Source organism: Diplotaxodon limnothrissa, linkage group LG18 (genome assembly GCF_057381915.1).
Source record: "Diplotaxodon limnothrissa isolate DT_005_m linkage group LG18, D_limnothrissa_male_GT1.1, whole genome shotgun sequence".
Lineage (NCBI taxonomy): Eukaryota > Metazoa > Chordata > Actinopteri > Cichliformes > Cichlidae > Diplotaxodon > Diplotaxodon limnothrissa.
This window is the reverse complement of record NC_140613.1, coordinates 16,290,976-16,567,072: the sequence shown is the minus strand read 5'-3', so window position 1 is coordinate 16,567,072 and position 276,097 is coordinate 16,290,976. Positions and strand designations below refer to the sequence as shown.

Here is a 276,097-nt window from a genome sequence, read left to right as displayed (position 1 = left end):
TCTCTGTTCCCTAGCAACAGACATCCTCTAGTACTGAGTTGTGTCAGTTTGAGTCGACCAATAACTGCTTCTCGTATCACCGCAGATTTGGTGATGCTGAAGCATATTTAAATCGCACCTGTGGGTTCAGAACAATGGTACAGATGTTTACATTAACCCCTAAAACAGCTAAAAAAAAAAAGAGGTGTGTTGGTCATCTATACAAAAATGAATAAATAAAAGTTTCACAAGAAGACAGAAGTTGCACTGAAATGCCAAATCATTCAATGTATGTCATTAATGTTAATTTTGTCTTCAGAAAAGCTGTCAGCACTTCGAGGTTAAGCTCCATAATGTCCAAACTCTACTGATAAACTCAGAAGGCATCATGTGCTGCTTCCCTGCTGCTTCTCTACTTTGATTCCCTAGCATCCCCTAATGGACAAATATGCACAATACACATACAGCAGCAGTCCATCCCTAATATTAGGTCCTGCTTCTTGGTGCAGGGGTTAATGCTGGGTTTGAACCCGCTTGGGGGGGAGGTGGGTTCTGTGTGGTGTTTGTATGTTTTCCCTGAGTCTGACTGAGCAGATGTGAGCATGAATGATAAATAGGCTTGAATGGATAAGGGTTAAAGAGCATGGATGGATGGAAATATCCTGAAGTTGCAGGTAACATAGATAGAAAATGTTAATGCCTGTGATCAAAAGCATTAATTTGTTTTTGTGTCTGTACATGTGAGAGAGAGAAAATGGAAGAAGAAACAAAAGAGAGAACATGACAGCACACCTGTGAAGTGGGCATGCAGTGGGTTGTAAGGGTACATCAGAGGATGGAGGGAGGAGGAGGAGGTGGAGGGGAGAGGGGACTCACTGTAAGGTTAGAGGTCATGCTGATGGAGTGGCACTCCATATTCAAGTGGCTGGAAGCGGATAATCAGAGCGATGTGGCTCCAGAGTTCAGAAGTTCACAAGCAAGTACCCTGAGCCCTGCCATTAATAACACTGTACCGCATCTGATTACAGTAAACCGCAGCCGGCCGTGCTGCACAGGCAGGAGGAGAAAAAAAATCAAATCAGCTGAGGAAAGAGGTGGAAACTGATCGAGTGATTCATTGGTGGAACAATGCACAACAAAGGCGTCTGCGCGCTGTATGTAGTGCAGCAATGGAGCACCTTTTGAAAGGAGCACTTTGTATCTGAGCAACAAAACAAGGATAAGTGGTAACAATAAGAAGCATTGCACTTTATACTCTAATGGTTAATAATTTCCACTCTATGTTTTTGGTATTTACCCTGCAAGATGTCCTGTGGAATATTTGCTGTGACTACACTGCCCTGCTGATGGTATTACATCATTTCACTGCTGAAGCAACGTGCAAACAAAGGCAAAGAAGAAGAAGGCTGCTGGTTACAAGGTCTTTCACGATTTGGCTTGAAAATTTTCTTTCTCGTCGTTATTAAGCCTCAATAATCCACATAGCACATTTTAGTGAAAGCATGGAGAGCAAAAACTGCCAGAAAATAAAAATGAAATTAAAAATACAGCTAAATAACTCAACAAATAAAGGTCTGCAAATAAGTGTAGCTCTCATTAATTCAAAAAAAAAAATCTCATTTAAGTTCATATTTGTGTTTTTCATTTTTCTCTCTGTATGTTCCCTGTGTATTTTCCCAAGCTTGTCTATCTATCTATCTGTCTCTTTATGAATTTTTGCTTCATTTTACAAACATGAGCTGTCCTTAAAGTGTGTCACGGGGTCAGCTTTTTGCCTGCTGGTTTATCTGCACCAGTCTCACCACAGAGACGGTTTGCATCCAGCCAGAAGATCAATAGAAAACTGATTTGCTGAAAATACCATCAGGCAGGAGTGTTTACAGTTTTTGTGCAAATGTACTACAAAGTAAGTGTGCATATGGCATTCCAGGCTTGGCCTGCTGTTTTTGATATCAATTTTCGTTGCATTTAATCTGGTGCTGGTTCTTTCGCTCCTTTATTTCCCAGAGGGTTCGCCACAGCGGATGGATCCACATATTTGATTTGGCACAGATTTCATACCAGATGCCCTTCATGATGCATCCCTCCCATTTATCTGGGCTTGGGGCCGGCACTGGGAGTACACTAGCTCGTGACCTCCTGAGGCTGGGTTTGTATCTCCTCCCGGTCTCAGGCGGAGGATCTTTTACATGATCAGGGAATGAATTTCAGTCCTTCATCGGAAATCGCCAACAAACAAAACACCTTCCTGTTAACAGTTAATACCATGGGTTAACTCTAAATGTTCCCTTGAGGTTGAATTATGCAGCTTTTAGTGAGCAGGAGGAATACAAACTTTAAGTCTGACTATTACAGATTAATCAGTTATTATGACTAAATACAAAGACTCAGTATTCTTTGTTTAAACTGTACATATACAAAAGAGCAGATCTGAAGGTGTGTGGCTTGCATAATGTCCAACCATCCCCACCAACCACTTGTTTACGTCAAATTTTCTGGATTTTCATGATGGTTACTACTTTCCCCTTTGCCCAATAGATTTTTTGTCACTCCACGGCAAAGGGGCTAGCTGAATATAAAGACTATCGCCTTGTAAAACAACACAAACCATCAATTTTGACGATATCATGCATTTGCAGTCGTATTTGTATTTATGACCACCTGATGAAGCTCCATGTTTGCCTTCACCATCTCCTAAACTGCTAAATCCTCTGTTGGTGTCTTTCATGCTGCCTGTTGTAGCTCTGAACTAGAAATGCTGAAAATGAAGCTAAACTATGGAACAGCTAAAACACTCTTTGATAATCACAAGGAAAATTGGATTTTCTTTTTCTTTAGCCCGTGTGTTCGCTCGTTGAAGCTACAGTATGTCTCGCTGTCACACAGACTTTGATGCATCTCAACAGGAAAAGCACCAGGTGTAATTACTACCATCAGTGTCAGCTACATTCCACTTCCAGTTCAACAGCCATGCAATTATGCATGCTTCCTCTCACGCACGGCTTTTTTGGATCCTTGAATGAAATGAGGCCATGATTTAAGGCTCTTAATTACGCCTGGGCTTGTCTTGCCTTGACAAGTATATGCTGCTCTAAAATTTTTAAAAAGACATGTTTACTGAAATATTGAAATCAAATCTGTATCCTCATCCTTATCCTGTAAACCTTGAGGGACCTAATGATGTGCAGTTTGAAAAGTTACACTTCATATCCAGAATCTAGGTTCTTTCACGTTGGCACTTTCATCCTCCTCCATGGAGATTTATCATCTTTACACGTACAGTTTAAAAGGAATCCTTTGACTCTGAATCTCTTTTATACTTACTCCCACTCCTTCCTGCGGGCTTGCGGCGTGCTCTGTATTTTATGAGCCTGGTGGGCCATGATGATGTCCTTCTGCTCCACGAGTCCCCCGCGCCGCCGCAGCATGCCGTGAGGGCTCAGAGACCCCGAGCCCTGATCGGACGAGCCATCCTCCTGTCCGCATGGCACATCGAAGCTGGCCGCTCGAGGGGGCAGCCCCAGACACTCGGGGACCGCGTGAGGGACCTGCAGGGAGCAAGAGCGTGCTCCCTGCGCCAGCCCAGGCCGGGCAGTGGGGCTAGACCGCCTCCAGGCTTCGGGCTCAGGGAGGGACAGGGAGGACTGGACGTGTGTCTGTCCACGCCGACCGCCGATGGTTGGAGAGCTGGGTGTAAGGGAGAGGGAGAGGGACTTTTCTGAACTGGTGAACATCTCCACAGAGGTCGGTCCGTGGCAGTTTCAGCATAATGCTGCAAATGGAGAAAAAGGAGAGAGAGGCAGAGGATGATGGGTGAAAAACACTGCAATAATATTTCATAAACGTTGCTCAAGCACATCCTCCCTGTCCCCTTCTTGTTTGTCTTTCATTATGAGCATCAAACAATGTGACACTGAGGATGATAATGTCCTTTGCCCAGGCTGTCACTCTGACCCAAACTCAACCATCTCACCATTTATCAAAGGGATGAAAGTTGGTGGAGTTACTTTTACCACAAACATCCCTGCAACATCTGCAGATGCTGCAAATTTCAATCAGGATTTTTTTGAGTGCCATTTAGCTCTCTTATAACAGGATAAGCTGCTTCAACGCGATTTAGTTTTTTTCTTGCCTGGTATTAAATCTTTAAGACTTAACCATGAAACAATTTCCAGAAAATTCTAATATTTTTTTGTTGAAAACAGACTGTTTATTGAACCTTCTGACATTAAAAAAAAAAAAACCATTAAATATTTAATTTGCATATATTTGCTACATCTGTTTTTTTGTAATTGTTTTTTTTTTTTGCAATTTATTTATTTTATTTCACTTAATTTTTTATTTTATTATTTTTATTTATTTGTTTTTTATTTATTTTGGGGGGGGGGGGGCACTGATGATGTAGAGTTGTCAAAAACTGATAAAAACTCAAGTATGATAAACTGGGCATTAGGGGGTTAAAACACTGAGCCATTTGAAATCCAAGAACTCTCCACCTGCCCAGCTTGATTGGTAGGTTAACTTTATTGACTGCAAGTGAAAGAAAAGAAACTTCAGAATTTAACATTTTATGAAACCGAATTGAAATGAAGATAGAAAAGATTCAGGATTTACTTCCTGTTGACCTCAGTTATTTCCAACCAAACAGGGTCAATTAACCTCAGAATGGATGCCACCATTCAACTGCACTGTCATGGGGAGCTTTGATACTAGCGGTGCATATGATTGGATGAACAGAAGCTTTGAACCAGCAGCCATACAGAAATAGTACCAGCAATCATACTGGTGGGCGGAACAAGACTGCACAGAAAGTGGGTGTAGTAAAAGTAATGACATAAAGAGAGATTTGGTCATCTTTTTTAGTAGCTGAGCACACCATAAAGAACTACTTAAACCCTCATTCTGTTGCTGCTATTGTCCAGTTAATCGTGTGCGTGTGTGTGTGACTGAGACAGAGAAATATGGGGGTGATGAGGTGGCAAGGCTGGAAAACAGCAAGTTTGTGGCGAAGCCAGTCAGAGACAGACGAAACAAGGCTGTTTCCACTGAGCCGGAGCTGAAAGGAAGATGACTGAGTGTGGAGGAGCAGAAGCAAAGGCTCGGTGACTCACTCATCAGCAGCAGGGCTCCTCAGACGTGAACTGGACACAGTCTGAGTTGAGCTCTGCCCTCGAACAGAGCGCAGCGCCCGCCTGAAAGCCGGGAGAGGCTACAAGGTCAGCGCGCACATTTACACGGGTGGCTCGCTCGCAGCTTTGTGCCGCTCATGGGTGGGCTGTCTCTGATTTTAGCGCAGCCATTCAAGTTCAAAAGAAATCTGATAGCTTTTATTATTAGTCAGGAAGGTTGTTTTTTTGTTGTTTTTTGCTTGCAGGCAGGGCTGTGTGGAAATTAAATGTCACGGCACTTGTATGGAGAGGCACACCTAACTGGCAGGGTGGGTCCGTGAAATCTGGACAAAAACACATAAAACAAACATAAATTGCAGCACTGATAAGGTGGAGGTAGATCAGAAGCCTGCACAATGATTATACCAAAGCAAGCTTCACACCTTATCTGCATTATTCACTCAAGTTCAAACACTTGTGTGGAGACGATGCTCTTCTATTATAAATTCAAGATTCCAGCTCCTGGCTGAGATCTCCTACGCTTTAATTAGTGCAACCAGTGCAAAGCCTGCCGGAACAAGGCGACCGCTCTCCTCTAATCAGCTGCAGGTCGACAGTCGCTTTAGATGTGCGTTAACCAGCCAGTTAACAGGTATCGCTAATTAAACTCATGCTCCTGCTCCTTCGTTATCCTCGTGAAGTTAAGTGTTTTTGACGCACGAGCAAGACAGGAGAAAAGCAAAGCAGCAGTCACAGTAACTACACTTAGAGGCACAGCGTGCTAAAAATATTCACTGCATAAAGGAGGATCGGTGCTGCGGGAAATGCAAACATCAATTAAGTCACGGATTGATTGATGAATTTGACAGCTTTACCTTGAGGTGAGGCGCGCGCCTTCATCGTCGGCGAGCCCCGATCAGGTGGATGCTAAATTCAGCCCTTTCACTCAGTCCAAGTTTGGTGGTTTGAGGATGATTTCGCGAGGATTCCTTGAGTGATGATGATTACCTCTGTATGGCTATAAATACCGCGAGGTGGCTGGGAGCCAGAGGAGCGTAACGCGGATGAACGTAAACAGGCACGGGGACAGGAGCGAGGAGACATGGGAGTAATCCCAGTCATCTTTCACGAGCTGGCTGCCTCATATGAGTCACTTTATGTGGTTTACAATTAATGGCGGCGTCTTCAAACTAAATTTAGGCTGGGCTGTCTTGAGTTGTGCTGTTTGAGGGCTTTTCTTTTTCTTTTCTTTTTCAGCGCAGGAAGCTGATTCACCTGTGCCGAGATCACAGGAGGTCTGGCGAGAGGGAGAGAAATGCAACAGGTCTTCATCTGAAACTGCGCTCAGGTGATGTGAGCCCAAGCACCCAGGTATTCGCATGTAACCGATCAACCGCTAGATGGTGGACTAAAGCCGCATACCTGACACATGCGCAGGTTCCTCTGGGAGACGACCATACAAGCCACCACAGTCCGAGCAGTGCACGTCTGTCCTCAAAGTGCATCTGCTTCTACTTCTGCACACGCAGCGTCATCCCCAGACTTTCTGGGCACCTTTGTAAACATTAAAATCCACACAAATAAATCCCTTGTTCGTTACGACACTGCTACAGATTATGGGACACTATTATAATAGCGGATTATCATCATCATCAGTGCAATATACAGATACAGAAAGATCTTTACCAACTCATACCACAATACCTGAAGTCTTTTTAGATTAAAGTTCCCTCTGATGTCATATTTACATTTAGATTCACTGAATGCTTTACTTTATCTCTTTTTTTAAACTGAACTCCTACTTTATTCTTTTTTCATCTTTCTGTGATATTGTGTTTATTTATGGAGCTAAGTTGTTTTTTTTTATGTTTTGGCTACTGTAAAAGTAATTTCCCGCCTTCTGGGACAAATAAAGTACATCTTATCTTATCTTATTTTACCTGTAAGCACACGGGTCAGAATAAAACTCCACCAGAAACAAAAAGTGATGTCAAAAATTCAGTCACAAATTGGGTTAGCTGCATACAAAGCTTATGAACAAATACTAGATAATCACACAATTATTGTAATTAGTAATATTATATATTAGTTGATACCTTTCTGACGATAATTCAGTTAGAAAGAGTTTGTTTGTTTTTTTTTGTTTATTTCTTAATATTAATCACACAAAGGGAAACAATGCCTTGTACTAGATTTAGCTGCTAGCTAATTTCCATCTGTAGTCCCTGGGCAAGTTTTGTTTTGTTTAAAGTAAAAAATTAGAATCAGGAAACTTCACAGGGAAAAAATAGGCACATAAAACACGAATCAATATTTTGAATCGTTAATCATGCGATAGAAGTAAGATGATTTCTTACAGACAGACATAAACAGGCACACGTGTTACTAAAGTGTTACTCATGTGTGTACAGAATTATATGAAACATAATTCAATAATTGAATCATGAGAAAAGATAGAGATATAGATTTGTTTTATAGGAGACGACTGATTTACTTATGTTAAGCTATGTCATTTTTTAGTCTAGATTGACATTTGGAGTGAATTTTAAATTGTGTGCACTTTTTAAAAGAGCTTTAATGTGTTTTTCAGCCATGAAAATTTAATGTAGCTGTATCTATTAGTCATCAGTTATCATGGCTCAAAAATGCTGATAAGGTGCATTCAATATAAACAACAAATGTTTAAGGACATTGATTGATATTGTTTGGAACTGACTGATTGTGCTTAGTTCAGGAGGCTGATCAGCATTTTAACTCATTAGATTTGTTGTTCTTCGCCCTTTGAGCTGCTTTTTGACAGACTCCACGCCGGCTGTCGTCTCTTTGTAACTCTCTGTAACTCGACTCGACTCGATCTTCTCCACCATAAAAGTTGATGGAGACGATGGAGTCTTTGTCCAGCAGGTACTTTCCTCTGTGCAGCAGACTTCTCAAACTCTGTTAGAAGGGCTTTCTTGGTCACCTCCTCTGATTGAAGCCTTCTCTCTGTAGGGTCCAGGTGCTTCAAAACTTCCTCCATCTCAGTTATCGAGGCCACGGTGCCCTTGAGGACACTGAATGCTTTTAGAAGTACCTTTTTTTTGCCCCTGACCTGATTGATGCCTCACCATAAGTGAATTTCTTAGACTTCGTGATTTAGTTTTTGTGCCGGCGGTGCCTTCAGGAACGTGGGATCTTTATGTACACAGTGTGGCTTTCTAAACTATGTCCAATAAAATTTGCCTCAGGTGGCTCAGAGTTTCGACCACATCTTAATTAAAGAAAACAGGGTGCAGTCTGAAGTACCACAGCAGAGTCTGAATAGTCTCGTAAATGAAAGATTATCATTTTTTTTAAGACAATAATTTATCATTATGAGATACTGAGGATAGATTGATGGGGAAATTACTTAATTATATCCATTCAAAACAGTAGCGACACAGAGGTAGAAGATCTGAATATATAGTGCTTAAATGAAAAGATACAAATGTTTAAGCATCAGTCTCACTGACCGTGATGCTATCTTTCAAATTTTGCAGTTTGGTCTCTTAACCGTTCTTTTAAAAACTCATCTCAGCCTCTGTTCATTCAGAGTTTTTACATATCAGGATATAAACGTATATATATTTAAAAAATCTGGTCCTCAGAAGCTCTTAAAATTAGGCAAATACAACCTGAGATGAACAACAATACATAACAAGTAGCACTGTGTCAGTATTTATTTAACAATAATAGTGCAAAACTGCAGAAGCAGCATGTGAAAAACTAAGTCCACACCTTGATTCAGTAGCTTGTAGAATCACCTTTTCTTTTGTCTTTTGTGCAACTTTTAGCCCCTTGTATCATTGTAGAAGATGTTTCTTTACAACATTCCTTCAGTGGATTGAGGTTTCATTGCACATTCTCTTGTAGATTTGCTGCTGTGTTTGGGATCTTTGTCCTGCTGCATGCTTTAGCTGTTGGACAGTTTGCTCTAGAATAATTAGGCATTGACTCAGTGACTACAAGGTACCCATGTCCTGTGGCTCCAAAATTAGCCCAAATCATCCCCGTTCCACCACCACCAAGTCTTGTGGCTTGTTCAGATGTACCTTGCAAACTTAAGTCGTGCTGCAATGTGCTTTTTGGACAGAAGACGTTTTCCCCTGGAAACCCTTCTAAAAAAAGCCAAACATGTTCAGGCTTTTTTAATCGTGCCGTCATGAACTTTTACATCTAACATGCTAACTGATGTCTGTGGAGTGTGAGACGCCGTTCTTGGGTTTTTTGCAGTTTCTCTGAGCTTTGTCCTGTCTGACTTTGGGGTGAATTTGCTGGGACGTCCACTCCCGAGAAAATCAGCAGTTGTATTGGCATCGTCTTCTGAATAATCTTCATCATTGTAAACTGATGGACTCTAGATTGTTTGGAAATGACCTTATAACCCATCCCAGATTGAAGGGCAGCCATACTTTTTTTCTCTGAGACCATTACTGATGCTTTCCTCGTTGGCACTGACCTATCAACACCCCCGTGCTCCAGACAAACTACTTCTTCTATAGAGGTGCTCACATTTCCTAATGATCAGTTAACTGAGTGCATATGTGTAGCAGCAGGTGACCGCTACTTACCCTATTAATTCCTATTGGAGCTGAAGATTTTAACACGGTGCTTCTGGCTTAATTTTTGTTAAATGAATACTGAAATACTGCAATCATGTGTTGATCATCTGAGGTTGTATTTTTATAAGCCCTTTTACTGTATACGCTCCTGTATAATTATTAAACTAGAGCCGAGGACAGAGAATACTCTCCCTTTAATTAAAACAGAGCATGATGGTCCACGTAGTTAATTAAAAGGTCAGCCATGTTCATTTTAAGCAATCCCAGTATTCCCTGCGCTGAGGAGGAGAAGTGTTAGCGGTGGGACTGAGAGCACTGCAGAAACCATCTGCTGCCACCAACACTGAAGGGTAAATGAAGACTTCAAGTCCACGCATGCTACACACTCAGAGTTAAAGCTGCATTTCTCCCTCTAAACCTCTTAATTTTCCTCCTTGGACGCCACTCCATGTGTTTGTCTTAATCAAGACTCTGCTATTCTTTCATTACCCAAAGTCTCCTCAAGTGATAGCGATAATGTCTAGCCACCAGTGGCCAAAGAACGAGCTCACAGACTGCAGTATCTTTGTAGTTGTTGTCAGACATGTCTCTAAGGACTCTGACATGGAGCACGCTCAGTATTTTCTAGTGTCCTGACGCCATATTGAGAGAATTAGACATGGATTTATGTAATCTAACAGAATCATCTCTGTGAGGAAATAATTGCCGTCTTATCCTCTGGGCACGTGGCCAGGTGGATGCGTGAAATGGAGACGCCAAGCAGACAAACTGCCTCCACTGAAACGGGAAACATCAGGTGTATGTGCAGGGAGACATGCGTGCCGTTTTGTGCACGAGACAGCTGGTAATAAATGGTTGGAAAATCAAATCTGGTCTGGCATGAGAGGCCGCCCTCGGGGTAAACATCAGGTTTGGTTTGTATGCTTGCTGCTTCACGTTTTGGAGATTCTTGCAGGGTGTGATTTTTTTTTTTTTTTTTGGTATCCTAAGGTGCCAAAAGCTTAAATGTATTAACAGTCTCGCCTTTTGTTGGAAGAGCTTGTTTCAGAGTATGAGGACAAGTCTTTACTGGTATTATGTACAACAGTCAGTCTGAGAGGTTTAACAGGCGTCTCTTTAATCGTCGAGTGACCGAGTAGGGTCAGCATGACCCCAGATTTAGATTTATACTTGTATTTCTATCAGTAAAAATCATTCCTACTGGAAATTAGCCACTTCTCCTCCAGCTTTTTCCAGGAATCAACTCATGCAGTGGGTGTGGTGAGTGGGTATTTGTCTCTAAGCACTATATCTAATTTTACTGTAATTTCACACTAATCACTGCTTAAACTTAAACTACTTTTTATTTGTGCTTTCGTGCCTCTACTGAGTGCTTTAACACTGGCACCCACATTCACATTTTTACAGGGAACCAAGCAAACCTAGACTAGTAATATTTACTGCAGCAGAGGCCTTAAGGCAGATACAGTTGGGGGCAATGAGTTCGGTTAACTTATTTTTCTATAAAAGTGACTCAAACCCATAATTAATTCAATTTGAATGTTTTAGAACATAAATATAAAGGAAAGTGTGCAGTTATGATAAACACAAATTGAACTATTAAAAAGATTCCTGTGTAAACTATAATGGGGCTTTTTATTGCCCCATTGGAAGCAAGAACTGCAATCAAGCGACTGTGATTGTGTTTGGCCCACTCTTCTTTGGAGAATTGTTTGAATTCAGCCACACTGGTGTGTTCGATCACGGCCTGTTTAAGGTCAGGTCAAAGCATCTCAGTAGGATTTGAGTCCACTGTTTGACTGAGTCACTCCAAAACAGTCATTGTGTTGCTTCTTGAGCCATTCAGAGGTGGACTTGTTTCAGATCATTGTCCTGCTGCATAACCCAAGCATGCCTGAGCTTCATGAACTGATGACCGCACTCCCTTAATTTACTAAACGTTCCTTCCTTTGCTTTATCAAGGTGTTTTTGTTTTCCTCCTCTTTTCTTTAGCATTAGTTCAGGCAGGCTGACCTCAAAGGTCAGAGCACCTCGGCTTTCTAGTAGAGATGGACCGATCCGATATTACGTATCGGTATCGGTCCGATACTGACCTAAATTACTGGATCGGATATCGGAGAAAAATAAAAAATGTAATCCGATCCATTAAATATCACGAAAGCACCTCACAAAACTTGCAACATGCCGTAACTCACCTCAGAACGTTAGCACATCGGAGCAGTATGCATCACGTGATAGAGCAGCTGTGGCATGCCGGACCTGTCGGTGGTCTGGATAGCATGTGGAGCTTCGCTAGCAACCTGGCATTTCATCTCCGACAAAGTTATCCCCGAGAGAAGTAAAGCAAGTGTGTAAGTCCATCTCTGAATGTTTGTAAAGCATTCCCACGTTAAGCTTAACAAGCGACTGCCTCTCTCGCTCTCCTGCTGCTACTTCAATCATGAAACTGCTTAATGATCAGCTGATCGGCTTTTCTGTCGCGAGTCCGTCTCTCTTGTTTGTTTTTGGCCCACTTTGCACCAGAAAGAGGAAACCAGCGGCTGAACAACAGCAGAACGTTTAAGCTTGATAAGCTGTTGTTAGAATTTATTTAATATTTCTTTCTACACCAGGATCTTTTTCTACGTAGCTGACGCTGGTAACTGTGCAGGGGCGGATCTAGCAAAGTTTAGCCAGGGGGGCCGATAGGGCATGAACAGGGAAAAGGGGGCACAAAGACATACTTTTCTTTCTTATTCTCATTTAAAATGTCGAGCTTTTAATAAATAATTATCTGACACCCAAAGTTTTAATTTGATGTAAAATGAATAGAAGTCAATTACTGTATATAGTGACTATTAAGTCTAATATATACCCTAGTAAGCTATAGTACTTTTTACTTTGGGAAGGTACCATCTGTGCAGTCTGCAATTTTGTTGAAGAAAGATGTTGAATCTATTTAATATTTCTTGAAAAATAATTGATTTCTGTGCATTTTTTTCCACACTGCATCAAATTAAGGTTGATTACGTCGATTAAGCATCATGAGGTGGCGCGTGAGGGGTGGTTCCTTATTTTTTATTTATTTATTTTTGTTGTTGCTGGGAGTTGGAACCCTATTAGTTAGGTTGCTTAATATTTACGCTAAGTACTCTTTAAAATACCAGAATAGGGAGGATGGTGTAGGTCTAAGTTTATTAGATTGATCAGTATTGCTGAACTATGAAATATTTTTTTTGTATACAGGTATAACAGAATAGCTTTAGTGTAGTTGTTGTTTTAAACTTGAGTATGAACTTGCAGACTTGCAAAATGCAGCAAGATATTTTAAAAAACAGTTTTGTTGATTAAAAAACACTATATCGGATTCATATCGGTATCGGCAGATATCCAAATTTATGGTATCGGTATCGGACATAAAAAAGTGGTATCGTGCCATCTCTACTTTCTAGGCATCCAGTAGGGCTTCAATTTATGTTGCTCTAACCTGCCCACAGTGACTGCACCCCTGCAAACCACTTTGTAATCCACCCTTGCACCAGGTCACCCTTTGTATTCACTACTGACACTTGCACATCGTTCCCATTCTTGCTGCCCTTCACTGGCTTCTAGAAAAATTCTGAATTTATTTTAGGATTTTATTAATAATATATAAAACGCTACATTGACCGGTTTCTACATATATACAGCAGAACTACTGAGACCTGATCACTGCAGCTGACTTCTCAGATTTCTGATCTGATTTGCTAAAATTTTCTTATTTGAAAACTACAGGTGATCGTGGTTTTGAGGTTGTAGCTCCTTAACTCTGGAGGAATCGGGTTCGTTTTGATGGGTTAGCTTTTCTTTGAGTATCTGCGGTCTAATAAAGTTATTGTTATTAAATAAAGTTTTAAGCAGATTTTTGTGACGTGATTTTGAGAAACGTTTCTGTTTAAAGGTAGTTCCCCTTGTGGGATTGTTCACATCTCGTCGCTGGACTTGAACAAATGTCACAAACTCAGACACATTTTAATCATCAAGAGTCATTTTATTTTCATATTCTAAAATGCAAAGGACATAACAGGATTTGAGAATAAATCCAAGGTTGAGTGCACAAAAATGTTTCACTGCAGGCGATTATTTACAAGAATGAAATCAACGTTTCTTTTCTTTTTTCATTTTTTCTTTAAAGAATTCAACAGGTACTGCATCAATAATTAGAGTCAGGTTTTTGAACCTCATAACGTAGACAAGACTGGACTTCATTTGTACTGAAGATACTTTTTTTAAACACAGCACATTCAGTAATTTACATTTTACATTTTAGTGAACTTTGCTGAAATAAAAGTTCACTATTAGTGCATTAAAGCCCACTGTATGTTTGTTTAATTTAGTCTTTTATACATTAAAGATTAAAATCTCATCAAGGTAATGCTATGTGGCCTCACAAACGGGCCTGTTAAAATTAAGCTGTACAGGAGAACAAGCTACACAAGTGTCCTCTGCATCAGTTTAGCCCAATGTGCTACCCAGAAACACGTTGGCTAATAGTTACAATTTGATTGTACCATCATTGTTTAATTAACATTAGTTAATTATAAGTTATTCATGTGAATATTAGGAATCAATAATGATCCTTAAATTGTCTTGCCTGCAGCATGACATTGGTTAGAGTTTTGCGTCGTTCAACAAGTTAAATCATTAAAGGGGATCTGTTATGTTCATTTCCAGCGTCAAATTTTGAGTCCTGCACAGCTTTGTGTGATTTATAGTTTTAAAAAAAAACCTTATTTAACTTATACTGGGTCTTGATGATGCCCCTCACTTAATCTTCTGCTGTTTTAATTCCAGTTCCCACGCTCTTTAAGCATACTTCCTTTTGATTGGCTGTTCCTCATAAGCAGAAGGTTTGTGGGTGGGGCTTCGGTGCTCAAATGCATGCCTGAGATGATCATATTGAAAAAAATCCACTTTCTATGACATCATACAGAGCCAAAAGTAGAAAAACTGTTTGAAAGTGATTGTGGGGATTATTTGCACATACACTATTTAGACTTTGACCATATTTAATGAAGGAAAACACCATTTTCACAGTATATACATGATAGAGGAAAAGGAAGAACATAATAGACCCCCTTTAAGATCAAAAAATATGGCTGGGTCATGTGGACACATGCTCAAAAAGATCAATGAGTATATTTGTGTCTTTTTTAAAGTGTCTTCCTGGTTGTTTATCTACTTTCATGTCTAATTCCATGTCTAATTGAACATTTCTGCACATACCGTGACAGTTAAATAGTGACAGCTGTTAGGGTTTTCTGAAAATGTCCCCTTTTGATTGCGCAAATATGTTCATTTTCAGAGACAGACAACAAAACTGTTGTATAATTCTCTAACCAGGTAATAAGTGAGCGTACCCAGCCATAGAACAATGAGCAATAACATAACGGATGAAGACTATTTATACATTTTGATCATCACAGGTCATGTTACTCACCCAGTCCTAGTGTAACTTCATGTCCCGATGTAATTTGAAACAACACTGCATTTAGCTGGAGTTATGCCGCTACTGAATACAAGATACAATGGATTTGAAAGCTATAATTCAGCTCAACACTATGCGTGCTATAGAAGAGAAGCCAAAAACACTTACTATCCGCTTAAATAAAAAAAATCGAATATGGAACCAACCATTTCTCAGAACACAGATGAGTTTAAATACATGACTCACACAATTATCTTTTTTTTTTTTTTCTTCGATCCTTCAGTAGAGAGAATAACGAAAGTGCTCTGGTCAAACTTGTAAAAAAATAATTTATACACACCCCCAGTGTATGACTGGAAAATCTGTCATGAAATTGTTGACAACTGTTTTGCTTATTGATGGTCCTCCCCCCAATCACTCTGCTGCCCATCACCCTCGACACCCGTCGGCTGGATTAGTTGTCATTTGTTAAAAGGCAGGCAGGCGGGCAGTATGACGGTGGAGCAGGCTGGGCCCGCTAGAGGCTCTGCCACCTCTCCTTCCAACTCTGTCCATGTTCCTTTCTCTGGGCTGTAGCAGATGGTCGAAGACTTATACGCCCCCTGAGGGAAAAAGAAAAACAAGAAAATCAACTGATTTTCTTTAGGCCTCTTAGTGCTGTTTGGATTTCTGTGGGGAATTACTAAACTATATATGTATTAATCCAGAGTTTCTTCTTGCCTGAGCAACCCTTTCTAAAAATTAAAGTGCCCCAAAAATACTGAGCTTTATTCTAACTTGTACTGAAAACACAGTTTTATACACACACATATATATACATATATACATATACACATATATATACACACACACACACACACACACACACACACACACACACACACACACATATATATATATATATATATATATATATATACACATATATACACACACACACACATATATATATATATATATATATATATATATATATATATATATATATATATATATATATATATATATATATATTAGGGGTGCAACGATACTCGTATCGATATTGAACCGTTCGATACAGTGCTTTCGGTTCAGTACGCATATGTATCGAACAATACAACATTTGTAATTTATTTTATCAACTTTCCTTCCGACGATGCTGTCTGTGTTGAGCGCTCAGTGAATCTGCGTTCGACTACTCCGCCTAGGCTGCACTGTCGAGCGCAGATCCACTGAGCGCTCAACACAGACAGCATAGTCAGAAGGAAGAGCGCAGGGCAAGCTAGCGAGACACATGGACCTCCCCCACCCTCATTCAGATCTGGCGTTTGGAATTATTTTGGTTTTCATGTGACGTATGACCCTGAAGGTAAGCGAGTCATGGACTAAAGTAAAACAGTATGTTGGATGTGCCATGCAATGCTCAATTACATGGGTGGGAACTAGTGTGTTAGCGCAGTTAGCTCGTTAACGTGTTGGCCGTCTAGCCCCACACACGGGGCGATCGGCGGTAGCTCGTTAACGGAGATTTGCCGTGTTGTGGCGTTAAGGTCATTTCAACGAGATTAACCTGAAAGCACTAGTGGGAACACAACGAATATGACTGCACATTTACGCCGACATCATCCTAGTGCAAAGACAAAAACAACAAGCATGCTACTAACTTTAGCCGAGTCATTTAGACAGCTGTTAGCACATGATTCTCCTTATGCTGCTGAGAATATAGCCCGAATATAGCTCGTTGAAGCGGATAGTATAGCTTTTATTTTGGAAAGAGACATTTCTCTGTAATAAACTCTCTTTTCCAAAGATGAGTGATTCCTCAATCAGATACAGGGCTCGCAATATCGCTAGCCCGACGTCCTGGAGCTAGCGATTTTTTTCAGTCGGGCTACCAAAATCTATCTCTGCCCTGCCCGTCGGGCTATTGTAGGAAGGAAAAATATATGTCAATGCTTTTGCATTCTTTCAGAAATGTAGCTGGGTAATTATGTCATTGGCATCGGTGAGCCACTGTCAATATGTGACATATTGAAATCGCGTTTGAATTTGCGCTTGTTTTTTTGCTTTCACTTTGCAATCGTGCGAACTGTGTATAGAGAGCGACAGCACTGATCTGTGAGTGATGATAATTTGTGCACCAATTCCTCTGACATCGTCTTATTAATCGTTAGCTTACTATGCAAACATGACAAGTGAAATCTCCCGCAGCAAGCTTAAACATGTGAGAGGTTGATTGCGCAGAGAATCGCTGAGCTTATGTGAGTGCGTGTGTAAAAGCAGCAGGATATATATATTTTAGTTCTGCTGAGCCAAATAAGACAGGTCAGGGTGAAGAAGTGACAGCCAAAGAAAAGCTTACCACAAAACGGAGAAGTTATGACAAATCAGACTATAAGGCAAAAAGAAAGTGCAGCTTTATGGTTTCATGGACAAAAGAATTTCTGTGGCTGCGATATGACGAGCTAAATAACCAGGGCTGCACATAAGTGGTCCGCAGGTGCGCATTCGCTGTCAAAATAAAAAACACACACAAGGGTTAGGGTTAAATTTAAAAACTGTACTTTTGAGTTAAAATATGTTTATAATTTTAATAAATGACAAATTAAAAAGGCATGAACATTTTTTTTGTATCGAAAAAATATCGAACCGTGACACCAAAGTATCGAACCGAACCGAACCGTGAATTTTGTGTATCGTTGCACCCCTAATATATACACACACACACACACACACACACATACATATATATATATTTATTAGGGGTGCAACGATACTTTGGTGTCACGGTTCGATATTTTTTTCGATACAAAAAAAATTTTCATACCTTTTTAATTTGTCATTTATTATATATATATATATATATATATATATATATATTTTTTTTTTTTTTAACTCAAAAGTGCAGTTTTTAAACTTAATGTCGCTGAAACAACAAAATAATGATAAAAAAAAATCTATCTGATAGAGAAATCACTCATCTTTGGAAAAGAGACTTTATTACAGAGAAATGGCTCTTTCCAAAATAAAAGCTATACTATACGCTTCTTCTGGGGTATTTTCTCAGCAGCATATTAAACATATCAGGTCCCATAAGGAGAATCATGTGCTAACGGCTGTCTAAATGACTCGGGTAAAGTTTGTAGCATGCGTGCTTGTTGTTTTTGCCTGCTTCCACTTGTCTTTGCACCAGGATGATGTCCGCGTAAATGTGCAGTCATATTCGTTGTGTTCCCACTAGTGCTGTCAGCGTTAATCTTGTTAAAATGACATTAACGCCATAACGGGGCAAATCTCCGTTAACGAGTTACCACGGATTGCCCCGTGCATGGGGCTTGACAGCGTCAACACCTTAACAAGCTAACTGTGCTAACGCACTAGTTCCCACAAATTGAGCATTGCGTGGCACATCCGACATACTGTTTTACTTTTGTCCATGACGCGCTTACCTTCAGGGTCATACTTCACATAAAAACCAAAATAGTTCCAAACGCCAGATCTCAATGAGGGTGGGGGAGGTTCAATTTGCCATGTTGCAAGGAGAGCTTAACTTCTGTCTCGCTAGCTTGCCCTGCGCTCAGTGAATCTGCGTTCGACTACTCCGCCTAGGCTGCACTGTCGAGCACAGATTCATTGAGCGCTCAACACAGACAGCATCGTCAGAAGGAAAGTTGATAAAATAAATTAAAAATTTTGTATTGTTCATACATATGCGTACCGAACCGAAAGCACTGTATCGAACGGTTCAATATCGATACGAGTATCGTTGCACCCCTAATATATATATATATATATATATATATATATATATATATATATATATAGATAGATAGATAGATAGATAGATAGATAGATAGATAAAGACATATATGTACTACATTAAATACCATGCTCCAGCTGTAGCCTCCCACAAGATAAATGCTGTCATCCAAAACGGCACAGCCTGGACCGCTGCGACCCTCCAGGATGGGTGTCTGGAGGATATTCCACTGGTCAGCTTTTGGGTCGTAACACTCAACCAACATTACATCTAGATGGGAGAAACCTACATGACAGAGATAAGATAAGATAAGATACCCTGTCATCGTAGGTTTAGGTTACAGTAGAGGTAGGGTGAAAAAGGTGTGCAGATGTTAGAAATAAAAGGCAAGTGTTTATTTTTCCCAAAAGTTAAACAAAATCTAAAAGGAACAGAAACCTAAAGAACCTAAAGAAAAGCACAAATCCACAGTGACACAGAGGGCAGGACACGTGGTGAACATGGGAGCATAACTTATTCCACGCCCTTAAGGACTTTCTATCTATCACACAGAATCACAATCCAATGGATTCATCAGGTGCAAGTGTCTTGCCCAAAGACACTCTGGCACGCAGACTGCAGGAGCCGGAGATTAAACAACCAACCATTTGATTAAAAGACAACCCACTCCACCTCCTGAGCCACAATCACCCCGATCCAACTAGCAATCCAACAAAGAAAGAAAACAATATATCAAAGAAATACAGGAAATAACCCAAAAGACAAATAACTAACGCCAACACAAGAAGACTCACACTGAATGTGATAACAGAGGCAGAGGAACACAGAAGGCACTCAACACAAGACAGCAGGAAGCAAAGACAGGCAGCTACGGTGGCCGCTTTAGGACAAACATGTTTTAGACAGGAGAGATCAAAAACATTAAATTTAGACTATACCCCATAACAGCTGTGGCTGGCCACCATGTTTGTATTACCAGTTTTGCACACACTATATTTTAATATATTTTAATAATATCAATACTTACATTAAATGTTTTGGGATATTTTAGTTACCATTCACCCAGCTAGCAAAGTAATTCTTTTAGCTATCTGGGTAGGCTATCAGTCTGATATTAACCTTGACTGTAAAGCTTTGTGAAAGGAGTCCGATACAAGCCGATGAGTCAGTGAAGCTCACTTTTGACCGAAGACAGTGATTGTGAGGTGAGCTGCTGAGGATATCCTGGACTGCTCTTGTCAGTAAGTTCTGTTTTTTGCCGCTATTAGCTGCCATTAGCCTCTGTTACCCACTGTTAGCAGCTGTCAAGTGAAATTGTCTTTGAAATTTGTGTAACATTGCTCACTTAGCGGATTCAGTTGAATTAAACTGAATTTTAAGTTTTAGAATCGCATGTCTAATCTGTAGGCAGTAAATAATTGCGACAATATCAGGAATAAATGCATTCAAGATGGCGAAGCAACATGGCGGATTCCACAAACTGGTGCTGGCTCCTGTGTACTTCTAAGAGATTATTTTCTAAGTTTCTTAAAATGCATGAGTTTGTTGTATTAATTAATTACTAATCTATCTAATTGGTGTGTAATAATAATGTTGTACTCATAATCTAATTTATGAGTATACCATTATTTTTTTATTAAATGAACTAAAAAAACTCAGTACCCTTAACAATAGCATAAAACCTGAACTCACCATCACATCACAAAAAGAAAACTAGACCGAAAACACTAAAGTCAAACATTCCTGTGGACCAATCAGGTTTCAGACAGTTTTGGTTTCATGTGCTTGCGCTACAGTACCACTGTAAATGAAATCCACACAAACCACCACGTGAATGCACTGACACAAGGCTGGTTAACAACATGACGGCAGATGTGTGCCATATTGAAACGACCCCATTGTGCTCTTACAGGAATCACCGCTGAAAAAATATTATTTCACTAAAAAGATATGAATTTTAAAGAAAAAAAGAGCACGCTCTATATCCTACGAAATGAGACGTCTCCGAAAACGTCGGAGCGCTTTTGAAAATATGTGGTGTCCTGATAAACTGAGCCGATATTTGAGCTTTACACAGCTACATTCTCGCCTGAAAATATGTTAAACGTTTATTTTGTGACCCAGAAAGAATAATAAGAGTAATATTAAAACTAACTAGCTACCGCCATTGTTGGAAACTAAGCTGGGCCGCGCTATGAATTCTGGGACACAGCTGCTTCTTCTTCTTCGGGGTTTAATGGCAGCTGGCATCCTTGTACATGCTGTGCTGCCATCTTCTGTTTCAGTCCGTTATTACACTCTTAAATCCTGCTATTATTCCTGCGTCTTTTGCGATCTTACAAAGCTTCAAACGACACGTCGACTATTAAATTAGTCGTCGACGATTTTGATAGTCGACGTAATCGTGACTAGTCGACAAATCGTGGCAGCCCTAGTCCAGTGTAACTCCTTTCCTCCTTTTTCTTGAAACTATTCATTCAGTCAATTCATTCTATCCTTCACTTAGCCTATCCCAGCTGACCCAAAAAAAAATGAATGACTCCTAAAGCCTGTCAATACAACAGTGAGCATAACTAAGGCAAACAGAACTATAATAATCTTTAAAAAAAAAACGTTAATATAGTTAAAGTTTTGATTTAAAGCGACGCCTTGACAAAAAGCAAATTTTATTACAGTCCTTCACTATGTGGCACTATATGGCATTACGTTCTTTCCTTTACTAAAGGATGGTTCAGTTTATCCTGTGCTAAAGGAGGTAATAAAGGAAGCTTTGAAGCATTTATATTTAGTATTTAAAGAATTTGCGCAATTTGATATTTGACCACAGCCGTTCTCTTTCTCAACATAATGCTTTAGGCGTTAGGCTTTATTTTGCTTCTCATGGTTTGAATCTTTATTCTGTTCTCGCCAGTGTGTCCAGTATGTTCCTTGTGTCCAGTTGATGGGTTTCCCCTTTAGTTAAACTTTTGCAGACATGTTACTTTTTTTTTTGTCTATTTGCTGATAGAGACAAATTTTTGTTGTTCCTCCATCTGCCGCATTCGGTTCCACCTCCCTCACAGTTTCACTACATCTCAAGGTTTCTTCCTTCACCACCAACTCACAGACACAAACCAGCAAGACAGCCATCGATGTGCACAGATTCGCTCCTACGGTGAGCGTGAGGAAACACGAGTTTGGATATGGACACAGTCATACTCAGAGGCACGTGCAGGTTTTTTATGAGCTGAATTTGCAGCAATGAAGAGCCAACTGAACACATCTGTTTAACAGTGTTTTAACGAAAGAGCGTAGCTAAAGAGAGGATTCAAAGAGAGACAAGCTGAGCTTGTCATAATTCCCATGACCACATTCAGTTTTCCTGAAAAAATGCAAATGAACAGCACACGTTTTTGTTCTTTTTCACATTTTGTACTATGAATACTAAAGAGTGCGAGAAATGGAGGCTACAGTGTTGCACAGGGTAATTAAGGTCACTGCCTGCTCACAATGGCAACATGATTTTCACACGTACTTTTCAAAAAAGTATCAATCTTGACCTGCTTTCTGTTCGTTGTCTGAAAAGCTCGAGTGCTTACCTTTCAAATGGTTTCCACCAATAGCATACAGGCGGTCATTCATCCCAGCCAGAGCATGAATGGCACGCTTTGTGTTCATATCTTGTTTCCTCGCCCACACATCCATTATAGGGTCGTAGCAGTAAAGCCAGGAGACATACTCGCCATTGTGCACGCCTCCTGCAGCAGGTAAACACAGCAGTGTGTCATTAATACTCTGTGGAGCTACAGCACGCGGCACGTGGACATACTGGATCCAAATGTAGTACTATCCCCAGATATACAGTAAATAACTGGAAAAGAAAAACGTTTTTGGCTCTTCAAGAAAACTTTGGTTAGAGTCAGTTTGTAAAAGAGGAGGGTTTCACTTCCGGATTTTCCTGCAGGGAGGTGATGAGTGGTTCACTGACGTATCACTAAAATCTAATATATGACTTTCTGGTGTCAGCAAGTAGAAGAATTATACAAACCAAAGTTATATTGAAATATATCTAATAAAAAGCATTACAAATTTGAACTATTTCTGTGGCCATTTCTTTGAAGAAGAACTGATGTATACATTCAAGCCTCTTTACAGGGCTTCAGAAACTCTGCTACTTACATGAACATATCTCTTGAGGGAGTCTGAGGTAATATTGGATGGTAATCTGGGGCTGTGCTGTTACTAAGAAGAGGTTCACTCTCTCTTTCTCTCTCTTTTTTTTAAAACTCAAGCCTACTTTAGTCTCTATAAGCTCACCTCAAGCTCCAACTGAACTGCTGGCAGTTTTGACAAAGATGAACAATCAGTCCTGATGCATTGATTTTAATCATTTTTGTGGAGTGGAGTTGGTTTTTCTTTGTGGTGTAATTAAATGGATGTGTTTACCTCTATGTGCCATAAACACAATGTGTCTTTTTGTACAGTTCCCTCCATGTAGCGCCCCTTTTTGCATAATAATAAGGCGTAATAATAATAATACATGCGACTCGTGTACAGCTCCTGTAACTGACCTGATATGTAGATCTTGCCATTGTGCACCGCTCCTGCATGGGCAGCCAGAGGCTGTGGCAGAGACGACACGTAGTTCCACTCATTTGTCTCCAGGTTGTAGGATTCCACGCTGGAGAGGTAGCCCGCCTCGTTCCTGCCACCAATCACGTACAGGTGCTTATCCAGGCGACAGGCAAAGAAGCTGGCTCTCCTGAGGAGGACGCATTAACCAGACAACATCATTAAACCTATGATGAGAATCACTACTGTTGTTTTTTGGTTTTTTCCAGCTTCTGTCTAAGGTGCAAATCATTCTTAAAAAAACAAAAAAAACATCATAAGACGAGAGATAAGTTAAGCATGTACAAGCTTCTAGGCTGTGAGCATCTGTTTTCATGCCTGTGTAATGGGCTTGCTTACTTCTGCATGATGTAATACCTTGTAAAAGGATTTTGAACCAAAAAAAACCAGCACATAGGTCTGTTTACAGCCCAATGAGCATTACTTTATTCTTCTGTTGGCTGGTTTTGTACACCTAGGTAAGAGTAGTAGCATTTTTTTTTAATCTTATGTGGATGTTTATATTTTTAGGTTTTCTAAACACCATTTCCCAAGAGAACTACACATCTGCTATCACAGCTGAACAGAAGACTTGTGAAGTTGTTGGATCTCACAAATTACAACTAGAATCCAAGTAGCATCTTCATGAATGCCAAAACTTGTGAACTTCACTAAGGTCATAAAGGTTTCCGTTTCTTATTAGGTGATGCAATGAGTGGTGAGATTCTGAGAAATATACAAAACACGGTAATGAGAGATGGATGAGAGAAAATGGGTTACTGAAGCTGAGTAAACAGAAGCTAGTACTGATGTCAACATTTCTGAGGACAAAAAAAGGCTCACCTCTCCTGCATTGGAGGCAACTGTATCCAACTGTTGAATCTGGGATCGTAGCGGCTGACAAAATTAGTGCTGTGCTTTCCTGCAAAACAGAACAGTAGAATACAAATAACTTAGCTCAAAATAAAGCTTCTTTTTGTACAGTTTAGACATGCTAATGTAATGATCAGTTCTTATTGGCCACATCTTTTCTAATGTTGTTTGTTGTGTACCAATAAAATTCACAAATGCAACTCTCCCCAGTCTTCATTAATCACCGCCCACACGTGATGATTTGCCTTTTTGCTGCTGTTTGAGCTAACAAGAGCTGACTGAAGTCATGTTTTCTAAGCACAGAGAGATCACCTCTTGGTAATGTTGTATTCAAAAGACTGCAAATCATCTCTCATGATGTGCATTTGTAGTAAGCTGATTCCTACTCTCAAAACTGAATAAACAACTAATTGCAGTGTACATCTGCCTGGCTGTTGTATTACTGTGATAGCTGGTGAAAGAACAAAAAGGCAGAGTAAGAATCTTTGATCATTTACAGTCTTTGTTTCTTACTATGGCACTGTGTTGCCACCTTTTTGCAAAAAGCCCTCTTAACACTTCTACATTGCAAATATTTCATCATAAACAACAGTAATTTTTCTGTGCCAATTATTGACAAGTGTTGATTGGAGTGTTGTTTGTCCACTCAGAGCTGATCTGGCTGCAGGATGAGTGTTTCAAACCATCTGAAAGTGTTACATTAACTTGATGGGCTTGAACTTACATAAACTCCAGTTTAAGTGAACATGAAAAATTTGCTGCGTGAAATCAGTGGAAAGCAGCGACTGTACCATTGGGGTTCCACTGGTCCTCTCCGCCTAGCAGCAGCAGGAAGTTCTCCACCTCCACCACGCAGTGATGTGCGCTGTTGTAAGGCATTACTAGGTGACAGACAAAAAGTCAAAAAGTCAGTTTTAAAAACATGTGGAGAGAAATTTGTATATAAACAGTACCCTGTGAGTGTGCCCTGGCTGTTATAGGTGTACTGTGCTGGTGGTTTCAAAAATCCACTGTGGTTAGCAATTACTTTGTATCATTAAATATGAGAATTAAAAACAGGCCAATACTTTTCTGTTCAGGACACATTGCAGTCTAGAAAGCACTACCATAAGTCTCACATTTAATAAAACTGTCAGGTCATTTAAAATAAGAACCATGTAACAGTAAAAGTTATGCCATTGAACCACGAACAAAAAAAGCCACTCTTTGTAGCATCTGGATAACTTTTTAACCTCTTTTGTCTCAAAATCATATAGAAAATAGATTGACGTGCAACTTTTGTTTTTTAATCAGAATCAACACAGCCATCAATTGACTGGCGACCTGTTCAAGCTGTACACCGCTTCTTGAACAGGAACAGCTGGGATAGGCTCCAGCCCAAACACAACCCTCAATTTGATCAACACATCTGGTGTAACTCTGTTTGCGCTCTTATACTCAAAGGGGGAAAGTAAATGGCATCTACACTCTCCTTAAATAAATTCAATTAATTCTTAAATGTTTCCACCACACCCACAGGTCAAGCCTTACTACCAATTACTGTCCGAGACACTGACCAAAGAGGTTTATTGAACATCTAAGAAGTATTATATTAACTTTTGAATAGGAAATAATGAAAGTGCTAAATGTTCTGTAATTTGACAGGAGTGGTCAGAGTAAATTTCACACAGACTGTTTGTTCTTTGTTTGGAGCAAGATACAAAAAACACAAACAGAAGTTTAAAAAAAAAGTCTGGATGGAGAGCTGGTGAGCAAAGAAAGTTGCACTGGATTACTTTCTATAAACTTGCGATTACAGACAGACTAATATATGATTTTACGATTGATACCAATACTGATATTTAGTGATTTTAAAAATCCAATATACTGATATATTGACCGGCATTTTTTTTCAGACATATGAAACCTAAACAGATTTCCCTAACATATTTTTTAGTGTGGGTCTTTATTTACTCTATCATGCTTTGCCCAGCTGTCTTCAGATCAGCTAGTTGTTGTGTTTCTCACTTTCCAAACAGGTGTTGCCCACAGGATGTTTCTCCCTTCTCTTCTTTACCTTTTTCTATAATTTCCATTTATTGGCCATTATAAATGCAACTATTAGGAGAACTGCCAATAGTTAATACTGGTGGATAATACTGACCTGCTCATAAATCAGTCAGGCTTCAGTTGCAGTATAATGCACCGGTTGTGACGGAGAATGTGCTCTTGCTATTTTCTCTTCACATGAGGCAAAATGTTAAATTATATCATAAAACTCATATATATATATATATATATAAATAATCGGAGGTTTTTCTGCTCTTTTTGTTTTGTATTCTCTGGACCATCCAGTCACAGGAATGTGACTTCAGCTATTTCGAATAACGATGCCATAAAAACCTCCAGCACTTTAAAGGACAGGAAAAAAAGTATTTAGTGGTAGTAAACTGAATATCATTGGTTTGGAAATGTGATGGACATTTTTTAACATTCTGTAGATAAAATAATTATTTAGTTGATTGAGAAAGTAATTGACAGATTGCTTAATAACCAGATAATTATTACTTGTAACCTTGCATTTATTTAACTGGATAGGTCACCAATTTCTATTTTGGGAATTCGACTCTTAGAAACTAGCTTAGCAACACTGTCCAATAAGTAAAATGTTGGGTGGATGATACCCCTTGTCGTGTGTTAGCGCAGTATAGCATAAACATCCCAGAGCTGAAGCAGGACCCCTCATGGAGGATTTTCTTTTGTGTATGTTTTCGTGCTCCCTTTCTCTCTTTCATCTTCTTTTGCTAAAGTGACCCCATTGAGATGTAGAGAAATGGTCTTAGGTGACAGTCATAATGAACATGATCATGTTCACTCAATAAATCTCAGGCCCGGTGCTTTTTGAGCACAAATCAGTGAAATGTTAAAGCCCACCTGTCTGTCTCCATCAGTCATTTCCACTGTCACCTCCCCACCGTCTGATGGATCACAGTTGCTGCAAAATTAGACAGCCTTGAATCTCATTTCTTTCCAATTGGCCTCTCTCTGCAATCTCACTCTAGCTGGCTGACATGTGCCGGTCCTCTATGGGAGGGAAGTCTCAGATAGGAACTAATACTACATACACTAAACACAGCTTTATCTCAAACGAGGGGATTAGGTTGCCTGCCTCCAGTGCACCTCAAAGACGAGTGCCATACGACTGCCAAATTCCCTTACATGCTATTTACATTATCATTCAGTCAGCAGTATATAGGACATGGATGGGCGGCTTTTTATTTGATGTCTAGTGACTTGTACTCATACTAAAAATCATCTCGTACCCATGTGAGAAGAAGATTATTGCTTTACAATATGTCACAGACCACAGTATCTAGAGTACTGCGGTGGGTTTTGGGACATTTGGGATATACTGTAGGTGAACGGTGAGATAATTACAGTAGCAGGGTATAATAACTGGAATTACTATGCTAATCTTGTGCACTGAAAAATAAATGCATTAATTATTTTTCCTTCTAAAGTATTTATACCTGAGAAAGTGAATCCGATTAACCTATTTGCGCCCTTTTAACCCAAATTGTCCACTAACCCAAGAGTGTGAAAAGCCATAGGAGGGCAGGATGAGCACGTCCTCTATGAGATGGACGCCATCACTCCGGTCTACAGTGAGCTCTAGGGCTCACTAGAGGGAGTCAGAAACCTCTGCATAGAGGCACAGTCAGGGTCGGTTGAATGACTCCACAGCTAATGCACCACTGCTGCTCCATCTCTGATGTGCCTTTAACACCGCTACAATTGCATCCCACTGAGCTGAATTCCTTTGTTCTAGGCCATGCTGCATGGACACCATACATGCAGCATGGAGATCCAGATTTTAATATTAGGTTGGTTTAAAGAAGAAGAAAAGAACAACCTAGCATTGTGGCTGAATCTGTGCCTGCCTTTGTCTTGCATTGGTCCACGCTGCTGTGGGTACACTAGATGGCAAACTTTACACTGGAATCACCGAGCAGTGTGTACATCAGATACACTGAAAGACATCAGATTCTTCCCAAATTGTGTTGATGAATGTCTTAATCAAAGGCTGTCCCTCTCAGGTTTCGGCTCATTGAAAAGTTATGATTGAATGTTAATAATCTTCTATTCCACATCCATTGTGAGGAGGCTACATCAGGTGGTCACTGATGTGTTAAGGGGATGATTTTGCAGTTTTGTCCTTCCACTTGGCCACGGACCATTTGAGTGTTAACTTTTTTAGTTCTGAGTGATGGAAATCCCTATTGACCTTTTGCCTGGTGCAGTTTGTACCAGTGAGTGAGAGTTTAATGACAAAAACAACAACAACAACAACAACAACAACATAAACAGCAAGCTTCAGGCTGTTGTGTATGCAAGGCTCCTTCAGTTAAAAAAAAAAAAAAAAAAAAAGCTCTAATAGGTTTGGACAAACATGAGCTAAAACATCACACTGCTGCCAGGAAATGTTATGATTTGAGCAGAGGAAGAAACCATGTCGGAGACTGCTGGTGATTTTAAGACCCGACAGCAAAAGCATAAAACCAGATTTATTCAAATTTGAACCATAAAGGGAGAACATAAACTGCACAGGGCCGAGCTGACAGAAAGCAGACCTATAGCTAATATATATGAATGGATAGGTGATCCTGAGATATGACTGCAACCAAAACACAGGACAAAAACTCAATATGTCCAGCAATGATGGGGCAAAGGAGAAACGCGGTCTCTCATTAGCTCTTTTTTTGACCTTTGCAATATGGCAACAATATAGTAGTGAGCCTTAAAAAGGTCAGGGAAGACAGAGAGAGAGAGAGAGAAGAGCATAGTGCACTCTACAGCGGAGAGTGCAGCAGGGATGTGTTTGAAATCTCACAAAGGTTTTCTAGGAAATTATCACAATTTGCCTTCATTATAATATTAAAAAATAAGATAAAATGAGATAAAAATCTATTTTTGCTTTTGTTTCCATTGTTGTCCCTGTTACCTAAGAATGGTTGACATCAACATTTAAGCTGCAGTGTTCCACTAACCCCTCTGTGCTATTTATTCACCTTAAGTAAACCCAATATCAACAGCGACACCAGGTCAACAGGCTAAACTGCCACGTCGTGTATTACCATGTGTGGGTTAATTCAGTGTTATGAGTTGATCAATATGAACGAGTAATCACGCTGCATTTAAAAGTAATTGGGAAAAGATGTCACTCCTTAACGTTCTGTCTCAGCCACAATAGATCATTAGATTCAAGTAAATCTCATCGTGCATCCTGCCAGCACATATCAGCAAAAAAACAAGGGAAAGCATGCATGACGCTCCACAGTGCTGTGAAGTCACGCTCTGATTAAAAACTTATATTAAAAGTGATAGTGACACATTATTACCTGAAGGATTTAGGGAACTCTTGTCCATCATTTTTGGTGAAAATTAACCAGTGTTAAAGTCATCCAAAGGAACAACTATTTCTCATCATAAAAGCCAGTAACACGGGATGCCTCAGGTAATAAATAAATAAATAAATAAATGTAAAAAAATATATAAATTTTTTTAAATCGCAGCCTTTCTACTCACTTGTGAGGATCTTCCATGTCTTTTTCTCATCGTCATAGTACTGGACCAAATTACTGGGGAGACGATCAGGTCCAGGAGGCAAACCACCCACCAGTAACAGCATCCTCTTATTGGAACGGATTCTGCAATGTCAAAAGTGTGGGTGTGCGGACAAGTGTTCAATAACATGCAATAAAAGACATATTAAGGCCTGGAATAAAACATGCAAACACAAAAACACAAGCACAGCTTCAACCTGACACCTTTAATTCCTTGATTTACTACGACGATATTAACAGAACTTCCCTGGAGTATTTTTATTTTTCACTTTGCTGATGCTGATTGTATGAATGAATTAATCTGTGAATAAAATAAAGAATAAATGCACAGCTAGATGAATAACTGCTTCTTATCCAAGTACTTCTACTAAACTCAAGATTGCTAATCAGGAAATATGCGACCACATTTATTGTGATTAATAAAAATTGCTCAATCGTTTTGATGTGTTATTGGATCGTTATTGCACTCTAAAGATATCTTTTCAATTAGCTGTGAAGCGAGGACAGTCCTGTAGGGTGCCATGCTGGAGGCTAAAAGCACAATTGAGAACATAAACCTGCCTATACAATGTCTCCATTTCATTGGCTACAGTGATTCATGTGACATGCCTTAGCCAATTGTTGGAAATTTCCTGCTGTTTGTATATGATATATAACCTCAAAGCCGTGCACTTTACTGCACATCAATGACCATTATCTGGCTCCTAATGGATTTCAACACAAATCTACCAATTTATCACAGTATGCACTAAAACATTAAGAGTAGCTGGCCTTTAGATTCAGACACATTCACCTTTTTCCCTTTTCCATATTTTACTTTTTTATGCTTGGGTAAGTCACCGTCGCCTCGGTGTATTCTCCCTCATGCTGGCCCAATCGGAAGTGTTTTAGGGTTATTCATATGCAAATGAGCCCCTGGACATAGATAATGGTGATTAATTGAGGGGAGAGAAACAGTGGCATGTGAAACTAATTATGAGGATTCCTGAATCTTTGCTCGTTTAGGTCCATATGTGGGATCAGATATATTATTGGGATAATGTACAAGTAGGTACTTGTAGAATGGTTTTATGTCCTGATTATTTCAGTAATTTCCAAATGTTTTCATAAAGTTTAGATTCTCTTGTGTCACAATTTTTTTTAGTTGTTTTTCCCCAAGGCTCACAACTGTAGTGATAAAAAAAACAACAACAACAACAACTGAATATTGATACTATCGATTAAAAAAAAAAAAAAAGTCTCAGCTGTCTGACTGTGATCAGTTGTCACCATAAGAAACAATAGCCATGTACTAACCAGCCCTAAAAGTGCAGATCAGGACAAACATGTAAGCCATGTTTTTGTGTGAGTGAGACACGTGCATGCAACACGAATGTAAGCAGCATTGTCCAATTCATGAAAAGGAATTCTAAACATCAAATCAAATTAAAAAAAAAACAAAACATTTTGAATGTATTATATTTGTCTTCATTTTAATATCAGTAACAGGGCATCTCTGTACTTGGATCATAAGCATCTTGCAATTACCATTTAATTCTGGTCACAATTCAATTACAGCATTTCAAATTGTATTCAAGAGAGTTGCTACAAATCAAATGCATAACCTTTATCTAGATTGTAGCAATCTTGTCTACACTGATTAGAGAGTAATTGCACAGATGTGTGAGGAAATAAAGACATGTTTTCTTTTGTAAAACAGGAGGGAACATTGTAATGATGGATACAGTGGAGCACAGAGTGCATCACGACCTCTGGCAGCAGGTATTATGTTACAGGAGCACCAAAATCCTCATGAACTAGTCCTGAAATGCCACACTGCCTACATGGTCTACACCGACCACCTACATGCTCTACATTAAACAGGCGGTGGGATCAATACATGAGCAAGTGCATAATGCTTGTGTCTGTAATTTGTTCAAATTTAACAAGTGGGAGGCATTTAATTACCCACTGCCCAGTCTCAAACAGCTCTGTGGTGTGATTGTGTGAATTTATGTCTGAGTGTTTATCTGTCTCGTTCTCACCTGCTGGCTATGGTCTGCCTGCAGTGCTGCCTGAAGGGCATCAGGTGGTAGTTCATGGCATCCAGGAGTAGTTTCTGGCACACAGGGTCACTCCTCATGAAGTCAACAGACTGAACTCTCTCCACCAACTCTGGGGCAGGTATAAGGGCAAAGCGTAGCCTCTTCATAAGGTCCGGTGCATAGTGCATGCGAGTCTCCCGGTCATGCTCCAGCCAGAGGACTGACATCTGGAAGAGAGCCAGCTCTGACTCCACTGGGGGTGGCAGAGCATCTAGCATGGCACACATCTCCTCAAAGTTCAACAGCAGCACATCCTCCACCAGGTACTTGTTGGCCAGCTTCTTGGTCTCATCCAGTCCATGGAGTGCAGCAATCTTGCAGATCTGCTTGTAGTTCTGCACAGAGATCTGGTCATTAAGGAACTGCACACTAAGCTTGGTAATCTGGGGGATATTGAGGATCTTGCTGACTGACAGCACCTCTTCCACTGTGTCCAGGGAAAGAGTAACATTGGCAGTATACAGGTACTCCAGCACTAATCGTAGTCCAATGGAGGAGCAGCCCTGGAGCACTAGGTTATTTATGGGCCTGGTGCTGGTGGTCACCAGCTTGTCATCAGGAGAGGATGAAGGGGTCCCACTGCTGCCCTGGTCCCCTTTGCTTCCTTCATTGTTGATTACATTATGGGAGGAAAAGAGGGATCTGAAATACTGGGAGCAAGATGCCAACACAGCTTTGTGGCAGTGGAACTGCTGTCCCTGGGCTGTCAGAGTCACATCACAGAAAAGCTGCTTTCGCCACAAGAGATTGAGCCCATGCAGCAGGGTGTCACTGTGTGTTGGGTCAAAGGTGGATGTTCTATCACCCGATCTGGACATGACTTCCTGAATGTGAACGCCACCTAGGCAACAAATAAACCATGCAAGCCATTTACCTCAGGTCATTTATTTCCACAACACACGTTGCCTATACATCGCTATCAGTCAACTATTACAGCAGAAAACGATTTCTCGAATAAGTTATTGAACAGATCGCCCGTCCATCCAGCGGGGAAGAGCCGTCATGCCACGCCAGCCGGCGACAATCTACATCCAGCACGGCTTCATTCGCCTTCAACTTTGAGCTCTGGTCGTAAAGCAACAAACAAAAACGTAGTAGTTCCCATAGCGTGCCACTCTTATTCATTCTTAACTCAAGAAGCGGATGGTTTTAAATGGAGGCTGATGTTTGAAGGGCGCTGTCAAAACAAAAAAAAAAAAGAAAAGAAAAAAAATCGGAGGATACGGAGATGCTGCGGCGCTTTCCCCCCTCGGTAACGCGGCTGAAGTTGTCGGATAAGGAAAAAAGAGGCAGCCGCTACGGTGGACGGATAACATGCAGCATTCAGCCAACACTTATCCCTTCTCCTGCCTTGCTGCACACCCCCACAATGAGGACATTACACATCGCACAGATTTACGGAGTCATACAAAAGCAATTAGTTTGTCTCCGAGCCGTCAGCAGCGGTACGGGTGCGTTTTGCTTTTTTAGCCTACCTGAGTTAAGCGGACGTGAGTATCGACAAAATATTCACTGAAATGCAGCTTTCGCTAAAGTTAAATGGGATGTGCATATCTTTTTCATACTTAGACTGTTACAAAAGCTATTTCCATGTGCGTAATGTGTGTAAACTTGACACAAGCGTGCCGTAACCGTTGTCGCCAGATTCTCTAAAAGCGCCTGTCACAACTAAATGATGTGAGCAGCTTGCCTGAGAAGGAGCCAAACTTACCTGACTTCAGCTCTTGACCAAAAAAAAGGAAAGTAAGCTTCGGGTTCCCAATAATCTCACTTGAATTTTCCTTTGTTCTCCTTTTAAGAAATGTCCTTTTTCCTTTAAAGTCTATGGCGTCTCAAAATAACCATTGATTCCAACTCATAAAGTCACTATTTCGGGTTATTTGTTGACGTTGATCATTTGTTCTTCTGAATTAACAAGAAGTGTGTGAGTGTGTGAGAGGGAGCTGTGCTTTCTGCAAGAGAAGAAGAAGAAGAAATATACGTGTGACAAATTATGCTACCAAGAAACAACACATCATTATCCTTGGGCCTGGGGCTCAGTGAGTCGTAACGAGAGTAATAGGAAATCCACGGTTGGGGAGAGAAACGGTCGTGCATGGCCGGTGGAGAGAGACCATGCAGGGGTATGGATGCTGGAGAGACTCGCAAAATTATGGCTCAAGGCTATTGTAAAAACTGTCGAGCGTAAATGACTGCGATTTCAAACATCTATGGAAGAAAGAAACGAGAAAGGGGGAGAAAAACCGAGTCTTTCCCTCGCTGTTATAGAGAGAACCGTCAAGTTTTAGTGCGCATTGCTAATTAGTCAATTTCTCTCTGCCTTCACAGCCCGACGACTTTGCTGCTGAGCTGAAACTGCTAATTTCTGGGACCAGCCTTTTTTTGGCTGTGAACTGGATGGATGAATGGCTTGTCTCGCACAAATGACAAAAAGCCCCTGCCTTAATCTCCATCGCCAAAATAACCCCTAATCTCATTCTGCTCCTACTAGTCCTTCAAAAGAAGGTGCTCTACACAAACTGAAGTTATACATCTGTATAATAAACAGCACCCACCTCAATGTACAGACAACTGTGCAGACTTTTATCATGTTTAATTAAAAGCAGATAATACCCTCCTTTTTTCTACATTTTAGTGTGACACTGAAGCAGCATTATGAAATGCCACACATGTACAGAAGGGACATAAAGTTAAAAAAAAACAACAAGCACAAATAAAGAACATATATATTGTTTTCATTCATTATTACCATGTCTGATCAGTTCATTGTTAAAAACATAAGGCTTGAAAACACAAAGGGCTGTAACCTAATACAATGTCCATTAGTGCACAGTAGTTCTGCTGGAGTATTTATATCCATACACCTGCATTTTTGCCCCCAGAGATCCTCCAAGAGTATAAGATCAAAGTGAATCCACTAAAGGAAGTGGCTTGATGAATCACATAGTAAAACTCCTGGTTGGGAATGCTCATATGAACTTATGGATTGCACCAAACACTCTGTCACCACCACAACAAACTAACAGCTGTGAGGCACTAAGTAGTTCCATTGCTAAATTATTAATCTGTCAAATCACTTTGGTATAGCTGCATACAGTTCAACAACAACGAGAGCTTTCAAAAACTCAGAAACATCTCATCTCAAAATTAGGATTCCTTCATTTACCCCCATCACATGAATATAAGGTGATATAATCACCTCAAAAAGCAAACAAAATGCTCACACAGCTAATCAGAAACCGTTAGAAAGGATTTATTAGGCCAGAATAAACTGTCAATTACATAAAGAGCTCAATTAGAGTAAATACACTTACATGTAGGACTCCCATGGGACCAGAAGTGACAGGTACTTCACAACTTAAGAAATGACAGATAGGGATAAATGGCTTTGTTCATATACTATGAAAGAGAGCACCGCCATGCTACCGTCAAGCAATAGTGGACCATACATTGGTAGCATTTATAATAAGAAGGCACCACAATGCTGTTTTGATGTTCAAGTGTTTGACAAGCACACAGCCTGCTAATCCCCAACTTGTAGTTATGCCGAGGAAATTCATTCTACATGAACTCTGCGGTGATGACTGATTAGATTGTGCGCTGCATCTCAAATAATCATCGTCACCGAAGGAAAACTATACTACTCTAATATTAATTAGCGGTTTGAAACCACTATGAAAGCACTTTGTTTTACTGTTTACCACGATTATTTCGTTACCTCATTTCCAGAGGTCTTGACACTGCACAGCACTACAGTAATTCACTGTATTTCACTTTGGAGTTACATATTGTTATCTTTACCAGCACACAGTTAGCACTACATTACCCAAGTCTCGAGCGAGCTATTCTAACGCAATAAAATGACCATTTCCAACTCTTTCAGCTCTTTGTAGCAACTCAGTCTCCTGAGGCCACTGGTCTTCAGATTGCAGGGCGTTTATGGTTGTAAGTTGTTGCAGTGTGCAGAAGGAGGGGGGGGGGGGTCATCAGATAAGAGAAGAATTTCTAGACTAATTAAACCCTTTGAGACAAAGAATCACACTACAGTGATTTACAACTCTCTGTACCAGTTAACCCGACTCATTTCTTTCTGTCATATTACTCAGATAGCATATCTACCTCTATGGGTAAAAAGTCTTTTTTTTTTGTCTTCAATGTTATGAAAAAAGGAGGGGTGTTAGTGTAAATAACCGCAGTTAGATCAGATTTAAATACTGCAGTATACTCATAATATAAGCTTTTAAGAGCAGACAAAGCTCCCAGCCACTGACCATCTACTCTGTTCGGTGAATAAGCCCCTGATTTTACCCCCAGATACTACGCATCTTCATATGTAATGCTTGCATTATATCATGCTTCCTTATTGTTTTCTTCAGCATAATTTTGTGCCCATTACAACACATAAAAATGAAGCAAAACACAAACTGTCAGCATTATCGTGGCCTTGGGTAACTGATTAAAGAGCGAACATTTAATCTAATCAGTGCAATGAAACAAAACAACAGGAGAAGCTCCAAAGTTGTGAATAGCAAAGTCTACCAGGCATAATTCCTTTTGCTGGCTGTTGCAGAGGGGTATGCTAAGATAGAAAGTATTATTTTCCTAAATGGAAGGTGTCAGATGGTCACGGAAATGTGATCGGCTGTTCAAGATCACTGCTTCCCATCTGCAATTTGTGACGTGTGAAAGATTCAGCCCAAATGTGCTCACCAAGCGTAAATCCTCAGCACTTTCTCTTATCGTGGAAAAGCAAGATAACCAGCTGTTTACAGATCAGAGAACATATCATATTAATATCATGGAGAGGGTGATATCATCTTGTTTGTAAAATATTTTGTTAACTAAGTGTGGTGTGGTATGGCAACCTATAAAGTGAAAGTTGTAATTTGTGTTTTAGCAAAAGTGCTGCAGTTTAAAGCCCCTTTTTAATGATAAAAAATATATTAAAAGGAGGAAAGCTGAAAATGCTGCGGGGAGCCTCTTCAGAAACACTTTGGTGAGACAAAATTAATGCAAACTGCATGTTACAGTAAATACTCATTACAAGGCTCTTAGAAGTTACATTTAAAGATCCCCCCTTAGTTCCAGTTAACTGTATGTATGAACACAAGCAGGGCTCTCTTTATGCCTCCCTCTCCAATCTTGGAAGAGTTTACAGTTGTGTGGAATTATTTTGCACCATTTTTGGATTTGGAAACCAAACCGTATACTATACTATAGAGAGATTAGTTCTAAAAAAAAAAATGTAGCATTGGCATTAAAGGAACAGGCTGCTTAATCAGAGGTAGTTGTTATAATTGTACAAATTGAAGAAAGGGTCATCAAAAGTGCAATATTTGTACTAGCAGGTTCAGTTTATTTCGATTAATTGTAAAATCTCAACCCATCCAGTTTTCTGTTTCCTGTTTTTTTTAGCACTTTTTTTGGATATCAGGACTGATTAGCACATGCTTGTCATTTCAGATCAAAGTTAGTCAGAGATGATTCATAAAACGTCCACTGTGTAATAAATTGGAAGCACTTATATTTGCCATTCAGGGAGTATTGGGAGGCCTGCTGTTTTAAACCCCTAGATCCCCACACATGGCGTAGCCACCACAGACACGGCTCAGAGAGTCAGTCGGCAGCCGGGAGGTGAGCAGAAAGGAACAGGCGGTGTCCCCTCCAGAGTGAGCACAGGAGAGAGTGTGTGTGTGTGTGTGTGTGTGTGTGTGTGTGTGTGTGTGTGTGTGTGTGTGTGTGTGTGTGCACAATATGTGTGTGTGTTGTGGCATTCTCAAATGACAAAAGGATACCAGTTGTGCAGTTCAGGTGGGACGACACACGGAGGTGGTATGGAGACTCACCTGAGGGTGAGTCTGGGCTGCTGGGACCGGGGCTGTAATGGAGACCCAAAGTTGTGTATAGGGGCCGCAGGAGGCCACTGTGCCGTGGAGAAGGTTTGGGGGCTGGAGGAGAGGGGGCTGCTGTTGTGCAGTCTCCCCAGCGTGATGCATCTACCTTCAGGGTGGCAGCAGGCGTGGAGTGGGGTGCGATGGAGCGAACACGGGCTCAGTGGCGCGGTCACCTAGGGACGCTGAAGCTGCTGTAGCAGGACTGATAGTTATTCCTTGGGAGAATTGCAAGATGAGCCCCATTGTATTAGCAACCCCTCTTCTACTAGAATTGTATCAATGTTCTCAAACCTTTGAAGAATGAAGTCAGGGTGCAAAATATCTGACACTTAACGTTTTTTGCCGTTCACCAAAAGAAACTTAATTCTTGGACAAACAAAACAAAAAAAAAAGTAGGACGGAGTAAACAGTTTCTCTCACAATCGGAGCCGTTTCATTGTGTATCAGAATGACTGCTGTCAGAGTTAAACTTCAGTAAATTCCTTTGGCAATGAGAAGCTGGTAAATTATTCCATACTGATTTGAAATTCTCACACATTAAGCTTTTTAATTTCCAAGCAGTACTTTTGTGTTGCAACAGTTTGAGTCGTATCTTTTAGAAATTCTCTGTGTCTAATATGGTCAGCACTCCCAATTATTCACTCCACTGACAAGTGAAACAAATGGGACCAACCAGTGCATTCTGTATTATCTACACCCCTTGGATTCCCTGACAATAATTAATACAATGGCAAGCTGCTGTTACCAGCCTTGACGACATGAGCTCAACAACATAAGCTCTCCCTTTCCAAGAGCTCTTGAAAAGAAATTACATCCAGCGGTGAGGTCATATATATATATCGTGGACACAAGCAGCCGGGAGGTTATGTCATGTTACTGTCTGGGACCCTAGATCAGATGGTACTGTTAATATCAGCAGGTCATTATTCACATCATTACACCATGAATGAAAGGTGCGTGGAATATGTCAGGAATATATGAATGTAGCCCTGAACATAGAGATATACACAGCCTTTAATAGCAAAGACTGTCCCATATGTCAGCGAAGTTCATTAACATGCTACATGATCTTACTGAGGCAGCAGTGCTGACCATCTCACTGGTATGGTCACACACCATTATGTAGGGTTACTTCATTTGCTCATAATGCGGATAAACATGGGAGGAAAAAGCACCTTAATATATACACAGCATACAGTGAATCTAAGTAGTGTTAGGCAAACTGGTTCCATGATTTAAATAAAACTAAATAAAAGCAGATACAGTTTTGTTTTGTGTAATAGCCAACTGACCAATGTGTCCTTTTAAAGAGGTGTCACACAATCATACTAACCCCTCTTATTTTAGCCTACGAGGATATTAACAGGTTTTTTAATTATAGAGGAGCACTTTGCCTCAACATCCATTAAAGGAATGTCGTGCTAATTTTAAATCCTCGCAGCAGGCATTTGCATCAACAGAAGAAAAGTGGATGAGTTTCTCTTTAACAGCTGTAATTTGTGTTTTCCAATCACCACGCTGATTTCTGCTCATTATACTCCGGTTTCACACCGGTAAGTGAGCAAAGTTTGGATTGATTGACTCTAATTAACTAAAAAATGTTCCAAGCCATGGATTTATTATCATGCTAGCTAGCCACAAATGTCAGAGACTTTCACAAATTATTATCCTCTTAAGATAAATATCTTTGAAATCAAATGAGTGTGGAAACGCGAGGAACATGTATTGTTATACTGATGAATTTGTTTGTCATGTTTTTCTGCTGAGCTCCACATTAAAGACTCACCTGGGCAATCACACTGTTCCAGTGTATTGTTAAGCGGTACTGTATGACTGAATGACAGATGCTGTAGTTACCTAAACTTTAAAGGAACACACACTCAAGTCAGATGAATAAAAATCAGACGATTATATAGTAATATAAAAGAAAATCTTCCCAGATTACAGTGTTATCAGCACTGACCAAATAGGGTGTACCAGGGTGCACTTCATGTTATACTACCGAAAACCTATTTCCTCTCGTGTGCTCCAAAACTTGGCAGCATCTCCCTCATTGATATTTTAGACACAGTAGCACCTTTCTCAACTCACATTCTTTCCTCGACTCCATCGGCTCCATGGCTCAACTCTCCACTTTCTCATGAACAAAGAGAGGACGGTTTGAGAGGACGCCTCAGTTTTCCTGGTTTTAAAAAGATCTCAGAGCAGAATTTTGGTTAGCTTAAGAAGACAGAACATTGCTCTGATTCACTCGGCTTCACTCCAGTGATCAGAAGTGATTACTGAAGTGAATCCAAATGAAACGGGCCATCGTCTGCACGGTGGCGCCAGGCAGAAATTGAGAATCATGCTGCCTGTAAATCAGATTTTCTCAACATGCCTCTTGCAAAATATGCCTTGATACAAAAGTACAAAAAAATATTCCAAACCAGCTTTGAGGTATCAGAGTATGCAACAGCACAGTGAGGCATGTGCTGTATGTTTTATCCTCATCATACTGAAACAAGCATGTAATGCCCCTCAGCTGTCAAGTACACCCCCCCATTAGTATTTCCACAGTCCATCCTCTTTAGAGTAGCAGCATTAAGGTGTGTGCACTTTGAGGCACGCCCGCAGATAGATGTGATGACATCTAGTTGTGGCTCACTTTCATTTATTTAAGGGATTGATTAGATGCAAGGAGAGCAGATAAATGTGCTGGAGAGGCACCTTCATTTGAGAAATTGCCATATAGTCAGTACAGAATATGAGACGGACTGAACATTTTTCTCCTCAAGATGCTTTTAGGGAGCTAGTGGCGTCGTGGCTTTGCGAGCAGTCGACCAAGTTAGTGTCATGCTGAATGTTTGTTCTATAGTATACAGTTGGCCCAAAAACCTATGTAAAGAAACTTTACCAAATATCTGAAAAAATCTTCTTTTTTCCCCACATGAGAGATAATGTGTCAGTTTGATTTAAATATATATATTTTTACTTGTTTTATTTTGTTTTTTTCAAGCCGTCTTAGTTTGAGATGTTATGCTTAGTGTTATAACATGATACTGAGACATGTTTCAGTCAGTTATTTGCTAAGGTTGTTGTGTCCATACTGCCCCCTTCTGTCTCCTCTAGTATGGAAGGCATCTGTTGTTATCAACAAAACAACAGCATCTCTATCAACTCAGAAGGAAAGGGTAACATATTTTCCAAGGAGTAGTCTAACAGCATTAACCTTGACGCTACTAAAATTCTAATGAGCATAAGCATAATTTGTACAATTTAGATTAATATATAAACATTGTTTGTTTTTTAACTTCTTTTCATTCTTGTGGAAATGATAAATATCTAGGGATTTCGCACTTTAGCATTTATACAGAGCAGACTTTGTGTTGTTTACCACTAGTATGACATTGTTTAAACATGATGAAAGAAAAATCAATTTTCTACAAGTACTAAATGTGATTCAGTTAAGATTCCAAATTGAAAACAGTGTTTCCCCAGGGTTCTTTAGAAAGCCAGTGGATAGTGCACACACAACATCCTTTTGTGCACACTATTTACCCCTGGATTGCTCCAGGCTAATGTCTCAATAATTTTCACTCCTTTCTCAGGTCCTTCCCACAAAGGACTTAACTAATGATCCATGGACAAAATGAAGCATTTAAATTTATTCATTAATCATTCATCTCCAGCTCATTGAAAATGCTAAACTTCCACAAAATTAAGATTGAATATTGAAAAGTGATTGAGGGAGACAGCTTTCAGTGAGTGAAGAGAGCAGAAGAGTGTGGGCTGCAATAACAAAAAATAGATTCTTTGGAGAGACGACGGGCTTCGCATGGGCATGGTCAAGGTGGCCAAGGTGTACTAAGTGCTAGTTAAGGTCATGGGGTTTCACTAGTTGTAATTAGATCTTGGGATCTGGAGAAGCGTAGAATTTCTGTCAACACTGCCTGTAATTATTCTCTTTTCCAATTAATGGTGACATAGATTAATTATCTGATGAGGCAAAGCCAATTGCAATCATTCACCCAGCTAAAATTAGATCAGTCCTGACAGCAGCATGAAAGTCACCTGTTTCATTGTTATGGATTTGCTGCAAGTAAAGAGGGTGGAATAGTGAAGCGTGCTAGGGTAAGTAAGTTGTCTGGTACAGGTGAATGTCCAATTACACTGCTATTTGAACTGAAGGCATCTACTCATTGGATCCAGCGGCATCTGGATTGGCTTGTTTGTTCACCCCGTAGCATCATCAGCAGTAGTAGAGTCATCTGTCAAGGATTGTAGGAAGGCTGAGATAAGTTCGCTTTCCTCTGACATCTCCTCCTGTTGAAATAAGGCACAAACAGAATAAATGAAAACAGGCTAATTAGGAAAATGCTGCTTTTGTAGAAAGGCACCAATAAAGCATCTTCGTTTCATGTGTCTCCTGCGCACACAGTTGACGTGTCTGCAGCTGCGAGAGTAAAGTTACCGTCTTGTTCTTATTTTTCGTCAGGAAGGAGAACAAGAGGCTCCTGGTGAACCGCGTCCAGGTTCAGTGCTCTTCTGTTTTAAAAACCTCAGCATCCAGTTTTTCTATTAAACTGCCTGGCACTGTCAACCAGCTTGGGAATCTGAACCAGCCTAGCCATGCAGAAATTCTCTGACTAACAATTATATCAGAAACAGGATCTTGGATTACTGTCCCCTGGGACTGGGGCAGTGGGCGTCTGCTCCAATCATTACTGGCCATTCAACAAGGCTCTGCACTGCTCTCCGCTGTTAGCCATTGTCAATTATGCCATCCCCAGTGTAAACTCGCAGAACACAAAGCTGAACTGCCAGTTCTGGCAGGAGTGTAACAGGATGACAGCCCGCCACCCCACCCTCCCTACTCCTACAACACCCCCCTCCCCCACCCACTCCTACACACCCACCCTAGGGTTCCTTGGCCTCCCTTCCCTCAAGCTACTTTTGAACAAACTGCCATTTGGCTTCTTATTCCAGCACTATAACTGTGAAATCGTTAACCTGACCTCTCTTATGTTCTGCTCGTGGGGTTAAGTGGACATGATGGATTAGCACAGGCCTCATCAGGATTCAGCCTGGTTTCACTGCAGTTACAACCAATGTCAGTTTTATTGATTCCTTTATTTCTATTAAACTGCCAGTTGATATTGATAAACTTTGACCCTGTCAGAAATACTAATTGTGTTATAGGAATTGTGAAGGTTTTAATATTTGGATAGGTGAAGTGATTATGCCTGCTCGTAATCTCATAAGGCATTTAAAGTTGAGCTCAAAAGGGCTTTATTTTGTTTTTTTGTTCCATGTGTACTTTTTGGAGGATAGAGCCTGATCTGGACTCTTCATCAGGAGCCTGTTTAAAGTGAGTGCTGCCTGCTCTGATGGACCCTGTGCTGAGCTGTGACGGGTGACGGTGTGGTGCGCTTGAATACACCAGCTCTTTTGTCCTTCACACTCTGCAGCTCTCTGATAGCTCCTCCCCCTGTGCCCCATTCCTCCCTGCCTTGAGCTGTGATCTGCTGGGGCCTTTTGAGGCTGGGCCGCTGAGACATGGCTGCTTCCAGTAATGTCTGGACCAGAACCCATCGAAAAGAAGAAAAAAAATATATGCCAAGCAGTCAGAGGAGGAGAAACTGAGAAGGAAACCACCTGATAGCACTTTACTAGGTATCCTCCTGGAAAGCCTCCAATCAAAATCAGAGCGTATTTTGCCTGCGGCGTATCTGCTAAATTTGTTGTTGGATCAAATTAAGTGACAAAAACAAAATAAGAATTTTACACAAAAACAACAGCTTGCAATTGCCAAATATGGCTGTCGAGGGATTTAGGATATCCTACTGCCTAAGTAAAAAGGAAGTGAAAAAGTGGAAGTAGTTCATACTATGGTTGCATGCCACCTGGCTCTGCAGTAATACTGGACAGGACATTTCATAAAGATTCATCACTGTCCCTCTGTCCGCTTTGACCTCATCGCACATCACAGCACAGATTAGACACCGATTATCCTCTAATTGAAGATCCTTACTTTTCAACCTTGCAGAATATGCTCCAACTCTTCGGCGAGACAGACAGAAGGTTATACTATTCACAAAAAAGCTGTAAGGCATGGACATCTTCCATGTGTTGTAATGAACTCTGAATTAGATGCAAAGTGTAAAAAAAGAAAAAGAAAGAAAAAACAAAAACGGGCTCGAATCTTAATGCAATGTGACAACACATGTATACAGACAAAAAAGAGAGGCAGAGCTAGCCTTAGACACAGGGTCACCCAGAAGGCACCGTAGCACACGCACATCATCCATCACATCAGTCTGTGATCTGATAAGTAAATGTACAGACTGCATTGTAAGAGTGGTGTCTTAAACTCCGCCATAGCAGTGACGCACAAAGCCTTGGTGGATGTTTGCCTGGCTGCTCTTGCTTGTCAAAGAAGACACAAGGCAACTGACTAGCCGGATGAGGCTCAAACAATGCCAAGCATAACATGGAGTTACTGTAGTATGCAAAAGAATATGCTGCCATCCGGTAGAATACCTAGACCGGGATGAAAGTTGAATAAAAGGATTTGCCATTTAAATGAATGGTGACAGTCGGTGCAGTTTTCCAGCCTGTTTTACATGTATATGTACAAATACCTGGGCTGTTTTTATTTTCCAGTCGGTCTCTTGAGAAAGAGCCTGGCACCGGTCCAGTTCAGCCTGGCTGTAGAGGCTGCGTTGTTTGAAGTATTTCACCAAAGCTTTGTGCATCCTCTTCTGCAACAAAGAGAGCTAGGGGGAGAGAAGGCAGAGAAAAGGAATTGGTAAGGCAGGAGAGGAAATTAATGGCAGTGTTCAAGAAGAATGATGGAGGGGAATAGAGAAAGCAGTCAATAGCCCATTCTGCAGTACACGGGCCTGACAGGAATTTCACAGTCTCTTGGTTTCTCTGCCCACTCGTGTGCACTCATCAGAATCCAGTCACATCTGGCTGCCAGGATGGGGGGTTAATTTTCTCTAAATGCTTCAGCAGTTTTGTTCTAGCCGAGGCAAACTCTGTGACTGCAAAGCTGATGAGTAAAATATTTCTACTTCACCCAGTTTAACTTTATACCAATCCCCTCAAGACATATTTTACACATACACACAGAGTCATGAACCCCCCACTGAAACCAGAAATTATTCCTAGTCTCTTGGAAAGACATGCTGCTTGCTTTATTATTTGAACACAGTTTCAAGCAAAGAGGTTTAAATTCTGATAGATGCCATTGCTTTTCTTCCCCCTCCATCTCTCTACTCTTCCTACAAAGCTTATCATTGCTTGGCAATGTGTTCCCCAGTGCATTGAAAACTAAAGCGAATTAGCTCAGTCATCAGCTCCTGAAGAAAAGACAATAACAAGAATGCTCTTTATGGTGTACCCTGTTAAAACCCAGGAGCTGAAAGCCTCTACATAAACAACGCTGTGCTTACTTGTACAGTAGATTCAAAAGGATATTGATAACAGAGATGCTGGGACATGCTATAAGATGTTAATTAATCATGTATCTTTTAATATACAACAGCAAATTAGGAATACTTGAATGTCTTTACACTTTTTCATGAGCATTCTGATGTAAATACATTTGACATGATGAAATTTCTGTCTTTAAAAGAAAAACTACCAACTCTAATATTAGATTAATTAAATGAGTCTTCATTAGTCAGTTAATAAATATAATTCACTTTTCATACCACATATGTGCTTTATTTTGTGTTGTGAGACTGACTGTAATAGTTAAAATCTAGAATATTTTTGCATCTGTACTGGTGTTAAAGCAATATGATTATTTAGCTCAGAAAGTTACACGTTTATATGCCTAATAATTTCTCCAATTTAGGCTTTAACCTGTCTTGATTGACAATGGCAATAAATTTAATGAATACAGACTCTTTTATTATTGTTATATTATTAATTCAATAATAAAAAAAGAAAGAATCAACATTACGCTAAAAGAACGGTGATCATTTAGTTAAGGAAAACAAATTCAATCTATAATTCATTACAAACAAAGGCCAGGTCTAACTCTTAGGACAAAGTGCTCATCTAGGTAATGGCCCTGTAGTATTAAACGACTATAAATTATTAGGTATATATATATATATATATATATATATATATATATATATATATATATATATATATATATATATATATATATATATATATATATATATATATATATATATATATATATATATATATATAAGTAAAATAAAATGGAATAGTAACTTATATTCCACTACTATTAAAGGCAGGTAGTTGTTACCAATTCACTCTATATACAGAAATAAGATTAACACTAAGTGCTTTGTCCAATGAAATATAGTAAAAAGCAGCTTATGAGCTTAATAATGATTATAAACCTGCATTTTACCATGTGACTGCGGAGGGGGGAAAGTGAAAAATTACAATATTTTGCACTTTAACTTTCTTTGTTTTAGCTGTTTTTACATGTATGGCTTTGGATGGACAATGTCGTGGGGAATAACTTCATATTAGCGGTAATCTTTTATATTTGTCTGCATATCTCAGCATATTAAGACATGTTCTGCTATGTAGCAGCTGTCCTGAACACCAAGTGAAGATTGTTTTAGGTTTGCCACTTGAACTACTTCAAGTGATGCCTGCTGTCAGCATTATACTGCTAGATCCCAAAATGTTTGGATAGTGGCACAATTTTCACTATTTTGCCCAAATACACCACCGCAGTAGACTAAAAATGACTCAATAAAACACAGACTCTAAGCTTTACTTCAAGGTTCAAGTTCTACCTTAAAGGCTGAGAAATGTCCTTTTATATATATATATAGTCCCATATTTTAAGGGCTAATTGCAATTTAACAAATCAACATAAATACATTTTGGTTTCAATAATTGTTAATAACATTTATCTCCTTTGGTATGAATTAACTGCCTGAACTCTGACTTTTTTCTTTTCTTTCTTTTTTTTTTTTTTTGCCAGGCTTCAAATTTTTACTTTGTTTTCAGGGAGTAACATGCAGCTCCACAAAGTAGAGGTCAAGTGAGTTACCTTCAGAAGCTGCTGGGCTGCTTTCTTAGTATACTTTGGATCACTGTCTGTCTCTACTGTGAAGCACTGTAAAGCCAGCTCTGCAGTACTTGGCTAAATCTGAGGGGGATTTAGCTCTGTCCACTTTAGAATGAATCCAGATACTTTTAGTTTCAGTGACGTCATCAGCAAACACTGGTGACCCAGTGCTACTGGAAATCGTGCATGCACATATGTCACACTGCCTCCAGTGTGTTTTACAGGTGATATTTTATGACTGGATCACAAACTATCCCAAGCGTTCCATTACAATATTCTGGTACAGGTTAATCTTGGTTTCATCTGTCCAGTGAATGTTGCTGCAGAACTGCTCTGGCTTTTATTTATTTATTTTGGCTAAGTATAATATAGCCTTTTGTATTCTTGAGGCTGATTAATAGCTTTCACCTTGTGGTGAACAGTCTTTATTTGCCCTTGCCCTTCTCTTTATGGTAGACTTGGAAAACTATATAACTACCTCCTGATGAATGTTCTTCTGTTGTTTTTCTTCGTTCGTTTTTTCCTAAACGGTATTTTCTTTTCCTCAGAATTTACCAAACCAGTTTATCTGGCCAATCTCAGTGTTCTCAGTAACACTGTGATCAATTTATTTTGCAACCTAAGAGTGGGCTGTTTTACTTGTACTCAGAGACAAAGAGACCTTTGACTACATATTGTTGCTTCACAGGCTACCCAAAACCTTTATCTGCTTAATTTGTGAAGAAATAACCAAAGAATATTGCACATCTATTCAATTACTTTAAAAGTACTGAAAGGTGAAACTTTGTATATAAATTCCTCCATGACAGTTAAAGTAGTATTTATGCTTAGGGTTAGGGTTTGAAAATGATGAAAACCGTGTCACTGCCCACAGTTTCCATACCTAACTATATTTCAGTGATACCTTAGAGATGAGTTTCATTGTGCCCCTCAGTTAAATTTAATAAAAGAGATTATGGACTCTGAAAAACACAAATGACTGGCATCTCACTCACTTGCACTAATGTACTGATCTCTCAAATGATCCTGACAATGTTAAATGCATTTACCTTGTTGCCTCCAGTTATAAACGAATCAATTAAGAGCACTCACATTGTGTAACATATGTACTAACTGGGACACAATATGCAAGCATTATACAGATAATTGGAAATTTAAAACAGGAAGGAAATGCATTTGAATGTGTCTGTATAAATCAGATTAAATGATTAAATGTGTTAGGCCGACATCTACATTTCAGAAACATTGCTGATTATGAGCTTGTTATACCAAAATAATAACAAAGAAAAACAACTAAATTTAGCCATAAAACACTAGCCGAGAGGCTGCTGTTGTACAAGTGTGGAGTTGAAACAAACAAAAATGGTGAAGGCTGAATCCGGAGTAAAAGAAAATCAGGCTTTGATCATGAGCGTGGAAAATCCTGTCCACAGGATTTTATTTTTGCATGCATTTTTCACTTGATAACATTCATGCAGTTAGATGAGGAATTGCTCAAGTAAAGGTATTAGTCATTTTTGGAACAAATAATATGTATTTTTCATTGCAGGAACAGTGTGGCTTCTCCCTGGTGTTATGCTTGTCATGTGTAATTCTATTCTAGTTAAATAGTGTCAAAATCTATAAAGATTAAACAGTAAAATGCTGCTGAGTTGTCTCCCTCAACTAGTCAGACCTCCAGTGCTATTTTAGCACTGTCTGATCCTGACCCGTGTTTGCTGCTGATCCTTCACCAATTACTGCGGTGAGCAGGGCAAATTTGTAACACGACGATGATAAGATTTTTCACCTCTGGCCACCTTACAAAACTATAATCAGGGAAATGTTGAAGTTATAGTATTTACATGTACCATCAACCTCTTGCTTTACTCCCCTTGCTGGAAAAACTATCATTACATTATGTCACATCCATCATCCTCCTCCACTCGAGTTATCTCATTATTAGACTGCTGCAGTAACCTCCTTACTGGTTGCCAAACTAAAACCTTAAAATGACTGCCTATATGCAAAGAAGTGGTGTCTGGTGCAAAGTAGAATACCACCAAATAAAACATGAAGGAACATAAGGCAAAGGTCTTAGGTCATGAAACAACAATAACAGAAGAAGGAGGGGAACAGATAGCAAGGTTATATAAAATGTACCTGTGTGGAGTAATGAAAAGATTTATGTGCGCTGTTTTTCTCACTCAGTGCAGACACAGACTCCTGTTTGGCCTCCATGAGAATCTTCCTAAGGTCTTCATACCGGCTTGCCAGCTGTTTGTTTTCCTTTAGCGCAATTTTAAGTGCTTCCTGAAAGAGCATGAGCAAATAAGTTTAGGATCAAATATTAAGTGTTTACAGTAACTATGTAAAATCACCCAAAATTAGCATACAGTATACTGCAGACCAGAATTATAACTACTGTGACATACCTGCACTACATCGTCAACATTTTGCCATCTAAAACATTGATTCAGATTAAGTGTGTCAGTATTGGATACTTGCCCAATACTAGTTTCTTTGTTTGTTTTCTTAAGTCTGCATACCTTACTCCAGTGGGAGTCAGGAATTATTTTGATGTAACAACTTAACCACAGATTATAGTGAAACTAACCAATAAAACTTTAGCAGTTACATAGTGGGTGATACTTATACTGACTCATAAGGGTGGTATCAACACCGACACCAATATGGTGTTTCACCTCCAACTGTTGACAGTAATTTACAAAAATGCAAAGTATCGGTAGGGCTAGTTCATCAGATTGCTTGTAGGAGAACTGGCAGCATCATTACATATACAAAATAGATACTGAATAATTACACTGATTCTTGTTTAAGAGACTCTCACAGCTCTACAGAAAAAAAGATTATATATAAATATAGTGAAGCAAGATATAATATAGAGCACTTTGAGTGCTGTACAGTAAGCCCCTGCTGACCATTTAGAAGCTGCACCACTGACCTGCTTCGTGTGTGTGTGTATATAGTACGATAGGCAGTTTGTAATTGTGTTGTTAAATAAGGCGACATAAACAGTGGCCATACAGCGCCGTACGCTTTTCTGGGAAATCAAGCAAATAAATCACAGTGAGGATGCGTCTCTCTGCATGTCCCTTTTTCATTTGAACAATGTTTCCTGAGTACTGGATAAGGGTGTGAATATCTCAACTCTACCTGCAGACATAATGAAGTGTGTCTCTGCAGTAAAACAGAACAGCACTAAAGTGATGAGTTTAACCCAGCAGAAAGAGGGGCTGTAAACATGACAAATGCCTGCTATTGATTTCAGGTTTAATTACTCCATGCAGCACTGACAAAGCCCATCTGACGCTGTTGTGAAGTGTAAATGGAACAAATTACACTTCATTGCCCATAAGAAACTGATAGCGTCGGCAGTTTGCATTGTTTACTTTGTCCTCAACAGACGACAAGCCCTGATCAAATCAAAAAAATAGGTGCCTTCCATGTGTGTGCAGTGTGCTTTGAATAGAGATCACCACAGATTTCTAACCAGTTAACCTATTTCAGCTTGATGTACCCTGCGTGTGCAACAACCACATACTGAAAAACAACCACATATGCTTCCAGCAGCTTTTAGTTATACTAACCTGCATCGGTTTCTGAAGAACAGGGGGGGATGGGGTCACATATTTTTAAATAAAATCTCATTTATAAAGGTTTCTATCATTCTGCTTCATGCACTGTGATTTCTGAATGCACACGCGCCCCGTGATGTTTTGCCACTGTACACATTATGCATGTTTCATATTGGTCCCAATGATTAGTGACCAATTTCCTTAGAACCTCAGTCTTGTCTCTGATCTTTTTATTTAGTGAGAAGTATTGTTGTTATATCATCTTATTTTGTCAAGTGAAAAAGACTAAACCCTTTTTTGCATGACTAACTTTTATCTGGCTAATGGGAGTTGTGTCTATGAGGAAGACTTCTAATTCTTAAATTGTCTCACGCCAACAACTTCTTTAAAGTTGCTGCACTTGGATGCATGGCGGCTTAAGCTCCATTGCCTTTTCTTGTTTTGAACTAATGCATTCTTGATCACCGTTTAATGAAACTATATACCACATGGCGATTTCACATTAGATAAGCCATGTGAAACCCCCATCAGCAAAGAGGCTCTGGCTGGGGCTGATAATCCTGCAGATGAAAACCTTACAATAAATAGGGGTTTCTCTTACAAAGGAGTGTTCAAATGCTTGCCATTTTGTGCACAGCAGAGTCACATTTTATTTTCAGACATAAATATAGCAAGGTCCAGATTATATGCTTATTTGATGTAGTGAACTGCGGGCTTACATTCAAACTGCTCTTGAAAATGTTGGCCTACAGGTAACAAAAAAAGAACACCGCATCTCACCACGACATGCATCATCAAATTCGTCCAGACAAAAGACTATAACAACAGTGAGTTGTCATTTGCGGAAAAAGCACTTAAACGAGATTGACCGTGGCTTGTAATTTTAATTGCACACAGCTCTTTTCTCTGTATCTTAAGGGAAGTATTGTGACAAGCAATGTGCTGACACTAATCCATAAACAAATAAGCAATGAGATGTTTTCTACAGCTTGTCTCTGATTTCACAGTATTTGACACAAAAGTCATGTATTAACAGAGAGTTATTGAGAAAAACATTTTGTTTCAAATATGTACCCTTTCAAATATGAAACGAGAAAAACATTTTTCTTTTTTCTTTTTTTTTTTTTACCTTGGTGTCTTCCATTTGCTTTTTTCTTGCTGTAACATGAGCGGTGTGTGTCTGCATGGATCGCTGTGTTCGTTGTTGGCAGTTATTAATATCAAACTGCAAGGTGCTCATAATGAGAGCAGCTGATTTGTTTCTGAACTCCAGCACATCAAAAACACTCCTGGAAGGAGAAATCAAACACATCAAATCACATAAAGCTAAATAATTGCAATAATTATGTTTTTTTTTTTTAAAGGTGGCACAATTTTTGAGCATTTAAGTCAAAGTACTAAGGAGGTTGTATATTAGCCTTTTTTCTTCCTTTCCTCACTCTAAGCTATTACACCTAGCACAACTTACTGAAGTTCTGCTATGACTTCTGGGATGTTTTCAGCTATTTTTTCCATTTTATCTGAAGCATCCCGGTATTCCTCACTTTTATTCATAAGGTTACTGATCCTTCCCACAGTGTCATCATATTTCTGTATAGCAGCGCTGTGTAAATCCTGTAAACAAAGAGGTGCATGAATTTACAAAAGTCTAAACCCTATTTTGTTGAAAGAAAGAGATTGTTTTGATACATAGCCATGACTAGCTTTGGCCTCAATGAGCTTTACAGAGTAAACCTGACTTAGCAACCTGCATCATGCACCTTTGTCCTTCTTACCTGAGCAGCTTTCAGATGATCGCATTGGAGGTCTTTCTCATTCTTAAGGTTGATTAATGTCTTCCTGTGTTCACATGAAATCCTTTCCAAATTGTCTATCATTTTTTTAATTTCCTATTTTAAAAAAAGAATAGTTACAAATGTACCTGCTTAAACTTTTGAAATGTTCCTCAACTATTATAAAGTTATTCTGCTACCTCCATTTTTGTCTCCAGGGCTTTTGTCACTGAGGATGCATCTTCAAATTCTTTCTGAAGTTGCTGATTCGTCAGCATTGATTTCCTTTGCTGTTGTTTAAGTTGCTCATCGAGATCTGCACACTGAGTCTGATGGAATAGAAACATGAAAGCCAGAATGTCATCACACTGACCTCAACAGGTGTAAACAACACCAGGAAATGGGAATGCACAAAGTCGATCAAACTGACTAAACTTTACTTCTGAAACACCTCATAAATATACCTTAAGTTGTTCCAGGGTAGTCCTCTGACCTGTCAGGTCTTTCCTCAGGTTTTCAATCTCTGTCTGTAGAGCACAGAAAGAGCATACAAAGAGGATGTGGTCTCACATTTTACACTGTAACCCATGAGCATTATACATATGTTGCCACTGACCCTGGCCCTCTCTTTCTCTGCGAAGGTTAGCTGCTCTTGTTCTTCGAGCTCAGCCTGAATGACACTGTGCCGGGATACAACTTGGGTCACTTCTTCCTCGGCCCTTTCCCACTTCTCGTCATTGTCACTGATTTTCTGGAGCATCTGTTTCCTCTCCTCACACATCTGCTTCACTGCTTTCTCGCTAACAAAAATCACCCAGTGAAGTAACGTCATACACACACAAGGACTACTGTACACAGTAATGATATTTATGAAAAGGTGATGCATGTTCTGGCTTTTCCATGGTACCTCTCCAAAATTTTTGTCTTGTAGTTTTCCACACTCTGTTCATACTGCATGTTTTCTTTACGGAGAGCTGCAAAAGTTTTGCGTTTTGATTCAAGTTGTTCTTCTATGCGGGAGACTTCTGCTTCCCCATTCAGTTTCTGTGGATAACATGGAAAGACGAACTTCATGGACCAGTGTTAACGCAAACTTATTTTATACTCATGGTTTTAAGTGAAATGTTCTTGATATTTGTTTCAATTGCAGAGAAAAAAAGGAGCACACTACTCATTTTTAATGGCAGAGTACAAAGCGACAAAGATTCTGGAAGAGTTTGCCTGAATGTGTTAAAGGAAACTGCTTTTCCTGCTTTTCTACTGGGAATATATAAGACGTATCACTCTGTAACAGTCATTGCTCATTGACTCTGAAGGATAATTACATTTATGGAAAAACATGCACATAACTTCTATAGGAATGGCTATAAAGGAGCTGGTGGCTTTTTTTTAGGTTTGGTGATATTAGCTTATACTGTAAAAAGGAAAATCATGCACCTTCCTTACTGGTAGAGCCTCAAAAGCTTGGGGAACTCAGAATTTTAACCGATTTCAAACTTCTTAGACTATAAACTTTGCACTGTCCATTTTCTTCCACTTTCACTGATTTCAGTTTTTAGATTCATTTTTTATGCTAGGGTTTGGGGACAACGCAGATAATTCTGTGGCTAACACTGCATACAGTCTTACCAAGTGAGCCATTGTGACAAACATAGGTAGCAATAGGGCCTCTTAAATGATGAGGAGATCTGCAGAGTATTCGTGACTTTGTAACATTTTTGTGGTTCTACTTACAGTTTTCGCAATATCTTCTTGCAGGGAAATTAGTTTTTCTTGTAACTTCTTATTCGTATGTATTTCACCCTCAATTTGAACATTTAACTGTGCAATCTATAAAAAAGGTTCAACAAAGAACAGGGGGAAAAACATTAATATCATTACTCCTAAGTGCTAATAATTAGTATAAATATGGACTGTGTGACTTACTGTGTCGGTTTCAGTTTTCTCTAGCTCCATCATCTCAGGGATACACTGAGTTATAAGTGCACACTTCTCTTCTGCAAGAGCAATGGTCTTTTCAGCATCCTTTATTTCATCATGTAGACCATCATCCATCATCTTCAACTGATTTAAACTTTCCCTGGAAAAAAAATAAAACACTATTTTGTCTAGGAATATGCCCTCATTCAAAGAAATCAGTTATATATGATTCTATATATGTGTATAAGTATTATATAATTATTTTAGTGTATCAGGACATCAATATTATTTTCCCATGAAAAGAATTTATGTATGTACAAAACAAAGATGAAGATCTTTTAGCCTCAAATCGAAGATATTTTTTAAATATTTATATATTATTTATAGTCATTTAAATATTTAGCTGGAAAGTTTGGTATCATCAGCAAATAGCACTGGGAGAAAACATTTAGGACCAAACAGAACCCTGGGGTATCCCATAAAGTATTCTCAACTTCTCAGACAGACGCCCATAATAAACATTAAAAAAATAATAATAAAATCATAGAAAGATAATTACATTCTATGAAAAAGGTTAAAACTACAAGAATAAAAGTGACTTTGAAATGAAGACTTAATTGAAGATCTATTCTAATGTTTTTCTAGTGTGTTTCAGTGGATACTCACAGTTTTTTTGCCAGAGTATTCTTCAGTGCCAGTAGCTCTTGGTCTGCTGATATCTTCTCTTTTTTAGCAGCCAGCTCCATGTTTTTAAACCTATTCTGGGCTAACAGGAGATCATGCTGTATTTTTGAGCGAACGTCATTAGCCTAAAGAAGAGCGTGAGTCATGGGATTAGTATTTTTCAGAAATATGTTTCATGACGAATTTCACACATTTATATACAATAAAAGAAAACATGAAACTGTTATGAAATCATACTGTGAGTCTTTTACCAACAGGATCCACTGCTAAAAGCCTGACTGCACGCTTAGAAGGGCGTTTACATATTGAAACTTTTTGTCATCCAATCATTTCCTTTCTGCACAAAGTAAAAGCACATCTGCACATAAGCACTAGGCTTTAAGCACAGATTAGGTTGAATTTGGTCGCACTGTTTAATTCAATCATAAACTATAGAAAGTGGCAAGTGGAAAATGTACAGTGGGGCAAAAAAGTATTTAGTCAGCCACCGATTGTGCAAGTTCCCCCACTTAAAATGATGACAGAGGTCAGTAATTTGCACCAGAGGTACACTTCAACTGTGAGAGACAGAATGTGAAAAAAAAATCCATGAATCCACATGGTAGGATTTGTAAAGAATTTATTCGTAAATTAGGGTGGAAAATAAGTATTTGGTCACCTCAAACAAGGAAAATCTCTGGCTCTCACAGACCTGTAACGTCTTCTGTAAGAAGCTTTTCTGTCCCCCACTCGTTACCTGTATGGATGGCACCTGTTTGAACTCATCATCTGTATAAAAGACACCTGTCCACAGCCTCAAACAGTCAGACTCCAAACTCCGCCATGGCCATGACCAAAGAGCTTTCGAAGGACACCAGGAAAAGTATTGTAGACCTGCACCAGACTGGGAAGAGTGAATCTACAATAGGCAAGCAGCTTGGTGTGAAAAAAATCAACTGTGGGAGCAATCATCAGAAAATGGAAGACATACAAGACCACTGATAATCTCCCTCGATCTGGGGCTCCACGCAAGATCTCATCCCGTGGGGTCAAAATGATCATGAGAACGGTGAGCAAAGATCCCAGAACCACACGGGGGGACCTGGTGAATGACCTGCAGAGAGCTGGGACCAAAGTAACAAAGGTCACCATCAGTAACACACTACAACGGCAGGGAATCAAATCCCGCAGTGCCAGACGTGTTCCGCTGCTGAAGCCAGTGCATGTCCAGGCCCGTCTGAAGTTTGCCAGAGAGCACATGGATGATACAGCAGAGGATTGGGAGAATGTCATGTGGTCAGATGAAACCAAAGTAGAACTTTTTGGTATAAACTCAACTCGTCGTGTTTGGAGGAAGAAGAATACTGAGTTGCATCCCAAGAACACCATACCTACTGTGAAGCATGGGGGTGGAAACATCATGCTATGGGGCTGTTTTTCTGCCAAGGGGACAGGACGACTGATCCGTGTTAAGGACAGAATGAATGGGGCCATGTATCGTGAGATTTCGAGCCAAAACCTCCTTCCATCAGTGAGAACTTTGAAGATGAAACGAGGCTGGGTCTTCCAACATGACAATGATCCAAAACACACCGCCCGGGCAACAAAGGAGTGGCTCCGTAAGAAGCATTTGAAAGTCCTGGAGTGGCCTAGCCAGTCTCCAGACCTCAACCCCATAGAAAATCTGTGGCGGGAGTTGAAAGTCCGTGTTGCTCGGCGACAGCCCCAAAACATCACTGCTCTCGAGAAGATCTGCATGGAGGAATGGGCCAAAATACCAGCTACTGTGTGTGCAAACCTGGTAAAGACCTATAGTAAACGTTTGACCTCTGTTATTGCCAACAAAGGTTATGTTACAAAGTATTGAGTTGTATTTTTGTTATTGACCAAATACTTATTTTCCACCCTGATTTACGAATAAATTCTTTACAAATCCTACCATGTGGATTCATGGATTTTTTTTTCACATTCTGTCTCTCACAGTTGAAGTGTACCTCTGGTGCAAATTACTGACCTCTGTCATCATTTTAAGTGGGGGAACTTGCACAATCGGTGGCTGACTAAATACTTTTTTGCCCCACTGTAAATGAACACGATTCACTCTTTGAGGATCATGAATATCACTAACAAATTAAAATTTCATTTTATATAGAAAGTGGATAAATACATCAACAAGCATGCAACCCAGAGCGTTTTCCTATTTGTGAATCACAAATAGAAATACAGAAGAACTCACAGGCTACTGAAAGTGAGCTACAAAAACTAGAATCATGGTGCAACTTTTTAGATTTTACATGAACACCCAGAATATGACAAGTGCTCTTATACTGTAGTAGTCAAAATGAATGAAAAAAACTTTACCCTTCCACACCTGTAAACTACAGTTGCAAACCCAAGTTCCAGTGACTAAACACGATCAATAAAATCACCCAAAATGCAACTCAGTTGTTATTTTTCATTCTGAAGTGTAACATAAAAGCACATTAATCTTGCTTGGATTTTGTACTTTCACATATTTGTGCTGTGTTAACAACACGTTTGTAGAATTCTTGGGAAATAACTCCACGAATCTTAATCTTCTACCAATATTGCATATTGAAAATGTGCAGATGTTTGTTTGAAATTACAAATAAATCCTATTACAGCCTACCTCCGCTTGTTTAGCGTCAATCTCATTTACGAGGTCTTTCTGGAGGTCGATTTTTTCCTTCACAATTGGAACTTGTTTTTTGGCAAAACTGATGTCCTTGTGTAGGCGCTGATTCAACCCCTCGGTGTGTGACAGTTTCTCTCGGGCTTGGTCAAGTTCCTCTCTTTCCACTTTCAGCTGCCACTTTAATTCAGTGATATCTCTAATGCAAGCCTCATGTTCTAAAAGTGTAATAGTCAAAAATTAATTAAAAAGCTTACTCAGTGAGTTTAAGAAGAAAAAAAAAATTGGCTACATCACAAGAAGCAGCAAGCAGTTCGATGAGGATGTGACACCTCATGGTCACTGACCTTTCTGCACAACATAAGCATGCTCTTTTTGCCTCCACAGTGAAATACTGTCCACTTTGCTCTCCAAAAACCTCTTCCTTTTTTTCTCTTTAAGCAGGGCTTCCTCTGCATGCTGCCGATCAGCCTCCAGCCGCTCAATCAGATACACAACCTCGCTGAGGACATCATTTATTTTCTTCAGTAGTGGAGATAATGGACAACTTTCTATGGGATAGGAAACTTATATTTCAACTACACAAACAATACAACAATAAATTTGTAAAGTCAGATTCCCAAAGCTATCTAATCTACACGTTTACCTCTTGCACAAATTGCAAAGCCTTCAACATACAAATCTGTAGACATCACAGAGTCAGAATCTGAGTCTCTGGATTGAAATCTGACAAAACAAGTTAACCTCATGTCACATTTCATACTTCATTTCATTTCATATTTCATTTCATATTAAAAAATAATGAAATACTTCACCTTAAAGTTTTGCTGTATTTAGCTTGTGATTGATATCTTCCAGACTGCCACAAATTAAAAGGGAAAATGCGTCTTTCAGTTTCTTTTAACACCTATCAGGATATTTGTGTTACAATCTCCCACCTGTTGGACCACTCAATGCCATTATTTTACCTGCTGACACCTGTTTTCCACTGTCATCTTAATCTCTTGGATATGGTAGATAATGCTGTTGACCCATGGTGAAGGACTGTTGAGCAAAGCACAGGTGCGACGTCTACCAGAGCAAACAGCTTGAAGATCTACTTGATCTTGAGACAGATAAAACAGCATACGGTCAGTAAAAGGCCAACCACATCTACAATCCATACACTATATATTAAATATTAAATAGCTACAACACAGTTTATCTCTTTTTCTTTATGAATAGACTCTGTTTATTTGAAGCAAACACTCGCTCAAATGAATGAATTAATTTTGGAAAAGTAATTAATAAAATTTATTTGGCTGTGAAAGCTGTTGTGTGCTTCTTTACTTGCACTTTGATTCTGGTTTTACAGACTGCAAAATACTGGGAGCATCAGTGAGAGAACAGAGAAGTCCTTTCAGTGTCTCAACACAAACCAAAGGGTGCAAATCTTGGTGGTGAAAGGACGCCATCTGGCTGTCACAAAGCGGTGCAGTTTACGAACCTGCACAAGTATTAAAGAAAGTCTTTTGATAAGCTAGTTCAGATGAATAAAGACTAAAGTGATGCTGTTTTTAAAAAATTAGCCTGCACACTGCCTCTTAACATACAGCGTTACTACAAATTCATTCCAAACATACAGTAAATTCACTTGACTACACTATATGTAAAAATGTATCCTGGTGTCTATTACAACAGTACAGTGTAGGCTCGAATGTTTCTGTGACGCTGGGACTTAGTTTTAATCAGTGATTAATTAGCAGTCACAGAAAAAAAACGAGTTACACTTTCTAGGAAACATTCATTCATTTTTGGTTCAGTGCATCAGCAGAAGGCATTAGAAGACCAAAGAGTCAGTAAGATACCAAACTTTAACATTATCAAGTTAGTCTAGGATTATATGAAGAGACAATAGACAACAAGATGCCCTTAATTCAAAGAACTGTGGCACCAGTTCATCCCATTTTTAAAACAATATAACTGAAATAAAACAGTGACTGTGATGTCTGCTGCTTTGGTTTTCTGCACAGCCTTTTCCCTTTACTTTTCCTTTACATCTCCACAGAAGTCCAAATTCACTTCCAATTCCAGACTGTCCCAGTTTAGTTCACAATTATTTACTTATTTTTAATCTGAAAAACATTTCAAACAAATCTGCTTAAATAAAAGTGAAAGTTTCTTTTCTTTTTTAAGCCTATTGAATACACTATTATTTCAGAGTCTGTGAGTATTTGTATTAAATAATCTTGATCTCAGTAAAGGCCAACTGTGTGCAACCTGTGTGTTGTATTAAAGGCAGTCATCCCATTTACTGCACTTTGAAGTGAAAAGTATTCGTTAGCCTTTTTTGAAAGCACGCTCTCTTTACTTTTAAAACCTAAAGCATTTTCTCAGCACAAAACATTTTTCATGACCACAACAACTGGTTTACTGCCCAAGGCTCTTTGACTCTGTAATTATGCAACAATGAGCACATGTTATTCAGTCCAACTTTATTTATATAGCACCAGTTCATAGCAACGGTTGTGTAAAATGGCTTTAGAGCCAATTAGAGTGATCAGATGATCCCCTATCAGCAAGCACTTGGTGACAGGGGGGAGTAAGAACTCACTTTTAACGGGATGAGATTCCAAGGATAACCATTCTTAGGAAGATGCTGTGACCAGTCAGTGAGTAAAGAGTGGAAAGAGAAGAGGGGGAAAAGGGGAGTACAGTGATGCCATGGACAAAAACTCACAGGGTCCCACTTTTGGGGGAGGAGTTAAAATCTCCACTGGTTGGTCTCATCCATTAGTTTGTATCACTTAGGTCAAGTCTGAGCAGACCAAGACATCTTCTGAGCTCTCCTTGATCTGAGAGAACCTGTTAGATCTTTTCTTCTTATCCTTTAATTTTTTTTAATGTTAGTAAAGCTCAAACAGGAAAGTAGGGTTGAGAGCAAGGGGGAGTGGTGCAGGGCAGACTTAAACCCAGGCCCCTGCAGGCTTTTAGCACGTGGGTCACCCAGTCAAACAGGTGAGCTATAGCAGACCTTTTCTTGTTAACCTTCGGGGTACACAAGCACCAATGTAGGCTGAAAGTCATAGCTGGATTGTGGTTCCAGTCCTTTAGATGTGATAAACAGGTGAAGCCCATATGCAACAACAAATGCCCCCAGGGTTTTTCCTATGTATAAAGAGAAAATTGGCTTCAGTCAGGTTGTATGGTGTAGAGAAGACCCAAAAGCATGATGTAAGACCCAGTGAAAAGGCAAACCTTCAATAGTAATCAAAAATAATGATAATGATAATAATAACAATGAGGAGTGAGAGGAAAAACAATAGAACACAGAGAGCGAATAAACATATTACAAAAACAAGGGTCTAATCAAAACAAGAACCAAAATCTCAATAAATACTAAACAAGAATCCAAAGCACAACAAAGCCAAACCCTGACAGTATTAGCCGTCCACCAGAGGAAATATTTTTTTAATTGGGGTTTAATTTAGTCAAGCATAAAATACATTTTTGTTATTAAAAGCCAAAAACAGCAAGAAAATCCAAAGACGTCTATTAAGTAAGGTAACACGGACACTGACCAACCTTACCTATGCTTCACAGGAGAAAGTGTATGCCCTCGAGGGGTTTGCAAACTCGTCTCAACAACAAAAAGACTGAGACAGTGACATCTGCAACCTTTTCCACGTGACTGAGACCAGTTATCTTATCATGATGCTTCCAGAACAGCTTCTGAGTGAAGTAGCTCAGACTAAGTAAAGAGACTGGGGGAAAAAAGGGAAAAACTAAAAAGAAGACCATCTGCTGCTGAACAGCTGAGATGAATAATACACTCTGAAGTTGGGTAGGAAGGTGCTAAGGCAATATGTCAGTGGTGGGCTGAATTAGCTCTAAATCATACTGGCAGGGTGTATTATAGCCATAGAGGAGGCCCATGTGAGCCTCACTTGCAGTGCCATTTTTGCCAATGATGTTAGATAGTGACATTTCTTCAACATCATTAAATATCATTACATTTACTCAGCATTTAAATAGCTCTGAGTGGTGCAGATGCTTAAGCACTGCCTGGAAGACTGCCTAACACATAACAAGCCTCTACATTTAAACAAGGTGTTAGCCTAAAAAAAAACACATCCACAACGTTATTAATTTAGACTGCTTGTTGTAACAGAGAATGTGTAGAGTTAAAGTGGATTTATTTGCAGGTGCATCGCTTCTCTTCTCACCTTGTTGACTTGGTCGTCCTTCCCTGGATGGGAATCTGAGGGGTTCCACGTCCGGCATTGCTGCAACTTCCCCAAAATGTATTAAAAAGAACACATCGCTGACTCTAAAGCAACTTTTCAGCGCACTGTAAAAGCGGGAGAGACATCAGTTAACCTTCATTGTCTAATCTAAACCTGGATCTTTAGCTCCAAAAAACAAAAAAATATAATTGGTAGCTAAATATTTCTGTTATAATAGATTTAATTCCTGTCGTTGAACTTTGGGTCAAAGTTGCGCTAACTGCAAGTTGATACCTTCACTCATCTCCGGATGCCGCTCTTTTAGCTAACGTTAAGTTAACGTTTAATTAACTGAGCTAATGACAAATTAATGAGCTAGGGGAGGTCGTTGTCATGGCACAAAGTGAAAGTGGAAAAATGAATGGCTATCAACTTACTTGTATTAATACGCTTCTGGCTGGCAGCCATCAGAGAACTGTCTTAAACTGTGATACTGCTCTTCTGAATTAAACACCTCGCAGCTGACCAGCAACAAATACAACTTGACCCTTCTTTAAAGTTTTCTTCGAATGAATCAACTAAAGTTGCTGTCAATCTTCTTCGAAGGTTGCTTAGCAACAAGGGGGCCTGTACACTCGGGAAGGGCGAGTTACATTCAAGAGCAGCAGCTGTTTAGCTGCATGTGAAATTAGGTACTTTTTTATTTTTTTAAAATACATTATTTTTCTCAAAGGTGGGATTAATTTAAAATTCAAATTGTATTTTTTATGTTTTTAGGCGGTTATAGACACAGCAACCCTACTTCAGTAACCTATTTTCCAAGAATCCCACCGAAAGCGATACTTTTAAACACCACTCAGCAGCCATCTTGGAACGCACTTTGGAGAGTTATTTTGAAATTTCATATAAAATATGTGACCATTAAAACATAAGCCACTGAATTTATAAACTAACAGGCAAATCTGTTTTAAAAGAAACTGTTCAAAGATGATATCAAATCTGATAACGTTTGTTATGCCTGTGAAGCCATGTATGTAATATTGTACTATATAAAAGTAAAACTGAAACGCACTGAATTAGCATCACTGCTGCTATGCTGTTACCATATCATGTCTCTCTTAAAATGTGTTCGGTTGTTTTAACGATGAATAAACATTTTAGGACTTTCTAAAACTCTACACTTATGTTCAAAAATGTAATCTTTAACAGTGTAATATTTTATTGTTGTTTTTTTAATCGTTTTTTTTTATTGTGTGTGTGTGTGTGTGTGGTAATGGCAGGGTAGTGTCTTTATTTAGGTTTTCCTTTTGTTAATATTTTATAATGAGGTTTTCGTTATGATTCACATAATCTCTGCCCTGAATAGCTCACAATCTTCTTCCATTTACATTTAAAGAAATTTAACATGAAAGCGCATATAAACATTAAAAACTAGAGTGCGACACAATCAGTACAATCAGAACAACTGAAAAGATAAACGCTAAAGTAAACAACAAACAAATGATGAAAAGAAGGCATGTTACAAAAACAGATTAAAAATAATAGTCAAAGGTGTTCTACCTATAGATATATTATTGCACTTCGGTCACCATTAACGCAACTATTTGTCCACTCTTGGTTTTATTAGCTTTGCACTTGTTTCATCTGCATGACGTCATCTTCTTTAAGCCACATGATGCCGCAACTTGCAAACGACTTAATGTATGCGTGTATATAACACCACGTTAATATGCACCATAAGCTGCTCCTTTTTGTTTTTAGCATCTTTTTAAAACATTTTGTTGTATCAAACTTTAACATTTTTGCTGCCACGCTGACGCAAGTGAAGAGATTCCGCATTACGTCATCGCGGAGGCCACATATTGGAGGCAGAAGCTGCCTTGTTCCGATCAGCCAGTGTGCGCTGCCTGAAAAACATTTTCTTCCACAACACAAGCTTTTTTTCGGAGGTGCCGGAGAGCGGCTCGAGCACGGCCGCTTACGTGCAGCGATGCACCAGCCTACACCAAAGAAACCGTGATCGCGCCCCGGGACACGACGACGGATTCGCGGATGGAAAAACAGTGATGTTGCATGGCATGCCTCGAAATAAATTCTGGTAAGTGTTGTGCAAAGTGCTGCTGCTGCTGCAGTCGCTGGAGGAGGGAGGCTGACGGGCAACGAGAGGAGCGAGCTTAACCCACTTTGCCCCACCGGGTGAAATTAGTTTGGCAAGTTTTTGGTGATTTAAAACGGGAGATGTGCAGGTAGTGAAACGCGGATAATGGGAAGGAAGGGGTGGGGGTAGATGTTCCTACAATAGTGAGACCTTTTGTCTCATGTCCACACAGGTGTTTCGAGTATGACAGGTGATGCATGAGGGCTGAGCGTGTACCACAGGGTGCCTGTTGCCACCCCACCCCCCAATGTCCTGCTACCTTTTGTAGGATTTTAGTAATGCTGCCCTAACTTCCACAGGGCACTGAGTCCATACCCAGAGGTGCATTTCTCCTCGGTGCAAATTTGTGTTTCCATGTTGGCTTTCACATTGCATAGTTAGACAGGCAACCATGCAAACTTATTCCACTTGTTTGTTTTCTTGTGACATTACAGAATTCAAGCTTCTTAATTCATGCAAAGAACTCACTGGGACACTTGCTACCCATAAATCAGTGTCTGCACTCTTTTAACGTCGGGGTAGCAAAGTTCTTCCCCTTTTTACAGCTGAAACCATGGTGATCATCAGCAGGTGACAGAGAGCCCTACCGGCAGACATCACCAGCTGGTACCAGGCATGAGGAGAACTGTCTCACTACCTTTACTACACCAGAGCAGAACAGCTGATTACCTTTAGTCAGCAGTGCAGCTTTTCCCTCTTGTTTTATTTTTTAATTCCTGTCTGGAGATGGGATTTGGATGCCAATGTAGTTCAGTCTCGTGATATAAAAATAACTCTGGCCAATCAGTGGTAACAGCTGCGATGTACTGTCCCGAGCCAGCGACACAGATTGGACTGTAACTCTAGTAAGTGCTTGTGTTTGGAATTGTTGCTTGTCAGCCTGGTCCAAGTACACGGAGGACATAAATTAACAGCACTCTCCTCAGGTTTTTTTTTGGTTTTTTTCTTAATCGAGCTGCTGCAGAAATAGAATCAAAAATGTAAATAACTTACTAATAAGGCTTGTTTTGGTCTGATATTTGTCCAGCAGAAATGCTGTGCAGTGTAAAAAAGGAAGGGGGTGGGGGATAGAGAGTGGCAGGGCTAAACGCGGCCAAGAGTCTTGCAGGAATGAGTCACGCTAACTCTGGACTGTTAGTGGTAAAAGATGATTTGCTCTTTTAAGGGCAGTTATTTTCTAATACTTCCAGTGTGGCAGTGCCACAGAGAGTGAGTAATGTTTGCCAGGGCCAGATGTCGGGCACCATGTTTTGTGGGGGTCTGCAACTAGAGAGCCGGCAAAGCTGTAGAAGAATGTTGCACCTTCTCATTTGTAGTTAAAGATAGTGACAGCAAATGCTCTATTCGGAGTCACAGTTTCTAGTTTCAGATGTGTTCGGATAGGCCCGCCCGTATGGGCCCATTTTGTTTGAAAGGAGTTTGTGTCATGGACTGTTGTTTTAGGAGAAAGGGCGACCTGGCTTTGTAATAACTCTGCTCAGGAAAGGGGGGGGAAAGGGATACGAACATGGTGCTTTATGAAAGGTAAGGTTGATCATGTCATTCCCTTCCCCTGCACTGGTTTAATATCAGCTCTGGCAATAGATTGTATCAATCTCAGTTATTTCCAAGGATGAAAACAGACCGCAGAAGGTCACGTAGCTGGCACTCTGGATGTGTTTGAATGTGATGTGGCAAAGGGTATCAGTTTTAATCTAGACAATGCTGTATATTTGTACACTTTTATATTTGCTTAGTCTGGAAGTGATAAATGGGATTCAATATCCATTGCTTTCATGATGACATTGGACTTGTGGCTGCTGGCAGTGGCCTGACATTAAATTGCATCTAAAAGCGCTGTGGTTGTATTCATCATTCTCTTTAAACTGATGAGATTTATTATTTGTCTTATTAGAGGGCAGCGTTGAAATTCCTCTGTGGCCGTTTTGATCTGTGCTCTATTGTGAAGTAATTTACTGAAATACTGCACTTTATCCTATAATTCCAAGTTAACTTATTAGCTTAATCTCTCCCCTCTTGAATGGATGGATTTCAAACATTCCTAGTGCTCCATAACTGACTGACTGCACTGGCAAGAATCGGAGGAAGGCAAGCAGGAGGTGGGGGGCCAGAAAACTGTGGTGTTGTCTGCTTTTTAACACTAGGTGAATTCTAATTTCTGCACCACGCATATCTGCAGCATAATATTTGGGTCTACCAATTACTGTCAGAGTAATTTGAAAAAGCATGCCTGAATGACTGTCTCACAGAAAAAGCGTCTTCAAGCCACTCGCCCAAGAAGTGTCACTGTGCGCTCAAGTATCAGCCCGCCGACCGTTATCTCATAAAAGATATTTACTGGTGAAAAACTTTTCTCTACAAACTTTGCTCGTCTGCAGTGGGAGGTGTTATATGTGTGTGTGTGTGTGTGTATGAGTGTGTGTTTTAACGAGTGAAGCGGCTAGGATCTTTGCTGCCATAGCAACAAAACCACATGACTAGGTGTATTAGATTGCCTCGGACAGTGTGCAGCGAGGCATGCTGTGAGCATTCTCTCTCTGCAGCTCTGCCCCTTTCAAACTCCTCTCCTTGTCCAACTTAAAAATATTTTGATAACCACCGCACTGCGCTGCATTCAGGTTGCAGTTTACCAAATATGAATACTCTCAAATTTGGAGCATAGTATGATGTTATCACGGCCGGATTGTCCTGCAGTGGGATGATGGGGCACAATAAGCCGTGGGCCCCTTTTGGCTCCCTTTGATGTTTTGTTTTGTTTTGTTTTTTAAGAAGTTTACACACCGACAGCTCTTGTGAGTTTTGCATGGCATCATTTTTATCTGTTAATTTCTCTTTATGTAGGGAAATTAAAGAGCAGTGACCTTTTACTAGCCTTTCCAAACACAAAAAATGAGGGAACTGTGATAAATACACTAAACACTGTTGATCTGTGTTGCTGTTGGCATATCTGAAGTGAATAACTGGCTAACCACGTTAAAACCTCACCAGACTAAATATTAATAATATTAATGTCCTGTACCAAATTTGGATGTCATCAACAGGTTGATGAGCTCCTGTCAGTTGCTGTCTGTCCTTAATATACCAAAATAAAGTAGCCGTCTTAATGCTGTTATTATCTCTGGTAAATTGGAAGCAATGCTTAGCAGTTTTATGGTGAAGTGCACGAGAAATCTTCTGCTGTCGTAGTAAGCTAGCAAACTCAAGAATTATAACATGTGCTTAACCTTGAGAAAGCGCCAAAACCTTCATGTCACGGGTGAAAGTTTAATTTTGTTGCATCTCTGTCATCCTTCCTGCAATCTAAAGCAGACTTTTTTGGATATTTTAAGTTGAAAGAGGTGGGATTTTTGCTACTGACCTTGGTGCATATGCATTTCTGCGAGGAGAATATTAAAACTGGGTGTGCAAACATTTATTAATATTTGGGATATGCAGTTTTCTGCTAATTGCATCGATATTTAATGCTGAAAAAAGTGCAAGAAATAAGACATGCTTGTTATCAAAATTAATGATATCAAGCGATTCCTTGCAAAGAATTGTGCTCATGTGCTCATTTAGTAAATCTGTCCCCTTGTTTGGAAAAAGTCAGGGGAAAGACTTAGCCAACTTTTAGCTGAATTATCAGGATATCCACAACTGATTAAACTTTGGATAACCAGAACAGAGAAGCTGCGTTTGTATCAAGGTTAGGAGTCATTGCTTTAAAAGTCAAGAGTTTAATCTACTGCCATTATCGCTGAGTCATAACGATGTGTGTCTAATGTTGATGTTAAGCTTAAGGAAGAGCACCCTGAGGTTGCGACTGCTAATGCTGAGGCACTCGGGTTCTGACGTTGTTTTCTCTCCTCTTGATCAGAATGATTGAAGACTGCGGGCAGAGCGTTGACACCATGGCAGATAGAAGGCAACTGTTGGTGGAGATGAGTAAGTGCTCAGGGCCGCAGCTCACTGTGATCTTTGCTGGACTGTTTAACTCAATGACCGTAAAACTGGCAATTTCTTTCTCTCTCTCTCCCTGTCTCTCTGTAAGTTTCATGTACAGCAAATATCATAAAGATCAAGTGTCAACCACATTGATTTTTATACACACAGGCCTGCAATATGACCTCATGCTGTCTGTTCACACAGTGTGAAGGCGCTAATTTGAATTTATTGAAATACAGCTCATTAATATAACACTGTTTCATATAAAATATTTTCACAAAAAACATTTATTGTTCAAGTTTTTGATTAGTTCCATCCTTTCATCCGGTAAGTATTCCCATTCATCGTGTTTAGAGCTGCTTTGTGGACATTGGATGAATGGTGGGGTTTATCTTGTCCTTAAAAGTGAAAATATCCACATTCGCAGCTCAAACCAGTTTAGAGTTGCAGTTTAAACCCAGAACTTTCTCACTGTGAGACACACCGGACATAATAAAAAATAATCTGGCTCTTAGGTCTTGAAACTAGGTAAATGCAACGTGAGATAAACTACAAAACATGATATATTACACTGTGTCATTATTTATTTAGCAAAAAAAAAAGCCAAAATGCAGAAGCAGAAAACCTAAATACATCTTTACTGCTTTCATAGGAATTAAGAGGATTGTAGAATTAAGTAGGAGCCAGGTGCTGCTAATCAAATGCATTTGATTAATTGATCATCAGCAAATGTGAGCACCTCTATTAATCATAAGTTTTGGCAGCTTGTTGCACTGGAGCGTTCAGGTGTGTGTTACACAATGGCAAGGAGGGAAGACATCAGCGATGATGATATACAAGCAAATGTTGGTGCCCATCATTCAGGGAAGGGTTATAAGGCTTTTTCCAACCAGCTTTCAAATCATCTTTCCACATTTTGAAATATTATTCAGAAGTGGAAAATATTCAAGACAGTGGACAGCCTAACAAATTCACCCCCAAGGTAAGACTGCAATGATAAGAGAATCCAAAGAACCCAAGGGCTACATCTCAACTCTGCAGGCCTCAGTTAGCATGTTAAATGCAATTAGCAAAGTGGCAATGTGTGGCCAGAATGTACAGAATCATATTTGGTAGAAACCAAACACAGCATGTCAGCACAAACACCTCATACCTGCTGTCAGGCACGGTGTTGCAGGGGTGACGATTTGGGCTTGTTTTACACCCACAGGACCGGGACACCTTGTAGTCATTGAGTCGACCATGAAATCCTCTGTGTAAAGAGTCAAATGTAAGGCATCTGTCTTTGCCCAGACATCAAAATCTCTTCATAGCGATGTGAGAGACTGATAAAGCCATGCAGAAAATGACTGCTTCATGTTGTTGCTGCTAGAGGTGGTTCGTTTATACTAAAAATTAAGCTTTTAAGGACTAGATCAATTTTATGATAGCCTGGTTGACAGAGAGTACTTTCTTTTTAGTCATATCTTGTTTTCTCAATGGCATATTTAAATATATAATATTTAACAGTTTGTATTCCATTTTCAGTATTAACTCTCAAGTGACCAACCTGTTTTAACAACTGAAATGACTGAACAAGTTTTCCTGTTCCTTTTCCCCCCTGTTATAATTTGTACAGGAATACTTTTTTTTTAATGGCTCCATTTGTGTCTATCATGCATGTGCTCTTTCTTTTATTGACAAAATGTTCAAAGGTAATTATGGTGTTCAGTCATTTTCATGTAAAAAGGAGTTACCCCGACTCATCTCTATAACTTGAGCTGTTTTCATAGTCATTTTAGGCACTAAGTATCTAAGCTACGGTTCACTGCAGAACTTTAAAATGCAGTGATAAGAAGTGGGAAATTACAATAAAGCCTAAAACTGTAATTTAGTAAAAAATAAAATAAAAATCACTATCACTTGTATCAGTGGCACATATTTGGTCATTTGAGGACTAAAGAGTGATGTTCCTACAGGGGCTCAGGATTTGGATTCTATACGACTGTCGACGTACAGAACAGCCTGCAAACTCAGATTTGTGCAGAAGAAATGCAACTGTGCGTATGAATTTTTATGTATTGATTTTTTGAGATGTTGCACGTGGCCGAGCCAAAAAGGCTTACGTTGACGTCTTCCTGTTTTCAGTGCATTTGGTCGACATTTGGAACGTCATCGAGGCTTTCCGGGAGAACGGCCTCAACGCCATAGACCTCAACGCTGAGCTTTCCGTGGCTCGTCTAGAAGTTGTGCTGTCCACTATCTTCTACCAGCTGAACAAGCGCATGCCCACCACGCATCAGATAAACGTGGAACAGTCCATCAGCCTGCTGCTCAACTTCCTGCTGGCAGCCTATGACCCGTGAGTAAACGCGTCACGTGACGAGCCGGCTGCTGGTTGTGTACTTTCACCTCGGAGGTTTTGACGTGAGTTGATGCGGCTTGAAATGTGACCGTGAAAATCCAGACTCTTTTCCCCTTCTAATGTCACAACACGCGGATGTAGAGCGGATAAGTTTGTAGGCTGACTCATGCACATGCTTTTTACAAACACAGCTGATTTCATGCGATTATAGCAGGAACACTACGCAGCCTACATCTTCACAGCTCCTTTTAAAAGAATACATGAGCTTAATGTTTTCGTTTTTTTCTTTTGTCTTTTAGGGAGGGCCACGGCAAGACATCTATCTTTGTTGTGAAAATGGCCCTCGCAACCATCTGTGGTGGGAAAATTCTGGATAAATTAAGATGTAAGAAACACAACAAATCTTTATCTTACTTTTAATCGTGAAAAATGAAATTATAATTGCCTATGTTGCCAGTAATAAATCAGCGAATTCCTCCTATTCTAAGTAATGTAAAATTATTAGGACCTGTTTTTTTTCTGTCTGCTCTGGTTTTAAAACAAGTAGCAGCAGCACTAGCACTGCCCTGGCTCTTCATGGCCGGGAGCAGTCATTATTCATTACTGTATGTGAAGGATAGGGTTTATTACACAATGTACAAATCTCTGGGGGCAGCAGCTTGTAAAAAAAAAAAAAAAAAAAAAAAAAAAAAAGGAGGGTTGGTGTATAGTTAGAATGGATCTGTATAACTGCTGCACTTTGATTTGTTTTCACAAATAAGTGGGATAATTGTATTGTGTAATGCTATAATTAGCCGACTGTGGTGGCAGCCAACAATTAGTTTGATTAATTTGTGTAATGCCTCTGCGTTGTTTCCAGATATTTTTTCACTCATATCAGATTCTGCTGGAATAATGGTGCACTCGCAATTTGACCAGTTTCTGAGGGAGGCTCTTAAATTGCCCATGGCGGTTTTCGAGGGACCCTCGTTTGGTTACACCGAGCAAGCTGCGAGAACGTGCTTTGCGCAGCAGGTGAGGGTTTGGCGCCCGCAGCATTTTGATGTCAGTAAGTGTGTGATTGCTTTAGCACTGACGGTGTGGGTGAATCTCACTCTTCTCTGCGCTGCACGTCAATAGAAAAAGGTCTCCCTCAACACATTCCTCGATACGTTGATGTCAGACCCGCCCCCTCAGTGTCTGGTGTGGCTGCCGCTAATGCACCGCCTCGCCAACGTGGAGAACGGTAAGGCGCGCTGAAGAATATTTAGCTGGAGCGCAAGCGGGGGGAGTTCGGCTTTGCATCATGGTCTTTCAGTCACCGCCATCACAGACACACCTCCAGTAAAGATGACCCACTGGGACCTTACACCCTGTGTATGAGTGTGTATATCTGTGATGCACTCATCATCACGAGCAGAAGAAACACTAGTGTATGTGCACATATAGAGCTCAATGCTGTGCTGCTTTGTGTTTATTTGCTCAAAATGGGGGGGGGGGGTGCAAGATATCCCAGCACATCTGTCCTTAAATTAATGAAAATTTATTATCAGCTCTCTGCAATGTGCAAAATATCTGGGTTTACAGTCACATCTGGTGTGTGTGTGTGCGCTTATGCATCTGCCTTCGTGTGTGTGTGTGTGTGTGTGTGTGTGTGTGTGTCTGTGTCTGGCTCCTCCTCTCCTCCCTGCAGTGTTTCACCCGGTCGAGTGCTCCTACTGCCATACTGAGAGTATGATGGGCTTCCGCTACCGCTGCCAGCAATGTCATAATTACCAGCTCTGTCAGGACTGCTTCTGGAGGGGGCATGCCAGCGGTTCCCATAGCAACCAGCACCAAATGAAGGAGTATACGTCATGGGTAAGGAAGGGAGGAAAGGGGGGAGGAGGCTAGGGGAGGTGTGTCTGCACTGGACCAGTCATTGTGGCTATTTTTGTTCTGCTTCGCTACAACATGAGGAATCTGAAGATTCAGTCCAGGTGACAGTGTTACCGTGGTGATTTACCGTGTGCTTTGAAAAAGAAATGAGCATCCTCTCATCCTCACAACCGTCACCTTGCTTCTGTGTATCACCCAGAAATCCCCCGCTAAGAAGTTATCCCACGCCCTCAGTAAGTCATTGAGCTGTGCATCCAGCAGAGAGCCTCTTCACCCCTTGTTTCCTGAAATGCCAGATAAACCTCTCAACCTAGCTCATATTGTGTAAGTTCATCTGCTCTCGCTCCCTTTTTTTTTTCCTTTATAACACTGAAACTGAGGAATGTGCATTCAGAGCATTCAGTGCCAGTTTGAAACCTTGAAATGTTTTAAATTGATCCCTCAGCTGGTAATGATCCTGTAGCTGCTTCCTTGGTCTGAAGTGATTCCAGTCAATCTCTTAGGTCAACTGATCAATCAGGCTTAATTACAGCCTTGGGATTGTTTGTAATCTGCAGCGCTGCTGCTACTTTTTCCTTGATGTTTAGTGTCGTCGTATAAATAATGAAACAAATATCAGGCATGAAAGCATAGACTTTTAAGCACTTTGCTGCTGCCTATTAAAGCCCATCTTACAGACATAAAGTCACTTCTGGTGCTGAGAGCTAAACAACACACTGATTATTCCATTTTTATGATTCCTGCAATTAAAGTTAATTGTTATGTTAATTGTCCCAGTTTTATAGCCTGCAAATGACCCAAAATTTTCAGAATGATGCCGCCAACATATTTACAGAAAATCAGATGGGTAATAGATTTCAATGCTAGTTTAAGAGGTAAAGATAACATGAGATCCGAAAGTTTGATTATTAATATATTTTAGAATTGAAGAAATAAATTCTTCCTGTCCCTTCCTTTCACAGTAAAAGCCTTCAACATATACAGTGTGACTGCCATAAGGTGTTTAAGAAACAGATTCTAGGATTAAAATATAATTTGATCTTTGATTTTGCTCGATATTAAATGGAAGATCATGTTTTTCTTTAGAAAAAACAGTTTTTTAATAGTTTTACTTATGAATATCTAATATAGCAAACTAGGTAAATAGAAAATTGCTTTTAACTTATCAGAAAAACTGTAATTTGGTAATAAATGTCAACCAAAAAAAGTTCATTACCGTCGTTTTAATGGTGCACATAAGTCACATCATGTCTAAAGAGACAATAATTAATAACTGAGTATAGTTTTAATTCAGGCTCAGAAAAAGAAGAAAGAAAAGTAAAATCAAAAAGATTTTACAACACTAATAATGACGTTAACATAAGGTGTGAGGGTTTTTGTTTTTGTTTTTTAATTTGTAGAGGTGACCGGAAGTGTGCAAATTTTCATGCATGCATGAAACAAAATGGGATTCTGTACATGGATGCAATTTTATGAGCCTGACCTGTAATCTAATCTACAAACCAGCAGGTTTATATGTACACTGTACTTTGGCATCGCTACTTTCAGTTATTTAAAAACTTACTTTTTCTTCACTTTCTTCACTGCACTGAATTATGCTATAAACTCAGTAGATTTGGGGCACTGTCTTCTGTGGATGCCCAATTTAGTTTTCATTCTTATTTTTTTCATTGTTTTTGATGTATTATAGTCTCTTCCTGTGCTGCTGTAATGTAATCAAGTATTTATCCCTTTCTTTGTTCTTTACATTCCTCAATAGAGATACGTGGTGAGTTTGCTTTGATTAATATGAATCATACTTGATTGTTACTGTAGATTGATTCCTTTGTATTGTGCTAATCGTGTACAGTCAGACTCATCCACTCACATTCCCCACTTGTGACGTGTCCCAAACACTGTTTTGTTTGTTAATTCCCAGATTCATTCATTCATTCATTCATTCATTCATTCATTCTTGCATGTTCTCCTACATGATATCATACTGTATAAACCACTCAAGTGGAAATTCAGAGATTATGCAGTTGAGCAAAATCCTCAAGAATGAAAGACTAACTGGTGTTTTCTGTCTCTTTAGCTTTTCTGTCAGATCAAATTAAAATCTAACACGTGTTTACTGTCCAGGCCACCAAGACCAGTGAACATCACCAATGACTACTCATTCTCCCACTCCATGCCTACATCAGGGAACCCTTACTCCACCAAAAAGTGAGTACATCCCAGCTGACAACGGGTGCCCTGGATTTCACAACAGATCTTTTCAATCTGTCGTGCTCCCTAAAGACCCTGCGCCCCGTGAACTCCATGACCCACGCGGTCTTTATTTTCCTGAAGTCTTTGATGGTGTGGGTGCATGTGTGAAGATTTGTGCATCACCATTTAATGTGTTTTCTCGAGCTGAATGTAAATGGCTTGCCTTACAGCAAGAATAATGTTGTTGGGCAGAGAAAGCCCCTGACTGGGGCTGTTCCACATCTGCTGAAAGGGAGAGGGTAAGTGGCATAGGTGTGCATATGAGAATGCCTTTGTAGCGCGAATGCATGCGCAAACTAATATAGATAATAATCATACGCATTAACTAGAGTGCTTATCATCCTGAGGAAACTATTAGCAAGCCGGGTTTCTTATAGAAGGCTGTACACTGTTATTCTCTAGGGGCTGTTTCAAAGACGCTAGATGAAGCATGCATCATGAAGATCATTGGCGCTTCGTTTAGAGTGCCTATTATAATCTCTTCATTCACACAGATATGGGAAACACTAACTGCCATTTTCTTTGAATGTTACCATCAGTCAGCTCATATGCTATGCTATATATTCCCAGGTTCATTGTTTACGGTGTATGTGAGTAGGTATATTCGTTTTAGACAAAGTGGGATTAAGGCGCTTCCTCGGTCGGTAATAATGTTGTTTTAGGAGATGTAGTTTAGTTGATTTTTCAAGTGAGAGGAATTTGTGCACTTCTGTACCTGCACTTGAGAGATGAAAGCATTCCTCTTGGGCACACTGCCCGCTTTCATAACTGACACTGAAGTCGCCGTTGAACAGGCTGATAATCCCATATGCTACAGGGCCTGTTTAGAAGTTTGGTAGCTGACTACAACTAAAGACAGCAAGGATTATTGTTAATAAATGTATGACTTTACAGGTTTAGAAGCATGGACAGTATACGGTGAAATGTCATAATAAATAATTCACTAGCAGGGGCCACATCCTGGGAGAAGAACAGATCTGAGGCTGCGGTTGAGGACTGGCAGCGTCGGGCAGACCCCCATGTGTTAATGAGAGGCGTGAGAAATGAGAAAGGGGGGAGGCAGGGTGGGGGCACAACAATGAGAACAATATACCTGTAGTTCAGGGAGGTGTGTTGTTATGGCATGTTAAAGAGCAAGGAGGGTAGTGTATGAGGTGTCTCATTTCTGATCTCCAAAAAAGGTGGTGGTGTTGTTGTTGCAGTACCATGCATGGCCACTGGGAACAATTGCCATCGAGGGTTGTGCTAATAAATTCTTAATATATCCATGCATATATCTGGAACTTCACTCGGAGCGTTGTTTTATCTCATGGTTTTCTTTCTTTTAATACTTCACTAATTAACTATAAATTGCCCAATAAAGGTAATTTAAAAAATAAAAGGATTTTATTTTTAACAATAAATGAATGGTGTTTCATTTAGATCACGTCAGCTGTCCTAAACATTAACAGCTGATTTCCATCACATACAGTATATCGTACGTCCGAGCTAGGTCTGGTCAGTATGCTGTACTGGCTAGTGAACATCCATGATAATTATGTGGTAGCCTTTGGGTTTGGGGTTGTTTTTGGGGTTTTTGGGTTTTTTTTGTTTGTTTTTTTTTCCATTTCAAGGGTGTCTGGGCTCTCTTTTAGCGATGGGGTGAAAGGCTCAATCATTCAGGAGGGACTCACAGTAGAGTCCATGTTACTCCACATTGAAAGGAGACGGCTGTGGAGGTTTGGGCATATAAATAAGATGCCTTCTGGGTGCCTCCTAGATGGGACGTGTCCATAGAGGGGGAGGCTCCAGGATAGACCCACGTGAGAGTTTACATCTCTCTGCTGGTTTGGGATGAGCTGAAGGACAGGGCTGGGCATTCCTGCATACGATGCTGCCCTTGTAATCACTGCTTTCTTCTGACATTATAACATGCATGTACTTGTAAATGCTAATAAAAGAAGCTGCTATTGAAAATATTGTTTAAACCGCATGGTCACTACATTAGAGATGTGTGCAATCCTGGTGGGTGGCCTCTATAAAGGGGCCATGCACACCTGACTTAACGTGAATGTTTAAGCAATAAATAGACTTTTGATAGTTTTACTAATAGATGACTAAGTACCTGTAGAGTATTTATCTAATTGTTTTTTGTTTTTGTTTTTTGCTTGGCATGCCCTCAGTCTACTCTTAGCCTTCATCGGCAGTGTCTCTCCCAAACATAATATGGCCTTGTTTCGCTCTGGTCACCCATGAATGGCTGCTTTTCAGCTGTTCTCCTCCTCTTTTCTTTTGTCGTGTCCTCTCCCTGCCTCCCTCACTCTTTCCCGTCCCCACTCAACCCCGTTGTCACCTGTGTAACGTAATGTCTTGTGTTTTGTGAAACCCTGCACTGTTCCAGGTTGAACTACAACCTCGATGTTGCCGATAGACTTGCTGACGAACATGTACTCATTGGCCTCTATGTGAACCTACTCCAAAACAACCCCAAAACATGGTTAGTGGGTGTGCCGCTGTGTTTGCCAAACACTAGTGGAAACTATGTGCTCCGCTGAACTGCCGCCTTTCCCCCTTTTCCCCCTAACCTAATCCGAGTGTGTTACAGTCCTAACGATGCATGCTGTCAGATTGTTTTAGAGGCTGGTTGCTTTGACCTTTGACCCTTTCTGCATTCCCCGGCAGTGTTTCTGACTGATTTGTATCCAAAGTGGGTAACAGGGTCTATTTCTTCCAACATTATGACTCTATAACTCCATGCAGTGTACATGTGTTGTCTTTGAGTGAAATTTATCAAGTTAAAAGTGGCAGCTTTTTAATTTTGTGTAACTTCCAATACAGATTAGTTTAGTTAACTGGTATCAAATTATTAGTCTTTTGTTTGTTTGATCCTGTAAATCCTGTGACTTTTAATCATTTTAATTTACTGCAGGTGATTTGACATATTTTCTGTTATTGTTGTGTGGCCTATGATAAAATGCCTATATGTGTGTTTTATTGGTGAATGACTTCCAGATAACATGTTGTGTTATTGTAGCAGCTTTTGACCCTACTGTACGCATGTGTGTGCATAAATGTGTAAATACAGGGCTGTATGGTTTCTTTGCTTTTTGTTTTTGTTGTTTTTACTGTATTTGTAATTAGATAAGCTTTCAAATACAAAGCGATCGATTGCTTTGTATCTCCACTTTTTTACTTAACCCCTCTTAATTTATTGTTTTGCGTTTCACGCGACTAGCTTAGTGTTACTTCCTGTCGAAGCTTTCATGCCGAATCTGACTCAGAAAAGTAAAAGTTATTTGCTTTTTTAAAATTTCGAGTGCTCATGTTGCGTCCACATACACTTTTTTTTTTTAAATTAATTGTGCTGTGTATTTTTTCTCCCGTCTCTGTTTTCCTCTTGATCAGTTTGCTGGAGAGCAGTAACCATCAAGATGACGAGCACAGTCTCATTGCTCGCTATGCTGCTAGACTGGCTGCTGATGCTGCGGTGAGATAAAAGATATCCATTTCACACAAACATCTTTCATCACTGTCCAGTTAAAAAAAAAAACAACAACATAAACTCGAGTTGACATTTACTGCTACTCTACGTTAGAGGCTTTCATTCGTTTTTTTGTTTTTTACAGTCAAGAAGGTGATCATTCTGTTATCATTCTTAACCAATACAGGAGGGAAATATTACTACTAGAAATTTATACTCTGGATAGTTCATGTTACATGAACTATAACAGCTGATTTCTAACCCTTAGACAGTGTAAAGGTGGAATTCAGTGAGTGAATCTAATTAGCATCATTGGCTCAAACGCAAATTGTTTGTTGCCCTGGTACACTGACCATGAACGCCACAGCTACTCCTCAATAGTCCAACACAGTTCATTACTCTAAACTTTGCCACAGCAGAGTACTCACAGGTCAGGTGTTCGCAGCATGCACACAAAATCTACTGGAGCTCACAGTAGAAATTATTGTGACTAATTTCTAAGTGATTCTCTTCTCTACACGCCACCACTACAACTGATCTGTTCCCACAGCAGCCAAATCCCACCGTAACCCCCGACTGGGCTCATTTTCCGGTTTAGATGTGGAGGCAGTGACCCATCCACAGCGTGGGCAACAGACGTTCAAGCTGAAAACTTTTATTAGAATTAGAAGTTAGTTTGATTTCTCATGTGCTAATACTATTTTATCATTGTATTAACATGACAAGTATCAGTTAGTTTTGCACCAGTTATTATTGTATTTTATGATTAGCTTTTGTTTTTATTTAATTTTGACATTTTAGTTTTTAAATTCAGTTTTGTTGTGGGAAAATGTTTTATTTAATTTAGACTTTAGACTTTTTAAATATTATTGTATGTAAGTCATTAGCAAGAGTTGGGAAGATCAGTACAGCTATTACAATGGAAATGATTTTATCTGACTTAACAACAATGGTTTTTAACATCTGGTTTTGGTTTTTTCAACTATAATAACCTTTTTTTTTTTTTTTTTTTTTTTTGCACACACATAGTTGATCGAAATGTCCTCCAAAGAGCCACTTACTATACTATGACTACATTTCACACCCTGTACTTTTTCACTATACTTGAGTAAATTAGTCAAATCAGTATTTCAGCTTTTACTAGAGTATTTTTAAACACCTTTTTTTTTTCTTTTCTTTTTTTTTCTTTTTTTTAAATCTGTATTTCTGCTAAAGAGACATTAGCCACCTGTGCTAACCAGAGCCGTGTGCCTGCTCATGCTCTTATCGGAGGTCTTGATGGATGGCTGGTGACTTAACTGCTTTGTTCCCTCCTGTGAGATATGTGATAAGCTGGTGGATGACATCACCTAGAGGTGAAGCCAGTTCACGTGATGTCTCTCGCTTGGTTTCACCAACAGGCTCAACAGCAGAGGGTCCCCACAGACCTCCCCTGCTCTCTGGATGCCAACAAACAGCAGAGACAGCTCATTGCCGAGCTCGAGAGCAAAAACAGGTTAGGCATGGCTGCGTCCGAGAAACTGCTCGCCTCCTTTCTTTTGAAATTTACCTCTCAGAATGAAGGCATCTCTGAACAGACCTCAAAAAGCATTCACTACTCCAGGCTGCCATTAAATACTAACTTAAACACTGCAGCTGAAAGTCATTATTTAAGGAAATAAAACCTATTTCATTTCAGTTATATTATTCTTGAATAATTTTTTGAAGTGGTTTAAAATTGCTAATAAAAAGACATAAAATATGATTCTACAAAGACTATTAAGAAATATAAAAGAAGTAGCTGTGAAAAAATTTATGTTTAATGAAATTAGGGAAATTTATATTGAGGTGGAGGCAAAGGTGAGTAAAACATGTGAACCAGAAGGCTGTAATCATTCATTTTAGCTAGACCTTGGATCATATCCTTTTTCCCTGAGCTGATGTGTCTGCACCAAAGACATTTGGACTTATCAGCTTAAAAAAATATTAATGACTCTATTTATCTTCCTCCTATGGAAGCTTGTTTGAAGTTAGAGATTTAAATTTTATTTCAACCTGTGTAGTAATATTATATTTTTATTGTATTTATATGATTAGGATCAGTTAATTGAGTAAAAAGTAACAAAACTAGGAAGCTCTAATCAGTATTTTTGATCTATGACTTCTTTTCTTGTTTCCACCACTGGAAAAAAAAAAAATTACATTTTGCCATCCATAAGTCAAACTGTTTATTCATTTTGCCTAATAAATATTTGTGTACTATTAACCAGATACTGGCCTGTGGACACTGCAATGGTGTATCAGTATACCAGTATTCAAAAGGTAGAGGGGTTTCGTATTGGAGCATTTAGCTGCTGAGGTGTTTCCTACAGAAGTTGAAACCAAACAGCTGAGAGAAGGCGATAGTTGAACTGATATAGTCACAAAATTATATTGTTCTGTGTCTGCTGGATGCTATAAATAACTGAGCTGATGAGCAGCTTGTTTCTGCTGCCTCATAGTGGACAGAAATACCAGTTACTGCAGGTTTAGATCATCTTGTTGACTTCCTGTCAGAAATGCGGTTTGACGTGGCACTTGCACATGTTTGTACTCATCGCAGAGAAATCCTCCAGGAAATCCAGCGACTGCGCCTTCAGCATGAGGAAGCTTCCCAGCCGCCACCAGACAGGGGCCAGCAAAACCCCACCCTGCTCGCTGAGCTACGACTCCTCAGGTAGCTCCGCCTACGTCGCGTTACCAAATGCAAATGGGTTATGACAGACAGCTTTGCTTAGGGTGCTAAAGAACATGCGTAATGAATATTATGTTTTTCAGTCTGCAGATGTTCATTATGTTTTGGGAGGGTTGTTTGAGCCACTGACGTGACATTGTGGCTTCATTATGCTGTACAACTTGTTTCTTCTGTTAGGCAACGCAAAGATGAGCTTGAACAAAGAATGTCTACTCTGCAGGAGAGTCGCAGGGAACTCATGGTGCAGCTGGAGCAACTAATGATGCTTCTCAAGGTACTACAGATGTGCCTTTTTATCTCTGAGCGCAGTGCAGTCAGATAGTGAACAGTTTAGTTTTATTCCTTCTGATCACTGAAGGAGCAGACGCTATTTTTCCTTTTTCCAGAGTTTCTTGGACTGAATCATATCCGTCGCAGACTGTTTACATAGAAAACATGGACATGTGGGCTATAGTGAGCTTATATATACATAATAATAATAATAATAATAATATTTATTTATTTATTTATTTATTTATTTTATTTATTTTATTTATTTTATTATTATTTTTTTTTTTTACAGCAGGTGGTGACCAATATGCTCCGATAAGGGATTTTTCCTTGTATTACTATTTCTCTTAGCTGTGAGGACTCATCATAGCTCGGGAATGTCAAACTGGCTCTTTCCCACAGTGTGTCTTTTATTCTGTCTCCCTCCCTTCACCCACAACCAGTCATGGCAGATGGCCTACCTTCCCTGAGCCTGGACTGCAGAAGGTTTCTTCCTGTTAAATGGCAGTTTTTCCTTCCCCCAGTTGCCAGTTTTTAGCTCAAAGGGAGTTGTTTGATTGTTGGGGTTTTCTCTTTATTACTCTAGGGTCCTACAATATAAAGCACCTTAGATGACTGTTTTTGTGATTTTTGGCGCTTTATAAATAAAAGTGAATTCAACTGCTGTAAAAGAGAACAGTGATAAAGGTGGGTCTTTATCACTAGGAAAAGCTGTAAAACTTGTGAAAATACAGTTTAAAATCCAAAACTTGTGCCCTCCTTCATATTTTCCAATGCCATTCAGTGGTGCCGGATTGCAGACTTAAATGGGATCTTAATTCAGAGGATGCTTTAGAAGACATGTCTGCCACCCTCTACTATGGGGGGTGAGCTTGATCTATAGTCGACATAATGCAAGTTTCCCAAAGCCTGCACAGCCTGCCTGCAGTACTGCCTTAAGTGGGGAAGATATTAATCTAATTAGCCCAATAGGATCAATGTTAATCCACTAAACTTGCACGAGGAAGCCGCGTGCTGACCAGGTCTTTGCGGAAGTGCGATTCGATTTTACAGACATGGCTGCTGTTTCATGAGCCGTCAGACATTCTTTCTTTTTTCCTTTTTTTCTTTTTTTTTTTTAGCAGGAGGAGGAGGAGCGGAATCAAGCTGTAAGTGTGAAAGAGAGGAAAAAGAGACCAGGATGCATGTTCGAAATGAAACCTTTGGTGTGGGTGTGTGGCATCTGCAAGAAATAAATACCGTACATACAATACCAGTGAGATGTCCCTTTTGGAAAAGTGTTTTTGTTGTAAATGCATTGTGTGTATATCTTTAGAACAACATGTCTTATACTCACAATAATGTGACCACAGTATCAGATGCAGACACTATACTGCCAAAAGTATTTTCTCATCTGCCTTCACAGGCATATGAACTTGAGTGACATCCCATTCTTAATGCATAGGGTTTAATATGATGTCAGCCCACCCTTTGCAGCTATAATAGCTTGAACTCTTCTTTGAAGACCTTCCGATGCCATTTAGGAGTGTTTATGGGAAATTTTGACTATTTTTGAGGTCGGACATTATTGTTGGATGAGAAGGCCCAGCTCACGGTCTCCACTCAGATTCATCCCAAAGGTGTTCTGTCAGGTTGTCAGGAATTCACTGAACTCCTGGGAGCGACCCATTCTTTCTTAAATGTTTGTTGAAGCAGTCCGCATGCCTAGGTGCTTGATTTTATACATCTTTGGTCATGGAAGTGATTGGAACACCTGAAGTCAATGATTTGGATGGGTGAGAGAATACTTCTGGCAATATAATGTGTCATTGGTCACCATATATGAAACCTAATTGTTTACTAATGGACATTTTCCATTTCTTTACATGCCAAATGATGTTCCGGATTAGTTGAAACTTTGATAAATATTAATTCAGCATCTTGTGGTTTGTTCTCTGCAAATACTTGAAGTGGTTTTTAAGAATGTGATTCTGTTTGTAGCAGCATGTTACCTTATACTGCATGGGAGTCGTTCAGGCTTTCTTCTTACACAAAAAACTAAATGTGTACATCCTTTAGACTCAGGGTCCCGGCTCGCCGCGCTCTTCACCCAGCCACACCATCAACCGGCCAATTCCCACACCAATCCACTCGGATTCTGCCGGCACGACCCCGACTCACACACCTCAGGACTCACTCATGGGCGTGGGCGGGGACGTTCAGGAGGCCTTCGCTCAGGGTAACACAGCGACACTACAGCGGTCTGAGTCCTTGTTATTGGAAGCTGCACAGGATCCCACTTTAAACTGTTTTTGTTTGTTTGTTTGACCGCAAAAGGTCCAAGGAGAAATCTGAGAAATGACCTGCTCATTGCTGCTGACTCCATCACTAATACAATGTCATCACTGGTTAAGGAGCTCAATTCAGGTAAAGATGAATGGAGGGAAAACAGTAGTCACATTCAGACTTATTATACATTAACTGTTTTTATTATCTTTTTTTTTAATAAACAGAGGGTGGAAGTGAAACGGAGAGCACTGTGGATTCAGATTTTGGACGTGAACTACTGGCCACAAACTCCTCAGATCCTTTCTACGCTTACAAACCAAGGTACTTTTAAGATACTGCAAAAGCAGCCATGTTATTAAAAGTACACAGTCTTTTTTTGTCAAGCCATACCATGAAGATATAAGAAAGAGATGTTGACGCTAGGTTAATAAGAGAGGTGACGAGCACTGAGCAGGAGTCATGCTGAGCACCACAGATGTGAGGTTTGTTTTAAGAGTGTCGATGGAGAAGTATCGAGAAGGTCAGAAGAAGCTTCACTGTGTTTTTGTGGATCTAGAGAACACATATGATAGGGTGGTGAGAGAGGAACTGTGGTACTGCATGAGGAATTCACGAGTGAAAGTATGTAAAGGTGGTGCAGGACACGCAGGGCAGTGAGATAGAGGCGGGATGTGCACCTGGAGTGACAGATGGGTTCAGGTGAGGGTGGGACTACATCAGGAATCGGCTCTGAGCGCCTTCCTGTTTGTCATGGTGATGGATTCGCTGACAGATGAGATCAGACATGAGTCTCTGTGCGTTATGATGTTACAGACAACATTGTGATCTGTAGCGAGAGTATGGAGCAGGTGGAGAAGAGTCTGAAGAGGTGGAGGGTTAAAGTCTGGTTAATTTTAGGCCCGTACAAACAGTTTGAAATTTTAGCTCAGTTCAAAAGATAAACGAGAAAGATTTTTTTCAATCTTCTTTCTTATATTAGTTTATTTCTGAACATTTTTGGGGGGCTTCAAGCCCTTCAGATTAAAGTATCTAAGAATTTTAAAGAACTCACACAGAGGTGTCTTCTGGCTTCTGCCGCCTCTGGGCTGCGACCGTGTGCATCGGGGCACAGTGGACGGTTTATCACAACCGGGGTTTTTTTTTTTGTTTTTTTTTTGTTTTTTTTGTTTTTTTGTGCCGTGGTCACAAACCTGTCACGAGCCGACTTAACCCACTCATGCAAAGAGTCGAGTTTGATCACACAATAGCAAAGGCTGCTTATAAATGCACCGTGTAGTGCTTTGAACTTTTCTGTTTTGCCATGTTAAATTACTACTTTGGACATTATTTACATTTATAATATGTACCCATGCAAAAGCAGTATATACTTGTGAGGGACTTAAACTTTGGTGGATTATCCCACCGAAAACAGATTTTCTTCTGTCTGTTTGGGGTGGGTGGGGGGGGAGTCATTGCTCAAGTTGTTCCTGACAGCTTTGATTGAACAGCGATAAGTGACGGCCTCTTCAGGCATCTTTACGTTATCCTAATCCTAAACAGTCCTTTGCAAAAAGAGCCTTTCACCTCAGCAGGCGCCGACAGGAAACGTCAGATAGCCTTAGCTGTGGGTAAATGATGATTGAAATCCACAACAAGCTCCCTTATCCCCCACAGGAGACGTCAGAGGGTGCAGCTAATATGTGTCTGAGCCTACTCTGGTAGCGCCGACACTCCTGCTCCAACACTATCATCCAATGTCAAAGCTGCAGTTCTCCTGTGAGCTTCAGCTAGCAGCGTCACGTGACCTCCCCCCCCCCCCCCCCCCCCCCCCGGCACAGGAGGCAGAACTGAAGCACTCCCACAGCTGTTGCTGACAGTTTATGCTTTGCTGACCTGCTGAGTGTGCCTTTCTCCCATAAACTGTTTATGCTTTCCTCACGTTAATGGATAGTTGACATTTAACCCACAGCTACAACCTACACTATTATGACATGATTTAATCTGATCATATATTAACCTTTCAAACCCTTTCATACTATACTACTGTATGTTTTTAAAATCCCATTACTGCAGTTTTCATAATAATGATGCATGGATTGGGGAAAAAAAGCTGAAGACCAAGTGATAGCACTGGCTCCAGGGCTCTGGGCGTGCACGCCCTTTGCTTCGCTCAGCTGTCTGTGGGACTGAGAACAGTTAGGGCAGTGAGATTGTTTTACTTACTGAGAGGAAGTCCATGCACCTTCTTCTTATTTGTGATCATCTTGAACAGTATTATGCTTGAGTACGGGTTATAAAAATGTGGAATTTTGTTATGAATGCTGCTGATTTTCTCTTTGATTTGGCTAAAATGTCAGTGGAGTGGGTGCAAATTCAAGAACTTTAGTTGTATTTCATAAAGCATTCAGGCAGTTCACCGTTTTGAGTACACCAAGCACTTTATACGTAGGTCATATATTAGACTTTTATAGAGAACTATTCAGCCGCATCCATCCCTTTTTTTCCCCAGTTTTAAACTGCTTTGTTTTTTCATGACAGGCCTGCAAGCGCTGCCGATGAGGAGTGCTTTGAGAAGGATCTGGAGCGGCAGCTGGAGGATGAGCTCCAGTTGGATGAACTGAAAAAGCACAGGCAGGAAACGGACAAAACGTGCATGGTGAGTTATAGCTTTCCAAGACTGAAATAGCAGGAGAAGGTGGCATATTGTGTGTTTTGAATTATTAAATTGCCCCTTGTCAGTACCTGCTCTGACCTGCTGTGCTGGTTTTAATTATGTGGCGCAGGTGACTCTGCAGCAGTGACCACGTAGGTCCGGGTGACTGGTAAGTTATTTCTACCTGTCAGCTGTAGATCTTTTTTTTTTTTTTTTTTTTTTTTTTTTTTTTTTTTTTTTTTTTGATCTCTAGTTTCTAGTGCATCATACCAATGTAAGGGTACACAAGGCTCTGTGATAGGCTAACCAAAGATGTTATGGGTACAATAAATTAAAATTCATAATAAAATATGCAACAAAAGGGAAAAAATACACTGAAGCCACCGCAAAAGGAAATTTACAGTGTCGTTGGTGATCAACAACAATTAACCCGGGTTAATTCTGGTCAATTGCGAAAACAGTAACCATAATTTATAACCATGATATTGCCTATAAAAATATGAGAAGTCTAAGTGAGACTAGGGTAACTGATGGGCGTAGGGCAGCAGTGGACAGGTAATTTCCCCCAGGGGCCACATGAGAAACTGAGACTGTTGTGCAGGTTCACCCCAATAGGCTGAAGTCAGTTCTGTTCAATATTAATGCTGTCTCTGTATTGTTGGTGTGGCCCTCCACAACAGTCTCAGTTTCTCATCTGGCCTCTGGGGGAAATTAACTGCCTCTCTTTGAGACCTTTGATTTTATCCTCACCCAATCAAGAGTAACAGTTTGAATACCTGACACTCTCAGGGTTGAATTACTTCCATGATGTTCTTCAGTGCAGTGCTTGGCCAAAGGATAATTCAACAACTGTCAGGTGATGTCCTTAAGGGCTTACCATTGCCCCTAGAGGCAAAAGAAAATGATGCAAGTACTTGCTGCACAGCTGTGGTGTCTGAGGCTTGCTCTGTTGATATCTTTGTATCTCTAAGCCCTAAAAAAGGCACAAGCCAGTATACACTGGTAAAAAAATTTTATCTGAAAATATCTACCAGTAAAATAAAGACATTTTATTACTTTTCCAAGCTGACCTTAAGTGCCTGGACTTGGATGTTTTATGATATCTTTTAGTTACAATCTTACCATTTTACTTTTTCTGTTGTTTTTTTTCCCTTGTTTCTTTGTTTCCTTTTTAATTTATTATCGTCCAAGAACTGGACAGCTAGACTAACTGGACGTGAGTTTCAGCATTTAAGAAATAAGTTTGATCTACAGAAAAGTGAAGGCAAAATTTAAAAAGGTGTTTCTGTCAATCCTGAAATCCATGAAGCAGGTTGTCCAGGAGTTTTTTGGGGGGTTTTGGCAATCGCAGAGCAGAGAATCATGCTGAGCTTGTGAATAACATGCGGTAACATGCTCAATTTCAACAATTGCCTCAAACTCTTCTGAGCACGCTGACTTTGTTGTATTTTAAGCTAAACTGGCAAAAATGTGCATCTCTGGTTTTGTCTCCCAGTTTTCAGAATAAATGCTTTAAAACAATTTTGGTGGGAAATAGTTAAAATCGATATGAAGTGTCAAAACCTCAGTAATTTGTATCTCAAAAATAAGAACTGCATTTTCCTGTTTAGCCAAGTTGGATTTAGATGGACATCTAATTGTTTGAAGAACCGTTTCAGCTTCATAGCAAGCTGTTAAATAAGCATTATTATTATTATTATTATTTAAGTTATAATGGATTGCATTTATATAGCGCTTTTCAAGACCCTTAAAGCGCTTTACAATTCCACTATTCATTCAATCTCGCATTCACACACTGTGAGAGTCTCAAATGTAGACTTGGGGCCCAAACCTCTCTCCATCTATGTAAAGTTCTTAAAGCAGCAGATTACGATGATACTCCAGTAAAATTTAAATAAATGCACCTTAGTTTGAAAACTGTGTGCATGATTTAGGGAGCAAAACTTTGTCCCTTCAATAAAGAGCTGGTCTGAAGTTCTTTTTTTCTTTCTACTTTTCTACAGATGTTGCTATATATTCTTTTCACCAGTCATGTAGTGAAGAGCAGATGATGTATCAGGCTTATTTTAAGACGTTTAAGTTGATCTCTACATGAAATGTATGAATCGTTTGCCCACATGGCAGACGGATGAAGCACAAACGAGCTACAGTACTGATGTTACTATGGGAGTACAGTCATCCTTCCATCAATCCAATTTGTTTACCGCTTATCCAGCACACTTGTCAGAGCTGGGATTTGTCTGAATAACGCACTCACACGCCTTCTAACGTTGTCCTTATTCTTCACAGGCGAGCAATATGAAAAGCAAAAACAGCTGAAGACACTGGACGAGACGACGTTTGGCCGACAGTATAGAGCACTGCGGACATGAAGAATTTAAGTTATGCTAAATCCAACCATAAAATACATTTATGTAAAGATATATATTTTTAACCAAGCACATATTTAAGGTAATTCTGTGAGCTTATGTAAAGAGATTAATTCCTGAGCTGTCTCTTATACCACAGGTGCCATAAGGAAGAAAACAGAAAAAGGAAAGAACACAATTTTGGGAAATTATTTCTTAATTTTTATCGGGTTTTTTTTTTTTGTTTTTTTGTTTTTTTTCTATATATCAGTTGTTTAGCAAATGTACAACTGCACTGTTAGCACAGGGTGGACACCGTGATTCTTTGAAGTCAAATTGTTGTCATCTTCTTTATAATTTGTGATAATGAGCCTGGGATTACGTTGGAGCTGATGATGATGATGATGTAAATGATCAAAGCTGAAATCTTTTGTAAACGTGTTGCCCTGGCCAGGTTACCATGAACAAATGTTAGTATATTTCTTACAGCTGCTGTTGAGTTGCTTTGGCATATTATTTTTTTTTTTTTTTTTTTTTTTTTTTGAGCTGGCCAATCAGATGCGTTTGTTTTATTTGATACATTAGTGTTAATAATAACTCACACTGCCTTAGCTGATTGGATGACCTCTCAATGGAGTTTGCTCAACCTGTCAGTGCAGCATGTAGCTTTCAACAAAACCTGCAGCGATGCTGGAAGTCTTCACTGGAGATGATAATACTGATACTAGTAGGGTTTGTTTGTCTGCAGAGGGAACTGGTCTGCAATCATGTATGCTGTCTATTAAATGTCAATTAAATATAAGATATAGATGACTGGTTCTGATGTCTGGAATGTTTGTTTAAAGTGGAAGAAGAGATGACACAAATGGATCCAAATCACTCAAACTTAAAGATTTACAACCATGAGGGCATCGAAGAAACTGCATTTACTATCAGTGGTTTATGAATTAAGGTTAAATCATAGATAATCTGCCATTGTTCCCTTTGCTAGTCACTCAAATCTTTGTGACTTGCACACAAACACACATATACACACACACACTCGATGTATTTTCTGAGTGTGCACCAAACTTTACCCAGTCACTTTAGGAAAAGTGGCGAGCCAATCTAAAATCATAAATGTGTGAAATATCTAGTTTGATTTTTGAGCAAGTTCATAGCAGTGATTTTGCATGGTGGTGGTGCATAATAAAGTGTTGACACAATATCAAAATTTTCGCCTATGAACTCCTTTCTCTTTCTTTTTCCATTCCAGAACGGCACACTTCAATTGGCTTGGTTTGGCAGTGCACATTTATTATCTGTCATAAATGCACTGTTGACTGCCCTCAACCTATTGTCTATAATTCATCACAGAGACCCACCATCTGAGGTAACATAAAAGCAGCCATCCGGCACTGAATCTCATAGTCATGTGCATATTAGGAGGGAGATTTTTGCTCTTGGCTCAGGCGCCATCAAAAGCATATGAATTAACTGATTTTTAGGCTTTATTATTGTTATATGGGTTCGAGGTTTGTTTGTTTTTTTTAAAACACACAAACGAAGGCCAATCATTTGATCGTTTGAAGACCGCTTAAATAGATACACACTGAACATTCATCTCCAACTCTTTACAGACTACTAACCACTTTATGACAGCACAATATAAAGAATATATTCTGCCTTCATCTGCTCCATGTTGTGTGTACTCAGGTAAAATATGTAACAAAAACTAACAATACAACAAAGAATATAGTCCAAGGCACTTTTGTCCTGTCTCAAAAGTGCATCACTGCACCCTGGTGGTAAACGCGGAGAAGTGCAGCTTCAACGATAAATCAGAAACATTCACTTTTTGTCTCTGAAAAACTAAAGATGTATTATGGTCCATAGGTTTTTGGACAATGACACGTTTTTATTTTTTGTATTTTTGCTTCTTTACACCACCACAGTGGATTTTAATTCAATCAACAAAGATTTTATTTATAGAAGAACCTGACAACAGCAGTCGCCTCGAAGTGTTTTATACAGAGAAAACTCCAACAAACAGACAACCCCCTATGAGCAGGCACCTGGTGACAGCGGGAAGGAAAATCTCCCTTTCAACAGGAAGAAGCCTCTGGCAGAACCAGGCTTGGGGAGGGTTGGTCATCCGGGTTGGGGGAGGAAAACATTGAAGTGCAACAGTTTCGCATGAACTGTTAAGGAATTACAGATGTTTTTATACAGATTCATACATTTTCAGAAGTAATGGGAAAATGTATGACAATTTTAAATATCAGGATTGTTTTTAACACCAGGATGCAAATCCTTTGCAGTCAGTGACTGCCTAAAGATTAGAACCCATGGGCATCGCCAAATGCTGTGAGATGCTCTGCTAGGCTTCGACTGCAGCCGCCTTCAGTTGCTTTTCATTTGCTTTTCTGCATTCAGTAAGTGAAAAGCGTGCTCTGCTGGGTGGAGTTCAGGTGACTGACTTGTCCATTGAAGACTATGCCTTTTATTTACCTTTACTCTTGGGTTGCTTTTATAGTATGCTCTGGGCCATTATCCATCTGTGCTGTTAAGCTCAGTGTAATTGGTTTTGCAGCATTTGATTGAATCGGACCAGGGAGTACAGCCCTGTTAACCTTACAATTCATCCTACTTCTTCTATCATCAATAAATGCTGGTGACCCTGTTCCACTGGCAGCTATACATGCCCATACCATAACACTTCCTCCACCATATTTGATATATGATGTGGTATGCTCAAGATAATGAACTGATTTTCAGCTTTAGGCTCTTTTGGATGTTCTATGATAAGTGAGTGTAACCAGTAGTTTGCACATTGCTGTAAATCATTTGCATTTCCATTCTTGAATGCATCCATTCATTGTGGTCGTGGACAATACACCTGCCTCCACAGAGTGCGTTCTTGTCTTGTTTAGGTGTTGTGAAGCTGTTTTTCATGGAAATAATTCTGCCATCATCCCTTTTGGTTGTCTTTGTGTTTTGTGGGGGACATTTTGGTGTTACTGACAGTCAGTCAGTGCATTCCTTGTTTTTAGACATGTATCAAATTTAGCCATTGCTACAGTTTTTGCCAACTGTGTGAAAGGTTTATTTGAATTTTTCACACAGATATACATAAGGCCCCACCTGGTCATGAAACTGCTTGCTAGTCAGTTGCCCAATTATTTATGAGCCACTGAAAAAGCATAAACAGTAAATGCAAAATGTTTGTTAAGTACCTCGAATTACAGCTGAAAGTCTACACTTTAATCACATTCTGGGTTTTTCAATACACTAGCGTGTACAAGAGGGAACAACAGCTCAGAATATGCAGATACTCAGTTTAAATAATTCAGCCAGTCTTACATTTCAAGTGCTGAAAACAGACAATATATGGAAATTTTGCTTGATTAAACCCCTGTAGTTATTATTTGGAAATTAATTAATCAGCCAAATGCATCCACTGTCTCATATCAGCAGCAATACCATTTTCTTCAGTGCAAAAAAAAAAGAAAAGAGAAAAAAACCCCATCATTGTATCACTCAGTATGCCTGACTATATACACAAGTTTTCCAGGATTTAGACATAAACATAGACTTTATTAATCCCACACTGGGAACATTAATTTATTACAAGGGTCAGGAAGAAAAATGAATTAGTTATATTAGAAAAATAAAAATCGAAAAATAAATAACAAGAATAGTGTACATAGATGCCAAAACACTATGTTATATACAAATGGTCATTATACACTGTAAAACAACAACAAAACAAACAAACACCGAAATGTATGTACATAGAGTGCAGTAGGTGTGGTAATGTAGGTCTTTTGACCTACATTACCATTGAGGTCTTTCATTCGTATTATTTTACATATTTATTTTATAAACGGTGGTGTTCAGCTGCGTGCATCTTCAGATGGACGATTTGCATTTTCCTGGAGTAAAAGTGAAGTGACACGAGGCGACAGGACAGAAAGCTGTCTGATTGTTGTGAACGATCAACGCATCACAACTCGATTGGTCAATATCATGACAGAGGTCGGCGACGCACCAATCAGCAGAAAGAGCGATGAGACGCTGTCCATTCAGCTCTCCGCTCGCAGTTCACCGTCTTACGAGAATGGGCGTTTGAGGGTGGGGTGACTCAGCCGGAAAACAGCCTTTTTTTTAACACCTTGTAACCTGCGGATCGGAGTTCACTGGTGAGTGAGATTTGCTTTTACTGAAAATTTTCACTGTGGAATTTGAATTGAAACGTGCAACGGCGAAAATCAATGCAGAAATATGAACGTATTTAAGCGGCGGTCGCTGTTTTGTACCGTGATGTTGTCCGGGGTCAGGACATACGTCGGCTGTCACAGCACTGTCAAAGTAATGGCAGGAGAAAATATTAGCCAACTGTAACTTGACGGTTAGCCGGAGAAGATGTAATACTGTATTTATAAGTCACGTCTACCTTCGTAAAAGTCTGTTTGATAGCATTAGCTTGCTTTTCCAGGCAGTCTGTCATTTCTAATACAAAGTTGAGTTAGCTTCATTTACGAGACTTGGTGCAGCAGCTAGCTGCTCGGTGGCGGTGGAGGCGCTTAAAAAATCTCAGAAAAGAGGAGCACTGTTTGGTGTTTTCCCTCTTCAGCAACCACAGCTAAAAGAAGGGACAGAAGAAATGAAGAAGGGGTCACCATAGACGAGTGTCGCCTTTTGTCTTGGGTGCAGATAATGCCCTTTCTAAATGCCAAAGGAAAACTTTCTTTCTAAAGTAGCGGGTTAACAATCTCTCAGGTCTTAGGAAAAGACTCCTCGCAGTCTAACAGGGTTTTTCTCCCTTAATATCATCCTAACCCGTTTTTCTGGAGATCATAACCTCTACAACCTGCAGCTCGGATTAACAGAGGTGCATTTGGGATCCTCTACCAAAGGTTGGTTAGCTCTTAGTGGGAAAAGGGCAAGCACAACTCTGCCTGATGCTTCACAGCCCAGTGTTGACTCATTGCAGGCTAACGTATAGCAACACTTACTGTAAGAGCATCATCTTCCAGATGTGGGCTGACATGCTACCCCACCCTTACAAAACCCTCAGCAAGCAGCATTCACAAGACAAAAAAAGCTCTCGGCTGTCTGGCTGCTCCCTTACACTTAAAGACTTATGTTTAAAAAAAAAAAAGATTCACTTATTGCTCTATATATGACGTACTGTGTAGGAATGTGGGGAAACACAAGGCGAGCAGTCTTTTTACTACTAAAAAAAGCCATATGAATGATAACAAACTCTATGACTAGTCAGTAAATCCATTATTTATTCAATTAAATACACAGAAATTCAAAGATTTAGTAGACTATAACATAGTTTAAATGATGTACAAAGCATGCAATCCACAATTACCACTTAATATCCAGAAGCTGTTTAAAATGAGGGATAACAAACACAAATGACGATGTATGATGATGATTATCCAGTTTAGTGTGAAGATGCTTTAAGTACTGAGAGTTCATCTGTAGCTGGATTTGACATGAGCGATTTATTTCTTTTTCTTATTTAGTTGCGATTCTTTTTAAAATGTTCCTTTTTTGCTGATTTTAGGTGTTCCAAAAGTCTCACCTTTAACCTATACCCTTTTGGATTTCTCATTAATTTCTTGTCATATAAATAAACTGAATAAAGATAAAGAATTTGCAGCCTAAATGCATTTTTACTCATAGTCTTACTCAAGTCTGACTCAACTAACATATTATTAGGTTAGTAAAACTTATGAGTTAACTTATAGTTGTACTCCTAAAATTCCATGAATGAATGTTAAATGGTCACCATATTTCCACTCTCAGTATTCCTTGTCTTACCCCATTTAAAACTATTTCAAGGGATTATATAAGATTGCTGTTTCTCAAGATTACATTATGTGACACATCATTTGATTGATGTATATATTTTCATTTTAGTGTTAGGGTACATCCATACTAAAAACTATGCTTTAGTTTTCAAAACATGTAATTTTTCCTAATCTGTCTCGCATCCACACAGCTTAAAGAGACCGTTTTGAAAAAAGCTTCTGACACACTTTTAGTTGGAAAACTCCAGCATTGGATATTTTAGTCCAAACATGCTGATGCTTTTTGTAAAGGGATGACTGTGTTCACCTCATGATTGGGTCCTTTAAAATTGAGCCAAAACAATCTAGCAAAGCTCACAAACCTTTTATTTCTACTGTCCCACTGCCATGACTTAATCAAGCAATGTCGCTGTTACTTATCCACAGTTTTGGTCAGAAGTTTACATACACTCATCATGGGCAGGAATATCATGGCAATCAGCCTCAAACATATATATGTACACCCACACTAATGATTTGTTTAAATGTCTCTTAGCAAAAGCATCTAAACCAGATGCTTTTGGTAGCCATCAACAACCTTCAGTACCACTTATGAAAAGATTTGAGTGAGTGAATATTTGTGAGCCTGTATATATACTTTGATCCTGTGTGAATTAGAAAAGATGTGCACTTTACGCTTCCCTGTTCCTGCTCCTTTTTTGTTTTTATAACCTACCATACAGTGTTTTAGCATCTAATAGGCGTTCATGTTAATGGATCTACTCTACTTTTTATTTCAGTCAATAACTATAAGTGTGTTGTTTTTTTGTTGTTTTGTAATGTAGTGGTAAGCATCAGCTACCTGCCTCAGATTGCGATGATACTGTACACATTTAAGAAAATTTCTGTTCTTTATTTCAATTTCTTTTTGTCAAGTGCAGCACGGAGGAACATCCCTCTGCAGTTGAAGTAAGCAGTAATAGACCCAGAGGATGTGTGTGTTTATATTTCATTCTTAGGGCTTTACAACCTGACCATATATTTAGAAAAAGCTATGCATGCTCCACCTCTTCAAGCCCTTCAGATTGGGAAGTGATAAGTTTATTCCTGTGACAGCCTAGAGTTGACATTAACCCACCCACCTTGCAGTGACACGGTATGGTGGGGGTACAGTTTCTGGCCACTGGGACGAGCACACTTTCCTGTTTTCATGCCTTCCCTGAAGTTTGACCATGACATGCTTTCACTGTGTGCTGCTGCCAGACACAAAGCAGACCTCTGTGCTTGTGTTGTGCCCAGCGTGCTACGGTATGGCTGTCACTTGTCAGTCTGAAAGGGCTTCTAGCATTACCATAGTGGAAAAGTAGCATTGCATGCCTGTGGCTGTCAGTGGAAGTGTCTGCAATTCAGTCATTAATGAGATTAGTCTTGGTTATGCCTTGTGTTCAGCTCTGCAGGAATTTGTGTAGACTACTACACAAAGACTACTTTTGACCCAGCAGAGCAGTGGTGTCAAATTCATTTCAGTTTTGCGGGCTGCTTGCATTTGAGTTTGCTCTCAAATGAGCTGAGCCCAGTAAAACCAACTACTAGCAATGTGGGCTTAGTTCTTAATATCTCATTTAAAAAAATAAAAAAAAAACCTCACACCAAATATATTCAGTAAATTAACAAATAATGAAGTGCAGCCTCAGTCTTTATGAAAAATAAGAGCAAACTCAGCTTTCCACACTTAGTTTACTGCCATGACATAGTCATGAACTGTTTTGTACTCTTTAATGACTAATTGGAAGTATCGATGACTTCTTTACATTTATTTCACAATTTGGACCCTTGGGTGTTCCTTGTGCTGGATGTTTGACACCCTTACAGAAGAAGAAGAGGGAATGTCTTTCAGGGTGACCGCACAAGATTCCCAAGTTAAATTAGAGATTAATATTATGCATACTGTTCACTGCCTTGATTTATTTCTGTTACCTCCATCTGAGTGATTCAAATGGAAAAAAATAAGACTCATAGTGTAAATTATGGGAGCAACTTCACAGTTAAATCATATAGGAATCTGCAGCTTCAGATTAAAGCTCTTTTGCATTGTTGTCCAAATGTTGAAGCCGTATAATTACTGTTGTGAGTGTACAAAAAGTAATGCATGGAATTTTGACATGTTGAAGGCCCTGATTTATACTGATGTGGACATTTGTAGGGGGGTAAAAACTGATCACAGAAGGAGAAAACAACATACACCTAAAGCAATAAAACTGTCAGGAGAAACTGCTGTAAGACCTACCTGTCCTGTGTTCTGGACCAGAAATGTACACATCCTTCAGCAAGTGACATTTCTGTCATTTGTTTGGGAAGAGTTAGCGGGTGCTTTCCAAGCTAACAAACTGACTGCACCCCCTGGGTAGTACAGCCTTCAATGCCTCAGCTGCTTCTCCAACAGAGATGGATTTTTTTTTACATATAAACAACTGTATTGGCTGTGTATGTCTGTAAAATACAAACTGGAAAAGCTGATGTCCACAGCCTTCAGCAGATGACATAAAAGAAAAAAAAATTGAACCAGAAACAGAAAACTGATTTGTTTTATTTTTTGTTGTTGTTGTTGTTGTTGTTGTTGTTTTGATTGTATTAAAGCTGTTTGCTAGTGGAGCAAGAAAGATAGGTGTTATATTCAAAAGTGCTTTCATCACCTGGCAGTATAATGAAAAAAAGAACTAATGAAATTTCAGATGATAGAGAACAGATGACTATTTTCTGCACATGTAAGCACAAGTGTTCTTTTTAAACTTTGACTTGCCCTTTGGTATGTCTTGGATACAAAAAATGTTAAAAGCTGTTGTCCTATATCATTTCATAACTAAGTTAATAAAACTCTGTATATTCACTGGCCACTTGCACCATGCTAGTACAGGATTGGATCTCCTTTTGCTTTCAAAACTAATGGGTTTGAGCTTTGTGACATAGTATGTTATCTGTTGGAAGCAGCCATTAGAAGATTGGTACACTGTGGTCATACAGGGATGGACGGGGTCAGCAGCAGTACTGAAGCAGGCTGTGGGATTTAAACAATCCTCAGTTGGTACTCAGGAGCCCAAAGTGTGCCACGACAATATCCCAAAAACGGGTTAAACCACTGATGCAATGCTGGATGGCTCTATGGTCTGACCCTACCATCTAAATGTAGCAACAGAAATTGAAACTCATCAGACTAGGCAACATTTTTCCAATCTTCTGTTGTCCCATTTTGGTGACTGAATTGTAACCTCAGTTTGCCTTTTTGAGTCTGACCATTCTCCTGTGATCTCTGGCATCACTGAGGCATTTTCAGACAATGAGCTTTTCTTTTTCTGACCATTTATTTAGTCTATAAACTCTAGAGACTGTTATGTTGGGATCCCAGTAGATCAGCAGTTTCTGAAATACTCCGACCTGCCTGTCTGGTACGAGCAACCATATTAAATTCAAAGTTGATTACACTGCCTTTCCTTCCCATTCTCAACTTTTTGAAATTCAGCAGGTCGCCATGACCCTGTCTGCATGCCTAAATGCATCGAGCTGCTGCTGTGTAATGATCTGATTAGAAATTTATGTTAATGAGTAGTAGGTGTACCTAATGTAGTGGCCTGTGAGTGTACATATGGGGCAATTAAAAAAGAAAGTCCTTATATTTATACTGAAAATTGTATTATCAAAAGACAAGAAGTGAATAAAACTGGACTATATATATCGTTTTCCATTTTTAAAACATTCATCTAGAGTTAAATTTATTGATTTATAACTGTGACCTCAGCTTTGGCCTGATGGTGGCACCAGAGTTCTATTTAAGAGTTTCAGCTGAGCACAAAGACTGTTGACTCTGAATTGTGAGTATTTGACATTAGAAGCAGTATTGTTGATTTTGACAGAAAATTGTTGGCCCCTGCATCAGAGTGAGTGTTGACTTGAGGATCAAATTCCAGTAAATAAGCCCTGCTAATGTTTAACGGAAGTTGCTCCCTTACATTGCAGGCCAAAAACATGCTGACATGAAAAAGTCCAGTCACCTCAGGTGTGAGTTTACCTTTGGACCAATGATGGTGGTGAATAGATTGTAGGATAGACCTCAAAATCTGTACCTGTATTTCTTGCACCATCACCGTTTAAGTTTATATGTAAACTGTAAAGGCCTGTCCTCAGACTCAAATAGCAATTGGGTCTTCTAAATAAAGGAGTGGCAGAGAAAATATAAGAAACAGTAGGAAAGAAATCAAGGCAATAGAACAGAAGAGCAGAAATGCTTCATCTTTGTCCTTTGAACATAGTTTGTGCATAAAATCCCTGCATCTTTGCTTAACTGTTTTCAGCAGGTAGCGTAGTCCCCTGCTATTATAAAGCTTTTCATCATCCCTGTTAAATACCGTCATGTGTACTATTGCATTCTTGATTACTAACCATAACAGGCTGGACTGATTCTATTTTGATATTATCAGTTTAATGCTGGGCTATTTGCACAAATCATTATTCTTATAGTGTGAAAAAGAAATTCATTTTTAAAATCAATACAAATGAGATATTTGTATTAGTTACATTTATTTATGTAATGCCTTTTACAGACATAAAAGTTACAAAGCGTTGTACAACAACTAAAACCAATAGAGAGTGACTCACACTTGTGTTTAAAATATATAGAGCTCACTTTTTAGACCTTATTTCTGTGTCCCATTTCACTGTGGTTGCCCAGCAGTGATAAAAGCAACACAAAACAAAGCAGTTTAACACCAACACATTGGTAACACAAACAGAAGAGAGCTTAGCAACCACAGGACTGTTGTTTGCGCTTAAACCACAGACCCGTGCATACTGATTTATGATGTTCATGTGGTTTATAATTACATTTATTACACACATTTTATACATTTTAACGTATGTTACAGCTGAATTATAGACTGATTAATTGGTTTGCTGTTGAACAGAAAATTAATCTGTAAATGTTGAAATTGGGAATGGACCTATTCTCAAATTATGGTTGATGCTGATTTATCATATTTGTTCATATAGTCTTGTTTGTTATTCATTTCCCCTTTTGTGTCAGGCAATCAAATCAAAAATAATATGAAATAACAGTTTTAAAGGCTTTACATTTACATTTACATTAGATTTCATGACATTTGAAGACACCACTTGCATTTTGGGTAATGGTTATAATGCACTGATATATAAAGGCCAGTATTTGTCCTTGTGGCTTGTATCAGTGATTGAAGTGGTGTGTTTATATTTTGTGTCATATCAGTTTTTGATGGCTAAATGATTTAAAAAAATGTACTAAAGAGCTAGAAAAGTATAAGCAAGGAAGCAATTTATTTATATAGCACTTTCAGAACAACTCCCAGCTGAACACGAAGTGGTGTACACTTGACATGCCAGAAATGATACATTGAATAAGTAAAAAATAAAATAAAATAAAGATAAAAATTAAAAAACAAGATGATAATTAAAATTACATTTAAAATAATAAAATACCCTGGCTTTCACTGTATGACCACTACGTTGGACTCCAGCCCCCCTGTGACCCCAAATTAGGTTAGCGGTTTAGAACATGGATGGATTGCTTTGTTTCTCTGGAACAAAGGTGAAATGACTATCGTCAATGACATAATTTTGATTTTCACATTAGCTTCACAATTGGTACATCCCAAATAATGGTGATATTTTTTATTTTATTTTACTGATTGGACATTTTGTGATTATAAGTAGATTCCTCGGATCATTTAAAAAGTAAAATAAAATGGATTCTTGTTCTCGGTTGATTTACTGGTGATGATGCCGAGTAATTGATGTTGATTAGATCGATAGTTTGCATACATGCATCATGGTCATGAGGGTTATGCTAATTTGTAGCTTTTAAAGATTCATTTGAGCTGTTCTTTTTCCAGGGTGGAATTGTTGTAAACCATTAATCTTAAATGACTTTTAAAAAACTAAATTTTGTGAACTGGTTTGAACTTATTTTGGATTTACTCTAATCCGCAGACCCTCAAAAATATTCATGCACCCCCACTAAAATTTGGTTATATGTCTCTTAGCAAGTTGCTCTTCAACCAGACTCTTTTGGTAGTCATCAACAAACTTCTGACATAACTCTGGCTGGATATTTGAACACTTCTTACGAGAATCGGTAGAGTTGTTGGTTTCGTGGCACAGACCTAGCTTTAAGCGTAGTTCATAAATTTTCAATGGCATTGAGGTTTGGGTTTTGGAAGTCTATTCGAGTCTATTTTAGGTGAAGTTGTACAATTTGGAGATAGTCTTCCTTCATTATTCTGTCCACTTTGTGCAATATACCAGTTAGAGGTGGGAATCACCATACATCCCATGATACGATATTATCACAATACTTAACGCACGATACGATATTATTGCGATTTAAAAAAATAAAATAAAATTTTGCAATATTCAGATTCTGTACATAAAGTTAAACTTTATCAATATTCATTTTATCTAATATCAAAGTCTCGCACTCAGTCTTTCTCTCATTTCAGTCAGTTTTATTGTTGACAAACTGAACGGTTTGTATTACAGTCTAGTCCAACTTAACTGAATGCAACCATCTGGTACAATTATAGCTATTCTAAACTATGCAATTTATGAAAACTATGCAGCCCATTCAGCAACTGAAGAATTTGAAAGTAAATTAAAACAAAATATAAATTTACATTAAATAAAAAAAGTTTTAAACTTAATTAAGATAAAACATATCTTAAATTAAAATAAGTAAACTGTCATGTTTATTGCTGCCAAAAAAAAGTTAAACACATTTGGACAGTGAAGGAATGTCAGGATTCTTGCTCAGAAAAAGGGTCAACATGCTCTGAGCACAAAAACCATTTTTGTAACAAAATATCAATTTCTGCTGTCCCTGTATCGATACATTATTAGCAAACAAAATATCACGATACTACACAGTATCGATTTTTCCCCCCCACCCCTAATACCAGTACCACTAGACATGATGCCCCAGAACATAATGCTACCACTACCATATTTTTTAAAAATGTATGCTGTACAGTATTTCCACCCTGGAAAAAGAACAACTCAAAGAAATCATTAAAAGTTAACCTGATATTCATGCCCATGATGAGCGTGTGTAAACTTCTGACTGAAATTCAGTTAGTAATCAAAACAGCATTTTATCACACACCATGAATGGACATGATTTCATCACCAACACTACTGGGTATCGTTTGCCTACATCTGCTTTAATACCAATCAGCTATCTGATGATCTAATTAAGGTGAAGTGGATGTGCTGCGTCTTCCCTTTATTCCCATCCCTTCTTTTTAGCTGATTGGTTGTCGCCTCTGAGTTTTTTTGTTGTTGTTTTTTTCCCTTCTTTTAATAAATCCCCTCGCCGCACCTCAAAAAGCGACGAGCATCACACATCGATCTGACCTCCCCGGCGATACTTTTCAGCACTCAAGTAATCAATGAAATTTTGGTGTACTGAAATAGCCCACCATAGGGAAAACAGGCAGCCAACCCCGCGAGTCACGTGGTACAGGGAGCAGCAACGTCATTAGGGCAGAGATTTGTGAGGAATAAGCAGACAGAAGGAGAGAGAGCCCCGGAGGTGCGGCACTTTCTTAGCATTTTGCATCGTTCCTCTTGCTTTTTTTCCCTCGTCCCCCCTCGGCCAGAGAAAGAACAGAGTTTCTGTTCAACATTTTTAGAGACCCAAATGCCCGGTCCCACCCAAGCCCTTTCCCCAAATGGAGAGAATAACAACGACATCGTCCAGGACAACGGAACCAACATCATTCCTTACAGGAAAAATACAGTGCGAGGAGAGCGCGCCTACAGGTAAACCAGTGAAATGTCGCATTTGGTTTAATGTCAGGAAAAGAAAATCACACCGCTGCAGACCCCCCCAAAAAAACCCGCAATCCGGCCTCCTCCTCTTCTTCGGCGTTTTCCTCCCTGCACCCATCCGCTTTTTCCCCCCACTCACCAATCACACTCCCCTGTCATGTTAGCCCTCTGTACCCGACACTGTGTCGTAAATCGCTCTTAAGTTAGCTTAAACCCTCCCCCTGCTTCTCCAGTAGCACCCGAAACCACTGCTGGGACTAGCATGTAACGCTGTCAACTGTTTTATTGTATTTGGTGGTGCGCAATGGTACAGGCACGTTTTTTGGAGGAGTGGGTCCAGCTTGTCAGATGACAGGACTACACAGACAGCTCCTCCTGTTCCTCCTCCTGCTGCTGCTGCTAGAATATTCCCATCGTGACTTGACACTCCGCAGCTACTGAATCCCCCCCACTGTCGCCATTAATATGTGTCTGGGTGATGTTGTACTGTGGGTGTCTGTAAGGGGGAGACCCTCTACTAAGACTTGCCGCACAAGCCCGGTTTCTTCTTATTGAATTGAAGCATCATGCCCAGCCCTGGTGTCGGCAGGCTATCCCTGCAAGGCTAACAAAGCATGCTAAGCGGCGCATACATCCGCTTTGTTGACATGGAGAGGGGCTGGCCCAGTTTCCTTCCTAGAGCCGAGGCTCTGCTGCTGCTGCAGTGGTCTGATAACCCAACTTTAACGCTGAATGGTTGGGGTTATTATTATGCTGCATATCCTGGTGTCTGTTTGAGGGGGATGCTTTGGCACCATATTATCGCGGTTATAAAACCACCAGATGGGTGTTTCTTTTAATGCTGCATTAAAAGAAACACCCATCTTCTTGTCTGTGAAATGTTGTAAAAATTAGAATCAGTATTGAGATCAGCTCGACTTCTTGCATTGAGGATTGTAGACCTGCGAACAGCCTTTGGAGAAGTGAGATTGTGGGTTTTAGAGAAGGCCTCAAGGCAAAAACAGCAGTCAGTGAGAAAATAAATGCTTTATCTTGCTTTCCTTGCTGTTGGAAGTCAATATTGTAGTTGAATTTAGTTTTTCTTTTTTTTAATTCATTGCACAGCTTTGCTCCTTGCACAGGAACATTATAAAGCTGCAGTAATATGTGCAATGACATATTTGCATGTTTATATATTACTGATTGTGTTTTAAAGAGCTCATTTCCATTATTATGATGCTCTGTTGCAATTCTCTGAATGATATTTTTTCATATTTCAGATATTCTCAGGTGGGATGTCCACTCATGTGCAGACTTTCCTTCCACAATATCTCACGCTAAGAGTTAACAAATGAATTAGGAAGAAATAACTGTTTTGTTGACTTCTTTTAAATGTGTAGCTTAAGGGTCAAAGTTTGAGTTTACTGATGTATCTTTGGCACATTGCATGCTTTCAGTATGCATACTGCAAGTAGAGCAGGTGCCCTGAGGCCTCCAAAGTCACAGTTTTGCAATTCGATCAAATCTAATCAGCCTTTGCAACAGCTTCTGTCTGCTCCGCTGTGCAGGAAAAGTCAAATTAAAAGATCCCTTTTTCATCCTGCAATGTATTATAAGTAGAGCTGGGCGATATGAGATTTTTTCATATCACGATATGTTTTTTTCATTTCAGGCGATAACGATATCTATCACGATATCAGCCAAATAACTATATTTGTAAGATTTAAATGTGCCGTTGCTCACAAGTAAAATGTGAAATAATCAGCAGCTTGTTTTGATTTAAATATTTATTTCCCATAATAAGTTCAACAGGGTAGATGTACTTAAGGAACATGAGACTTTTTCAGATAAATAAAGGCAAATATTGCAAACTACACAAAAGGCAGCCGCTAAAGCGTTTAAGTTTCAAAATAGAACAAACGGAACAGACTACTAAATTGTCAATTCCACTTAGAAACAAAATATTAATTCTAAAAATAAATCTTAGTTTGTTTTACAGAAGAACAGACAAAACTAACTTTTGTCAATATCAAATAAACTGAGAACTAAAAGGAAATTCTCAATCTCTCCTTGTTGTATAGCTTAGCTTTTCAAACAGTTTTAACAGTTACTTTAGTCTGACAAAAGCCGAATGACGAATTAGCGCTTCCAGTCAGAGACTGAGGCTACGTCCACACGTACACGGGTGTTTTTGAAAACGGAGATTTTCCGTTTTCGTTTTAAAAAATAATCCCGTCCACACACAAAGGCAGAAATGAAGGAAAACGCTGCTATGAACATGCCAAAGCAGCAAGTGGCACTAGATTCCTAACCGTGCAGAAATGTTGGCCAATCAGAAGTCTAGAAGCCTCGGTGGGAAAAAGTAAACAAAGCTGGGGCATAGAAGCAGACCCGAGTCGTATGTGTGGACGGACAGTAACTGTGTGTATATGTAAGCATTTAAACACTGCAGAGTAGAATTAACAGTAACAGTATTGTAGAAATTCATTTCACCGAAACAATAACGTGGCGCACAGTGTGACGCATGCACCAGTTCATTGTATTTCCAGACTTGCTTTCGTGCCGAGTAGCGTGCAATTTACAGTGCACGCTACTCGGTTTTTTGTCAGACTTGAAATAGCCGAAATACCTTCACCCTACGGAACTTCTATGGCTCTTCCGTTCGACAATCTCTCCGGCATTGGAACCGTCATCTGTTTTCTCTTCGGTCACGCTCGGTTGATTTTTCTAGTCGGCACACTCATTTCCTCCATTACCCACTGCCTGCTTCCCAAACAAACACACGTGCGGCTTGGCACTTGTGCTGTATGTAACAAGTCACGCGACGTGACGCTGCGGCTGTGATTGGTTCGGCTCTGCGCTACTTAGTTTGGATTGGCTGACCTTTTTTTAAAAATGTTTTTTATTTTAAGAGGACAAGAGCGGCGAAGTCTATCGCGATAGCTTAATTTCTCTATCGAGTAAAAGTTATATCGCGATACATATCGTTATCGTTCTATCGCCCAGCTCTAATTATAAGTATCTACAGTAGATCATCACCTCACTCAGTCATTGATTTGGTTAAAAAAAACAAAAAACTGCTCAGATATTTTAAGGAGCTTGGAAATAAAGGGACTGGACTTCTTAAAGACATTTCACCTCTCATCCGAGAAGCCTTTTCAGTTCTAAAACCAAAAGGCGGAGAGTCCCTGCTCAGATATGACTGTTTCTTAAAGTGTATAGCAAAGAACTGTTTATGCTGAGATAATTGAATCTGCTTTGAGTTTGCAGACAAAGTTACCCCCACAAACCCAGGGTAATTTCTTGAATTTATTGCTGTGTTTTTGTCCCGTGTTCCACTGCTGTGTGGTTATTTTAATGTGACTTATCTTGTTAAGCAGATAGTCTTGCATGCAGAGATCATTTTGCCCAAGATAACATTGATTCATGCCAGATTTCAATCTCCAAGCCCAAACTTGTATTTCCAGTATCAAACTGTGATCTTATCTGCACCTCTACTGCTTTGTGTTATAGTTTGCCTAACAGTCTATGACAGACTGTTAGGGAGGGCTTTGGACTCTGTGTGTCACACCTGAGGATGATAATGTGGACATTAGTATTGTTGACATGTAGCAGCCAGGGGTCGGGTGGCATTGGGGGGTTCAGAGTATGTTTTATGCTGCTGGGCTTCTTTGCGGGTCAGTCTGGGCATGTGGAGAAATGCTAAAGATCAACTCGTGTGCTATGTCTAGATGCAGTCTCACTGTTTGCTTTCCAGGCTGAAGATTTTATTTAAGAGATTATACAATTCTGTATAGTTTAACTGATTGGGCTAAACATGAGCAAAGCAGTTAGGATTTGTTTGGCCAGTAGTTGTTCTAATTAACCAACATTAACTGTCCAGCAGCTCTTTTTTTGTGGCCTTTTTAAAATTTGATTTGATTTTTAGATCTCGTCTTTGTGCTTTGAAATAATTTAAGCTGGGCTGTTTTATTGTATATTGAATAGTCAACTGAATTTGCATTAGTATAAACTGTTTATTGATGTTTTTTGTGTATTACCAATTCTTATTTCACTTTCCCAGGGACTGCAGATAGCTGAGTCTCTGAGGAGACTTAAAAAAATAAAATAAAATACATCGTCTCACAGTAAATAGCAGCCCCTTGTCACCATGTCTTAAAATCTTAACCTATTTAAGAAGTTGTCCCATTTTTGAAGACCAACAAACTGACTTGAGACAGAAAGAAATAGGACATCTATCACAGCAACCTAGCTTTTGTTTTTCAGTGTTGTTTCCTTTCTATTGCAGTTGGGGGATGGCGGTCAACGTATACTCTACCTCAATAACCCAGGAGACTATGAGCAGGCATGACATTACTGCCTGGGTTAACGATATCCTCTGCCTAAACTACACGAAAGTGGAGCAGCTCTCCTCAGGTGAGAACAGACGGACCTTTAAAAAGAAAGGAAAAAAAACTTGTTCTTCTCTCTCGCTTCAGCTCATCCTCTTCCTTCCTCCTCCTGTGCCCGACTCGCTGTCTGAAATGGGGGGGGGGTGTGTTTTTAGTGGTTGGTCTTCGCCTGAATAGCTTTCGGTGTAAGCTGGCGGTTAAAGCAACCTGTGGAAACATGTTCACCTCTCCCTGGAAGAGAGTTGTCTATAAATAAACTCTGCCGTGTGCTCTCCTGCTGTGACCAAGTAATCCAATTTCAATCACCCTCTGCCTACACAAACACATGCACACCCACCCCCTTTTTCTCAGGGTGTGGTTTGGTTTAGATGGTTTTCTCATGAGCTCCCTGGTTGGGTTCATGTGAGCTTTACCTAAGGTTGAGCTGGTGTCCTCTTTTCAAATGGATCACTAAGCTTCAGGTTATGTGAGCCATGTTAACGTGAAAGCTCATTAATATTTGTCTTTTTAAAGAAATGAGGTCAAGGATCTGGACATGAAAAGCCTCACATGTACAAAGGCAGGCATAAAAAAAAAAAGAATCGTAGACTGTGTGCAATAACATAAGATGTACTTTATTTATCTCCAAACTTTGTGAATGCTTATGTTACAGCAGCTAAAATTTAAGATTAAACACTGCCTTTAAGAAAATGGGTTTATAGTATATAGATCAATAAGATAAAATGCGCTGTGACAAAACCGGTCATTCAGGAGGAAATCTGAGTACAGCCGCTACTCCTCTGACCAAGTTGAGGTGGTTCACCTAGGATGACTCCTAGGTGAAGTGTTTTGTACATATCTTGCTAGCAGGACAGACCCAGGACAGGCTGGAAAGATGAAATAATAGGTAATAATATATTATAACAAAGTAAAATATCTCAAATTTAACCAAGAAAAGAAAAAAAAAGCTGGCTAAACGTAGTAACAACACAGTAAATATCAAATCACATTCAAGTGACTCCGTATAACAGTGCAGTGCAATAAAGTTGCTTATTGTACACAGTTTTAAGTGTTCTGACTGCAGAGTTTATTTAAGCTGTTAACACGGGAGAACAGATGATTCCCTGCCCGACAGACGTGTGTATTTTAAAGAGTTATTGCACGAGTAGAAAAGATTTCCTGTAACTGTGGTAGCACAATCAGTCTGTTAGAGATTAAGTGGTGCAGAGTGTGGTCAGGATTATTCACGGCATGTTTTTCAGTGTTCTGCTCTCCACCCCCCCCCCCCCACCCCCCCACATACATAATTATTCTTGTGGTGCTTAACTATTTTTATTATTAATAATTCTTTAGGAGCTGCTTATTGCCAGTTCATGGATCTGCTCTTCCCTGGCTGCATCAGTCTTAAGAAGGTCAAGTTTCAAGCTAAACTAGAACACGAGTACATTCACAATTTCAAACTGCTGCAGGCATCCTTCAAAAGGATGAACGTGGACAAGGTGAGTGTCCTGAATATCTTTTACTTTTTTTTTTCTTTTTTCTTTTTTTTTTTTTCACCTCGCTTTACTGTTCGGGGGTTTTAAGTCCTTTTTTTTTTTTTTTTTTTTTTTTTTTGTTCAGATTATTCCTGTGGAGAAACTGGTCAAAGGCAGATTTCAGGACAATCTCGATTTCATCCAGTGGTTTAAGAAGTTCTTTGACGCCAATTACGACGGCAAAGATTACGACCCAGTTGCAGCCAGGCAGGGTCAGGATGCCATCCCCCCGCCTGATCCCGGTGAGCAAATCTTCAACCTGCCAAAGAAGTCTCACCATGCAGCCAGTTCTCCTACCGCAGGTAAGATTCAACTGATGAATAAAACAAAACGAAGGTTATAAATCATGCATGTATGCTTACTGTTATCTGCACATTTTTTTTGACACCTTTGCACTGGATGTATAGGGTATCAAATGGCTAGACTGTTACTTTTCCTGCTCATATATCAGCTCCTGTGATTATTGGGTCTGATTTGTCAAGTTTACACTCAGATATAGTGACAAGCGACCCTTTATTCATAAATATTTCTTCGCTGCAGGAGCATCCAGGTCGAGCTCTACTACTCCTAAGTCTTCAACGCCAACATCCAGACCCTCTTCCGCCAAAAAGATCCCCACATCCGTGTCAACTCCTGCCAAAGGAGAGAAAGAACTGGAAGCACAAGTCACGCATCTTACTGAGCAGGTATGTCTGTGTACAGCTCAATTGTGAGCTTTTTTTAAAAATGTTAATTTTTTATGGTAAATGGCCTGTATTTATATAGCGCTTTACTAGTCCCTAAGGACCCCAAAGCGCTTTACATATCCAGTCATCCACCCATTCACACACACATTCACACACTGGTGATGGTAAGCTACGTTGTAGCCACAGCCACCCTGGGGCGCACTGACTGAGGCGAGGCTGCCGGACACTGGCGCCACCGGGCCCTCTGACCACCACCAGTAGGCAACGGGTGAAGTGTCTTGCCCAAGGACACAACGACCGAGACTGTCCAAGCCTGGCCTCGAACCGGCAACCTTCCGATTACAAGGCGAACGCCCAACTCTTGAGCCACGATCGCCCTTTTATAAACCTTTCAGCTGTAAACGGCTGGTAGGGCAATAACAATACCGTAACGGGTGGCGGCATGGACATCCATTTGTGAATGTGATAACTTGAAAATGAGGAAATGTAGGATTTTGAAAGTGATAACACAGGTGTATCTATTTAAAATCTTGGATGAGTTTGAATCTCAGTGACCTCAAGGTCAGAGGTCAAGTTTTCTGAAAATCTTTTGAATGCAATAACTAAGTAGGAAGTCACCTAGCATTTTTAAAATTGTTACTCAATGTTATTGTGACTCAAATAACTGGATCCTAATTTATTAACATCATAGAATGGTAGACTGTAGAATTTATTGTATGTTTATCTAAGGGCCAGTTTATGCTCACTGCTCTCACCAAATGACAGAAGTGATGTCACTTGCAGTAAGGCATGGCATGTTTTGGCATTTTTTTCGGCCAGCCGTGCACCTTTTCAGTTTACGTAGCTTTGGAGCTATTGCAGCCTCAGCTATTTAAAAAAATTGACAGGCTTGAGGCAAGGCTGTCTATATGGGCATATATATGACACATGTATGCAGGGATTCCCATATGGTACAGAACTCATGGAGAAAGATTTCTACAGCAGCTGAAGAAGATCGCAAAGAGACAAAAGCGCCACAGTGACGAGTAGAAACAGACGTAGCTGTGCAATATCAGCACATCGGTGTGAGAAGTGACCAATGCGGCGAGCATAAATAGGGTTGAAGACTCTGTCTCTGTCAGGCTGTCAGCCAGCTCCCCTGCATTGAATCTCCCATATGTTACTGTGGTGTGATCACTGTGTAAATCAGCCTGCATGAAGCTGCAGAGACACACAACCACTAATCAATGTGAATTATATTTGATGTGTCATAATCAGTTGCACTAATGGAAAACTGCCCGTCACAGTTGGCATCGTGTTGGAGTTGATGTGAAACTGAGTCTGAATTTACTATGTATATATTTTTGAATGGAACTAAATTTGAAAGACGAGTCATTTCATGTTGAAGTACAGTCGTTAAGTGCAGGAGTTTTGACACATTTTTCACTCCAAATTGCCCACATTTGTATTACTGGGTCTAATATTACAGGTCTGTAAGTAAACTGTCTTTTCTCTTTGATAAGATATAGTTTTATCTTCAGTTGTCTGCATGTTGTCCCTCCAGGCTTTAACTGTTTGGTCGTGGTTGTGGTCCAATGTAAAATTGGTTGGTTGGCCCTCACTGAATCAGGTTGGTAATCAGTATGGGCGAATGACAGAATAAAATTGCTGTTTTCTAGCTTCCTGGCATGGTCCTCACTGACACTGATTCGTGTTCCTCCGTCTACTGGATTAAAATGGAGGGTCGTCTCTTCATTTACTCGTTGCCATGGTGAATCCTGGTATTGGAGCTCCATTGATGATGGCTTTTCTTCTGCTACACATACGCTTGACTGAGAGAGAACATACTCAGAAATGATTCAATAATAACTAATAGCTGTGATCAACTTCTGTGGCACTCAAAACTCAAACTGAGTTTGTTAAACCTGCTTTGTGGAACATGGCCAAAGTCGCCCCCTGCTGGCTAAGAAAGGGTGCAGATTTAAGGCACTTGTACATTTCACTTTTCAGATCTGGAGCTACATCTATCTTTTATATACAGTCTGTGTCAAATTAGGAGTCAGACCTAAATCCACTTCTCACTCTGTGGATAGACTAATGGTTCCTTAGAAAGCTGGTATAGAAATAGGCTGTGATTAATGTTACACCTGACGCGTCATATTTGGAGATTCAAAGTACTAGAGATTTAAAATCTTAGCAGACATTCAACTTGTTTCCAAATATTAAAAATAGCACTGAGGCCTTTTAAAGGCACTGTATGTGGTTGGTTTAAAAAAACAAAAACAAAAAAAAACCCCTGTGCATACAAAGCTGCTAAATGCTGTGTGGATATTGTGTAGTTGTTCCACTCTGAGATCCAAAATGTTGCTGGCTGCATTAAATTTGGTACAGTACATGTCAGATTCAAGCCAAGGATTAAACTAAGAAGAAGCGGGCTTGGAGCTCTTGTGCAGTGACCACAAGCCAGAAAATGCTGCCTGGCAGCATTTGATTTTTTTATTTGATTTTTTTTTAATGTACATTTGTTAAGCAGAAACTGGTGAATAGAAGACAAAGACTTAACTGATCGGTAGATCCTTTACTGATATAATGATTGCATTCAATCATTCAGAGCTGCTCTAGTGCTCAAATCACATGTAACTGAAGACAACTTGTATCAGTTAAACAGTTTATCTTGAGTCGTTTTCTTAGAAAGAATCATTCGGATCAGTTTTAATCAGCTTTGTGTTTCTTCTCTGCTTATCTTTTAACGTTGTGAGTCTGTTCAGAGTTTGTGTGTTTTGAAATGCTTGAACATTTATTTTTGCAGGTGAACACACTAAAGTTGGCACTGGAAGGAGTGGAGAAGGAGCGAGACTACTACTTCAGCAAGCTGCGAGAGGTGGAGCTGCTCTGTCAGGAACAGGGGGAGGAAAATGCCCCGTTTGTCGATCGGCTAATGGAGATCCTGTACGCCTCCGATGAGCAGGTCAGTCCAGGCCTTTAGATTGATCCAAGCAGGATCGTGCTCATTCTTTGTTGAGGAAATCATGTGGATTTAATTCAGTGTTTGTGTGCAGTCACATGCGCTTGCCTCAACTCTCTCTTTTCTTTTTTAGGAACGAGGGGAGCTAGCTGAGGGCGACGGACAGGAAGTGGACCAGCAAGCCCACGAGGAGGTGCCAGACGATCAGCAGGAGGAGCAGGATGAATACTGACTGCCATCATCCTTCACCGCAGTTACACCCCACTCTCTCTTTATTTTATTTTTTTAATTTAATTTTTTTGACTATGTGAGAACTGTTAAAGGATTTTCATTTGTCCTCATTTTTATTTTTCATCCTCTCCGAAACTGAGCACATGAAGAAGCCTCCTGAAAGAAGCACCATCACAGGTTTTTGTTTGGGTTTTTTTTGTACCCCTCTGCTCACTGTTCAATGTTTCTTGTGACTTTTGGTGAACTGCTGTGGCGGGTTTGTGGCAATGAGCTCCACCAGCGGACAAGCTCAGACCATCAGAGGACTGTGTGGGCGCAAAGTCAATTCAAATCCTGCAGTTGATGTGATGAAATGCTGAAGTTTAGACAGGTAACCACTACCTGTCAGTGCAAGTGTTAGACTCCCTGCTATTTTTATTTCTTTCTTTTTTTTTTTTCATATCAACAATATTAATCATAAGAATGCAATAAGCAAAGCCCTGGAAGGGCTCGTAGTAGCTCTTATTTAACCTCCTTCCATATGTTGCACTGACATTTGACTTCGTATTGGACAATCTGTCCATAGACCCTCACCGTATTTATTATTGTTGTTGTTATTAAGACTTAGGAATAGTGCAAGGATCTGAATTGCATCCTCGTGAAGGAGGATAATAAAATGTAGTTAAATCCCAACTGTATGACTGTGTCACAGCTGTCATTACAAATTACAAGATTTCAGATAATCAGTGTGCTCGGCTTAGCGTTTGTTCCCACCACACAAGGTGGCTTTAGTGATAGAGATTTAAACCGTAAACATAGGGAAGGAAGAAACATTGTGGAGTAGTCTTATGATGAAGCAGCAGTTTTAAGTTGTAAACCTCCGCTGGAACTGTTGGGATATTTTTTATTATTTTTTTTTTTTAATCACAGGTCTTAGGGAGATGTCAGTTCACTGAGCAATTTGTTACACTATATTCCAGTAAGTACATTGTATACCCTTTCTTAATATTGCATTTACTAATATTGAACTGGGCAGTGCACCATGATGCTTTAGTCATATATTATTGTGTAAATGAAAAAGAATGTAAACATGTACTGTCAATAATTAATGAATGGTAAATGTTTTGTTTTCTTTTTTTATGTCCCACTCATTATGCATTCCCCGACAAAAAATCGTGTTGCATGTTTGCATTTTATTTGTGAATAACTTGACCTGCTTTTTACATATTTAATAAAAAACAAAACAAAAAAAAACATGTTAAGTGAGCTTTTGTATGTTTAACCTGCTCTTTGAAAGATGTTGAGATTCGAATGGATTTGCTGTAATAAAAATCACCTTTTGAGTCCACGGGAGGTTGTTGTCCGTCAATCCATTTTCTTCCACTTACTCGGGGCCGGGTCGCAGGGCCGCCGTCTAAGCACACTAGAGGCGAAACTATGAAACAGGAAGTGAGAACATAACTAAAGCTTAAGTGAACACTTAACTACAACAAGAACTAAAGATGCCAGTATACTCAAGAATATATAAAGATCTATGAATGACAAAAAAATTAAAAAGCTTTAAAAAGACCCAGTCATATCCAGTATCATCACAGAATGAGCCTGAATTCATTTAGCATGACCTGAGATTTAATTTATTCTGTAGCTGATTTCAGACAAAAGGAATTACAAATCAAATTTTATCTTCATTTTCCAAATTAATCGGGGGCTTTAAGGGGACAGGTAGAAGGTACAGGACTTCTTTACATCTGTGGACTGTGGAATATTTAGTACTGAGGGATTTACACAACAGGACTTGTTTCACAGGTGGCATCCTATCATGGTACTACGCTGGAATTTACTAAGCTCTTGAGAACGACTCATTCTTTCACAAATGTTTGCAGAAGCAATTTGCATGCCTAGGTGTTTGATTTTACACACCTGTGTCTATGGAAGTGATTGGAACACAGTGAGTGAGTGAATACTTTGGGCAATCCAGGCTATCCAGGCTATTCGGGGCCTGAACCAGGTGTAGGACTGGACTCTCCCAAACACGTCACTATAAGACTGGACTCTCACACACGTCACCACACGCACCACCACACATTTCCTATAATCCTATAATTCCTATAATTTATAATCCTTATCTTTATAATCTCTTCTGCTATTTGCACATTCTTTACTGTAAATTCCTAAGTTAATTTGTAAATTTTTGTAGTAAATTGTAAATATTGTAGAACTTTTCTTCTGTCATTTAATGGTCGGGCATTGTACAGCTACAAGCATTTCACCCCCATGTCATACTGTGTATGGTTGTGTGTGTGTGACAAATAAAATTTGAATTTGAATATAGTGTATCTAGTACAGCATTTATAGTTTGTTTTAATCAGCAACCAAAAAAACCTCTTTCTATATTATCATTTATTAGATTTACTACAAACCATTTTTCCCCTTTGCCTTCAAGTCAAATGTTCTTGAGAAAATCACAAACATCTATTTATTTCGTTTTCTGTTTAGTTTTATTTTCCAATTAAGAGGCAATTTATGTGAACAACTTAGAGTGTCCAAAAAGTGCCCAGCCCTAACCTCACAGTTAGGGCTGGGCCATATTATACCGTTCACGGTAATACCGGTATAATGTTAGGCAACGATAGGAAAATGAAATATCGCGATAGAATGGGAGTAAAACGCGCGTGCGCAGTGCCTTTGTTTTCATACGCACATGGCCGATTGTTGAGTGAAACAGATGAACCAGAATTGGTTTGTAAAAATGGTGCAACTTCCGTGATGTGGAACTGGTTTGGTGTTTGTCCATCAGATACACAACAAAGCACATTTTTTTGCAGAACATGCAAGCGGCCGTTGTTATTGTCATATTTGTCGGACTAAGATGCTCTTAAATCTGGGAGTAATCTGGGTCCTAAACTCCGTATGTTTCAGGTCAAACAACACTGCAGCATCACTTAGAGTTAAAAACTGTCTAAATTCTTTCATCTTTAATAAAACGATCAGCATTGCTGCTTTACCAGGTGTAACTATGAAGTTTAACTTCCAGGCATCCATGAAAACAAAAGTTATTACATTTAACGGAGTTAGAAGTTAGCAGGAAGCTAGCGGAAGTTAGCTCGCTAGTTTCGCTAGTTACCTAAGCATGATATTGCATGTTCTGACTGAGAGATTTCTGAAAAAAATCAAACGTACAGCTCTGCTATCACTTCCAACATAAATGAAGACGGGAAACTAAACAGCAGTGACGTTTGTAGGGTTACTGAAGTTGGGCTAGCTGGTATATAATGATGTGCTACGTGATCGCTAGCGACACAGCTATGTTAGCATAACATAAACAGTGAAGCTGGAGGACGAACACTAACACTTTTCCACTTATAAAAGTTAACGTGAAGGTTCTTCATGGTTAGAGACAAATGCAATCGCATGGCAGGATGCTGTAAACGGACCAAACTTCAGTCAGGAGAACAACTGAGATAATCCATCCACAATACGAGGTTAGTCATTAATATACTGCAGCAACATGGGAATAGAGCAGCTGCCAGAGAATTCAACATTAATGAATCAATGGTACAGAAGTGGAGGAAGCAAGAAGAATGAGTTTAATAAAGTTTGATTTATCTGACTGCTTTGTTTCGCTTAATGTGCCTTATAATCCCGTGCACCTTATGGTCCGAAAAATGCGTACTGCACACTGCAGTTTAATGTTGCAAAGCACCTCTTTTTAACTTCAGTGGATATTATACATGGTTATGCTCAGGATATGTCAGCCCATTTCTACTGGAAATGCCTTTTGGTTAAACTGTCAGCAAGGAATTTGCATTTGCACTGTTATATTTTTATAAAGCTTTAATGTACATAAAAACCAGCTTCTTGTTTAAGTGAAAATAAATGGAAGGTTTCCTTTTTGCGCTAGTAATGTTGTGGAGTTGTATTTTGTCTCGCATCAATTATATCGTCGGTTATATCGTTATCGCAAATTTTCAAATATATATCGTGATAAATATTTTTGGCCATATCGCCCTGCTCTACTCACAGTATTAGGGAGGAAATTGACAATCAGACAAATGTAATCTTTCCAGTGTGTCACCTAGGACCACCTAGGACCACCAAGGACCACCAAGCGGGAAGGAAAAACTCCCTTTTACAGACTGAAACCCCTGGCAGAACCAGGTGGTAAGGGGTGGTCATCTGCTGCAGCCTATGTACTTATATTTTGAAAAGAGGGTTGTAACTTCGCATGTAAATAAATATTTCCTTGTCTCTGTTATTCAGTGGTTATGCAGCAGGCGACTGTCTTCCTTAAACCACAAAACATGGAAGAGAAGATTCTTGGGTTGATTTTTTGAGCTGTGCTTTTAAGGCCTCCAAAATGCCTGGAACGACAGTCACATCATTGTTTTCCATCACAGTCTGAAGCACATATTTCGATCCAAATTTGTGACACAGTTCTTTATAGATTCGGATGTGCTAATTTTTTATTTTTACAGTATTTGGTACCGTAACTCAATTCTTCTACAATCCTCTCCTTCACATAAGTCACTATTTGATGAAAAAATATGTTTGCAACTGATGTGTAGGTTTTGCTAGCAGTGTGACAGACTAATTTTGCAAGACACAAGGTTAGAAAGGTCTGGTCAACTCAACATTTAAGAAGCAGTGGAAGTGGATATGTAGTCGAACATCCCAAGGAATTAGCTCCCTCTGTTGTAGAGGTCTCTGCACAGTCCTGCTCAAGATTTTTTACTTCAGTGATGCAAAAATCAAGATTGTGGCCATGCAAAGTTTAGCAAGCCAAGACTCATTTCATTGCTGTCATAATTTTCAAGCTCATATGGAGCCCTGGATCCTATCACATTCTTATTGTGTAAAAAGAACCTTTCACACAATAAGGCATAGTATTTAAACCAAAATTTGTGATGGATAGTTCAGTTGCAGAAAAAAAGTGTTTAGATATTTTACTTAAAGTAGGTTAATAGTTCAGAGGTTGTACATTGTAATATATATGAAGTAAAATGACAGTTTTTAGAATCATATACATGACGTCATTGGATAAGTTACTGATTTATTGCTGTCTATGTCTTTTTCATGTCGCAGCTATTGATTATTTTAACTATTTATATGTTGTTTAGTAGCTTGAGTTATAATAATCCACTTAATTTTCGGAATAATACATAACTAAAGCATTTTAAAAAGTAGTAAGAAGTAGAAGAGTAAGAAGTGCAATAATTGGATTCAAAATGGGAGTGGTTGTAGCTCAGAAAGGTAGAGCAGATCATCTACTACTTGGAAGGTTGGTGGTTTGCTGGTTGCTCTATTCTGCACGCCAGATACCCTTGGACAAGATATTGATTCCAAGTTACTTTCCGATGCATCCATCAGAGTGTGAATATGTGTCAAAGTGCTTAAGTGTTTGTATGTATGTCTGGGCTACTCTAACATTCTTTGTATGAATGGGAGAATGAGGCATAAAGGGCATTGAATGCTTGGGCAGGGAAGAAAAGCTTGAAAAGCTTAAAGACTTTTAAACAGTTATTGTTATTATTAAAGAGAAGGTCCCTTTGCTTCCATGCAAAAATGAGAAATGCATTAAAGAGGCTTCCACCATAGATTCCAATTCCAATTAATAATAATAATAATGATAAAAATAATAATGACAGTGTGATATGACTCTTTATAAAGAGTAGTAACTTGGCCTGTATATTTACTGTAGTAATGATTTTTGGACTTTTACCTGTATCAGTAGAATAATATACCCTTTGGTACGTATTTAAACTTGTGCAGTTCAGCCTAGTGCAGAAAAGCAAACTCAAGAAGAAAACTGTATTAAGAGTTTCAAGAAAAGTGAATCAATCTAAATTTTACAGGCATAACTGAGTGATTTGGTGTGAGAATCTCACCCATATCCGCCTCCGGTCCACGCTGGTGAGTTATGAAACGCACCTCCAGATTGGGTAAGCGCCACTAGTTTGTTCCTGCGCTTAGCAAACTAGTGAGGGAGGAAACACTGGTAACTTCACAAAGATGGGTTCGAGATATATTATATTTCTAATGACGCTTTGGGGACACGCACACAGACCACTTCAGTAACTCTGCATTGACTGTTTTTTTTTTTCTCAATGAGTTCCAGGAAGGTAAGAAGTCTGGTAACTAGCTAGCCAGTTAATGCTACTCAATGGAGTATAGCTAGTTAGCTTTAGCAGCCCATGTTATCCGGTTTTGCCCGCCCACAGCGGAAAGGGGTTTACTAGCCAGGCATGTGTTGCTAGAATCATATTTTAACTATTAATAACAGCAAATATAGCCACTGTCATTTGTAATTCAGTTGTCAGAGTAAATACAGGTGAAATTATCATTAAAGCCTCCAGCAGGGTTATCTTAGCAAAAACCGTTAAAGGCTTTTAAAAAAATTATTATTATTAAGCTAACCCCTTTTACTTCTTCATTAATTTTCTGCAGCGTAAAAGGTACTCCAGGGACATAAAGTGCGTTTTCTTTCCCGATGATATCCAAAATGCTCTCCCGAAAGTGGGCAGGGAGCCCTCTTCGCTCTCTTCCCTTTCATCCGCTAAGAGCTGGGAGAAGTGTGGAGACAGTTTTTTGGATAGTCCGGTGACAAAGGTGATAAAGATCAACAGCTTTCCGTCCATCTCTTAGCATTATCACCCTGCTACTCCCAACTGTGTTCATACTGTGGATTTCTATTTTTTGTTGCAGATCATTCCGTCTTCAGGAAGAAAAATATCTACTCTAAAGAAGCTGAAACAGTTGTCTGCTGCAGGTATCTTGCTCAGTTTGCTGGCCTTTTTTGCTATGGTCCATCTCAGACTTTTCTATCTTCTATCTTACCTCACAACTTTTAATACTCTGTAAGTACCTCATACTTAAGTGTACAGTACTGTTCACAAGTCAGGGCCCACTCATTTCTTTTAAATTTGTTAGGAAAATGGGAAATATGTACAGCAGTTATAAAATTAGTTAGTCTGTGGCAACAGGTAGCTTCCTTATAATAGCTGTCCGAAGCTTTCCAGAGGAAAAGAAATATCTAATGTATGATGTTTCAGAGGGCTTTTACTTTGAAATGCACAATTAGACTGGGTGACACTGTGAGGGTGTATCCTATTACTCCAGGGCAATTACTAAGTAGAAACAGGAAGTTTCCTTATCATAGCTTTCTGAAGCTTTCCAGATGAAAAAGAGCTCATATATGCCATTTCTTTTACTTTGAAATACAAAATCATACTTTTTGGTTATTGACTGGAAAACACTTTAGGGGTGTGTGCTCTTAATCTAAATTGAAATTAGTCTGTGGAAACGGTGAATTTCTTGTACACGTTTTTTTTAAATGGAAATGTTTAAAAAGGGTTATTAATATATTTGTCATATTTGCATATTTTTAGTTGTCATTTGAAATTTACTTTTCATATTGATTTCTGTATCATTGCTTATTTAATGAATCATTACATAATTAATGACAGATTAAATGTACTGGTCAATCTTGAAATCACCTTCACCTGAAGATCACTTTTAAGTGGGTTTCTCTTAACGTGATACCTAGTATATGCGCACATAACACAAAACATGGGGCATGCTTGATTTATAGTAATTATTAAAACATGTGCAAACCTAAATGGAAATAGTATCTGAGGCAAAAACAGAGTTTGTACAATTCTAACAAGCTAGAAAGTCAGTATTTATACAGCCACCTTTATTTTTCAGCACAGCCACAACTGTTATAGGCAAGCTTTCTTGTAATTTCTTCAATAGTCTTCAGAAGTAAGTCTCCAGTTTTAACAAGCACCTCATAGTGATTCAATTCGAACATTGCATTGTCCCCTTCTGTATGTGTTTCCCAGTTCAGAGCAGTTCCCCTCACCGTGAGGAGGACCCAGTGAACATTGCATGGAGCTCCAGTGACTCTGAGCAGCCTGATGATGAGACCCAGGAGCAGCATCCATCCAGAGTTACTGCACAGAGGCAGCAGCAGTGTCACAGTCGAGGGAGACCCACAGCTTCCACTCAGTCTTACAGCAGAGCACTGCTCATGCTCAGCACTGATAAAGGTATAAAATTAAGTTGTGACTTGCTGAGGGAGAAATTTTACATTTCAGGTTATTCTAACTGAAGTTCACCTTTATCTTCAAAATTTCTTCTTTTTTTTTGTCAATTTTTTAACGACAAAACAAATAGTTTCTGACCTTTGGAGGTGCTTTTATGGTCAAACTAGCGCATTCTTTGTTTCAGTCTTTATGACAAAAAAACATATGTTGGTGTACTATCAGTCTTCTTCATTTACAGTTACTTTTTTTACAGTTTGCCATTTTTAGAAGCTCAAAATGAATTGGACAAACCAACATAACATTTAAATGTAAAAGTAGTTCTTAATATTTAGCTGAAAATCCTTTATAGTCCGTGACTGAGTACTAGAACCCATGGACTTTACTAAATGCTAGTGATGGGATTTCCGGCTCTTTTTAGAGAACCGGCTCTTTCGGTTCGGCTCACTAAAATGAGCCGGCTCTTTCGGCTCCGAACCGGCTCTTCAGGTTGTTTTGTTGCTTTAATTAATTTATTATTAACAACAATATAAAATTATGCACAAAAGGAATCACTAATGTAAAAAAAAAAGTGGTTTTATTTATATATGTTTATATATAAATATATGCGGTGGCCCCTAGAGACAAAACACGTACAAACTCCAAAACACATTTCTAGTATGAACTGAACTTCCAAAACAGAGCTACCTAGATCACTTAAATTACACAATTAAAAGCATATGTGTATTGTTTGTGTATTTATACACAAGCATTCATATATATAGTCAAATAATAATTTAAAAAAAATGTTCATTTACCTTTTGCTACCACACACCAAATCCGGTCGTTGGTACTTGCTGGCTTGTGTAGCCACTAGGTAACAAAAGTTCAACACTGCCCCTAGCATCCTGGAGCAGTTCTGTTATCTTTTGTACGTGTTTTGAGTTTTTATGTGCTTCTGAGTTTTTATGTGTTTTGGAGTTTGTACGTGTTTTTACGTGTTTTGGAGTTTTTACGTGTTTTGGAGTTTTGAGGGTGAGAGAAAAAAAAAAAAAAACGGCTCTCGATAAGAAGCCGGCTCGCGTCGTTCACGTCAAAGAGCCAGCTCTAAGAGCCATTTCATTCGCGACCGACCCATCACTATTAAATGTGCTGTGTTTCCTCCCTTGAGATGTTCTGGTAGGCCTTTACTGCAGTCACCTTCAGTTGCTGCTCGTTTGTGGGTTTCTCTGCCTTCAGTTTTTTTATTTAATAACTGAAAAGCGTCCCTTATTCACTCGAGATCAGGTGACAACCGTTTCTTTGCTCTTGGATTGCTATTGCAGTATGTTTTGGGTCATTATCAAGTCAAGTCAGGTGGCTTCATTGTCATTCCAATCATGTGCAGTGGTACAGCACACAGTGAAACGAGACAATGTTCATCCAAGACCATGGTGCTCTATATGACATATAACAGACAATCAACACAGGACTACATAAAGTGCAATGTGCAAAAATTGTCAAAAAACACAACAAAAACAGTGCAACACCAGAGAGAACAGAACAATACAGACACAACAGTGCAATTGAAATGTGCAAAAGAGTGAGTATTGTGCAAAAAGTGAAAGCACGTCTTTATTGTAAACTTTAACTCCTCGAGAAAGTTGTCTTCTGTTGTTTTCCAGCTCCGTTGGTGTTGCTGAGCTGATCAGTGCATTCCTGCTTTCCAAGAATGGGCTAGTTGGACTAAGTGTAGTATTGGCTATAATTCGTGACTAGTTAATGCACCGCTTTTGTTAAACCCCTTGAATCAAAATCTCAAAGTGTGGCCTTCAATCAGATTTTCATTATTTAACCTACTGTGCTGGTGTACAGATGCAAATTTACAAAAAAATGCTTATTGTCTGTAACGCTGGGTAATACAGTAAATTAACTAATTTCTTAGAAAGCTTAACTGTTCCTTTAACTCAGTCTACTTTGTGGTCCATTTCCAGATTTTTCTTAGTAAAAGCAATTGACTTAAGGTGATAAACTTCTGTTATATATTAACAGCTCAGTTATCTCTATAGTCTGATAAACGCCATAAGATAAAATTTACAGCACTAGCACAGCTCTTTCTTTCATTCCTAGATGACCTTCCCGTTATTGACACAGACAGCGACCTGGGTGATGAGTCTCAGGAAGATGTTGAAAAGCACAGTGGGCAACAAATCTCAGACTGTGATTCCTCTGAAGAGAAGCCAAATGACTTCCCTTCTAAAACTGAAGATGTAAGTAAACCTTAAACTATCTGTGCCGTGAAAGTGTTTTTTTTTTTTTTTTTTAAAAACACCTGCATAGTGAGGCACACTGATCTGTAGATCAGTGCTGTTTGTGTTAGGGGACACTAGGTGGGGCTATATGCCTTCCTAAGCTCTTAATACCTTAGTCCAGTATATTACCAACTGTGTTTCTAATTATCAGCTGACTGCCAGTTGATGCATTTGTCTAAGAAGTGCTCATCTGTGTGTTTTAACAACTTTTCTGGCGTCCTGCTGGAGAATACTGTTCGCTGCTAATCTGATGGTTTTGTTTGCAGCTGTAGCAGATGCTGCATGAAAGCCTGTGTTCTTGCAAGATACTATGTAGATATTATATTTTAGTGTTTGTCTCAAAGTTGTTGTTTTTTTGTTTGTTTGTTTTTTTCAGTAATTTTTTGTTCAGTTTGTCGCAGTTGAATGTTTAGCCTTGAAACCACTAGGTGGAGCGTTGTCTCAGCCATGTTTTGATGTCCTAAGAAGGCCCCATAGGCTCAAACCAGAGTAGTTTCTAGATTCAGGTTATGTTCTGTCAAAGTTCAGAAGCTGAGCCAGCAGTAAAACACAGGTTTAATGTGAAGGGCAAAGTAGATCTGAACACTGGGGCTAATTTATGCGTGACGTGAAACTCACAAAAAAGCACTTGCCTCTCTTTAAGTACAATATGTAAAGAATTGCATAGTTTCCACTTGTGTTATTTATAGAAAGAAAAACACTGTAGAGCTGCGACACAGAGAAAATGGAAATTATTGAGTAATATTTGAACCTTTCAGGTTTACAAATGTGCAGATTTGCGCTCCTTTTTTGTACTTTGTCAAAGTAAATTAAATATTTTTGAAGTGTTTGTTCTTTTTTTTTTCTTAAAGCCAAAACACAAAACATAATTCATGCAAACTGAACCATCAGATTCAACGGTGTAATGAAAGATCCCCCCCCCCCCACAGTGGCTCGACTGCTCCCGCTCACAAGCCATTCAGAGGTACTGTTTGTTGAAGGCAGGGCTGGCATGGTGAGAATGTACAAGGAGTGGTGACAGTGTTTAGCTCATAGACCACACACATGCAGTTTAGTTGTTAGAGCACATATTACAATTTAAAAAACAAAAAGATCAGCAGGTTGTGGCAAAACTGAATGAATGCGGTTGACTAGATAGCGGTTTGTGAGAACACCGTTGAACACGAGGATGGGTCAGATTGAAGCCGGTGATCATTTGTCTCGGTACTGGTATAGCCTCTGCCTGTCGCTTACGGTCCTTTTATTGAGGCTGCAAAAAGCACTAACTTGATATATCGAGAGGAAGCCTGACGAGAGATTAACATCAGTCCCGCAGACCCCAGCTACTTCCTCTTGTCACACTTATAATTTGCTGTTATCAGCTCTTTGGGGTCAAAAAAATATAAGATCAACAAACAGGAGGCTTGTGGTCAGAGGGCCTCTAGAAAGAAGCCTTTAGAGTCCTACTTTTATAGTTTAATGTAGTCGCACTGAAATATGTGCACGGGGTAGTTTTGGCAGATCAAATGTTACATATTTGAAAGGAATAGTACGTAGCTTTCTTGCATCCGATTATCAGTGGGATTAAATTTAGTATATGCACAGTAAATATTGACTTAATTAGAATATCAGAATGTTCTGGCCTATTTGGACTTTTTATTTGCTGCCCGGAAAGCTCACTTACACATTTCCAATTGTAAATCAAACCGGATCTAACAGGATACGGGAGGGGGAGGGGGGAAGGATCCTAATCCTAGGCAAAATTTACTACTCCAGATAAACGCATGGCTGAGTCACTTAATGTGCCCCTGCCAGATTTCTGTGTTTTTGTACTAGCCGCTAAGAGAGGACAGGCGGAGCTGTATAGGCGACTCCGCGCTTCAAGGCCAAAGGGGATGGCTGCTTCCCAGATGAAGTGTGTTGCTCGGTCCGACACCCACCGACATCGGCGCTTAAAGGGTCAACCACCCACACCACATAAGAGCTCAAGAAGGGCTATAAACAACTTTTTTACTACTGTTTGTTCAGGAGAACTTGAGTGAGTGGAAGAGGCTGCGTAGAGCTGTGTACTTATAATGCTTTCAGTGCTGGTGAAAACATTTTTGAGCCGGGGCCAGGAACATAGTGTTCCTTTTTCTCTGTAGCTGGTTGGAGTGTGACGTCTGCTGGCACGCTGCCTAGCAGGGTCAAGTTGATTCAAAGAAGAGAGCATATTGGCTGACAGAGCCTGGTATGCTGGTCTTGTCTGCACATGACAGGAACTCAGGTTTCTCGTGGATTTTTCCATGAGAACAGATTCCTTCAGGTGTAGCCAGCAATGATACAGCAAGAAAGATTGTTTAGTGCACTAATTTGACAATTAATCAGCCTGACTGCATGTCGGTGTATCATCCTCTTGATTTTTGATATTGATTTTATTGTTTTTATTAATCATTAATTACTCATGAATATGTTACAGGTGGATGAACCCTTTTAAAAGCGTTACTTTTTGCCTTTATATATAATATACACACTTACACTTTTATAGGGATGGGTGCTCCTATTGTTGAAATGTGTGTATGTGCAAGCAATAAGCTTAGACTTCTGATTGCTTTAAACACTGTTTCAGACAGTTTTTCTATTTCAGCTCTGTACAGGGAGAGGATATCCTGGTGATTAATGCAGCAACCTCACTCACCTGCTGACACCTTCTGTTTACAAGGGTCAGCCAATCAGAAGAAAGGGGAAGGAATTTAACACTAGGAGGGTCATTTTGACCGCAGTAACAACAGCAGTAATAGCAAAGGTATCATTTCTTGAAGAAGTTAGGTTGTTAATTTTCATCTAAATTTTTATAATATTAAGGAAGATTTGACAAAATACATATTTAAGATTCATTTTAAGGGGTTTTATTAGTTTTATTAATGATTTACAGCATTTTCTTACAGAATGTGAAATAAAAAATATACATTAGAATAAATGTAAATGAGATTGAATTGACCTCACAGGTAGCTGTGCTCTGGATTTACTTTACTTGCTCTGCACAGCCAGCAACCTGCCCTGTTCGGTCAAACACTCCCCGCTCTGCTCCAACTCATCATGTGCCCAGCAATAATTATTCATGTGTTATCTAACTACAGTCACACTCTATATGTATTTATCAGTCACATCTACCTAGCTGTAACTCGTTTTGTGACAGGCTTTACACACAACCTCACAATGTGTGTAAAGAAATCATGTTTCTAAGCAACATGCTGTGCTGCAGTAGTGGTTTTACATTACATAACATTTCGGCTTTGGTAAAAGTTGTCCTAATTCTTTTGATCGCCCACACCCCAAAATTGAGTATTTGATGAATAAGCCAATTTTTGAAAATGGCAGAAAATATGACATGATTGAATTTTAATTTAACAAACCTACAGGATTTTTAAAATACCAAAGGGCTCAAAATGAACCCTTGGCAGTTTCTAGTATGAAGTTTTTTGAGAGGTTGCACCAAGACAAATAAGGGTTACTTTGAGATGTAAATCATTCAGAGTGTGTTTAGAGTCCTAGAAGAGAAATGTGGAGCTGGATGTCAGCATATAACATACAGTTGCATTTGACTGCAGTTGAGCATTTTTAACGTTTTCATTCAAGAATGTCAAACTACAAAATTACAACTGTTCTCCACGTCAAATGCTTACTTTGTTCCCAGGTTAAAGAGCTTGAGATCTCAGGGTATGTGTCTGATGGAGAGGATATTGGCAGCCCAATGACTTCAAGCAGACTGGACTCTGAGATCTTTCCTTTCCAAACTGGTGAGGGCAGCAAAAAGTCAATCAGCAACTGGGTGAGATCTGCTCAGGCGATGCTGCAAACGCCCCAGAAACCAGTCAATAGACAACCCAAGACTCCAGAAGACTCTGCCAAAAAGAGAAGAAAGTTTCAAAGGTGTGACTTTTGTTCCAGTCCACTGTTTTTAAATGCCTAGTACCTCTGCTGATACGCAGCATATGAGCGTATCATATTACTGCACCGAATTTAGTTTTATAGAAGTTTGATATCAGTCAAGTTACATAACATTAACCTCACACAGGTGAGCCTTCAAAATTATCATAAAGTTATGTCAGTGACGCTCAAGAAACCGCACTGGTCTTTGCAGCCTTCATGGAGTTAGAGTTTCTGCAGGACGGTGTTAGTTTTAATAAAAATTGCACCTGAGCGTATAATATGTGTGATAGTGCATTGCTTCACAATACGAACAAACAAAGCAAGACGTATTGCTTGCAGCCAGGTGATAGACAGACTTTGGTGACAATGTTTCCACGGCAGAACTGATGATGAAAGGGACACCTGGTGGCACAATGTGGGTGCTAAATGTCGTTTGCAATCTCTAAGCCCACCAAATCTGACAGATGGCTTTCTGTAGTCTTTGACAGCTGGTTCTGTGCATCAGAAAATCTTTTACTTCACTTTGAAATAAACATTTCTGCTTGTGCGTTGGTTAGACTGCTTGCGCTCTGTGAGTTTATCACATTACATCATCTACCTCTGTGGGGGTGGGGGGCGTGCGCGTGTGTGTTTTTCACAGTGGAGGTCTGGCAGAAAGGCTGAATCGACTTCAGTGCAGGCAGAGGTCAGCTATCAGCTTCTGGAAGCACCAGTCCATCTCTGGTTCCTCGGCAGCAACAACCACAACAGGTGATCCACGTCACACGAGTCCTCTGCCAGATCACACCAGGATCATACACACATAAACCTGTGAATCATCACTTAAAGTTTAACAGTGAACTTTGATTTGTGAGTGGGATGAAGCCTGGCTGAAAGGTGTGATTTTTTTTTTTTTTTTTTTTTTTAACCATACATGTGATTGTACTTAGGGGCCACGCTGAGGAAATGCTGGCTGAACTGTGAACTCGACATGTAGGTGACAGGAAGCTGCTTGCCTACCTTTTTTTTTCTTTTTTCCTTTCCGCGGCGTACCAAACCACTTGCATTGTCTTGTTGTTAAGTATCTCCTCGTAATAGGACATGAGCATTGACTCAGAGGTGACAGTTGATTGTGGAAAATGAAAACGCCTACCTGATCTAACTTAGAGTTTGTGGTCAGTCGATGGTTTGACTAGCGTAACGAGCTACGAAGATGGGTTGAAATGTAGGAGTTTATTTTGACTTGACCTGGTTTCGAAGTCTAATCAATATTTGATCTTTCTTTTGTCTTTTTTGCACAAAGACTTTTGTTTGTTTAGTCTTTTCAACCCATTAACGTCACATGGCTGACATCAGGATTTTTTTTAAATATAAAAAAAAATATATCTTTTGGTGCAAAATGTTCTTTTTCCAGAACATTTTTCACAATTTAATCTGCTACACTCAACCCGCAAACTGCAGGCCAAACAGTCACCATGGAATCAATGGTTCAAATCACCAATTAAGTAGCATTAAAAGTCATGTTTTCAGCCTCATACAAAGGCAGTTTTGGCCTCTCTGAATAATTTCCTTCATTATTATATATATATATATATATATATATATATATATATATATATATATATATATATATATATATATATATATATATATATATATATATATATATATATATATATATGAGTGAACTTCTTTCTGACTCATACATTTGGATGTTAATAAGGCTCAGAGTTCACAGAATGGCCAATTTGACTGACACGTGTGAAGACACACACGTACAGAGTGTCTCTGTCTCCTAGGCCTCTCTGCTAATTTGGACCTGGTTTGCACCTCTCCACCACGTTTGTGTAGTTGGTGCCTTTCGGAGCATTTTAATGGCATTTATCTGGTAAATGCTACGCTGTGTGGTAGAGTTCAGCCGAGGAGTTTGTGCTTCTGTTTTGTTGAGTGAAATTCTGGCATTTTAAGCAAGATTTAGCAGGTTATGGATGCAGGTTGCTAAAGCCTCAGTCACATAGGCCTAGACACTTGTCTGCGATGCCCTTGAAACTTCTGGTCAAAAGGAAAAAAATGTGCATTCCCGACTCATTGCGAGTGTTTCTTGGAGGTTGCTGTCTGTTGCTAGGTGAACCTGGTCACGAAGATGGTACTGCATTAAAAAACCTTCTTGTGATTGCTTTTGTTGCCCATGGTTTGCATGACACACATCGAATTTCTCTGCAGACAGTGCTAGCTAGCTGCTGAGCAATAGTGAAAACTGAAAAAGTGCAACGCAAACTGGAAATGGAGAATGTTCGTGAAACTAACACGTTTTAAAAGGTGCTACTTTCACTTTTAAGGCAAACAGTCTGTTCCCGGTTTGCCACCTCAAGGCGCTTTATATTGTAAAATAAATACCCCACAATAAAACAAGTATGCAGGTGTTGAGTTGTTTCCTAAAATATTGAATTTGCAGGTCAAGAGGAGGACTCGAGTATTCTCTCGGTTTTGGAGTGCTGCCTGGTGTTATTGTAATGATTTTGTTATTTGGGATCTCAATGCACAGAGCACAAATGAACCACTTAGCATTCATGTTTGGACAAATGCTTGTTAAAACCTAATACCTCTCCAACAGTCTCCTTGATCTGATTCATTCGTATCATATTAAAATTCCCCCTCTGGCCACTTACCTACACACACACAATGAGCTGCATTGACTTTGCCCCTTCTCTTCTGCAATTTTAACAATTCAATGCAATCAAGTTTACACACTTCGCTTTCATGATGCCAAGTCTCCCTCCTATCTCGCTTTGGTTTACAGCTGCAGGGCATCGTTGTGATTTGCTCTTCTTAAGTATCTCTGTGGACTTTATAGTTCACGCCAAGCAATCAGCGTTGTGGTGAAATTCCAAATATTTGTGCAGTCATCCACTGGGATTTACTGCGTCTCGTATCCAGCTCAGGCTGAGTCAGTAACAATGCTGACTCAATCCAACAATGATGAGACAAACTATAGGACAGAGGTGCAACAACTAGAGTCATGGTGCCACGACAATAACTTGGTCTTAAACACCAAAAAGACCAAGGAGATCATTGTAGATTTCCGGAAGAGGGGTCATAACAACCATCTGCCTCTCTTCATTGGCAGTGAGGCGGTGGAGAGGGTGAGCAGTTTTAAATTCTTGGGGGTAACTGTGACCGAGGACCTGTCCTGGGGCAACCATATCACCTCAGTTGTACGGAAGGCCCAACAGCGCCTCTACTACCTGAGGAGACTGCGGAGCGCACACATTCCCAGATCTCTGATGTTGAACTTCTACAACTGTGCCATCAGCAGCGTTCTGACGTATGGATTTCTAGTGTGGTTCCCCAGCTGCACCAAGGCCGATCAGCAAGCACTCCAGCGGGTGGTGAAAGAAGCTGGCAGAATTATTGGAACAAGTCTGCCAGAGATCAGTAATATCTTCCCCACTCGCTGTCTGAGGAGGGTGCACAGTATCCTGCGGGACCAACATCACCCTGCGCGCCACCTTTTCCATCTGCTGCCCTCAGGGAGAAGGTACAGGTCTATACAGGCCAGAACATCCAGACTGGCCAACAGCCTGTATCCACAGGCTGTGAGGCTCCTGAACTCTCTGCCCCCCTCTCACGGACAATAACCATATCCAACTTCTTAATAGCAATGAACTGGTCTGCATTGGTGCATCATATCTTTATTCTCTCCCCCCCCCCCCCCCCCCCCCCCCCCTTTCTTAAATAGATAACTATCATATCTGATATCATATCTCACAGTACAATAATATTGAATGGGTTGCATTGTTGTATTTTGTCATGTTTCTCAGGTCTTTGTCTGAATTTCTACGAACATTATTGCTAAGGATTGTCTTATTGCATTGGAGTCACACTGGGTTAAATATGTACACTTGGGTTTTAAGGGGTATTTATTATTTTCTTCTTTTTTTTGGGTTGTATGGAAGCCCCAAACGCAATTTCATTGTTCTTGACAATGACAATAAATAAATAAATACTAAATACTAAATACTAACAGCTTTACAGATATGCAATGCAAGTTGTTCTGATGCTAAAAAAAATTTTCATAATGAATAATGAGTCCCACAGAGAGCATGAGTACACTATGTACACAGACACACACACACAAGCATTAAACATCTGTGTTGTTGTTGTTGCTCTGATCTCCAGTGGACAAGGCTGGCGTGCTGGTGCTCGAGGTACTGGAGGTTCATGAGGAGTGCAGCATGCAGTTGGCGCACTGCGAGCACCACCAACCCCCCGGAGACGGCCACCAACACATTAACCCGGTCTCTGAGGAGAGCGCTCGTATGTTGGTGTTATTCAACAGAGAGACAGCTGCACAGCTGATTCCTGCACCCAGTGACATCATCCACATATATCCACCATGGTGAGCAGATGGTGCACGGGGCACACTTTTAAAGCTGACCCCTTTCATTATTTTCTGTTACAAAGTTATAGTTACATATTAAACATGGCTTAAGTTTCAAAAGGTCAGTGTATATAAGAATAATTCCAGTGAGCCAAAACCTTGGACTGCAGGTGGCTCCAGTTTTTTCTACTTTTAGCTCTCTGTGATGTCACTGAGAGCAGATATTCCTACTATGGTGGTATCAGTCAGAAAACGAGCATAGAGAACTCTCTTAGCTGCAGTTCAAACATGAGGGATAGCCATTCAGAAGAAAGCTGGGCCTTACCCAGAACTAAACAGTTCATTTTATTTTTTAAGATATTTATTTTTGGGTTATTTGACAGTTCAGGAGTGAAGAAGTAGACAAAAAAAGAAAATACGCAGCAAAGTGCTGCAGGTTGGACTCGAACCCAAGCTGCTACATTTCAACCTTAAGAAATATGGCCACCTAAACAACTTGTTTTAAAAAGAAGACAAGCTGAGGCCCACTAACACACCAGAGTTCAGTATAAGATGAATAAGGTTTAATTTGAACTGTGAATAATGCAGAGTTTGTTTATTTATATTTTTTCTGGTGTTAATAGTTCTGTGCTGTGAGCAGCTGTAAGCAGCGTTTTATTTTTCCACTGCGCCACTTAAACTGATAGTGAAGATGTGCTCAGTCTGTGGTTAACACATCATAGTTACTTTAACTGCTCCACAAAAAAGCACCACATTTACCAGTGGAAAGCTTTTAGTGTTTACATCAGCTGTGACTTCTCTGATGCACCTGAAAATACAGCACTGAAGTGTGAAATATGGCTGATTTGTGACGGTACAAACAAGGAGACCGAGCTGAAACTAAACTTCAGACCACAAATATTCAGACAGAACCGACAAAGTATTAAGAGCTTAAAACTGGCAGATAGTTTACATTGGTGAAGACAAGGAAGTAAACTGGTACAGTTGCCCTTGACCAGCCCTGCTACTTAGTGTCTTTGTACAGATAGAGGCAAGGTGTGTGGGGGAAAACATGTAAGACATGTACACTTGTGAATACAAGACGATCCTATTGTGTCAAAACCAGTTTGCAGCCATTGTTATGATGTGCAAAGGTCAAAAATACAGTAAAGAGAATTAACTCTGGACCAAATTTTGAGGAAAGATTTTTTTAAAAGTACATAATCTTATGTTATTTTATGATTTAAAATAACAATGAATGGTTTTTTTTAAATGTTTAATGTCCTAATTTTTTTAAACTCTTATATTATTAGGCACATGTGGTTGAATCTGGGCATGTGGTGCTGGAGGGTACTTGGTTAAATTTAGAGGTCCCATGTAAATGTCAAAAAATGCAGAGAAGAAGAAATTCCTCACACTGAGAAGCAGATGGTCAAACGACAGAAGAAAAACCTCTGTTTTATTTTTTTTTAATGGAATAATGGATGAATTATATCTTCTGTAATAGGCACATAATTAAATTTTAAGAATTAGAGCATTTTTTCTGTTAATGTCTAAAATAACACTGGGACTGGGTGACACATTTGGGGAGTTATATCGGTCAGTGAAACCATTTTTTCCCCCATCTTTGGTTTTTCTTTCTAAATCATCTCTTGGCCGACGCTCAAAACCTACAGAGCAAAATACACTGTTGCGGGCAATTACTCAATGCACGAGTGACACAGTACATGCAGGGCAAGGAGCTCAGAAGACACTGAATAGGAGGTTTGCTGGAAGTTGCACGTCGAAAATCTTTCAAGTTGTACAACTGTGTGTTTTTGTTTTAAGTGTTAAAACTTGGTGTTCTCATTTTACAATAGTAAATACTCGAGAGCCAGATGTGAAGAACAGTGCCTCACATGGGGGGATTGTTTTTGGGATTGTTTGGGAGTTGGAGCGAGGTAGCGGTTGACTCCAGCTGTTGGGAGTTTGGGTTGATCTGGAATATCCAAGCTGGCGGAAGCGCAGGGGCCTCCTCAGCGCTCTGACGTCACAAACAGCTCCAGGGAATGCTTCGCATTCCTCTTCCTGGCAGTAGTTAGGTCATTTCCAGCAAGCCGGGGAAAAAACACAGTAGGATTATTTTCTGGAGCATTTGGGAGTAGAGAGTGGAGGGAGCCAGAGGCCTGAGATTGAAAACACATGGTGGTTTGAGAGGATCTCTGGCTTTAGCACCTCTCCTTTCCTGTTTTATTCTCTTCAGCCACAACCATTTACTCCTTCAAAGCATTATTTTTGCGTGTATCTTAAAATTTTTCTGTTTATGTGTGGGGTTGACAGTTTAAATCAATCAGTATTCTGCCTGTATAAAAGCACATCATAACAGCAAGAAAAAGTGGATGTTCTCTGAGTCTAATGTTAACAGCTACAGGCCAGGCCAAAGTGGAAAAAACACAGAAATTAGATGAGCAGCCTGTCTGGTAAAATTCCTCTTATCAGTTTCCTGTGCGACACTCGAGGGGTTAACCACCCCCATAATTCCTGCAACGAGTAGTTTGACTCCTCCCACCTCCCACGCCTTGTTTTAAGTGGGCCAAGGCCCGAGCGGAAATACCTGCAGGGATTATTCACTTACAAGCTGTGACGCAAGCAGTCAGTGCCGCTCCTTAACCTGGCTACCTGTCTGATGATGACAACTGCCCACTCACCTGTTCACAATGGATCATGCTTCCTGTAAGGGTGTTGTTCATGTGAATATGAACAGCACGTTCTGCTCTGCTAAGATTAGAGTACGGCTTTTACAGATTGTTGTTGTGATCTCTTGTCAGATAACGATCGCTGAGGCTTAATCGTTGCTTGTCTTGCGCTTGTTTAGTTTAGTTTTGTTTTTTTTAAGGTTGGCAAAATTCAGCTGTGGTGGAAAAAAAAAACTAATCCCATCATCAGAGTAAACAAGGTACCGTCGCTCTAAAAATACCACACTTCAAGTTGAAAGTCCTGCATTCAGAAGTTTTATTTGTATAAAAGCACTGGCAAACATTATTTAAGGTATTCAGAACATGCAAATTTATTTAAAGTACACCAGAAATACTTACACTCACTCAAACCACACAGGAATTGGTTTAAATGCTGCTGAACGACAAAAAGAAGAAACCAGATATTCAGATAACGATACTATTGTATTGATGCATTAAAATGTAAGTATTATTTTAATAGTGTAGATCATATAACTCCTTTATTTTTGGTAACATTGCATCATGTACTATGTACTGACATTTCAAATGAATTCAGGTCAATTCAGTTTTATTTATATGGTGCCAAATCATAAAAACAGTTGCCTCAAGGTGCTTTATAATGCAAGAGAAAAACCTACAGGTTTAGAGATACAACTTCAACACTCAAGCGCTGTTCACTCCACTGTGAGCAAACAACTGGTGACGGTGGGAAGGAAGAACTCCCTTTTAACAGGAAGAGACCTCTGACACGACCAAGCTCAGGGAGGCACAGCAATCTTCTACAACTAGTTGAAGTGAGGAAAAAGGAGACCATAGGGAGATGAAGAAAAAACACAAACCACTGAAAAGAGAAGACACAATTTCATGATATGCAGTAGTGATATATTTAAAAAAAAATAGGCAGGGGATACACTGTGCGTCACAGGAAGTAAAACAGTAGCAGCATAGCTAGGGGTCCTTCAGGTTTGCAAGATACAACTCTAACTATCACAAAGGAAAGGGTTAAACTTGACCTTAAAAGTAGCATGTGTATGTTTCATGAATCCAAACTGGGAGCTGGTTCCACAGGATAGGATCCTGATAGCTATGAACTCCGTGAACCTGTCAGTCTACAGTCTGAGAGTAAAATGCTCTGTTAAGATAAAATTACAATATAAGGTCTTTAAAATATCACAGAGATTTCATGGTAGTGGTTATTTTAAGTGGAGACCACCAGAACTCTGCACAATATCTTACTCTTAATCCTACAGTTTTGATTTAGCATTAAAAGCTGTAGACTGGGGGCAATTTGTGTTCATAAAGCTAGCATAGTGTGTCTTGTGTCATAATTTTATGCCACTATGAACTCATATGCTTGTGACACAGCACCTCTGTCTTCTCAGGTGCAACAAACTGCCCTGCTGATAAGCATCTTGCTTTATTAGCCCACTGCTTGGCTGGAAAGCAGAGGAAATACTAGTCTGCACTGTCAAGTGATACTGAATCCGAACAAGTTGAGGCTGTGGTAGAAAATATCCCCTGTGCAGGGTCTCTGGCCCCAAAAAGTCTACTATCCTTTGTTTTATGATATAGAGCCACCAAGAAAGGAAAAACTTCTTTTCATATATGTGTACTTGATATATACCTGCCATTAAGAGGGTAGATTATTTTGCAGTGGATGAATCACAGATGTCTCCACCTGCACTGGTAAAAACCCATTACTGGATTTTCTCCATAGTCATTGTGTAGTTGGTAGTCTTGCATGACAAAAATGCTCCAGGGGATGGAAACAATGCCAGTAACAGTATGTACAGTCCAGCGCAATCAGGGACAACACTGTGGCAGGAACTTATACTTGTGTGGTTTAGCTTTTTTTTATTTCTTCTTTTGCTGTCAAACATGGCTCTACTTTACAGCTACAGTCTGTTTAATAAAGACATGTGGAAGTGGACAAGTGTAAAATATTAGAAACACTCATCAGTACTATACAGTAAGGACTATAAAAAAAATAAAGCCTCCAAACTGACCAGCAAATAAAGTAATTCCTGTAAATCCAGAACTCTCAAAGTCTGAACTCTTTAAGGTCACATTAGACTCCCTTTCATTAAATGTGGGTGCACATAAACCGTGTGAATCTAATAATTTGGCTCATAAATTCTTTCCCATGGTGTTTTCATTATATGTCTAAACAAATAGTCCCCCCCTCCACACTTATCTGCGTGTTTAAGTATCACCACACGTCTTGGGCGAGCTGCGACATGCACAGAGGTTCCAGTCACAGAGTGCATTTGGCCCTGACTCAGCGATAAGCCGTCATCACGGTATTATCAATGTTACATGTGGAAAAAGTCGTAATTTATACTTACCAACAACACAGTGCTATATAATTACTGTTATCCTACTTTTTTTCTTTTTTTTAAGCTGGTGCCACTCAGATGGGCCGTATTTATGTCAATGAGCCAAAGTACCAGACCTGAGGTGGTTTTTTTTGCTTTTGTTTTTTTAGGTTTTAAAGGAGTGGTTCAGCATCTCTGCCACTTACAGATGAGTGAAATCTAAGCTGATAACAGTAAAAAAATTAAAGCAAGATCAGCACGTCAGGTCACACATACACACACTTTGAGCTTGATTTTTCATCAGTTCACTCTCAGGCTTGTTGACTGTGATGACTGAAGTATTTTTCCACACATGACATCACATTTGGAAAGTATTCTCACCCGCATCCCCCAGATTGAGCACTGCGACATGTAATTACTTGGAAATTTTGTCTTTCACTAGGTAAAGTAAAAGAGGACGCATGCATCCGTTGCGTTCTTCTCTCGTCTTGGAGGAGGTTAACGTATTTGAACTTGTACTTTGTGCTGGGTGGTACGCAGCGAACAGACCTGTGGAGGTGGCTGGTACCTTATCTGAGTTTGACATTCAAAAGGTTCTCGAGCTAGCAGCCCCCACCCCTCTACATTTATGCAACAGCCTCTTCCATTTAATTCACAATCTGACTGTTTTCAAGTGTTATCAAGACAATCATAACATAAAGCTGTTTATCTTTGCCCTTCAACTTTATAGATGTTTATTTCATGCAATATTAAAATACTCAAACCCCGTGGTAACTTTTATTAAGAACCAGCATAAGAAACGCTCAAACAGCTGCTATACCAGATTTGCCTTGAATCTAAACTTGATGAACTTTACTTGTTGCAGGCAGAGCCTTTCTGTTGAGGGCTTCAGCTGTCCTATTATTCTCAACACACACTTCAGCAAGAAGGTCTTCTGTGCTTCCAAATCGGCCAATGCGTCTATTCCTAGAGGCCCAGTCTTTGCAGAAAGGCGCATGCCATATTATTTGGGAAAAACATTCGGAGTGCTGGATGCATGCAGGACCACAGAGGAGAGCAATGTGAAGCAGGTGTGTGTGTTTTATCGCCTTTACAGTCAAGTGTGTAACATTTTATTTCAATTCAAAATGTAAAGTACTTGTTGACATAAAGAGGAAGGCGTTTAGGAGATTATACAAACCGTATTATGCCTCTAAAACTCCTGTCATCGGTTTAAGAAAATGACTGCACTTTATGATTATGTGTGCAGTAGGTTTCTACTGGCTGTAAGGTTTCTGCTCAGGTTTAGTCAATATGTATAAACACAAAACACTCTGAGGCTTGCATCAATGTTTTTTATGACTTTATAATTATGAAATCAACACTGAAAGAGTGTTGTTTTTTTCCCCAGGTTTAATCATGCTCACTTTATACAGATCTCAGATATAAACAATAAATGGTCTCAGTTGGATGCGGAATCACTCTATTCTGCTGCTGTAGCAATCAGAAGTGATTGATATATGTATATGTTTGATTCACTGAGTGAGTTTTAATAGCAGTACTTTCATGAAGTTTAGTTGATCAACTAAAAAAAGAACATTTAGCTGTTTTCTCCTTTATGGAGCTAAGAAAGGCAGAAATTGTAGTTCTCTTTTACTTGTGAAGGATCATACACTACATGGACAAAAGTAACACAGGTGTATAAAGTCCATGCAGTCTGCCTTTACAAACATTGACGCTGAGTGAATTCAAGGATGATACTGTAATAGGATGCCTTTGTTACAGTGAGTCAGTTTGTGAGATTTCAAAGATATTCCACAATCAGCTGTAAGTGGTATTGTTACAGAGTGGAAGTGTTTAAAAACCACAGCAACTCAGCCAAGAAGTGCCAGACCACGTAACATTATAAAGTGAGGTTACCGAGTGCTGAGACATATAGTGTGTTTAAAACAAATTAAATAAATAAAAAAGACCCACTAGCTGCAGAGCTGCTTGACTCCTCTGACATTAACATCAGCACAAAAAACTGTGTGCCACACAGCATTTCCATTAGCCAACCTCCGCCTGTGAAATGTGTAGGTGGCCCAGTACTTTTGCCCATATAGCTTTTATAGTCTTTTTTTTCATTTCTTTGTCTGAGTGTTTTAAGAACAGTGTAAACTGGCCATGTTCGTCTGTGTATTTATGTATTGTTTATGCATTTATCCTAAAAAAAAAAAGGCTTAATTATTTAAAAACACAAACAACCTTAAAGTCTAGGAGCTTATTGCACTCTCTTCCAACAAAGATGTGTCTTATATTCATACTTGAATGTATTGGTGAGTGTCATATAGGGCATTTTCTAATAATAAGACATGCCTGCATTTTTTAAATGTTAAAATGTTAATGTTAAAATATCTCTAAATATCAAATAATCTATTGATTATCTTATCAGTGAATGAATTGTTTGCTTATCACTAACTTCCAGATTCAATACATGTATTGTTTTATCCAGTTAACTTTGATTTTAAGCTCAGTAAGAAATCCAGATGTTCGTTCATTCATTCATTCATATCTGAGATGTTGAGACAAGTGACAGTTGACTGTTTATGCCTACAAACTTATCAAAGTACTTATCAGCGTAATCTTCTACCAGTCAGCTAACTGATTAAATAACCTATTCAGCTCTGAGAAGTCACACTTTGGGGCGATGTGATGTTATTTTCTTGCGTTTCTCTGTTACAGGTTGCTCAGTGCAGTTTGGGGCCTTCTAGAGTTTTGACAAGATACTGCGTCTCTCTCCTGGAAGCTATCGAAGGTCTCGGCCAGGCTGGCTCTGTGGAGCAAGATGTAGAGGTGGTTGTGCAGAGAGTTTACTCCATCCCCATTGCTGACTGCTCTCCTGTGTCCATCCTCAAACCAAGACTTCCCCTCAGGTCCTCTACAGCTCCTCCTGCAGAGAAAGGCAAAACAAGGTATTGTTGGGCGAGCTCATAATTGGGATCCCAGGGAGGCCTTTTGGTTTGTCACATGAAGCCAGAAACAGCTGGGAAAAATGAATCGTATTTTATCTGCTGTGAGAGCTCTGCCCCAATTGAGATTATTCTTTTTGTTCAGATTTCATGCTAGTTTCTTTGCTCTCGGGCTTTGCATGCTTCTCCTCGGTGGCACGATGTGTCTCAGCGGTCGAGCTATTGTTCACAGCACAGCAGGCCCCACAAAGTGCTCACGCTGTCTCCAGCCATATGGCATTGCTTGACAAAGGACACAAACATTTCTAATTGAATCCAGCCCCTCTGTGAATGGTTCTGGCCAATTCTCAGGAAAGACAGCATGATGTTTTCAGAATCTCGTGCACCAGCAAGTCTGAGTTGAATTGTTGCCCGTTCGCACTCCTCTGGGTGGAGCAGCTTTGTAGCAGTTTTTTTTTCTTACCTTAATAAGGGGAAACCAAAGTGTTTTTCCTTCACATGTTAAAACATAATTCCTCTTGGTACTGCAGAAAATGTATGGTCATAAACAAATGAGGCAGATTTGTTTTTCCTTCATTTAATCAGCAAATAATTTAAGAATCTTTTTATTCATTTGTTTTGTTTTTTTTAAGACAAAACATTAACTGTTACACCGTGTGTCGCCTGTCAGTCATTTATCTGCAGTCTTCAGAATCTCCTTATGGACTCTGCTGTTTCGGTAAAATAGCCTAGTATCCTCTAGCATTCATTGACCAAAAGAGTTGCACAGTATAACTATGTTTGCCATGTTTCGCCCTTGGGAGGCGTTCAAGCAACAACCTGATCAGATACCTGCACCACTTTTTCTGGCTTTTTTTCACCAGAAAGATGCAGGGATTCCTCTCCCGACTGGGGATTTTTCACCAGGAAATCTATGTCCTATTATGTTGGAACCACTGCACCCAAGAAATGTAATTACACATTTGGTCGATGCTGCCCGCGACTGTTGTGATGGGCCTCATTAGTATCATTGACTCCTCTTGTCCTGTATATTTCAGGCTCCTCTTTAAACACAGTTTTTAAATTGATCAGTGACAGAATAACAATCATGGCCTTAATAATAAGGGATCATAATTATAGCATCAATTTTAGGACTCACATATGTCAGCAAATTCCTGGACCAAATATCACATTGGACGTGAGGCAATCTACAAATCACTAGAAAAACTTAAGCTCCGCCCCACAAAAAAATAACCCCAACAAAGAATTGGTACCCAGGATGCAAAAAGTTCCAGCATTTTATTTGTTTCTAAGTCATCGGTACACCACCACATAGTAAATAACCCATAATGCACATGCACATGCACAAGCATCAATTCCGGCAAAGATGTTGGCAAATTGTGCGTGTTATGCCGTAGGCTCTATAACGATTCCTCCCTGTCTAAATCAGGCCTGAGTCTGAATGTGATCCCTTTAGTCACAAGCTCATGGCTGTGGGTAAGAGTAAGCCTCTGGATAGACTTTCTTTCATCACAATGACAGACTAGTACAACTGTAATCCAGCTGCCAAGCTCCAGGTCCTGTCTGCCCTCAGTGATAAATAAGACTGTGAGCCCTAAAACGAACAGAAAAATAAATAAATAATGCACCTAATTGGCTCAGGTGAGGAATTTCTTCTCCCTTGTAATTCACTCCCATCCTACCTGAAAATGCATATAGCTGTCCTTACTTTTTTTTTTTTTTTTTCGTAGGTATGTCATTTACAGTTCATTTCTAAATCATTGTGAAACTGTTTCTCTGGCAGATATTTGCTATTTTTAGTCATTGTAATACTACAGAAGGGCTGTATGTGGATCGTAAGGGCCCAGAACTTAGTTTGTTCACATGTCTTTGTATTTCCACTTCTGAGTTGTTATGTGGTCTGTGAAAACGATGGGAAACTGACAACCGTGTGGTCTTCTACTGTGAAGTGTATTTGAAAGGCGGTTTGCCCTCCTGGGCTCTGCAGAGTCACCCACCTATGACATTGTAGACAACTGTTTTGCTGCTAATAACCAGTTAGTTACACTTTGCAAAAAATCGAACAGATTTTTACATTCAGAGACTCGCTCAGTTTTGGGGGGTTTTCACACTCTTAATATCTGACTACAAATATTTCACAATAAAAGCCACCTAACTAGACTGCTTTTAATTTGAAAAGGCTGTATTGAGTTTGAACTGTAATATACCAAGGGCACTTGTTGATGAAGTTCCAGCTTTGTGTTCTTGTGTTCAATGTAATAATTAGCCTTTTCTAACCCTAATCAAATAGTTTGATTGTCTAAACTCCGTCAAAGAAAGAATTTTGAAGAAAAAAAAAAGCAACTGAAGTGTTAAAGTAATTCCAAAGAAAGTATAAAAACGATGTGTGGGAAGTGAGCTGCGGTCTCTGGTATGAGAGGAGTAATTACTTACGTCACCCCGACTAGGCTCCAAAAATATGGGCATATTTTGTCCTTTTAGACCTGGAACAGCATCACTTTGTGTAGCTGAATGATTAGCTATGACACCAACAATAAAATAGTAAATGAAGAAAGGAAGAAGTCAAGTTCCAGGAACATAAATCTGATTACTTTTTGTAAGTATTTCATCGTCTGCCTTGAGGCTTTTTACATGTTTATGATCCTCTGACAGTATGGATCATGTTTCCGTAGACTGAGTCATTGGCTCATTAAAGTTTATTTGCTGTAAACAGGATACTTGTCCACTAAGGATGGAAAGTAGCTTTTCTTTCCCGTTTGATTCTGATTACCGTAATGCACCAAATTGTTCGCTTCCACTTTGCTGAGCATCACCATTAAGTCATGTGAGCGAGGTACAGGTCTCTCCTTCAGCCATGACCAAGTGGTAGCCGCTCAGTCTCACGTCTACTAGCGTTTCTTTGTAGATGTGTTTGAAGCCACCCATAAAATTAAAAAAAAATCCTTCAAGCTTTGTTTTTGTTTCCAACAATGCCTGAGGTAAATATTTGTCTCCTCAGTTACCAAATGTCCTACTTTGTATGTAGCGCTGCATACGAGTGCGGCAGCAAATGACGCAGATGAGCGCGCCGAGACTGAACCAAAACAGTGAAGTTGCAATGAAATGAAACATGCTCGAATGCTCAGTAGAGCTGTGGTTTACTACCAGGGATGAGTAATGAATCTGTGGATTTGCCACACATAAAATGCAGGTTTGTTTCCACTGCAGATACAAGAAAATCTGTTTTTTGTTGTTTCATACATGCTAAATTATCAAAAATCCTCCAGTCTTACTGAAATGACTTGTTCGTGTGGTCTTGTAGTAGTTAACAAATCAGTAAGTGCTACATTTGAAGCAAATCCAGTAAGTATGACCTTCAGTTTCCTTGGCCTTCCCCAGGCATGTTGTTTTTGTCCTTTTGCTGAGTAATAAAAGCAGCGGTTTCTCCAAGCAGAGGGACCCGAGGGACCATCGACGGTAAGGGGAGGAGACCCCCGGTCAGCTGACAGGCTACATGAGCTGCGGTTGTAACATGACACTCCTGCCATGCTGCTTCTGTGGCTGGTAAACAAATGAGCTGCCCTCTGACCGGAAACACTCTTACCCTTTCCTCAGTTTCTCTCTGGCTCGACCAGATTCAGCAGCCTCGGGTTTATAGTGAAAGGATGAAGGTGGGGCTGAGGTTAGCAGTCGATCACGAGGGTTCAAGTTTAGAATATCAGGATGACTCAGCCGCCTTTATTGTGACAGATGTGAAGATGGTACACAAAGTTTATTTTGTTTCCCAGCCGTTCCTGAATTTAATTTATTGTTATTATTACTATAATTTTTACTATTTATTTATTTATTTATTTTTGATAACATGGGCAAGCTTTGCATCACTTGTATGTCTTTTTATGAGAGGCTTTGCTTTGCATTGCTGCTCAGAAGTAACATCATGTGCTACAATCTGTTGCTTGTGTTATTTTTTTCAGAATACATGGCTGCTTTGCGGAGAGCGGTGTAGTTTACTTCGCAGCCCACTGGGCTCATTCTGTGTAAACACGAGGACAGTTTGTACCTCTCATGTTGTGTCCCTGGCCTCTATGACTCACTCGCCTGGTCAGCGCTCTTATTTGATCCTTTTGTTGTTTAGCCACTGTGTTAAAACACGAGGGAGACGGGCCAGTATGATATTTATGCCTGAAGAAGATGTTAAGTTCCCGTAAATTTGGGATGGAATAAACAAGGAGATTAACTGTTTGCAGGAAGTGGAGAGAGACTGGTTGTTTTTTCTTTTTCTTTTTTTCCTTCTTTTTTTCTTCGTTGAGCAGGAACACAATGTGCTGCAGGGATCCTGTTACAAACGTGTTTATCACTCTGCCTGCAGTGATTGGTGGACAGCACATAGGAAGGAATCCCGCCTGTCCGCCCCCCGCCAATGAGGCCTCTCTGCTGTATTCTTAATGTGTGGGACTTTAACTTGGTGTTTTTCCAAGTAATGTGAATGTGCGCTGGCTTCCATGCATTCGCAGTGTGCCTGAAAGAGTTCATATGTGTGTAAGCACAGACCCAGTGGATCGCACTTCCTGGAAGAAAACCTGAGTTGCTGAGAATTCTGTGATCGCTCACAAAAACAAATTCCTGAAAATGGCCTGTAACTAAAACTGGCCAGTCACTGAGGATATTTTTTCTTCTTTTTTTTTTTTTTTGTGGGAGTGAGGGGAGTGAGGAAGTAGGTCTTTGAACAGCTAAAAGGGCTGACAGAGGGGGGAGGTAGTTGTTTATGACAAGCCAGCACCACAACAAGTCCCGTCACCCTTTTCTCTCCAGTCTGTCAGGTGTCCTATCAAGTTTCATGCTTCAGGACTGAACATGCTCTACGAAAAGTAAAAGTGTATTTACACCAAGCAAGACTCTACCAGCTGTATTTATATTTTAGGAAAGGTCAGATGTTGATTTGTTGACAATGTCTGGCTTGTTTTGATAAAATGCAGCTTTTTTAATCACCCACGCTTTGTGCTGTTGGTAACTGTGGTTTTAAATGATTAATTTCTTTCTTTTTTTAAATGAAAATACTAAAAACTTTGTGCTATAGACCTCCAAAACTATTAGTGAGTGCATAAGAATCACAACAAGCTGTGATTAGCATTTCTAATGTCTAATGTTCTATTGAGTGTTTATCAGTAGCAAATATGCTGTAATAAATACTCAATAGAACATTAGAAATGTGTATTAATGAACTAAAAGATTTTCAATGTGAACTTTATTTACTCCTGGTTTAGAAAAACTGCAATTTATGTCCTTTAAGAAAATAATTGTTTGGATCAGTGAAATATGAACACCTCCAGCAGGAAACACCAGGCTTGGTCAGGTGTGGACAAACAGAAAAGCATTGTTACTTTTGCACTTGTTCATGGGATTTGTCAACCAACAAACAAACATGCAAAAAATACAGCCAGCCTGTTTTCTCGAGATATTAAAAACGTTTAAAGTTGAGCCAGTTGTATTACTAACATATCTAAATGATACAATCAAGCAAACCATTTAATAGTTATTAGAGAGCGAATTCCCAAGTGCTAATGATATGTTTAACAGTCAAGTTTTTGTTTTGTCATAAAAAATACTTCATCCTGTATTTAAGCAAATGACTGATAAGTCGTCCATTTATCTAAAATACCTCGCAGTTTGTGGTTTCACATACTTGAGTGAGAAGTTTGCTGCTTTGCTCTGTTTTCTATGACTCTGATTCGAGGTTTAGTTATTAGTTGATCAAAATACACAATATGTTAGGGGCATACGAGGCCACCTACACATTACACCTACAGGAGCTGCTTTGCCATGGAAATCCATGCCACAAAGCCTCTAGTGCGAAGTTTATGCTGATGTTATTGAGTCAGCAATAACTTTTACCTCCTTTATCACATGTTGACCGACTTCTGTTAGTCAGCACTGGAGAGCCTTCTGCCCTACTGCTGTATGGTGTGGTTCACCGAGAGGACCTGCAACAGGTGGTGAGGAAGGCAGAAAGTGTTATCAGTGGAACTCTACACTCCTTTGGTAATAGTCACACTAGGCCACTGCGAGGGAAAGCCATTTGTATCCTAATGGATCACACCCACTAAAGACATCACCTATTCTTCCCGTCGCCCTCTGGGACCAGATTCTGAACAATGAAGTCCAAAACCAACAAAGTAACAGTTTTTTTCCCATTAGCAGTAAGAAGCATAGCCCCTTTTCCTCTCTGATGGTGTTTTCTAACCTATAGTTCATTTTCTTTGGTTAGTTCTTTTTTCCCCGTGGTTTGGTTTGTTTTCACACAGAGAAAAATCCAAGCGAACCAAAATGTGTTTCTACAAACTACATGAGAATGTTCAGTCCACTTATTGGCCAGAGGTGTCTGGGGTGGGAGCATCAAAAGTAAATACAGCAAGAAGGTGCTGTGTTCTGGGCTACTGGAGAATTTACCTTTATTTTACTGCTAGCTGCTTGCCCGTACAGACCTTGCCACATTTATAGTACCTTGCCGCATCCTGGAATATAAAGCATAGTTGTCTACGGGAAGGTTATTCGGTCAAACTTGCAACCAATTGGTAGTTGATTTGGATAGAGGTCGGGTCCTGTTCACATCATAATCGAATCACTCCGGAGTTCATTTGGAACCACATCAAGACCACTTCCTCCAAAGTTGTTTCGGTGCAGTTGTTTTGGTCTGTACCAGAGTACAATTACTGCACTGTGTTCAATCTGCACAAACAAAGTGCATCAAGGGTATGATTTAAACTGACTGAACACCAGAGGTGTGAAAACACCCGAAGACTGGTGTAAGATCTGGACGTTCAGTTTTAAACATGCTACCCTCAGATCTTGCAGTGTCACATCCAACTACACCCCAAAGGGTCATAGTATCATTGCGCATGTCAGAGGTGAAGTTGCTCAGTAGGACAATGGAGTGACCGGAGATTGGGAAGGTATAGTCTACAGAACGGGTGGCCCCTGTGACCCGACCACCAGACACTCTCGTGCACGCCTCTGTCCTGGGCCTGGCTCCTGGATTGGGCAAGGTACCACGATCCATTGTTTTATTTCTTTTAACTCCATAAAAATCACCTTGCCCGCCTATTAACTTAAAACAAATAGGCATTTGGAGATCCTACCAGGTTGACCCCAGCAACATACCTCATAGGATTACTAGGGCACATAAAATGCTTCGCTATAGTGGGGATTCATGTGGGAGTCTGTTCTATTTTATGCACTTTGTAACTTTGCTCTGTGACTTTCTGTGGTGTAACACTTTGTGGCTGACTTGCCTAAATGCTTCCACTTCAGAATTTGAAAAGGTGCAAATGGTTGCACTTTACAGTAATATCAGTTCTAGCTGAGGGTGGAGTATCTTGGAGGGAAGAAATATCACAAACAGACTTGCTGCAATGGCAGCATCCTATTGCAGAACTACACTCAAATTTAGAGAGCTCTTTAAAACTATCAATTTTTCTACAAATGTTTGTAAAGGCAGACTGCATGGCTACGAGCTGGATTTGATACACCGGTGGCAATAGGACTGAAAACAAGGTTCAGACGAGGTGTGGCTATATATTAAAAACCTCCAAAAGAACTGGTTAATCAAGTTATAGTGTTAGTAGGAGTCCATGCTTCCTCCAGCTGTAGTCAATATAGATATAGATATAAATGTGTTTTTAAACATTACTGTGTTTTGGAAGAATTTTAAAGTTTTGTCTTTGACTTGCTGGCTGTTCCTTTCTCTGATAAACATCATGTATAAAATGAGCAGGGGTTCATTTACTGTGCTATACAGGCTGAACTTCTGCACTCATGTTTACAGCTTTGTAAGCGGAAAAAAAACCCCAGAGAGGGCAGCATTTGTCTCGGTCTGGTGTGTCAAAAATAACTTGTTAATTTAACAACGTGTTGTATATGTCTGATTTGGGATTTTAGATTAAGCAAACAACTGAAAATAATCTTGGTTAAATCTTTGGCTTATACCACCGAGAGTCATGTCTGGAATGATATTTAGATATCTATTTCCAGGTCCTTCAAAACAAATACAGACAGAACCCAAGTATAGCAACAGAAAACATTCGTAGGCCCAATCAGTCGGTTAAAAACAGTCTCAAAACTTTCCTCTGTCTGTTGTATGCACATGCATCCACATGCATTATGGACAGTCCTCCCTTTTCCCTTGTTTTTCTTCCTCCTCCTCCTCCTTCTCTTCTACTTCTCTGGCCGTTGCTTGTCTAACCAGGGGATATAAACTCTGCTGTTTACTCTCAGGGCTTGTACAGGGCTGTGTCTGGGCTTGACTGGGAGAGATAGTGGAGCCTGTAGCAGTTCAAGCTCTTCGCTCAATGGGAGCAGCAGAGTGCAGGCATACACAGCAGTTCACTGCCTCATAACTTTGTATGCCAAAGGTATTCTGTGTCAGCGGCAACCTGTCAAACCAGCCACCAGCATTAACAGTCATAAATCTCAGGACTAATCCTGAACTACATGGGTGTAAATAAAAATTTTATTTCATTTAAAGGGGAATAAGAAAATATGTTACACTAATATTTTCAACACAAACACTTGTGCTAAACCATTTATTTCGACATTATTTATTGATCAGTTAATTTGCATTTACAATCAACCCATGTAACAAGCCAGTAGTTGCTGCTGAGTTTGATTAAAGTAATCCTGTTGTTACAGAATAACAAACCCTGACAAGTATTTGGTGGAAAATGCTTGTAATTATCTGCTTCTTTTGAAAAATCCATCTATATAACGTGTAAACATACATTCAAAGGATATTGCGTGAAGTTTTGAGGTACAAAATAGCAACGCTGTTTAAGTGGGTTCTGGTTTTGTGTGTACTGTTCACCTTTTCAAAGACACATCTTAAATATATCTGGAGTTTGGAAGGTGGTGAATGGTGTCCCAAAAAAACACACCAACATGCTGTGGAAAGCAGTTTAAATAAACTGCTTCTAGCATATATATCATGGCCATATAGTCTGTCTATAAATATTTCGGTCTGTTCACGCTAAATGCAAATGAACTAAACTATGGTTACATTTAAAAGTCTGCAGAGACGCAAATTCATGCCAGTTATGTGTGATAAAATTTGTCAACTAGGCAGAAAAATTTGCTTCATGCTGGTCCCGAAGGCCTGTCAGTGATTCTCTTGATATCAACAACAATTAGAAATGGAGGACAAACCTAATGTAGGCATCTGTGGCCAGCTAGAGGTGAACGACTGAACCTTACGTTAATGCAGAGAGTCCTGAAAGAAAAGTGACTTCTTAGGAGGTCCTGAAAAAATACCGTCATTTGATTCAAGCTGTCAGGTGTACTTCACTTCATCCTCTCAGAGGGTGTTATGACAAATATTTATAGTTTTCTATAAATCTCTGACCACTGACAAGAGTCAAATGCACTTATCCTCCTTATACCACATTGTTTATGTATCTATTACAATACGTATCCAGTTTCAAATGAAAAAGTGAGGTCAACATTTAAGAAATAAGCCCTGTAAGCCCTAAAGCTTAGGCTCCAGACTGCTCTGTTTTTTCTCCTCTTGGCCAAGTCACCTAGATCAGACATCACCTAAATGTTCACCTCAGGGACACAACTCTGTTACCACTCCCCTACAGTTCAAACCTTCTGTCTGTGGTGGTCAACCAATCAGAAGAAAGCAGGCTTAAGGGGAGAGAAGCAAGAACGGCTTGTTTAAGATAGAAAATGAACCTTAGATTTCTTTTTACTCTATTCAGTCAAAGAAGGAGTCTGAAATAAGCATAGCACTTACGAGGAAGGAAATGCATTAGGCATGTCTATTAAATACGTATCTTCAAGGTTATAGAAGGAGATTCACAACTTAAAAAAAAAAAAAAAGTGATTTACTTAATATGTTAATAGTTAATCACTTAACTTTTCCCAGGTTGTGTGTGCTCGTCCAGGACAGCTACGGGATGTTCAGTGTGATCCAGCTGCAACTCCTGCCTTGTGAGGATGACCTCAGCAGGTACTGCCAGATGTGGCAGGGGAAGACCTGCATGCTGAGAGGCATTAAAGTGGTACAGCGGGTCACACGAGAAAGGTGAGACCCATATCTTCCACTTCTTTTTGTAATATTGTAATATTATACAGTTCTAATCGCATAATCACCCTGCATTAAGAACTATGTAACCCATAGTCCCCCTTCCCCTTTCTTCGCCCTCACCACCTGTGCTGTCATTTGGTTTTAACAGGATACACAATAATAGCGCATTAAAAAAGAGCACAAACACACGCACACACAAAGTCCTCTTTGCCTTTTTATCTACATTTCAGTTCCCAGAAATTGGGGGAAGTTCGTGCTATGACTGATACCAATCTTGCTTCACAGGTTATCTTGTCAGTCTTTAGCCATCAGGGACAAACTGCCCTGGGTGGATGCTTGTCATAGACAAGTCCTTTTAAGAAGTGTTTGTAAAGTAGCCTGGGGACCATATGCGCTGTGCTCAGTGACTCTCCAGTATGCTTATCTTTGGATGTCCTGATTTTTTTAAAGCATTAACAACCACATTTACAATACAGTGAGAACTGGCAGTGCTGTGGCTTTGAACAAGATTATTTTGTTCTGCCAGCAGTGTGACTGTGTTTACATGTAAAATGATACTGAGGTGCATACTCGCTTTTCCTCGTGAGTTTCCATAGTCAAGATCCCAGATTAGTAGCAGTTAGAAGAACTGACATGGGTACATTTAGACACCGATTGAAGGTATGTTTACATCCTTGGTATTTTCAGTGCCATCGCAGCCTATAATTTCCCCAGAGGGTGTCTGTGGTGAGACTCTGATGGATGGGCTATCTTCAGAGGTGCACATTGACCATCTTATTAGCTCAAGTGGCAAAACACGTGAGATTGAGTTAAATCAGGCATGTGTTTCTGAGAAATTGTGACTACTGGACTTCTAAGCATATCCTAGAAATCATACCGTAATGTGGACCTATTATGTGTTCCCTTATTATTTTTGTCATTTGTTGCAATGGTGGCTGCTCATATTAATCGTGGTCAGAGTATGTACGAGTAAATGAGGTGGATCAGACTCAGCTTCAGACAGTTTGTTTAACTCTTTGCTCTGTGTGATGTCAGTAAGGGTGGATATGCCTAATATGGTCTTCTCAGGAACACAGCTCTGCAGCCCCACCCACCTGCTGTTCAAACCTTCTGTTTGGGAGGAACAGGCTTAAGCAGGTAGCTTAAAAACGGAGGGAAGGGAACTAAAACAGCATGTTTGATACTGCATGGAGTGATACTCTTAGTCTTTATATTCCCTAAAAAGAAATTTACAGTCTCTCACAACAAGACATGCTCTCCACCCATGTCTGTTCATAGTGTGTCTTAAAGATGTGAAACGTTGAAGTGGGATAGATTTGTACACCCAGAACCAAAAGCCTAACATTCAGACAGACCATAAATCCACATTAAAGCAAACTAATTAACACCTCTGAGATAACAAGACTGCAAGAAGTCACTGCTGCTGATAAATAGAGAACAATTTTTTTGTATTTGTTTTTGAACCTCAACTCATGCTCACTTGGTTATAGTTACTTCATAGTGTCATACACCAGTTATATGGCAGATCTTGGTTTGATCTTTTTTTGGCCAAACCAGAAATATCTGAAATTGATGGAGATCAGTTAAATCTGCTGCACGCGTTTCAGCTAGCAAACATATTGCTGTCTTGCCAGTTGTTACATGAGAAGTTTAACACAACTCTCGTGTCTGTACATTAAATATCAGGCTACATGTAGCAGGGCTGTATGTCAACATAACGACACTTGTTTTAGGTATCTTTTAGTTGTTTTAGGCTATCAGATTTCCTCAGGTCTTTATCGTATCCCGAGCTAACTTGATGTTATTTTAGAGACAGATATGTGAGTGTCAATAAGCCCTTGTCACCGAACAATGGTTGAACTATTCTGTTACTGTATCAGCCTGGCATGTGAGCTGTATGGGTTGTCATTAAGGAAACGATTGATTGATTGATCGTGGGTTTTGTTTTTTGTTTTTTTTGGAGATTTGCCAACAAAATCAAATAGAAAATGTGTAATGATCAGTCATCACCCACTAACAAAAGAGATTTAAGTATCACTAACAACAGACTGCGGTGGCCATTACCACTTGTTGCATTCAGATGCGTGTGCTTAACTTTTGTTAAACTAAGTATTCAAAGGCAGCATTAAAATCACTGCGTCCTGAATGAGACCTGTTAGCTTGTCATTACTCATCCTTGAGCAGTCCTCACTGGACTCAACTGGCCTGCAGAACCAGTTCCACACAAAGAAACTCTGTGATTAGAGGCTGACTAACAGGTTGTTAACCACTGGGTGATATGACAGCTCACACATGCACAAGTTGGCAGCTCTCACCTAAGCAGAACTCAGAAGGGGCTTCTTAGAAAATAGACAAAAGAGCGGGAGACTGACGTGATATGCTGGAGTTGCGACTTGCTGTTATTACCCCGTTTGTAATTATTGAGTCCTTACTTGGAGTTTGACGTCACTTAAACATCATAAAAGCACATCCAGTTTGATCCTGCTCCAGTCTGTCATTCCGGTGATTAAGACTGCGGTGAGAAATGGCAAATGTCAGTCATCAGGGCTTAAAGTCACGGACAATTCATGTCACTTGTAATTGGTTTTCCAAACCTTGTTATTTTTGTGCCACAATAATATCATAATTTGCACAGGGTGTGAATGTTTCCCAGCCTTTAACCTGCCGGTAAGAAGCAGTTTCAGCGTGGTTCTCCTCTCTGCCAGCCCGAGCATGCTCACTGTTAATTCTAGGTGCTGTTAGGACAAGCTCTGTTTTAGCAGAAAACTGTTTCAGTGGAAGTGAAACTGGCTGTGAAAGCTCCCCATCTCACTTATTCACTAGTTTCACCTCCCCATCCCCCCACCCCCGTGCCCCTCTTTTCACATTTTCTCTCTCCCAAAAAGTTGATTCAGTTCATCTGGTCTTAGTATTTTCAGCAACCTTATAAACCCTAAAGAAACCTGCATTCAGCTGAGACCAGAGAAGTCACTTGGATGAGTGATAAAACGTTTCTCCCACTGAAAACACAACATCCACATAACAGAAGCAACTTTTTGTTGATTACCTGAATGATTGAGCATACATCAAGGTATTTTCTCTCTCTCTCTCTCTCTTTTGTCTCACTCCCAGGAGCTCCAGGCTTTTCAGCTTGATAGACAGCCTGTGGCCCCCAGCGATGCCTCTCAAGGATCATGGAGACTCACTTAGTATGCCAAGTGTAAGTCCTCACTGTAGAGATAATTCAGCTGAGCCCTATAACAGGAGCTGAAACCAGATTTAACCTGCTGATAGTTTTGTATTCAGCTGATCAGTTGTTAAGCCTTTAAAATGGCCCAAGGTAGCATTTAAAACTTGTGATTGAAATGTCTATTTTTTTTTTTTTAATTCAGATCCCAAACAAAATCATTAGCATTGTAGTAAAATAATTTCTAAACCAATTTTTGTTTATTTTGCAATGCTTTATTTCCAAGTACAATCCTTTTTTTTTTTTAAATTCGGTGATCAGAAATTAGATTAAATATTTCCCTCCAATAAAGCAGGAACAAGAGGACGTGGACTGACCATGCTTACGTTGCGAGTCAAGTAAAACCACAAACTAATAATGAATGAATTCAGCTACTGTTGCAGCCCTAATTAATTACACATATGTTCAGTTTGCATTGTTATACAACACAGAAAGAAATCCCCGAAAACTGTGACAACTGAAACGCAACAGGAATGAAACTGCTTTTATATAAACTGTGAATTTAGTTGACATCCTGATAACCAAATTGAACTTTGAACTTCTTTCCTCCTCATGCTCGCTCATTCAGAGATGCGATCTATAAGTTGGCAGCAACCAGCTGATGTTTTCTTCCAGCATACGTGAAACCTGCGGTAGAGATTTCGGTGAAAAGTCTGTCCCAACAAAACAAAAGAAAATAGGAGAAAGACATTTCAGAGTCACAGTTTTTGTTTAACTGCATTTGTTTCATCCTTGCTCACAGCACTTTTAGCACAGATAAAATCACCCTTCTTAACCCCACCCACTGACTAAACTCTGCTTGGTCATTATTGAACACACCACCCAACCTGCCTCAATCACATATCAAATTTGAGATGTGGGCGGTGGTTCACAGAGCTCTGGAACCACTTTGAGTTTGTAGTTGTCTCTTATTTCCAGCTTTTTCTTGCAATAAAACAGGAATGTAGCATTGCTGAAGAGTCAAACGGATCATTTTAACAAAGGGGAAGTCAGCATAGAGCAGCTTAATTAAATTAGATGAAACCATGAAAACGTCAAAAAGAGAAATCCACACTGCCAATTTCCAAAATGTGTTTTCATTCATCTCCTTTGGTCTCAGTGTGTAGAGCTCTCAGGGCCGTGTGAAGGCAGTAGACTGCTGAGAACGCTCTGTGACTTAGCCGTGTCCTGTGTCCACAGGAAAGCCGATCTTTGGCTCCATCTCCGAGTTTCTGCTACCTGCTGTCAGGCCAGGAGAGCTCAGTGGAGCCCACCGAGGATCAGACTGCTTCCCTGCTTTACCTTCACCCTGCACAACGTACCTTACGAGACATACTGCAGGTGAACAGTTTCTCAGAGCACGCACACAGAAATCTTCAGCAGATTGAGATAAGTTATCTTCAGCAGATTGATTCAAACCTTTTCTTTTTCAGAGCGAGACGAAAACCTGCCGCTGCACTTTTATTGCCACTGTTTTATACAAGAGAATGCAGGTATTGTATCTTTATTGTCACGCCACAAAAAGAGCAATTTAATTGAACCTCTGTTAAAGAACAGAGCAAACACTCTGCCCTCTGGAGCGCCGCAGTCTTCCTGTTGAGATCATTTGAACTAACGTGCTGATAAGCTCTGACGTAGACTGCAGAGTTCATATCGCCCGGTCTATGACAGCCTGTGCGAGGCCTCGCTGTTCTTCACCATTGATTGGTGAAACCTTTAAACTTTGACCAAGATGAGATAACAGCTCAGATCAAAGTGGTGGACTTTGCCATGCACTCACCGCACTGAAACACAGTTATTTAACTTTTTAGTGTTCTTGCACTCCTTCAGCAGCATTGTTTGTTGATTGATTCCTCTTTTCGTAGCTCTTTTCAAGCAATTCTTCTACAGAAGTGATAAATACCATCTGATTTCTGCTTTGTAAGCTATGTTGTGTCATGTTTCCTTTAATTGGCCTCTTTCTAGGTCATTTGGGTTTCCACGTAATTCCCTGCCTGTGTTCTTTATTGTCTTTGTCTCTTTTTTTGTTCTGCAGAACACTGATGTAGGCCAGGGTGAGGTTTGGTTGGTGCTCACCGACCCGAGTCTACAGGAGGAGCAGTCAGAGAGGCCGTGCAGGCGCACTGTGCCTCTGTGTGTGAACACTTCCTGTGTGCTCACTTCCTCCGTCCTCAAAACACTAAACTCTCCCGCTGTCTGTCGCCTGTCGTTCAGCGATGCCATCAAAGAACACGGTAGAGCTTTATGTAAACCATTCGAGCATTAACAGTGGCCTCATGTGTGCAAAAGTCACTCTCAGGGAGGGAAAGCAAAAGAGCTGCATTTAAAATTGTGTTCATGACGAAATCAAAACTGGGATCATCAGCTTCATAAACTTAGAGTGTTGTAGCACTGGTAGGTATAAAATAAAGCATCTATGGTTACAAATTTTATGATTTGTTACACTGTTAAACTGCTGTATGACTGTTTGAGGTGGTATTCAGTAGTTCCCAACCACATGGATGGACCCCAACAAAGGTCATACATCAAAGCAGCTGCTATACAAATACCTTTTTTAGGGCAGATGATGTTGATAACCTTTCATTTCAGACATAAAACAACAATTTATACATATACACATCTAGACAGATGCCTGTTTATACAAGTACGCATACGGATGTTTACACATATGTGCTCAAACAAAATCTAAATAACCAATCATCAAGTTTGAAATAGAAGAGGAAGAAGTATGTTCATAGTTATTAATCCCTGAGGTCTGAGAAAAATGGCAGGAGGCGGGGCTTAATATACTAAGATTTTGATTTGGAGTGACCAGGATGCATGGGAATAAAAATGACAACTCAGCTTGAGAAAAAAGTTTGTTGGAGAAGAGTTAGAGAAGCAGGGCTGAGATGGTTTGGACAGCTTTGTACAGATGGATATATTGGATAAAGGATGTTGAGGATGGAGGTGCCAGGAAGGCAGTAGGTGCCTACTGCAGGGCACAGCCAAAAGGCCTAACGACTGCAAACATGAGTTTGGTCTGAGGACCTGAGCGCTGTGAATAAAGCAGTGGTAGAAAGGTTAAAGCAGGTGAGAGGTTTTGAGGTGAAATGTTTCTGGTGAAACTGATAACAGGACACAGACATTTGAAGCTTTAACTAGGAAAGTGTAAGTACCTCAAAATTGTAGTTTAAGGATTTTGTTTTAAATTTCAATCAGGCACAGTTCCCATCACTGTGGTTGTTGTAGCTCTGTACTTATTACTTAATCAGACATTAAAAAATACATTTTATTATTGTAAAAGTCACATTTGTTGGAAAGCTCCGGAGAGCTCAGTGCAGTTGCTCCCAGAAGGAGTCCTCGTTTCCAGAAATTTAGCCAAAGTCAGCATGATTCACAGCTGGTATGGGAAATGTGACGAGATGAGGCTGCCAGGGTTTGAGCTGCAAGAATTATACTAAAAAAAAGTGGTTTTTTTTTTTACAGAAGTTAGTCACTAGTTTTCAGTATTTATACAGTTATGTCCATAAGTTTCAGACTGTGACACATTTTTTTATTTTATTTTTTTTATTTCACCTAATCAAGATGTGATCAAAGTGCAAACATTCAGCTTTAATTTGAGGGGATTTCCATTACTGTTTCAAAATTGCAGTCATTTTTTTATTCATAGTAACCCATGTTCATAGCCTCAAAGTCAATTGTTACAAACTAGCATAATTTTAAATATCAGGGTTGTTTTAATACTTTGTTGAGAATCCTTTGTAGTGTCTTCCTGAAGTATAGAAACCATGGATCCATAGACCTTTGAGTTTTGTGTTTCCTCATTTGCTCTATTAGGGGTTTAATGCAGCCGCCTTCAGTTGCTGCTCGTTTGTGGGTCTCTCTGCGTTCAGTTTTATAACTGAACAGCATATTTCATTGGGTTGAGATCAGGTGATGGCTTGAGAAACGCTTAGGGTTGCTTTTACAGTTTGCTCTGGGTCATTATCTTTCTGTGAATCTGAGCAGAGAGTATAGATATGTAAACATCAGAGTTCATCCTGTTACTTCTATTATCAGTCACATCATCAAAACTTTTTTATCTGCTTGTATTTGTTGTGGAAAAATTAGAAAATGGGACTCGCCTAATGTCGAAAATGTCACAAAACTGCTTGTCAACCAAGAGTCGAATTAATTTTGAGCCTTTAAGGGGGACAAAGTATAAAATTGGCTGCAATTCCTGACCAGTTATTCCAATACATTTGGTTAACCGCTCATATTAAAACTGAAAAGCTGTGCTTTATTTACATCACATTGCATTTTATTTAAAAGCCTTTGTGGTGGTGAACAGGGGAAAAGTTTAAAACGCGTCATTGCCCAGAAACTTATGAACCTAACCGTACTTGCACTACATTATATTTTGTTTTTTGTACTTCTGCATGGCCAGCTGAAGCCCACCTGTAAAATCAGCCATCAGAAGCATGCGGTGCTTCCTGTTTTCCCTTGGCAGTTTCTACTTGGTAGTTTCTACATCTTTACCACAGTAGCAGTTTTAAGACTAGAACTTGTTCTTTCAATGTGATATTTCATTTTTGGCATTTGCACCTCCAGGTGTCCTTCTCTGTGCAGAGCAGTCAGTTATTCAGGTATGCTCCGACGGTTGCCTCGAGTCCACAAACAGGCCAGAATTACTTTTGCAGTCGCTGCCTGAGCCCCAGGCGAAGACCCTGCCCCAGCCTGCGAGACTGGATCCACTGAGTCTGGAGACCACACCCAACTCCCTCTGCACTCTCACAGGTCTGCTTCTGCCTTTCACTCGATCCCGTGCTTTTCCATTTAGCTCAATTCCTGGAGAACATGGCAAGTGTGTGCTTACAGCGCAAGAAGAGGCTTTGGTGTGGATGCAGGAGTTTGCACTCTGTTTGTTAGTCACTGTCCTCAGGTTGAATTGTAAAGGATTTTTTTGCAAACAAAAACATGAAAAATGACTGGATTCTTGTCCATTCCTGTTACATTTTTTCACTAAACCGCCTGCCTCCCCCGAAGCTTTAAACTTCTGGTGACAATGAGTTACAGTTTGAGGGAACGTTGGTATTTTCCCTCAATTGTTTTTTGTGCACACAAGCAGTCTTGCTGCTTTTAGGGATTTATAATGTTTGCTAACACCAGTTATGATCGCCACCAGCTGCCACATCTGAAACATAAATGATAAACTACTCGTATGAGTTCTAATTAAAGTATATATCAACTAATTAAATTTATTGCCTCCAACCTCACTTACTTTGGTTAAACATCCTTGCTTTGAAGCTTTCTTGGTTTGTTTTTCTCCAATTATGTAAATGTGGTGTATTATAGAGCTGCTTCAAGCAGATAATAATCTACATCTGCTGATTTCATGTCAGCATGGAGGGCGAAAATCACACTGTGTTCTGGCCTCTGTTGCTCTACATGTTTGGTCAGATGGCTGAATGAAAATAAAACAAGCTTGTGTCTTGCACTCACACCTTCTGGAAATCACCAGTGGAAAAAAAAAGGCCCAAAATGGAAAGTACAAGAAGTTATTATCAGGTTTGAATTTAGTATCCTGTGTAAGGATACAAAGTCGTGGGGCTGCAACTGTGGTTGTCAAGTGTGATGATGTTTAGGCAGGGAGTGCGTCTTTGCTGCATTTATCATGACAATCTCAGATAAAAATTGAAAGGGATGTGTTTATCGCTTACACCCTGTCACCAGCATGCACACATTTTCAAACTTGTGCGTCGAACATTTATCACTGTTCCTTTGGCTAAAAATATCAAGAAATGAAAAAGAACCGGTTAAAAACAGAAACTAAAGTCTTGCAGAGCTGTGCAGCATGCATGAATGTCCCCCCCTGTCATTTCTAATGGTTTTGTTTCTGTCTGCAGGCGTGGTTGTCGGTGTGGATGAGAGCACGGCGTACTCGTGGCCTGCCTGTAATCTTTGTGGAAGTGACAACTTAGAGCTTTCAGCTGAAAGGCCGTAGGTCCTCACAATTAAGCAAACTAGCTTCATGTTTGTCATCCTGGCAGATGTATCACATCATATTTGTGTTCTTCTGCAGTCAGAAGTTCCACTGTGTTTCTTGTAAGTCTGCCGTGGATAAGCCGCACACAAAGACTCAGCTGGAAGTCTTCCTGACTTCTTCTTTATTAAGTAACTGCACCATGAAGGTGAAGGTGAGAACAGCATCGCAGGCTTTAAGAAATCCAAGTGTTTCAGGGCTGTACTTAAAAGAATAGTGTAATATTTAAAAAATATATTGTTTATTACTTCTTCACATTTTATGTTTCTGTGATGGTTAATCAACACACCCTGATGAATTTTTCGACTTCTCAGAGAAGTCCACTGTGCCGGCTCAGAGTTTCTGACAGATTTCTTGTTACGTTCCCCTGGGGGGGGGGGTCTAGGCGGTGAGGGGGAAGTAACAAAAGTGACCGGGTCAGAAAAAGGAGTCAAGGAGGCGAAACAGTTTAAATAAAACAGTTTTATTGAAGTAAGTCAACTAAAAGAGACGGACAAGCCGTTATCACCATAAAACACCAACAAAACACAGGCGTTGGTCAAATAAAGCAAAAAGTCAAAAGGAAAGCGCAGCTCACTAGCTGGAAACCACACTACACAGCTCACTAGCTGGACAACACACTACACAGCTCACTAGCTGGACAACACACTACACAGCTCACTAGCTGGAAACTACCGCAAACACTCAGCTCACTAGCTGGAAACTACCGCAAACACTCAGCTCACTAGCTGTACCCACACAAAATGGCACTCTGGCCCAGAGCTCACCCTGCTCTGGGCTTAAATACCCTTAATTGCTGATGGGAGTCAGCTGTACAGGAGGGAAAGGTGGCACCTCAGGCAGGAGGTAGTGGGACACGCCCACACAGGCACCCTCAGGAGAGAGAGAGGCCCTGCTAGGGCCGTAACATTTCTAAAAACATTGGCGTTTTCTTGTTTTTGTGACAGGTGGTCTAATGAATTTGTTAAGCACTGTACTTCTTTGCCCCGTTCGATAAGAAGATCACTACCACTCGTGCATGACAGAACAACCTGAAGACAGTTAGCTTAGCATCAGCCTGGCTCTGAACTAATGCTACAGTCACACAAGGGAAAAGAGTGATAGGTGTGCAAGCACTCACAGTCAGTTGCCTTCTTCTTCAAAGCAGCTTTTGTTCTTCAAGATGGTGATAAAGCAACAATAAGACCAATTCAGTCTGATGTGAGTTTGCAACTGAATATGATCAAGTTGGCCACTGCATGCACTTTCTTTGTGGTAATATGGTGATTAACCTCAAATGCTTCGATTCAGATTTCAGCCAGAAGCTCATAACCAACTGCAAAATAATAAAGGTGCGTGGTAACCCTGCCATAAAAAGATATAACGAGAATACAACCAGTTAAGCTCACCAATGCATATTGCAATACCAGCAACCTTTCGACTGCAAGGCGATTGCACAGATCGCCTGGTGGGAGGCAACCTGTCTCAAAACAATCACAATTTTGACTCGCACTGACTGCAGTCACTCCTACACAGATTGGCGAAGGTTTGCTAATAATTGCTAATTTATAAACACTGACTGCCAGCATGTTGCAATAAATTTGAGTTGGTGCACATCAATGAACACAGTTTGTCTGCAACTCATCTTCTTTGCAGTTGGGGACTTGACTCAGCTGGCTGCCAACTGGTTGTACTCTGGTTGTCTTATTTTATAGCAGGTTAACAAGCACTCATGTCATTTTACAGTCAGTTATTTGTAAATATTTTGTATTAGTTTTAAGTAGTTATGTGAATTTCTGTGTACGTAGACATCAACGGATTTGCATCTTTCAGTTGTTTATCACAGTTAATGATCGTATTACCACAAATGAATTGCATGCAATGGCCAAGGAGTAGTTGGCTGCACCACTTGAAATCGGTCTCCAACAGGAAAAAAAATGTAATGCAGTCGCCAGGCAACTATGAGTTTTAACTAGTTGCAAGGAGGTTGAGTCGTAAGTGAATCCACCTACCAGGCCACTGATTTAGACAGATTATCTGGTCTGTTCAGTCCACACAAACCTGAGATTTGAAAAGACAGTTCAGTATTTTACAGGGAATGATGTGCTACGGTTCTTCTGGGTTGGGACAGTAACTTTCTGGTCAATATCTGTAATATGAGGTCTTTCAAAAAGGAGAAATTCAGTCCCCCAACAGAAAAGTCCCTCTGTAGCAGTCAGCAGTTGTTGTTGCCCACCATAAGACGGCCACTTCCTCAACTTTTTGTCTGTTATGTTCTTTAATGCTATGAAAGCAACAGAGCTACAACAGCAGTCATATTAAATCTGATACTGAAAGCACTTCCTCATCCGATTGCCAGATTAGAAATTAGAAACATTTATGACCACTTATCGCAGAAACACTTTTTTTAATGTGAAAATTGGTGTCACTTTTTGTCCAAGTCTGCGTAATGACACACGTAGTGACTTCTCTTATTCTCTGAACAGCAGATCATCAGATATAAAGTCTTAATTAGTCTCCTGAACCATGCCACAAACCGCAGCATTTGTAGCCCAAGCTACTTTGCAATGCCCAACCTTAGCTGGACCTTCAAAGTACAGAAAAACTGAGCTACACGTGCACAAAATATAATCAGAAAGGTCCTTTGGACAGAGACGGGTAGCTATTTGCACTGCACAAACAAGTGAAAAGTTAATCTAGCCTAGCCTCATATTGACTACACAGGTGTGACAGCGATAAGAAGATAAATGAATGGATGTTTTAGGTGCTGAGCTGTTGATTTAAGCAACACTTTAAAAAAAAAAAAATTAAATAACAGAATTTAAAATAGATCAGGTGTCCATCCTTGAGGACAGTGGATCATCCCGCGCTGCCTTGGTCTTCTTTTACAGCAAGACTCATAAAGATAAAAACCACATTCTGCACAGTTAAAGGCTGAGCACATCTGCATAAAGATATTTTATTGTGGAAAGGCTGGTGTGTGACTTTGCAATCAGAAAGCTAAGCAAGCCAAACTGATAAAGTTATCAGAGTTGTTCTTATCGAACGGCTGATACATTAACCCTTGAGAGCTGTCACTAAGCGGAGGGCACAGTTCCCTGGTGCAGCATTGGTTTTGGATTTACTGCACTGAGGTGATGATTAAAAAGTCATTACTGTGTCCACGTCTTCTTTTTTTTTTTTTTAAATCAGCTGCAGCAGAGGACGATCATGACCATCCTGAATGCCGCAGAGGTGGAAGGGGGTGAGGTAGGTGTGCTTATCAAGCTGTTACATAACTCTGAGCTCATCTGAAGAGCGCATTGATCTTTTGTCAATATGTCATGAGTCAGCATTAAGTTTTCTCTGCTGAGGTGAAAAAAACAAAACAAAAAACGTGCTGTTCATTGATATGTTTGAAGGAATTGGTTTCCAAAATATTGACACACTCTTTTTCCCGGCCTGATTATCATTTTTTGGCTTTTACTAACCTCAAGAACCCACTGGTGCTGTTGGAGCTATTTTTAACATACAAATGCAATGTGCGCTTTCAGACTTAGATCACTAGAATTACTGCTGAGCCAGAGTGCAGAGGTCAGGGGGCTTAAGGATGCTTGCATATTACTGTCAAACTTTTTTTTTTTTATGTATGGGAGATATAGGAGGGAGCTATTTTAAGTGTTGATTGCTTTCTGAACGCTCTAACACTGCCAAGTGATTTAACCTCGCTGTTTCAGTTCCCAGGATACGATGTGGAGGCCGTGTTGGGAAAAGAGGTGGGCCCCATCCCCGTTTATGTCCGAGTCATCACTAGGAAGCCTGCCCTGTGGATGGGCCTGGAAGAAATCTGCCTCTGAGGCTGTCAGGGCAAGGAACTAATGAGATCAATCCTCAGGCTTCAGCTGGCTCCAAGGATCTGCACGCTGGGCCTCGGTCCGAGCCAGTTTATCCTCCTCCCTCCCTCTGAAGGCCTCCCCCTGACAGCTTGAGGCTCTGCTGAAGGGAACAGGCTGTGAAGAGACAAGGTCCTGTTTGTGTTAATGATATGTGATCTAACCAGCCAGGGGTTGACAGCCCAAGGGTAGAGCAGTGGCATGCAGGCTGTCAAAAGGAGCCCACGTGGGTTCATTAACTTCAGATTTCTGGGTTTAAATGTTGTCTTTTTTAAAACTTTTTCATCCTTTCTGTGTTTAAGATTAACTCGCTTTGTGTCAATAAAAGGCTCATTTTTGCTGACCTTACTTTCTGTTTCCTGTTGCACTTCTTGTGTCAGTTTCCTCAAGCATAAATCATGACACACAAAGATTACCCACAGACCAGGCAGTTCTGCAATTTTTCCAGCAATGTTTTTATTACAGATAACAAAAACAAACTTTTCAAGGTTTCATACAAACTATATAAAAGATCATGCTCTGGCTCTTATAGAAAGTTTGGAATTATAAAAAAAAAGGTACCATATCAGGTATAACAACACATAAATGCAGTGGTAAAATAATTTAATACAGGGGAAAAATCCCACAAAAATATGGCAGCATCATATTTTCCAGTGCCATTATGGTAAGCTTAATACATCTGGTACAGATGGTAAGAAAAACAAAAAACAAGTGTCTGTTGAGGTATGTCTCTTGAAAGTTCAGTTCAAAGCAGTTCGAGAATTTGTCACCGGCTCTCTGCACTCGTGGAGCCCGCAAAGCTGGAGCTGGGCATCTGCTTGAAGAACTCTCTGAGGCCGGTGAGTTCTCTAGTTAGCTGCTCGATGGTTTTGTGAAGCCTGTCGTTCTCGGCGCTCAGTTCAATCAGCTTCTGCTGCATCTCCATGTTGCGCCTTTTGGCTTTGTCCCTGCTTTTCCTCACTGCAATGTTATTCCTCTCTCGCCTCTGTCGGTACTCCAAGCTGAACCTGTCCACCGCCTTCTTCCCCCTTTCCCTGCCCAGCTTACGCGGCGAGGATTTGGCCGAGCTGACGGCGGAGACTGGCTCCGGGGTGGTCGGCGGGGTTGGTTGCCCCGTGGGGAGGCTGACGGAGGTCTGCGCGCAGGTCTCGATCTGGGAAGGCAGGGATGAAGACATGTCGCTGTCACTCCAATCGGACTCTTGCTTGATGGGTGCGCTGAAGGCGCTCTTCCCCAGCGCGCCGTCCGTCTTCCTCTCTGCTGTGTAGGCGTTTGACAGCTGCTGCATGCCACCGGGCAGACCGGAGCTTTGCATGTTGTGGAAATCCGCCTTCTCCTGCTTGACGGTGTTGAACAGGTCGAGGAAGAGCTCATCGTTGCACAGCTCCAAGTTTGGCACGGTTGTCATGGACTCGATGTACTGGCTGAAGTCGATGGCGCTTTCGTCGTCGTACATGGCGGGGGTGGTGCTCAGCTCCACCATGGTGCCGTCCTCCGCCGGGCCGTCACTCCTGTTGCCCGGCTTGCAGACCCCCTGCTGCGGACCCCCCAGCTTGGTGCTGTCGTAGAAGTTAGCAGGCTCCATGGACCAGCTCATGTTGCATTGTGGAGACACGCAGTGCGAGTCCAGGCTGTATATGTCACACATGAACCCTGCTGACTTGTCCCACGTGGGTTTTAGAGAGAAAATAAACTTTTTTCTTATAGAGATACCCCTCAGGTGTGACAGCTCTGCAGCGCGATAATCCTGCTGCGGCTTCTCTTTCTGCGCAGGCGCTTTTCTCCCTTTTTGCGATATTAAAAAACTTTTTGGCTTTTTATCCCTGGGTGCTGACTGTCAGGCTCCCGTCCCTTTCAACCCTAACACACCTCTTGTCACTTCTCTGAAGCGGCTCTACTTTCGCGCAGTGTTTTGTATCGTCTGCACCAGTTGACGTCACACACGCCGCCCTTTCACGAGCCAGTCAAGTCCAGAAGGCTGTCACGTGGTGCACCGTAACTTCCCATTTGAGGAGCGAGGGGCGTGCTGCTCGTGCCACCCACTTCTTACTATGATGTATGAATGGTGCAGAGTTGTTTACATGCTTTATTTTTATAGTAAAGCTCAGTTTAGCTACTATTTATAATGTTGGGTAGTTTAATAATAGGTAATAACAGTGTAAAAGTGGGAGAAATTTCACTGAAACAAACAATCTTACAGTCCTATTTTTCTCTAGTTAGCTTTAAATAGACTTTCATAATAGTTCAGATTCATAGTTCAGTTTTTATATCACGTCATTTCTAATTTGCGATTAAGTTTCGATTCTGGGATCAAGTTAACAAAAGGTGTTATAGAGGAGGGGAAACCAGCAGAAACCGAAGGCCACAGGCTGCCTTCCTTACACCCATTTATCCTACAGACATTCATTCACAATCTGCAGTGGCAGTAGTTATATGCTGTTACATCATAAAGATGTGTGGCAACTCATGTAACAATTATTTGAAACTACAAGGGGGAGCACACGTCTCTAATCACTTTTCAAAAGTTGAGTCAACTTTCTGACACAAACCAGTTCCCAGCAGCTCTCAGAGTCAGCGCTGGTTTGGAGCTAAACATGCTTCAAATAGTTTTACATTGTAAAGCACTCATTCAGCTCTTATAGTGAACGAGAAAGCCTCGAATTAGATGTGCCGAAACTTTTAAAGCTTTTTTTTTTCAACTGTCTCTACATATATAGATATATTTTGAATATTATCCATAAATCAAATATCTACTGCGATACTTCTGGGAATTGTTCCAATGTTTTCCGCTTCGGAAGTTTGCAGTATTTGTCCTCTTTCATTGGCCTTTCTGAAATGGAAACAGTGCCACACGCTGGTCACCGTTTGCACCTGCAGATATTTTAAGTAACACTTATTGTCACCCTCACACACTCTTATTAGTCCCAGAAACAGTGCTTTCATGGTGCTTTATATTGTAAGATAAAGAACCCATAATAATACACAAGTAATCTGATGAGCAAGCACTTGGCAACAGTGGGAAGGAAAAACTCCCTTTTAACGGCAGGGAGACAGGATAAAAGATATGCTGTAGAAGAGTGACAGAGATTGATAATAACTAATGAGTAAATGCAGAGTAGTGTGTAAACACATAGTGAGTGAAAAAGGTGAGTGACGAAGGAATATTCAGTGCATTATGGGAAGCTCCCAGTGGTCTAAACCCATTACAACATAACTAAGGGAGGATTCGGGATCACTTGATCCAGCCCTAACTATATGCTTTATCAAAGAAAATTTGTAAGCCTAATCTTAAAAGCAGAGAGGCCAAATCCAAACTGGGATTTTGGCCCCTCTTCCATAGAAGAGGGGCCTGAAACCGGAAGGCTCTGCCTCCCATTCTACTTTTGAATATCCTAGGAACAAGTGAGCCAGCAGCGTGAGAACAAAGAGCTCTATTGGTGATTCAGTACCATGAGATCTCTAAGATAAGATGGGCTCTGATTCTTAAAGAGGATGTATGTGAGGAGAGGGATTTTAAATTAGATTCTGGATTTAACAGGAATTGTGAAAAAGTATTGAGTCTCTCCTCACTTCTTCATAGTTTGCTAGGAAAATGGGAAATCACACTTGTGGTACTTTACAGAAACGTGCAAGCATAAATGGAATACAGCATATAAGAAAAAACAAAGTTTGTACAATTCTAACAGGCTTGAAAGTCGACATTTAGTATCACCACCTTTATTCCTCAACACAGCTGAACTCTCTTGGTTGGCTTTCGGGTATAGTTCTCCAGGCTTCCTGGAGGACATTCAAAGCTCTTCTTTGGATGTTGGCTGACTTCTGTTCTGTCCTCTGTTGAGATGATCCCACACTGCTTCAATGATGTTGAGGTCCAGGTTCTGGGGAGGCCAGTCCATGACTGATAGTGTTTCCTTGTGTGTTTGTCTGTGAGCTATGTTTTTACTGCATTGGGAGTGTGTTTGGGATCATTAGGGTAATGATGAAAATCAAGCCGTTGCTAATCAGGTGCTTGCCAGATGTTGTTGTATGGTGGATCAAAATCTGACAGAAATTTTCTACGTTGATAATTCTGTCACTTTTCACAAGATTTCCAACACCACTGACTGAAAGAGCCTCCACTGTGTTTTACAGATAACTGCAGAGACTCAGTCTTGTAGCTCTCTGCTGACCTCTACTGATGATTTGAAACAAATCTTTAATATTTGCTAATATTTGCTGCATCTACTTGAACAACCCGTCGCCTCTGATTTTCAGTCCAGTTCTTGTGTATTTTGGCATACCTCAGCCTTTTCTCCCCGTTTCCCTTCCTCAAGAATGGCTTCTGAGAAAGCTTCTGACGAGCCATCAGTGAACAGTAGATGGATCAACTGAAGAGCTGGATCTCTCAGGTCCTGTGTTAGGTCTTTTTCTCTATTTCAGGACTTAACTTTGAGAAACTCTTCACCTGATATAGATATTCCTTAGGCCTTCCATTTCTTCTTTTGTCCTCCACTCATCCAGTTTCCTCAGATTTTTTGAAGGACGCATTGCACACCGCAGGGCTTTCAGCTTATAGTTCTTTATGAATCACATTGTCAAGCTATGTTATTTTTCATAGATTAATTCAAACAAATGGGAAGAAATTAGACAAGCTACTTTTAACAAAGTGCTTAAAGATACAAATGAAAATTTAATCTTTACTAAGTTGTCTGTTATATGTAGGCACGACACTCATTCATCTCTTGAATTAGGGTTTTTTTTCCACGCATGAATGATTCATAGATCAGTGTGAAGATGCTTAACAGACAAACAAACAAAAAGCATTCCTCTGAAAATGTTCAGGTACAAAGACTGGACTTAAATGATAAATGGGGTGGTAGTTTTATAGCACCTTCCTACTCAGTTGAGCGATCAAAACATTTTCAATTGCAACTCGCATTCACCCAACCACACCCACATTCATACAGCCCTTTTATCTATACATGAGCACTTTCCAACATTCACAAACACACCCAGTGTGAGTGTGTTTGTGAATGTTGGAAAATGTGAATGTTGTTGGGGGCAGCTTGAGGTTCAGTATCTGCAGGATGGAGAAGGCAGGGATTGATTTACCAGCCTTCCGAGAGGTAAATGACCCATTCTACCACCTGAGCCAGAGCCACCTGTGTTGTTTTAGAAAACGAATACCACAGAAGGCAAGGAGATGTGTTGGTCTGTCCTATTCTGCTCTGTCTTACTTTTGGGCTTGTTAATGGGTTTCCCACCCAGGAGGAAGGCACCGCAAAGCAGTGGCCAACTCAAACAGCTGGTACAACTACAGGCGCCGACCAGTGCTTACCATCCCTACCAGACTGTCCACAGGAATGGCATCTCCAATGAGCAAACTGTGGTCATGATGTACGATAACTTGACTCAAAATGAGGTGAACCTCAAACCCGGGATTACTGAGAATAAGTGAAAAAGTAGCCCAAATACAAAGAAAAACCTTCGCTGACTTCCAGAAAGCCTGGAGAAATGCTGCTCCAGACCACATGTTTGGATCCTTGGAGGGGAAAAAAAGAGATGACTTGAGAGGTTTACATAGTGTTGTAGGTGGCAAAGTCATTCTTGAAGTTGGACAAACATTTGGTCCTCTTACTTTTCAAATATCTCTGTTCAGGATTCTTTTGAAAGGGGGAAGAGTGGGGTTCAAAGCTCTGAAATTGTGAGTGAAACTTTGTTTTGTTCAGGTGATTGTGGAGCAAAATCCTCAACTTTACACTTTAGTGTGCAAGTACTTCTCGTAGAGTTTGAGGTGTTTCTGGGGTCGTTATTTTGCTGCATGTTGTGCAAACCAGAGGGTGGGGCATGTCTCTGAAGAATGGAGTTCTGCCTCTCCTTGGTCAGGGTGGAGCTGATTCAGTGCAGAGTACACCACCTGTTTCACTGTGGGTGAAGCAGATCAAAGCTACGTGAATGCATCTGAATCTGTGCTTCATGGAGAGGATACAGGTGAGAGTGCTAATATGATCAAAGCCATAAACTTGCTTAACCAGCTCAAAAAGTGCAGATGCTTTGTAGTCGTTGGTTTTATATGACATGACTTAATGTATTAAACTCATGTAAAATTATTCAAATTATTTTTAGGCTTCTCTTTTTTTTGCTGCTCCCTTTAGGGGTCACCACGGTGAATCATCAGCCTCCATCTCCCCCTGTCCCTAGCATCTTCCTCTGTCACGCCGAACCTCTGCATTTCCTCCTTCTCTACATCCACGAGTCTCAACTGTGGTCAGAAGTTTGCACATGCTCATCATGGGCATTGATGTCATGGTGAATTTGAGTTTTTTAATGATTTCTGAGTTGTTCATTTTCCAGGGTCCAATGTATATATACAGACTCAGATATACTATACAGCCCTACTAATATTTGGTCAAATGTCAAGTTGCATCTCACCCAGATGCTTTTGGTAGCCATCAATGATTCTCTGTTGGTCAGCATTGTCTCTGATGCTGATGTAAAAATCTCTTCACTGTGGGCAGTAATGCTGGCAGGCTTGACGTTTAGTGGTTTCTGGGTTGTTCCTGAAAATCTTAACCAATTTCCTGTAATCTGGGGGTGACAATTAAGGGTTTTCTTCTAGACCTTGGTGAACTGACACATCTGAATAACACATACTTATTTACAATAGTTTGAACTGATGACCCTGGAATCTGCAGTTGTTTGGAAATGGCTCCAATAAGCCTTCACAACTTGTGGAAATCTGCAAATCTCATTCTTGGATTTTCACTGAGTTCCTTGGACTTTCCTATTGTTCTGAGTATTGGTCAATCCAATGAGTGCTGTTAAATAAATCAATTTAATGCTGGGAGAGATGAACTACTTATAGTCGATCATAATCGACAATGGGAAATTAATACGCCCTTTCCTTGTTGAGTCAAAAGACACTGCAGAACCTTCAGCACCAGTTATAAAAAGATTTAAGTGATTGCATGTGGAGCCATTAAAGAGTTGTGCTGTACAATCATTCAACACAGGGGGAAAAAAATCAGTTAAAGAAATCAATAAAACCCCCAAATCATCATGACAGTCATGGCCACAATGAGTGTACACAAACTTCTGTGCATTACTGTGAACACAGAAATATGGGATGCGCTGGACCTCATCATACTGAGAGCTGTTTCTTCTCACCCACTGGCATACATGAGTACCTCTACCTGTAGTGAAACCACTACAACCACCGCTGTAACATAACCGGGTGAACATACATCCTACATGTAGAGTAGGAAAAGAGGGTGAATAGTACTTCCCGGTTAGCTTCTGCTGTTGTATTAATTCAAATGTTACATCTTTACATCCGTAGCCTGTCACGGATTTGCTGTCATTTAGTATTTGGGAGGCGGTTTCACACTTGCGTGTCGTTTGCATCGTTACAATAAAGATTAGGGCAGGGGCAAAAAAAAGTCTCTTACTGCTGGGCCAAACCAAATCGATTGAGGGTTTGATGGAGCACATGAGCGCACAGGAAACGCAGATCGTATTTGACATATCAAAAATTAAAAGTAAATTTATTTATTTATTTCCTATTTAATCTGTTTGTTTATTGAGTCTACAAGATGCTAAACTGAAGCCGGATAAGTAAACGCTGAACAAGAACCCCCCTTTTTCGGTGAAGGGATCGACCGGAAAGAAAAGAAAGTCAATCCCAGCCTCTCATTGGCCCAAAGTTCCCCGCGAAAATAACGTCACCCGCAGTTTCGCGCCACATCTTCTCCGCTCGGACGTATACACAAGAAGAGGTAAGAAGAGACGTATATAATGATATTTTTTAGCTTATTACATCTGTAGTTTTGGTGGTTTCGTGAAAGCGTGACACGTTAATCAGGTTGACTTAAACGTGCACGAAGGTGTTTTGTTGTTTTACGCTGACGTTTAATGTTAAATCGTCGCAGTCGAGGATCAGCTTATTGTGTGCTCTGCAGCCACATGTCAAATGGAGGTCGAGGGTTTAATGCAGTTAGTGCTTTAGTGAAAATAAGACACTTCAAAACATCTAAAAAAGACACGCAGTGTAGCACATCAGCGCGCCGGAAGTGTTGTTTGTATAGTTAAGTGAACTTTTCGTGCTGTTTGACTGATATCTGGAAGCGATTCAAGCACGCATTCATAACATAGATCCAAGTACCAAATGTAAGGAAAAACAGTTGGTTTGTTTCATGCCCCAACCTTGGACTAATTGTTACACAAGGTTATTTGTGCTACATCAAATATTACCTCATTGCATGTAAATGTAATCGGGCTGTTAACGAGGCAGCGAAAGGCAGGCTGCTCAGTTTATATCTATCTCATGTCATTTTCTCCACAAAACTGAAAAAAGATCTAATAAAACAAAAAGGAAATAGTTAAAGTTTTTCAGCCAGCCACATATGTGAATGTCAGTTTTCTAAATGCTCAGTCAAACTTGAAGCCATCAGTGATGTCCTACAGCCAGAGCGACAGTATGTAAGTGTTATTACATTTCCGTTACTGAGTGTCACCTTTTGTTGATTTCCCAGCAGCAATGTCTTCTCCAGCTTCAACCCCTGGTGGCCGTAAGCGTGGAAGGAACACCAATCCACCTACACGTAAGTTCCCCACCTGCTCCATCCTTTTGCATATGGACCTCCTGTGATTGTATGATGACCGTTGCCTACTTTTCTTCGTGTCTGTGCGATTTTAGCCAGCAGTGAGGACCCCACCTCGCCTCCCTCTCAGCGGCGCAGAGGTCAGGACTCCTCCACCGGGGACCTGATGCCGATGCCCACCTCCCCAGCCACGGACATTCTCAGTCCTGCAGCACCCCAGGACACGTCTCTGCTCTCCAGCCCCCGACCTTCAGGTATGACATGTTTGAGTTGTTGTGGTCTTGTGGACTCAAGTTTGGATTCTTAAATTGTTTTATAAATCTGCCTCCTTTTAACAGTGCCTCCTAACGAGGTGGACATGAGCTCCCCCTTGATGTACGGGACTCCCAGCTCCAGGATTGAGGGAACCCCACGGAGCGGAGTGCGGGGCACACCAGCCAGGCAGCGTCCTGATCTGGGATCAGTCAGGAAGGCTCCCCAAGTTGATCTTCACTCTGAGCCGGTCAGTAACCTTGTGTTTGTCATGTATTGAGCTCACATGAAGCCTGAACCCTCAGAAGTTAACTATTCGCTATCTTCTCTCAGCCGAGCGCAGATGGCGCCGTGGCCAGCGAGTCGAACGCCGGGCAGAGGCTGGTGATCTGGGGGACTGATGTGAATGTCGGCACCTGCAAGGAAAAGTTTCAGGTATGAAGCCGAGTCAGCTAGATCCCATAATAAATGTCCTGTAGGGAGTCCATGAGTTAACATCGGCATGCTTTGCGTTTCGCTGCTTCCAGAGGTTTCTCCAGAGGTTTGTTGACCCGACCTCCACTGAAGATGAGAACGCTGGTCTGGACCTGAACGAGCCGTTATACATGCAGAAGCTGGAGGAGGTGCAATTTTTATTGTTTGCTGCTCCAAACGTTTTTAAGTCAGACTCGCACTGCACGATGGTGTTTCTGAATGATGAACAACAGCCAAGAAATGAGACAATACAGGAGGAGGCGGTTGCGCGGGATTGCATTCAAAGACGTAATATCAATGTTTCTCCTCTCGTCCCACAGATCAGCGTCGTCGGCGATCCTGTGATGAACGTGAACTGCCGCCACGTGCAGTCCTTTGATGCAGAACTTTACAGACAGCTCACCTGCTACCCACAGGTAAAGCTCGCTTCATCTGCCATCATTTGTTTATTTTTTTTTCATTGCTGTTGTTTTTATTACGTCATTAGGTGTATTCGTGAGTACGGATTAAACAGAGGATGAAACCTTGAGCCCCTGATGAGTGAAATGGCGGCCTTCTGATTTTTATAATGAAGTAATGCCATACGGTGATGTCTTGAATAAATAAAACTAAAATAAGTGGATGCAAATGCAAAGGGAGAAGTGATGTGTAATGTGACGCAAACAAGGTTATATAGAAAACAAATGGATAGGTGAATGAATCCAAAGACAAATACAGAAGCAAATTTTACTTTTTGTTCTATGAGGGGTTTATTTACATTTTTATTGTTATATCCATCTATAATATTATTAGTCACTTTATCCACAGGACCACTGGCATCTGCACTCTGTTAAAGATTAAATCGTTCCCTGTTTCCGTGGAAGAAATTCTGTGGAATTTGGCTGCGTATTAATGGAGTTAACTATGTCGTTTTCAGGAAGTCATCCCAACTTTTGACATGGCGGTCAACGAGCTTTTCTTCGAGCGTTTCCCCGACTCTTTCCTTGAGTATCAGATCCAAGTACGCCCCTACAACGCCGTGAAAACCAAAAGCATGAGGAGCCTGAACCCAGAAGGTTTGAACTGACGTCACACGTGTTACGGGACCCATGTTGTCTTCTGTTTTTTGTAAACAGTGAGGTGTCAACTTCTGTGTTTCTTCCACAGACATCGATCAGCTGATCACCATCAGCGGCATGGTGATCCGCACCTCGCAGCTCATCCCTGAGATGCAGGAGGCGTTCTTCCAGTGCCAGGTGTGCGCCTACAGCACCCGCGTGGAGGTGGATCGCGGGCGCATCGCCGAGCCGGCTGTGTGTCGCCACTGCAACACCACCCACAGCCTGGCGTTGATTCACAATCGCTCTGTCTTCTCAGACAAACAGATGGTGAGAGTTTGCTCATAGTCAGCGACACCTTATCTCAGAATACACGGATGGTAATCGCCGATGTGTTGCTGCGGAGGTCATGGCGACTGTTTGTTTACCGTTCTTCCTTTCGCAACAGATAAAAATTCAGGAATCTCCCGAAGACATGCCGGCCGGTCAGACGCCTCACACGACTATCGTTTACGCTCACAACGATCTAGTTGACAAAGTGCAGCCAGGAGACAGGGTGAACATCACTGGTGAGATTTCTTTAATATCTTGATAATATTAATTTCATGATGACCTGTATGAAGAGTAAAAGATGGGGCTGAAAATGGAAGCAAGAGCTGAGCTGCAATATTTCTAATGACCAGCAGGGGGCAGCTCCTGGCTGCAGAAAGTCATCAGGTGGATTTAAAGTGTTTGGCATGAAATTAAAGCATTTTTTAAAAAAAAAATTTGCAAGGTGGTCGTTGAAGGTCACGTTGTGGTCGGATCACTAACAGCCTTTGTCATCTGTGCAGGTATCTACAGAGCCGTCCCAATGCGCGTTAACCCACGCCAGAGCAACGTGAAGTCGGTTTACAAGACTCACATAGATGCCATCCACTTCCGCAAGACAGACGAAAAGCGCCTGCACGGTTTGGACGAAGAGGCCGAGCAGAAGCTCTTCACCGAAGACCGCGTGCAGACCCTGAAGGAGCTCGCAGCCAAGCCGGACGTCTACGAACGCCTCTCCTCTGCCCTTGCACCGAGCATCTACGAACATGAAGACATCAAAAAGGTAAGACCAAAGGCTACTTGTTAAGGTGGAAACACTTGGCTATCACATAGCCAAAAAGGCCCACAACAGCCACGCCCTCTTTCCTGCATATCGGTCACTCTGCTGCAGCTTTTAAAAAAAGAACATTTTAAGCAGAGGTGAAATGCAGAAATGCCCTAATAAAAGTTTTGGTTGAAGATGAATTTAGATTAAAGTTGTGATTCGATTGTGTCTCTTTCTCCGTCTCCTGGTACCAGGGCATCTTGCTCCAGCTGTTTGGGGGCACTCGAAAGGACTTCAGTCAGACCGGCCGCGGGAACTTCCGTGCCGAGGTGAACATCCTGCTTTGCGGAGACCCCGGCACCAGCAAGTCCCAGCTGCTGCAGTACGTCTACAACCTGGTGCCCCGCGGCCAGTACACGTCAGGAAAGGGCTCCAGCGCTGTGGGTCTGACCGCCTATGTGATGAAGGACCCAGAGACCAGGCAGCTGGTGCTGCAGACCGGCGCGCTGGTCCTGAGCGACAACGGCATCTGCTGCATCGACGAGTTCGACAAGATGAGCGACAACACGCGCTCCGTGCTGCACGAGGTCATGGAGCAGCAGACCCTCTCCATTGCAAAGGTATATGTCACCACATTTAATACGTAATCGTTTGGAAGTACGCAAACGGAAGGAGCTTTCGGTCTCACGGCGTTTGTGTTTTCGTGCCCTCAGGCTGGAATCATCTGCCAGCTGAACGCCCGCACCGCCGTGCTGGCTGCTGCCAACCCAGTGGAATCCCAGTGGAACCCCAAAAAGACCACAATCGAGAACATCCAGCTGCCTCACACTCTCCTGTCCAGGTGAACATCACTGCATTGAAACTCCCGATGCACCGATCCACATGTTGCTGTGTTGCAAACTAAACGTAACTTTGTGTTTGTTGCGCCGTCAGATTCGACCTCATTTTCCTGATGCTGGATCCCCAGGATGAGGCTTACGACCGCAGGCTGGCTCACCACCTGGTGTCTCTCTACTACCAGACCGAGGAGCAGATGGAGGAAGAGTTCCTGGACATGGCCGTGCTGAAGGACTACATCGCGTACGCGCGAACGTACATCAGCCCAAGACTGAGCGAAGAAGCCAGCCAGGCCCTCATTGAGGTCTGTGGAAACTCTGTGGCTTAATTTAACCCTTTTAGCAAACATTTTAGTCGATTCTTAGAGTTCTATGTAGCTGACCTTGTTTACGTTCATCCGCAGGCCTATGTTGACATGAGAAAGATAGGCAGCGGCCGTGGGATGGTGTCCGCCTACCCCAGACAGCTGGAGTCCCTGATCCGCTTGGCAGAGGCCCACGCCAAGGTACGCTTCTCCGAGAAAGTGGAGACCATTGACGTGGAGGAGGCCAAGCGGCTGCACCGAGAGGCCTTGAAACAGTCGGCCACAGATCCTAGAACAGGATTTGTAGACATCTCTATTCTGACAACAGGTACGGAAGACAGTGAATGTATTTCTAAAGGTGCTGACATGAGAAATTAAAGATGCACTTTATGAGGGTCAGGCTCATTTTACAATGGCCTTGCTTTGAAATACTAGTTCCATTTTCTCCATTGTGAAGGTGCCACTTGGGCTTTTCCGGCCTCTTTATAGGACAACTTTTTAACCCCAGATTAATTATGCAAATAACCTCTAGGTTCAGTCCTGCAGTTGCATTTCAATGCATTGTTCTTTGCTTGATTACAGGCATGAGCGCCACAGCACGCAAGCGCAAGGAGGAGGTAGCCCAGGCCCTGAAGAAGCTGATCCAGGCCAAAGGGAAGACGCCAGCCATGAAATACCAGCAGCTGCTCGATGACCTCAGAGGACAGTCTGAAACTGTGAGTCTTTTAAATCTTTATTTTTATTAAGCCAGCATGAAGTCAAAGCTCAAATATCAGTTTGATTTCAGCTCTTCAGATGGCGATCGCTATGGCTGTAGCATGGCACTCGTTCCTCATTAGACTGAACAAAAGCTAAGCTCTAACATTTCTCCGTATCCTCTGAAATATCACAAAATTCAGCCAGAGTAGCCGTCGACACGTTTGCACTCTCTGAGTATTTGCTGCACTTTTGCATCACTTCCTCTCTAATGGCTTCCTCCTGTCTTGCCCCGTTTGCAGGCGATTACTAAGGAGCTGTTCGACGAGGCGTTGCGAGCTCTGGCTGACGAGGATTACTTGACAGTCACTGGAAAGACTGTTCGTCTCCTTGCTTGAGGCACACCCTGCAATTATGTACAGTCCTTAATTTTAAATCCTATCCCATGTCGACTTCTTTACTCGTGCTGTAAAAAAACGTATTTGTTTAACCGAACCAGCATGTGCTGAATATCTGGGTGTATTAGATGTTTATAGCACCCCAGATTGGTGATTCAGAAGGACCCAATGACTCATTAAACGCTGGTTTCCTGTTGCAGTTTTTATAGGAATGTGTAAAAACTGCATCCAGTGTTGACTTAAAGAGCTCATATTTGAAAGTACTTATTTTCTTTGTTAACTTGTTTTGTGCTGTGATTAAAAAGCTCTTTGGATAACTTGTACATTATAATCGCAGACTTTGTCTTCAAGAAACTGTTAAAGCAAGCTTGAACTTATTTTGTGTTTTTTCTTTTGGATTGAGTAGCTCATGTTGACTATTTGTTTATAGAGAATAAATAAAATGATGTTCACTAAAGGTTTCTTACTTCTGACCTGCATATTTCACCAGTTTCTCTATGTTAAGTTGTTTGCTAGCTGTATCATCTATGCGGAAGAGCCTACTGCTGACTTTACTGGGTAAATCTTGGTAGTAAATGGACTGAGATTTGTTCCAGTTTCCAGTATCCTGGCCAAATATGCTTCTGATGTGCAGGTGAGCCAGTGATTAATGATTGAAACAAGGCAGGGTGGATCCAAGCTTTCGTGTTTACACTGATACTGACCCCATCATCCAAGTCACATGTCAGAAACTGACTTATTACATGTTTTTCCAATTTAATTTCTTTCTTATTGTACCTGATGTGGTCTTCTGCTATAGCCCATGGGTCTGGAGATGCTCTTCTGCATACCTCAGTTGTAAGGAGTGATCATGTAAGTTATTGTTGCCTTCCTATTAGTTCAAAGCTGTCTCCTCTGGTATCAACAAGGTATTTTTACCCAGAGAACTGCATGTTTTCTCTTCTGGACCGTTCTCTGTACACTCTACAGATGGCTGTGTGGGAAAATCCTCGTAACCAGCAGTTTTTGAAACGGTATTAACAACCACACCACATTACAAGTCACTTGAGGCATCTCTCTTCCTTGTTCTGATGATCAGTGTGTGGCCACTCTACACAGTAATGCAGTTTTCCTCCATTATGTAACAAGTGATAAAAGTATACAGAGACTTATTGTGAACCATTAAATAATGACATGTAGACATGCTGGTCTCGTCATGTGTCTACTTGTCTATGATGGTCTCCACTACCAAACCCGTTTTATCATTTAACAATGTAGGGCTCGAGCAGAGGAAATGCAAATGTTGAAAGCATTTCACTGGTGCATGAATAATTGAGTATGGTTTAAAACGACTTCAAAAATATACTCTCCAAGCATTTCTGAGTTTCCCAGACATTTCCCAGAAGGTCAAGGTCCAAGGTCAGAATTGAGGTCAAAGGGTCAAAATCATAATTTCATTTTAATTTGACTTTCATACTTTGATTATTCAGGAGAGTCCAATTTAATCAAAACTAGATGGCTAGTTCAGAAAGAGTGGCTATTTTAGGTCATTTTTTCCCCAAAGGTCAAAATGTATGATAGTCATTTCTGCTTTCAATTAAGAACTTTTGGTCTTGGTAGCATTGTGCCATATCATCAAAACTAGAACCAACCAACCATTTTTCATTTATCTTGACCCAAACTAGAATAAATGTAGTCAGACTCTCTGTCCCAGTGTTCAGTGTACTGTTGCTTTTGTGCTCCCTGGCACTTTGGTGCAGTCCTTCACTCACACTGGCTTAGCTCAATATCTGTGAAGCAATCGGAGCCATGAATTTAAAAAAAGTTAGTTTGACCTACTCGGGGGGGGGGGGGTTTGAAGTGGTAAAACATGAGCGCGAGAGCCTGCGGTCGTATAAAATCATGCTTAAACGGACGTGCCAAGCGGCTCTTTTTTGTGGCTTTATCTCAGATTATGGCGGAGACCCCGGAGTTTGTACACCTGCAGCTGGAGCCAGAATGATGTGTTGCTATAGCAACTACAGCTACATGGCAGCAATCCGAGTCAGCGATGAGAGTGGGTGACTTGACCAGCTACATCCACCATTTTGTCTTATCTGTGACCACACTTCATCTGCTTCCCAAATCTGCTGCACATCCTCTAGCAGTTAATCTCTGGCCTGATTATAAATGTAAAAAGTATGTTTTTTGCTATTGTATTTTTATTGTAGTCCAATTTTATCAGGTCTGACATTAGCCAAATAAATGGATAAGATATTGGAGGGAGAAAAACCTTTAATCCAGATCTGTAAGCTTAAATTATCCAATAACCTGACCACTGAAAAGATGCAGTTAAGCCAGATGTGTCTCGAATCTCTCAGATCTCTGCTCTTGATAGCTTAACTGTTTCTTTCCTTCTAACAGTGCAACCTGCATAAATTCTGGACCTGGAATGGACACCTGTATTATCCACAAAAGTGTGTTTAAAGTTTCAAAAATAAAATAAATCTTTTGTTTTGTGAAATATCCGACCCTTCTCATCCTGTTTTAAATGTAACTGAACTCTACAAATCAGCAGACGAGGTTTTGTCTAAGAAGGTCAAAAGCCCGACAATTTGGGAGATGCTCGCTTAATTTTGAACGGTGATGTGTCACGTGTGCAAAATCCTAACCTGCCGAGCTGTCAGCTGAAACCAGGCTGAAATTTACCAGAAAAAGATGATAGTTTTTGTCGGTCATAATGTCCAAAGTATGGGGGTATGATAGAAAACTAATACAGCCTGCACATATTTATATTAAATCTGTTAGTGAAGTTGTTAAGGCTCTAATCCTAATCAAAAAGAAGCTGCACTGACTTAGTCTTAACTTTAATTTCAGCATGGTGACGCAGTGGTTAGCACTGCTGCCTCACAACAAAGGGGTCCTGGGTTTGAATGCATTGGCTGGCTGGGGCCGCTTTGTGTGGAGTTTCCATGATCCCCATCCCTGCATGGCTTCCTCTCACAGTCCAAACACATGGAGTTTGGACTGTGACCAGTTAGGTTAATTCATGACTCTAAATCAAGTCCTGCCACTGCTTTGGTTTGCAAACTCCAGCTGTGCCCCTCTTTTATATGCTGAATGTAAAAACACTTCCACTCGTTAATGCCCCTCAGCCCCAGTTGGCCAAGGATGGTACCAAGCAAGTTAAAGGCCTACTGTAAGAGCACAGAATCTGAACCACACGAAGCAAGTTAACAAATAAATGCAGCCGTCTTCTGACGATACAATCAAATAACTGACAGAACACAAAGGCTCGTCTCACATTTGCCAAAAAAACATGGTGACTATTCCCAAGACCTTTGAGGAAATGTTATGCGGACTGATGAGACAAAAGCTGAACTTCTGGGAAGCTTTTGTTACATTTTCTTTGTTACAAACTAACAAAGAAAATAACATCACACTAACAGTCAAACATGGTGGTGGTAGTGTGATGGTCTGGGGCTACTATGGTACTTCAGAAACAACGCTACTAAAAAAGCCTGGAGGAGACTGTTCAGTCATCTGTTTGTCTCCCGGAGCTCAAGTGTACTTGGATTATGCAGCAGGATGAAGATCTGAATGAAGGTTTTGGAGTGACCAAGTCCAGATTTGGCATGATGTTAAACAGGCTGTTTATACATGAAAAGGTTACAGTATGGCTAAATTAAAACAATTCTGCAAAGAATAGTGGGCCAAAATTCCTCCATAGCAATGTCAAAGACTCATTACCAGTATCTACAAATGCTTGGTTGCAGTTCTTACTGCCAAGGGTGCCACAACCAGTAATCAGGATTAAGTCCAGGCAGGTTTGAGTAACTTTGTAACCTTAATGAATGGAATCATCATTTAAAAACTACTTTTTATTTGCTGTGTTTACCTTTGTCTAACACTGAAATTAGTTTGACGATATGAAACATGAAAGAATGGAACGAGAGTGAGAGTGGACAGGTGCGAACAGCCTGTCAGCAGCGTGCAATGCCGCTCTCCGCCGGTGTGATGCTGCTCGCCCGATTTTTAACCGCCGTGATGTCACACATCTGTGTGCTTCTGGACTCGGCTGAAGAAGATGGCGGCCTCCTCAGGTTTGTGTGTCTTCAAACTAACATATACAGCGACGCAATGTGCAGCACAAGTCGAGGCCTCGATGTTATTTCAGTCACGACACTGAGACTTTTTACTTAGGAGAGAGGTTTATGAAATCGCTTTGATTTGTAATTTACTGCAGTCGATGAAGCAGTGAGCCTCACGGGAGCCATCTATGTCACGGAACTGGTGTGTTGGCTAACCCTAGCTATATAGCGAAGGAGTGACTAGCTGGCCCCGTGAGTTAGCTGAAATAGCTTAAGGTGGTCTTCGCTGTGGCCCATACGGACACCGTGCATGTGAAACAAACGTTAGCTATAAAAATCCAGTATAAATTTTTGATTTGGTTTGTAGGTTTCTGTTAATGTGTTTCGCAAACAACCATAGATGGCATTAGCTAGTGAAGCTAACTTAGCGACTAGAATATTCCAGCACCGCGCGGCACTCACTCCCATTTTGTCCAGCTAGCTTGATCGGAATATTCTTATCGCATATGAATGTCGTAAACGCGTATTTTGTGATTAAATAGCAACAAAAGCACAATAACCGAACAGTTAAACATGCTTTATGAGAAATTTTGTATAGCTTCTCCATGAAGCATCACACACGGCAGTACACATAATGGTATCGGAAATGTTTTAATGTGGGGAGCAGTTCCGCCTCTGCTTTCATTAGCACGCTGCTCGCTATTGTTGTGGCACGCTTAACGCCTTTGTTTAACCCGTTTTCCATTAGGTAAAAAATGTATTGTATTTACACGAGGTGGGTATTTGCAGGTGTAGGGCGGGGAAGATAGTCGAGCACCAGATCGATTAACTACAACCGCTGTAGTGGGCACGCTTTGTTTCAGCAAGTAGTCGGGGCCCGTGCTTGCCTTCAGCGCTCCAACAGGAAGCGTGGCTTTTCAAACTTGCAAAATAAACGCCCTGAACGACAAAACAAATGAATAATAGCAAGTCGCAGCAAACGGCTTTTATTTTTGTGCAGATCTTAAGCAACCATAACGGAGACGAAACGGCAGAAGGGAGCGAAGTAGAGAAAGATTTAAGTTGCCCCATTAACGACACACATGTGGGGACGTGGGGAGCTGTTTAGATGTCTTCCAGTCGAGTTCTTAATTTGAATTGCAGCACTACCTTTAACCGTGACTGCAACTGATAATACTTGTCAGACAGGTGAGGGCAACAAAACTAGCATTCAGTTTGGACAGTGATGGATGTGGCGAACACACTCATTACTAAGCCGATCCTTTATTCTGTGGCCTTTGCACCAACCTGACATGATAGACCAACAGTCACCAACTCGGCTCGTGCTGTTGTGGAGACCAGCTGATGAATCAGTCTGCTGATATTAACCAGTCGCATTTGTGTCCGTATCTATGTGTTAATGAATAATCTTTAATTAGCAATACAGATAAAAATGCTGGTAACTGGTTTAGAGCCTCTTCTTTTGCTCCTCTTGACTGTTTTTAGCACAGCTGACATTTCAAGATCGCTCCTGTGCTCTATTACTTAATCTTTCTTTCACTTAAACTTTACCCTGGTGTGTGTATATGTAGATAATATTGACTGATAAATCAGTATTTTACATTTTTAATTGCTGAATTTTTGCAAACAAACAAAGTATGTTTTATGACTAAAACCTTGCACTTAGTGGCTCATCTTCCATTTGAAAAACAGACCATTACCAGAAAACGCAAACAACAAATTTCCCATTGGGAATTTAATTTCTTTCCCAGAGCTAAAACTTTGTAATTAGCTAAGTATTTACAGAAAGGTATAAATAATTTTTGTTTAATAAAACAAATTGCACAAAAAAAGCCATTCACAGTGAATATAAATGTAAAGTCTTGCTTTTTTCCTCGTCTTACATTAGAATTTCTGAGCATCTTTTGACGATCTTCAACTCCGTTATTAGTCAATTAACTTGTCATTTATTTTCTCAATCAGTTATAATGTTGCTATTACAGACTAGGGATGTTTGATATAACAATATATATCGGATGACGATATAAAAACGTCTATCGTTTCATTTTATGCTATCGTTTGTTTCGTGGTGTCGCAAAATAAACTGTTTACGGCAATATTTTTTCATCGTTTTGATGGTCACTGTAGTGGCTATATTAATTTCTTAAAGTTCTTTCTTTCTCTTATATTTAATATAACCACACTACAGATGGACAAGCGCCTGTTTTTATGCGTTGTCTTTAGCAACAACGACGGTAAAATCCCTGCGTGTGGCTTACTTATTTTCCACATAAACCTTTCACAATAAAGCTCAAGATCCTGTTGAGACTTTTCAAAATAAACTGAATCACGTGAAAGAGTATGCAGAGTATTTATGGATGAGAAGCGAAAAAGAGCCATCGGGTGCTAAAAAATAAACCTTAGACTCAGACGTTAGAACAGGCTTTTCCCCGCAGCACACCGTGTAATAAATACTCACAAAGAAAACGGCGGCCGTTACAACTTATGTCTAAAAATGTATAGTATCATGCATCGGTTAAAACATTCGACTCCAGGTACGCGACGCCCAGCTGGAAACACTTCACGCAAGTCGAGCTGCCTGAGATTCACAGAATTTACAGAAAATGTTAGATTTGTGTGATTTATATTGTTATCGGGATGATAGATGTCTTATATCAGGATATGAGATTTTGGTCATATCGCACAGCCCTATTACAGACAGTCCTGTTGACATCGGTGTCTCTGCAATGACTGAAATCTTTCAACAGTTTCTAGGGAGCAGAGACATTTTAAGAGTCAGCCATTGCAGTCTCAGATGAAGGGCTGATATTTTTTTTTTCTTTAAAACTTATCTCTGAAGTCTGACCATGAGGTGAAATGAAAGATTACATTTCTTCGCCTTCCGCTCCAGGCATGTGGTCTTTTTTTTCTTTTTTTTCTTTTTTGAAGAAAATAACTCCCTTCACTTCCCTTTCTGCTGGTTTGTCTTTAGGATCATACTTATGAATACCAGTAGTTTCACGTATGCGCAGCCACCGCTCCTCTAAGAAGTTCATCATTTACAGTCTGCTGAGTGCCTGTCAGGCTATGTGTTTTATGCCAACTTATCAGCCCCCCTACGAATACCCTCCTCTCCGAGCAGCCAAACATTGGGTTGAAGAGTTTTGAGCGATGTTCTCATCGGCCCAGATATTAAGACGCTGGTCATAAGATGGATTTTACTCTGAATCAGGTGTTAAAAATCAGCAGTATAGGCCCATGTGCTTCAGCTCTCGTGACCATTTCCAAACAGCTGTCAAAGCGCCGATATATTTCAAGCTTCAGTGTTAACGCGGCATCGCATGTCTTCAGCGAGTGACTTCTGATCAAGGTATCAAATTCGAGGCACAGAAGGTGAACGTAACATACTGTGAGCCGCGGTCTGCCGAGCTATTTTTTGTATCAGCTTGTCCTGTTTTACGCACATTTAACTGCTTCACTCTTGTACATGGATTGCATGTTTTGATCCGAAGTGTGAAGTCAAATTTTCATGAAACACTAGCAACGGAAAAAAGCAGACCGCAGATTATCAGAGTGGTGGCTGCTGAATATTTTCCTGCCGGTCAGCTAATTGTTTCAGCTTCGTGCGCTGTACCAATTAATTTGCCATATATTCAGTCAGGCAATTGATCTTTTGACCTGTAGATTGTCATACAGTGAAAATCGTTTTCAGATCGGCATTTTAAAACTGTTTTGTCAACAAAAGTGATTTGCATCCAAGCAGCAAAAGGCAAATTCAGACTGGTAGGATTTTCAGTAGGTGACAAATGTTACATAACAAAATGCAGCTTTCCCATAAAACCAGGTGATCATTACAGCTCTAAACCAGCTGTTATGGACACATCTGTTTATACTTTATGAATATTTTAGTTTTTTCTTTAGTAACAAATCTCGTGAAAGCTAAACTTATAGAAAACAATGACTTCATTGAGCCTCACTACTGTTTGCTCTCCTGTTAGCGATTTCTAGTCCTAAGATCACTGCCTCCTGAGGATATGTGTGATAAACGATCCAGTTATGCATGCAGCAAGCCTTAATATTAGTCAGATAATGCGTTACTGCAAAAGGCACCAATGCTGTGGAGAGTTTTAGTTTAATGACTCTGAAGTAGTGGATGAGGCCTGGCGACGCTGATTGGCTCTGGACATGTGTCATTTAGAGCAGCCACGCCGCTATTGCTCAGGTTATTGTTCAGGATACCTCGGAACTCTGATGTTCGACTTGGGAATAACGTCACTCCTGAGTTAATGCATTCCTGAAAAAGCGAGGACAAACGGGGACATCCAACTCCAAATTTTGAGTCGCATATCTCAAAATTCTTGCCTTTTTGACTCAAAATCTGAGGACATTTTTTAGGCAATGACCTTAAATTTTGTCTTATGCGCGACTATTTATTTATTTATTTTTTTAAATAGTATCCAGCTGGATGAGTTATAAAAATGTGTCCCTTGACGTCTCACTGTAGTGGTTTTGTAGCTGTTGCTAGGGCTTGTTCTAGGCAGTAGTTGCCTGGGTAACCCTCCACGTTATTTGACACACTGTCATACGTCAGTGAGTAGTATCATTCGTCCTCGCTGGTAGACAGTGTTTATTAAAAAAAAAAAAAGTTGCTGATGTAACTCGGGAATGTACATTTCACTTTGCCAGCAGTTATTTTGCCTGTCATTGGCTGACGTTGCTGAATGTCATTGACTTCATGTGGCCTCTGGTTGCCACATGGTTGCTTCTTTTGACGCAACTTTATTGCGTTGGCTGATGTGTTTTTGCTGTTCACAGATGGCACGATGAAGAGCTGAAAGATTCAATGGGGATTTTGTGTTTGTCTAAGTAAAATAGCCCAAGAAAACGAATGCCATCGACCAATAGACAAATTATTTTAAGTCCTGTTATCAGCCGAGAGTTTCATAATCTCTTCAACCCATTAAAGAATGGCTAGTTTTTGTCTTTTTTGGCCATGCAAACACCTTTAAATCGATCCTCGTATTCTCTTCGTTCCTCTGTTATTTTAGGAGTTAAAGTCCCACGCAATTTTCGCTTGTTGGAAGAGCTTGAAGAGGGCCAGAAGGGCGAAGGCGACGGCACAGTCAGCTGGGGCCTGGAGGATGACGAAGACATGACTCTCACACGATGGACAGGCATGATCATCGGACCAGCGAGAGTAAGCACGGGAATCTCGTGAATGAACACACTGCCCGCTATTCATATTAGACAACGTAACCAAAGCCATTCTGTTCTTTTCTTCCTCAGACCAATTACGAGAACAGGATATACAGTCTGAAAGTGGAATGTGGACCTAGATACCCAGAGACAGCGCCGACCGTTAGATTTGTAACAAAAATTAGCATGAATGGGATAAATAATTCCAACGGGACGGTGAGTGTCATCACAGATCTGTCAAGGTTATGTATGGCTTTCGCTATCTTCTCTATCATTTCGGGAGTTGTGAAATTGTTTCGCAGCTTTGTGATGCGAGCCGTGCAATAACTCACTGTCAGCAGTCTTGTCACAATGACTGATTCTGTTTGTTTTGTTTTTTTTGTTTCTCCCCTTTTGTCTCGCAGGTGGATTCACGTAGCATACCAATATTAGCAAAATGGCAGAATTCTTATACCATTAAAATTGTTCTTCAAGAGTTAAGGCGTCTAATGATGTCCAAAGAAAATATGAAGCTTCCACAACCACCAGAAGGACAGACCTACAGCACTTAATCGTAATGGATTGTTTCGACCCTCTGTCTTAAACCTTACTCTCTTAGAAATATTGTGTAAAATCATCATGAGGCTCACTTCGCACATCAACAGTATCGTCTGCAAGAGCAAGATTGGACTTTCTTATTACATAGCTCATTCAAAAAAATGGAAAAAAAGTCCCTGCAGTTAAGCACTGAATAGATAGTAAAAAGACTACAAGACCACACTTATCTGCCTATAATAAAGTTTCTTTGACAATGACTTTTGTGTTTTGACCGGTTCCAGCTTGAGTAGGCTTGAAGAGGGAAGCATGATGCCACATTGAGGCTGTACCAGAGTCCCAGTACTTTTGTTTAAATGGCTTGAAGTAAAAGGCAAGATTGGGGGGAAGGGTATGAAGGCATGTTCTGTAACTAATACCTAGTCAAAGAGAAGCCACATTTTTGAGATGTTAGTAAAATTTAGCAGGTTCTTTGAAATATCATGCAGATCGCTGAATATTGAATACTGTGGCTGTAGTCTAAAAGTAGTGTCACAAGGTAAGAAAGATTTTTTTTTTTATAAATATATATAAATATATATATATATCTGTATTTGACACGATACCAATATGTTTCTGTTCTGCGGCTCTTTGACATGTAACAGACGTTGAAGCCTGTTCGGTTCTGAAACCCTTGCATTTAACTTCTAGTGGAAATGGCAGGTGTATGAATTTGTGATTTTTCTCAAATTAAATCACTGTCTGCAAAAAAAGGCTCGTCGTGTATTTGACTCCCACACCTAGTGTTTTTTATTTTTTCCACCAGAGGGCCCTGCCAGACAAATAGGCTTCCTCTAAACAGCCGGATACATACACAGTTCGTGGATTATGCCGTGGGAAAGCCGGTTCAAACCACGCTGCAGTCACTTGTGCCAGTTAGAATAATAAAAAGCTTTTTATCTGTTCTGAGAAGCAGAAGCAAGGTTTCCTCTGTGCAGCTGTGGGATTAGCCGTAAAGTTTAATAAACCAAATGAGCATATCGGAGTGTTTAAAGAAGATGCTGTGATCATCTACGCGCACAGGCCTCTTTATTAGGCTGCTTGTTAATTCAAATATTTAATCAGCAGCTTGGTGCTATTAGAAGGAGATGAGGTCAAGAGGACCTGAAGTTTCAAACAGCATCACAATCGGGAGGAAAAGTAATTTCAGTTTAGATGTGACATGGTGATTGGTAGTTCAGAAACGGCTGAGCTACTGGCAGTTTCCTGCAAAATCATCTGTAGGGTTTACAGAGAATGGTCTGAAGAAGGAAATTTCCAGTGAGCTGCTGTTCTCTGGGTGAAAACGACTTGTTGATGTCAGATGAGAAGGGCCAGGCTGTTTTGAGCTGATGGGAAGGCAGCAATTACTCAGTAGAAACGAGGTATGCAGAAGAGGGTCTTTGAAAGCACAACATGTCAAACCTTGTAGCAGATGGACTCGTGAAGCAGACTCACAGACTCACCAAAACTGGACAGCTGGAAATGCCTGGTCTAATGAGTTTCAACTGCTGCTTCAATAATCAGATGATGGTGTCAGAAACAACATGAAAGCATGGATCCATCCTGCCCTGTAGCAATGACTCAGGCTGATAGTGGTGTAATGGTGTGAGGGATATTATCTTGGTGCACTTTTGGCTCCACAGTACCAACTGTGCATCTTTTAAACGCCACAGCCCACCTCGTTATTGCTGCTGACTGCGCCCATCTGTGTGACTACAGTGTACACATCTTCTGATGGTTGCTTCCAGCAGGACCATGTCAAGCTCAGATTATCTCACTGGTTTCTTGAACATGACGACGAATGACCTTCACCGTCACCAGATCTCAACCCAATAGAGCATCTTTGGGATGTAAATCTGCTGCAACTGTGCAACGTTTCATGCTAATATGAACCAAAATCTCTGAGGAAAGTTTCAGCACCTTGTTGAATCTATGCCACAAAGAATTAAGGCACCTATGAAGGTGAAAGTTGGCCTGACCTGGTACTAACAATGTAGGACTACTGAAGTGGCCAGTGAGTGTATATGTAGCAGATTAAGTTTATCTGTCAAACTGTGCAGTGAGGTGTCTGAATCTTAATATTGAAACTTTAATTACCAGGAAGATTGAATAAGACTGCAGCCTTTATTCCTCTGAGGGTGTTGGGTTGTGAAAGAAGGGTTAACACTGCAGTTTGCATTATTTCTGCTGAATTAAATTCCCACAATCAACAAGAAGCAGGCTGAACGTGTTTTGAAAGGATTAATATTGGCCCATTCACACAAAGTTACATCCCAGTGAAAATGACATTTAATGTCTTCATAACTCTTCCTTTATGTGGAGGTGAGACACTGGGCTGCAACGATGAATGCTGAATTTTAAAAAGTGCAAGGCCACTTTTCTAAATTACCATAGCTCTTTATTAATCAGGCCCCAAGTGAGCGTGTGACCTCTAAAAATGATGAGCAGTGGTCCTAGATCAACCTGTGTGACCTCCCAGCTGTATATCTCCTTCGCTGTGGCCTGTGGGCAGCTTGTCTCGTCTCGGGGCTGAGATGAATGCACACCTGTCTGCCATGTCTGCAGCTTGTTAAATAGCTGGTAAAACCCTGCCTTTTGACTTAAGTCACATGTTAAATAAATACGCTACTTAAAAAACAGGTGAACTGAATGTGAATAGAATTACAAAGGAATCTTTTAATTACATGGCAGGAAATTACACATTTGCATAATTGAGAAAGCGTCATTTATAGAAAAACAAGACATGATTGAGTAACTTGTTTCCTAATTTGTTTGCAAAGAATAAGCTTTTATGTGTGTCTGTGTGTGTCTGTGTGCTTGGCCACACTGTGTCCTCTCAAATCAGAGCTCTGTCCCCTAGAGGGCGCTCCAAACTCACGTATGTCCCTAGCAGTGCCCTGAGAAGGGACTTGTGTTTAGAGGACATGGCTTGTCTGAAAAGGCAGCGATGCTTCCAGGCTCCATTTGTGCATGCTGTCATTACTTTTTAGAAACATGATGTGTTTTACTTTGCTCAGGGAGCTGAAGCCCCGCTGCTGTGCAGAGGCTCCTAGCTGGTGTCCCCATGTGTCTTTATAAAAGTAGCTGAGGTTGTGCACATTTAACTAGCATTTCTACTATAAAGCCAATGGATATCTGAAAGCTGGCAAATGTTCCTGTTTCGACTTGGTGTGCGTGCATGTGGGTGTGAGATGAGTCAGTGTTTGCTGCGGAGGATGACCTCGCTCATCCTCAGTCTGTGCAAGACGGGATTTGACTTTCTGGATGTGACAGTTAGTGTATGGGCCTAGCCTCCATCAGCTATACTCTCCCTGCTTGTTGTTTGTTTGTTTTCCTCCCTCTTGTCCCCTTGGAAGTCATGAATATGAAATCAGAAGTGGCTTGTGTTGCAGCCAGTTCACTCAGCGGCTCAGCCATCCCATATATATAAAAGGCAGAGCCCCAGGTTACACAGGCTTAGTCCTTTATTCACCACATGAATTTTTAGAGTAGACTTCTCTGAACCACTTTTTTCTTTTTGGGGGGGGAATCTCATTTGAATGGAGGTAGGAAATCCTTGCTTGACTATTTAACCTCCAGTCCCAACAGACTAATCTGAATTTTAGACTCAGGCACCTGCACAAAAGCACCATCTGAAGCAGCACTGGAAGCCAACTGAGCTTATTACACTTGTACCAACTGTGCTATTTTAGTTTCTTTTTAAGGTGCCATCCCGGCAAAAATAAAGAGTTATATTGCTCTGGGTTGGAGGGGACTCGAGGCACAAAGCCGGAGAGAGCTGTTCAGTGATCTAAGATGGGAAGGAATGCGGTGAGGAGGACATACGTCTCGTCTGCCGGCAGACTGCTGGAACCAGGCCTCTGCTCCCAGAGCTCTCACCTTTTGCCCCGAGGGGCCAAAAGGGCACGTCTTGTGTCTGTTGATACTGTAAAAAGCTTTGTCTTCTTTATGTCCACTAAAAAGAGACTGTCCTTCTTCCTGGGAAACCCTACTTGTTCCCCATGCACTTACATTTTGAGTCTTAAAGCGAAGAGCGCCTTTCTAATCTCCATTATTCAGGGTAACCTCATACTCCCAACAGTCCCCTGTAATTAAGTCATAAATATCTATAGTATCTGCAGCTAACAGATACTGGCTTTTTGCACATAGAATAGAATAGAATTCAACTTTATTGTCATTGCACATGTCACAGGTACAGGGCAACGAAATGCACTTTGCATCCATCCAGAAGTGCTTTAGTGATATAGATGTATTACAATATATATTAGCAATAATATAGATATGTAAGTATATTACAGAAATGGGTCTATTATGGTATGTTATAATGTACACGGTATGAAGTATGTTATGAATATGCTATAACTATAAGTATGTACAGGCTATGAACAGGATATAAATATGAAAAAAATGTACCCATGTGTAGAAATTATTCATGTGTTTCACTAATGCAGAATGTCAGATTTCTCTAAAATATTGATATTGGCGTCAGACACATTTTAGATTTTGCACTGAGGTTCTTTGAACATGTGTTGTACCATCCATCCATCGTCTCCCGCTTATCCAAAGTGGGGTCTTGGTGGCAGCAGCCTAAGCAGGGTATTCCAGACATCCTACTTCCCAGCCACACGTTCCAGTTCCTCCCTGGAACATTCCAAGGTGATCCCAGGCCAGACAAGATAGATCATTTGGCCCAGAAAACCTCCTACCCAGATGCCCGACCCACCTTAACTGGCTCCTTTGAACGTGCAGAATATCATAGATCCTGCATGATGAGAACCAGAGGATCACCTGTGAATATGAAGAACAGCACTTTGTAAAATTGTAGAAAACTGCATCCTTGACCCATTTAGCAACATGTTGACTTACTTATTCCAAGCTAACCTGCTTTAGTTAAGTTTTATTGTAATTTGTAGCACCCTGAATCTAGATCCTGTATGTGATTCTGATTTTTCTCTATTTTGGTCGCCACCTGGTGCTGAGGGAATCCTATATAGACTCTATAATTTCCAGTCTCATGTTAGCTTAAGTTATCTGGACAAAAGGGCGGAGTGCTAAGATATCAGCTAATGCTTACTGACTCCACAAACAGTAACAGACTAAGAAAAGACTAAAATCTTACTCACAAAAACTGAAGCACTGATTCCTTGGATGGACTGCACAAAACATAAAGTCCACTGAAAAAAGGCACCAACAGCACAGTTCAGTGAAGCAAATGTGAGGTCACCTCAGCCACCAGTTGCCTGTTCACAGGCACCCCTATCATTTAAAGCTCTTGCTCCTGTATCTAGATGAATGAGCTATAAAAGCTGTACCTCACCTAGAGTTGTTTTGATAGTGTAAACTATCCACAGAGTCCATGCTTTTTATCCTGCGTTCCATTTGAAGTGGGATGGTGGAAATTTTTATCTGGAAAGGGCCCACAAGGCAGCTTTCTCACTCAAGAAGTTGAAGAAGCCACGCCAACCCCAACTTTGCAATCCAAGATGGCACCAGTGAGCATGAGCAGTAAAACTGCAAAACTTGTAATCTGTACTACCACTGTATTGTGTTTGTGACTCAGTAAACAAGTCACACACAGAAAGAGCCAGGCTCTATCTGCAAACGTGCTGCTGCAGCACTTTTAGGTGTAAAAACACTGGCATTGCTTTGTGTTTGTTGTATTGCTGCTGATAGCTGAGTGACTCTGCCTTGCTTGGAGGAGAACAAAGGGCATTTTCCCAACTACTACTGTAGTTTATCTGTGCATTATATAAAAAGAAATAAACTCATTGTAAAAGTAAAATAAAATAGGACGAAGGTTAGAAGACAAAAGAGACGCACTACGACACCACCCTTCTAAATATCAACACAGGCAACAGTAAGAGTTTATTCAGTTCAATTCAATTTTGTTTATATAACACCACATGACAACAATCAGCTCAAGAGACTTTATATTGTAAGGTAAAGACCCTACAATAATAGAAAGCAACGAGACGACCCCCTGTGAGAAAGCGCTTGGCGATAATGGGAAGGAAAAACTCCCTTTTAACTTGAAGAAGCTTTTGGCAGAATCAGGATCAGGCAGGGACGCTGTCTGTAGCGACTGGTTGGGAGTGAGATGAGGGAGACGGGACAAAAGACACACTGTGGAAGAGAGCTTTTAAATTAAAAGAACCAACAAAATTACATTTAGATAAGAGATATGTTGACAAACATATAAAATATGATTTAAAAAGTGTTTCATTGTAAACATTTTTGGATGTTTCTCAAACAGCGATAATGTAGCTACTGTTAATGATTTAGGTAAACTGTTCCAGAGAGATGGCCCTCTCTATATATGCATGGTGACTAAGGGAAGTGCTTAGAATATCTTCTGTAATACTAATCTCTGTGGAAAGCTTAAAGCAATTCTAGAAAATACCGGGCAGGTGTAAAAATTACAGGTGTATCTATACACAACACACACAATAGACATGAAATAGCGATAAAAGCTACTGGAACAAGGTTAACTGGAGAGATGTGACACCCAGCTGTGACTTCTGTATAGTGGATGTTTAAACATGGCACTTTATAGAGGTTGACTCACTTTTGAAGTCAGCCTCAAGTGGCCACTAGAGGAAATGCAGGTTCTTGCACTTTAAGCTCCTCAGGTTGCTTCTTGGGAATATGACACTGCAAAGCTGCCAGACCTTCCACTGGGATCAGCAGTACTGATCGGGTCCCATATCGACTTTTATCCAAGCTTTTTGCCCTGCTGTGGCTAAAGCAAACACATGTGCCATGAAAACAAAACAGCCAGCTTAATCAGGCTTTTTTCTTCTTCTCTTGCACCTTTTAATCACAAACAGGTGGATAGTCGCAGCAACCCTAAACGAGAAAATTCAACTTCCTTTATCAATTAAGTTATATTTTCTTAATTAATAAGAAAATATAACCGGGTCGTAACAGGCGGGAAGAAGGAGTCCGGTTGTTCACCTCCTCCTGGGCCACAGTTACCTCACCCCATCTAACAAACAGAGGATTTAATGTGGAACAGAGTTTTGCATCCAAACATTAAACAGATTCAAATAATACATTTAAATGGTGGCAAAGAATGGGGTAAAAAACACAGTGACATTGCTCGCATAAGCTAATCAAACACACACAGACAGTATTTGGGGGCTTGGAAACGTGTGTGCATAAGTGTTTAAGTGCTGTACTTACAGCGAGATAAATGAACGCTCCCACTCTTGCTGTGAGAAAGGAGACAGATTGGAACCACATGTGTTGTTGCACTGCTCCCTGGGCTATTGACATGCACTTCACACAGCCGTCCACATTCGGATGCAACGCCGAGAGCTCGAGGTCATTTCTATGCTCGCTGATGTCGAGAGAGACTCGCAGAGTGACAGCCTGCAGTTTATAGGGAAGCTTTGATTTGAATCTGCCGTCAGCGTATGATGTATGGACGTACGCTATCGGGAACATGAATTTAAAAGTCAAGCCGAGCGTGTTGCTTGTAAGTGAACAACCTCATCGCGGGTCAAAGTGACACAGAACAGGGCTTCTTACAAAATGTTGCAAAAAGCAGGAAGGAGGGAGGGGTGGGGGGAGAAAATGACCAAATCGTCTGTCTGTGTACTCACTGCATTCCAGGTTATTTATACAGAGTGAAAAAAAGAAAAAAACTGTGTAGACTTCATGTCTCTGCTTGGTGAGAACTATTAAATTACTGGTGGATGTTTTTAATTACTTCACATAAATGTTGGAACACAACACTTCTCCAGTGTTTTGAGGAGGCGGGGGGGGCGTAATGTCTCACATGTTTAGGGAAGCACTGGTTTGCACTTAATCATGGTGGTCCCTGTGTGATTCTGACGCTGGAAATGTGGCTTTGTGAGAGAAAAGTGAGCATTCCTTCTGCTGGCGCAAGGGAGAGGAAATGGGTAATAAAACCAGGGGGAAAAAAAAAAGGCCTCGGCGGCGTGCTGGAGCCAGTGATTCTGGGATCCACTTAATTGCTCTTAAATGAAAAAGATTTTTGGCTTCCCGTTCGCTGTGTTTAAAGAAAAGTCAAATAAAATCCCCACACGTATACCAGCCAGGCAGTGACTTCTCATCCAGCAGTATGAGCGCTAATCCCTCTTTTTTTTTTTTTTTTATTTCAGCGCTGCCATCGGTAATATTATTATTAATATTGAGAAAGCTGCTGTTCACAGGCAGCAGATGCCAAAAGGAGGCAGTAATTCAGCTCTGATGCTCATTTACGGAGGCCAGAGAAGTCACTGGGGAAAGAAGATATCAATACTAGTTTGCTGAAGGTTTTTATCTTGGCGCCTTTTCAGGCTTCTTCCTGACAGATATAACAACAAATAACTGTCTTTGCTTTAAGTTCGGTGAGGGCCAAGGTTTTGTTCTTTACTATTTAATGGCTTTGGAGAAGGTGAAGTGATTTTACCTAAAGCTGCTGCTAGGAAAGAGCTTTGTTGCAGGAAATAAAAGTGCAGATTGAGCAGCAAGTTGTACTTTAAGTATTAAAAGTCTAAATATTCATTAGGCAGCTGGCTGTAAGTGTTATAAAATTGGGTTATTATTGCCAGGGCATCACTATGCATGCAGTATTCTGTGTTTTAAGCAATCCGGTGCAGTTTATTAAGACATTTCTGGCTCTAAATCATAATGTCTACATACAATTATCCACAAGTGCACTTGTTTTTTTTACCAGTGAGCATGAGCTTTGTCACCGATTTCCTAATGCTGTGTCATTTTTTTTCTCCCTTACAAGAGCACGACCTCCTGTCGAGTTTAACATTTTATCGTGTTTTTTTCCATCGCTGGCCATTTCTGTTTCGGAGCGCGATGGCCGCGTGTGAAGTTGCCACTCAGAGAGCCATTAGGGCCTGAAGTGCCACGCTAAGCTGTCATGTCGTGTCAGCTGCTCCTTTTGTACTCATTAATTGTTGAGAGAAGTGTGTCACATCCTGTCAGGCTGACTGCTGGTGTCCCTCTGGTCACCCCTCAATGCCCGGTGCCCGCTGATGCTATTGTGGCAGCGCTGGCCACAGAGGAGAGGAGATGTGGCCCTGCAGGATGTGAGACAATACTGGGAAGGAAGAGGAGGGAATCCCGGAGCTGTGTGCAGAAGCCCGGTCAGCCGGGTGTCTGTGAGAGCACTCCCCTGTGACACCCTCCAACCCCACTTCCCCGGAGGATAGACTTTGTCATCCTCTGCATTTTGCATGGCCAAGGAACGAGACTACAGATTGCTTCTTGTCCAGCTACTTTGCGGTATTATTCATTTTTAATTTAGGTGTTCCCATCACTTGGTTGGCTTCAGAAGCTTTATTTAAATGCCCGTATTTAGCATTTATACGCAACATTGAACCTCTTAACAAGTGGTTTATGACACTAATGTAGACCGAGGACAATGGACATATTGACTCACACTTCCTACACTTGTACAATTCATGGTTTTGTTATTAATAGAGGTAGGCCCATGCTGGCTTCATGATTTGGCCCAAAACTTTAAGTTTAATGTGTTTAAAATGAGATATTTGTAGCATCCAGGTTCATTTATGATAATAATTTTTGAAAAACTCCCTTTCAAGTTTACTTACATCAGCAGAGGGAGCAATGTAGAAATGGTACTTTATATGTTTTTAGACTTAAAACCAGCAGAAACCTCTGGTGCTAAAATACGAAGCCAACATAGAGGTGCAGTTTCTCAAATGACCACTTGAGGCTGACTCCAAAAGTAAGTCCATCCCCATAGACTCCCAGCAGAAATGAAAGCCACTTTTGTTAGCTAATTTCACAATTCCTGACATTTCATAGTTGTGGAATCGGAAAGATTTTATGGGACTCACAGGTTTGCAAAGGTGCATTTGAACAAACCACAATATTTCTGTAACAGTGTCCTTTGGATTAGGATTCAACTTTATTGTCATTACACATGCATGAATACAGGGTGACGAAATACATTTGGAAAGATGAGACCAAACCGGAAATGTTTGACTATAATGCAAAGTACCATGTTTGGAGAAACATTAACACTGCATATCAGCACAAACACCTCAGTGGTGGAGGGGCGATGATTCAGGCACCTTCAGGCATCTCACTGAAATGCTGTGGGGGGACCTTAAGACAGAATAAACAAATGACCAAGGATATCACTGAACTGAAGCAGTGTTGTAAAGAAGAGTGGGCCAAAGTTCCTCCAAAACCACCTGAGCGACTGGCTCTGTAAGCTCTTTAATCATGGCGTGTACTTAGTTTTTCACAGGCCTGAATAACTTTCTTTTTGTCAAAGTGAAAGCTTGCTTTTTCACCTGACTGTATGTGAGGTGAATTTGTGAACAGCTCTGGGAGAAAAGTGCATAATCTGCCTTTACTCTGAGCAGTCAGCTGTTTCTAGAGTAAGTGCATTTTGTTTAAATCCTGTTTTTCACAACTCTAAACCAGGATTCCTTGTGATGTAACAGACAATTATGAATGCATCTTGCTAACCAAGCTAGCCACAGCTAGAAATACTTGCTAATACAACACCGTATGCCCATGTAGTAAATATTTGCATAAAATAATCATAAAAATAAATATGTTGGTTAAATGAATGCTGATAGTTGAAGTCAAGACTTTTTTTGTTCCTCTCGATACGGGAAATTCGAATGACATTTGAATCCATACTGAAATGTAGCTTAATTTATGTCAGTGACCCTTTGTGAACATGTTAAAGCAGCAGCGATTACGGGTGAGTTTCTCGTGTTTCCACAACCTGTTTCGTCACATATAACACCGCTTCAGGATACAAGCAGCGACCGTGTTCGTCTGACTGAAAACAGGGCGTTACAGTGGCCGAGCTAAGCTATTACAGATCACTGGGCATGAATCAGCGCTCAAGCAGTGATAGACTACATGGCACGGATGGGGAATTAATGAAGAAGAATCTGGTGTCGTGATGTGGTTGCAAATTGCTCCTGCTGAGTGGCTGAAATGCAGTCGCACAATAAAAAATAAAAAAAATAAAAAAAATGCAAGCCCGACCTTTTAAGGTTCTGCCTCTGGCCACTTGAAAACGTGTCTCTCGACCACAAAAGATGATGCACTGGGTTGCACTACAGACAAGCGGGGGAGCAAAAAAGATGTCCAAATATTTCCATGGCTCCTGTGGCCTTCTGCTTGCATAGTCCTGGCATGAGCTCATCGGTGTGCGGCTAGTTTGTGCTCCCTCAGCACAGTTCTTTCCCAGTCTGTAAGTATCAATGTCAGTGCTAACTAGGCATTGACAAAGTCCTCTGTGCTCCCTTTCCCACTCCCCTCCAGACTGTGGCTCCACTTGGTATTGAGGCTAGAGGTCTTCATAAAGGCAGATTATATCGTTGCGTTACCTAATAGTGAAAAGTGCAGGTCAACTTCTCAGGTTTTACTTAATATCTGGTACACTTTGCTCAATAGTGGCTATTCTCAGCCAGTGTTCTGGAGGACAGCCACATTTATCATCAATCGGAATAAAGCGTGCATGCTTTGTGCTTTGTGATGTCTTTTTAAGTGAGCTTACTGTACAAAATTGTTTTTTCTTTCATTCCTCCCGAGTAGTTATTTTTGCAAGATCTGATCCAAGTGGAAAGAGCAGTCACAAAATGTTTAGAGGACCCTCTTTTGGGGGAATAATCATTCTTCTCGACTGCAGTTCAAATCTCCCAGAGAGCCACTCTCTTGTGGTATTTAACCAATGAATAAATTGACATGAAATGTATTCCTGATAATGCAAACATCGGGAACCGGGGAGCCAGAAATAACTCTTCCAGGCAAGATGTGGAAGAGATTAAGACTGAACCAAAGAAATAAGTGAGTGGAGGCAGGAGGTTGGAAAATGAGATGGAGGAGGAGGTGAGGAGATGGTGTCTGCACGGGTGAACGTACGTATGTGTGCGCAGGGTGAGAGGTGGGTGGGGGGAGACTGAGCCGAGAAGCGAGAACTTAGCCGAGGGGGGTGGCCCTGTGAAAAGGAACTCATAAAAGTCACATTTGTTGGTGATGCATGAGGAAGTGAAGCCAGCTTTGGCACATGTGTCTGTGGTGCTAAATTAACTGTTAACACAAATAATCAAAGTGCAGGGCCCATTGAGCACTGGCGCCAGTGAAATGAGGGGGAGAGGCTGGCTCAGTTCTCTCTGAGAAGTCGCAGCAGACTAGTGGCGAGCTAGCAGGTGGAGGTCTACCAGGGGGCTTTCACAGGATGGAAGTGCTTACAAAACAGGCCAGCCGGCTCACTGACAGAGGAAAGCACCGCCGCACTCCCGCTTTCCAGCTATTGTGTGGAAGCGTGCTTCTCTTTTTAGATCTTTCTTTGTGAAGTCTGACATCTCAGAGTACTGGAGGACATGGCACCAGCAATTACCTCCATGACTGAGTGATGGTAATTAAATGCCACTGTTGTGACCTTGAGAATTTTATTATTATTTTTATATCGCAACCTTTCTGGGCAGCACACAGGAATACGGTGACTCACTGGTTAGCATTGTTGCCTTACGGTAAGAGTGTCCCAAGCTCCGGTGAGCTGTTGCAAGTTTTCTCCGTACTTGCACAAGTTTCCTCCCACCGCCAAAAACCTGCCAGGATAACCTGATAGCTTTAATAGCTCAGGAGAAAAGAGATTATTTATCTCAATGGTTTTACTCTCAGAGAGAGTATAAAATATTGACGTTGCCACTGTGATGTAACACATTGGTTGACAAAGTCTTTTTTCCAACCCTCGAGCTGAATGTTTTTGCCGTCACGGCCTTGATGTTTTGAAAGCGGACGTGATAAGCAAAAGGTGGATCTAACTGCACACTCGTTGGCTAAACACTTGTCAGTCACAAATTATTACCCAGTCAGCACACCCTCCCTGTATAATCCTGCTTTCGGCCATTAGAATAACCAAAGTTTACAAAATGAACTCAAAACTAGTACCAAAGTCCATGACCTCAGTAAAGATTTACCTGATGAGTTCATGGTGGGGCAGGGCAATATGGCCCAAAATATTTATCACGATATATATTTGAAAATTTGCAAGAATGATATAACTGATGATATAATTGAAGCGAGACAAAATACTTTACAACTCCACAACTTTATTAGTGCAAAAAACCCCACTGAGTGTATTTTCACTTAAACAAGCAGCTGTTTTTATGTGCATTAAAGCTACATAAAAATTTAACAGTGCAAATGCAAATTCCTTGCTGTTTAACCAACAGGCATTTCCAGTGGAAATTGGCCAACATATCCTGAGCATAACTATGTATAATATCCACTTTGGTGAGGGCTTTTTTCTCACCGACTTCCACTGAGGTTTGTCACGTGACATCATGGGCATCTGCCATATTGGACGTGATACAACCTCTGGTTGCTAGGGAAAACCATGTATTCTCCGAGTGGTTGTCAGTGGTTCCTGGAGGTTGCTGGCTGTCAATGGGGGACATTAGTTGCAAAGAAGTTTCTGCACCGCTGCACCAAAAACCTCCTAGTGATTGCTTTGGTTGCTAGCAGATTGCCATTGTTGCATGTAGTTTTTGTTGTTTGTCTATAAGCACTTGCTAACTACTAGCTCAGCAGCAATACAATTTGAAAAAGAGAGACACAAACTAGAATTGGAGAAGGTTCGACTTTAAAGTACAAGTTGTGCTTCAAAGCTGCAGCCATCCTGCTTCAGAAGGTGCAACTTCTTTACTTTGACGGTAAACATTTCCAGTTTGCGTTGCACTTTTCAAAGTTCAAATACTGCTCAGACAAATGTGTCACTTCCATTCAAACTACGACCACAACAACATGCTAACAGCCAAATCAGTCACAAGGAGGTTTTTGCCAACAGGTTGGTTGGGAAATGCATACTTTTCTCCCGTGACAGGTGGTTGTCAGGGGGCCAATGATGAGTCTGTGTGACTGGGGCTAGAAATAATTTTCAAAGCTACCATTCACAACCAGATGGGGAATACAAATGTATCCTTATTGACCGCTGGGTGTCAGGCTCTCTAAGCCTGCGTGACTGCGGCCTTGTTCACTTGATCCTACACCGTCACCGTGATTGTGACACGTCCAAAACGGTGGGCAAGTTAACGTCCGTTGGTTAGTGGTCCTGTGTCTACAAAACCTCAATAAGACCAAGTGCCTTTTGGGAAACCAGAGGAATAGTTGCTCCTGGTGGCCATTAAACAGAATACAGGTTTCAAGGACTTCACTTTTCAGACCTGGAAGATACGTTGGTCTTTTATTCTTTGTATTTTCAATTTTTGTTAAATAAAGGTTAAAAAAAAAGTCTAAAGGAAGCAAGCTGTGGTAGCACTGTGACGACCACATGGCTACAAAACTGCTCGCACCACTGATGCTGAAATGCTATAATGAGAATCCACAAACTCACTGGCATAAAATACCTCTTATAATTGGTATCTGTGTGATTTCTTTTACATTTTTTTAATGTATGAAGCTCTATGGTGGATATATGTAGCAGGGGGCACAATGACGCTATTACATCATCAGCTTAATTGCTGTTAACACTCCTGTGCACATGCTTCCTTGATAAGCCGCCCAAACTCTATGTTTTAATTAGGAAAAAGCACCCTGAGGTGTTATTCAGTTTTGACGAAAATATTCACATTTGTAGAGGTTTTTTTTAGGTTTTTTTATGTGGAATGATTAAAATAGAAAATATGGTTTACAAACAGAGATGGTTCATGGAGGTAGTGAAGGAGAACACGCAAAGGGTTGGTGTGACAGAGGAGGATGGTAGGGATAGGGTAAGATGAAGCCAGATGATCTGCTGCTGCGACCCCCAAAGGGAGCAGCAGACAGAAGAAGAAGAACAGGAAATGCCAACGAAGGGTCATAACAGTCCAGGGCCCAGATGCATGCAGCTCATTTCATGACTAAAACTGAGGAGTGCATATGCATTCTTTTCTTCACGCTTATCAAGCTGTGCACGCATGCAGTCCTCTTTCATAAATCTCAATCAACCTGAAATTTTTAGGGATACGCACGAGCTTGTTTTCACCTGATGCAGAAACTCCCCTTTTTATCATTTGCATAAGAAACTGCTGATTGCACCTCAAGTTTTCACGCAGGGCAAATGAGGCAACGTCAAAGAAAAAGCTTAATTGCACCGAATGTGGAACCGAAACGCTCACTGAAGAAGAAGCCGAGAAAAGAAAAGTATCTGGTGATCTCAGTTATAGATTAATTAGTAGGAAAACTCCTGGAGAAAAAAATGCAGTCTAGTAAGTCAAGAATATGAAGATAGCCGGATTACAAACAAGAGACAACATCAGTCCACGCAAGAAAAGCAGACCATTACACATGGTGGCACTTAAATATAGCGCTCCCACTTACCAATAAAAGTATGCAGTGCACAATTACTTACCTTCGATGCAATCTGCAAAAGGGTTAAACCCTAAATCATAAAATGTGTTTTAAATGGTTTTAATGTTTTGGCAAATGACCTCCTGACACGAAAACAAGACTGGAGCCAGCAGCAGTTACGCATCTATGATAACATATTTTTTAAAGTTTTGCTAAATTTCTACTTCTAAAATGTTCTTTTTTTGTCTTTGTATGTAGGTCTCAGTCTTTCACACATATATCAGTGAACACTGTACTCTGTATGGCTGTGTGTCAGCCAAATCTTTAAATGATGAAGACATGAAAAGCAAAGGATTTGAAATGATAATCAACTGGAGAGGTAAAATAGACCGTTAAATGGTTTTCTGCTCTTCATTATATCCGTTTTATGAATTAAGTAACTGTGTTAAAGTGAGCAGATTAAGACAGAGCTCTGTCTCCAAAGTTATGAAGTCACACATGATACCTTTGATGTCTTTATGCAAGATTAAACAAATGAGCAGTGTTTAAATTTATGATTAAAAGGGCAATCTTTGTCTTTACAAGACCACTTGAGCCATAGTTTTCTTCTTGCCAAAAACAGTCAAGTCATGAGGGGAAAATAAATACAACAATTTGGAAAAAGTAATACCCCACAGCTTTGTGACATCAGCACAAAAGAAGCATGGCCCCTGATGCTCTCCACTTCCCATGCAGCCCACAACTGGGCTGTAGACTGAGGTTGCCTGGCGCCACAGTCATCATGTGTGTCAGTCACTTGCAAAACTCACTGTTTTCCTTAGAGGATGAGCTAAGCTCCTCCTTTAGCCCTAACGATTTATTTTAGACTCCAGCGTCCAGAGACCCCCGTTCTTGAAATCCCAGTTTATCTTGGCCATGTTGTTTCAATATGAACCAATCAACTTAGCCTCCAGTGGAATGTCCCCCGAGACTCGCTTTGGTTTCCCAATAGACCCATTCATTTTGAGGACACAAGTTTAACATCTGGTTTGTATTAGCGCGCCCTACAATAGCTCTCATCTTGGGCTCAGTCACACAGGAGGGACAGGAGGGTAATCAGCCCCTCACAAAGACACAAATGAAGAAACAACTGATTAGCTTTTATGAGTAAAGCTGACAACAAGATAACACAATACAAATAGTTAGCTTCTTGCCAAAGAAGTGTGATACCATTAAAAATAAATATGTAGCTGCAGCAATCAGCTGGCTAACTTAGCCTGGCATGGAAACAGCAGGAAATGGCTCGCCGAGCTCTGTCCAAAGATAACATAATCCATGTATGAGCACCTCTAAAGCTCACCAGTTAACCCACTATATCATGTTTGTTAAATCCATATTAAAAAATCGAGCTGGAAAATGATCAAACAATTGAGATACGAGATGTTAATTACTGAGCTTTAAGCATGCTGATATAAAAATAAGTTTTGATCCTGAGCCAGGCTAGATCTCCACCCTGTTTACTTTCCAGACTTCCTGCTTAGTTAAGCTAACCAGCTGCTAGCTGGACCAACTGCTAGCTGTGGCTTGATTTAAAAATCAAGCCACAAGATGGTGTTAATCTTATACAATGGTGTGATTGTTACGCTTTGGGTTTTATATATATTAATGTGATATCCATTCCATAAATAAGCTTTATGATAGATGGATTGTGTTGCCTTCATCTAGAGTCAGGCCAAGGTGGAATCTCCCTCCAAGGTGGGAAAATGAAGCCAAAAGCCACTGAGGCTTGTACATCTTCATGGCAAAGATTCAACAAGGTCTTGGAAACATTACTCAGAGGTTTTGGTCCATGTTGTCATGATAGTATCGAGTAGTTACTGCAGAATTGTTGGCTGCACATCCCAAAGGTACTCCATTGGACTGAGTTATGCTGACTTTGGATGTCATTTAAGTACATAGAACTCATGGTCATGTTCAAAAAATCAGTTATCATGGTGGAGGCATCCATCAGAAGATGGGTACAGTGTGGTCATAAAGAGGTTGTAGCAGAAATCAAGACTCTACAGACCAGGCAAAGCCTGTTTTTTGAGCCTGTTCTTAGCTGACAGGAGCAGAGATGGGCAGTAACGTGTTACTTGTAACGCGTTACTGTAATCTGATTACTTTTTTCAAGTAACTTGACCAACACTGGACAGGAGTGGCCTTCTGTAGCCCATCTGATTCAAGGTTTCACAAGTGGTGAATTCTCAGATGCTCTTCTACACACTTTGGCTGTAATAAGTGGTTATTTGAGTTACTGTTGCCTTCCTATCAGCTCAAAACAATCCAGCCACTCTCCTCTGACCTCTAGCATAAACAAGACATTTTCTAGTGTGGGAAAATCAGACCACCAACACTGGCACCAACAACCATGCCAGAGTCACTAAAATCCCCCTCGTTCCCCATTCTGATACTCGGTTTGAAACAGTAGACCGTATTAACCATGTCTACATGCTTAAATGCATTCAACTGCTGCCATGTGATTGACTTAATGACCAGATGAACAGGTGTACCTAAGGAAGTTGCTGATGAGTGCACATATGCACTAATTAGCAGGTAAGTGTGGTTAACCCCGCTTGCAAACAAGGCTAGTAAGGGTTAGTTGTTAACCTAGCACTCTCACATCAAAATACAAACAAACATGGCCCAAAGACCAAACTAGATACAACCTTTAGTTTGATAAAAAATGAGCTCCTAGCTCTTTTCAGATATAAGAGTGCTGTAAGTTTTCCTCTTGAAAACACGTACTCCACCAAACTATTGTAGTACTTTATTCTCATTTATCATGTCTCCATGGTTTGTGCGCATGTAGTTGGATGTCTTGTGCTCAGTTTGGTTGACCTCCAAATGTGTGAAAATTAGGCTTTGTGCCATTGCAGAGTGCTGTGCGTACAAATCTCTGTGATACCAGTCACAGGACGCTTTAATACTCTTGGTAATTAGGCTCCACGTTCCAAGTGTGTCCAGATGTAGCACGGTGGGAGGTTTGTCCTCTGCAAGTACACCCGCTGAACCAGCAGGTGCACGTCTCAGGTAAAAGCTCCTGCTCCCAGCTGCTGATAACAGACCACTTTCCCTTCCTTCTCTTCTCCCCATCGTGAGGGTGTCCTTCTCCCTGCCCCCCTCTTCCTCTCCCTTTATCATCTGCACCAGCCTGGAGCGCAGTGCATTGAGGTGGCTGCCAAAATGCGTTCCAAATTAAGAGCAAGCATGGGAAGCAGGCAAGAGTGCTCTAAGTCTCTTATCTGGGGTGTTACTGAAATTTCTTTAAAGAAATAATTCATTTGAAGCAACCTTCAATTAGGCAGTGCACGTAGAAGTGTAGCTTTTTTGGCCGTGTTGTCGAAGCACTTTCACTATCTGCCTTATCGTATAAGCATCTCAGAGAGGGGGAAAAAACTATTGTGTTTAAATTAACCTCGTCCTCTCAACAAACTGCTTTTCTATCTGGTGAAGTTCCTGTTTAACTTAATGGAGCCTTTGAACCTATGAAAATGAATTACAAGCTTGGGGGCTTACTGCTTATCTTTTTCACTGTCCATGTTGTCACTTAGTATTTATGAAACAACTCCCCAACCTTGTTTATGTCTGTTGCATAAGTATTTACACTGCTGCTTCTGTCTATTCTCACAATGGAAGCAACTTTTAGCCTTTTAGTTGTAACCAGAAACAGCTGTGATGGAAATTTACAGATAATATCAGAAAACAAAAACCCAAGTTTAAAACCACTCGAAAGAAATTCTCTTTTAGGTGACCGACTAAACAATGAAATCAAAAGAACCACAAGAAAATTCACCTGAATGTGTCACGGGACAGCTCGTCATGACACACTTGCTCCAGTCTACGTGAACGGGGTTAATCTAAATGCACACCACACACAAGTTTCCAGATTCCTGATGTGGTATCATGTTTAATCATCCAGCACCACCACTGAGTGCTGCACACTCACCAGACTGAATGTATCATCGTGTTTTACGAGGTCCAGCAACTATGAGGTACACTATTATTAATTTCTCTCCTGTTGTGTCAAGGGAAAGAGGTGTAAATTCCCCATGATTATAATTACAACAGCATAGGTTTTGTTTGCTAATCATTTGTTTTTTATTCTCTTTGTGTACTTGTATATTTTTGACTTTTCTACATTAGCCTATTCTCTGTAATGGATTATTATTAATTAAATAGTATGAACAGGGGTTATTTGGAGAAGAAGCTTAACATGTGATTAATAAATTATACCAGAAGACAACTGATCCACCCCCTGAAACACAAAATATATAGAACAATGATAACAAACTTAAGTTGGTGGATGGAAATATAGTTGTTAATATGACGAAAAACAATCATAGCCAGGTGCTAAAGTAGGATTTGGCAGGTGAGGGAATCCTAAGATTGGAAATTGGAAAGAAATAAGTTGTATGATAATTTGAAATCTGAGTTCCAGTACATTTTTGTGTATTTAAACAGCTGAACTGAACAAGACAAAAGCAGATGTTAAATCAGCGGCCATAGCTGATTTCAAAAGTCAAAAGTTTAGGTTCATACGTTGAAATTTTGGTTTAATAACTCAAACTTTTGAGTTAGGTACTTGAAATTCATACTACTCAGGTAAGTCAAATTCTTTAGATAATAACTTGAAATTTTGAATTAACCTTTTCTTTTTCAGTGGTGGAAACAAGCTTCCATAGATTTTCAACCCACATAGGGTAAACTACATCTAGTATGAAGGTGAGTGAATCTAATCAGCATCATCACCTCAAATTTGAATTACTGTCCACTATCCTCAATGTAACCTTTCACTGACCATGAACACCATAGCCTGCTCTGCACCAGTCTGACATAATGCATTACTATAGACTTCACCTCAGTATTGCAAACTAACCAGTTTATCCTCAACTCAACTGCCTCACGGGGCCTTTGAATAACACAAAATTAGTATGCTTCAGTTTGCTTTAAAAGACATTTCACAACATGGAAAAACTATTTCAGCCACGCATCATGCACATCATGTGATTAAAAAGCTCTAAATTATTTAGGAACTTAAAATTTGCCCTTTATGAAATTTCACTTGTTGAGCAATCCTTACCTTTGAAATAATTCCTCTACTGTCATCTCTTTCTTACAACATCCTACTTAGTGGGGGTCAAGTAAAAGAACAAACAAACAAACAAAATGTAATGGTAACTTTCTGTCAGTACATTATCATTTTTTCCTCTGAAGTTTCTGTAAGTGGTAAATGTCAATATGTGGTTAAAAATTCTTAAAAAATTGTTAAAGAAAATTCTTTCATTTTAAAATAGTAAACTGTAACATATTTTTATGGATTTTATTTTATTACTGTGAGGGGTGAGAAGACAAAAGTATGTATTGTGTGTGTAAGTGGAAGCACTTGATGATTAACGTATTTGACAGAATTAAGTGTTAACCTTCCTATCAGATGTAATTGTTTATTAAACGAGAATAGGCCATTCCGGATTGTTCTGGCCAACTTTAACACCTGATCTTAGCCACAGTAACAACTTAAAGCTAAATGCTAATGTTAGCATGCTAATATACCAATAATAACAATGCTAACGTGGCAGGTGAAGAATTTACCATATTTATTTTCTTTGTTTATTATGTTAACATGCTAACATTTGCTAACTGGCCCTAAACAGGGAAAAGGAGTGTTACAGTTTTTCCCACTGGGGAAGATGGACAAACGCATTAAACCTAATGATGATCAATTCAATATTTATTAAGAACTTTTACACACTTATTTCCTTCAGGAACCCACCGAGATGTTACAGTGGTTACAGTTACAGTTTTTTCAATAGGTTAAATTTTTAGTTTGAAATTTTATTTGATTTTGACTTTTCATTTTCAAATTTAATTTCAGTCAATTTCCAGTGAGTTCTCTTGTTTTTTATTATTTGAAACATGTTTCTTTATTTTAGAAGTTTTATTAGTTGTTGTGTTAGGTGAAGTTCAGAGTGGGTATTGCCCCACAAACACTTGTTGTTTTCAACCGCATGCACAAACACTAAAACAGAAGGGATCACATTTTTATTATACTTCACTTAGTTTTGTAAGCACACAAAGAAAAAACACATTTTTCTGACATTTACTTCTGACATCTACTTTTAGTTTTTAGTTTAGCTGTAGTAACTATAATAACCTCAGTTGTTATACAGCAACAACATGATCCACAGAGTGTTGCCACGTTGCTAAAAAACAAACAATATTGTGAAGAAGTATGTATAATTATATATCACAATGCATATTATATGTTTATATGTTTTATATGTTTATATAACACATATAATGCCTGAATGATGTACATCTGGACTTCCTCACTGTCTTGCTCCATATATGAGAGTGAATGTGAGGGTCACTTATTCACAGGCAGTAACTGTGTGTCATACTTCATATTAAATCCTGGCCATGCTCAAGCTGTGGCGTCTCTCTGAAGCCCAAACATTTCGACCTTTGACCTTCAGGGAGGTTTGGTTTACAGCCAATGTTAACAGTGCTGATAGCATGCTGAGAACCTGCCCATTTGATCCCAGAAACAGCCTGCTTGGGACTGTTTTACAACCAGCGTCTTCCACTTGATTATATCAGAAAGTTCATTTATAATCCTATAGATAAGTATGCACATGTTTGGTCTTCTTTCATACAAATCCACACTAATATCCAACCTTTAAACTAAAGTGTGTTTAACCAACAATAAAAACATGTGTCTTTATGTGTCTATATTAAAAAAAAAAAACCTGACACATAAAGGACACATTTAAAAGTCAAGTTTAATTCAAAAGTCAGGAACAAGTTTGATATGTAAACTAGCAATTTTAGGTCACAGACTCATTGTCCTATATACCAAAAGAGGATTTTATTTCTTTTTAATGCAGGCTGCTCTGTGGGAGGCTTTCTTGGATATCTCAGTGGTAGGTGATCTAGAGGCGACTCATTCTGCATATCAAAATGAGATTTACAATCCTCAAGATTCAGTTTCTTCACACTAGAGGCAAGTGCAGGTCAATTTACTGAAAAAAATGGTTCAAGGAAGACAGAAATAGCTATTAGTGCTAAAGTTTGTTTCTCTTGGGCATATAATAATTGTTATTTATTATACATTCATGTTATATTATTAATAAAAACCTATCTAGCTTCAAAATATGACAATATTTCAAGAATAATTGTTGGTAATTTATTAATAAATGCACATGAGTTTTTATAGGTCATCAGAAAAAAATATTTTTTTATGTTTTTAAAAAATCCAGTCCATAATCGTACATTTGGTAAGGGTCCTTGTTTGAAAAGCAATAAAACCAAACACAAAGGAATGTTGTACAACCCAGAAATGAGCCAGGAGATGACATTAAGAGCTTGTGAGAGCTATATAAAATTCTTGATTAATCATTAATAAACCCTTTATTACTTGATGCTTATAAAACCTGACACATGGTCACATGACTTCATGATGACAAAAGACTCCTTGATCTGTTTCAAGTCAATAACCTGACCGATGTAATGGTGTAATACTTACTGTTTTATGACAGGTATATAGTGTATAACTGATATAAAAGAGAATTAAAATCAACTGAATACAAGAATAAGCAACATGTTTCATTTACACTTATTTATTGGGTACACCTTTTAGTACCTGGTTGGAAACCCTTTTACCTTATAATAAAGTGTTTGAAACATTCCTTGGAAAATGTTATTAACGTGAAAGCATCACAAAGTTGATGCAAATGGCATGATGGCTGCACATCTATGAGAATCTACTGTACCATCAGATCTCAAAGATGCTCTACTGGACTGTGATCTGTTGAAGTTGGAAAGCCATTTGAGTACTGAGAAACCAGTTTAAGATAATCTGAGTTTTGTGATATGCTGGAGGTAGCCATCATGAGATGGGCACACTGTGGTCATAGGGGTTTGATATGATTAGCAACAATACTCAAGCAGGCGGTGGTGTTTAAACAGTGTTTAGCTCAGTGCAGTCTGAGACGTTTTCACTAGACGACTTCCATTTTTCTGACTATTCTGTGCAAATCCTAGAGATGCTTGTGTGGGAAAATCTCAGCAGACAGGCAGTTTCTGAAACACTCGGACCAACAACCACACCAGGTTCAAAGTAATTTAAATCACCTTCCTTCCCCATTCTACATGCCTAAATGCACTGAGTTGTGATTGGCTGATTAGATATTTGTTAATGAGCAGCTGAACCGATGCGCCTGATAACGTGACCGGCGAGTGCATTTATCATTGTGACGTTGCTTTTATGACATAATGCAGTGCAGACATTTTGAATGAAAATAAGTTTTATTTTTCTAAATTCTTTCCACAAACAAAAGCCAAATGTGGTTCTTATGAAAAGCCTCATTTGACAGTAATTGAATTTGGAAACTACTCTAATCACAACGTTTGCTGTTTAGCAGTTGACTGCAGCTGTTTTAAAATGATAAATGTATTAAAAGCTCTAGTTTGCTTTAGGAAATTGGTCAGCGAAATGCAAAGTATATGTGACTTCTACTGAATTGGCGAAATTATGCAAAAGCACCAGCGTGACCTTTTGAGTAAACCAGAGACGCAGTTTATTAAAAATGCAAAAGGTCAGTGAAAGTTACAAGATGTAGGTGTTACATGAACAGTCTCCTGCATGGAGACAACAGGCTTCCTGTGCCATGTGCTGAACATGTTTTAAACATATTGGGTTCATATTTGTGGATTTCTTCTTGTCACGCAGGTAATTACCAAAATATTATCCTGCAGTCTGCTGAGGTCCACTGAATAATTGAAGCTACTGATGCAACAAGTGAATGGAAACAAATAAATAAGAGCCTCATCAGCCACTGAAACAACAGCATATCTGGTCAGGGCCCAGTTCTGGTATTTTCTTACCCCACAGACTTTCAGCTTAATCCCTACACAGTTAACACTCAGTTTCAATTTGCTTTCAGGGCCATCTTCATGCCCTTAATTGAGAAGGAAACAACATTGTGCTGTTGGCTGAAACAAATGGGATGCAGCAATGTTTCAGAGTGAGTCTCGCTTTATAGACCATATGTCTTATTGATGACCCAAACTACCTAAGCCCTCAATTTGATGTTCTAAACTTGAAATTGAGGGCACAGCAGATATGTGTTATTTTAAAGCACTGCCTCCGAAATGATAGCAATTTTATATTACCAACATATAGGGCAGCTATTTCTAGGTCAAAACACCTTCTGGGTCAGACTGGAAACTGTCTATTTTAAAAAATACATAAATTTGAAGCAATAAATCATTTGAAGTCAAAACACAGAACACAGAAATAAGATCATAGATCTCAAGCTTTTTTCACCTGTTGATATATAGAAAGAAATAACAGCAATTTTAAGACTGTGTAATTTTATATGAGCTAAATCACTTTGAGATTTATCACAGTTACAGATTTACACTGATCAGCCACAAAAATAAAAACACCTACCTGAGACGGCAAAGCAGCTCTCAGCCATCAATTAACTCATGCAAGTGCTTTCAGTGCAGCATTAACAAACATTAAGGAGAATCCTAACAGAGCATCACCTAAAGTTTGAATGTTTTCTTGAACCTATGTGGGAAAATCCATCTTTTTCCACCTATCTAGTTCAGGGTTACAAAGGAGCCAGAACCCATCTCAGCTGCGTAGGGTGAGTCCCTGCACATGTTCTCAAAGCACTACATCTATGCCAGTTTTTAAGAGCATGGTTCCATGATGTAAATTGGGGTTAGCAGCATGCAGACTAGAGCAGACGGGGACCGAACCACCAACCTCCCAACTAGTAGGGGAACTACTCTACCATCTGAGCTACAGCCACCCCTTTAAAAGAGGCTTGCCTACCTACTGATTTCTAGATCATGTTGTGCAAATGCTGGCATACGCTTAAAGGACTGGTAGAGTCCATAGTTTCTGCTCTCACATTAGCTGCTCCACAAAATATCAAATAAAGCCATCAACGATAAGCTGCAGCCGTCTGGTCTCTGGATTGGTTAATGACCAGTCCGTATCTATAGCAGCTCATGTCTGTTACTAAAATACACTTTTTCATGACTTCTTATGCTTTAATGCATGGCATGAAATTGACTAGATAGCTGAACTGATATTTAGCAGCAACATTACCGTACTTAACATCTTTGCTGCTGCCTTTTGGTGGCGCCTACCAAAACAATTTGCATCCCAAATCTCAAGGAACCCATGAAGAGAAAATAATTGTGCCTTTCTGATCAAACAATACTTTCTGTGAATGAACCTAATAAGCTCTAAGTGTCCATTAAGATGGCTCCACATAAACTACCTCTTCCCGGACTCTTTTACTACACATTTATTTCCCAATTAGCAGTAATCCTCTGAATGGCTGGCATAGGATCTTGCTAGCCACTCTGGAATAGGCTACAATTAGACACATTATGTTGTATTAGCATTGTGGAGCCTGAAGTCAGCCACTGTGAGGGCCAGTGTTTTATTTGTCACCTGGGAGCACTGCTCTGAGGCCGGGTCACAGCTCTGCACAGCAGGGACCCTGTAAATCGCCTGTTGTTGCCGCCTAGGCTGACCTGCAACAGGACTGCCATTCAACCGTCTTGTGAGGAATGTCTCCTGCACCAGAGGGGGGGCAGCTGAGCGGAAGTTACATGGTTTAAAGGGAACAGACGGATGAACCGTGTGCGGACAGTGTTTCCTTTGAACAGCCATTCAAAGAGTCCTTTGACAGAGACTTTGTCAGCTGATTACAAGTCCTTTGGCTGTTTTCTCTGATGTGAAGAAACACTTCAGCCTCACAGACACCGCAGTGTTATATTGACATTGTCTGCCTGTTTAGTCCTCCAATCCAGTTAAGGACCAAAACTAACAACTTCTAATAATTTCTCCATTACTACTTCCTTCTGGAGAACTCCTCTACATCACTATATTTTGAGGAATGTTAAGGATGTTGTTGTTTTTCATAACTTTGCCTCTATACTCAACAACAGTAGATTTTAAATCAAAGAGTCCACATGTGATTGTAGGATTTTTTCAGAGGCTCAAAATTAATTAGTCAATTGACTGAAAAGCAGCTTCATGGCCAAACGAGGCCCGTTCTCTTGTTATTTCATGACAAATCAAGTTGAAAATCAAGTGCCGAAGTAACATTTTGTAGTTGTTTATCGAAACTCTCAACATGAGGTTCAAAGAGATGTTGATCCAAGTGAAGGAGACAATCATTAGACTCAAAAGCCAAAATAAACCTTTCAGAGAGATACAAAAAACGCTACAAGTGGCCAAATCAACAATTTTGGGCCAATTTTAAAAAGAATGAATGCACCGGCCGGCTCAGCAACACCAAAAGGCATGAAAGACCAAAAACTGATTGAACAGAGCTTCACGGAACAAATGGATAATGACCTGAAAGCAACCCAAGAGTTTCTCAATGCAAAGAAATTGGATATTTTTCAGTGGTGAAGTCAGTCACCTAATCTCAACCCAACTGAGCATGCTCTTCAGTTATTAAATACCAGACTGAAGGCAGGGAGCAGCTAAAGCAGCAACTAAAAGAAAAAGCCTGGCAGAGTATCTCAAGGGAAGAAACAGCCTAGTTTGCTTACATTATTTTATTTTGTACTTGAAACTTTTCACAAAAACCAAAAACTACCAGGGCGAAAATTATTACGACCCTTGATGCTAATAGACAATTGCGTATTCTTTTTGCTGGGTAACAGGCTGCAGTTGTTTGTTGTAGTTTGCAACAAGTCTCACACATGTCTCCTAACCAATCCCAGCCCATTCTTCTTCTCAAGCTCTTAAGCTCCTCATAGTCCTTTCATAGTCTTGCGGCATGGACCTTGATCTTCAGTTCACCTCACTGGATTTCAGAGAGATTCAAGACGGGGTTTTCTGCAGGCCAGTCCTTCATGTATGTTTTGGATCATTGTCTTATTGGAAGACAAAGCAATGATCCAGACCCAGTTTTGCTGCTGACTGTTTGAGGTTTTCTCTTAAAATCTTCACTTATTCTTCTTTCTTTATGAGTCCTTCCACCTTGATAACATTCCCAATTCCAGATGCCCCGAAGCATCCCCGCAGCATAATACTACCACCACTGTGTTTCACTGGGGATGCTGTTCTTTGGGTTTTTTCTTGGTCTGCAACCTTGCAGTTCATTCCTGTGCTGTCTTCTAGTGATTATGTTCTTGAGACTACAATTGGTGACTTGGCTAAGTCATTCATTTTTGTCTTGCCAGTTGTTCTTGGGTCTTTAGATACATCTCTCATTAGTTTTCTTTCCAAAGACTTTGACATTTTTTGCTTCGTACCTCTGCCAGGCTTGTTCTGTACTGTGTCGCTCTTTTTGAATTTCTTGATGACACTTCTCACTACAGTTCTTGACACTTGGAAACGCTGTGATATATGCTGTATATCCATCTCCTGCTTTGTGAGCAATTATTCTTCAATTATTCTTTTTCTCAAGTCAAAACTGATTTCTGTTGTTTTTGGCACGATCCTTTCTCGAGTGACAGCTCAAACGTTTGCTGAAGATTTTGTACTGCGTGTAAATTGGAAGACAAGACAAACCTGAAATTATCTAATTGAACTTTTAGGGAATTCAGAGTGGTTTGAATAACGCAAACTGTATTCAGGTCAGTGAAACTTAAAAAAATGAACCCTTTAACACCATATTTGACGTGCACGTGTTTGTGAGTTATTTAAATCCTCTACATCATTTACCCCCAAAAAGCCTAAATAAATTCCATGATACTTTTTTAAACATTAAATTGCAAATAAATAAATAAAAATAAAAAAATGCCGGATGTAGAAAATTTGGTCCAAATTAAAATCCATAAAAGCAAATGAATATTCAATTTCTTTTTTAAATTAATTTGTCAGAAGTTTCTATAAACAATCCATTTTCAAAAATTTTGCTAGAGATTTTTTTTCATGGTTTAGAGTTTATAGGGTTAAAACTTTCCATCCTCAAAGAGTCATGATTGATATATCAATCTACCCCAAATCTTCATAAATGAATGGTTTCGTGACATATACAGGTTCATTTAACCCTGATATGAGGGTACATGCATGCATTGATTTAGACGAGAGGCATATATACAAATGTCTGCGTGCACAACACGTATTCATACAAGACAAACTTTAACCTGCTTCTAGATTCAAGTCAAGTGCTGACTCAGTGCTCCCCCAACAATGTCTCATAGGGTTTGAGTTAACAAATGAATAAAGTTCTCAGAGAAACGTCGTCAGAACTTGGTGGAATTATTCTAATGTTTTCACATTAAACAAATCCCCAGTAGGCCAACGAGTCAGAAAGAGGGAAAAATCTGCGGTGATTAAAAGAGGTCAGTCTGGATTTCTGGCTAAAGATGGAAAAATGGCGTTAAACACTCAGACTCGGACTCGCTTCAGCCAAAAGCATCAGGACTTATGCGTCATCAAATTACCGCGAATGTTGCCAGTCTCAATTGTAGGGTAACATAATGAGTGTGCTTTGCTGTAATAATGAATAATTGCAATTCTAATAGCATGGCATATTTGCCTTCAGCTCTGTGGTGTTGCATCATACCACCCGCTGTTTTTCCCCCCCTTTCATTCCAATGATTTCAGCTTATCAGCAAAGTTTCAGCCTACTGACACAAACATGTTCGGAGACTGCATTCACACGAGACAGCGAGTGTCACGAAACATTACAGCAGTTGTATGAGGCTGTGATTACATTCATCCTTCTGCAGAGCCACTATCATCAGCCCATTCTTCATTATTAAAGCGCAAATGATGGAAGAAACACTTGAGCGAGAATTTCTTAGTCAGTTGATTCGTGCCTCCAGCTACTGTAGCTGTGACTCTGAATAGCCTGTGACTGAAACACAATTAGCTGTAGCAGCAGGGGGCTGATCTTAACAATGCTGTTGTTTTCCTCTTGCCATTGCGGTTTTAGTTTTATGGCCATCCCAGGCACACGTTTTTGCCTCTGTTTTGCATTTACTAGGTAGACGCATTGTGATGTAAGGAGCAAAGAAAGGCGGAGGGTTTAAAAAATATGTATCTCATTTATTATTTAGTATATTTCAGCTGGTGGCGATGTGTGTCACCCTCAGGGGGACAAAATGTTCTTTTTGCAGTTTCCGTCATGGGAAAACTACAATTAACTTGAAGGTATGTTTTCAGTCACAGTCAGGTGTCAGATTCATGAATGCAGCCATAAGCAGCTCCAAGTGGCACGCTGGGGCAAACTTGTGTGGTTGTACCTGCGAGTGTGTGCGTGCTACCCGATAGAAACGCGCAAAGGACGAGGGAGGTGGTGGCAGGAGTGCGGCGCGGTGCAGTCAAGGATAGACCTCCAGTGTTTGTGCAGGGAGGGAGGCCAGCCAGCTCGGGTTCTGGGGGGACTGTGGGGCTCGTGGGTTGGCTGACGGGGGTGGGGCAGTGGGGGTTAGTGGTGGTGTTGGTGGCAGGCAGGAGGGTTTTCTAACCTAGAGACTGTAACTCATTGTAGCCTGACTCCACTGGCTTGGGTGGCAAAGTTCGTGAAGTCCTGGACATTCATCAACCTGCCGAGGAGGGCCGACTGACTGGAGCCAGGTCCTGTTTTCTTCCCCCCGTCTTCTCCCTCTCACCGTGTCAATGGGATCCAGTGCAACTGTGCCGAGGCAGCCGCCCTGAGGAGACAGACCCGGGTCAGTGCAAATAATCAGGCCTCTGACGCCTTGCCTCGTTACCGGGCAGGGAGGGGAGGGAACCCAAAGTTGAGTGTGGGGGATCCCAGAGGAAAGCTGGGACAGACTTTGGGCAGTGAGTCTGTCTTTCAAAGAGGAAAAGGTCATGATGTGGGCATTCCTACACAACGATAACAACTGAGCAACAATTAAGATATGCACTCGGTATCCAGCAGCTTTGACGATCCATTACTTTGCAGTCACCCACGTTTGGTCTTGTACATGTAGATGTTAGAACGAGATTAGAAACATGGTTACGTGGTTATTCAATCTAGCTGCTGAAAGGAGATTTCTCTAGTCACCTAAGCCCATAGATCCTATTAAAGAAATCGTTATTATAAATTTATATCATCCATTAATTCAAATCATTAATTCATAATTCATATATCATTTATTCAGAAAGTCTGCCTTTTGGGCACTTCTCTCTCTCTCTCTCTCTCTCTCTCTCTCTCTCTATCTATCTATCTATCTATCTATCTATCTATCTATCTATCTATCTATCTATCTATCTATCTATCTATCTATCTATCTATCTATCTATCTATCTATCTATCTATCTGGATGCTTGATGAAACAGTAAGTAGAGAAAACGATCCATAAGCTAGAGAAAAAAACTAATTCTACAAGGGGAGCAGCAGCACTGGGATTTTAAGTTTTGCCACAGATATTTAATTAGGTGATCAAAAACAAAATATTTTGTAACATATTTAAGCAATTTCAACAATAACAAGATTGCATTCCTACTAATTGTATATATCTTGCTTATGAGAAATTTGACTGAAGTTCTGCATCAAGAATGATATTAAATATCTTTAAAAATTATTCATTAGATTGCATCTGTTCATATCATTAAAGATGTGGAGCTGACCACTTACTGTCTGGCAAAACTTGGAGCGCACTGATCTTTGTTCTAAATTTCACAGTGAAAAGTTTGGTGTTAAATTTGCCGTCAGCCCAAAATTACACAGCATACAAAAGCCATAACCCAGTCATCTGAGTGTACACAAACACGCTGATTGTTCTAATAAAGCTTTTACTCAGGTAATAGTCCAGACACAATCAGTGGCTTATCCACTTAATTCCTTTCATAGCTGTAGCGTTCTCATGCCTCACACTGCAGCGCGGCTGACCTTCACTAACATCAGTAACATCAGGCGGGAGGAAACCACATCGAACGTGGAGCTAAAACATTAGTCTGGACATGAGGGCTTCACTCTGCAAGTCATCAGCAGCTTTCCGATGACTTGGTCTCAGCGATAATGGCGCTGACTCAGGGCCTGAGCTCAGAGCATGGGAAAATGTAAAGAGAGGAATGTGCGGGGGAAATGCTGTCTACCCTGATGACACTCCAGAGTCTGCTCTGTGTCCTCACTCAAGTCTGACTATGACTCAAGCCTTGTGTATTTACATTAACTCAGTCATATTGTATTGTTTAATAACCTCCATTTTTCTGTATTTATCGCTTGGCTCAGACACTTCCACTCACAAGAACAGCTACAGTGCAGCTCTGTAAAATCCTCCTGCACAATCAGGTTTTATTTGGTTTTGCTTGCTGAACGCTCTTGTTTCCTCGCTTTATGAACTTGTATCATTTTATCTACTTGGAGCTGGAAGATTTGATTGAAAGCGCCCTGAAATACCCCGACTGTGACCTGCTTCCACACTCATGTCTCCTATTTCAGCGGTGGATAAAGTTCTCTGCAAAAGTCATCATTTAGTCTCCCATCGACGTCATCCTCTTCTGCTCATTTAGCGACCCGCGGCTGAGCCAGCTGAGCTCATTATCCCTTTTGGATGAGAATATTCAGACATTTGCTGCATCTTTTGTGCATGTTAACAATCCCCGTCCCTCGCTACTCATCAGTTGCAGTTTGGTCTTCTCACTTCCAAATACCCCCCTTTTCTCCTTTTCCCCTGCAACACCACCACCTCCACCTCCCCCGGGGCCTCGTGGGAGCTCAGCAGTACAAATTTCCGTTTATACCAGTGGCTGGGGCTGACGACACCGCAGCGCTCTACCCCACAGATTGACGAGCCCTCAGATGCCGATTTACTGTACATGGCAGCCACTCTGGAGCCGCCGCACATCTGGAGTGGAGTACGCTTACTGAAAAACAGGGGCCAACCTTGGCCCAAACAAGTGTAGCCGAGCAAAGCCGATGAAAGGCAGCCCCTCCGCACACACAGACACACATCCTCAACCCCCCCCTTCTCTTCAGAGTGCAGATCTCTCAAGCTATTATAAAGACCTTGGAAGGACTGGATTTTGTAAACAAAAACTTGAGAGAAGCATTAAGAGACATGCTGGAGCTAATGATGTGATCTGCTGAAGTCTCCACTTTGAAAGTGTGACTGCGTGTGTGTGTGTGTGTGTGTGTATGAACACAGTGAACCTTCAGCTTTGACAAAGTTTGCAACATGAAGACTTTGAAAAGTGGCAACTATAAAGGGAAAAATACTGAGGGAGAGATTTGAATTATACATAGATTTTACAGTATGTGTGTGTGTGTATAAATATATTTAAATATATATGATTGCAATGTAAAAACATGAATGACTGGAAGCTTTGCAGGTTTGAAATCATTTCACAAACTGACATGGTATCCAGTAACAACATAGGAAAGCAGATGGTTTCCTGGAGGAACCTGATATTTTGTAATCTCGTCTTTTGCAATTCACGGCTGACATTGTTCCTCACAAAAAGGAAAGGTTTCATAAAGCTGAGACAAGGCCAAGTCCGGAAAATGACACTGTAAGAAATAAAAAAACAAAAACCACGTCACACATCGCTCAACACAAAAGAGAAGTCAAATCTGCAACTGGTTTCTTTTTTGAATGTAGTTCAAGAAGTCATTTCTTGTAACAGCGCAAGATTAAAACGGACTAAATCTTCAAATTCAGAGCTAAAAATGTTAAAATCATTCGTTTTTCTTCGTTTTCTTGTGTATAAAATATTCAAATAGGCTGCTGTGGATTTCTCTCAGACCTTCTTTCGGCTGAGGTCGAACCACAAAGGCAGCGTCTCCTGCTCACCGTACTGAAAGCGTGTTACTGTGCGTTTGAGACAGTGTCGGTGCGTCTGCGAGCGTGTCTGCGTTTGTGTGTGTGTGCGCGAGGTAAAAAGTGTCAAGGAATTCATTGTCTGTTCTCCACCTGTTATTATTCTGGTCCCAATCAACCTGCTAGCCAGTCTGGAGCCAGTGGCCATCTGGAAACACTGCTCTGTTTATAAACTTGGCAAGGATCAGCACTCTGGGGCTCTGACCTCCCACACAAATCTGGAAACAATTAGAGCAAGACAGTCTGGCTGATTACTGCGAAAGGGCCCAGCGTGGATCCCACTGACGGCTGTGGGGACGCCAGACCCTTGTTAGAGAAAATGCAAACTCAGTACTACACAAAACGCCACACACACGCGTGCGCTTACACTTTCAGGATTATGTAGCTTTTCATCCGCAGTCTCTTTTTTGTGTGTGTGCATTTATGACTTTTCCCCACCCACGACACACAGAGGGACACACAAAACCACCCACACGCACAAACAAACGCAATTTATTGATCTCTTTGTGTTGTTCATGGAGTGACTTGCACCCCTGTTTTTATTTTAAGGAAGCATGCTGCCACAGCCCCTGTCCGCATGTTGACTCATGCCCATGAAGCTGAAACATATGAAAAAAAAAAAATCTAAATTTAGAAAATGCCTTTAAAAAAAACAATAAGAGGAAAAGATCAAAAAAATCTTTTGCTCGATAATCTTTGTTTTCTTCTTCGCCAGAAATAACCTTTTAAAAAAAAATCTCTAACTGCTCGAGAAGCCTGGAAGTTCAAAGGAATCTTGATTTTAATTTTAGGAGCTGGGAATGACGTGGAGGTCCCTTCGGATCGTGGCTGAACATGTGTATCACTTGGATCCTCCCAGCTCGCTGTAAGAAGATTGTCCTGACATGTGATATTGCGCCTGGTAATTTGAAAAACAAGCCCTGGAGTTTATGCAAACATTTGATTAAATTCTAATTAAATGGATTCACTTTATTAGCATTGATTTGCAACGAAATTTATGCACCCTAAAACAAACTAAAAGTCTGAAACTAATTTTCCAAAAAGAAGAAGAAGAAGAAAAAAAGTTTTCCTCAGTGTGTTGCAAATTGATGTCTGTGCAGTGAAGCACGATCGGTATCAATAATATACCCCAAACGATTAATTAAAACTGCATATTTTTCCTATTAGAAAGGTCTTATTAATTTGTCATTTTCCATTCAGTCCAACATAAAAGCCCCAAAAACCTGATTATGCAGAGATCTGATTATAGATGTCCTGTTCGCATTCATCACTGGCAAATATCAAAACCATACATCAGGTAATAAAAACTTGCACGAATCACCTTTTTGTCGTAGTGTTTGTCCAGCAGTTTGCAAATTATTCATAAGGTAATACATTCTGTCATTAAAAGAAGTGGAACAAATGAAGAATCATGCATGCTGAGTTCACTCTAAAGTATTGTCCCCTGTCCTGCTTTGGAGAGCCAGTAATTAGTAGGATAATGGATCAAGATGGTAATAATGATGGTGAATAATTGCTCTGCCCATTCCTCTTTCTCTTTCATTTTCACTCTCTTGTTCTCCCTCCTTCTCTCTCTGTCTTTTGGTCTCTCTCATACATTCAGTCTTTTACAAGGATTTATAGTATTCTGTCGCACAGAGCATGTGAATAAAGCAGGAGGGGCTGCTTTTAATAAGCAAAGATTATAGGAAATGGGCCCAAAGCCCAATAGAACATTTCCAGCTGGAAGTTCAGCCTCTGTGCTTAGCAGGAGTGCAGCACAGCTATAGTTTAACAAGGAAGGAGATGGAGATTGAATGCAGATACTACATTACATGGTACTTTCCCATTTCTGTTTCATTACTTGTGTTGTATGCCAAGCTGCTGCTGTGCTTCCAGCGGTGCAGAAGGTACTCAGACGTAGAAATATTTCATTGCAAGTAGCACATTTGTCAATAACAAGTGCTCAAAGCATCAAATGCTAAACTATTGCTGAAAATAACTTTTAATACCGATGGATGAAGCTTGTTTATGCTTTGAAGGGTCAGACCCATTCAAAGCATTAAAAAAATAAACTGTACTTGGTGCTTTTTTTAAAAAATTTTAAGTCTTTGGTGACTCTGACACTCCTGAGATGTAAGACTACAGTATAGAGCTTTCTTTAGGAAGCTACAAGCAAAAACAAAACACTAATGCTTAGCAATGCAAAAGTGCACAGGATTTACCAAGGAGCACATATGCACCTCATAATTACGAGATCTTGTGTCAAGCGTATTTAAATTCTGGCGTTCACAGTACTTCTAATTTGCTGTGTGAAACGACTAGAGTGTGAGATTTAGCATCTTGTGTATATCCTTGTAAAGGTAAGGATTTGTGGCTAGCAGGCAGCTTAGTGGTGCAGTTCCAGTTCCTTCAGTCCTCATTTCAGTGTGTGTGTGACAGACAGAAGCACTGAGTCGATGGGTGACTGGAGACTGGTCAGTCTGTTTCAAGGAAGGCAACAGTAAGTCAAATAACCACCGGACACAACAGGTAGAGGTATTCAGAAGAGCATCTTTAAAAGCAAAACATGTCAAATCTTGCAGAAGCCCCCACCAGGTGCCACTTCTGTCAGCTAACAACAGAAAACTCTACAATTCAACCAGGCTTACCAAACAGAAGATTATTATTCTTGATTTCTTTGGTGTAAACAACCTGGAAGCATGGATCCATCCTACCTTGCATCAACAGTTCAGGCTTGGCACACTTTGAGCTCCTTAGTACCGACTAAACATTATTTAAACACAACACCCTACCGGAGTATTGTTGCTGACCATCAGTGAACCTATCTTCAGATGGCTGCTTTCAGCAAGATAACACACCATGTCTGAAAGCTCAACTGATCTCAAACTGGTTTCTTGAACACGACAATGAGCTCACTGTATTCAAATGGCCTCCAGAGTCAGCAGGTCTCCAGGCAATAGAGTATTTTTGGGATGTGGTGCAATTATAAAATCTGGACTAACTGCACCTTGTTGAAGGCGTGGTACTAGAAAAGTATATCTAATGAAGTGCAGTCTAGCCATTTATGTTGTGTTGCAAACATCTTAGACCATGTTGTGTAATGTGTCGTGCTTATTACCAGGTTACCCTCTTTGGAGAGAAAATAAGCAACAACTCCAACACTGGACATCTGACATCTTAAAGGTCAGAGAGAAAAGCTCGAGTTTTCACGAGCAGTTTTTAATAATGTCAAGTGACTTATGAATCACTGTCACTTTAATAATGTGACTAGTATTCATGAGTTAGAAATAGCTCAGTGAATCATTGCAGTGCTGCAGTAATCACTTCCTCAAACCGAACAAACTCTTCAAATCTTTCAATGTCTTTAGACTACAGTACAGTTAGATATCAGCCAACTCGGTCATATGTATCCACTAAAATTAGATGCCTTGCTAGGATATTATAACTTCCCTTATAGTAGGAGTCACATGTATGGCACAGAGCTAATGATATCTTGACCCTTCTCCTGTTTGGAAGCTAGAAATGCTGAACAGAAGAAAAAAAAACAAAAACGAAAGAGTGAAAACAGGATCCTGATCGGGCAGCGTCTGGTGCCGTGAGCTGGAGTATTTTTGACGTACCAAAGGAAGAGCGAGGGCAGTGTCTTTCCTGGTTTTCTACAGCTTCCTGTGCAAACGGGAATTTGATTCAGAGCCACTTGCTGCATTCACTCCCAATGCCATTGTTTCACTGGCCATTGATCTTTGGAGATTTGCTCCCATTGACAGTCCAGCCCTCCTCACCAGTGGCGTGAAGTAACAAGTGCAGTTGCTCAACACTGTACTTATGGGCAAAGACATTAATTCATTATTTGGAGGTGTGCAAATATATCTACATGTAAAAGACAAATATATATTTATTGGAAGGATATAGTTACTGAATACTTTTTTTAATGTTTACATCTACTGTTGTTGTCAGGCGTAGTTTACGTAGAGCACTGCTAACAGTAGTTTGACAAAAAGGTGAAAAGAAAAGTGCTACATGAATAAAGGTTTTTATTACCATTATTATTGTTATTATTACTCCTTGTGAGGGTCCCAAACCTGGGTAAATGGGAAGGTTGTGTCAGCAAAGGCAAATGTGTCAAATCAAATAAGGGGGATCTATCTGCTGTGGCGACCCTTTGGTAAATAAGGGAGTGGCTGAAATTGCCACGTCTGCTGACAGCTATTGAGGACTTTGTAAAGATTACCTGCTTGTAAATGGTTTAAAAATCATCGTAGAAAGAGGTGACCTAACTCAAATGTGCTCCTCATGTCTTAAGGCTCCATTAGCTGTTGGTATCATAACAGGCTGAGTTTTATTGTGGGTAATGCAGAAGCCAGATTTTGATTAGGGATTTATATGTCCGCTTCTGCTGAATTGATTTTTATTACATCTTTAAAACTGTCCGGTGTAAGTTTGACAGTGTAGAACAGATAGAACAAAACCAATCACAGGGTAAAAGTAATGTCAGTCAAGAGCAGTTTGCACATGTCTTTGCTTTCCCAAGGAGAGATCTAATCAGTAAGTAAAACCCCATTTATGGATGTACTTAGGATGCACACTTCCTTTCTGCAAATATTCACTCTTCTTTATTTCCACTGAACCCTGAATGAAAGAGAAATTTAATCATGCATTTACTGTTTCACTGCATCTCAGGGCTTACCTTTATCCATGCCTGACTGATGCACAGTGTCAGGAAATGGAGATGAAGTGTGTTTGATCAACACATTCCTACTCCTAAGTCAATAATGTACTGATGCTTGGTCACAACCCCTTCTCGTCCCATTTTAACACTCCAGGTACCCTTTTAGAGTAATTTTACAGCATGCAGGGAACTGCTGCAGAATAACACTTTGCTGAATGGGGGAAAATGCCAACAGAGCCCAGCAGAGCAATTGCTTCTCAGACTGAAGGCTTGCTTGTGGTTCCCAGAGTTTCTAAAGGTAGAATGGGAGGCAGAACCTTCAGCTATCAGGTCCTCTCCTGTGGAACCAGCTCCCAGTTTGGATTCGGGAGACAGACATCCTCTCTATTTTTATGAATAGGCTTAAAATGTTTCTTTTTGTAAAGCTTATAAAGTTGGGTGTTGGATAAGGTCACCCTGAACCATGCTGGAATAGACTTCCCATGGTGCACTGAGCTTGTCTTCTCCACTCCCCTCTTTTGACCCCTGATGCGTTTACTGTACATGCTGCTACTGTGTGTCATTAACGTTTGTTTTCTCTTTCCTCCAAGGGTTTGTTTGTTGTCTTTGTCTCTGTGTGCACTCTCTTTCTCTTCTTTTTCCCACCACCCCATGTCTGGGGGCCCCTCCCTGAGCCTGATTCTGCCAGGTCTTTTCTTATTAAACTGGAGTTCTTCCTTTCCACTGTTGCCAAGAGCTTGCTCGTAGGGGATACCCTCATTGATTTGGTTTTCTCTCGAATATTCCACCTTGCTAAATAAAGAGCCTTGAGATGACTGCTGCTGTGATTTGGTGCTATATAAATAAAGCTGAACTGAACTGAATAGAGTGGCTGGTGGGCTGCCGGTGGGATAATCACACCTCACAGTTTCTTCCTAGAAAAAAGGAGTTCAGCTCGCTGCTAGGAATGCTATTTTTACACTTCCTTTTTTTGACTTTTCCTTTTTCTGTTATTGTTCGGTACGTTTTTGGCTTCAGAACTAATAAGAGCTCACACTATGGTTTAAATGTCAGCCTGTGACAGAAACACCCTTAAAGTCCAAGGAACTGCCCGTGTGTTAAAAATTACACTACAGCGATTCCAAATATCCCAACCAGGCATCACTCTGTGGCATGCTGGGAGTGACAGTAGGTCTCATCGCTAATGTATTGCTCATATGTCGGATATTGTTTGTGATCATCGTGAATATTTCTGACTTCTTTTAAATATTTTGTACAATCCCACGCAGTATCAATAATCGATGTACCATTAAAAATATCAGTTTGAAGATATTGCTGATACATCACTTTAAGCATCAGCATTCTATGATAACATTTACATGCTTTACCTAATTATGGGAATACTTTGAATTAGTTTTTAGTTGTAATTGAGCGTTTGCATGCTAAATAATTGCCACTTCCATTTAAGCAAAGATTCTGGATACTTCTTCCACCACTACTTCTAACGAATCCTCCTCCTTTTCATCACTAAAAACCATGCGAATCATCGCTCACGGCACTCAGCAGGCCTTGCTCCCTACCTTTTCAACTATTTTTCAGTGACATGCAATAATGTGTGCCAGGTTTCATGTGAAATGTTATCAGTAAGCTGCCATGCTCATCAGTTTCACACAGAGCGCTAAACACATCACAGCCGCGGTTGTGTGGAGATTGCTGTTAATTAAAAAGCTTGTTTTTTGCCTATAATAAGCAGCCTCTCTAGAATTCAGACAAATTTCCCACATTAATTTCACCTTTTCTCATCAACATGGCACTCTGACCAAACAAATGCTTATGTGTGTATAAACAACACATGCTTATTAGGATGACTGAACACACCTGTCTGTTTGGATCCAGGTGTTCCCTGCAGGTGATGCTGCACTGCAGCTCTGCTCCAGCTGGTGGCAACAGGCCCTCACTTCATCGGGTACAACAAACACTTTACACTCCTACACACTGCAGTTAAAATGGGAGGATTTCTTTTTACTCTACAGCACACGATCCCAACTCAATAAGTCTACCTTTAGCGATTTAAATGTTAAATGTCCCTTTGTGTTTTTTAATAGCCTCAAAGTGTTTCTCATTTAGTTAAAAAATAGAAAAAAGTTACCAAGAGAACAAAAATACTATAATCAGTTAAATTAATTTGTTTAACCTCCATTTGGTGAGCTAAATAGCCTCATTACAGCAATTCTGCTCACATTGGGATAAATTAATGCTAATGCTGACATTGTTTTTCATTAAACTGTTAAACTTACTGCCTTTCCCCCCAACAAAATAGCCGTTTCTAACCAGCAATTTTGAGGACTGAATGCATCACTACTTGACTTGGACTAAATTGACATCTATCTATAAACAATGGCTGAAAAACGTCCAGTGAGTTCAAGTTTGAAGCAGGTTCTGGAAATCCTCCACTCTGCTTGCGTCATTCAAATTGGACAAGCTGAAGCAGCTTTGTCTGACAAACAGCAAGCAGGATTTTGACTGTTCAAGCTGGAGGGATTTATTCCATCAATTCTTTCATTAAATAACAGTCGCTCTAACAATAAAAAAGCAAAACGCCACATATAGCATCCTATAAACCTGTTTTCACTATATATAATGTGTGTCTTACACAATGTAAAGTAGGAAGGTGTATTTATATACAATATATATTTCTCTCTTATTATGAATAAATCTTCTCAACCACACATGCACACACACACAGAGCCTCTTCATTAGGTACACCATACTAGTGTCACGTTAAACACCTTCCTGCCATCACAGATTCAACAAAGTGCTGGAAAGATTCGCCAGAAAGTTTGGTCCATATAGACATGATAGCATCACAGAGTTACAGCAGACTCCTCAGTTGCACATCCATGATGTAATTTTCCCATTTCATTGCATCCCAAAGGTTTTCTGTTGGACTGAGATTTGGTGACTGTGGAGGCCATTTGAGTTCACTGAACTACTGTGGTCTTTAAGGGACGGACGTGGTTGGCAGCAAGCAAGAAAGTTTAAACGATGCTCATAAGGGGCCTAAAGTGAGTCATGAAAATATCCCCTACACCATTACATCATGACAGCAGCATGAACTGTTAACACAAGGCAGGATGGATCCATGCTGTCATGTTGTTTACACCAAATTCTGATCCTATCATCCGAATGTCGCAGAAGAAATCAAGACCTCATCAGACCAAGCAGCATTTTTATATACTTCTATTGTCTAATTTTGTTGAACTGTAGCCTCAGTTTAATGTTCTCAGCTGACATTAGTGGCATCTGGTGTGGTCTTCTGTGGCTGTAGCTCAACTGATTCAAGGTTCAGTATAGTGTGAGTGTCAATATAGTGTCAATATAGTGTCAATATAGGGCACGCAGAGATGCTTTTCTGCATGCCTTGTGGTTATTTGAGTTGTCTCAACTGCTCTTTACTAGATATTTATTTATTTGTCATGTGATTCATGTGACTGGCTGATTAAATATTTGGGTTAACAAGCAGCTGAACAGGTATAACCAAGGAAGTGAGTGCATACTTAAATCTAGCATCACCCCAACACCCACCCTACTGCAAGGTAAAAAAGTGTGACTGATGCAAGGATTACATTTCTGTTTTATACCGACTGATTTTCATTATTGAATAATCTACTCATAAATTTACTGATTAATCAATGAGTTTATCAGTCTAAGGAGTAAATGAAAATGTAAAAGTTTTTTCTAACTGAAAGTATTTAGAGATGACATTCACAGTTTTTTCACAGCAATAAAGGACATTTTCAAAGTGTTTTTCTTTTGGATCAGTAGTAGTCCATCTTTACATGTTATAAGCTGGAGTATTTCTATATTTATCTTTTTTGAAAAGAGACAAAACAGCAAACTGTGCCTGAGTGACATTTATACTGAATATAATATTAATTTAATTTGCTTTTAATACTCACAATTCATACTAAAGATATCAGCTCTCCTGAGCCTCTATTAATTATAACTAAATGTATTTATAACTGTCATTTTTCTAGTAATAGAATACTTCTGCACTGAATTTTTGCTCTCTTTCCTGAACGAAAGTATCTCATTGCTTTTTCCACCAGAGATCAGACAAAAGAATGAAAACTAGGTGATAAGAAGCTTCAAAAATTGTCAAGGAAGAGGCCCGAAGATGTGAAAAGCGTTCAAAGGAGCCCCACGGATCAGACACAATCATATGCAACAGAGCGGGTCAGAATTCTGCAGAACGGCAGTGAATTACAATGAGAAAATCAGCGAGGCAGACACACGAACCAGGAGGCCAAATACACTCGTTATCAAGTCAAGTCGAAAGGAATCAGCAGAGCATGCTGGGATGAGCCAATACAGCTGAAGGGAAATAAACTCTGTTGTGTCCAGTGAAATCCTGCAGGTGGAGTGGATCCTCCTTCCTATATGTGGCCTCCAAGCGTGAAGCTTGATCAGCTTCCCGCCATCTAACTGTAAAGCACGCTGATGTGCAATCACCATTCCTCCTCGTTATAGTCTGGCAATATCGAACGCGGCACAATCTAACTAACGTGTCTGTTTGATTAATGTGTCAATTAAAGACAAAGGGGAAAAGGTTAGGGAGTAGATGCCATGAGTGGGTATTATTATTGTGACTGTCTTCTATTTGATTATGTTGGAAGGGAACTCAGAAAGTTCTTCTCATAGCTCAAGCACCCCCCGGGCTGCTGGAATGAAAGAAGAACAAACAGCACATAGAGAGGGAATAAATATTAGAAAATTGGGGGATAAGCAAGAGCTGTGAGATAGTCTTATCTACATTTATGAGCTTAAATGATCAGGCTCTGTTTCTGGGCTCAGTCAGTCATTTTTTTATGGCTATTTTAGGGTTTTTCTGCAGAGAGCCAACTGTTGTGGATGCTGGGAGAATACAGGTGTTTCAGATTTGAGTGACAGGTGGTGATCTATGCAGATGAATGCGACTAGAGTGAGCCACTCCATGAAAACAGGATTTCTTATTACAGCATGCTGGAATACAAACAGAGCCACTTTAAAGCACTTATCAATGAAACTCCACCCATCCAGTTTCTAAGCCACTTGCACACATGTATGAGTTAAAGACATGTTTTAAAAAAGGACAAACTTGCTTTTACACTTTATTTTAGCACGGCGTATTTCACCACTTTCTGAAATGTTTATTTTAGTGAAGAATTCGATGAGCGCGTTGATGTCACATTCACGTCCAGTTTAATAAGAAGCTTCAGGAGGAGGCCAGATCATGTTTGGACAGAAGTAGGTTGGCTGTTTCTCCTTGCTTTCAGTTTCTATTGCTAAACCACGCTAATAGGGTGCTGTGTGTAGCATCATACAGCGCACACATGAAAATCACAAAAATTTTATCTTCCGATTGCTGTATAAAAAGGAAAGTGCCTTTTTTCCTGACACAACTACATTCAGTACAACTTCAAAGCATCAGAAAACATTGAATATCCAGCCCTTTATTTTACACTTCTCCATAAAAGTGGACAACCACAAAACATTCAATCAATCTCAGCCTTGACCTGAAGCTATGATTTCTAAGCTCTACCTCTAAAACTATTTACTAAAACATAGGTGGCTCCGGGCTGCATGTTTTAACTTGCAATATGTGCTTCACAGCTCGCAGCCCAGGAATGCAGGGCTTTTCTACTTGCTTGGGGTGGTGCTGTCGGTCTCAGCGTCAGTCTATCATTATGCCAGGTTTGAAACACACACACACACACACACATATGCATGCAGGCACAGGAGCACATAAACACGTGTACGTACTGCGCTGTCCACTTCCTCCAGCACGATTCAGCCTATTTTTGAGCACCAAATTGTTACAACATTATATTCAATGGGATGATGGAAATCAACATTCAAAAAGCTCTGCAAAGTTTTTTGAGCTGATATAAATTATGGATGACTACGGATGCTGTGTCAACATTCATTTATTGTAGTTTCAGATCGCACTATTGAAATGTTATCTGTGCAACACACACACACACACGTACACACACGCACGCATGCTCAAAGATGCATTAGGATGATGATCACACCTGTACTCTGTATCTCAGTAGCACCAATGATCAGTGAGACTAAGAGATGAAAAGGAGGAGAACGGGAGAGGATTCTTGTTGCGGTACAGAAAGTGATTCCAATCAATTTGAAGAGAGAAACGCTGCTCTGCTGAAAATGTAGACTATTACGTCCTTGCCTCAAATGACAGCTGATCCTACTTAGAAGCTCAGAAAAAAGGAAAAATAAATCTGACTTCTCCGTAGCTCATGAGAAGGAGCTAAACCGCAGACCAAAACCGTTTTCCACACATCAAACAAAAACCGTGGACGGTGATGAAATGTTTACACTGTGAGTGTGTAGATCTGATGTGTGCTTCTACATAATTTGTGAGCCTGGGTTTGCAGTGACTTGATCATTTTGACAGACTCTGGATGTTGCTGTAGGCATCAGGTTGACAGGCTAGCAGTGTGTCTCCTTCCCAGGCAGATAATCCACCTTACAGGTCACTGTCCCCGGATATCTCAGGGGGCAGTCTGTGGCATCATGAGGTGAGAGAACTAGCATTTTTCTTACCTTATTCAGTATTGCATTAATAACAGTTTCAACAGCTTATAAAATAAATCTGTTCTATTATATTGTGGGGCAATCGTGGCTCAAGAGTTGGCAGTTCGTCTTCTAGTCAGAAGGTTGCCGGTTCGAGCCCTGGCTCCGACAGTCTCGGTCGTTGTGTCCTTGGGCAAGGCACTTCACCCGTTGCCTACTGGTGGTGGTCAGAGGGCCCAGTGGCACCAGTGTCGGACAGCCTCACCTCTGTCAGTGCCCCCCATGGCAGCTGTGGCCACAATGTAGCTTGCCATCACCAATGGGTGGATGACTGAATGTAGTGTAAAGCCCTTTGGGGTCCATAGGGACTAAGTAAAGTGCTATACAAATACAGGCCATTTATATTAATCATAATTACGTGTGAATAACCTCATTGCCGAAAAATAACCAAACAGAGTTTCAAATGGTCTTTTTAAAATAAAGCTCATAATGCTAACTGTTATATTAATTATGCCCCAGCCCTTGCGTGACTGGGATGTTTGCAGTCATTTTCACATTGATGGCCTGCAACCTACCACTCGTGGAATATACATATTTACCCTGTGTGAATGTTGGTTGCCAAATGGTCGTCAACTGATCTAGGCTAGTGCTTAAACAAGTTTGTATACAGAGCTACAATGCTAACAAAACAGCTTTGTACAAACAGTAAGGTATGACTATTAGTAGTATATTTAACTTAGTGGAGTAGATCAGCTAGGTTTGTGCATAGATTTATGTTAACTTGGTATTTCAATCACTATACTGAGACAGAGACGGTTAAAAAAATGGTAGCGATGCTCCTTACTCGTTTTGGAATCTTCATTTAAGCTTCAGCATTAGTGTCTTGCCCACCATGTTGTGTTTTTTTGAGACAGAAGCCCCCAAAAATCAACATGGTATTAGGATGAAAAGGTGGAATGCTAATTAACCAGCTAATGCTAGTTTGGTTGGCAATCTGTCTCAAACTCTATGCAACGCAAATACAGACATATCAGCTCTTTATGCTGTGTCCCATTTGAAGTGGAAAGTTGGAAATCAGGAATTCTCAGACAGAAAGCCGCTCTCAAGTTTAATCTCCAACCCAGAAAGTTGGAGCTCCACCAACTCTGATTCGCCAACTGGGATGGCAGCAGCGAACATGAGTAAAACTGCTTAACCATGGTTTGATATTTCTGACTATGTCATAGTAAGTAAATAAGTCATAAACAGAGCACTGACCTGGCTAAGCTAAGCACCAAATAATGGTTATTAACATTGGCTCTGCCTTGCTCCACCAAAACTGAAGCACATGCGTCTACTTCACAGGAAGGCACCAGATATATCAGCAGACAATGAAGAGGTCCAGTATATTGACTCAAAGTTGGGGATAAGGACTAGCAGACACCAATCAAAAGATTCTGCCCATGCAGGTTAACTCTCCACAGAGGTAAAAATTATATTTTGCAACAGGCTAAAAGTGGGGTGTGGGTTATATAGCTTCAAAAATACAGAATGAACAATGTTTTATTGATGCTTGCAGGAAGCATTATTTACAGGTGTACCAGCAGCACAGTTGTAGTGACGCAGTGTCATTTAAATGTAAGCACCAAAGTAGCCTATCTAGCTAGTGTTTCCCCTGGAACACTTTAGTTTAAGTAAAGTAACGTAACCGTGTAACTCGCCAGGAGATGCACAATGCTGTTGCATAACAAGACAGAAAAATAGTTTCTACTTGGGATGTTATAACTTGGGTTTGGATTTTTAACCAGCTGCTTAAAGTCTTGTTTTTCCACTGTGGAACAACATCAGTAATTTCCATCCACTGTTTGCTCTTCCTGTCATATGGAGTGCAGCTAGGGAGTGCTCCAGCAAGGCTTGGTAGAGTCATTTGTTGACATTTGGGTCACACATCACCAGTTGCTAATATCTCCTCCATCGTAGCCTTCGACAGGAAGAGTTTTCTTGTAGCAAAGTACTGTCGTATCTTATTGGAGGTTGTGGAAGTTGCACCTTTTAAGGTGCTAAATTGTCATCTTAGGCTGATGTGCTGCTTTCACTCCCTGAGTTGCCCAGACTTGTTTCATTTTTTTCTTGTACTAGGGAACATAAACACATGATGTTATTACAGCAATGATAATGATACTTAAAAATGTATACAGGTATTATTGTGGATATGATGTTACACAGCTGTAGCCTTAAGCACGCTTTTTTTAATGCAGTAACTTCAGGCATTTTAACATCGGATTGTATTGAGACAAATTTTCTTTTTTGGAGCCAGCCTCAAGTGGCCACCAGAGGAACTGCACTTTTTGCTGCTGCTTTAGCTTAATTTGCTCCTTGAGAGTTACACTGCAGACATTTTTCTGTACTTGCTGCTATCGTGCTTGGCAGACACGTTTGTGTTTGATAAAATCTAAACAAACATTACACAGAAATACATGGCGAAATATATACTGAATGAAATGCCATGTCTCTACCAGAACAACAATAATACATTTTTACTCAGCCTTGTGTGCAGAACGTATATTTTAAAACTGATTTCTAGCTTAACCATTGTATCACATCCTGTAACGTGAGCTAGGAAGTCAGTGAAGGCTATTGTTAGATGTGGTGTGTCATGTCTGTCCCGTTTGTAGCAACTGAAAATAAAATAAATATATAATTATAATAAAGGTCAATCAAATGGACCAATATGGCAAGGCCATGATGATCCACTTGGTAAAATAAATCCGCTTGGCATCTTTCTTGGCCTTAAGACAACAATTCTGATGGCTAAAGATCCAAACGGGACACAAAAAATAAAATAAAATAAATAAATAAATAAATAAATAAATATGTTTTTGCAGTGTGCAACACAGCAGATCAACATTTCTGACAGCAGCACAGCAGCAGACTGAGAGGAAGAGTATTGACTCACTGAATTTCTTCGAATTCATTAAGCTTGTTTTTTTCTTTTTAATTTTGATCCAGCTCGCTGTAGTTTGATTGAATTATCTGGTTAGAAAATGATTCATACAGCAGATTAGCCATTCAACCCTGTGTGGTGTTCTCAGTCTTTATTAAAAGAAAAATTAATAAATTTACTTGTAAAAAAAACCACCAATATATTTACTGAGAACACTGAAAGAAACTGATTGTATATTCCCTACACAGTCAGGTTCACTGGACCTGAGAGTAAAATGCAATAATAAGAAATAAGTGTGGAAATGATTGTACATGAAAACAATAAAATGTGGCAAAAATAAAATAGTCCTCCCAGCTCCTCTGTGCACCACGTACACACAGATGCTCATGGCAGTTCATGTATACATGAACACCAACCTTTGTGTACTGATATTGTTTCTACCTTTTAATGAATTCCCGCTCACACCACAGTCTGCAGGCTTTTATTTATTAACAGTTTCTCTTGGATTACATTTCATTTGTTGCTTACTTTTGTTTCCACGTGCTGTTTGGTTGAGTTTAGGGGCAACAATCGGTGAGATTTAGGCATCAAACCTGCTTGGTTAATTACAGGCCTTCAGCTATTTGGTAATAGTTGTGATCAAACTGCAGGAATCTTTAAAAAACTTAAAGCTGCCTTTTCTTGGTTGCCAGTGTGACGTGTCCCCCTCAGGGAAGTTTCAAAAACATACATCGTGCAGGCAGAAAACATTCTTCCAATTGCAGTGCATTAGTTTGAAAGTGATGCTGACTGTAATGAAAAAAACATTTCAGGCTGACACTCGACATAACATTGCACTGAGAACCTGCCTGCTATTCCTGCACACCTTACACTCTGTAGTGTGTTAAACTACACACACACACACACACACACACACACACACACACACACACACACACACACACACACACACAGTAAAGGTTGTAACATCGTACATATCAAGCACAGAAAACCAGTCGGCTGTTGCATTTTCCTGCACACCTTCCCCTTTATAGTGTCTGTGTGTGACTTGTATAAAATGGATTGCAGGATGGGTTTTTTGTGTGTGCATGTAGTCAAAACATCTGAATCATCATTTCCTCACACTGTGCTGTCAAATTATGACGATAACAAATAAAGAGCTTCGAGTGCATGTATCTTATCCCAATCATCTGTTTGATAAAAAAAAAATTCTGGCCAGAGGACCTTAGAAAGTATTTTACAGGAGAGAAAAGCCTTGGAAGATGAAGATGAATAGAAAGTATGGAGTGCATGAATCTTTCAGGTCTGTGGGGTTCAAAGCAAGAAGCAGGCATGGGGCTAAAAACTCAAAATAAACATATAAATCTAAATCTTTATAACAGCTGAACAACTCTTTTATTTATAAATATTTTCTAGTGGAGATTAATGTTAAATATTACCCAGGATTCATAGTGTTTGTAGCCAAGATAAAGTCAGCACTAATTTCATATTTGTTCTACATTTTATAAAAGTTTGTTTTATTGTTTTGGATTTTTTGTAATTTTGGGGTAGGTAACAAAAACACAAAACACAGGAGTTATTTCAAAATTGTGTGGCATAGCAACTATTACATCAGATACTTATACCGGGACTATGTCTGAGTACAGTATAAATAATACATAATGTGCAGTTCAACATATAGACCACCACCTGGTTAGTCCACCACTACAGTATGTGCAAGTGCTTTAACTTATTTAAAATATTTTTAATGCTAAAACAGAATTATTGTTGTTATTAATGTTATCCAGTTTTACAAAAAAGCTGAAAAAAGCAGATTATTATTTTTTCATTCTGTAAGATGCTAAACATATTTACTTGCTTTGCTGAAGAGTGTTTGCATGTTATAGCTGATTAATTTCGGACTCTCTTTGAAGTCCAGTGTGCCTCAAATTTAAACAAGTTTTTGACAGATTGCGAAAATATTTGTGTTTTCTTGTTTTTACGACAGGTGGTGGAATCAGTGTGTTCAGCCCTGTATGTTTCTGCATATTTATCAGTCTATCCCACAGTCTATTTAAAGTTTTCACATTATTTAAAAAATATGAAATATCAAGGAAATATCACCCACCAACTTAATTAGTCCTTCATCGACTCTTTTTTTAGATGCTCTTAGCTAACATGTGTTGGGCCTATTTATTGCTTAGTATGTACATACACTCAACAAAAATATAAACGCAACACCTTTGTTACTGCTCCCATTCCCCATGGGATGGACGTAGAGACCTAGAATTCATTCCAGATACACAATATAACCATCCCTCCCAAACAGTGGTCACAAATCAGTCCAAATGTGTGGTAGTGGGCACATCTGCCATGTTGAGATAATCCATCCCACCTCACAGGTGTGCCACATCAGGATGCTGATCTGACATCATGAGTAGTGCACAGGTGTACCTCAGACTGCCCACAACAAAAGGCCACCCTGGAATGTGCAGTTTTGTCTCACAGCAAAATGCCACAGATGCCACAAGCAATGAGGGAGCGTGCAATTGGCATGCTGACAGCAGGAATGTCAACCAGATCTGTCGCCCGTGCATTGAATGTTCATTTCTCAACCATAAGCCGTCTCCACAGGCGTTTCAGAGAATATGGCAGCACATCCAACCGGCCTCACAACCGCAAACCTCGTGTAACCACACCAGCCCAGGACCTCCACATCCAGCAGGTTCACCTCCAAGATCGTCTGAGACCAGCCACCCAGACAGCTGCTGGAACAATTGGTTTGCACAACCAAACAATTTCTGCACAAACTGTCAGAAACCGTCTCAGGGACGCTCAACTGCATGCCCGTCGTCCTCATCGGGGTCTTGACCTGACTCCAGCTCGTCGCCGTAACAGACTTGTGTGGGCAAATGCTCACATTCGATGGCGTCTGGCACGTTGGAGAGGTGTGCGCTTCACGGATGAATCATGGTTCACATTGTTCAGGGCAGATGGCAGCTGAGAATGTCCCAGTTCTTGCATGGCCAGCATACTCACCGGACATGTCACCCATTGAGCATGTTCGGGATGTGCTTGACCGGCGTATACGACAGCGTGTACCAGTTCCCACGAATATCCAACAACCTCGCACAGCCATTGAAGTGGAGCGGACCAACATTCCACAGGCCACAATTGACAATCTGATAGACTCCATGCGACGATGTGTTGTACTGCATGAGGCAAATAGTGGTCACACCAGATACTGACCGGTTCTGGGTCCCCAGACCCCCAATAGCGCAAAAAACTGCACATTCCAGGGTGGCCTTTTGTTGTGGGCAGTCTGAGGTACACCTGTGCACTACTCATGATGTCAGATCAGCATCCTGATGTGGCACACCTGTGAGGTGGGATGGATTATCTCAATATAGCAGATGTGCCCACTACCACACATCTGGACTGATTTGTGACCACTGTTTGGGAGGGATGGTTATATTGTGTATCTGGAATGAATTTTAGGTCTCTACGTCCATCCCATGGGGAATGGGAGCAAAAACAAAAGTGTTGCGTTTATATTTTTGTTGAGTGTATATGTAATATGTGGAATATTTCCCCCCCCCCTTTTTTTTTATAAAAGCCAATTCCTAATTTAATTTTAAATGCATTTGTTAATATAATACATTCAAACTGCATGAACCATAACCTTAAAAACGAACAAGCACAGTATCAATTAACACTGTGACTAATATGACTTTAAAACTGGTTTTAATTTGATTAAAATTATATTTTTCACAGTTACAGGAACAAACTGACTTAAAAGCAGAACAACTGAGATCAATGCAAGCTTTAAATGTTTTTATGTCAACAGGATTTAAAAGCAAGGGCATTGGTAAGTTAATCTCAGGTAAGTGGTCTTTCTGAGCGTGCACCAACTCAGGGGAAGGGGGCAGAAGGAAGTGCCAGAGAGGAGTTGGCAGGTTGGTGTTGAAGCTGCCACAACCAGTGAAACTTTGACTTTTTTTTCCCTTTGTGATGTACAGGTGGGGGAGGCACGTGAAGTTTCTAGGTAAGTCATAATGAGAGGTGGCTAGCTTTGGGTTTGCAGGTATATCCTTGCTTTTTGGGTGAACAGTAAGTGAGACTTTCAGATTGCAAGTTACTTGAGTCCAGTCAAGACACACACAGGGAGGAAACTAGGATTAAAGACTAGAGAACAGGGTCAGGTATAAACAAAAAAAAACCCTAAACCCACCTATAGGCTGATTACCACCATAAAGGTGATGACAATCGGGCAAAGCGTGGTTTCAGTTAGCCTTTTATTCCCAGGAGATAATGAGTTAATGGAAGAAAGGTGTGCTGGCTGGACTAAAGGCAGAAATGCTCCACCCAAGGGGGCAAGGCACCAAGGCCTGCCCAACTCCACCTGAGAGCAGAGAGAGGGAGAGACAAGGGGAAGCAAAAGGAGCAGGCCTGCCGGGACCATGCCAATAGTACTATTCTGCTTTTAGGTGCCCTTGTAGGGAAAATGTAAAAAATTGCCTGAATGAACAGACTGTGTGCCACTTTCAGCTGCTCCCTTATTTACAAGAGGTCACCACAGAAGGTAGCTCCACAAATTTGTTTCTTTTAGATGCCCTTCATAATGCAAGCCCCAAGGACTTTGTGCCTCCTCCTAGTCTCAGACTGTGCAAATCACTATGGAGAAGCATGCCATCACCCTAAGCCTAAGATTTTTCCATCTTATACTCTGCGTAATTCACAATGTGGGCATATTTAGAATTGCACTTTTTCTTTATATCACCTTGTGTGTTTTATTAGTTAAGTGTTTTTTTTTTTCATCTTCATGCTTCGCTTTTTGTAAATTCATTATCCTGCAAGTTTCTTATTTTGAATAAATAAAGGCTTTTATTTTGTAAGGAAAGCAGCAGAGTGGTTTGCGAGTGCTGAACTCTTAACCTCTGCCTTTGGGCTCTCATAGAGGAACTTCCTGTTGTTTTCTTAGTTACACGCACTGAAAACACAGAACGGTTTGGAAAATCCTCCTTTTACTCGCAGCCCTGGGCTATGTTTATAAAATAAAAGATAGCTGCAGGCGGCGTATAGATCCTTTAAAGATGGCCACCTAAATGTATTCTCTTTAAAACGAAAGATTAAGTGGGCATCATTTGTTGAAGTTAATGACTGTTTGCACTTCCATAATGCATGAGTATACACGGCTGCCTTAAAAATTAGTAACTTTAATAGCGCGTGTATTCCTGTCTGAGGAAATACAGTCAGTGTGGGAGATTTATACTTTGGCAAATTCCTCTTTGGCAGCTCATTTTCAGTTTAAACTTCCTCTATTTGTGCAGGTATATTTCCCAGAAGCGAGAGCTTCCGAGTCCACCAAGCAAATGCGTCTCGGGAGATTGAGTGACATCCTCTGCTTTTAAGAGGATTTTATTTTGTGAAGGCAGGGAGATGGACCATGGCGCTAATCTATTCTGACACTGCCATGCTGGTGGATCTGCTATTCATTCAGGCAAAGCAAACAGGGGAGGGAAAGGCGGATCCTTTTGCTTACTTTGCTCTCATTGTTAAAACCCTCCACTCCTTCAGGTGTCCACAGTAATTGCCCCCAAACTTTGTGCTTTTAGATGGATATCATCGCATTTGCCCCATTAGTTATAGGGACTAAGACAATTTTTAAATACCAGCATATTGTGTTAAGTCCAGACTGAACTTCCCTGCTGATAAAATGCTCAAGGCTGTGGGGCTTAAAGAGGGCTTAAAGAGGTAAATTTAAATTCCTGTGACTCTGTGTTGGTGGGCATTGATGTGATCTTTGATTCTCTAAACCAGCATGAGGGCTAAAAATCTTTCACATCATCTCTCTGGGGGGATTTCTCTCTCTTTTTTTCAACACAGGCTGAAACAGGCTCTGAATCTTAAATATCAGAGCTCAGATTCAACTGCAAACATCCTGATATGGAATTTTGATAAGTTATAGCTAAACACCATCACATCGAGGAAACCCTCCCCCCCCCCCCCACCTCTCTCTCTCTGCAGTATGTCAGAAACAAGTTTGCAAGCAGCATCTTTGATGAGAAACGATTGCGTCGGGCTTTTCATTGCCACTCCTACAACAAGAAAATGTTTTGAGCAAGTGCTGCACATGGTGAGTCACGTCTTCTTCAGAAGCTTCTTCTTTGCATTTTTTTAACACACTGAACCTTTTCATTCCTGTTTTTTCCCTCACTCAGACTCCTCTGTGACGATGATTACTGTTGCGCCGCGATGACAGGAATCCCACCTGACATGGCTAGGCTTGCAAGCTTCCATTTGTTGGCGATCCGCTGCAGTGTATGACGGCAGCTACAGGTGCCTCTCTGTGGCTTGAATACAGGGGAGGCTGAGTTTTAATCATCCTCGCACACAGAGCCAGAAGGACGAATAACCGCGAGGGCCCCGATAAACAGGAAGGATGGGTTTTTATTAAGAAACATTTCTGACTGGGACTTCAGTGGAAAATGTGAATCCTCTCCTGGAAAGCTTCAGAAGTGCCCTGGTTATTATGTATCCCTCTAAACCCAAGCTTTAGGATTAGTCCACTCCCATAAAAGCTAACATTTCGAATTTTAAATATAACTGCTGAGCACTTCGTGGATGATATATGCCTTTATTTAAATCTGCCTTTAGTGCTTTTTTTGGGTGGTACATAAGAGACAATCCCTGAGATTGTAATTGCTGTTATGATGTATTATCTTCCACATTAGCTTCCATGACAAGCGTCGCAACAATCCTATAATTTTACGTTCAAGCCCTGGGATTTTCCAGTTCCTCCGTCGCATCTTTAGAAGTGCAAGTCATAGTGTGCGGATCTGGTTAGTTTTTTCTAGCAGGGTGGTGACTGAGTCCTCTAACTTGTCCCGACAACTCAGCAGGTTGGGTACTTCTCAATAGAAACACCTCAGCAGCGTCACGTCTGCTACCTGCACCTGCCACAGGCAAGTGCTTCTGCCTTACAAAGGCATAACTTAATGCCGAAGCAGGTCCCAGCCTGCATCCGCCCCCCTCTGCATCCTCTTACTCAGTCCTGTCTTGTTGTTCTCACCGCCTCATTGTCAGACCACAAGGAAGGCAGAAAAAAGTGGCTACTTGACCCTCTTCAGTCGCTGTCTTTGCCGTGACTTTCACATGCGAGCTTATTTTTTGCTTGTTTCCTGCATTAGGAAGCCAGGTTTTAAAATCCTCCTTTCAGTTGATGTTATAGCTCCCCGACAGCTCAAAACAAGTATTAGTATATACACTTTATTTCTTCCAGGCCCTCTGTGCGCGCTGATCAGTGAAGTATAGCTATGTTTTCATTAAGGGCTCTTTCGGTATCTTTCCACTGCTGTTTCTGGACTGAAATGTCAGATTTCCACAGCTCAGACCACTGTAAAATGAAAGCACTTGGGCAACACTGAATCAGTGAAACAAAAGTCAAAACACGATCCCACTGCGCTCATGATAACTCCCTCATGCATGCCCAAACAGATATTATTTTGAATTCCTTCTCCTTTATCTCTGTCTTCCCCCACATCTGCTGCCAATTACATCATCAGAATGCTTCAGTTCCTGTTTCCTCCCTCCTCCTGAATGGCTGATCGCCCCTCAGCGACGGCCGAACAGACCCATGAAGTCCTAAATTTAGAAGGTGCACGTACCAGTGGGGATGAACAGACGTTATTAATGTTGGGGGGGAGGACACAGCGTAGGATCGTTATTTGGTTTCGGAGGGGTGGAATAAAATTTCTAATCAGAAACTATTTTAGGTGCAGGAGTAGAGGAGTGGTACCACAGGAACACCTTACCGTTATATAAAAGATAATAGGGGTGTATAATATGCTCATGTTTTTGTTGATGCTTTGTTAGAGAATTAAGTTCACAGATTTCATTAATAAATCTTTTTTAGCTTATTACAAACCTATCACCTTTAATATGCAACACCCTACAGATATGAATATTATAACTCGATCTATTAATTTTAAAGCAGACAGCAAATGTTGGACATTTTTACTTGATAAATAAGGTAATGAAATCACGATGAAAATTGCTGGTGCTTTTCCTACTTATTGACGTCACAAGTAATTGTTTTAACACAACTTTGGAAGAATACAAAAACAACAAACCACAAGAAGATTAAACAGAGCTTCCACTGCAGACAGATATATGATATAAAGGCCACACTAAGTATGGAAAAATAAAAAAATAATTACAAAACCTCTGAAATATTCTAGTGTAAATATCGAAACCTACTTTTTTGTTCTCTCACAAACCTGTAAAAGAAGATGGGCTCGTTATTAGTTTTTCTTATGATGTTTTTAATGATATAATTATACGATGTATAATTTACGGTTGTTTTCTGTCAACAGGGAGGCCTGAATAATTAGCAGCCATGGCAACGTGGCTGGTATTGTTTCCAGCTTGTGAATATATATGTGTGTGTGTGTGTGTCATGATGATGTTTTGTAGTGGGAACAACCACAAAAGGTGGTTTTTAGTACCTTGGCAGGTGTTTGTCTACGACAGATTTTAAACAACACAGCGTCAAAGATGTGCAGGACACAGACACAAAACAGGTCGTTAGCTGAGCTGCAGATGAACGTTGAGTGTGAATACATGTGTGGTTTGACTCACGACTGCTGATGTCATGAAGTACTGGTGATTACTGAGCGGTCACGGTTTAGAACATCAGAACAAGGGGACTGGCGTGCTGTTAAAGGGCCATCCTGAGTTGATTTCTGGTATTTTATTGGTTTTCTTTTTTGTAGCTGTGGTTGACACAAATTCTTGTTCCCACTTATATTATCTGAATAAGTCTCGTAAGCCGAGGTGGCTGCTTTTGTGCATGAAAATTACAGCTATTTTATTAATTTGACTAAAAAAATATAGAACAGCGAGCTCAAGCTAACTCCCGCTTGGATTTTACCGTGTTATAAGGTGTTCCTATTATTTTGCCCCTATAGTCTGCTGCACTCAAATTCTTGACTGAACAATGTCATAATGCTCGACCCAGTTGCAGAATGAATGTGCACATTGAAAATTTCCCTCTCGCACCGGATGTTTTCTGAACTCAGTCAATTATTGTATTTTTTATTACTATTTTTTTTTACTCCAGACTCTACTTTGAGTGATGGATGGGCATGTGGGTCAATAAGATGACCACATAAAAAATGGCTGCTCTTTTCTTACTGTGCTTCATAGAAAAAAAGTAATTTGTCACTGGTTTTTCCCTGTCTTGGCTTCAAATTACTCTCACTCCTCCGCGACGCCAAACACCTCTGGGAGAGCTGAGAAAAAGAGGACAGCTACACCTGCGGCTGCTGAACAAGTGTATCACTGTCTGGGTGCTCTGTCCTGGCTTGTCAGGCCTCCTCACCTGGAATGTGCCGATGAGACAATCAGGTGCAACAGGCGCGTGGCGGCTTGCTGCAGGGAGAGATAACCTGCTCTAAGACGCTGAGCAAAGAGTGGCAAGGACTTTCCGCCACCACCACCTTCGCTGCCGCCGCCACCCCCCCCAAAGTCGACAACTCTCTAACGCCCCGAGACACGCCAGTGCGGAAAGAGAGCCATGCGACACATCGAAGAGCACGGTGGCTGATTTCTAAACAGCTCTTCTCCAGGAGTAACGTCTGCAGATTCATCATCGTGTAGGCTTGTTTGACTATCCCAGCATGACTCACTCAAAGGGTGGAGTGCTGTGAGATTTTGCTTAGCCTGAGGGGGAGAAAATTTCATTTCTATCAAGAAAAGGTCATGAGCAATGTCCTAGCTTCACAGGAAATGCATCAACACACATAATTGGATAACCTATCAGCTTTGAGGGCACTGTGATTGAAATGACACTATTTGCCAGCGATATTTGGTCAGCTGGATTGGAAGTGAATGACAAATGCTGAATGCCCGCACAGCACCAACTGTTGCTGTAACATTAATATTTATTTTAGCGTGCGGTTGCCAAATATCTGGTGTTTAAATATACGTCACAAGAGTTGCCGAGCCAGTATTAGATTATATTTGTGCATACAATCTAATTATCTAATAAACTCTACTGCTATGCTGTTATTTCCTTTGGCTGGCTCACGCTAAGATCGCTAAGATAAGTGATACAAATAACCACATGACCCCCAAACCGTATCAGTTATAAGTTTCCCCTCAAGTCACACTCCCCCCGCAGTTAAACAACTTGAGTCTTGTGCGGTTATGCGCTCTTTTTTAACACATGCAATCACAGCCCTTCAACACTTGTAAAGATGGATTAATGGTTTGATAACAACAGGTCTTATATGCATTATCTTGAGGTATTCCTTTAAAAAAAGAAAGAAAAAGCTGCATGAATTTTCCCCTTCTGAAGGGAATACTATTGACCACTGAAACCCAAGCAAGACATTTTGGGGAGAAAACGGCCCCTCTCAAGTGCTCATTTTTCCAGAGTGTGTGTGTTTTTGTTGTCTAGGTTTTCCTTGGTGGCAGTGAACAAAGCGTTCTACTGTGGAGTAGTTTTAGCAATCGCAGACACAGTGTCTGTACAGGGAGTTCCTGTCCCTGGCCCAAACCCACAGACCAACAGCAAAGAAGGACAAGGTCAGCCATTGCCTCGGCTTTCTCTTGGCATCAAGGCAGAGGAGCTTTACCTCACGCTCAAGCTGTATTCCTCCGGGCTTCTTGTTAGCGGGTTTATTTTGCAGCGGGAGATCGAAAATCTAACCAGCCTTAAAAACATGTTGCAAAAAACACTTTATGAAATACATATTTTCCAACTCTTATTAGAGACTTTTTTTTTATTGGCAAAACATAACAATACACTGGCAGCAGGTTCAAAGATCACAAGGAGTACAACATATGAAATCACTGTAGTCTTTAATCACTGTAGATCAGCCACAACATTAAAACCACCTGCCTGGTACTGTGTATGCTCTGACCTGACAGGGACCACTGGAGCCTTCCTGTAGTGTTTGACTTTGGGCCACATGTGGCTCTGGCTGTTTCAGAAAGCATCCATGGGACACTTGATCGGATTGGGATCCGGGGAGTTTGGAGACTAAGCAAACACCTCGGGCGCTCTGTCGTGTTCCTCGAGTCGTTTCTGATCAGTTTTTGCGATGTGGATGGGGACACTGTCCTGCTGCGGTACAGAGCCTCTGTCGGGTGAGTGCCTTTGCCACTGGGAGGGGTGGGGTGGGGTTGGGGGGGGGGGGGGGGGTGCTTGGTCTACAATAATGTTCAGGTGGATGTTATGTGTCAAGTAACATCCACAGAAATGACAAGACCCAAGATTTCCTAGCAGAACATTGTAATGACATGGTCAAGGTTATTCACTTAGATGAGAAGACCAATAGCTCTCTTATATCTGTATTTTCTGTGTAGCTAGAGCCTGCAGCAGGTGAGTTAGCTGAAGCGGAACATGTTGTCTTCACATTTTAGTTTTGTATATGGATCAAATAAATCCATGAAATACATGCAGCATGTTCATTAGGAGGCTTTAGAGGTGCTGGAAGGCAGATTAGTTATCATAGTCTGCGCTAATCGGAAACTAAGCTGCGTACGTGAGTGGCATCAATCCTTTTGTGAGGGAAACTGGAAAATAGCAACTGTTTGATATTCTTATTTGATAAATTTAGTTCAAAGAATTGATTATCAAAATTGCTAGCAATGAACAGACTTCAAAAGGCGCAGCATATGATCGGCCACCTCTTCCAGCACAGAAAGGATTTACTTATGATCTTGTGATTATTATAATAGATGTAATGATGTTTATCCCTAAAATGTTCTTTCACTTTAGAGAAAAGCAGTCAGCGAAGCACGTCGAACCGAAACAAGCCTTAAAGCTCAGGCTGTACGTACGCAGAGCCTCCCTCTGCAGCATCTTTATCTTCTGCTGCTCCTTTACAGCCAAACTCAATTGCATTCCTCAGCTGATCATAACCAGAAGATCTAGCTGAGGGGTCTGGGGAAAACAACAAAATGCAAAGATTGTATTAGTGAGAGATCCCTCGTGGTAAATTTAGTGACTCACTGATCTGTTTTTTTGAAGTATTTTACAGTCCTCAATAGTTTAACTCTCTGCTCGGCTGACCAAAGATTACAAGACAATTATCAGAGGCTGGAATTCCAGACTGTGCTGCACATGATAAGAGAAACTCGGCAGTTGTGGGAGATAAAAGCAGGGACACTCACCAATGAAAACACCACAAGTCTTATCAGATTGCGATACACTTTGTAGATCCTCCCTAATCTGTGTGTGTACTCACTTTGAAAGTAAAAAAAAAGAGAAAAGCTTTCACTGTCACATTAAATCACCTGCCATGTGCGATTCGTCACCTGTGTGCACGCACGTCGTTAAAATGAAAGCTTTTATTCGGTAAAGAGATTTTCATTTACGTTTTTCTTCAAATTAGCCGTGTGCTGCAGCGCTGTTCAGAGCAGAAGGACGATTAGTCTTTCAGATGTGAGAACAATCTATTAAATCGGGATAACAATCAAAATTTATTGTAGCAAGATAAAAAAGAAAGAGAGTGACAAGATAAATATCCTAACTGTGCTCAGATTTTTCTTTTCTTTTTTATACGTGCACCAGCAAAATAAAGTGAAATCTTCAGCCAGCACAAAGAGGACAGGATTTCATAACATGTCACCCTGTAATATGCTCAAATGATGCACGAGGTTAGAAGAATCTACCTCACAGGATATTACAGATGATGCAAGACTTATTTTCTGTGGTATTACTGTGACGGAGCGCTTACACATCTTCTCTGACAACTGCATTAGGACTGCAGGGGGATATCTGGCCTTTTGCAATGCACCAAGCTCCAGCAGCACTTTAGTTCCAGATTACAGAGTCCGTGCGCCTGGGTCTGCGAGTCCGCCCTTCTGCGAGGCTTCAGCAGCATTATGTGGAATCTGACCTTTGACTTCATGCTAACAGTGACATCATCAGCATGTTTGGAGTCGGGGAAACAAGATTGTACAGCACAATCGATGATAAAAACCTGTATCGTAGCGCATGCTGTGACATTTAAACCTGACTACTCTAATATACATATTCACTTCTTCTTTTTTCTCCTTTTTTTTTGCCCCCCAACAGCTCTGAAGGCTTCTGCAGTTAATTGGTATTCTGAGAGCTACCAAGATCATGTCTTGGCTACTAAACAGGCTGAAGGGAGGAAAACCTCATTATCATATAACACTCACTAGAGAATAACGCTGATAGATCTGGCTTGTCTTTTTGAGTCCTTTATTAGAAATAGAGCTGCTGAAATGCAAAAATAATCTCACAGGACGCTTGTGATGCAGCTGAAGCTCCAAGTGAAGAATAGTAACGGGTGTATTTTTTGCAACAATCCTATTAATTGAGCAAAACCAGCAAGTTTTGCCTGCGTAATTAGAAGCCCTTATACTGCCACGTATTTCTCCTAAATTACTGTCAGAAAAACTCTAAAACCTGCTCTTTCATTATGTTAAACGTGTTTAGATTTGCTTTTTTTTGTTTGGTAGAGCACAGTCGTAGTTATCAGTCCAAAATCTGACACGGCTGTTAAGTTGGGTTGAGATTTGACCATTTTTCACACTCACCAGACCGCTCAGTGACCCTTTGTGCTCCGTGGATGTTAGACGAGACCCCGCCTATCAGGATAGAAATGTGTTTCATCATAACACGATGGCTGTTTGCAATGATCCTCCACTCTCAAAGGGAAATAAGTGCACGCAAACCAGGACAAACCCTAGATGGTGACCTCATTGTAGAGGTCAAAGATGCAGGATTTTTATTTAATGTGTCACTTGTCTATTTTTATGACTCTCTTTTAAAGCTTCTGTGTTTTCTAGACCTGGAGCTGAAAGATCAGCAAGTATTAGACACATGTAAAATATATTCAGCATATATGTGACTCAGCACACAAAAAGACACAGACGGAGACTCCCAGCTGCGCACATGAACAACTAAGCAGTGATGCAATCAAGAACAACTGGACTTTCCGATATTTCAGTGTTTGTTAGAAAAATGTAGTTTATTTAAAAGTTTCGGATGCATAAACTGCACATAAACAGCGCGCAGCGTACACAAAACCTGTCTGTTTCCCATCAGTTTTGTATTTTGCATGACAAACTTACTCTTGGTATGAAGTCAAGTAAGAAGCTTAATAAGATTTCAAAATGTAAGAGTCCAACAGTGAAATAGAATGAGTTAAAAGTGCTTTACCAAACATCAGTATGCCAAAACAACCACTTTAACACTGTGCCCCTTTAAATTATGCAACAAAAATGGCACTTTCCAGTTTACTGCTTTGATGTGACACCCTACAGAGTCAAAAAAAAATCACAGCAGGCCTGCACTCGATGATAACAATACAATTATAGGACAATATTGGCCATGGTCGTCTTTTTTAACAAATCGTCCACCCCCCTCTGGAAGCTTTCTTGTCTAAACCACATCCTAGTGAGTAAGAGCAGCTCCAGACGCTGATGTACACTGAGCCCTGCCTACTTCTCCACACCTACCACACCGTGTCATCACGGTCAGGGCAACTCGCTGAGCTGTAATTACCTCGGGCTGACACACACAACAAGGGAGATGGCTTCAAGTAAACACAGTCCAGATTTTGTCCCAGCTCACTTCAAAGCTGGAGTACGCTGATAACAAACTAAACCCTGGAGAGCCCTGCTCTTCCCTCCTGTGGTGAGGGTGGCCAGGGCTTGCAGAGGGCTGATAGTGGTGAAGATGTGAGAGAGAGAGAGAAGAAGTGTGAAGTGGCTTTTTGACAGCGCAGCACCTGCTGCGTCTTCACTACTAGGCAGCTTCTCGCCATTTGTCTCGACTGACCAGTTACCTCAGACTGAGGGATTAGAGCCTGGGGGTGTGGGTCAACCAGGAGGCATGTTGATGGGAAAGGGTGGTGTTGAGAGAGATTGGGGGGGATGTTTTTGTGATTGGACACACCTTCTGTCATCCCGGTGGAACATTCCAGCTGTCTGTGGCAACCAGCGCTGCTATTGTTCAACGATGACGTTTCTGCCCCTGCAGGCCCTCGATCCATATCCATTCCTGTGCTCAGCGGCATGTCTCATGTCGACGCTATCATCAGTGATCTCCAGCCATTGGTTGATTTAGTGTTACTTCAATCACACCGGCCTAAATTTGTTTTAATCTGAACGTCATTAGCCCTATCTCCTAATGCAATCCAAATGCTCGTTGCCTTTAAAGGCACGCCTTATCCCACATCACTCCGCGTCTTCTCTGTCTCTTATCAGCTGTGGTTTTCTTTGCGGCTCATGACACAGCTGGATCTGGTCTCTTGTGATCAGTCCACTGGAATGAGAGCATTGGTGCAGACCAGACAATCTCCGAAAATACTCAAAGGCTGCGGTGAGAGCAGAGGAATGCACCAAAGACAGAAGATATTTATGGCAGGGAAGGCTGTGACTACTAGCTTGGAAAGACAAACAATCTGTTTCTCGGAGGGGGATTGTAATATTGATGCAGTGTTTATAAGACTCATAATTGCAAAACATCGCTCCATACAAATATTCAGCTGCTTGCTGGGTTGTGTTTGAAATCTTAGACTGCTGAAATATTTCCGATCCCTCTTGAAAAAAGAGGAAAATAACAAAAGCAAGTTTTGTTCAGCATAAATAAAAACCGGCAGTCCCTGAGGAGTTTACACTTCACCGTGGGCAGTTTTATTGGATGCGGCTGTAAACATTGTTATGTCTATTCTGTTCCAGTGATCACAGAGAGATCTGTGTTAAAAAGAAAAAAAAAACACATACTGAAGTTGTCTTTTTGTGATTATGTAACCAACAGTTTTGTTAAACGTGGCAGAGAAGTACAAGCGCTCAGTCCATAAATCTTTAAAAAATAAAATATGATCTGTACAGCGCTGTGAAAAAGCATTTGCCTCCTCCCTGATTTCCTATTTATTTTAATTACATTTTTCACACATTTGTCACACTTGTTTCAGATCATCAAACCAATTTCACTAGTAGACAAATACAAACCGAGTAAATAAAAAATGCCATTGTTAAGGGAAAAAAGCTGCCCCTTTTAAATCATGAATTAACTGTGATTAACCACGCTTCTTGGAAAGCTGAGTTCACTTTCACCAACCACATCCAGGTCTGATTATTACCAGACCTGTGGAATCAAGAAATCACTTAAACAGAACCTGTCTGACAAAGTGAAGCAAGTTAAAAGATCTCAACATATCGAGCCACGAGCTAAAGAAACTAAAAACATGGGTTGTGCCGCACCACAGCGATCTACCTCTGAATGGCTCAAAAGAACAAAATGAAGGTTTTAGATTGGCCTCGTCAAAGTCCGCTCAAGCTTGAAAACCCTTCAATGTGGATAATTAAAACAATTCTGCAAAAGATTGCCAGTTATTACTGCCAAGGTTGGCACAACCAGTTTTTAATTTTACTTTTTCCACACAGGGCCAGCTATGTTTGGATACCTATTGCATTTTGTGTTTACTCAGGCTATCTTTGTCTAATATCAAAATTTGTTTGATGATCACAAACGTGTTATTGGGACAAAAAACAAAGAAATCAGAAAGGGGCAAATTCTGCTCCACGCAGCCGTGTACATAAAAACACACCAAAAGGAAGTAAAAAGGAAGACTGAAAACAACGAGGCTCTTTTCTGTAAGCGATAACAAGGTTCAGACTATTAAAGGCCTCATTGACTCATTAACGCTCTAATAACAGACATCAAACACCAAATTAATTTCCTGGCTGGGAACTGAAAGTGTTACAGTGCGTTTGAGGCGTTGGCTTGTGTAAATGTGAAGCTAGGCATGAGGAAAGGTCAAGGGGTCGCTGCAATTAGTGGGTTGCAAAGTAAATCTGAGGAATAACAAGGTGATAGAAAAAGAGGAAAAACACAGACACAGAACAAAGTTGCTTACAGTTTTACACTCACCTGTGCTTTCCTGGCTGATTTTACCTGTTGGCTTCCTTTTAACTCCAACCAAAAAGGTTGCAAAGCGCTACTGGCCCATTTAAATGTCTAGATTAGTTATATCTGTTTTGATTACATTGTTGTAGTTTAAAGCGTAACACCTATACATAATCGAAGGCAACCGTCCAAACTGACACACCGCTAAGTCAACGCACAGCAGCTTTGTTAGTAACAGCTTAATGGAAAGTATTTACTTCAAGGCTGCTGTGTGAAGTTGTATAACATCCTCGAGGTAGTTTTTTTTTTAATGTACTACAACAGTTGTGATTATGTGGAACTAAAGATACAGATCATCTACACACTTTTTTCCCCCTTAATCCACTGAGATCTCCAAGCAAAGGAGTCGCACTCATCCCTAGAGAAGCTTCTCTGGAGGTTCGTGTCTTGTTGAGGCTTGTCAGCCGAGTACAATACCCGGAGTCTGAATAATGTGGCCGGGAGCTAGTTTATTCAAGCACCTTTTGTTCACACTCCATACTCACCTTTTCCCTCCACAGATGATCAGATAACGAGTAAAAGGAGAGTGGAAAAAAAATCCAAACCATCTCCAGAGAAGCCTTAGCTGCCACTGGCTCTTTGCAGAATGTGTCATAGTGGATATTATAGTATGATTTCATACTGCATCGTGCTTTAGGGCTAAAAGATCCAGCTAAGAAATCCAAAAGAACACTTTCAAGGCCTAAATATCATGTGGATTTTTTCTTAATACCTCTCAGGGGCCCAATGTCATGCCAAACTACAGAGAGGGCCTTTCTCAAGACCCCAAGAAGATTCAGTTTCACTATTTACTTCTAAGTTAAGAGAGGTCATGCGGTAATGTGTGTGTCCCTGAACAGCTGCTCTTTGATGTTGCTACCGAGGACTCAATGGGCATAGGTATATTCCAGTCACAAGCTCACAGTATTTGGACCAATATGATCTTTTCTTTGTCTTTAAGGAATAGTTTGATGTTTTTGTAAATGCATTTATTTATCATGTTGTCAAAAGTCTGATGACAAGATCAACTCAGGTATTTCTTAAATTTGAAGTTACAGTTTGTTTAGGTTAGCAAAAAGACAGAAAAGAGAGGCAAACGTCTAAAAAGTTCACATGTCAGGACATTAACTGTATATGGAAGATGGACGTAGAGTAAAGGGTAAGACTGCATTATTTTTAATGGCCAGCAGGGGGAAGTTTAATGTCTCAGTTGCTACTTTTGAGATTTATTTAAAACTAAATTATATTTTGTAAAGTCCAACCATTTATAGTTAAAAATAAAGAGTAAAAGTGAAAAGTTTAACTTTACTTTTTACTTTTTAGTTGAAAGTTAAATAAATAAGAGGATAGTCACTTCTTTAGCTGGGCATGCTTACGGCATGGTATGAGCCCTGTTGCTTATCCTGGTGACTCAAAACCAAATAAATAAAAATAATGAATTAATCAATTTAAAAAATAAGACGACAATGATTATAAAACAAGAATACAATAATACAAACATTTTATGTTATTTTATATTTGTATTGCACCTTTCCAAAATGAGAAGGCTAAACGCAAATATGAAGTAGAAGCTGCTTTACAAAGCAAATATGAAATAGTTCAGAATAATCACTAAGGATTTTGTTTTAAACTGTTTTAAACGGTCAAGGTAGCTACATACATCTTTTATATGACAGTTTGATGCTAACCTCAACTCACTTAATTAGACCGCTTCAGCCTTGTTGTGGTGTTGATGCCATCTTTATTACTACAAAGTAACATGGCATTATGTTTAACTATACTTACAGCCTGTCCATATAGTGTGTGCTCCAGTTTTGGTGGGTGAAATAATAATTTTGCTTTGTTTTGCACCCATGCAATGCTGCTCTGGCATTGCTATATTAGACATTGCTATACAGTCGAGGTTAGTGATGACAACAGCCTGCGATTAGCTGATATCCACAAATACTTGAGACTCTCTCTAAAAACGGATATAGCTGCCTATTTTAATAGTTCAAACACTAAATATACCTTAAACTGTCATCCTATTGGAAGCAATTAGTGAATATTTTAGATATGCTATATATACCGAACCGTGAATAGGCGGGGTCGACTGTTTACTCGTATGAATAATAATAAAAATGAATAGATAAATACAGAAAAGATAAACACTAATAACACGAGCCTATTAAGAGTTTAGAGAGCTTGTCTTGACAAAGCGAATACTTCTGGCACAACAGCATTTAGATCATGATTCTGATTACAAAAACTGCAGACACGACAGGTTTGAAAGTCAAAACACAAGCTTTCTAGGATTAGCTGAAAACTTCACTCATTCCACCCTCTCCAGATGTGGTCCACTCTGTTGTTAAAAAACACAAACAAACATAGAAGTGACCAAAATCCTAAGACTGCTGAAGCTTCACAGACCAGTGGGTGACATCATGGTAACAATGTCTATCTTCCAATGGGATCGGTGGCTTTCTGGAGTCTTGTTCTTGCTATGAATTTGCCAGATGACCACTGCAGGCTACAACAGAGAACATCACTGCACCCAGCCAAGAGGGAGTCTTGAACATGGGCCTTTGGTGCACTTTACAGGTGCTGCTAAGTGGATTTTGTCACACAGTCTGGCTAGCTGTTTGCAATTGTTTCCAGGCTTTATAGTAAGCAAATGAGCCACTGCTTGTTTCATATTTGCACAAAATTGGAATTCTGTTTCTCGCTTACTCTTATAAAAAAGTGTCACCAAAATATCACCTCACGTCTCCTTCATTGCATTTCCTGTGCTCAATAATAACAGTAAGTGTCATGAAACTTCCCTGATCACCTCTGTGGTGCTGAGTACATCTCTGTTGTGTTTTGCTGGTGTGTGGAGGCCGTGCATCCCTTTGGTGTCGCGTGCGCAACCACTTAGACACGGCTGGTGGCTAGACAGCTTCTCCCAGCCCTGATTCATCATAATTAGGTCACTGGCTCTGTCTGTTGGCCTCTCAGGGATCATCTCGCGTTCATACCCTCACATACACCGCTGTGCCCCGTCTACAGCGCTCAGAAATAATCAGTGATAAAAATAAGACACAATGAATGCGCAGTAATCTTCCTCTTACCTGCAACCCTCTATTTAGTGCCACTGTTGTCTTATGACGCCATCTCGTCCTCCGCGTTTCAGTCTTCTCCGGTGTGATTATTATGGATTTGGAGATTGGAATCAATGTAGGATAATAGCTTTTACCATGTGTCTCCTCATCAGTGGATTTTATGAGAAGCGCCCTGTGAGATTTTCTATCTATCTATTCACAGATAGATTGAAAAATAAACGCACTGGCATGCAACATGTGGCCCACAACAGCGAGGACAGTAATTTCAATAAGTGACTCGGGACACAGCTGTACAATTAGAGAGGACATCCTGTTTCCATTTGTCTTCTAAAGTCCGTCTGTTTCTATTCTCTCATTTTTCCTCCTTATCTGGATGCGAATGAATGCAGCCCCAGTTGCTATTGGACACAAACAGCTGGTAAATATGCAACTGGCTCGGACCTTCCCACCGTTAATTTGTTGCTCAGAGCAGAGTTGATTGTAAAATTGTATAATCACGTCTGAAAGTGGAGAGCCAAGATTTGGTTCTTCTAGCTGGATTGAGTTAAGATCCCAAAGGGCAAACACCCACATGTGCTTTCACAATAAACATTTACCAGCTTATTTACAGCTGAAGCTTTTTTCTTTCTTTCATAAAACCCACGCTATTGTTCTCCTGATTTGTCATTTAACCGTTGAACTACCTTCGTTATTACCTGTCTCCTACCTTTTAGTGTTTAAGCTTTTTTGAGTTTGGTGGAAGACAAAACAGCCAGCGCTTGAAATTTATTGTGATAACCAATTACTGTGAACCTACCATTCTGTGTGAACAGACTGTATGTGAAGCTCCAGTGGGATCACTTTACTTGTAGCTTCCGATCGCTGTCAAAACATCCTCTGGAAGAGGCATGCCAAGTTTTGCTTTGGCTTAGTAAATGAAGAAAATATTAATATTTCATGTTTTTGAGAATTCTGTTGCTGAAAATAACGATCAAAACCTTCTTTGAGATGCGAATGCAAAACAAAACACCTCCACATGATCTATTTATAGTGTTGAAATGAAACAAGTGGCATACAGATAGTGACAATATATATAGACTGGGAAAATCTTAGTTAAAAAATGGTAAACAGAGAGAATTAACCAGACTTTTTAAAAAATACACCTTGCAAAGAAAACTTCTGGTGTATCCCTTTTTCCCGATGGCTCAATCACGTGAACTCTTTTATAGTTACGCAGCTTTTTAAAAAGACATTTAATCAGCACTGTTTTGTTTCTGCAGATGAGAGGAACTTTTCAATTTATTTTAAATCTAAATTCAGCTCCATTCACAGGAGAAGTGATAATCAAAAAGGTCCCGAACAGCTACATGAAACTTGTGGTGAGATCTTTTTGTCAACGTTTGTTTCAAAGGTCAGCAATAAATATCCCGGTCTCAGCCGAACAAGAAAAGATAAATGAAATGCTATGCAATACAATTAAACTGATGATGCAGCTTGTGATTGTTTTCTTCCTCAAACCTTCAGTCTGTTTTATGCCCTGATTATGCTGCAGTTACACTGGAGAAAACAGTGGTTGGAGACCACAGCATGACCAAATATATTGCGAGCATGCGCAATAAACTTATGTTCTGTTGCCTTTGAATGGTTGTTTGAAAGCTTATTTAGAGTCCAGCCAGAACCTCATAAATTTGAAACATAAATTTAGTTATGTAAGTGTTGCAGGCTGGCGATTTAACTGCAAATCAGCAACCTTGGTTTTACATAGAATATAACAGGAATACAAGCAGTTGGCAACCAGTTAAGTCAGATCCCCTACTGCAAAGAGACACGTGATGCTCATCGCAACAGACTGGCTGAGACTGATTGAAATGTGTTTGTAATCTCTCTGTGTTTATGAATCTGTCTGCGATTGGTTGGATATGCATTGCCCCCCGATGGGTGACCTGTGCCGAAGTTGGTCACTGCAACTTATTTTCAGTCATTCGCCTAATACGAAAAGCTTCAGTTTGGACAATCACCAACTTTTCCTAGTTGCAAATGGCTTGTCATCCTATTTTTATTCTAATGTGACTAAGCCATTACGCCCCAGCCATACAGGCCTATAGACTGATCAGCAACCCACTGAAAACCAGTGGTTGCTGGAGGTTGCTGGCACTCACAAGTTGAAACCAGTTGCAAAGAGGTATACAGTGCTGGACAAAAAACTTCCTTGTGATTGCTTTGGTCACTAGCAGATTCCTACAGTTGCTCTGAGTGGTAACCACCTATGAAAAATATGATGCAAATCAAAGATGGAAAACTTGTTGCAATGTGTCGGCTGTAGCAGTGAGACACAACTTTTTCTGAATGATTTTTCAAGTTTTACTACCACTAACCCAGTAGTTAGCAACTTGCAGTCAAGTTGGTGTCTCTTATGTAAACTGTGAGCAACCACAGCAATCACAAGGAATATTTTTGTGCAGTGTCTTCTTTGTGGATGATTTCACCTCAGCAACCGCTCGCCAACCAGTCAGCGAATACAGATTTTCTGTCATGACCAGTGAGTGCTGGATGGTTGCCGACCAGTCTTACGGCTTCTGTGAATGAGGTCTAATATTTGTTTTACAATGACTCTGGCCACATATATGGTTCTGTGATATTTTTTAGCATACTAGCATGCTTAAAATCTCCTTAAATACAGATGGATGGCATGTCAGTTAAAAACTGCTTTAATGAGTTTAATGAAACTTTAATAAGTTAGCTTACAGATTTTTTTCATTTGGCATCAATCACAAACTATTGGGGCTGATCCAAAAGGCATGAGCTGTGCAGGTTTTTGCTTATAAGTGACGTGTAAGTAGTATTGGACAAATTACAAGAGCAGGTCTTTTGGCCTTCAGGACACCATCTTTATACACTTTTAAAACTGAAATCAAGTTTTTATTATTCACTCTGATGGGAGCACCAATCTCTGAAGCAAATTCCATTGAATCCATCCAAAGGCTATCAAGTCATTTCACTCTTAATCTCACATGAACTTCATGGTAGCGCTAGAGGAAAAATTTAATGGATCAACAAAGTAAGCAAAATTCGGCTTCTGCTGACCTCGAAGCTCAGAGGTGCTAAAACATCTGCACAGATCTGCTGCCAGATGCAGTTATGGGACTTAAATGTCACCAATATTTGGATTAGGAGGCTTTAAAAGAACATGTGGAAAACAAAATCAAACATTGTGTTTGCAAATTGAATAAAGCATGAATGAAAGGAGGGCTGGCCCGAGCACAGGCCCTGAGGAACTCCAAATATCATGTTCACTGAAGAGAAAGACGAGTTCCCATATGTAATATAAAAGTTTCTGTTATATAGGGAGATGAATCAGTCAAGCACAGGACAGGTGATACCACCCAGTGCTTACGGCATTCAAATTTAAATTGGATGATCAACGGTGTCAAAGGCAGCTCTGAGTACTAAAAGGATTAAAAATGAGCAATTTGCTGCATCCGCTTTTCAAAAAATGTCATCATCATTATTCAAATTAAAAGCAGGCTCACCCCACTTAGTGTGACAGCAGATTTACGTCAAACCACCAGTCTCCTGCACCACATTGTGAAACTGACAACCATTCAAGGAGGATCTGTGGGTTTATAATTTTCTCCATCTGACGGACATCCAGTATTACTTCGTCCTAAAACTCAGTAGAGGAGACTCCTAGATGGTCTCTATTCCTGCAGGATGGAAAGGAAGTGGACTGAGCTGCATGAAGAACAGGTTGTCGTGGAGAATTTCGCACAACTGTATTGAAAACTTGCCGAATTTAAAGGGTATAGGGCTGGAATTTAGCCACCAAAACACTACAAGCTTTTAAGCTCTTTGTAGGTTTAACAAGTCGAGTCGGTGCAGCGACAGATGACAGAAAAGTAGTTTCTCAGAGTGACTTCACAATGGAGTGATGCCATACAAAATACTGCAGCAGAGCATTATTTTCAAGCTAACAAGTGTGCAAACTCAATCAGTTGTTATTAACACACTGTAATGTAGTTTTGCAGAGATAAAGAGGCATTTGTGATCATGGGTTTATTTATCAACTACATTAGCAGCCTCTGAAACATCCTTAACTGTTAACCCAGCAGTTTCATTTGTTACACTGTTAAAATAGAATAATCTTGAATGATATTCATCTACACTCATAAACAAACCTACTCAGTGTCTTAAACTAAAAAGCTACACCCAGTTCTGAAACAGCCAAACACAGGGCAGCAACTCAGTGTATTTAGACATGTAGACATGGTCAAGATGACCTGCTGAAAGTGGCATGGTTGTTGGTGACAGGCAGGGTGGTATGAATACTTGAGTTTTGGTCAATTCAATTGAATTTTATTTATATAGCACTTGAAGGCACTTTATTTTGTAAGGTAAAGACCCTACAATAATACAGAGAAAACCCCATCAGCGGTAAGGAAAAGCTCCCTTTTAATAGGAAGAAACCTCCAGGAGAACCAGGCTCAGTTCTCTGGGGGAGGTCAAAGGTCAGAGAAGAACCACCAGTCTGCTTGGAGCTGATAGTCAGGCAACAGTAACTCAAATAACCACTTTTTATAACCAAGGTATGCAGAAGAGCATCTCTGAACAGACAGCACATTAAACTTTAAAGCAAAAGGCCATACTGGGTGTCACTCCTGTCGGATAAGAGCAGGAAACTGAGGCTATAATTCAGATGGATTCAACAAACTGAATAGAATATTTGATGTATAAAATAATGGATCAATTTTAGCTCATTTATTTCATTTAGCTTTATATGAATGGTTCAGAATGCTGATGCTGTAATGGTATGGGGGATATATTTCTTAGCACACTTTTAGTCTCTGAGCTCAGGCCAAGGATCATTTAAACACCACAGCCTACCTGAGTATCACTGCTGACCATGTCCATCCCATTATGACCACAGTGTATCTTCTGCAGGATAACGCACCAGATCACAAAGCACAAATCATCTCAAACTGGTTTCTTGAACATTATGGTGAGTTCACTGCAGTCAAATGGCCTCCACAATCATATCAATCCAATGCATTACCTTTGAGATGTACTGGAAGGAGAGCTTCATATCACAGACATGCAGCCAACAAATCTGCAGCAATGTCTGATGATGCCATGTCAGTATGGAACAAAGTCTATGAGGGATGTTTGTTTCCAACCTAGTGTACTCGACTTGTAACTAGTGAAGTGGCCGGTCAGGGTAGTTTCCCAGAGCTGAGGTATGATCGTGCGATGCAGTTGTTCAGCTTGTGAGCTTGAAAAACCCCCATGGCATTAAAAGAACAGAGCTACTCAGATAGCTAATGCTTAATTCTAAACCATATTCTATTGATGAATAAAAAATATAATTTTTAATGATTTTTGTTTGGTTCTCCACTAGCATCAAGACAGTCAACAACATGATCAAAGCCACAGCTAAATTCAGCACAATGTAGCTTTATAACTACCCTCGGTTTTTGACTCTAGTAAAAATTATGCACTTTGCTGTGAATCTCTACAGTGAATCTAATTTTGAAATGTATTAAACTGTATCTTGTTCATCCAGAAGCCACGAGAATCAGAACAAAAACAGCCTTGCTGGTATTCAGGGGTCAAGCAAACAGGTGGTCAGAGGCTAGTCATGCTCCACCACAGGTGACCAATAGTAAAGCCCATTAGGGGAGGAGCTCGGAGGGTGTGCACCAACTTAAAACTGAAGTTTTATGCAATAACTGCTATTTTTATAGCAGAACCTTTTACAGAGCCATTTACCTGTCCCAATTTTCCCCGTGCCACCCCAGTGTAAGTAATGGCTTCAACCTGTCCACTCCAATAAAACTGTCTGGCTCCATCACTGCTGGAATTACATTCCTCAGAAAGTATAGGCCTGTAAGTGTATAAAGTGTATTAATACCAGTCTAAAATGCTAACTGTCAGGCTTTATACTATGATAATTTTACAACTAGTAATCTTAACTTGCTCTAGCACACTTGAATTCTTTACACCGTGATTTTAATGGTTGTTCTAACATGCATGCTGATTTATAACAGAATTATAAACCCATCTGTTTAAAATTAACTCGAAAAATAATTCTATGCTGCAGTTAAAGTGCAAACATCACATGCAGAAATACTTCGTCAGTAACGGTCTTAAGTGACACGATAAGCTGGTGGTAAGACATCTTCTTGAGTCATGGGTGAAGCTGGTTTTCTTTTCCAACAACAAGGCTGCAGTCTATTGTGATTTATTTACCCTCCAGATGTGTTTACTTAAAAATACTTAGAGAATAGATTAATCTGTGAAGCAGGGACCGAAACAGTGAGCTCCCCTACTTTGTGGATTGTCTCTAATGGATCAAAGAATAAACTCTTATCTCTGCCTTACAATGCGTCTGTGTTTTTAAATCATTTATTGCTGGTTTGTTTACCGCTTAAATGCTGCAAGAAACTGAGAATCTGAGAGTTTAACATGTGAGTTGCGAAAACTGTTAGAGAGTGAAAAAAAGGGCACCTTGAAGCCTTTCAGATCATTTTGTGGTCACAAAGGGCCGTGTTGTTTACAGTGATGTTCTTTTACAGCTGTGGTCATGGGGTTTAGTGCTAAACATTAAGGAGGAAACACAATCAAGTGAATATGATCACAGGATTCTCTGACAGCTGACCTCTGCTCGAGAAGAAGGCAACAAAAAGAGGCCACAGAGCTATTGATTAAGACAACAGAGCGCCGTTTGTCTCTGCTGGACTCTACACTTCACTGCTCGTAATGACGTACCGAAGAAAAAAAATCATTTATGACCTACATGGAGGGTCAGCTGCCATCCCTCGGTGCAAGACTCAAGCCTGGCGCACATCAAACAGGCAGTCTGATCCTTATTCCATCGAACTATAATCCAATTTCTTCAGTCTTTAAACAACTGTTTGAATTAATTATTTTACTTTAACGAGATAAAGACATAAAACTGAAAGAAAGCGAAAAAGAAATTCAAAAGAATTCATCTTCCCTGCTGATTAAATCACGCTGGCTTGATCCACATGAATCTAATTTATCAACAAACACAAAGGACAATATACAATTAGAGGAAAACGGTATTATCTGGAGAATGCGCTAAAAGAAAGCAGAATCATTCTAAATAGCTACCCAGTCACTTGAGGAGGCAACGGAAATAAAAGAGAATAGTCTTTAACAAGACGCGGGAGCTCAATAAGCAGGCAAACCTTCCTTGAGGCAGTCGGAGCGAAGGGGAATACACAATCATCTCCTTTCTGATGTGCTGTTAGAGAGGAGGGCTGGGGATCACTTTCCGGCCAACGCAGTTGGAGCTCAGAGGACGCCCTCAACTGTATTTGTTCCACTTGATTGTCATAAAGGAATCACACTCCCCGATTCACCATAAAGTCAGCAGACTTTTTTTGGGGGGGGGAGTCATGCCCCGCTTTGCATTCAGCACAACTGTTCTCTGAGGCTTCTTTAATATGTCGCTGTGGGTGCGTAAATCCACAGAGTGAGGACATTTATTTTATGTGTGATTTAATGCCTGCGATGAAATAAACAGCCTTATGAATGCAGGCTTTAAAGGTGGTCAATGATGAAAACGACGGGAAGTGATAATTAAATAACATCTGAAGAAAAGGAGTGGCAAAATCTTATTTTAGGATTAGCCGATGAATCCATTACTACAGATGTTTTGATATCCAGTTAATCATTTTAGTCATTTCTCAAGGAAAAAAGATTTTCTGGTGACAGCTTCTCAAATATGTGGATTTTATGCTTTTCTTTGTCCTTTATCAAAGTAATTAAATACGTTTTGATTTGAGGCTTTGGTCCATGAAAGCAAACCATTTGAATACATCACCTTGGGCTAAAGGAAAATTATTTAGTTTTAGGTTTTTTGAAAAAAAAAAATCCATTAATAAAAGACGCAACAGATTAATTAATAAAACATGATGCAATTGCCAGTTGCAGCCTTGATTTGTACTAAATGGGGCTAATAGGTTGCTTTAAATGTGCTAAATTGCCTAATTAAATTCTTCATTTTATTCGATTTTTTGGGGAAACAAATGAAAGCAGTACACGGCCAAACTGAGTGAAAGCTAAAGAAGAACAGACCGGGAAGAAATGACTATTCTAGTTTATCCTTCAAAACATTACATTTTTTTCATTTCCCTTTGAATCTACCCGCAAAAACACCCACAGGGTATCTACCTGCATTTATCCTCAGTAGATTTGCAGCTTAAAACAGACTAGCGCGCCTAGTAACGGTCTCCACACCTAACAAATACTTGATATCACATCCTTTAGCACATCTTCTAATAGCCATATGCTTTGGAACAAATGAGTTCCTGCTCGTTCTCCTCCCCATCTCCACCCACTACTATCACAGCAGCTGAATCAAATATTCGTGTTGGAGGGGAAAGCGCTTAACACGTTGTTGTTATCTGAGAAATCAGTCATGCAGTTAATTGTTGTTGTAAAAGGAAAATCTTGCAAGATTATGAAGCTAATAGTCATTATGCAAGCATCGTTTTTTTCCCCCCTCCCCTCTCCTAGCTGACACCAGAATGATAAAGTGTTGCCTATGGAAAGAAGATATTAGGTTCTCCAAAGAAAAGCGAGGACAGGCGGTGTTTGTGATAGTTTAGAGTGCCCTCTTGATGGCACTTTCCTTTTATGAGGCAAATGATCTGAATAACAGGGCCCGCCACTTGTAACGTTTGCACATTAGGTCATGGCTGTGGTTTCTACAGTATCAGCAGACCTGTGGTGACTGCAGTTTAATGTCCTTCTAGCTGCACCTGCTTTTCAGCGAGGTTGAAGAGCCCTGGAGCCACCTGGCCCAGTCCAAAGAGCTGCAGCGAGCACCTGGAATAGCTTGACGATGACTCAGAGCGAGGAGAATCTACCTACAGGGGAGTTCAGCCACTCGCAGCTAGAAAAACAAGTGTCTGTTTGTCAGATCACATCTTTCTGGTCCACAAGTTTGGGGCATTAGGGCAAATGGGAGCACACTCTGGGGTTTGTTAGAAAGAGTTCAGCTTTGACTGTATCCCTGAAGGCATTGCACTTTCATTTTTCGGGCTCTAATCTCTATCTGCTTCAAGACGGCATATGGTAAAAGACAACAAAACGTAGCCCGGGGAAGTCTATTTAATCCTTTATGGCAAGCATCCCAGAATTCAAGGAGGTCGTCAAAGCAGATGCAAATTTGATCTTTCTGCAAAAACATATTAGAACCTGGAGATCGGTATGCCCTGGCACCCTGCAGTGATTGTTGTGATTGAGCAGGAACATAAAAGAAAGACAACTTTGCTTTGGTTTATCTACTTTGATGGCACGGGTTTCAAAAGCGAGGACGGCTTTCTATAAGAACAACTCCCCTCACAGTTACAGCTTACACAAACTCGGGCAAAGAGGGTGTCGCGGGCCCTCGGAGGGTATAACAAGTGAGTGCAGATCAATATAGCCAGTATGTGTTAAATTTCAAGATTGTTTGATGCCTGGACAGGTTCACAGGGAACAGGTTCAGGCCTGATTCAGAACTGAGTCACCTCTCTCCTCATTTTTTCCCTTTTTGTACATCTTCATAGCACGGGATGGCGCAAGCCGGATTATATATCATTTACTTTTGTGGACGTTATTCCATTTGAAGCGTGCGACGATCAGTCTAAGGAGCTGCTCGTAAATCAAAGAAGGCTTGACAGAGGAAAAAGCAACTCATGCACGATGCCAAAGGAATTATACAAAATGTCATGAAACTTTATTTTCAAAAGTGTCATGATAATATGAAAATATCAAAAATCATTTAGCATCACAGTTTTCACTGTTAATATACAATCATCTCAGTCACACTTACATTCAATATATAAAAATAGAAAAAGGAACCTGTCGCTGGAAAATGCATATTATTGCTGAGTAAATCTGAGGCACTTCTATTGCTTTCTGAGTGCTGGCGAACTGTTTCTAAAGACTGTGCAAAAGTTATAATAAATTCACCCTAAGTCTAAGTTTGCACTTGTTCCCTATCTAGCAATGGCTTCCATATTCCTCTGGTTATACTGCCATTCATTCCAAATGCACCTTTTGGTATTGCTTGTATTAAAAAAAAAACAATAATAAACTGCTTAACAGCCATTGAGAGAGACATTGGTACAAACACTGTAGATAACATTGTGAAGGCATATAAAACTTCTAGACATGCAGAAAAGTGCATGAATAGCACAGGTAGGTGAGTACATGGTTTGACAAAGCTCGACACTGATTGCAATCACAGAAACACTGCTTGAAACGAGAGGCTTGCGAGCACTGAGCTATTTCGCACTCTGAAATGAAATCGGCCGGTAGTAGAAGAAAAAAAAAAAGTCTGTAAATTTGTGAACAAACCCACTTTGGTGTGATTCCCTGACAGTTCTCCTGGGTTTGGGCAAAAAAAAAACAATAAAGAAGAAAGAGAGGAGGGTGTTTTTTCTCTTTCGTTTGTTTTTTTGGTGGTGGTGGAAAAGGTATCCCAGTTCAGTGTGCTACACAACAACCAGATTCCTCATGTTTGTGCAGAAGAGACATCCTGGAGAAGGTTTTGGAGCAGTTCTTGCATTGGTATTTTTTCACATCCGAATGGGTCTGTAGGTGAGCCCTGAGATTGGACCTGTCCGCAAACGCCCTGTTGCAGTGAGGGCAGGAGAAGGGCTTCTCTCCTGTTGGAGTAGAAATGAGGGAAGAAGTTTGTCAGTGATTGCACACACAGAGACATTGTGGACTATATATTTTTGTAATGGTTGCAACACAGTTTAGAAGGCAAGCACTGCTGATGACTCAAAAGGAGAAAAAGAAAATAAAAAAGAATATCAGTCTGAGAGTTCAGTCTCACTACAACACAGTGGGGAGCTGTTAGAACCACTACATCATATATCAGCATGTTGATCCTGATGAATCTAAAGCTGCTTCTTCACACAGCAGGCCCCACTCTTATCACCAAGTCAACTCACCAGTGTGCGTCCTGATGTGTCCCTGGAGCAGCCACGGTCTGGAGAAAGCTTTCCCGCATATTTTGCAAACACAAGGCAAGGTGTGAGTCCTGATGTGCATTTTGAGAGCCCCCAGGCTAACGTACTCCTTCTCGCAGTATTTACAGCTAAAGGATTTCCTCGTTTGGGCGTCGCAGTGCAGCTGCTTGTGCTTGAGCAGTCCAGAGTACGTGGAGTAGGATTTACTACACAAACTGCACTGGAATTTCTCTGCCTCAACTCCGTGAGGGTCTGTTAGCTTGGGCAGCATCTGCTCGTCTTCATCGCTCCTCGGGCTCTCGGAGCCGCTGTGGTCTTTAGAGGAGGTGTCGGAGAGCGATGAGGGGTATCCAGAGATGGGAGAGAGGTCACTGGGGAGCGGAGATAGCGGCAAGTTGCTGGTAGTCCACACTGTGATGGGGCTGTACGCCGCCGGGCTCAGGATCTCTGGCTGGGGGATGACTGACAGGGGAAGAGCCTTGTAGATGTGCGGTGTGATGAACACTGGAAAAAAAAAAGACAGCAAGGGTTATGAGACTGTCATGACTTCAGTGAAAAGCACAGATTTCAAAGCAGGTAGTCCAGTGAGTTTGAAACGAAACTAACTTCTGCAAAGTTAAAAAAAAAAAAAAAAAAAAAAACCATGAAACGCGTCTGCCTGTGGGAAACACAACTTTTTAAACTTTTTAGAAAGTGAACACTGCTGCTTTATTTCTAAAAACAAAAAAACATCAAACGAAACTTTACCTGCTGGGCTTTCCAACTCACTATAATTTGGCTTCTTTGCGGAGTTTATGTGTTTCTTGACCAGAAAGGAGCGTGGCATCTTGGAAAACAAGAAGTCAACTTTTGGCAAACTTTTTTTTTTTTAGTTCTTAGTAAAAAGGAGATGAGTGTCAGTTTGCTGCGCGAAGACGGAAATCCTTATTGCTTAAGTCCAGTGGAGTGTCATCCTGCGTCGCTGCGCACTTGGAAACAGTGTAGCTGTAAAGAGCTGTAAATACTGCCTATCAGGTGCATGGGAGGAGCCACCGACTGCTATTTACATAAACTGGAAGCTCAAACCAATTACATTTCGTGTGTACCGCTGAACTGCAAAATGCGCGTGTAGCCTATGGTAGTGCTTGCACACCCCTAAGGGGCTGGGCTAGTGCCATTTATTCCAGTAAGACAGGTGCTTTGTGCATAGATGTGCAAAAACTTGGTTGTGATTCAAGCGTGCAAGTGGGTTAGTTAAGTGCAGTGAGATGAGGAAAAGGAGCAGAGTGACATAGATTAGCTACTTAAAATGCCATCGCTAATGCAATCACTGCACGGAGTGTGCACAGTGTCACTGATGATTGTTGTGTTATAAACCTCTGGGGACTTGATTATCCTTTATGGGTGGCATGCTTGAATTGGGGGAAGCTCCCACCAACACCAGCATGCATAATAATGTTGATGATGATAATAAATGGCTTGAAGGGAAAGGGGAGGTTTATAGTGCACACACATATTTATATATACATGTTTATTAACCAGGCAAGTGACTCCAGGAGAGTGCAAACCATCGAATGGCAAAACTGCATGCTGCCATCCACATTCTCATTCACTGGCTAAGGCAAAGAGTGGTCCCTTTCTAATGCAGTTTTCTGCGGGGAAAGCCACACATTTCCTTGTCAATAATGCAATAAGGCATTCATCCTTTAAATGTAAATTTAAGTGTAGTTCCCTCTCAAGGTCAGCATCATACCATAATCAAATTTATCCCTGCTGCTGCTGAACTGGAGAGGGAGAGGCAAACTTAGCAGTGTACGCCCCCTTGTGTTGGAGTCAGTTCTAAGAGACAGGGTGTGAGTCTTACATCTAAACTAACAGGGCAGGAAAAAAAAGAAAGCCACAAAGGCAAAGGCTTAGCTATGGTGATATTGAAAAGCAGCTCCTGGAGCACTTTGATTGGCTGGGTCAGCAGATATGAAAAGCTCCTTATGTCTGGGGCAAGCCTTAAGTTAATTGTGAACTGCTTATCTTATCTAGAAAACATAATTGCAGATCATGAATAGTTTCCCTTTGTGCCTGCTTGGATTATAAAGGGAAGGGAAGGTTATCTGTGCATAATAACTCCCGGCTACTGTCACACATTCAGCACTCTGTAGGCACGTAGGATGGGTGAGAAATGGTGGTGTTTGGTGGTGATCCAGCAGAAAACATTGTGCACTGTAGAAGGTAATGCTTTGAAATCAATATTACCCAGCAAGCAAGTGAAGCACTGCGTGCATGCTTAGGTGAAAAATGTCTCCTTGCAGTTTTCATGCTTCAGTTATGTTCTCTGCATTCAGAGCATGAGGATGCTGTTCTACTGACAGTAATGAAGGAGGGTGGGCAGAAGCTCGGGGCTCAACTGAAATCATATCGCTAATTCTGAAAAGCAGAGGCTGTACTTCATGAGCTCTAAAATTAATTAACGGAGAGGAAGCCTTGAATCCTTGGCCCTACATTATGTCAAATCAGGACAGTGTAACGCCAGCAAAATAAATAAATAATTAAATGTGCTCGGTTAAAATGTGAACAGGACCGTGTGGTCAAGCACAGGTGTTTTCTGCCACACAGTCATGTTTTTCATTGCAGTTGAGTGCGATCCATCAGGACAGTGCAGGTTCAAACTGTTTTCCCAGTGTCACGTTTTCATATCACAACCAAAGAATTTTCCCCAGCAAATAGGAAACGATCAATGACTCTCATCACATTTGAATTCAAATTCAATTTCCAACCAATGCACGAATATGTTATCACCATTTTCCTAATGAGCCTTTCCCACTTTGGACCAATGAGGAGAGCACAGACGAGAACACGTACGCACGCACAGAAACCTCTCATGTGAAATAACTGCAGCTGTCCTCGTTTTGGCACATAACTGTCTGTTCGTGCAGACCCTCATCGCTCATAGTAAGAAGCTGATTAAGAAAATGGGTATAGATCCATTGCTCCACCTTTGTTGTTGTTGTTGTTTTTTTACAGTCCAGTTTTTGATGGTGTACCTAAAATGCAGATTAATCTGACACAGCGGCCAATTTTTCTTGATTTTAAAGTCTTTAGGGAGTGGCATACATTGAAATAACTTGTATGGCCTGCCTGCTAAAGCAGTAAAGCTGAGTCAGCTGCCATAATAGTTATGACAGAATTACTGCAAGTGATGGTGGAAAGTCTGAATTTTTAATGACATAGCCAAAGAAACTGTAAGTCAAATAGATTAAAGTTGTAATGAGGTCAAAATATCTCCAAGGCTTCTGTTGGGACCTACCTGAGGAATATATAACAACATTAGTAAAGGTGTGAATTAGCTTTGGTGATAATGGATCACAGTTGAGCTTTTGAGGAGGACAGCCTTACTGCTGAAGACACCTATAGAGGCTGCTGTTGTATAGTGAAGTGTGAAGTCAGTGAGCACTTCCATTTATTATCTCCCAATCACACGTCTCCCCTTGGCATAGAGAACCAAGAGAGCAGCTGCAGGTTGCTGCAGCAGTACTGTGCCGTCCAGTGCAGCAGGTTTTGACCCTTAATTAACAAGCCTTAATTAACAGGCTGGAAATCCGGTATATGTGGACTTCAGACTGGAATGTGGTACAAGTGCTGCACAGTTTATGAGTAAGTGCTGCCCGAGAAGGCAGCTTGAAACGTCAGAGGAGTCAACTTGCTTCATGTGGGGAAACAGCGGGATCTTTCAGCTGGCATGATGACAGCATGGAAAATAAGGAGCACCTGGTCAGCCTGCGCAGCTGCTCACGAGAGGGCCTGAGGGAGAGAATCCAAATACTACCAAGTGACTGAATGCATATACAGTGTGTGTGTATGTGCATGTGCTCACTGACAGCAAAAACTGAGTCAGTGTCTGACTGTGCAAGACTGAGAAAATCCACCCATGCCTTTTTTCCCTTTTATAAACCATTCAGCTCAGAGCATTGTAACTCACGTGCGCCAATCATTTTTAAGAATGGTCTACACATGTAAGCAGACATGAAATTATGTTTTTCTTTTGGTCATCTGCACCAGGGCATAGCTTGGTAGAAAAATCTATCAGAAACCTGACCCTTTAATCTAAGCCTAACCTTATCCTGACCACAGCTTCAATCTAAAAAAATCAGTGATTCATGTCAAAGGGGCTTGCAAATCTTAGCCAGATCCCCACAATGTGACAGTTTGGACAGATTTATGTCTGCACAACATGTGCAATACTAATAAACACACACTTTTGGATTGTAGTTTCCAAATAATGAACCAAATACTAACCCCCCCACCCCCTATTTTAAAAGTGAGCAACGGCCACGTTGTCCTCACATTTCACAAATGTCCTCACATCCCAAGGTCTAAAATTCAAACCGGTCCTAACAAAGATAGACGTACGAGCTCACAAGCACACGCAAGCACAGAGGACCGCAGTGCACGCAAATGTGATTGGTAGAAATAATTTAAAAAATGCTTTGTGATATATTAGTGTGTGTAATGTGGGACAGAGCGACGGGCGTCCCTGAAAACAGCAAAGGAAAAAGTAGAATCATGTAATATTTATGGATCCGGAGTTGTGCGGGTGCCTTGGGTAAACGAAGGCGATTGACGCGCGAGTTGAACCAGCCGCATGTGATCTCCAGCCTCAGTCATTTTGGCAGCGCGATGCGAGAGAGACAGAGAGAGAGGGAGAGAGAGAGACAGACGCGGAGCTATGAAAGCGGACCTTCTGCCAGAGATGTCGACGGAGAGGAATCCCTGAAACCACCGCTGCCCAGGAAATATGGACAAATCTGGTTCGGCGTGCGAGTGCGGGCTGTTTTCTGTCGGTTTTTGCATATTGCTACAGTGTAGTGGACCAGGATGCCGTGTGGGCGATGCTGCCACAAGGGATACGTTGTGATTTCGCAGAGATGTTTTAGCAACCGATGCATAAATTAAAATAAGAAGAAGAAGAAGGAGAAAAAAACAATCACATGATTGATTGATTGATTGATTGATTGGAGTCCAAAGGAATCTAATAGGACATCACCACCTGTTACTAGAAAACCAGGTAAGCCTCACATACCTTTTTGACGCTTTTACATTCACAGCCCATGACGAGCATTGGTACTTAATTATAATGTCCAGCATCTCTGAAATGAAGCATTAACCCACGCGCAATGCACTTTTTCTTGGTGGAGATGTTATTTGCGTTAATGGTGCGCTGAGATGTATCTGTCAGTCACCTATGGTGTAATGGATAATAAACCGTGGCATCCACCAATAGTTACGTTTGTGTGATGCAGTTAGCGGAACTTGCGATGGGCCTCGTGATAAATCAGTTTCCTTAATAGATGACATGCATGCGATATATGGGCTTGTAGAAACCTTTAACATTGGCTCGGTGCAGGTACACAGGCAGCACCCGCAGTTCCTCCAGCCAGTGCAGTGGCAGCAGACCTCCATAGTGCTATTCAGCTGCGTTAAAGTAGTCTCTTTGCCCTGGATGCCAGTAATCGACAACATTCCCACTTTTCTTTTTAAAAAAAGGCCATTTTTACAGCTCAAACGTCACTCAACTATTCACAAATCCATCATCATCCCTGTATCCTCTTTCTCGAGCCTTCCCAGCTTCTGCTTCTTACAGAAAGCATCAAGGCAAACGTCCATCTGTGGTAAACCTGAGGAGTATTTCAGCCTGCTGCTGCTGCTGCTGCTGATGAGGATGATGCTGCTGGCCCTGTGTGCTTTATTAGCTTCGCAGAAAACTCTTGAATCCCTGAGTGTTTCACAAAATTTACGATGCCTCTCTCGCTATAAGCTGGTGTGGCAGGGTGCTTACAAGGAAGGCTTGCTTTTAATCCATTATGGGCTGACAGACAGTCAGTGCAGTGTGCATCTATGGAGCTCACTGAGATGTAGAAATCAGGCTTCACCTCAGTGCTTTCAGGCTTGTAGCCTCAGTGTGTCCAGCTCGCTGCTCGTACAGGCATATTGAGCTGAGCTGCTCCATTCCCTGGTCATAGGTCAGGTGCAATCTGTTTGATATACTGTGGGTCTCACTTCTTACGGAGGGGACACACACATTGACATGTCATTGATGATTTTATGTCCTAGCACATGCCTCCCTCCCATCCCGTTTGTGCTGATGTTCTAAATCAAAAAGGTGTTGGGTCAAGGCGGCAGAGGTACACTGTCAGGAAATCGGGCCTGAGTGAAACGCTGTCGCTCATGTCTGGTCCATATGTCAGGCGCGAGATAGCCAGGGACAAGTTGTTTGAATCCTCCACGCTGCTGTGTTGCTCTCCGGATCTGCTGATAACTGGAGACTAGACACTGAGTAGTACTAGGGCTGAACGATATATCGCATTTGCGATAATATCGCGACATGATCAAGTGCAATTTTCTAACCGCAAAGGCTGCGATTATACTGCGATTATATTATACAATTCATGGGCTGCATCCTCCTGAGGCCGCATTTGTAGACCGATTACGTCACAGCGACGCGCCGAAGGCTGTCCAAATTACTACCATATCCCAGAATTCATAGCGCGGCCCAGCCAAACTCCAGTTTCCAGCAATGGCGGCCGCTACTAAGTTTTAAAATTACTCATACTAATCTTTCTGGGTCACAAAATAAACTTTTAACATATTTTCAGGCGAGAAAGTAGTTGTGTAAACATCAAATATCTGCTCGGTTTATCAAGATATCCCATATTTGCAAAAGTGCTTCGACGTTTTCAGAGGCGTCTGCTACCCACCAGCTCGACAGCTAGCCGGGAGCTCGAGGGTTACTGATGCGGCCGAGAACGGCACAACTCCCGGCACATCATTTTCAGATCACCGCGGAGTTTCGCTGCTCGGGTTAAACGTAATATATAAGTCACTTAGACAACCTAAAAATGTTATTGTTGGGCTTTTTTCAGTGTTTTGTTTGTTCGTGAGTAAATCGGTTTGGCTGAGATTAAAGTTATTAGATTAGATAAAATAAAACTTTATTAATCCCCCGGGTGGGTTCCTCCTTGGTTTTCACACAGCTGACTAAACGTCAAACAGAAAACTTATTAAACAGAAGTATGAGACAGTCGAGAATTTACACCAGTGTCTGGTTATATTTTAGATAGCAAGAAGCAGACGGCCGAGTTTATTAAACTCCACCGAGACAGCGGTGACGCTAATCAGAACTAGCCTTCTGATTAGCTAATCAGAAGGCTAGACCGTCCAATTTCACGCCTTTAAACTTTAAAGGCGTGTTTGTGTGTGTGTTTATACAATTGCTATTATGTTTGCACTTTATGTGTAATGTTACTGACTGCAGAGATCAGTAAGATGTGTGTATTTTTTATTTATTAGTTTTATTTATTTAATATTATTTTTTAATTGAATGACTGTCTAGTAGTTCACAGATGTCGAAAAACTGAGTGTGGTAAAGCCACTGATTTTTTTTATGTATATTTCTGCAATCTGCACATTGTACTGACTTTCATTTTAATGTTTACACCAGGGTTCCTTGTCAGCACTTTATGCTCAGATGTTTGTAAGCTAAAAATAAACTATTGTGTATGTTCAAATATACTGTTGTGATTGAAGAAGTTAAATAAAAATGTCAGTCATCAATTCATGCATCACCTCATGTCATCATAACAGAGGTCTGTCTTCCAGGAAAGAACAGTTTAAAATTAATGTAATATAGTATTGGCCATACTATATGATGTATTGCTTGTCTTTGTTTAATAATACAGAAGACAAATACCTTAAAAAATAATCGCATATCGCATCGCAATTGCAATATTGGGGCAAAAAATCGCAATTAGATTATTTTCCATAATCGTTCAGCCCTAAGTAGTACCCAACAAAATCATGATCTAAAACCTTCACACATATACACACACTGTTGATTGATTTGGAAACAATGTCTGCACTGCACAACCAAGTGTTCCTCCACACACTAATCAATAATCTGCTGTTCCTCCTGCAGCTGTATCCCACTGGGTCATTTAAAAATTGGGACTAGTTAAACGTCTTGAAATACACAAGTGGGAGAAGCCGTTCTAAGGCATCACTAGAAGCAGGGAATGTACACATTGCCATTAATTATACATGTTAACACATTCGAAGTGCTGTTATACTCCCCCAGCATTAGCCAGCAGCTTGATATGTAATAAGAGTTACTCTGCATATTCAAGGGTTCCACTTTCTGTACTCTAAGCGAGGCAGAAGTTCATTTCTTTAAAATGCCACATGGCTTTATTCAGTGACCTATTTTGATCATAAAAATGAGTGCCGGGCTGAAAACGTAGCACAAATTTCTTGACAACGGTGGCAGAGGAAACTCAGATAGTGGCAGCCAGGGTAAGGAAAATAGAAGGTGAAAATGAAAACATTTAAAGGAAGTGTTTTAGTCCTTCTGACATTTTACCTCCAGCAGTTGTTCTATCTGAAAGGCATTTGAAAGGCCGGACATCTTCATTACAATCTAGCCCCAGAGCCCAAAAAGCAGAGAGGAAAAATGTATCACACCTGATGTGTCTGTGGGGCTTTTACAGCAACTGTTTGTCCAGCCATCCATACGAACTGCTCCAGATGTTGAATCCATAGAGGAGGAGCCATATGCTTTTATTTGCAGCGTGATGTATGAGCAGCGCAAATAAAAAGAGAACTGTATATATTTCTCTCCGAGGGAGCGCGCGGGGAAAATATATTAGTGGTCTGTGCCACAAAGTCACTGTCATGCAACAGGAAAACTATTAGTCTGGCTTAGCGGCGACTGATGGCTAATGAAGCAAATGCGCACCAAACTCTTCATGGCGGGGAAGACAGAAGACACAACTCTCATTTATATGCACCTCATATACCAGCCCATCTGATTTAGAGCTTTGAGACTGCAATGTAGACTTAACTCACTGAAAGCTACACCTAGATGATGACTGCTTTGAGAAAACCAATAAGAACTTATAATACCAATAATGATAAAATGAGACAAGCATGCTGGAAGTAACAAAACCCAGTGTAGAGAACCTTTATACCGGCACGAGTGGATTTCTGTTGAGGGTGAGCAGTGTTTCCTTTGTGCTTTACAACCTGTAAGGAGCCCAGGCTGGACAATTTTAGGTCACATTTGATTAATGTGGAGAATCTGCTTGTTCATTAAGCACTGCTGCCCTGACAGCACGCCAGAGTCGCAAATCAGCCTCAGTGGAAGCAGATCCTGTGCACTGTAAACTGCGGTGTTGTGTTTCCTTGTGAATGATTTGCAGTTCATTCAACATGTGAATAGTAAAATAGGGCAAACATAGTAAAACAGCCCTCAGCTGCACAGTTTTTACTTACAGTTGTGGAACAATTTTATGGGCCCAACTTAAACAACTGTGGATCGGTGCGCACCACAAGTTTATGTCTGGGTGAAGCAGCTAGTCAGCCAAAGTTATTTTATTTAAGCCATGAAACACCGTGGCGTCCACTCATGCAGGAATAACTTCAAGAGCTTCAGCAGCTGTAAATGATAAAATATAGATACATTTATTACTGGAATACGTGATATCAAAGGGGAAAATTAGGGACTTTCATCCGGTTCTCGAGTACATCCTTCCACAAAGAGCAGAAAAGGAAGAACATATAGGTTCTCTAAAATTAGATAATAAGCAGCCTGGAAGCCTGGCTGGTCTTTGGTACCTACTGATTAAAGATGCCTCAGCAGAGACCTCAAGGTTAGATCATTGCACTCCTGCAAAGGCTCCACCAAGCATGAGCCTTATAGATCTCTCCAGAGTAGTGAGACATCACCAAAAAAAATCAAGCTTTAATACTGCTACAGCTTCTCGATTGTGAGGATTTACTGTTTTCTTCTTGTGTTTTAAATCATGTTGACTTTAATGCATTTTTGAAGATATTACTCTGATGAGCATTTTAAACTATTTCCCCATATTATATAGAATTAAATGTTTGTGGATAATGCAAAGGGATTTTTTAAGAGCAGTTTTCTGGTAAATATGTTGCAGATCAAATGACCACAGAGGAATCATTCATATCTCTGTGGCTTTTTCCTGTATTAATTCATATAAAAATCTTCCAAACAGAAGATTTACCCATGCACAACATACATATACGCTCATCAATCCCCCTACCCGATCCCAGGATAGTAATTTTCACATCACACATTATGAGTTTATAAATAATTTGTCCAAGCGTTTGAGAGATGGCTCTATACTTTTCTACTTTATATTTAGTAAGTGAACAGCTGCGTCCCTCGACTGTGTAGCATCATTTCAGCGTAGCCCAGCCTTCAGCAATATGCTGAGCTTTTTAATCCTTTCATGTACTCAACACACAGCATGGTGCCATTTCCAGGCCCCAAAGTCCTCCCCTGTGAGGCACTCCAGGCTTCATTGGTTAAAATCTAAAAATGATGACATGCACATTGTATATATATTTAGGATCTGTTCATAATTAGGAGAGTGAATTCTATTATTCAGTGTGGTATAAAAGCTGTGGCATTCATTTGATGAACCCAATTAAGACCCTCGTGTACGATATCATGCTTGAATTGCCCAGCCTGTTTATCCTTAGGCATTGCATCATAATGTCATGTGTAATATATATTAAAAAAATGCAATTCAATTAAAGAACCTGTCAGCAGCAAACATGCTGCGGGATCGGTTTAGTTTAGAGTTTGTTATCCATCGTGTGCCTGTTTCTGCCCCCAGATATCCAGCGATGTAATAGGGAACCAGTTTGTGAGATGATTCTCACTGATTTAAGTTGGCACCTACCTGATATCTGGTGGCTCCCTGCTGCCAAAAAACATAAATCATAGTCAGGAAGGTCATGAGCTCAGTCTATAAATGTGTCTATCACTAATTTACTCCTCTGCCTATCATTCACGAGCATCTGGCATGAAGAGTGCCGCTGGCTGTAACTGGAGATCTCAGGTATCGACTTACGAGGTAATAAAATACGTTTTTTTTTTTTTTGACAAATACGCTAAAAGAACTGAAAACGTGGGGAGATGCTCTTTACATCTCGCCCCAATGATCGATCTCCAACGTAATCAGAGAAAAAAGAAAGAAGTGTAGCACCTCCAGCGTTACACTAAAACAGGCCCTGTTGAATACAAGATGTACTCTGTAAATACGCAACTGTTCAAACAGCTGCCTCTTGACATGAGCCTGTTCACTGCTGGAGTAAGGCTGAGGGGTGAGCTTATTAGCGTCAGCAGCAGACAAGCCAGCACACAACAGTTTTAGCACAATTCTTCGTGTCAAAACCAAATAATCAGTCAGCAGAGAATTATTCTGGCTTCAGAGTTGTGTCCATTTGTTGTTACTGCTTCGAGCTGCCTGCTGTTATTATGAAAGTAACAGCTGATTCACAGATGATCACAATTCGTAGATTTTACCTTCTTAAATGTAATTGTTGCTGCATTTTTGGTCTTCTTTGGTAGAAAATGGAATTTATTTGGGTGATGGATCATCGATCCCAGAAACTTCAGTGCTTTTTGTATTTTAATTTTTGTATTTTATAAGAAAATTATAGCTATAAAGTCAAGTGTAGTAAGGTGAAGGTTTTCTTTATGTGCTCTTCGGTTTTTTATGAAGCATATAGTTCATACACCAGAAGACAAAGTCAAAGCCGATCACTGTGCTGGCTCTTAAAACTTTAATTCGTACCTACCTAGAGGAAACAGACCCAACCAAACCAAATATAAAGATGATTGTCTTTTTGTTTGTGTTGAGTTGATCGAGCCTGGCTGATATCAGCAGACCGATACTGTGCACTGATCTACTGGTATCGGCATTTATAACGGATATAACAAGAAGAGACAAGAGAAATACCTACTTGGCTCACTTTGATTTTGATTGTTTTCCGTTACAGTTAAGTACCACCAAATGTGCATGGGGTTGTTATAGCCAGGGGTGCACATAAGTGGTGCACAGGTGCGCATTCGCTGTCAAAATAAAAGACGCGCACCAGATAAGAAGTTGCAACGTGCGTTTGCGTACATATAAAAGGCGCTGTTTTTGTCCGCTAGAGTTTTCACGGCATATTCTGCATCACATCTCTGTGCGTCCATCATTTGTTTGAAGCCAGCTCACCTCCTGGAATCACTTTTCTGAGAATACGTGCTTCTTTTGCGGTTCGGACTCCCTCTGACATTTCTTTGGAGGTTGAGGAACACCAAAGTAATTGCAGGAGCTTGCTTCTTCGACATCTTTAAGAGTTCTAAAAAAATGTCTGTACTCCTCCAGAAAATCGTATGTACGCAAACGCGCGTTGCAACTGCTTATCTGGTGCGCGTCTTTTATTTTGACAGCGAATGCGCACCTGCGGACCACGTATGTGCACCCCTGGTTATAGCAGTGTGAGCAAAAGTCCCGTTATGTCATTGTATGCGACTCAAACACAACACAACAATGGAGGACGAGGAGGTGATGGTATACCTGTGTATGGCGTTTGTCAGATTTGGTTACCCGTGATTTGTGTGCAGGCATTTGCTTTATTGCCGGGTTTTGCGGTTTTAAGGAGTCGCTCTCATGATCCATCGAGTGATGTTATTGACTGGCCGATCGGTGGAACGAACCGAGCCGAGCAGAGAAGGTTCTAGTGGAAAAGGACTATATCTTATCACTGTTAATGTTGCATAGTTTGCCCACCAAATGGCAATCTGTAACTTCCCTTTTGGCCACACGTGTTTGGAGTGCCACAATTACAACAACCAACTGATCCGAGCAGTTGTAAGCGTAAAGGAGTCATTAAATAACCACACGTAACAAATGCTAGAAAAAACTGTTTAGCTTTCAAGAATCTGAAATAAATATAAATCTGGCAGTATATCAGAATATTGGTGCTTTCCAGATTAAGTCAGTTTTTACCTCTCTGGTGCCCCCTTAACCTCGGATTTCCTTCTCAGAAAGCCAGAGCTGCTCCACTAACCCTGAGCCAACAATTCAAGACAGCAGCAGTGAATGTAAACATGAATAAAACTATAAAACTTGTAGTGTCGTGTTTTTGTCACTTGCTAAATATTCAACGCACAGAGCACTGACAAGACGGTTTCCATGACTGTGCTGCAGCGACGTTCTTAAATCCAAATATTATTTTGTAATGCTGGTGGTAATGAATGACTCTACCTTGCTAAAAAACAAGACAAGTCATGTTTCTTGCTTGCTTGTCTGTAATGATAAACAGTTATGATCACAGATCAGAAATAACTGTTGGAGGATGATGATATGATGATGTAAATTTCTTTACAAAGCAGCTAAATATAATTCATACTTTGCCCACGTTGACTCTACAGCTTTAAAAGTTATAGGCTGGATTCAGAAGGTAAACATATCAGGCATTAGATGAAGCTGCCAGCTCATAACAGAAGTGTCATTGTTTTCTCACGTGAACTGGCAGATCTTGTGAAATCTCATCAGTGCAATGCCGTTGCTGTTGAGTGGAACTGCTTCTGAGACGCCATAATATTTGAGTAACATAATACCTCCTATCATCTCTCTCCAAATTAAAAAAGCTGCACTCTCAGGCACCATATGTTCCAGGTTGCAGAACAAATGAACATACAGTAAGTGAAACCCATCTCAATTTT

General features: G+C 40.4%; 10 protein-coding genes across 19 annotated transcripts in view; 5 read left to right on the top strand and 5 right to left on the bottom strand.

Moving 5' to 3' along the window:
• Window positions 1-3,713, bottom strand: part of cacna1eb (calcium channel, voltage-dependent, R type, alpha 1E subunit b) — an 82,571-nt gene extending 78,858 nt beyond the window's left edge. For all 4 annotated transcript variants that reach the window (XM_085377771.1, XM_085377772.1, XM_085377773.1 and 1 more), the window contains exon 1: window positions 3,304-3,713. In XM_085377771.1, the coding sequence (XP_085233897.1) occupies window positions 3,304-3,713 (410 nt within the window). The remainder of the gene's footprint in view (window positions 1-3,303) is intronic.
• Window positions 3,714-15,574: 11,861 nt separating this feature from the next.
• On the bottom strand, window positions 15,575-32,820 carry klhl14 (kelch-like family member 14). Its single transcript, XM_085378103.1, has 8 exons — window positions 31,943-32,820; window positions 29,881-30,002; window positions 25,107-25,196; window positions 24,286-24,364; window positions 23,403-23,593; window positions 22,431-22,589; window positions 18,980-19,137; window positions 15,575-15,715 (listed from the first exon to the last, which is right to left on the bottom strand). Exons 1-8 carry the CDS (start codon window positions 32,818-32,820, stop codon window positions 15,575-15,577), a joined length of 1,818 nt encoding a protein of 605 aa, XP_085234229.1.
• A 9,250-nt stretch (window positions 32,821-42,070) lies between these two features.
• ccdc178 (coiled-coil domain containing 178) lies at window positions 42,071-61,803 on the bottom strand. The gene is given in 20 exon segments (XM_085378425.1): window positions 42,071-42,118; window positions 42,121-42,201; window positions 44,520-44,654; window positions 49,097-49,246; window positions 51,662-51,821; window positions 52,001-52,146; window positions 52,308-52,421; window positions 52,505-52,633; window positions 52,769-52,831; window positions 52,921-53,104; window positions 53,212-53,348; window positions 54,039-54,134; window positions 54,231-54,384; window positions 54,891-55,033; window positions 57,538-57,758; window positions 57,888-58,091; window positions 58,187-58,266; window positions 58,356-58,399; window positions 58,509-58,645; window positions 61,746-61,803. Coding segments are annotated over 20 exon segments (2,484 nt in total).
• A 1,816-nt stretch (window positions 61,804-63,619) lies between these two features.
• Window positions 63,620-88,489, top strand: dtna (dystrobrevin, alpha). Of its 5 annotated transcripts, XM_085377143.1 has the most exons (23): window positions 65,287-65,427; window positions 67,760-67,827; window positions 69,786-69,866; window positions 69,955-70,168; window positions 70,471-70,556; window positions 71,031-71,185; window positions 71,291-71,396; window positions 71,844-72,010; window positions 72,228-72,352; window positions 74,150-74,233; window positions 74,449-74,517; window positions 76,659-76,754; window positions 77,663-77,744; window positions 79,139-79,233; window positions 80,320-80,433; window positions 80,629-80,725; window positions 81,843-81,869; window positions 82,780-82,939; window positions 83,038-83,127; window positions 83,214-83,310; window positions 85,507-85,624; window positions 85,752-85,790; window positions 87,911-88,489. In XM_085377143.1, the coding sequence occupies exons 1-22, from the start codon at window positions 65,411-65,413 to the stop codon at window positions 85,767-85,769; spliced, it is 2,166 nt and encodes a 721-aa protein (XP_085233269.1). In that variant the 5' UTR covers window positions 65,287-65,410; the 3' UTR covers window positions 85,770-85,790; window positions 87,911-88,489. The 5 variants fall into 5 exon arrangements, with proteins under 5 accessions (XP_085233270.1, XP_085233269.1, XP_085233268.1 ...); XM_085377144.1 differs by lacking the exons at window positions 65,287-65,427; window positions 85,752-85,790 and adding an exon at window positions 63,620-63,843; XM_085377142.1 differs by lacking the exon at window positions 85,752-85,790.
• A 3,636-nt stretch (window positions 88,490-92,125) lies between these two features.
• mapre2 (microtubule-associated protein, RP/EB family, member 2) lies at window positions 92,126-112,355 on the top strand. Of its 3 annotated transcripts, XM_085377179.1 has the most exons (8): window positions 92,128-92,150; window positions 94,697-94,724; window positions 105,871-105,998; window positions 107,306-107,451; window positions 107,573-107,789; window positions 108,028-108,173; window positions 110,962-111,120; window positions 111,251-112,355. In XM_085377179.1, the coding sequence occupies exons 3-8, from the start codon at window positions 105,878-105,880 to the stop codon at window positions 111,347-111,349; spliced, it is 888 nt and encodes a 295-aa protein (XP_085233305.1). In that variant the 5' UTR covers window positions 92,128-92,150; window positions 94,697-94,724; window positions 105,871-105,877; the 3' UTR covers window positions 111,350-112,355. The 3 variants fall into 3 exon arrangements, with proteins under 3 accessions (XP_085233304.1, XP_085233305.1, XP_085233303.1); XM_085377178.1 differs by lacking the exon at window positions 94,697-94,724 and having other exon boundaries at window positions 92,126-92,150; XM_085377177.1 differs by lacking the exons at window positions 92,128-92,150; window positions 94,697-94,724 and adding an exon at window positions 101,282-101,594.
• A 4,937-nt stretch (window positions 112,356-117,292) lies between these two features.
• Window positions 117,293-161,283, top strand: spidr (scaffold protein involved in DNA repair). The gene is made up of 20 exons (XM_085377962.1): window positions 117,293-117,446; window positions 117,772-117,933; window positions 118,030-118,093; window positions 119,169-119,375; window positions 121,458-121,597; window positions 125,295-125,530; window positions 126,171-126,280; window positions 129,689-129,908; window positions 135,764-135,968; window positions 137,602-137,831; window positions 147,724-147,882; window positions 150,997-151,084; window positions 152,291-152,431; window positions 152,524-152,583; window positions 153,126-153,324; window positions 155,663-155,848; window positions 156,958-157,051; window positions 157,134-157,248; window positions 160,266-160,322; window positions 160,790-161,283. The coding sequence occupies exons 1-20, from the start codon at window positions 117,432-117,434 to the stop codon at window positions 160,907-160,909; spliced, it is 2,808 nt and encodes a 935-aa protein (XP_085234088.1). The 5' UTR covers window positions 117,293-117,431; the 3' UTR covers window positions 160,910-161,283.
• A 102-nt stretch (window positions 161,284-161,385) lies between these two features.
• Window positions 161,386-162,839, bottom strand: cebpd (CCAAT enhancer binding protein delta). Its single transcript, XM_085377799.1, has one exon. The coding sequence runs from the start codon at window positions 162,591-162,593 to the stop codon at window positions 161,712-161,714; it is 882 nt and encodes a 293-aa protein (XP_085233925.1). The 5' UTR covers window positions 162,594-162,839; the 3' UTR covers window positions 161,386-161,711.
• A 6,621-nt stretch (window positions 162,840-169,460) lies between these two features.
• On the top strand, window positions 169,461-174,597 carry mcm4 (minichromosome maintenance complex component 4). The gene is made up of 16 exons (XM_085378223.1): window positions 169,461-169,524; window positions 169,620-169,778; window positions 169,863-170,026; window positions 170,110-170,211; window positions 170,304-170,399; window positions 170,571-170,666; window positions 171,167-171,305; window positions 171,397-171,617; window positions 171,736-171,856; window positions 172,121-172,380; window positions 172,617-172,982; window positions 173,076-173,203; window positions 173,296-173,503; window positions 173,603-173,831; window positions 174,086-174,219; window positions 174,502-174,597. Exons 1-16 carry the CDS (start codon window positions 169,461-169,463, stop codon window positions 174,595-174,597), a joined length of 2,583 nt encoding a protein of 860 aa, XP_085234349.1.
• A 4,015-nt stretch (window positions 174,598-178,612) lies between these two features.
• On the top strand, window positions 178,613-185,091 carry ube2v2 (ubiquitin-conjugating enzyme E2 variant 2). Its single transcript, XM_085377049.1, has 4 exons — window positions 178,613-178,658; window positions 183,674-183,822; window positions 183,912-184,037; window positions 184,226-185,091. The coding sequence occupies exons 1-4, from the start codon at window positions 178,643-178,645 to the stop codon at window positions 184,370-184,372; spliced, it is 438 nt and encodes a 145-aa protein (XP_085233175.1). The 5' UTR covers window positions 178,613-178,642; the 3' UTR covers window positions 184,373-185,091.
• A 76,341-nt stretch (window positions 185,092-261,432) lies between these two features.
• snai2 (snail family zinc finger 2) lies at window positions 261,433-263,496 on the bottom strand. The gene is made up of 3 exons (XM_085377910.1): window positions 263,290-263,496; window positions 262,525-263,046; window positions 261,433-262,233 (listed from the first exon to the last, which is right to left on the bottom strand). Exons 1-3 carry the CDS (start codon window positions 263,366-263,368, stop codon window positions 262,052-262,054), a joined length of 783 nt encoding a protein of 260 aa, XP_085234036.1. The 5' UTR covers window positions 263,369-263,496; the 3' UTR covers window positions 261,433-262,051.
• Between the last annotated feature and the right edge of the window lie 12,601 nt (window positions 263,497-276,097).

What these genes read in the sequence shown, in the direction of transcription:
- snai2 (XM_085377910.1), bottom strand. Translation starts at nt 263,368, where the DNA reads ATGCCACGCTCCTTTCTGGTCAAGAAACACATAAACTCCGCAAAGAAG. An exon ending in TGAGTTGGAAAGCCCAGCAG is followed by an intron (nt 263,047 to 263,289) that starts GTAAAGTTTCGT and finishes TTTTTTTTCCAG; the next exon opens with TGTTCATCACACCGCACATC. An exon ending in ACACATCAGGACGCACACTG is followed by an intron (nt 262,234 to 262,524) that starts GTGAGTTGACTT and finishes CTACTCCAACAG; the next exon opens with GAGAGAAGCCCTTCTCCTGC.
- ube2v2 (XM_085377049.1), top strand. An exon ending in TGATCATCGGACCAGCGAGA is followed by an intron (nt 183,823 to 183,911) that starts GTAAGCACGGGA and finishes TTTCTTCCTCAG; the next exon opens with ACCAATTACGAGAACAGGAT. An exon ending in TAAATAATTCCAACGGGACG is followed by an intron (nt 184,038 to 184,225) that starts GTGAGTGTCATC and finishes TTTGTCTCGCAG; the next exon opens with GTGGATTCACGTAGCATACC.
- mcm4 (XM_085378223.1), top strand. Translation starts at nt 169,461, where the DNA reads ATGTCTTCTCCAGCTTCAACCCCTGGTGGCCGTAAGCGTGGAAGGAAC. An exon ending in ACATGCAGAAGCTGGAGGAG is followed by an intron (nt 170,400 to 170,570) that starts GTGCAATTTTTA and finishes CTCGTCCCACAG; the next exon opens with ATCAGCGTCGTCGGCGATCC. An exon ending in GAGGAGCCTGAACCCAGAAG is followed by an intron (nt 171,306 to 171,396) that starts GTTTGAACTGAC and finishes TTTCTTCCACAG; the next exon opens with ACATCGATCAGCTGATCACC.
- cebpd (XM_085377799.1), bottom strand. Translation starts at nt 162,593, where the DNA reads ATGTGTGACATATACAGCCTGGACTCGCACTGCGTGTCTCCACAATGC.
- klhl14 (XM_085378103.1), bottom strand. Translation starts at nt 32,820, where the DNA reads ATGTCCAGATCGGGTGATAGAACATCCACCTTTGACCCAACACACAGT. An exon ending in GGACCAGTGGAACCCCAATG is followed by an intron (nt 24,365 to 25,106) that starts GTACAGTCGCTG and finishes TCTGTTTTGCAG; the next exon opens with GAAAGCACAGCACTAATTTT. An exon ending in TGGCAAGATCTACATATCAG is followed by an intron (nt 22,590 to 23,402) that starts GTCAGTTACAGG and finishes TACCTGCTGCAG; the next exon opens with GAGGCGTGCACAATGGCGAG.
- spidr (XM_085377962.1), top strand. An exon ending in CATGCTCAGCACTGATAAAG is followed by an intron (nt 119,376 to 121,457) that starts GTATAAAATTAA and finishes TTTCATTCCTAG; the next exon opens with ATGACCTTCCCGTTATTGAC. An exon ending in AGGAGAGCAATGTGAAGCAG is followed by an intron (nt 135,969 to 137,601) that starts GTGTGTGTGTTT and finishes TCTCTGTTACAG; the next exon opens with GTTGCTCAGTGCAGTTTGGG.
- mapre2 (XM_085377177.1), top strand. Translation starts at nt 101,473, where the DNA reads ATGCCCGGTCCCACCCAAGCCCTTTCCCCAAATGGAGAGAATAACAAC. An exon ending in AGTGGAGCAGCTCTCCTCAG is followed by an intron (nt 105,999 to 107,305) that starts GTGAGAACAGAC and finishes ATAATTCTTTAG; the next exon opens with GAGCTGCTTATTGCCAGTTC. An exon ending in AGCCAGTTCTCCTACCGCAG is followed by an intron (nt 107,790 to 108,027) that starts GTAAGATTCAAC and finishes TCTTCGCTGCAG; the next exon opens with GAGCATCCAGGTCGAGCTCT.
- dtna (XM_085377142.1), top strand. An exon ending in CAAAACAACCCCAAAACATG is followed by an intron (nt 76,755 to 77,662) that starts GTTAGTGGGTGT and finishes CCTCTTGATCAG; the next exon opens with TTTGCTGGAGAGCAGTAACC. An exon ending in AACTAATGATGCTTCTCAAG is followed by an intron (nt 80,726 to 81,842) that starts GTACTACAGATG and finishes TTTTTTTTTTAG; the next exon opens with CAGGAGGAGGAGGAGCGGAA.